This window comes from Macrosteles quadrilineatus, unplaced genomic scaffold (assembly GCF_028750875.1).
Source record: "Macrosteles quadrilineatus isolate MER2022 unplaced genomic scaffold, UCM_ALF_1.0 Scaffold_8__2_contigs__length_117827958, whole genome shotgun sequence".
In the NCBI taxonomy this organism is placed as follows: Eukaryota; Metazoa; Arthropoda; class Insecta; order Hemiptera; family Cicadellidae; genus Macrosteles; species Macrosteles quadrilineatus.
The window spans coordinates 16,038,254-16,326,611 of NW_026542601.1; the positions used below are offsets into that span (position 1 = coordinate 16,038,254).

The window sequence follows — 288,358 nt, forward strand, 5'->3', positions numbered from 1 at the left end:
AGTTCAAGAAAACAAACAATTTAGGATAGTTAAGCGTTGTTATGCACCCAATAGTTGTACCAGAAAAATTGTAAATTCAAAATAACCATGTTATTTTTATGGAGAATAAGTAAACTGTTGTAGTTTGCTTGTTTATGAAAATATTATGATCAAATTTGGAAAATGCATTTATTTCATACTAAAAAATTCTTTACATTAACATTTTACAAAAAGAAAACACTTTTACCCTCCCTGTTGCAGCAAACTTAAGTACTTGTTAAACTAATTATATTTAAATAGGGAATAAATGTTTAATTTTTAAGGAGATATTATAGTGTGAATCCAATCATGCTAATGGGAATTCGCTTAGTCTGCAGGTTTGCTTCGGCGGGGGTATTTTCATATTACGCCTGTTTGGAATTCGGTTTAACACACGAAATAAATGCATTTTTTTAATTGTATACAGGTATGATAATTCCTATTATAGGAGAAAAGAGTACAAATGCATTGTAATTTCCGTAGTAAATTTATCAACTAAACTTTGGGTAATGCACACTGACCCTTATAATCCTCCTTAATGGTCAGAGCTGTTGAATGCCTCATATAGTTCAAACTAAGCGAGCTAAGGTTAACGATAGTTTAAGATGTTTATTTATCTTCTAAATTATACTGAAACCGTAATTAATATTTCAGAATGTATTTAGTTACCGACTGGTAATTGTTAGAGGACTCTAGAATATTATAAACAACAGCATCTATAAACTTGGTGTCCCTCGAAGGGGTCCCTATTTTTGAATTAATATAGACGCACCGAACACTCTACAAACCTGAAACTCAACAGTCCTAATACACATATGTAAAAGAAATACCCCTAAGTATCAGTTAATTCAGACACATTAGGACAAAATGGCGGGATACCAAAGAAATATTCTAAATAAAAGTAGGTTTACATTTAAAATACGATTGCTGTTTTTTTTGTATTTTCCGCCATTTTGTTTGGATCAGCAAGAATTAATTGAGACTTGGGGGCAACCCCTTTACAAATGTGTTTGTCACTACTGTAGAGTTACAAGTCTGTAGCGTGCTCTATACGTACAATCAATTCAAAAATATGGACCTCTTCGTGGGTCACCCGGTACACGACTACCATTAAATAATAATCAACATATAAAATTACATAAAATATATGTATACATAAATAAGTACATTTGAAAACTGTTGTCTGATAAATTACATGAAATGTTAGGCATTTTCGTATATTGAAAACAGTCAAATCGTTGGGTAGCTGAGAGGTTTAGGTTAGGTAAACGCTTGGTTATCGTAAGGTCACCGGTTTGACCCTGAAAAAGCTAGTAACTTATTCGAATCTGGACCAAGTCTTCCTTTAACATGGGGTCCTGATTAATAAGAAAACTGATAAAAAAAGCTTTAATCAGTAGTAAAGTTACATCCTACATTCTACACTCATCCTTCACTCATATTTAGGTTAAAACACACACCTAGGCGTCCCCAACGCAATTGATTGTATAGTAATTGGTTATAACAAAAAAAGTATAATCTTATTTTATTTGCTTAAGTGAATTAGGTAATTTAAAAATAAGTATAATAAGTTAAGTGACTTTCGTGAGGTTAAGCACGCTTGAAAATATCTTTCAAGAAACATTTCCAAATAATAGACGAGTCTAAAATGTATCCTTAATTTGCATATTATTTAGTAGCCCACATTCCAACCAATTTCCAACTACCAATATAGTACGAATCATCCCTCATTCCACAACCGTCGACATGTGGGTCCATTTAACGGACGATGGAGCTATCAATTTACGCTACATCAAAGAAATGGAGGCTTGTCGGATCTGTCAGATGTCCTGATAAGGGACATATTGGTCTGATAGTGGAGCACCCCCCCGAGTCCCAGGGGGGTACAAAACACAGCAAATAGCCGTCGTCGTAATCTCCGTAACTGTATAGCTGTAACAGAACACCGGCAATACCCTAGTAATTACTAAACGTCCCAGGAGACAGCGCTGCGATCACTTTTTAATAAACCCCCTCACCCCCCCCAGAAACTCTTGCGCATGACCACCCGTGGGGGGATGCGGAAAATTCATTTCACTCAAGTTAGGCCACAATTTAATTTCGGGTGGACGATGATTGACCCGACCCCCCCCCCCCTAGCAGCTACACACAGGGTAATTAATTTTCCGAAGATAACTTTTCAGTGGTAAATTTATAGCGTGCATTTTCTTTACCGTGAAATGGATTTTGGATCTTCGTACTCGAGACTAGTGTTTTATGTCCGATCTTTAATCTGTTATACATTTTACCTAATTTATCCATTAAACCTACGACATGTTAACTATGACACACTGTTACAGCATAAAAAGTGTGTATACCTTCATTGTTATTACAAAGTAATTAATTTTTAAACTGTTAAGTTTAAAGGATCTAAATTTCTTTCGACAACCAGAGGCAAAACTGAGTTGATGCAAAATAGTTTAAATGTTTCACAATCAAGACAAGTTTCTTTTCTAGTATGGGATTTTACGTTTCACTATTACACTTACTCATTCATGGATAAAATCATAGCCTTCTCTAGTAGGCCTACACATATGGCTCCTCTAACTATGTGACATAATACATAACTCTAACTATTTACTCTTTCACGCGTGTGTTTTTCATCCGATTCTTACTAAAGTAAGCAACTAAAAATAGTAAATAAAATATTGTTTTTACCAAGTAGAATAATCATGACCCTACATACTCAAAGTACAAAGTCTTTCTGATGTTTTCGGTCTCTGGGGACATCAAAACGAAAAAGTAAATCGATTCTGGGCCTTTGTCTTACTACGAGACGTACGATAATAGTTTAGTCCATAAAAAGACCCATGTTATTGTTAAATAAATAATTAATCTCTAATCTCGAAAATATCAGTTTTTTTTAGTTTTTATCCGAGGTTTTTGCACTTGAAAAGTGCTTAAAAACAAACCCTTTTGTGGACATTTGTATAAAAAATTGAATAACCTACATACGTTGTATTAATATATTAAAATTTCGTTCTCCAATCAATTTTAGAATGCAATTGACACATAACTGAAAAGGAAACACATATCTAATATGTGAAGTTCATTATAATCATTTCCCTGTATGCTCCCAAAAGCAGCTAGAAACTAAATGTTCTGATATTATTGATGTTAACCTACGAATATGACGTTAAGATGTACAAACGATATTCCAACTACATGTTTGCCTACATTTATAGATATTAATCGAATTGAAGGCTAAACTTTATGAGCATAAAATTATTTTTCGACTATTTAAATTGTTTGAACTAAATAAACTAGATAACATATTAATTAGGCTAAACGAATGGACGATATGTCACTGTTGGCTACCACAACGTATATTAGATGCCATTAAAATATTAAACTATTTTTGTACTTTTTGTCTTCTGGCAAATCGTTTGTACAATCAGGGTTGTAAAATCAGTTACATAACTTATAAAAACCACTGAATCACTGCTTTCATATATGCAAAATTGTATCATTATATTATATAGGTATAGGTTGTCGTTAATGATACGAATTGATAAAAAATACGTCATAAATGAAATGAAATTAGTGATGAATTTGAACTCTATCTGATATACACTAACACCTTGAGTTCGGTAAAAAATGATTTTATGGAAGATTGACAAGGGCAACAATGTAATTATGAATTACGATGGATTTTTTTAAGATTAAGAAAAGATCATGTAAAAGAATTACTAAACAAATGTAAATGTACCATACAAGATGATATTAAATAGTTTTAAGGCTAAAAAGTCAGAGAATAAAAAATATTATCTAAGAGCCGGTTGTGAAATTTAACATAATTATTAATGGTTGTACCCTAAATTTTAGATCTTACGACATCCCTTAAATCTTATAATTGGAAACATTATCATCTTACAAGACATCTGTCAAATTAGTTTTGACAATCTTTAAATTGGTTTGGCAACTTCCCTTTATGCCCACGCATTTGAATACAAGCTTATAGGTTGGTCAATGTACTTCCTGGAGAAAAAAATGGTTTATTTTTTTATTTTTTTTAAGTTAACATTTAAACTAAATCTACTTAAACTACCTACCAAATAAACTGTTCGTACTCACTTGATAAAAGTGTATGAAATAAATTGGAAATAGACCACAACAATCTTTGTAGTTGCTTTTCTGCACCTAAAAGCTTATCGAAATGGAAATGCCAGTTTTGTATTGCAAATCGATATAAATAGTAACATTAACTATAGAACCATTGATTGCAAACCCTGCCTTTGTTATTCGTAGTAAATTTGTGTACTATTAGGTTTGGTAAAAATGGCAATTTCATTTCAATCTAGAATTGCATATTAAAATCATTAGTACCATTCACTAAATTCCTCAAGAGTAGGGTTATCCAGTTTGTTTATTGACCATAAAACCTTTGATTTTAAACCCTACCTTTGCGATTCCTTGATGATAGTCATAATAATATAGTATCATTTTAAAATATATTTTACTAAATAACACTACATTTGTGCACTTCTTTTTGAGATGGTTTTATGTTTTTTCATTAATTTAGTTGTTTTAGCAAATTATTTTCCAGCTTAGGGTAATTACCTTTAAAAACTTATAGTAGGCATGCTGTTACTTTATGTTTATAAGTAAGTAATAAAGAACAATGCTGTTTATCTGTTTACATAATTGATCTATAACACATATCAATGTGTTAAATTATTTTCGATATTTAAACACATTTTTGACAACTCAGTGTGTTTTTAAACTCATAAACTATAGTTTCAACACTGCTACTGTAAGATTTGTTCGAATGTTGTATTATATTTGGAAAGTGTTCATGGGGTTGAGTGAGTTTTGTGATTTTTCTTCTAGATCGTATAAATTTAAACATTATTTACGTGGAGTTTGTTTTGACCCTTTTCATGCTCTTAAGTTTTGAGATTTTAATTTTTGTTTTTGGATTTTATACCTTGTTTCGATTATATATTCTTGTAAGCTTAATTTCATCGTAGTACTTTAGAAATTAGAAAAATATCTTTAACCTAAAATTATTTATGTGAGTTGAGTATACTTTCAAAATTTTTTGATTTATCAGTTAATTAAATCAAATCAAATCACAAATCGAATGGAAAAAATATCAAATTGAATCAATTCTTCTGATGAAAAAAGTCCTGTTCAATTTTCAAGCTAGTATCTTGGTTATAATTTCTAGCCAAGTAAAGTTCTCAATCTAAGCATATCTCTACATGCAGTTTGGTCAAGACCGCTACACTCGTATCGACAAACTCTCTCAACCACCGTCCCTGCAACCCCCTCCTGCTACCCTTCGATCGATGTAAGACAAGCCGCTGCTTAGCCTCAACCCTCAAACCCTCAACCACCAACCACCAACGGGATAAACCAATACAAAGCCTTGGACAGATTCCTTAAACTGTAACAATAAAGTCGAGGAGAAAAATCGTAAATCTTGAGTTCAACTTTTACCGATTTACAAGCAGATTTAAGGTTCTTTGAATGAGACTATTCTGTTAGTTGTTACCGATGTTTATGAAGTTACGGACTTGTAATATTATATTTAACATAATACAGACATTTTTGACTATTTTACAATGAATGATGAATGATGGATTTAGGGGTATATACTCGTAAAGAGTTGAATGGAAACTGGCTAATCTTTGGTTCAACCTTTAACGATTTACAAGCAGATTTGAGTCGTTGGAGTTTGAATTGCATGTCGCTGAGTTATTTTTTAGTGAAAAATTACATTTTATTTTGCTACGGTCATGCAAAATTATGTTATGTTTGTATTATAGACTTGTTTGACTTTGTAGCAGGCCTGGTTGTGAATTAAGGAGTGCATAAGAGAGAGCTAAAACGATTTTTACCCTCTGGATAATGTTGAATATAACGTTCAGTTTAAAATGGTGTATGGCTTTTTCCATACACATTTGTTTCACCAAAATTAGTACTTCACGAAGTCCGCCTATTGCACTATAAAAATAAAGGAACAAAAATATAGGTTATATATTTAATGCATTACAGTATTAAAGTCACGTTTAAAAAAAATTACAAAAACCCAACTATGAAAGTTAACAGGAATTTAAAAAAATATAAGTAGATTCTTACTACTCTAAAATATTTTACATTTACCTTTGAATTATGTTTTTGTCTCACGGTTTTTAACGAATGCCACAAACTGAACTTTTTAAAATCAATGCTAGAAGCATTTTATGGTGTAAAAAGAAACTGTAAATTTACTCAGTTCAATCTGAATAACACCTTTTGAACAGCACGAATTGAACTAAAAAATTCAAAGACATTAATTTTCAGCTACTCTTTCTTAAACTCCACATTTTTCACGTCGTGACTAAAAATCATTAATGTGGCAACTCGAGATGTAAACTTGAAGCAGAACTACTCAATAATTCCTGACCAAAAACATTTACAAAAACCAATATCATAATAAACGAACAAAATAGATTTCCCCTGAAACTGGTCATTAAACCCAGTTGACCGATGACAGTCAAATACAAACAATTATTTAAAACTCCTCCAACAGATGTTTCTTCCATGAAAGACTTGTCACCATCCAACGATTCCTTGGAGGTTCAATACGTTTATGAAAATGTTATGAACTCGTAACTTTTCAAATTATTTTCAACTCAGAAGTTTCCTCGGAGATAGGGCTGCTGGCGCATGGATGGTAACCCCCCCTGCCCCCCCTACACCCCCCCGGGTACCATGGTTACCCCCTCATAATGCGCAAAGTTCTCTCTATTCCGCCTCGCGTTCAACCACCATCGCGACGTATTCGCCAAAAAGTTAGATTAAAACAAAATTGGTTTTGGTTTCATGATCTGTAAACTGTCGTGTGTCATTGCGTTGAAATGATTTGTGTAGTAAATGTATACTTTTGTGGTTGATTACAGAAATAAAACATATAGGTCACTGTACCGCTTTGTGATATGATACGATTTTAATCTGAATTTCAATCTTTAAACATTAGAACAATGTAATTTCTAAAATTCCTATTTTCTTTAACCTCACCAATGTACATACACAAATGTTTGGTAATACATAGTTTTATATTGTATAAAAATATGCAGGTACTAATCAACTATTTCAAACCGTATGGTTATTTATACGAAACAATGTTAACCTTCACATCCTGAACCTTTTTCTTATTCTCATTCTTATTATTATAAACGTACATACAATCAAATCAGAGCGATTAAGATAATGAACAAGTACAGAAATGTAGCTCAACAAAGGTTGAAGTAACTTAAATGAGCTTTTGTATTTAAAAAAAGTTTGATACTTTGATCTAAATTTCAACTATATTGCTTAATTCAGTTGAATACATTTGTATTACTTACTGACAAGAGTTTCTTCAATAGGGAAAAATCTATTTTCATAAACCTTTAGCAATTCATTTACTTTCGCGTTGGTCACAAACAAAGAGTTTATGGAAGACTGGTTGTTGAAATCAGTTAAATAATGTGGCTATGTTTGCAAACATGATAAAGACACAGTGTAACAAATTATTACATTGAAATACTATTGACGTACCAAAACCAGTGTTGATCTTACAATGTTTCTGAACTGTCTACGACAAAGATTATGTGTTCCCATTTGTATATATTATTTGTTGCCAAAACTTACACTACATATTTACGTAATGCTTTTTTATACTACATCAAAAGATTTGTATGTTTATTAATTAATATTCCATCTACCACCTCAAAGGTAATGTGGCGCAATGAATATTGTAAATGAATTCAAATAATTTGTATATTTTTATACATATAACACATTTTTATAGCAGAGATCATTGTACTTTATGACATTGTTCAGAAATGTCTGGCTATGTCCAGTTATTTGAACTTATAAAAATTTTGTTTTGTTTAATTATGACTTCATTAAAGTTTTAAAACAGGTGTTGCTAAAATCAGCTCATGAGTAAAGATTTTAATAATCCCGGAACAATGTGAAACCTGTGTTTTACTAATCAACGATGAAAATGTCTTTGAAGATCATTAACACATTTAAACTACCTGGAGTAGTTTTTTTGAAGAACACTTTGTAATAATATATGATATGAATTATGAAGTTGACATTAGTCTTTGGTCGATCGCCGCCCATTGAATTTCTAAGCTCGTTTGACAGTCAATGAACATAGCTCACTTTGATATCAAGTGACTTTGCGGAATAGGATATCGTCAGCGGTTATGTAAGTTACTCTCTACTCAACCAGCACAACGCATTTAATTAACAATCTAGTTAATCAGCAAATTTATTTTCTTAAAAGTTGTTGATTTGACATTGTCAATATTTGCTACTCCTTTTTGATGGGAATTAAAAACAGTATAGCACATTTTAAATTTTGGGTGGAGAAAATTGCTAGATGTTTAATATACTACTCAATGCTGTAAATTGTTTTCGACTAAATATGCACGTTTTTAACTTTTAGAATCCCTCAAATTGGAAAAACTCGTTTGTTCAAGCTAGAACATGATTATTATGTTGTTGTGTATTGTTCATAATTATTATGAACTAGCTGTACCCGCGGGCTTTGCCCCGTTTAACTTCATAAGTATTCGCATGGCTCATTCACGTCTTGGTTGAACTTCGTTCGCTACGCTCACTCACCTTTAGGTTGGAGCTCGTTCGCTGCGCTCACTTGCCTTCAGATTAGCTCGTTCGCTACGCTAACTCGCCTCCAGGTTGAAGTTCGTTCGCTACGCTCACTTACCTTTTGGTTAGAAATTAGCTGTTGTCATAAATTAAAAACAAATAATAGTGCTGCACCCTGTTGGTAATCCTTGTAACTTTTATGCTATTGAACATCATAGAACAAAACCAACTTGTTTAATTGAAACAGCTGTTAAGATTCATTAATTCCTTTTAAATATGAAAAATCATAAGATTAACATGGGGAACTACAGAGCCACTGGGGCAGAGCCCGAAAGGGGTTTTGAGATAAGAATATGCTTTAATGATAATCGGGAATGTGAACTATCATCATGCCAAATTTAAGCCCAATCCGTCCAGTAGTTTATGCGTGATTGAGCGTACAAACACACACACAAACTCACAAACTTTCAGATTTATAATATTAGTAAGATAAGATTGAACGCGTCTTTTGTGTATGCTGGACGTTAGAACAAATAAATATTATGACTTTTTGGGTTTGAAAGTTTATAGACAAACGTTGTGTTAGATAATATGTGTAGCAATAGTAAAGAAAATATCAAATACATCAAAGGATTTTGTCAAGAAACAGCTGATTGTTTTTATAGTGAGTGATTATTGCAAGATTTTTATTCAGAAGCTTATTATTGTTAAAGTAGTTCACGCTAAAAAGAGCGAATAAGTTATCTTACTAATATTATAATTATTGTGAAAGTTTGTGTGTTTGTTTGTTTATTTGTTTGTTTGTTTGAAGTTCAATCACGCATTAACTACTGGACGGATTAGGCTGAAATTTGGCATGATAGCTCACATTCCCGATTAACACATAGGCATATTCTTATCTCAAAAATCCTTTCAGGCTCCGCCCCAGTGGCTCTGTAGTTACCCATGTTAACCTTATGAGTATTCATATTTAAAGGGAATTAAAGAATTTAGTCAGCTGTTTCAACTCAAAAAGTTGGTTCTATAATATGCAAAAGTATTAAAAACTTATAAACTTTACCAACAGGGTGCAGTTTATAAGGTTTTAATACTTTTGCATATTATAGAACCAACTTTTTTAGTTGACTAGTTACTTGGACAGTTGTCAAAGTAGGATTGTTTACAGTTATGTTTATGTTTTTAGTTTCAGGAATAATTTGTGATATTTTGCGAATTTTTAAAATTTAGTTTTCTTTATTGTTTAGGTGAAGTGGTAGAACATTACGGCTATGGTAGATGTGTAATACTTAATACTATAGAATACTGAAACAAATTTTATCAACTGTCCTCCCTCATTGCAAACGCAAAGCTTGAGTATAACTGCAATAAGCATTTTATATGCCAAACCCGTACGAAGGACGGGTACTCTGCTAGTAACAAAATACATTAGATATCCAAGTTAGTAAAAAACCACTCTAGGATAGTTTTAACTCGTCGGCAAACACCATAGACAATTAACCGCCCTGCAGGAATTAGAAGATTAAGTTTTCGCAAGTCAGGACTAGACAGCGTTTTTTGAGGTCTGTTGTTTGCTGATAACGACTAGTGGAGCCTTCAAACCCCGCACGGCAATAAATACACGTCACGGGGCTGCGTATAGGGGATGCAACGGCGCACCCCTTGTGTTATGGCACAATACCGGGCTATTGATTCCGATGCTTTTACAAATAAATCTGTCTTTTTGGATTTTTACAGTTTTTAAGATTCTTTTTTCTGTTCATTACGCGATTAAAATAATAAATATGGTTATAAAACTATTTTGTTCTGTTAAAATTATTGTTTTTTTTTATAACATATTTTGTAGTTTTTAGGTTTTTAGCCGTTTTTTTTATTGTGAAGACAAGTGTATTGTTAACAAGGTTGAACTATTTTCATATTTGGTAGGGTACTTCTATGGTATTAGAAATCTTATGGCAAGGAATTTGTTTTAAATACAAAGACTCAACTGATACTGTACAACAATAAAACTATTTTTGTTATAGTCTTTAATGAGAGTGTATCTTAAATTACAATCCACAAACATGAAACATGAGTTCCAATTTCAGACAATATATTTGTATTATAGTACTGTACTAGCTGTGTACCCGTTCTACGCACGGGGATCTTATAATATTCAGTTGAAACCTTCTTATATAACGAACAGCAGTTGGTTTGCATATTTTAAGATATGCTGGCCAAACTATTATACATAGCTTCATTTTATGTTGTTTTTTGTTGTTCCGGATCGGTATGACAATCAATAAAAGGTTAAATTACCTCTGTGTCTGCCGGTCGATCCTATAACGGTAGGCTTACTTTTATTTTTACTATCTGATCTCGTTTGCATGGCTCAATCACGTCCTGGTTGAAGTTCGTTCGCTACGCTCACTCACCTGTATGTTGGAGCTCGTTCGCTGCGCTCACTTTCCTTCAGGTTAGCTCGTTCGCTACGCTCACTTGCCTTCAGGTTAGCTCGTTCGCTACGCTCACTCGCCTCCAGGTTGCAAATTAGCTGTTGTCATAAATGTAAAAGAAATAATAGTGCTAGTGCTGCACCCTGTTGGTAATCCTTGTAACTTTAATGCTATTGAACATCACAGAACAGAACCAACTTGTTTAATTGAAACAGCTGTTAAGATTCAATAATTTCATTTCTCATAAGGTTAACATGGGCTTCCAGAAATTCCACGTCAAAAATCGACAAAAACTTGATTTTCAAGGGTTTACTGTTAAATATCTAACTGTCTCATATTCGATGAAATACGTCTAAAACCATCTCATATATGTATAGTATTTGGAAAATAAGTTTCAGGCGGGACAGTGCTATAGTTATTGAGGAGTAGTTGTAATAAAGTGCGTATTTTAGCGTTACCAAGAGAATGACAGATAGACAGACAGACAGACAGACAGACAGACAGACAGAAATTGAGATAAGGTTTGATTCGGTTTCTCTGACCTATGAAATGTAAAAATAACCAAAAAGTTCATTATTCTAAGCAATGTACAGACAAAACTCTAATTTTATTTATATAGATTATCAGAGGAACGCTAACGAATGAAGGGATGTTTCATTCATTTATTCAACTACATGATACATTTATATTCAGTAATAATGTATTCTAAAGAAGTACAACAATATTTTTAGTTTTTAATAATTATCGTTCATAGTACCACCAAAGAAATAACTGAACTTTACTGAGGCCCTTAGGCAGCCACTAGCTTAAAAAGGCATACGTTGTCATGACATACGTTGACATGAGCAATCATGAGCAAAGTCAACAGTTAATACAGTTACTAGGGCAATGTATATAAAGACTACAGAATAAATTGATTTAATAATTTAACAAAACATCTAAAACAAAATACTATGTATACCTGATGCGACTAGTTATCTGAAAATTGAGTGTGTCCAATGGTGGTATGAATTTATTCTACATGGCTGAATAACATAAAAAACGTTATAATATAACTATACTTAATTTTTCAAGGCTTTATCATGATGAGATTGGACAGGCTATGTCTTATACACACTCTATTTCTTATAACCCAATAATGTTTTGGGTTGACTTGTGCAACAGAAATCAAAGTGTGGTTCACAATATACGAACGTAGATAAAGAGCTTTTTGCACAATGGCCTCTAATAATTGCTCAGGTCAGCAGGGGGTCTGTAATACACACACTGTGTATATATCTTTTTTCGAGAATTTGTGTCGGAATAAGATCACAAGAAACACTAGCTACAGTACAGCTTTTGAATCAAATGTAGATGACGATGAACTTTTTAAGCTTTACAATAACTTGGAGATTATACAGGGCAGTACTCAAACTAGGGTTTCTGTAAATTTTTACCGGGGCCCGGGCCCTACCAAACGTATGTACTTCAAGGGGGGGGGGGGTCTAATATCTTTACCGGGGCCTGCCAAACCTGGGCAAAGCCCTGAGATTATATCATAATTGGAAAATGTCCTTTAAAAAGGCATGTAGATCAACTATACACGTTACATACTCAATGCTCTAGCTAAACATACATAATTGAAATTCATTCTTTGCGGTCTAAAATGAGAAATGTCCACTTAATGTGGAAATGGTGGGGGGGGGGGGGGGGGTCGAGAGAGAGCATACCAAGTCAACACAAGCAGTAAGATATGGACGAGTTTTTCCCAGTCACGAATTGAGTTAACAATTCCGTAGTACTGTATGATTCTTAATCTGTTGGAGATACGACAGAGTGCTCTTGTAAAGCGTTTGTATTTTATTTCTTTATGAAGCAGTCCTTTAGGCGGAATTCCGTCTTGTCGCACCTGAGTCTCGCCCACACGCAGCGCCGCATACCCGACTATGGAAAAAAAGCCTTGACAGACGTTGTCGCGGTGGTGGGGGAGGGGGCGGGACCGCGGCACGTGATTGGTCCTCACCATAGTCACGTGACCCAGCTGACGCGCATGCGGGGTGGAGCCTTCCCCCACTCCAAGCCACTCTCGTCACTCCCATTCGGAAACATGTCAACTAAGTATATTTTTGTACGTGTTTTTGAAAAAGTTTAGGAGGGATTGCAGTGTGCTCGGTTCGGATCAATCGCGGGTTCTTATTTAATACGGTTTTCAGAGTCGTGGAAGCCTTTAAGCTCCTCCGGTAACAGGCTTAAGGCTTGTTTTATCCTTCGTGTGTGCGTGTGCGTGCGTGCGACGAACGTCTTGGGCAAAAATACTACTACGTACTAGAAGGAGGAGGAAAGTCGCTAAGTAGCGATTCTGTCGGGACCTCCAAGCCGGGTAAGTGTTCTTATTACGATAATAGATGACGAATTAATACCGAAACCGAACAAATGATTAAGCCCCGAGCGAAGAGATTTGCTGTAAGAAGATTAGGTGTAATATCCCTTTTTGTGAAGGTGCCCTATACCCGTAGCTTAGTGGCTGGCGAGAGCCCGTACCGGCAACTCGTGTTATACAATACAGTGTATAGTGTATAGTATAGTGTGTTCGGTAGTGTAGTCTAGTGTGTGTAGTGTATCATGTATTGTGTGGATAACTCTGGACACGGTAGGCATGTACCTTGGCCATACATGTTCGGGGACGTAAGGCAACGTCTTAGACTAGACTTAGTTATAATGTAATTTTAACGTATTTACACTACAGTATAGGATTTGTGGTTGTAGGAAGTAAACATTACAACTGGAGAAGCTATATAAGAGTTGTTGGGGGAAAATAGCGTTCTACAGTTACACAGTGTCGCTTATTGATGTTTTTTTGCTATTCTAGTGTTCATACACACTGACAAATGTAGAAAGATACCTATATTCAAAGCCGTCCTCTCATTTTCACAAAAAGAGATAATCGAGGTACCGTATGCAGGTACTTGATAAAACCAAATCTATTTGTGTACAGCATATGATAGTTGCACTACCACAGTTGGTTGGATAAGTGTTATTTAAGAGATTTATGCCCAAAAACCTCTAGAATATTCGCGCAGATTCGCTATCATGTTTCCAGAATCGATGATGTAGTACGTAGGATACCAAGCATGATTCATTGGGCAATTATGTAACTAATTTAAAAACTATAACATTTAGTCAATTAGGTGTGCATTTGTCATTAACACTAAAGCTGAATTAAAACAATTTGTTTTATAACCAAGCGATAGTGTGGGTTACCCAAGCGACAAAACGATACACGTTTCAACGCAGCTACAAACTATGAAATTACCCTCCCCTATTCTGATATCGCACCCCATCCAAAGCCCAAATGAAAAATGACTATCGGAAATCCAAATAAAAAGATTGAATATATTCGTGTACGGGGGAGGGAGGGTGTAACATAGGCCGATGTAGCGACTGGGGGATGATTTGATAGCAATTGGCGAACAGGGGCGAGCAGGGGAGTACCCTAATGTGCGACAGCTGCCGGGTCCCACACACAACACACAAACACACACAAGGTCTAACCGACATTCATCTGGCTGTGGGTAGCATCGCATCAACACATAGATGTAACAATCATACATACTTGGTATACGTCATTCAAACATTGACTGCAACATTCCACACACAACACACAAACACACACAAGGTCTAATCGACATTCATCTGGCTATGGGTAGCATCGCATCAACACATAGATGTAACAATCATACATACTTGGTAACATTCCACACACAGCACACAAACACACAAGGTCTAACCGACATTCATCTGGCTGTGGGTAGCATCGCATCAACACATAGATGTAACATACATACTTGGTATACGTCATTCAAACATTGACTGCAACATTCCACACACAACACACACAAGGTCTAACCGACATTCATCTGGCTGTGGGTAGCATCGCATCAACACATAGATGTAACATACATACTTGGTATACGTCATTCAAACATTGACTGCAACATTCCACACACAACACACACAAGGTCTAACCGACATTCATCTGGCTGTGGGTAGCATCGCATCAACACATAGATGTAACAATCATACATACTGTATACGTGATTCAAACTTTGACTGCAACATTCCACACACAACACACAAACACACACAAGGCCTAACCGACATTCATCTGTCTAAGGGGTAGCCAAAACATGGATGTAACAATCATACATACTTGAATCATGCACAAACGAAGTCAACCAACTATACGGTTGAGAATTTCAAACATTATCAATCCTTATTTAGTAACCGTCAATTAAATATTTGTTTTAGCCTTCCATAGCCTTCAAAACGAACCATCCCCAAGCATGCACCGAAGATTATAATCAGGCCCGTTTTTGACCTTGTCAGCGCCCTAGGCACAACTAATAGTAGTGCCCCTTTCAATTTATATAACAGGGTGTCCACCGACCGAGAAATTCGGGAATCATGCGGGAGTTTTTGAACCGGGAATTATGTGTGAATTTTGTATTTCTAAGTAGAGTTTTCAATTTACCGTGATCGCGCATGACATTGACAACAGTGACGTTTACGTGACCGCGGTAGACGATAATATGTCTACACACGGCCGCAATGGATGATCAGAATTTTCACGATCGCAGAACACGATGATGATATCTACGGATCCGCGAGGGATGATCAGAATATTGCCACGATTACGGAATACAATGATAATGCCCACACGACCGCAGGAAACAGCAAGAATTTTGCCGCGATTGCGGAAGACGAAGACGATCTCTACGCTACTGCGGGACATGATCAACATTTTGGAGCAAACGCGGGAGTCGATTACCATGTATTCATGACCGCGGGACACGATTGTGATGTCTACATAGGACCGCGGGAGATACAATAATGATTTCTACACGACCGCAAGGGATGATCACAATTATGCCGCGATCGCTCATAGATGGTAATGTCCACATGACCGCGGGAAATATCAGAATTTTGTCTGATTCGCGGAAGACGATTAACTCCATATGTCCGCGGGAGATGATTACCATTTTGCCGCTATTGCGGTAGGCGATTACTATGCCCAAACGACAGCGGGGGATATATTATGTATTCACGGCTGCGAGGGGTGATTATCACAATAGCGCAAGACGATCATAATGGCCACACGATCGCGGGAAAAGTAGATTTTTGCCTCATTCGCGGTAGAGGATGTTAATCTCCTCACGACCGCGGGATATGTTCATATATTATGGCCTCGATCGTGGAAGACGATAATTATGTCTAAACGACCCAACCGCGGAAAATAGTAAGAATCTTGCCACAAACGCGGGAGACGATTACGATGTCTACACGGCCGCGAGATGTTATCGGAAGTTTACCGCGATCGCATGCAAATATAACCTAATTTTTTTCATTTTCCAAATTTTTGGCACCCCCCAAAAAAACCAATTGCCTCGCGCCATAGGCACGTGCCTACCGTGCCTATTCGGTAAATCGGCCCTGATTATAATGTAATTCAATCTTAGAAAGCAGCATGCACCCATACACACGACATTTATATGCAGGTACGACTCACAGAATTGCAACAAGGCACAAGACAATTGTATAAAGTGCATTGGAAGCTAAATCAAGGATATAACAGGTAAATCGTGTGAATCTGATGGCAGTATTAAAATATAATACACTAGATAACGCACAGGATACATGCGAAACGGCTTTCCTGATTTATGTCAACAGAAAAAGTTCAATGATTGAATAAATTAAATTAATGAACATCCAAAATCTACTCTTTTGGGACAACAATGGCATGCTTTTGAACGTAAAATATTCTTTCAACACAAGACAACAGTGAAATATGCAGTATAAATGTGTCTATTGTACTATTACAAAACAAGCGGTGATTGTATTAAGCACCTGCTGCTGAACATAGAAACATGGTGTTTAATGCACAACTACGCGATAAGAAAGGGGTCTATACTGTATACTCTATACTGTAATACTATATGACATCATGGTTATAACATTTAATTTAAAAACGTGCACGTACATAGTTGCGACTTTGCACAAAAAGCACAACGTTCTCATACTATAACACGTCGTACGTCATTGAAATTTGGTGACAAATAAAATTAGAGGTAAGGCTAATGCAATCGATGTATTTAATCTCAACTCAAAATAAAGTTTTGATGTTCTTTTGAAATTCAAACAGTTTTTGTACTGGTAATTCCGGAAATCTTGCCACAGAATATCGAGTAGGACATTTGTCATTACGTGTTTTAGTACAGTAATTGTGATTTACTGAGATTATACCATAATATCAACATCATTAATACTCTTTAAACACTTGTTTCTATGTTATTGTGTTCTTTGTGGTGATAATCAGGGTGATAATGTAATTACAATACAGCTCTAAATAGTTTATTTTCAACTCTGTAATCGTAATCGTGGTGAAATATTATAGTTGGAATATCTTAGTGCTTTTCATAGCAACCAAAATTCAATAAACTATTTAAAACATCTGTCAGCTGATAAATCTGTCAGCCACTACAGGAGCCCCCTACGAAGACTGGAAGTCCATGGAGTTTTTGGAGGGTTCCGAAAAGTCACAAAGAAATAACAAATAACAAAAAAATATAACACAGGACAAAGGCAATTTCCATCAAACTGAAATTGGATTCTTGAATGTCACTTTTCTTCCAGACTTTTTCGTATACGACTTTTGAAAATCCACATCGTTTGAAGTTTTAGATACATTTGAGGGCTTAACCTCATCATTCTGAAGGACATAGGCCGGTTTAACTCTGTCAAGACTAACTTTAACATTAGAACCATTCACTTTTATTGTGATAGTTTTACTGTCTTTCTTGATCTATGGATGAAGTCCGGTGTATGGATGTTGTAAAGATTTTCTCATTGCATCCACTCTCAGAAAAACGTGCGAACATGTGTCCAAATCACGAAAAATGAAGCTTCGGTTAATGCCGTGTCTCTTGATATTTGTTGGTTTTATTGATGAAATCTTGAGTCGTAATCGAGACACGAATTAGTCGGATCCTCTAAGGGTGCTAGCTGGGTTGTTGGCATAAAATACTCGCCAGGGAGGCGTAAAACCTCTCCAAAAACCATTTCAGCAGACGAGGTGTTCAGATCCACACGGAAAGCATTTCTTATTCCAAGAAGCACTGTAGGGGGGTTCGCATTCCATAACAATGGGGGTTCTTCAAAAATCAGACACTCAATACAGCATTTTTGATGTGTCTGTATAATATTTTTAATAATTTGGATATTGGGGAGACGATCTTTTAAATGCAAATAATATTTAGGTAAGTAATTGGAAATTACAATGTTACAAACTACATAGATTTAAGTAGTCGTCATAATCACTATGTTACAGCAACCATCTGAAAATTTGATAATTTAATTAAACACAGCGAAACTTTTAGTTGGATTGATTCAATCAGATTAAAACTGTTCAATTATGCAAGCAATATGGCCGACAGTTAAAATATGAGATAACAATTTAAAATATTCCACTTTTTACCTACAAGAGAATTTACGCATAAAACATTCGTGAACCTTTTTGATTTATTTCGATCAGCCGCTGTAAATTATTTATCCAAATCACTGGAAATTCTCTTCGATTAAATGATTACCGTAGTAGTAATGGCATTACAATAAAACAATCAGATTATAAATATGATAAACAATTAATATTTAACCCTACCGGTAATTGATGATAATTAATATTAATTATTGATAGTGAATTACATTTAGATTTTGGCGATCATAAAGTTTACCTCCGTGTTAAATGCAGTACTTTAAATTATCCCTCCCGTAGTTTAGGTGACAGAATGTTTTAAAATGAAGTTAAATTTTGACTGGATTTTTTTATGTTTTACTGGAAGGATATCAGTTGTTTACGAGAATTCTACATAAAGCAATTGTGATAATCAATAATCAATCATTAAGATGGGGCGACACTTAGGTGCGTATTTTAACCCAAATATGAGCGAAGGATGAGTGTAGAATGGTGTGAGATGATCTGTGTAGCTTTGTTACTGACTAAGGGCCCTTTCACACGAGGCCACTGGTGGCGGACACCGGTGTCCGCCACCAGTTACCGGCCGGGAAACTGCAGTGGATGGTACAGGCAACTTACAAGCCACTCTACTACAGCCACTGTACTGTTAGTTGTGAAAATGCTGTCGAACAATGAACATCTCCTTCTTCTCGCGTTGATAATAAAGAAAATAAGGCAAAGACACAGGCGTACTATACCGAATAGCCGATTACTTTTCAATTTCGCAAATTAGATCATCAGTATCCACTTTGTTTTCTATTATTTTGTTTATTCTCTTCTTCTGTTATTTTCCTTTGTCTTTTTCTTTTTCAGCAACGTCCTCTTTATTTTTCTTCTGGTCACTCATTTTCACAAACAAACAATTCAACACGAAAACACTCAACAACTACAACCATAGTGCGTTTGTCTTTGCAGTCTGCACAGGAACTGATTCAAAATAGTAGCTGCGCGCTCATCCACGGTGGCGGCCACTGGTTGCTACGTGTGAAAGCTCCCGTATAATTTAATGCCCCGCGACGAGTTGACGCCACTGCAGTTGCCGGCGGTGGCCGACTAGCAGTTGCGCGAAAAGACACTGCTCGGCCACTGTGTGGTGGCGGGCAACTACAGTGGCTGTGTGTGAAAGGTCCCATTTAAAATAATGTTAAAGCTGTGGCGGGCAACCAGTGGCGGCCACCGGTGGCGGCCACCAGTGGCCTCGTGTGAAAGGGCCCTAAGATCAGCTGTTTCATTAGCCAGGATCATTTATTTTAAGCCCAATGATCAGGAACAGCTGGGTCCAGTTTCGAACCATCAAAAAGCTACTGACTTTTCTCAGGATCGAACCGGCGACCTTTTGATTAGTAGGCGAGCACTATAACCACTCAGCTACCCAGCCAGTTCATTACTAATCCTTATTAGCCTTTTTATTACTAATCAAATTAACATTGATAACATGATAACATTACGGATAGTAATTACTTTGGGTAACATTACGAGAAATTATAGTTAAACTGTAGTATAACTTAATAGTGTTGAGCTGTTTGAAAAAATAACCTCTTCTCAACCTAACCTATAATCGTGGCACAAAATTTATGACGATGATAGGCTATGAATCAATGGCAATGATTTCCCTGTGATGTGCCTTCTTGTTCCATAGATTGGTCACGAGTATAAAGCTAAAATTTAATAGCTTAGTACCTTGAATTTAACTTAAGGTAGAATTTTTTGTGTAAAAATTCAATTTATTCAATAGCATTTTAAATCAGAAAAGGGACCCGAAGCCAGGAGTACAAAGTTCAACTGATAACGCCACCACACCGGGCTCGATATAGGAATCCTCCAGTCGGCGTCTTGCTCGGAACGTGGAAATGTCAACCAGTACAGTTTGTGCGACAGTTTTGTTCGTTTTTGTAAATCGTATTCGTATTGTAAATATCCGTGTGTGTTATGTGCTTTAAATGACGGCTACTTCAGCCGAGATGTGTCTGACTATGACATTATGATGCCGAAACTGCTGTAACCAACCACCAACATACAAAATTTGAGCTGTTTTACGAAGGTAAAACAGTAGAATTCCCATCCTTATGGAACAGCTGAAGCTACTTTTATCGTTAGTTCTCTCCGGTGCACTGTAGATGTCGTGTTTTGTTTACAATTTGTTTATTTCTTTTCAGTCATTTAAAACGTTTAACCAAATGAAACTATATGATCATAAATAATAACTCATCCTCTAGTTATATAGCCAAACAGTAAAGCACAAACAATAATTAAATTAACTCGAAAATAATAAATAAAAATTTCGCCTGTGCTCAAGGGGTTTAACAACTAAAGTGTAATTTGGTCAGCCAATAATGTTTTATTGCCATATTTTGAAGAACAATCTACTTGTTTATTATGTGTTTATACTGATTAATACTGTTTATACCTGTACTATTTAAAATAAGTAACACTTAAAGACATTACGACCTACAATCAACTGGTGTATTTCGCATTCCGTTCATGGCTTGGACTTAACCTAACCTAAAAACGTGTTGTACAGTGTTTGAAAGACTAATTATTTATATGCTTTATAGTGACTGTAGGAAAATATAATGTGTAACACGAAAGCAAAAAGCCTTTGTTGCACTCGAGATCATGTAAACATTGCTCTCGTGTGCAGCAAAGTGCCACTTTGCTCACTAGTTACACAAATAACTATTCTAACAGTTTTGTAACTTTCTTACTTACGCGCCAAGAGGAAAACAGTTCGTATGCTCGTTCATACTTCTTTCTAGATTTTTCAGGTAACAGGTTTAATGAAACATGTTTTTAGTTTCTGCTATTTCTGGTCTACCATTATATTAACAAGCACTTTCACTGAGTTCGTTATTTTTTAACATGTTAGGCTCACTTATAATTCATCTTTCAAATACTACACTTCAGGTTGTGTTCAAACCAAGCGTTGAACGAAAATAGAACGTAAACTATAAACACGAAATGACAGGTTAAATCGTAGTTATAATAGTCAATCAGCCGATCATAGTATTCTTATCTTTAAGTGTTGCCAACATATTTTCAAGCGTACACGGATTACATACATAATAAAACACGCTGTTTTGTGTTGTTTGGTTGGAACCCTGATGTGCGCCAAAGTGACAGAGTATAAATATGCAGCGATTAGCAGCTTTCTGTACTATAAACAGTACAAGGAAGCCAATTTTGTCGGGTGTATGTAGGAAAACAGACTTTGTGCTCGTATTAGAGTATAGGATATCCATAGCAGAAACAGCTGTTATATAATTGTTTACATTGTTATCAGTTTTTACACCTGACGATACGACTGTTTCCATGGTTACTATCCTCATGACAACGTCGAAAGTTAAGTGTGTGGTTAACACGGTTTTATGATCGTGACCACTTTTATCTGCACAAATCATGCATTTCAGACTTTGTATCCTTACTAACTTTACATTAATCAAATAAAAATGGAATATGAAACAAAGAATATCTCTGCAGAAATCGTGTATTTTCCTCTTTACTAATTCAATATTTATCAAATTAATAATGAATATGAAACAAAAAACAAAAATATAGTTAAAAATCTTCAAAAACCTTATAAAATTCTGAGAATGTATACAACAAAGTAACTTGAAAATATTAAAAGATATTGAGTGGTTTAGAACTGGCGTTTACATTGTTTTGCCATGTTAACTTCATATGATAGTTTAATTGAAATGACCTTTATTAGGATGATATTATAATTAAAATATATTGTTTTAATCAACATTTGTTGCAAATTATTTAATTTTAAACCGTAGTAAGCAGAGGTGCCTAGTAATTTTGTAGCAATATTCTTTCTTGAAAATATGCCAAAGCTTTCAATTTGAGCGAATCCTTAACCCAAAGTTCTTACAGAATAATTACTAAGTTATATGTTATTCTTGAAACATTCATTAAGTTTGTCAAATTGATTATGTAATATCATATTTGAACACATCCAACTTCATTTGAGCAAATATTAAATTTGAGGGCCCATTAAGCCGAATGTAAGTAATGATTCTAAAAGAAAACTAAGAAAAATATGGTCCTCTTTTAATATTAATAGTGGCACTACAATTATTTCTTAACAGAATTTTTCATGGTCCATACTTCATCCTGAACAAAGATTGGCCCTTTCAAATTTTCTAAAGATTTTTTTATGTTGGAATTTGCAGTTTAAGACAATAAATAAAGCTGTCTTATACATCCATAATGTTGCAAACTGAATACAGTACTACATTATAAAAAAAAATAAAACATACCCCCGCCGCAGCAAACCTGCAGACTAAGCGAATTTCCATTTGACTGATTGGATTTACACTGAAATGTCTACTTAAAAATATAACATTTATTCCCGATTTAAATAGAATTAGTTTAACAAGTACTTAGGTTTGCTGCATCAGGGAGGGTAAAATTGTTTTTTTTTTGTAAAATGTTAATAGTTAGTAAGAAATAAAAACATTTTCCAAATTTGATCAAAATATGTTCATAAACAAGCAAACTACAACCGTTTACTTATTCTCCATAAGAATATTATGGGCATTTTAAATTTACAATTTTTTGAATTTTCTCCGTAACCGTTAGGCGCATAATAACGCTTCAATATACTAAATTATTTGTTTTTTTAAGCTCTACAAAATGGTTTGGAAATAAATTGCAAAATTTTAAGTTTTTTGGGTCAAAAATGGGAAAACCCTATTTTTACCCCATAAAACCCCCCGTAAACACCCGTTCCCATGGTCCGATCATGCTGGATCGCGAACTCGTTCGAATAAACGTAGGTTTACACGTTTGTACCAAATTTCATCAAAATCGGATCATTTTTGCTTGAGTTATCGTGCTGACGGACATATATATATATATATATATATAAATATATAAATATATATATACTAGCTGTACCCGTGGGCTTTGCCCCGTTTAACTTCACAAATGAGCTCGTTTGCATGGCTCAATCACGTCCTGGTTGGAGTTCGTTCGCTACGCTCACTCATTTTTTGGTTGCAAATTGGCTGTAGTCATAAGTTTAAAAAAATAATAGTGCTGCACCCTGTTGGTAATCCTTGTAACTTTAATGCTATTGAACATCATAGAACAGAACCAACTTGTTTAATTGAAACAGCTGTTAAGAAATTCCTTTTAACACTATTCGTGCTGTCGACATGTTTGAACATAAAAGTTGCATTTATTTCAATGTTAAGCAATTGCGGGAATTCCCGTCATCAGCACCCAACGTGTTAAATATGAAAAATCATAAGGTTAATATGGGAAACTTCAGAGCCACTGGGGCGGAGCCCGAAAGCCCGATCAGAATAAAAACTACTTAGTTTTTCTATTTAATGCCCAAAGAATCTGTGTACCGAATTTCAGCCTCCTAGGTAAATGGGAAGTGGGAGAATTAGTGATGAGTGAGTGAGTGAGTGAGTCAGTGAGGGCTTTGCCTTTTATATATTTAGATGAATTTGAACGGATGGTGTTTTTGGCCTCTAGGGACCTCAAAACGAAAAAAAAAATCGGTCCCGCGTCCAGGTCTTACCATGAGTACTACGGTAATAGCTTATTCCCTATATGGGAAATTCGCTAAAAAAACATGCATTAGGAACAACTACTATTACTCTATAGAATTTTAATTTTTTTAAATTGGAACTTGGCAGCAATACTAGATACATAGAACGCCAATGGCTCGATAGAGAAAATCTTCCAATATTCATTATTACTTATTATTATGCATTATTACGTATAATGCCTTTAAGTAGACATATATTTAAGAAAAATTGGATTACAAATTATTTTTATCGGCACGATAATAACAGTTTAGGCGTACGGTGGGTTTGTGGTACTGCAATGATGAAACAAACGACGACTAAACGATTTCGAAATTTATAATTGACTAAAGGTACGCGCGCACTGCGACGGCACGGCCGGCCGTTACGGCCGTCACAACATTTTGGACTGATGTATTTTGCAATTGAGTTATTTTGCTGTGAGCAGTGAGAGTGTGGGAGCTATGGATATCGACGAAGACGTGGTGGTAGTTGGATTAATTTTAGGAGAAGAGGAAGAGGAGAGGAAGAGGAAGAGGAAAGCGAGATTTTGGATACATAATATAAATAGAAAACGACTAGGTTTTGGTGGATTTCACACATTACTCCCCGATCTTGTAGAGGACGATGACAAATTTTTCCAGTACTTTAGGATGACCCATGAAAAGTTCGAATGTCTACTTCGAAACCTAGAGGAGAGTCTTTCTAGACATGATACAAATTTCCGTGCCGTGGGGTGCGCGCACTGGGACAGCACGGACGTCACGGACGCCGCGGAATTGTCCTGAGATTCGCTCCTCCGAACTTTCTGACAGACGTCGGTGGCGGCGGTGGCGTCCGTGACGGCCGTGCCGTCCTAGCGCGCGCACCTCCATTACATTACATGGGAACGACTTTTGGAAAAGGCCGGCCGTGACGGCCGTAACGGCGCAGTGCGCGCGGGGCTCAATAATATTAAACATGTAAAGAACATTTAGAAAATGTGTATTGGTTTTCTCATTTTTCATGTCCTCAGTAGCTTACAATGGCTAGACGAAACTGTCATAAAAACAACAAACGATAGAATGCAGCATGCTCAAAGCCGTTATTTTTTCAACCTAACCTTTTATAAAGCAATTTAATTATTTATTTTTATACTGTTTGCAAAACAAACAAAAATAAGAGTCGTACTAACGTTGTATTATACTTACCAAACTAAAAGAAAAAAATATTACTACAAAATTTGTTATTGTTTATCGTTTAGAATATAAGATTTATATGCATCTACTGTTTTGTAGGTGACAATGTTTACGAAATCTTGAGTTTAGACGCAACTACTATGATAAAAAGATAACCTTGCGCAATTGGAATACAATTCTGTTTAAGATATTTGAGTACTATCGAATAACTTCCTATAATCACAAACAAAGGAAAGTAAGAAGATCTATTTTAGGCCTTCCGCTACTTGAATAAACATGTAAGTTTTTACAACACAGAATTGTTTATTTCTCTTTGTCATGGTGTGGTTGTTTTGGTAAATCAGTAAATGTTTGTAATAATTAACACATTTTTTGTAATCTCACAACATTCGATCTTGGTTCGTCCTGTCAGGCACTTCGTCGTCTTTGACTCATCTCAAAGACGAACTAAACCTGCGATAATATCTTAGATAATGATATATATATCAAGATAATATATCAAGATGGTGTATCAGTGCTAAACTAAATTATGCTCCCTCAATATATGACAATTAGTCTCTGTTAGTTGTAGTCATATCAAAGTAACGTTTTATTTCCTGATTAGTTACTTAGTTTCACTTTTGTGGTTGCTTAATCAGACTTATCTTAAAAGTTTGCATTATGATTGTCGGAGACTGAGTTCTTAAGTTGACCTTAGGTTTAGGACATTTGATAGCTGAGCTCCTGTATGGGACAACCTCAGTCTTAATTCAGAGAACACAGATAAAAATGTACCAAAAATTACATTATCGCTTTAAGTTTGGTAATGGGGACATACAAGATTCTACATTGACTTGAGATATACCTTCAGTTTATTTGATTAAAAGCTTGTGTAAAACATTGTCGTAGTGTAATTTTTGTGGCTGATACAACAGACTGATTGATGATGATCATACCATTAAATGTTTGGCATATTTTTAAATGGAACGGATCCAACTCAAGTCTTGTTATTATTTGTCTAACACCAACCTCTTCTTAGTGGGCCGCCTTAACTCAATGAACCGTAAGAATAAATGGCAATAAGAAGACTTATTTGTGTAGACGTGAAAATTGTGAATTTGTGTAATCAAGGATTGAACTTATTGTCACAATATTTTATACAACACAAAGGATAACTGAAAATATACCCATTTTTGGAATATTAAACCTTTATCATGGTTCAGATATAAACACATCCTCAATAAGCCACACGGAAACGCGGCTGTCAAATCATTCATTAAACACTCGTCCTTCACCATTGACTATGAACTCATTTCACTCACCTTTGCCTTGCCAAACTATAAGCACTCTAGGTTTGCAGTAAATTTGTCTAAGCTTCATTTATGAATCGCAAAATACAATTCTCTAACTAAGCCGATCTTTTGCTATACACGTACAAAAATTATGAAGGAAGGACGCTTTTGGACTGTTACTTGTGGGTATTCGGCTACTCTTGCCTTATGACAATATATGCTTATTTCGTCAACAATCTTGGCAGATTATATCCAGAGAGGAGCGTAAAAAGGTTATTAATGATCGGACAAACCCGACACTGCAGCATTGAAGACTTTACATACGGAGGCGTGAGTTACGAGCTATGTATGATAATGTTATGGTAATGTCTGCCACTGCGCTACGCGGCCTGGACCTTGCACTATGGTGGAAATCTGCTCACTTGGTGTATGTCACGTGAGGTACGAGCTATGTATGATAATGTTATGGTAATGTCTGCCACTGCGCTACGCGGTCTGGACCTTGCACTATGGTGGAAATCTGCTCACTTTGTGTGTCACGTGAGGTACGAGCAATGTATGATAATGTTATGGTAATGTCTGCCACTGCGCTACGCGGCCTGGACCTTGCACTATAGTGGAAATCTGCTCACTTGGTGTATGTCACGTGAGGTACGAGCTATGTATGATAATGTTATGGTAATGTCTGCCACTGCGCTACGCGGCCTGGACCTTGCACTATGGTGGAAATCTGCTCACTTTGTGTGTCACGTGAGGTACGAGCTATGTATGATAATGTTATGGTAATGTCTGCCACTGCGCTACGCGGCCTGGACCTTGCACTATAGTGGAAATCTGCTCACTTGGTGTATGTCACGTGAGGTACGAGCTATGTATGATAATGTTATGGTAATGTCTGCCACTGCGCTACGCGGCCTGGACCTTGCACTATAGTGGAAATCTGCTCACTTGGTGTATGTCACGTGAGTTACGAGCTATGTATGATAATGTTATGGTAATGTCTGCCACTGCGTTACGCGGCCTGGACCTTGCACTATAGTGGAAATCTGCTCACTTGGTGTATGTCACGTGAGGTACGAGCTATGTATGATAATGTTATGGTAATGTCTGCCACTGCGCTACGCGGCCTGGACCTTGCACTATGGTGGAAATCTGCTCACTTGGTGTATGTCACGTGAGGTACGAGCTATGTATGATAATGTTATGGTAATGTCTGCCACTGCGCTACGCGGTCTGGACCTTGCACTATAGTGGAAATCTGCTCACTTGGTGTATGTCACGTGAGGTACGAGCTATGTATGATAATGTTATGGTAATGTCTGCCACTACGCTACGCGGCCTGGACCTTGCACTATGGTGGAAATCTGCTCACTTGGTGTATGTCACGTGAGGTACGAGCTATGTATGATAATGTTATGGTAATGTCTGCCACTGCGCTACGCGGCCTGGACCTTGCACTATGGTGGAAATCTGCTCACTTGGTGTATGTCACGTGAGGTACGAGCTATGTATGATAATGTTATGGTAATGTCTGCCACTGCGCTACGCGGTCTGGACCTTGCACTATGGTGGAAATCTGCTCACTTTGTGTGTCACGTGAGGTACGAGCAATGTATGATAATGTTATGGTAATGTCTGCCACTGCGCTACGCGGCCTGGACCTTGCACTATGGTGGAAATCTGCTCACTTGGTTTATGTCACGTGAGGTACGAGCTATGTATGATAATGTTATGGTAATGTCTGCCACTGCGCTACGCGGTCTGGACCTTGCACTATGGTGGAAATCTGCTCACTTGGTTTATGTCACGTGAGGTACGAGCTATGTATGATAATGTTATGGTAATGTCTGCCACTGCGCTACGCGGTCTGGACCTTGCACTATGGTGGAAATCTGCTCACTTCGTGTATGTCACGTGAGGTACGAGCTATGTATGATAATGTTATGGTAATGTCTGCCACTGCGCTACGCGGCCTGGACCTTGCACTATGGTGGAAATCTGCTCACTTCGTGTATGTCACGTGAGGTACGAGCTATGTATGATAATGTTATGGTAATGTCTGCCACTGCGCTACGCGGCCTGGACCTTGCACTATGGTGGAAATCTGCTCACTTGGTTTATGTCACGTGAGGTACGAGCTATGTATGATAATGTTATGGTAATGTCTGCCACTGCGCTACGCGGTCTGGACCTTGCACTATGGTGGAAATCTGCTCACTTTGTGTGTCACGTGAGGTACGAGCAATGTATGATAATGTTATGGTAATGTCTGCCACTGCGCTACGCGGCCTGGACCTTGCACTATGGTGGAAATCTGCTCACTTGGTGTATGTCACGTGAGGTACGAGCTATGTATGATAATGTTATGGTAATGTCTGCCACTGCGCTACGCGGCCTGGACCTTGCACTATAGTGGAAATCTGCTCACTTGGTGTATATCACGTGAGGTACTAGCTATGTATGATAATGTTATGATAATGTTTGCCAAGGGGCTACGCAGCCTGGACCTTTCACTATAGTGGAAATCTGCTCACTTGGCGTATGCCACAGTAAAAACCCAAAGTAAAAACTCAACATAAATCTGCGATTCTTAAATGCTCAACAAACCAGCAGTACCTCAGTACGTTGCCCTACGACAGAAGTATGCAGTTACATGTGTACAGTATGTCTATTGTGCATGCCAATGGCTGCTAATGGCGTTGCATTGTGTTATTACCTGACCACAGTCGCATGGACTGTGCGATTTCACCGCAACTACATCGCGACTCTGACCGCAGATCAACTTAGCACTGTCACGGTAATCCTCTCATGAAACCTGTTAATTGTTGACCACCGAGATCTCTCCCTCTCTCTTTCTATTTCCCCGTCTCTGTTTATCACCCTTTTCTTCTTATTTTCTCCACAGTTTCTTCCACATATGTATGAACCTGGATCTCGCTTGAGCCAGAAACCTTCAGAGTCTACTTTGAGTCTACTAGTACCTCGTTCCTCACTGATGAAGAAACACCCCGTTGAATGCTTTGGCCTGTTTGGATCCCTAAGGAGAATAAATATTTTCTTCAATCATTGGTTCCGATAAGTGCAACTAACTGGACATGCTAAGGTCACATCGAAGAATTATTGATAATCATCTAGCATAGTAAATTACTTTCAAGTTCAAAATAATCGTCCATTATATTTTTCACACAGTCCAGTATTTGGCACGACGTATATTAAGAAGGCGAATTGTTCTACATGTAGGCTAGACGTTTATTCTTTTATCCTGATTTTCAGTTTAGTTTTCCAAACACATTTTCTACCTCCACTGATCGGTTAAATTACGATGTTACTAACAAATATTTCACAACAGTATTTCGTCTTCGAAAATTAATGCACAATTCATTTCAGTCAACTGAAGGGTTGGATGGGGTAAACATCCCGGTGTTCTAGCTGTTACTGTTGCTTAGCCGTGACTCGGTCGACCTGTGACTTTCCATTGACTATAGATGACCCGCGGCGCAGAGTCTCGTCGCCTGTTTGTTTATCATCGCTAAACGAGACCGCGAACGTGAGTAGTAACACGTGAGTGTCTTGACATCAGAGCCGAAGGAACTTAGTCATTATCTAATATAGTTGCCGTGTTCGGTACAGATATTTAACTTGCAGTATGGACGTGTTTAACATTCTCAAGCTACACACATAAAAAAATAATAGTATTTTTCGACATAAAGTTTATCTTTTCACATACGTTGTGGGGTTTTTATTTTTTAGGTAGAAAAATTACCTGGAGTCACGACCTTGGAATACTAAAGGCTTTTTTCTGAGTCTGCAGGTTTGCTGCAGCTGGGGTATTTTTTAAATGTTTTGTCTGATTTGTGTAAGTTACCAGTGAAACAAATTCAGAGAAATATAATTTGAAATAGTAAACAATACAAATGTAAACTCTTAAGTTTAATTTTGAAACTTTGAAAGTCCGGGGTGTAAGAAATCCGTAGGGATTTCAAGATTGAGTACGTTGTATATTACAGTAACATTCTCGTCAATACCTATATAATTAACTCCCCTAAGTGTCATGACAAAACATTTCGCAAAAAAAAAAAAATACTTTGGCGTAGATTAAAGAAGCACTAAACCAAATATTTTACAAAAGTAACCACACAACCCTTTTCAAACGTGCTTCAAAACCTAAAACACAAAATACACCCATTAGTAAAATTTTTTATTTAAATTTATTTTGTAGGTTTTAAAAAACCCAACTTTACAGTTTAAAAGCTCACAAATGAAAATAAAAATATCAAAGTAATATACATTATGTAATCCGGAGACTTGTGCATGCGTTTTTACATTCTAACTGTGGTAGACCTATGTAACAATGAAAATAAAAATCTGTACAACTGTATAAAGGTTACTTACTCCATATTATCGGTAGTTCAAATCTAAAAAAACATCGTTTTAAATAACAATCTTTTTGTAAAAAAGCAAAAAACACGCTTTGGATTATTATATGAGTAATGTAATAGATAATGTAAACAAACAACCTAAATATTTTTCTAATCATTCACTCAATTTGTAGTGTAGACATACATGAGTGACCATTTGATCAACTGAATATATGTCATTATGGTATAACTCTAGATTACAGTAATAGCAAATTAACCTACATACTGTGCAAGCAGTATCCCATGAGAATTGTAATTGATATGACAGTAATTCTACCAATTTACCTTATCTACATCTGTTAAAAATATCAAATAAAAAATATCAAAGAATGTTTAGTGCTGTGAATTCTGATAATACTTTACATACACCATCCTACCTAAAAATTAAAGGTCAGTTAAAGGGACAATGAATATATTTATCCTCACTGGTAGAACAAAAATTACGTATGTGTGTTGGTGATTTGTAAATAAGTGTTTGATTGAGGCTAATACCTAGAATGACGTTTCCCCATTTGACGTTGGAAAAATACCAAAGTATACAAATTCAACAATTTACGTTCTTATTTTGACTACATAGTATTAAAGATACATTTTTGAGTTCGCAATAATATACTCTTAACATATAATACTGGTTGTTAGATTTTAATTTGTTTTTTTTTTTTAATCTGTATTTACGTTGACATTATAGATTGTTTACAGATTGTTTACAATAATTTGGACGTTTCCAGTAAATAATGACCCATGACAACTCCCACTAAAATAAATCCAAATCCAATCATTTACAGCTTAATTAAGAGCTAAACAGCTTTTGGAATTCATTATGCTTAAGATAATCACTCTGTTTATGATTTACATTTGTCGTAAAATAGTTTTAACTCTGTGTACAAGGTGGGAGCTGGTGATTAAAATAATGTAATGTAATGCAACAAAAATTACATACATTAATCTTATGAGTTGTTAAATGTATTTTTTTAATATATCGTTTGGTAATTTTTGGTTTTTAAACCTTGGTGTGCAGTGTAATCATTTGTGCACTGCAACATTTAACCATTAAAAAGTGAGCAATATAGATGGTTAGATTTACGATTTTTGTATTTTTGTGTTTCTCAATGCAATATATATTATGTGTTATTAGTTTTCTGTCTGAATGTGAACATCATCATCATTATGTTCACTTTACATATGTTTTACGTTAGGTGTTTAACAATCTATGATTTGGGCCTACTCTATTTTATAGCATTCAAATAAATAATCGAATAAAATGTTTGCTTCTTACAGCAAAACATATTTATTTTTAATAATACCAATACCTATAAGTTAGATTAAAACTTACGCATTACACGGTTCTACAGGTTAAGAAAGGACCTCACTAAGTAGATGGACCTAATAACTTACTTAATGGTGAATAAGGTTGAATAATTAAGGTGAAACAATCTACTTTTTTATTTATAAATACTGTATACATTATCAATTCTTGACTAAATTTTTCTCCTCACGAAACTGGCTCAATTTCTCCTCCGGCTAGAAATACCTATAAAATTATATCGAAATAAGCAAAGAATTAAAACAATAAAACAAGGGTTAAGACATAAATCCCTTTTTTATTCATACTGTAATTGTATCTTGTCATTAATTTACTTACAAACACTCTTTTCTCCATGAAAAATGTAAAAATTTGTATCAATATCCATAACTATTTATACAATATAGTTACATAACATTATATTTGTTTGGTACTCAAACTTACACGTATAATTTGCGTGGTTCATAAATTATTCGAGTGTTCGACTCTTTTAGCTCACAACCTGTATTCAAAGTGTTTATATTGCTCCCTTCACATGGGAAGTCTACAAGTATTTTCCTCTTGCACAGAAAATAAAAACACGAACAAAAAATATATACAGAGCTAGTTATAACATATAATTATGCAATAGTTTTACTGTATTTGAAAATAAAGTGCTCGCATCTCATAAAAGATTCCAAAGTTCACCTCTTTGCACAACCTCAGATCCAAAGTGTAATATCGCAAGATGTTTGCCAGATGCGTATATTGCGGTCAATATGATGCGGATTTCGCGGTGATATGACGATAGCTGTGGTAGAGCCGGGGGGGGGGGGCACCAACCCCCCGGGGTACAACCCCACTAGGGTGCGACGCAGATGTTCCACTTGTATGAAATTTAATGTAGCCCAGTATTACCCCTCCGTCGCCATTTTCTTGCCTCTTTACCTTCCCCGCGTTCCAAGGGAAGCCATTTCCTTTTAATTATTCATACCTGGAGCGGCCCCGCGTCTTCTGTCTCGACTCGCTTCATAATTCATACTCCTAATGGCTCGTCTTTCCTTTTGAAATTTGTATCATGTAAATCTTTCAAACTGCTGTGATATAGTTAGTGTACATTTTATGGTTTGAACATTACATTTGAACAATTTAAAAATTGAACTGCTATCATAAGTTTCAATAGATTGTGTATTTTTTATATTGGTGCATACCATAATTCTGTAAATTTTCGTAGGTTAAAAAAAATCATAATAAATAGTCTAAACACGTTTAAATAATAGTTATTGTCGCATTGAAGTACATTTAGTAGCTGCAGATGTTTTATAACTATTTTGTATAGCCTACTCTTTTATAATAAACACACTTTTCATCATTTTATATTTCGATTCTCTTAAAACTCTTTCATAAACTCTTTACACTAAATATTATATCAATTGATTGAACACCTAATGTGTAGTTTCATTCTATAATGCTTAAAGGTGATTTTTCTATAAAAAAGTACACTCCGAAGACAATCTGTCACCTTTACGTTGAGTCTCATTAAAATAGCTTGATTGTTAAAATGTACTTATACACACTGAGATTTAAGAGTATTTAGGTTATGATTAATGAAGCGTATCAATCAATATTTCATTCTCAATAACCCCTTAAGAGAGGGAACCCTAAGTGAGTTACCTCGTTTGCCTCCTAGAGGTCCATGCTTCTACGTGAATAAAGGTGGAAAAACACGGTCTACCCAATAACTGAATAATTTGTCTTTTATTACAACGTTTTCTAACCCTAAAGAAACTTCAGTTGTCGGTAAGAGAGCTTTTAAATCAGCCTGAGTACCAACGTTCAGTCTATAGAAATCACGAGTCACCATAGTGAAACATGGAATAACTTCAGAACCACACATTCAAGTTCTCATATGTGCGGATTACCAAAGATGTGCAGAATTTCCCCACAGATTGAGCACGCTGCAACAACAGACTTGTCATCAAGATGGTCTGGGAAGCCCCAAGACACCCCACAGGTGTGACATGTGGCTGCTATTTCCACCCGCGCAAACGAGTGAAAGTTCCCGCTAAAACCAACCCTTATGTAATCTCAGGTGTTTGTCAGTCTAGGCCAGAGCTACAGCTCATCCAGCTTCCCGGCTTATCGCTTAGCCTCTTGTAAACCGCGTGTAGCGCAAACAAACAATTCGATAAAGCGAGGATTTCCAGATGACTATTAATAACCGATAAACATGTATAAATAGGGGATTGACTTTGTTTGTTGCAGTCGGAGATTTGACGTTGATGCTTCTGGAATCGTTTAAGGAAATGTAAAACTATGAATATAATTTTGGTTATTTTTTTCAAGGTTCTCTGTGTTATTCAGGGGTAGTTTCACAAGAAACATCACACATTTAACATCCTAGTTAATATTGTAGCCGTCCATGTTTACTTTGTTATATAACTGAGACGAAAGCTTCATCTTCGCACTTCAATAATAGAAAATAGATTATATAAATCAAATAATGCCATGCTGGATCGGTGAATGAGTTAACAAATAGAGCCAATATATTGTCAGTGCGGATTTGAATACTGAAGCACTACTGTATTGAGCGAATTATCACACTTGGGTAAGTCCTTCTGCCCTTTTCTAGAGGACTCGATGGTGGAGTGATGTTTCATACAAGAGTTTGACATTTAAAGGCAAATTTTTAGTTTGTACTTACTCAGCGAAGGGAGTTTATTAAAATACCTTAGAGTCTGTAGGTCAATTGTTTGATTACCCATGTTCCATGCAGCAATATCTACTTACATTATGTGTTATTAGGTCTTTCACAAAACATTCAGGTATTTCTGGCATTCTACAGGCGAGCAGATGATTAATTTGATTGAAAATTAGGTTCACTACCATGTAAGAAATTGACACGCATCACAAAGAGGTAGAGTTTGTTCTTTCAGAATTCAGGAACTTCAACATTTCCTAGGCGGTCTGTTGCGGAGCGGCGCCCGCTGCAAAGGGCGAAGCCCGATGTAGTGTAAGGACATTTCGGGCCTTTTTGAGCCTTACACCCCTAATTGGGCCCAGCGCGACATCTCACAGCCAATTATATCACAGAAGCCGTCACTATATAATAGACTTCCTGTGCTTACTATAGCCTCCCGCCTATTGTCATATTAGACAGATTAGCACCTCTGAGGATTCCTTTTCTACATCCTAGGGGGTTTCATAATTCGGAACGGTGAAGACGAAACTGTTAAAAATAGAACGGTCGTTTGACATAAATTTGCAATAAACATGATAAAAATCTAGTATCAGCTTTTATGAGGTTTGTGACCAGTGAAATACTCTAAAACAAGGCCGCGGCGAGAGAAAAGTGGCAACGCCGCAGCCCAGGCCTACAGAACCCATTGAATATACTGTATAACCGAAACTGCCTCTGCACAAGTTCAAAATGGAGGTTCTGCTCAATGTTTATGTTTGTACGTTTGTTATTACCGTTACCATGGCAATAGGGAACCGGTGCGACGTTGCCACGCACCAACTGGTATTTTATGAGAGGAAACTATGATTATTACATATTTGTATAATATGTACCTACTCTACTGAAATGATTTATCTTTCCATAATATCTGTTAGCAATATCATGCACAACTAGCGTATTAAGGCCAGCTTATTAATGAGCCTATTTAAGGTATTAAAAGTTTGGACGAATATTCAAGACATCCAAGATTAATTGAAAAATACGTTTCCTTAGAACTAGTAGTACGCTTATTCTGCACGTAACAGGATGAGTGAACATGAGCGCAATAATGAAAGAGTTTACCAACACCTAGCACACTTACCGGTGTCACTGGTGTACACAATAATGTTATTTGTATGGGCAAATCGACCCATGAGTCGGGGCAAATAATGGTGAGTCGGTGACTCAAGTCGGTAGCGTCACGCGAACTTCGGGCCCAAGGCAGCGATGTCGTGAGTTCGGATCCTGGTCACTGCCACTAAATTTTATCAGTACAGTTCACCTTTGTACTGTACCGGCTCACCAATTGCTTTGCTGTAAACGATCCACGCACGGGCGAGGTTAAAAGAGGCTGGACCAACCTCTTAAAAAAACCAAATCTCTGTCAACAACAATCCTAACTTATCGTCCATTAATTAACCAAAGTCATTGGTAATATACGTAACGTATTTCCTGTTTCCCTCTCTTCTCATAGCATTTTAATATTGCAGATACGTTAATCTAACTGTCACAAAGAGTTCCCACACTCTGGACTGTTCACCTTGACTACTTCCTTTACCACTTCCTACGTCGTGGACCTGTTTCCCTCTCTTCTCATAGCATTTTATTATTGCAGATACATTAATCTAACTGTCACAAAGGGTTCCCACACTCCGGACTCCTCGCCTCGACTACTCCCTTCGCCACTTCCTACGTCGTGGACCTGTTTCCCTCCCTTCCCATAGCATTTTTAGAATTGCAGATACTGTACATTATTCTAATTATCACAAAGGGTTTCTACACTCCGGAATGCTCGCCTCAACTATTTCCATCACTACTTCCTACGTCGTAGACCAGTTTCCCTCCCCTCCTATAGCATTTTAGAATTTCAAATAGATTAATTTAACTTTCACAAAGGGTTCCCACACTCCGGACTCTTCACCTTGACTACATCCTTCACCATTTCCTACGTCGTGGACCTATGTCCCTCCCTTCCTACAGCATTTTAGAATTTCAAATAGATTAATTTAACTTTCACAAAGGGTTCCCACACTCCGGACTGCTCACCTTGACTACATCCTTCACCACTTCCTACGTCGTGGACCTGTTTCCCTCCCTGCCCATAGCATTTTAGAATTGCAGTTACATTGATCTAACTATCACAAAGGGTTTTTACACTCCAGAATGCTCGCCTCAACTACTTCCATTACCACTTCCTACGTCGTGGACCTGTTTCCCTCCCTTCCAATAGCATTTTAGTATTGCAGGTATATTAATCTAACTGTCACAAAGGGTTTCTACACTCCGGACTGCTCGCCTTGACTACTTCCATCACCGCTTCCTACGTCGTGGACCTGTTTCCTTCCCTTCCTATAGCATTTTAGTATTGCAGGTATATTAATCTAACTGTCACAAAGGGTTTCTACACTCCGGACTGCTCGCCTTGACTACTTCCTTTACCACTTCCTACGTCGTGGACCTGTTTCCCTCCCTTCCTATAGCATTTTAGTATTGCAGGTATATTAATCTAACTGCCACAAAGGGTTCCCACACTCCGGAATGCTCGCCTTGACTACTTCCTTCACTACTTCTTAAGTGTCGTGAACCTATTTCCCTCCCTTCCCATAGCATTTTTAGAATTGCAGATACATTATTCTACTTGTCACAAAGGCTTCCGACACTCCGGACTGCTCGCCTTGACTACTTCCTTCACCACTTCCTACGTCGTGGACCTGTTTCCCTCCCTTCCAATAGCATTTTAGTATTGCAGGTATATTAATCTAACTGTCACAAAGGGTTTCTACTCTCTGGACTGCTCGCCTTGACTACTTCCATCACCGCTTCCTTCGTCGTGGACCTGTTTCCCTCCCTTCCCATAGCATTTTCAAATTGCAGTTACACTAATCTAACTGTCACAAAGGGTTTCTACACTCCAGGATGCTCACGTCGACTACTTCCATTACCACTTCCAACGTCGTGGACCTGTTTCCCTCCCTTCCTATAGCATTTTAGTATTGCAGGTATATTAATCTAACTGTCACAAAGGGTTTCTACACTCCGGACTGCTCGCCTTGACTACTTCCATCACCGCTTCCTACGTCATGGACCTGTTTCCCTCCCTTCCCATAGCATTTTAGAATTGCAGTTACACTGATCTAACTGCCACAAAGGGTTTCTAAACTCCAGAATGCTCGCCTCGACTACTTCCATTACCACTTCCTACGTCGTGGACCTGTTTCCCTCCCTTCCTATAGCATTTTAGTATTGCAGGTATATTAATCTAACTGTCACAAAGGGTTTCTACACTCCGGACTGCTCGCCTTGACTACTTCCTTTACCGCTTCTTACGTCGTGGACCTGTTTCCATCCCTTCCTATAGCATTTTATTATGGTAGATACATTAATCTAACTGCCACAAAGGGTTCCTACACTCCGGAATGCTCGCCTTGACTACTTCCTTCACCACTTCCTAAGTGTCGTGAACCTGTTTCCCTCCCTTCCCATAGCATTTTTAGAATTGCAGATACATTATTCTAACTGTCATAAAGGCCCCCCACACTCCGCGGCGCTCGCCTTGACTACTTCCTTCTCTATTTCCTTCACTACTTCCTACATCGTGGACCTGTTTCCCTATCTTTCCATAGCATTTAAGTATTACAGATACGTTAATTTAACAGTCATAAAGGGTTTCCGTACTCCTTTCTTTTCACTGCTCACCTTTCCGCTTTCTTTACTACTCTCTACGTCGGGGACCTGTCCCCCCCCCTTCGCATAGCATTTTAGTATAAAAATATACCAACATTTTTGAATATTTAATATTCAATGCCAACATTAAATTGAATAATGTAAAAAGCTGCTTTGTTCTAAATACATACATACCTATATACTTTTAATTAAAAGGCGAAACTTTAATACTGAACATAAACGGTATATAACTGCCGACTAATATTGTTAAGTTCAATTTATTATTATGAAAGTTGTGAGATTTAATTAGCTTAAATAACATTATTCTGAAAGCTGTGAAATTATAATGATATATATTCATAGACGCCAAACTGTTTACTCCATGAATGAAAGAGCTTAGAGTAAAAGTCGTTCTCTCTGTCTTAAGTAGACAACAAAATTGTTGGTCGCAAAACGTAAACAAATAAAAAGAAGAAGAAGGTAGCTCCTAATGTTATTCTTATGGGACAAATTTAAAAATGTTTTTTAAGTATTTTATAATTACTACTGAGCGGAATCGTCTAGAATTTTAATGGTGTCTTTACACTGGTGTCATAACTATTTGTGCAAAATTTGAACGCTATAAGTGCAACGGTTCTTGAGTTTTAGGTGCGAACACACACACACACACACTCATACGGGGTTTTACCGAATACTCGCAAACACCTAATTGTGGCATCTTTCAACCTGCGGCCACCAGTGGATGAAGGAAGGTGGTAGAGACATGTCTGCATCGATATTTTTAATGAACACTCCATTTTAACATCTAACATTCCAGTTTTTAAATTGTGGCACCATGCCACAAATCGGTATATATCAACAGTGTGTGGACAGGATGCCACTAATGCGTTGTAGTGCTTGAGCGGTGTGTGCGCCCCCCCTACTTCTTGCGTGCGCTGTTGCCAGTTCTCCGTTCTAGTTCCTTCATTCCGTTCTGTATTCATTTGGCTATGCCCTAGCCGCTCTAGCTCATTTCTCGCGCTCATGACGTCGAATTTTATTAGTGCAAGGATTTTATATGAAGTTTTTTTCAAAGCTCCAATAATTTTTACAATTATTGGATTTAAAGTCAATGGACCAAATGAAATGTCGTGAGGATTACATAAAACTACATGCTATTTTGTTGATATTTTATCGTCACATTGTATGTATGGTTTACGAACTGAGATACTTGGAATAAAGGCCTTAATGTGCTGGGTACATTATCAGTTTCATGGGAATATACAAGAAATCTATTCTATCTATATATTAATTACGTAAGCCGATTCTTTGCGTCAAAATTGTGGGCGACTGGGAAGTCGTAGAACGACGTGAGAGGGCTCAAATTAAAGGTCTTTATCCCGTGACGGCGGGAAAAATAGTGAAATTCCCAAAATCTTAACACAAAATTAGATATAACGTACAATGTTCTCCATAAGAATAGCATTAGAAGGCATTTACTGCTGATTTTTGTTTACTTCAATCCAGCTGATCGTGATTTTATCATTAGCAAGTAAGCTTACATTTGGATTACTCATTTGCCAGTCAATTCTGCAATGTAATGTATACTATATATAAAAGGCAAAGCCCTCACTGACTGACTCACTCACTCACTCACTCACTCATCACTAATTCTCCCACTTCCCATTTACCTAGGAGGCTGAAATTTGGTACACTGATTCTTTAGGCATTAAATAGGCAAACTAAGTTGTTTTTATTCTGATCGGACTCTCGGGCTCCGCCCCAGTGGCTCTGGAGTTTCCCATGTTAACCATATGAGTACTCATATTTAAATGGAATTAATGAATCTTAACAACAGCTGTTTCAATTAAACAAGTTTGTTCTATTCTATAATGTTCAATAGCATTTTAAGTTACAACGATTACCAACAGGGTGCAGCACTATTATTTCTTTTACATTTATGACAACAGCTAATTTGCAACCAAAAGGTGAGTGAGCGCAGCGAACGAACTTCAACCTGGAGGCGAGTTAGCGTAGCGAACGAGCTAACCTGAAGGCAAGTGAGCGCAGCGAACGAGCTCCAACCTAAAAGTGAGTGAGCGTAGTGAACGAACTTCAACCAGGACGTGATTGAGCCATGCAAACGAGCTCACTTATGAAGTTAAACGGGGCAAAGCCCGCGGGTACAGCTTGTACTATATAAAACCAACTATATAAAGGGATAACGTTACCTTTAATAATCAAGACTTTTTAGTTATGTCAAAGTTGAAATAAATTGTTTTCAAGATTTAAGAAACGATTCAAGATTAAAAGAAGATCTTCTTTGTTTTTATTTCAAAACATATGTAAAAGATTTATTTCAATTTTTTTTTTATTTACTAAAATTTATATTTGAGATTTATTGTAGTGTTTAATCAATATTTTTTATGAAGTGGAATAACCTCAACGGTTACTCTTAGAAAACAATTTGGGAATAGAGATGAAGTAGGTTCGTACAGGTATTTAAACGAACCAAAAATATTTATGTCGTGATTAGTTTCGATAACTGGGTAATGGAACCCTAACTAGCCGCAAAATAGTTAGTAATTAGACGTTGACTAGGCCCTTTTTTGGTAGAATATGTAAATCAATCGCACCTTTAGGAGGATTAACACCACATATACTTACACTAGGCTAATAGTGGTTTTTAATGTTGATCACAAACAAATTTAGGTCCAAGTTCTGTCAATGGGATGCCTTTACTTAAGAATAATTTTGTTAAACCTTTACAAAATGAGCATAGACTTAGAGATAATAACTGGGTAGGGTATCTCAACACACCATTTTTTGCCTTTTCTTATTTGACGAAGACAATTTCCAATACTGTATTTCAATCGGGGAAGCCTTGTTATCAGCATTCACCAAAAAACCAAAGCTACCTTAATAAACCAATATTTATTCATAAACATGTTTGCTGCCTTTAGCAGTTAAACCTCTGGAATCATTCAAATTCTTTATTGAACATAACGTTATCAACAAAAGCAAACAAAGACAAACAACAAACTGTTTTTTTTTTTTTTTTTGCACATAAGATATGTTGCAGTGGGATATCTAGGCCTATCCTGACATATAGATAATTTGATTCTGAGTTTGTTTAAATATTCCAACAATAATTCCTTTTCCGTTTAAGCTTTTTAGGGACTATGTCCCTACAAGCCACTAGTTTACATTAAAATACGCAATAAGTATGACTCCGTTTTTTTCTGTATGCATATAATTAATTCATGGTAATGTAAAAGTATGCGTAACGAATTTTTCACCTCACTATGATGTTTTTAGCTGTTTTACATACATTTAGCTGGTTTATATTGGTGGCTGAAAGTTACGTTTTGCTGGCCATGCCAGCTGTCATCGTCATATAGGGACCGAGCAGGGGTTTACATCCCTAGGGCCGCAAAATCACTTGTTCACCTATTTACTTAAAACATTAATGTATATTAAATGCACAAGCTGTATCCATGGCATTGCAATAGACTTGTTTTTTGTCACAGCTGCCTAGACAACTATTTATTGTTATTTTTGATTTTGCTGATTCCTCAAAATATTTCACATAAATAAGAGGGACGTTATATTGCAAAACATACTTGGGTGAAAAATAGCGTTCGTACCACGAGCCAAAATGTGTTTGCAGCTCTCGATCGTTTCACGTTCTCGAATTCGTCTCGAACTAAAAACCCGATCTCGAGTTGGCAAAACCTCACTTTCGGCCCTAGATACGATATATACTATTTTTGTACGTTTGATTTAGAGACCCAAATTTGGTAGGGGTGTCCAAAGAAACGTCTTGGTCTGTAGATGAGTTAGGTATCAAAAGAAAGACTAATCAAAATCCCTTAGGACTCTGCCCCAGAAGCCTTTAAAGATCCCTCCACAGAGCTGTTTACATTTTGGCCATGTGAATAATACTTTTTAATGAAACAGCTGTTCATTTTTAAATTGTATTTCAAACAACACACATTTATTGGGAGTTACTGAATTCTACCAAATAAGTATTTGAAATGTTATTTTCAGATTTTAAAATTGATTTCCTTCTTTATCATGTCATGTTTTGCAATATAACGTCCCATTACGAAATCAGTGGAAAGTCCTTTTATCACAGCAATTCTTAAATTATTTCTTATTGAACTATCTTATATCACTTGCACGGGTTGGTGTCTGCCTTTTTCACCACTTTTGCCTATATTTTATCATATTATACTACACATATCAAATATTTATGTAGAAATATCTGCTCTTATCGTGTCTAATAAAATCCAAACATAGAAACTTTGTCTAAAATGGTACCCACCTTGACAAATTATTTGCACCTGCCTATATTACGGACTTTAGCGCACTGGTTTGGTAACATTATTGAAAATAACACGACATTTTGGCTGTAAAATACCCCCGCCGCAGCAAACCTGCCGTCTAAGCGAATTTCCATTTGGCCGAATTGATTTTCAATTGATCTATTTAAATAACATTATTAGGTTTAACGAGTACCTAGGTTTGCTGCTACAAGGAAACTAATAAAGTAGTGTGTTTATAGTAAAATATTGATAGCTTACTATAAAATAAATAAATTTGCCAAGTTTGATCAAAATATATCCATAAACAAGCAAACTACAACATTTTACAATATTCTCCATAAGAATAACATGGGAATTTTAAATTTCCCATTTTTTTAGTTTTCTCCGTAACCAATAACCGTACAAAAACACTTTGATATACTGAATTGTTTGTTTTTTTAAGCTCTTTAAGAAGGTTTAGAGAAAAATTGGGAAATTTTGTGTTTTGAGGGTAAAAAGTGAGAAAAACCAATTTTTACCCCATAAAACCCCCCATAAAACCCTGTTCCCATGGTCCGATCATGCTGGATCGCGAACTCATTCAAGTTTATCCCGCCTTACACCTTCAAACCAAATTTCATCAAAATCGGATAAAAATTACTCAAGTTATCGTGTTCACGGACACATATATATATATATAAATCTATATATATATATATATATATACCTATATATATATATATACATATATAAAAATTTGAACGAATGGTGTTTTTGGCCTCTGGGGACATTAAAATGAAAAAGTAAATCGGTCCCGGGCCTAAGTCTTACCATGAGACCTACGGTAATAGCTACTTCCCTATAGGGAAATTCGCTAAAATGGTACAAAGAGAAAATACTATTTAAGCAGCTACTCTCAATGCGGAGCGAGCGAAGCTCTTTGGGATCAACTTCAATGCAACAAATAGAGAAACATCACTCAATAACGGCTGAACGCATTTCAGCCAAACTTAACAAAATTACTTAGACTAATAGTGAGATGGTTTTTAAACAAACAAATTTCAATTAGATAATGCTAATGCAATTTAAATCGAACTTAAAATTTCCAATATTTAACAAGGAGCGGAGGGATACGGACCTGTGACTACTTTCCTCGGAACCTATTTGTGTTGCCGGCTGATTAGAAACAGCCAATGTTAGAAATCAGGATTTCGAACAGTATTGCTGTTAATCTGCTGGACAATAGTCAGTGCATTACCAGATTATAAAGTGTTTTGCATGTGCTGGACCTAAGCTACAGATTTCTGTAAATATTTAAATGATTGTTCCAATTTTTGGCAAGGCTTGTTGATGAACAGGTGCTTGTTTAATGTTTCCTGACATTGTTTTGATATATGTTTTACTTATTGTCCTCATATTTGAACCGATTGTAAAATAAATTCTGATAAAAAATAAGCGATATATCTAACCGCATCGAAATCGATATTTAATCCGATAATACCTCACAGGTTATATTATGTTGAATTACATCGACAGTGCAGTAAGTTATTACACTTAAAACGCAGATTGAACACTGATCTAATTTAGGCATGTGGTAGGTGGTAGGTGAAGGTAGGTCGGGGTTTATGAGTATTCGTGACTACATTAAGTGTTTTAAAGTAAGGTTGGATTAGGGAGGTAAAGTGTAGGTTATAGATAGGTGATCGGGTTGTTTATTTGTGTTGCACCATATAATTTTTATCTTTTGGAATATTTGGTTAAACGGGTAAACGATTTGAAAAATGCTTGCGTTATGGTCTTAACAAGCCATCTACAGTATTCTAGCATTGACTTGATATAAAGTCAATGATTCTAGCAAATTACTACATAAAAACCAAATGAAAAGAACATTTTTGGATTTGGACCTTTGACCATAGCAAAACTAACATATAATTTATTAAATGTGAAAAGTTGTATAGCATTAAATACTATTCTGTAATATTAATAATTGTTCGGCAAATCCTCATTTTAATGGCTCGGTTGAAAACGGAATCTGTATTTTGTGAAACAGTAATTTGGTAACACTCCAGTAATTTCAAAAGTTGATAACAGTAGCCTATCCTATTTAAATACTGTTATTTGATTGCCAAGCCACGGACTATACATACGTCCAGTTACAACCGTAATAAGTAAATAATTAATTACCTGGGCTAATAGAAGTACACTTTTATCCACGGTATGGATAATTGACTAGGCCTGTCCAGAAGTAGGCTACGAATTTCTAATCATATTATCTACATTGTATTTTTAAGACATGTCTTCCCTTCTTATTGTTATTCTGTTTTCACTTAAATCAGCTGAATGCGATGTTTACTTATTACTTATGTTTAGGCCTACATTTCAGCCATCTTATTTTGTTGTTCAATAAGTAAGTCTTTTTGAATTTTTTACATTTTTACACATTGAAATATATAATTGATAATTCAGTTCATTTTAGTCTTTTAAAGGTGTTTTACATTTGAGTCTCACATTAAAATAGCCCTAAGCTTTTCGTAGGCCTATGTTTTATCTTTGACTATCAATACAACTTACAGACATTCCATCCCCATGTTAAATTTGTAGCAAGCCTTTTTCATCAAAATCTTCTGTATCCAATGGCCATTATTAAGAACAATATTAAAATGCTGTCTCTAAATCGTCCTAATAATGGTAGAAGACGTACAATCTAGTTACATTACAATAATATCCTCCATCATACCAAGAATACTTGGTATTAACAATCAAAAATTATTTCCAGCAAAGAAAGCTGAGCTTAACCGATTGCAAGGGTTGAAATGAAGACCAATGTTTATGTTGCACAATGAATTTAAATGTCAAATTTCCCCTCCTGTTGTTATACTTTAATACTAGTTTTTTTTTAATAATTACGTTTTTTTATACTTCAATACTTTAACCGATTGTAAGGGTGAAAAATGAAGCTCAATGTTTTTGTTTTGGGCTACAGTTAAATTTGGATGTTAAATTTCCGTTCTCTTTTTTATACTTTAATGCCCTTTTTGGATGTTAATATCAGATTCCAACTACTGTAATATTTTCCTGGTCAAAACTACCATAATGCACTTCTGGAAGAGGTATCTGAATAACAAGATGTAGTAAAACAAATTTGAATTATTATAATTTTAACCAATAAAACCAGCATTAGTACATCTATTGAGTTTTTACATTTAGTTACTTATACAAATATCAAATCACGTTTTTTCCGCTCAACTGGCTTTCACCTCTTTGAAAGCAACCCTAGTAATAATATGTATTTTAATTTAAGTACCGTACTTTAATTGATTCGGTTATATGTTTACCTCATATAACATTTGAACATGGATTGAAACATTAGATGTCTTTGGAATACTCTGAGAGTGAGAAGCAAAACATAACTTTCAGCAATGTTGCATTGAAATTTACCTCTTTCTTGCCTATTAAATCAAAATTCTAAATTAACAACAGAAAATAAATTGCTTTTATATAAAACCATTCTAAAACCAGTGTGGACGTATGGTATCCAACTGTGGGGGACATCCAGTGAATCCAATTTGAACATCATCCAAAGATTCCAATCTAAAGTTCTTGTTCTTAGACACATTCTTCAGGCACCATGGTTCGTTAACAACGAAGTGTTCCATAGAGACAGTCGAACCCCAACGATCAAAGAAGAAATTTCAAGGTTAAGTGCCAAATACTTAAAGAAATTAGAGTACCATACCAACTACCTCGCTTTGAATTTGTTGAACAACAGCAACTGTATATATAGATTGAAAAGATGCCATGTTTTGACCTAAGTAGTCGTTTTTAGAGATTTATGGACTTTAAACTTTGTGCCAATATGCAAAGATTGTTTGTTAGCTTTATTGTTGGATAAGGACTAACTACTGTGTTTAAATTTTATCACATTTGCTTATTGTTCTACTTTTTTTGAACAGATTGTAAATTAAATAAAATGATAAAAAAATAATAATAAAGAAAAATAATAATCATTACCTCTACTGAGTGATTCAGAAATGTAATTGTAAAATTTTTGTCAACATGACTAAAATGTTAATAAAACAGATGTCAGCACGAAATAGTTTGTAAGATAAAAAATTGCAGCATAGGACAACTTATATAGTGTTCTAACCTAAAACATTGTTATTGTTTCAATGTAAAAATTCGGTATTTACTCAGGGGAGGTATAGAAGAGGCTACGATGACAGCTGTGGGCTTCTTATTAGCTGAGGGAACGCCATTACCTTAACAAAACGATCAGTAGTCATCGGCCTCGGTGGTCTAATGGTTAGCGTGCCGGGCTGATATGCTGAAGGTCCCGGCTTCAAATCCCGCTCGTGGCATTAACTTTTTGTCCAAGATGTTTTTAATTATCAGCAAGTTTGGTTGGTTTGGTTCGGTTATGACAGTTTAATTTTATTATTAAGTCATTATAAAATTTTAGTAGGGCAATTTCTAGTTTTATTTAATAAGCAGAATTATTTTTTCTATTAATAAACTTTTGTTATATTATTTCATTATCAGCAAGTTTGGTCAGTTCGGTTAGGTTATGATAGTTTAATTGTATAATTAAAAAATAATAAAATTGAATTTGAGGCATTTATAATTTTATTTTATGAACAGAACTATTTTTGCGATTAGTAAACCTTCTTTGCCAAAGTACTCTCTACTACAGCGCTGTTCACGGAGGAATTTTGAACTAATGCCTCATTCGTACCTCCCCTAAGTCAGACCCTAAAAATTCAATTGATACAAAGTAACTACGTTACCAATTTATGTTTGTAAACAAAAATACATTTTTTAATGGTGGCATAAAAACAATTTAAATAATTATTTACAACACAAATTATTTTTAATGTAAAACATTGTTCACCACTCGGAGCAAAAGTATATTATTTATGGTACTTAAATTGTTTTATAGTACGTGGCAGTACAGTATTATTAGTTTATTAGTTGCTTGTTGCACTGTTCTACACACTGATCAAGCGCTACAACTCATTAAGTGGCATCCTGTACACACACTGTTGATATATACTGAATTGTGGCATGGTGCCACTATTTAGAGTGTAAGCTGGCGCGAGAATTGGCAACGTAGCATTAGGAAAGTTATAGTTCCGGCGGACGGCGCGAGGCGCGCTAGCTACCTGTATGGTTTCGTGTTCCACAATTCGGCGTGTACCTGCGCTACTTAAACTCCCATCAACGAGTTCAAAAATACTCAATTGTGGCATGTGATGTTTAAACGACGTAATAATGCTGGAAAACCTCAAAAATTATCGAATTAGCTGTGGCACCCTGAAAAAGGTGCCACAATTTTTGAAGGTGCCACAGTACGGCCGTGTGCCTGTGAAGGATGCCACTATTCGGTGAATACAGACACACACATACTCCAGCGGACAACTTTTCTCCGACTCCGCTATACACGATACATAGATTCGTTCACTTCGTTCACTTATCTATTATGTTTTACTATTATTTTTTAAGAAATTTATTCTTTTTACTCTTGTCTTGGTCGGGGAGCGAGCTGGTGTGGTTAGAGCGCGGGACTTTGGACCCTGAGGTTTTGGGTTAAAATCCCACCAAATCACCAATGGATTTTATCTAAGTGATAATGCCGCAACCATAGTCTAGCCTGAAGTAATGTGAAAAAAATCCCGGGCTCGTGCCTAGCGTCCTAGGACAAAAAAAACTCTTGGGCAGAAGTTACTTTCAAACTATTTATGTCGTCAGCACAAGAAGGCCAATGACGTTGATTGTTGATGTTGACAGTTGCTGGAGGTGACGACTTGACACTTGACACACTGTCAAGTAGCAAACTATTTCTGAAACTGTGTGTCTCCTTCAAGGCCAATAATTGTTACTCACCACTTCCAGGAGATACGCTTATTTTGACTAAATTATGAGGAAGTGTTTATTATTTTGTTTTAAATCAACGTTTGTATTGGGTTCGGTTATTTGGTATAGCTGTAATTTTCCCTTCGGTCGTATAACTTTCATATAAGTATAGTTATTTATCGTCCCTTTTATCAAAGTATAAGTAGTTTAGAAAATAGTTATTAGAGTTACATTTTTGTTGTGGTAGCCTGCGTTCTTGCAGAGGTTGTTGGTCTAGTCTCTGCAATTTAATGTATGCATGTAGTATAGTTTAAACATGCCACACTCGGTGGAATTATCGGATTCTGGAATTATATTATACCTACATAACACTACATTTTCTAGAAGATCGTTGGAGGGTAAGAGTTAGTTCATTTTCATAACTTAAACCATTGACTATTAAACCGATACATGCATACCTTCTGATGCTTGTTGTACACCTTCTGATGCATTTTATCTGTTAAAATGTTGTATGCAAATTACAACTCCAATGACCATGTAAAAACTCGCAATTTGGAGTATACAATTGGAGTTTACGATTTACTCGTAGCTCCAAATTTTGTACATTTGAGCCCCTCTGAACTCTGCTGTACACTTAATGTACAGAAATTTACTATTCAGTTCTCTAAAATATTTGAGTTTCACGTAACCCCCTATTTGCGTGGATATTCTAATACAACCACCATGGGAAAAGTTACTCGTATCATCGTATCATTTTGCACTGTTTCGCTAAACACCTTGAATGATTTTTGTTTAACAAAATATGCCTTGCACTATCATCTTATACACTTCACACAGTAAATCTGGCTGTGGAAAAATCCACCAAACATGTATTTTGAACTATTTCACCAACACCCTAAACAGCTTACACACTTTTGTGTAGCATAAAACGCCTTTTGCACTACCTACTTGGTAAAGTAAACTTGACCGTGGGAAAAGTTACATCGTATCATTTGCACTGTTTTCCTAGACACCCTCACTTCGTCGCCTGAGTCACTCCAGCTGATTCGTCACGTGACCGGCTCCCACACTCGGTAAACATGCTTTTTAACGACCAATCACCATAGAGTAAACAACAGTAGTGCCAGTGTGGTGTGTACTCTATGTCGGCGTGAAATGTACCGCGCGGTGTCCAGTGTTACTGCAGTGACAAAGTGTTGTGATAAAGTGTTGTAGGAAAAGTGTTATGTTTAGTGCTTTAAGGGATACATTCACTATATGGAGGCAGAATCGCATACGAAACGAATTTTAATTGTAAGTACACGTTTAAAAGTTTTTAGACAGCCGGGAGAGTTTGTCATAGATAATTTTTTGATGAGTGTATAAAATGTTCGGGTGTATTTGAATTTTCATGAGCATTGATTAATATTGTTATCATACAAGTATTAAATTATATTTCACTACAAGTTCTGAAAGTAAACCATTTCAGGGCAGGATAGTATAAGCTGTAAGATATTGTTATCGAGCGAAGCGAAGTCAGAGCGGAACGCGGAAAACAGCTATCAAGCCCCCAAGCGAATCTTTCGTTGCAATACTTTTTTTAACGATACTTTTCATCACGATGTAAATAATCTCACAAAAGCTTCTGAAAAAAATGTTTTGAACATTATAGTTATTCCATTAAATTTAGCATAGGACGGTTTCACAATAAATTTGAAAGCCAGGTTTTCAACAATATTTTCGTAAGAAAGGAGCATACTAGTGCTTCTATCGAGCGAAACGGGAACTTCGTTTGTTGGGGCAAGAAAATTAATGGATGGACAAATAATTTTATGATAGACTGGACCCATTCAGTTAACATGTAACTTTAGGTTATGTAATCCCAGACATTGAAATCACCAATACCGAAAAGCGAGAGAGTTAAGTTAAGAGATGTACTGTATAGATAAAAACAGAGTATTCTGCAGTCGTCAGTCAGACATTGGTTTACAAAGTTTATGCTTTTACATAACCTACCATAACTAAGAATTCTACGTAGTAATATAGGTACTGAAATAATTTGTAAAATAGATTAATTCAGACACGTTGAAATCTATACAATCATCTATACGATACTTTTCATCACGATGTAAATAATCTCACAAAAGCTTCTAAGAAAAATGTTTTGAACATTATAGTTATTCCATTAAATTTAGCATAGGACGGTTTCACAATAAATTTGAAAGCCAGGTTTTCAACAATATTTTCGTAAGAAAGGAGCATACTAGTGCTCCTATCGAGCGAAACGGGAACTTCGTTTGTTGGGGCAAGAAAATTAATGGATGGACAAATAATAGAACATTCTATACAATCATTCACTATTTCTTTTCTTTCCACCCACGACATGTATTACGTTCATAGAGGGCCTAACTTTTTTCCCAAACAACTTCTTTTCCTTTTCCTTTATAAAACACCTGTCACACATTTATAACCTAATCATCAATAAGCCACATCTAGCAGCTAGTAGAATATACGAATTATGCTTCATTCATAACCTAAATACTCTTAAATCTCAGTTCAAATGAAGTTAAAAGGTCCAAAGTCTAATATATACTTGAAGTTAGTATAGACACGTGATACCCCTCTAGTGCAAACTGTGATCTTTAGGGGAAGGGAGGGGAGGGTGTCACTAATAAAATGTCAACACCCCCCAGACACAATCGTTTAATGGGCATTACGAAATCCCTAGCCTATACTCACATAGGGGGGTTCACTTACTAACTTCACTCATTGTACTTGTAGATTTCAGGGAAAAATATCGTTGAACAATGTGACACAAAAATGTGTAAAAGATGAAATTATGATTCAGGAGTTTTAGCTGTTTATTTTGTAGAGTAAGTTCCCGAGGGCTAGGAATAGGCTTTAAGTTCGCGATGGTTTTTTGTATAGACAAAATAGTATAAGAAATGTATTTAAATATACATATGCTTGTCTGAGTTTTTATAGCTTCACAGCCTATGAATTTGCAAGAAACCACAAGAAATGCAATCAAATCGTATTCCCAAGTAAATAATATTTGATGAACACGTTCTTTCTTATCTGTTTTCTCAAAACATCGAATTTGACCAAAAAACTAGTTGAATTGCTACGCATAGCAACAAAAATATCCCCTTAGCACATAACAATTTCCTCACAAGTATACTTACACATATACAAGTGAGTCAGTTGATCATCCCTAATTTTCATCATTGGTTTGTTAACCTAAAATACTCCTTGACTCCAAATAGATTATCAACTAAGCAACGCAGTATTTCCTTACAAATCACCTATACAGCGTGAGTCAACCGGAAACCCGTATTTTCGTGATCGATTTGTTTATTGAAAATATTCCCCGAACCGATTATCAATCTAAAGGACGCGGTAGTCAGCAAGGGTTAGGAGGGAGGGAGCCATCGGTCATGTTTGTTTTCAATTTTTGACGACGGGTGGCAACAGCAAGTCAGTTTGTTTTGTTTGTGCTAGCCTCGAGCTCTCGCCGAAATACCACGTCGTCAGATACAAATAAACCACCCCCGTCAGTCCAGTGTAAACAAAGCAATCGAAACTTTTACGTTTGAATGGTTTTTGTTGCTTTTCGCCATTAGATAATAATGTAATACGTTGAACCATTTAGTGTGTAGCATCTTTGAGGCATTTCCTAAGTTGATTACAATAGTCCAATCGGCTTGTGGGGGAATTTAACATTATTTTATGAGTGTCAAGGTATACAAAATATAAGGTCAAATAATTTACATATATTTATCCGTCGGGTTGCAATTCATTGTTATTAAATGTTCAACTATTTGAAAATTCTTCTTATCGACCAGATGAATTGCATACACTGTACCTGTCAGTATTAACACAATCGAAAATTTATCCAAAAAGGAAACAAATGCAACGTGTTTCAAGTAGATTTGAATTGCAGCCCTATTAAATAAAATAGCTAGTAATCTGCACGGGTTGAAATGTTTTATAAAATGTGATTAACGGCTAGAGAGGCATGTCGCGTGCTGTAGTGAGGGAGAATGTGGGGGGAGACCAGTCAATGATTGATTATTGCAAAACAATCCACCTCCCACACCGCCACCGGGGCTTGAAGCCCTCAAATACTTGACTGAGCCAGCCATGGTCATTACTACAAAGAGTCACCTGATATCAGTTGTAGATTAAAATCTTCAAATGAGACAAACTTCAGTCATCACGATCAAATCATCAAATGAGCCAGTCTTGGTCATAACGATCAACAAGAGCCATGTGTTGTCACTTATATGCTCAAATCATCAACTGAGCCAGTCTTGGTCATAACGATCAACAAGAGCCATGTGTTGTCATTTATATGCTCAAATCATCAACTGAGCCAGTCTTGGTCATAACGATCAACAAGAGCCATGTGTTGTCACTTATATGCTCAAATCATCAACTGAGCCAGTCTTCGTCATAACGATCAACAAGAGCCATGTGTTGTCACTTATATGCTCAAATCATCAACTGAGCCAGTCTTCGTCATCACGATCAACAAGAGCCATGTGTTGTCACTTATATGCTCAAATCATCAACTGAGCCAGTCTTCGTCATCACGATCAACAAGAGCCATGTGTTGTCACTTATATGCTCAAATCATCAACTGAGACAGTCTTCGTCATCACGATCAACAAGAGCCATGTGTTGTCACTTATATGCCAAAATCATCAACTGAGCCAGTCTTCGTCATCACGATCAACAAGAGCCATGTGTTGTCACTTATATGCTCAAATCATCAACTGAGCCAGTCGTGGTTATCACGATCAACATCAAAGAACCAATTGTTATCACTTATATGCTCAAATCATCAACTGAGCCAGTCGTGGTTATCACGATCAACATCAAAGAACCAATTGTTATCACTTATATGCTCAAATCATCAACTGAGCCAGTCGTGGTTATCACGATCATCATCAAAGAACCAATTGTTATCACTTAAATGCTCAAATCATCAACTGAGCCAGTCGTGGTTATCACGATCAACATCAAAGAACCAATTGTTATCACTTATATGCTCAAATCATCAACTGAGCCAGTCGTGGTTATCACGATCAACATCAAAGAACCAATTGTTATCACTTATATGCTCAAATCATCAACTGAGCCAGTCCTGGTGATCACAATCAACACCAAAGAGCCACGTGCTATCACTTAAATGCTTAAATCATCAACTAAGCCAGTCTTGGCCATCACGATCAACACCAAAGAGCCACGTGCTATCACTTAAATGCTTAAATCATCAAATGAGCCAGTCTTGGTCATCACGATCAACACCAAAGAACACCGTGTTATCCACTCTTATGCTCAAATGATCAAATGAGCCAGTCTTGGCCATCACGATCAACACCAAAGAGCCACGTGCTATCACTTAAATGCTTAAATCATCAAATGAGCCAGTCTTGGTCATCACGATCAACACCAAAGAACACCGTGTTATCCACTCTTATGCTCAAATGATCAAATGAGCCAGTCTTGGTCATTACGATCAACACCAAAGAGCCACGTGATATCACTTATGCTGAAATAATCAACTGAGCCAGACAGAGTCATGGTGATTGTCCCATTTCTATTCTTTTCTTTTCTATTCTATTATATCGGTATGACAGATATACACAGCTAAAAATAACAGCAAATATTTATCATAATCTATTTCACAAAATTTGTTTTTATATCGGAATGAAATGTATAATTATTGTGAAAGTGGAAGTTGCAGTTACAGTTGCAGTGGAAGTATGTAACTGTTGAAGCTACCTGTATTTATGTTATTGTTCCTAATCAAAACCAACGTTAATATTTTATTTTACGCAAACTTCATCCCTAGTATTAGTTTCTTGCGTCTTTCATAAACACTCCTCTTAAAAAACATTCTGTATTAGATTTTATTACAGTACGGTTGTTTTATTCAAATAAAACTGGTTTAAAAACTGGATAAGGAACAATCAGTATTAATATTCAGCTCTTGAAACTGTAATTAATATTTTAAATGGTAATGTAACAACATTTTGTATGCATATAAGTTCTTTGAGGGCTTCAAATACTTTACAGTGCCTCTAGAGGGTTTTAGTGAATGGCCGATTTTATCGTTAGTTTTTTTACTAACTTTTGCTTCATATGGAAGCATTGCATGATATTGCTGACAGTTTTTTTTTGTTTTTCAGGTGTGTTTGACACCCCATGTGGCCTAACAGTCTGTCAGGAGGGTAAGTAAATCAGCTGATTTGTATACGAAATTAATTTTGTCAATATTTGATAATAATATTTGTGAATTTTTACCCAAAAGCCATGTACATAATTATTTTTTAGTAAATAGATTAGTGTATAGCGGACTGCTAATTGGCACACATTTAAGTTTTAATTTTCGTTATTTGCTATTGTTTCACTTGTAAATGACTTATATGACATAACATGCATCAGTTGCATCGAGAACAATTTTGTGTTAGTATTTTGAATTTTAGAAAATACATCTTCCAAGAAATTACCAGGTAAAATTTATAATAGTATGATTCCCCTAAAAGTTGGTGGATCTCTTTAGAATGAATAATTTTCCCTCATTGAAACATGTATAAAGCAATAATGATAAGGTTTGAAAAAGGTAGATATTTTGTTTTACAACAAGAACAACATCGTAGCAATAGTGTTGTTTCGAACAACCATATTAAAACATTGAAATCTAACATGATTCAAACCGACCCTCTTTTATAATGTCTTAGTTCATTGATGCGTCTTGCTCATGATAGAAAATGTTTATGCTTGATGTATAGAATTTATAACAGTAGCCTTGGTACAATATTGAATAAATGAAACTTAATTTATTTTCAAGTGAAAAAAAAAATGTAAATGCAAGTCAAATTCAGCATTTACTGAATGGAGCATTATAGAGTTCCCTGCTTGTTGTTTTTGTCAAATTTGTTAAAGATACACTGATTTTTTTTCTACTACACAAAATTTGTTCTAAACAATTTCCCAATGTAAAACTGTAGAACTTATTTCAATTTGTAAATAAATTTTGTGGTTGAACATTTTGCCATCTTATATTTAGTGGTTTAAAATAACACTATTCCTCTCAAACAAATTTGTCTAGTAACTTAACATTCATGGATTTACCTAACATTATAAATTTGTTTGCAATGTGTACATTGCCACAAGTTTTCAGTCTATTTAAAAATACTTTCAACTATAATATAGTTTCGTGAGAATGACTAGATTAAATTACACAAGAAAGTTTAGCTTACCTTCATGGTGGAAGGCACTCGGATTGCAAACACCATTTTACCATTTAGAAAAATTATAAAAACATAATCAAATCAAAACAAATTGTACTTATATGGCAATACAATCAGCTGTTTTTTGTTTGCAATCTGGGTGACGTCAACATATGACGGGAATAGCATACCTATGTGTTTTCCATCCAACGTGGCTTAGCTTTATGTGTTCATACCAATAATAATCAGTCCAACTGTAGTGAAATGACTTACCGATGGCTCGCTACGGGTGTTTAATCACTCGTATTCACATTATATATGTTTATGCACTAAGTGACATTTAGGTGATTAGATCATTGATCACGTGATCCCTAGCTTTGGCGGGAAAACGCGACACTTTCAAACAGCTGATCTGATCACCATTAGCTTCCCCACCTCTCTACTCAGCCGTGTTGCGTTTTTATTCCATTTTATTCCAGTTCCTAAGCTTTTACATTCCATTTGAATCATTTGATTGACAGTTTCTGTCGACTTTTTGCTTTGTGATGCTCTTGTGTCTGCTTAGGAAGAAGAAAAACACAACTTACTAATAATTGAGAAAGTGTTGGAAGAAGTAGAAGTATTCATAGATATTCACTTAACGAATAGTAAAATACTTCTGTCACAGAAAACCTGTTTTATCAATTGTTATTTAAACAAACGAGTACTTAGGGTTGCTGCTTCGAGTAACACGAAGATCTTTTATAGAAAAAAAATATCTACATTAAAATAAAGTAATTCGCTTTTACCAACTACAATTTATAAAGATGCAAAATACACAAGCAATCGACAGCAATTTATTCAATATCCATGAAATAACATGAGTGACAGTGAAGAGCACTTAGCACTTTCAATATATTGGTAACTAATAGGGGTGAAATAAAAATTTAATATAAATCCCACTAATTACTATGGTTTAAGCAGTTTTTAATTTCAAAAAAATATTCAGTGCAATTTTTGATGGGCTTATAACTAAAATTGATTTATTTCAAAATAACAGTCTCATACTTTCCTTCAGGGAATTTTGGCGTGATTAGTGTTCAACGTGTAATACATTTGTGTCAAAATTTTTACTAGTTTAATACAATTTGGGCCATTTTCTAGAACATCGAAAGCTTTTAAACAGTTATTTATATCCCTTTTATCAACCATTACCACAATCATCACTACACTACATCCCTTAGAAGACTATGATTTCAACACTGAAGATGATGCTCAACATTATTTACATCAAAATTACCCTACTCATGTAAATGCTGCCGATGGTTTTTTACTAGTGTGCCCTTCATCACATTTTTCTTTCATTATTAACCATTTCCACGAACACCAATCTACCGTGTCCATCAGAAGAGGTTGGCGTGAATACTGAAGATTATTCCAAAATATTCCAAATTTTAGGAAAAGAGATTTTGCAACCCCAAACTGTGTAAACTTTGTAGAGGACTTGACCTCTATTGAACCTGTCAAGTACGGCCCCCACTGGCGAGCATATTACAGCACACCCCACATGTGGCTTGCATGCGATGCGGCGTACTTTAATATTTCCGGATTTGTGGATCCATTCTCATAGAATCAAACACTTCATCGGCTGGCACAATGCTGCCAAATGTTCGACTCTCTCGCTCTCTCTCCCTCTCCCCCTTGCTCTCCATTGTACCATTGTTGCCTCTCTGCCACCCCTCCCCACAACCCTTCAGTGCTTCCCGAATGTGATATTCGCAACCGATCCCAAAGAGGTTTCTAAATATGAAATCTCCCTCTGAATTTTCGTCATGGAAAGAAGTGATTTTGAGTATATGATTAAGAATGTGCTGTGCTGTAGGTGTTTTTAGTTTTTAGTTTCAAAGATTTTCTATCAAATAAGTAATGTTCGGCTTGTTGAATCGTCAGATGAGAAGGAATTGCTATTGAAACAGTTAAAGATGAAGTACAACTTACAGATTAATTCATTAAAGCTCCAAAACAATACCATGAACGAACCTTTATTATCGAAACGAGTTTATAAACAGTAAATATTTCAGATCTTGAAGCAGATTTTCACTACTTTGCATTGCCAAGAAGGTCTGAATTTACCTACACAATGTATGTCGTTTGGTTTTTATTTTAAAATGATGAAAGTCAACAATATCACACCAAAATAGACTATATATTCCTTGTAGTGTAAAAAATCTAACTCAAAATATGACTGGAAAACCGTTCAGATTAGGAACGTAGGTTGTCTAATGTTCTCATTAATTCAAGCTCAATAGGTATCTAAGATTCAAAACAAATTCGTATAGTAGAGAATCGTTGATAGTTTCTCAAAATATTCAATAAGTTTGATTTTGTTTGAATTAGGATACATAATCCAATTTTCATAAAATCTAAGTCCATGCCGGTACTCCTATACTTCCTATACTTCTCACAAACGTTCTTCCCAATATTCCGAAGGCTACCCCCAACTGTTCAAGCATTCAAAACACCCCTTCCACCACCTTTGCTCAGTATGAGGCAGTTATGACACAATACATCAATCTCATATTCTAACAGCCGCGGGGCAAGATTTGAACGGTGGGGCGGGCCAAATTCCTCTTTTCGCTGTTTACGCCTGGAGGCCCAAGTTTAGATGTTTGTTGTTGTTTGGGGCCACGCGCGTTACACCCCCCCCCCCCCCAACCAGCTGCGCTTCCCCTAATTGGGGTTTCGCCCGAACACACCTATCCACCTATCAATGTTCCATTTCTCGAGTTTCTAGTGTGCTTTTGGCGGTAAAAACTCGTGTCCACCCAAACACCGGACAGTTGGTGTGGTCAGGTTACACGCTGTTGACAATGTATCTTTTCTGTTGGGGAGTAATTGGTTTTTTTTCTGTTTGGTGGGGAGTTTTCTAACCGAGGATGAAAGTAAGTTACTCACGAATTCTGTCTATTTATTCGTTTTACCTTTGTTTATTGTGAATGGTCAATTTGAAATTCCATAATTGAAAAAAAATTATATAAAACGTTACCTCGTATATGTCCGGAAATATATATCTTTTGGTAGACTGTCTACTGAAACGTTATGATATATTCACCCGAACTGCATTAACAGTTTCATATAGCATTCCGAAATTTTCTCGACCAATTGACATTCAAACAATGGTTGGTTTTTAAGCAATTGACATTCTTACAAAGTGAATCGAGTAAATTACGAACAATTACAGATTATTATTTTTGAACTTCTATTTGGTACATAGGCGAACCTTTCAACCCCACAATTGGATAAAACTACAAAAATCGTTACTTTGTGCAACTGCCTTGTATAACTTAAACAGTAAACTGGTAAATTCTCCTATGCTGCACATTAATTCTCATCATTCTTATTGTTAACGTTAAAACACCCACGCAAAGAAAACTGTAAAATTCCATCATGATAAGATGGGAACCAATTTCGTGAATTTCCTCGAGATTGTCAGCGATATCATTAAAATATCTCCGTGTGGAGATGTTTAACAAAGTTCGCAGGCCACAGTATTACTTGTTTTTGTAAACAAATGTGTTTTGTTATATTTTAAGTTGGAGGCTAATCCAAATCTGGATAAACAAACAACAGTTTCTGGGTTACTTGCGCTGTGACTTTAGGCCTAAAGGCTGTATTGGAGGCGTCGTCGCAAACGTCGACGTTCTGTCTCGTCAAAGAATTTAGTTTTTTTTAATTAGTAAGAGACGAAAACATTTCTTTTGTACAACGGTTAAGTCCATGTAAGCTAAACTACTACCGGTACCTAAGTGCATTGTGCGTACTTTTACATGCAAATATTCTGTTTTGATTTGTTGTTCAACCGTTGATAAATATTTTAATTGGTTTTACTGTATTATTACCCATGTTTTTCAATTTGGCCGGTTAAATTGATTGAAAACTTTGATGTACACAATTATAAAATTTTCGTGATTCAAAACACGAAGTTGTGCTCAATCATCTGTGGTGTTAATAAATTGTGTTTACATATTTGTTAGTACAACGACGGAACTACGTTTATCATGCCTCTATCTTAGGTGAAAAAAATAATTTGAATTTTTAGTACTGATTGGAATTATTGGTGTTGAAATTTGTGGTTTACGTAAACTACTTTGTTAGCCTATATTTGTCCGTACATCGCTTGATCTTATACAATATTTGACTTCAGAATTAAAAATTCTGGCGGTCAACCTCTAAAACGGCGATGAAAATTCTCCAAGCATTGAGTGGTCTTTCAATACGCACAAATAAGTACTCGTATTGTATTAAGAGCGAACCCACGCGCAAGTTGCGTTGTTCAATATGGTCCAAAACTTGTTTCCGAGGCAAAATGAATCCAGTGCAATTTCCATTTACCTTTTCGAGATTATGTTTGTTTAGAACAGTTATTAGGTGAACAGAACTACTAATTTAAAATAAATTTGTTGATTTTTTTATCTACACTACAAAGAGTGATATACCTACCTCAATCACAGTTGTCAAAAAAGTGTCCTATTTAAAATACGTTGTCATAAATTGTTTCGTTCCTTTTTACAATCTGACTGTGGTTAAACATTCAACTTCTTAAAGATCAGTAGGCCTAATTGTACAACAATTTTTATTTCATCCGTTATAAAGAAAGTTGATCAGCATAACTGGATCTTTGAAAATACACTCTAGAAAGAAATTAAACGTGAGGGGGCGAAGCCCTAAAAGAAATTGATTTTTTAACTACCATTCGTAGCTTTAAAATAACACCTCAATCGTGAAAACCGGTTAAGTATGACTATGATTTTATTTGATTTTATAATCACTGTTTGTAGCCAATGTTTTTTGGAATAAACTATATATTCATTCATTCATTTATTAAGTTTATATGATTGTTGTAACTACCATCACTACCTCCTTGTATATTTCACAATAACTACGGACAGAACAAATTATCTAAAAAGTAATTGCGACCCCTTATGACAATTTCGTACCCCACAAAAGATTCAAAAATCCGGTCAAACATTTGAGTAGTAAAAAAATCTGCTGAAACCACGTTAATTCACCATACAATCGTTGACTCGTACCATCCCTCTGTAGTCCGTACTACCGTGACGGACCTGGAATGCAGGTAGGACACTACTCTCACCTTGTAAAGCAGTTTTTGCCAGTGGCGCATGCACACGCATAATGTGTTGGTGTGTTGTAGTTGCAACCCTGATGGGGAGCTGGCATTTCCTTCGTTCGGCTCAGCGTGCGGCTCCGGCCCGGGACCCGGCATGGCCTCATACCTCAAGAGTGCCGGACCCTACGGCGTCAACGGCATCGGACTGGCTATGGACTCCCTGCACTCCTCCATGGGATATCCTCCAGGTATTGTATAAAGTGAGGGATGTGTGGGGAAAGTGTGTTAAGGTTAAATGCTGAAGAGGTTCTGGAATAAAAATTCAAGAATTTGAACACTGAAATGTCAAATTTTAGACATTTTGTATTTTATTGTTTATCCCACGAGATAGGAGCATTCTTCAATACCATTTCGTTTCACAAAAATACATAGTGCTCAAAAGGTTCTAGATTGAAAATATGATAATGCTATTTATGTTTGTTTTTTAGATACATTTGGGTATGTATTGTACCTTCCAATCATTGGGATAGGGACAAAAGTGCATCCTTCAAAGATATACCCTTAAAAAAAAATATTTTTTTCATATTATATTTTTTTTGCATATGTATTGTCCATGCTAAGTATTTGCCTAGTATTTGCTGAGTAAAGTCAAAAAGCGTATCATTCAACAATATGCCTCTTAAAATATCTATGACCATAACTTGTGTCAGACAATGAAGCTACACAAATAATGTTTTAAGATATGTAAGACCTTTTAGAACGGGAAGCAATTATTGCCTCATTAAAATTATGTATAGAGATATATCTAGTTTGGAATCTACAGGCCAATATACTAATACACATAGTTCTGATGAGCACATCAGAAATATGTTTAAATTCAATTTTGCATCTGCAAAACACTCGTTTCTACAATGATGATGTAAACTTAACAGTCAATGTCCATACTCGTAGTACAAAATGGTATGTACAAGTTTCCTTGTCGACCAAAGATTGCGAATAAGTATCGTAAAAACTATACATATTGAAAATCTATGTATAAAGAATTATACTTCTGTGTACTCTTTGATCACAAGTCTACTCACAGCGACGTTTGGTGCACTGTACAGTCATGTACAGTTGTGTACAGTCGTGTACAGCACGTGTTGACAAGTGCACAGTCAATTAGACGTGATTGTGTGTCAACACGGGGTCCAGACCGGAGACCACGGAAGTACAGTTGGTGAGACACGGTCAACACTGGGAGGTCCCCTCAACCCTCTAATCAACAATCCAACCACCCGAGGCTAACTCGATAAACTGCGAGACTATTAACACCTTCGTGTCAAGTATATAGACCAAAGATTGCCAATAGCGTGAAAACTGTGATTGATAATCGATGTATCAAGAATTTCTGTGACTTTCAGAGTACAAGGTTATTTGATTGAACTTGAGACGTATTTTTTCCATTCGAAGGCACCAAATTACTGTTGGAATACAGGCGCTTCACAATATTACAGCGTACCTACGACCCAGAAAACTACCTTTAGCAAAATCGAAAGTTAGAATTTGCATTTGAAGGAACTACCATCGTATAGCATTAGGTCACTCACCAATAGGTCCCAATCTTGAGGAAACGTCTTTACTATTCCAAACTGTGGCACGGAATCTGTATTGGGCTACAGACGCCTCATAACAAAAGAGATAACCGATGACAATAGAAAAAGACATACAAAACCTAAAGGTCTTGGACAAAATTATACTTAGAAGGCTGAGGAGTATAGTCCTTGAACAGTCTCATCAGAGTCATCGTCCACTGAAACATTACGGTGACGGCAAACTTTTCGAATTTAAAGGCAATCTAACCTGCTTTTAGAGGGAATTTTTCAATTTTACTTGACACTATAAGAGTTTCTTATCGAATCCACCAGAGAGTTGTCACAAAAAGTGCAATGTTTGTAGGAAACCCCCGCAAGCAGCGGCGAGAGAGGACGACGTTCACGAGAGCACAGCTTGACATCCTGGAGGCACTGTTCTCCAAGACGAGGTACCCGGACATCTTCATGCGAGAGGAAGTGGCTCTCAAGATCAACCTTCCGGAGTCAAGAGTGCAGGTGAGCCGCTAGTACTTCAGCCAATAAGTTATATGATGCTAGACGATGATCAACGTGGATAAGGGAGAAAAGGTTGATTAAGTATTTAAGGTTCGGTTAGGTGACCAGTTTGAGTTTAGTTTGCTAATAAATAGATTTCGGCTAGACAGTGATTTTTTTACCATAAACAGAGGCTACTTGCATCTATAGAGTTTTACCATTAAGAAAGTTTTTGACTTTGGCTGTGATTTTGTTAGGGCTGCACTACGCAAAACGAGAAGTTCACACATAACTTAACTAGTGTTAATATTTCGTGTCGTTGACGTTCTTTGGGATAGTCAAAACAGGAGTTGCAGCAAAATTAGACAAGATCCATCGCATATCTAAGAAAGTTCCATCAATATGCTTAAGGAGAAATTGATTCGTAGGTATGGAAAATGGATGATATATGTTTGGTACTGTTTGGTGTAGGCGTAGTCCAGAGAGAACAGAATAGGCGTAGTCCCTACTATACTCACTTATAAATGTATCATTCTTATCGAAAGGCTGAAGACTATTTCAGGGTTAGTTTTGTTCAGTTTATTTATAGAGAGTTTTTGGTGCCTATTTATTTTCTTCTTACTTAACCAATTTTAAAATGGTTTCAAATAAATTCAACACGATATTCGTCAACTATTGTCTGTCCTCTATAATTACAGCTAAAATCGAAAAAATGTCCTAAAACAAAATAAAAACTATTTAGTCAACTTCTCCCTCAATATTATCATGGGACACAAATAAAAATGGTTTTAAAATTTAAAACAAAACGATAAGTCTTCTTACGTGCTTACACTATTCAAAATCAGTGGTCCTATTCAATAAAAAGCATAATGGCAGAAGGATGATATAATGTCGACGAAGTGGTTTATCTAATTTACTAGCTTAATTAAAAATCTCGATCAAATGGTTTGTTGGTCAAATGCTGCATCCTGAAGTTGAATAATTATAAAATAGCAACGAAAGATACAGTTAGTAAATTGTGACATAAATAATAATACAAAACTGAAGTGAATGGTTGACGAGAAGTCTGGTGGTCTCCTGACGGTTGTCACCTCGGAAAATCACTACAACAAATCACTCCTTCTACTATATGCTGTATCCAGCATCTTCATCTAAATGTCGGTCAACTGGCTTGTCGAGCAATTTACACGTCGGTCAAGTTGTACCCTCCCCCAAATAAACGTAAACTAGCAACGAGAGATGGGCGAATTGGGACATAACACCATGCTCACACTCGTCTAAATGTCGGTCAACTGGCTTGTCGAGCAATTTACCCGTCGGTCAAATTGTACTCTCCCTCAAATAAACCTAAACTAGCAACGAGAGATGAGCGAATTGGGACATAAAACCATCACCCTCGAAGCACAACGAGCAGTCGGACTGTTGTCACCTATGATAAGGTCACCCTACAAATCACCCCTTGTTATCTGCTATCAGCTGTCTCCAGCCCCTCCCCCGTCATGTTTTATATCTCTTCAATTATTGCTATAAGTCTGATCCGCTTACGGGCGGTCAACATACATATTCATGATTCTTATTGAAACGTCCCATTCGTATGCATTGGAAACAGTTGGTTTGATAATTGGGTGAGCACGGTGTCGAATAGGGTAGTATAAAATACCGCTGATTTGTTGATGCTTTTTGCAAACAGTTTTCAATTTGTATCCTCCGATAGTTTTATTGTGGTCACATAAGGCCGTCGACACACGGGAAGACTGTTTTTCAACTGAAATCGGCAACTAGTTGGACAAACTAGTCGCCTGCGTCCCGACCAATGTAGTTCACTTTTTTGACGATTGTTTTTTTTTCGAAACTGAATGTTGTTTACAACTAGTGTATATTTTTTATCTTGAGAATATACAATTTTATTCAGGGGCAAAGAAGTGAGCTTTGTATAAGGAAGTTTCTCATATATTTTACTTTCATATTTGCATGTGCATTTCGAATGGAGGAGCCACAAATCACTTTGGGAAAGGGGTCCAAACCAAACTTTATTTGTGTATGTCGGGGATCGACTCTGTCCCCTCTGACACCGAAGTTCAAGAAGCTAACCACTAGTCCACTAGGCTAGCAACACACCTAAAGATTTTACATTCTTCAAGCTTATCGGTGTCGATTTGGTTTTAATAGCAACTATCATAACAGATGTTCACGTTGTTGTTAAGTAATGTAGGGAATCAAACTTACTAGCCAGTCAGACAATTTTTTATTCATATTTTTAAGTATACATTACATCCCCCCAAATGTTGGCAATGTATAAATGAAAATGAAAAATATAGTAAAAAAACCAACTGTAAAGAAATATATTTGTGATATACTTATTAAGCAAAATAAATGCAATAATAGTTTTTAAAGTGTGTACGTAAACAAATAAAGACTGGATTTTCCTGTTTGACTAAATGTCATTTAGGCTATACAGTTTTCATACAATAATTGAGTGACGAAATAAATAAAATAAATATAATTAATAACGAACATTTTTACAGCATACTTAACGTATTCAACTTGGTTACAAAGCCTTAGATTTATCATATAACTCGGAATCTATCGATTATATAACCAGTTAACTACTGACTGGAAATCAAAATATCTAACTATTGAAAACTACAAACTTCTTGAATGAAAACCGAAACATCCAACTACTGAAAATTACAAACTTCTTGACTGAAAACCGAAACATCCAACTACTGAAAACTGCAAACTTCTTGACTGAAAACCGTAACATCCAACTACTGAAAACTGCAAACTTCTTGACTGATAACCGAAACATCCAACTACTGAAAACTACAAACTTCTTGACTGAAAACCGTAACATCCAACTACTGAAAACTACAAACTTCTTTACACACTATGATTATACAATTTGTTTCCGACCTTTATATACTGTGACTGGAAATTATCGATTTTATGCTACCAGTTAATTAAATTTCTGGCATTAAGGGCTGAGAACTAACACCATTCCGTATTATCAGATTGATTAGTACACTGCCAAGGGACATGTGTACTTGCATAAATAATTAATTACTCAATTATAATTAATCTATTGGCACGACAAGCTGTAATACTGGATCGGATAAACCGTGGATAATGCAATTGAGAGGAAATTAGTATAACAATTAATACACATTACATATAAAAGGATTATAGAAACAGGATCAAACCTTTGTTTAAACACTGATGCAATTATTAATTTGACTTTACATTTACCTTTGCAATAATAGCAGAGTTAAATGTAACTAGTTGAACTACAATACGCTAAATCGAGATTTTATGCAATTGTTGTAAGGAATGACAGCGACTTGCATTAAAGCCTATAAAGTTAATACTGTAGCATCAATTTGTGTTTCTGTATTATAGTGTTGTATTGGTACTAGGGGGCTCTTGGCACTGACCCGTGGTTACGTAAAGTCCATACAAATTTAATTTCGACTACATGTAATATCAATATAAATTATGATACAACGATTACTAAAATCCGTTTATGGTCCAACGTATTAAAATTATTCACAATAAAACTGTATTTTGTTTGTGCCTTTTTCTTAAAGTCAGATTTCAAAAATTAATTCACCTCTTGCACAAAACAACTGGATACTACCAATGGTAAATTTTCCAATCTCATACTAAATCTAGTCAGTTTTAAAATAAATATTTAAGTAGTGAACTAAGCAGCCGAAAACATTATAATCTTTTAAATATAAATATTAATCTTGTAGTGATAAAGATTATTACTAATAAGCAGCCGATGTACAAAGAAAATAATGCCAATTTACACATTTATGTCGAATACACACTTTCAACCAAGCCATATTAAAAAGCATCCTTTGTGCCTTTAATACCATGTTACATCACAGGAACAAAAACTAAGGAAGAAGTTTCCCACTCTTTGAAATGGCTAATTCAACTATGTTTTTTATAACCATTAAAGTAGTCAAAGAAATAACAAATTGGCTATAGTTGGTCAATATAGATATGGAATGTTCAAGTATCCAAAATTCAATTATTGTACACTAGTTGCTGTACTAGTTCTAGATGAAACAATGATTACACCAGTGCCCAAACTAAGCCAAAACCCAAAGGCCCGACCAGCCAGTCCTGCTGGCGGAACCCTTTATGACATTGTACGGCGGCTATCATTCACTCTGGGCTTTACACAAAGTCATTATGTTAGGGAGAGGATATGATCCAACAGCGTGAATGAAGCGTCACGTAGCTTCTGGAGGCTAACACCAGGTGTCACGTGACCCAGCCATTGCCACGGCTGACTAGATATCATGGCTGCCGCGCTTTGTGTATATATAAAAGTGATAATTTGGTTACGTTAGGTTTTTTGAAATTCTGAATTGATCTGTCATTGGGCCCAAAGAAAAGGGTGATTGTAACTATGGGGAGTTCAACATCTAAGTTTGATCATTTTCTCTTTGAAAGAGGGAGACGTCATAATTTGTTCTTTTATATATATCATGTTGCATTTATGTTATTCACCCACTGTTATTCACCATACTGTACTATTGTTGTTGTACTTGGACTATACTAAGTTTGAACTGTACTGTAACTGGTCGACCTAGATTAAGTGTCTCGGCCACTTTGAATAAGCCCTTGCCATCGTTAACATGTTCATCATTACGAACCTCGACCTGACCCATATAACATACAATACGATAAAATGTTTGTGAATTCCGGAAGGTTAAAACGTAAATGGTAGCTGAATGGCACGTTTACCTTTTGGGGGTAAAATGTGGTAACAATTTAGTAAACTCTGAAAAGGCGAGATGGGGATGGAAGAAAATTAATTTATAAGTTGTTATGATTAGTTGTTTGAATATGACAAAGATGTAGTAAGCTCCGAAGATTTAAAAATCTATTATCTATACTTATTTAATACGCAAGCAGATTTTTTGTGACAATTACTCCTCCGAAACTACTGAACCAATTGTCATGTTTTTGGTGTCATTGGAAAGAGCGTAACGTGAAGTTGTGCAGGAAACTTTCTTTTTAGGGAAATAATGAGAGAGTGAGGCCCTGGAGCCCTTTAAAGTTTTGTATTTCTCCATAAGATTAACATTGGAAACAAAAATTGTTATGAAACTTCAGCTGTTGTCAGAAATCAAAAGTGAGAAGAAGAGCATATGTTAATTGTAAACAGTCAATAAGTTTGCTAATTTAACAAGTTTGCTAAAGATATTTGCTGATTTGGTTGAAATTCGTTTTAAAATAACGAATTGCTCGCATTCGAGCAACAGGGACACTAGTTACTTATTTAATACGCAAGCAGGTTTTTTGTGACAATTACTCCTCCGAAACTACTGAACCGATTGACATGTTTTTGGTGTCATTGGAAAGAGCGTAACGTGAAGTTGTGCAGGAAACTTTCTTTTAAGGGAAATAATTAGAGAGTGAGGCCCTTGGGCCCTTTAAAGTTTCGTATTTATCCATAAGATTAACATGGGAAACAAAATTTGTTATGGAACTCCAGCTGTTGTCAGAAATTAAAAGTGACACATTTATTTATGGTATCCATGGTAACAAAGAACAAACCCACAAAATTTAAAAATGTAAACAAGCAGAACTAACTGTCAAAATTAATTTTGATTTCATAATTCCACACAGCTGGTACAAATATATTAAATACTGCATGATTATTAGAACAGGAACGGTATGGCTCATAAACATAAATAAAATATGTCACTCGCCCGAATGTAAACATTTAACATTGATTAAATGGAACTGTCAAACTATATGTTAATGTCATTAGTATGGGATTCTTTTAGTTACGTCATTTGTTGACCGAGTCTGTCCAATATTTTTGAGCTGCTGTAATAATATTTTACAGGAAATAATTGTTATATAAATTCATGGATATAAGTAATAATTTAGATTCTACAATCATTGCTGTTATTAAAATTGTGTATCCGCAGCAAACCTTCAGACTAAGCGAATTTTAATTTACCTGGCTTAATTTCTACAAAGGTATTCCCTGAAAATTGTCATTTTTACCTATTTAAATAACATTAGGTTAATTTTATTATGAGTACCTAGGTTTGCTGCTACAGGGAAGGTAGGTGTGTTTTTGTTGAAATGTCGATAGCTTATTATGATTGTTATTGGTTTGCAAATCATGTAATACTTACTTTACAATTGCTCGAATTCGAGCAACATGAACACTAGTTTAAATTATTACTAAACAATAAGTGTTTACTCTTACATTAACGTCCGTAATTAAAATTTTATTCCTACCGAATACGGCAAAGGGAAATTTATCCATTGTTCATACAGTTTTAGTCGGTTTTGATTTTTTACTTAATTGTACAATAAATTATTCACTGTACTCCACGGAATAAACAGCAAGGAAAAATCGTCGGTTTTAAACATTTATTTTAGAAAGTAGTTAAGTAAGTTTTATTCAAAAGTAACGATGATCATTTTAAAAATATCATGACAAATAATAATGATTTGTTTAGATTCATGGGTAGAATGAATAAATGGATCATCTTCAAATGGTCCAAAGTCGTTTGGTCCACAGTTTATATTGCCGTTCGTTTGGTCCAAAATCGTTTGGTCCAACAGTTAAAAACTCGTTCGTTTGGTCCAAAATTGTTTTATCCAATTTCATTTGGTCCAAAGTCGTTTGGTCCACAGTTTATATTGCCGTTCGTTTGGTCCAAAATCGTTTGGTCCAACAGTTAAAAACTCGTTCGTTTGGTCCAAAATCGTTTGGTCCAACAGTTAAAAACACGTTCGTTTGGTCCAAAATCGTTTGGTCCAAAAGTACAGGCCAAACTAGAAGTAAAATGTTGCATTGTAGAGTAAACTTATGAAATATACTGTACGTTTATATTGCCGTTCATTTGGTCCAAAATCGTTTGGTCCAACAGTTGTAAAACAGTTCGTTTGGTCCAAAATCGTTTGGTCCAACACATTAATACGAGTTCGTTTGGTCCAAAGTATAAACTATTGCGTCCCTCACATTGAAGGCGTTCAAATATCCGCCGTCGTATACAATAATAATATTAATACAATTTTTGCTTTAAACATGTTGACTTTCTATGTTTTTAACGTTAAAGACGCCATGTTTTGTTGTATTCAAACCACTAAAGCGTACATAAACAAACTTAAAGCTCAATAGTGTATCATACGGTTGGAAATCTTATAAATTAACAGTTTTTATCACATTTGGCGACCTTCTAATATACAGAGTGTTCAGTGGACCAACGTGTTTTAAATGTTTATCATACACCTTAATTTGTATTGTTGTACCGGTACCTATTTACAATGGAGTGTTTACTATTGATCATGGTTGTCTATAATTTCATAATCAAAAGGTTAAAATAAAACATGAAAATTACATTAATTAGCCTACTCATATTTTCTGGACGTCCACAATTTCCTGGTAAAAATTTTGTCTTACAGAATTATATATAAGGATCTTATTTTCTTATTTTAAAATTGATGTTCTTCTGTATAATGTCATGTTTAGCAATATAACGTTCCATTACGAACAGTTATATAATCTTAATATTACAGTAACTCTTTCAATCATTTTAGTCCAGTCAATGAATGATCCAAAAGTAGGTGTAGAGTGCGTGAGCAGGTAACTAAGCGATTCCTTCAGAAACTTGTTCAGGGGGCTTAGGGTGTTAACATACCAAAAGTCCTGACTCCTAGGTGGTGAGCCAGGGGGTGGAGGGGGGAAAAAGGGGGGGAAAAAGGTACGCATTTTGGGTTTTTTGATTATATCTCGAAAACTATCAACTTTTTGTATACTATAGTAAATTATAAAATTGAAGAAGATTAAATTTTCTACATGAAAAGTATATAATGTGTTTATTTTGGCTCAACAGATTACGAGTTATAACTTATTTAATTGATATCTTATTAAAATACTCCTTCCATAAGAAATACATGTAAATTAGTATGCGAAATGGGGCGAATCCTATCCGCCCAAAGGAAATGTAACTGATATTCTAGAAATATTGACAAAATTTCCAGTAATTTGACACTTTAATCATGAAATTTTGTCAAAGATTAAAGCGAGGGTGAGCGTTTAAAAATGGGATGATTTAAGGTTTTTTTTATATTTCCAATAAAAAAACACCAAAACTCGAAATTTTGTTACCTCGCCCTCGCCTTAATTTTGGATCAATTTTAATGATTAAAGTGTCAAATTACTGGAAATTTTGTCAAGATTTCCAGAATATCATTTATATTTCCTTTAGGCGGATAGGATTCGCCCCATTTCGCATACTAATTTACATGTATTTCTTATGGAAGGAGTATTTTAATAAGATATCAATTAAATAAGTTATAACTCGTAATCTGTTGAGCCAAAATAAACACATTATATACTTTTCTTGTAGAAAATTTAATCTTCTTCAATTTTATAATTTACTATAGTATACAAAAAGTTGATAGTTTTCGAGATATAATCAAAGAACCCAAAATGCGTACCTTTTTCCCCCCTTTTTCCCCCCTCCACCCCCTTGCTCACCACCTAGGAGTCAGGACTTTTGGTATGTTAACACCCTAAGCCCCCTGAACAAGTTTCTGAAGGAATCGCTTAGTTACCTGCTCACGCACTCTACACCTCATTCCTTGACTGGACTATTTCTTATTGCATTATGTTATATCTATTGTACTGGTTGGTGTCTGCCTTTTTGACTACTTTTGCCGATATTTTGTCTTATTATTCTAGACTGACAGATCATCACGAGATTATTGTTATACATGTGTATTTAATCATTGGACAATTTCCCATTATGTAATACGATACAGAATAATAAAAGTGCAGAAGGCTTTTACAGTCTATGAAAATGAATGTTAAATAGGCTACTTTTATTTATCATAGACATATCATTAAGGTACATCAATTATAGGTCTACTCTTTGTGATATGCATAATTGTCTGAGACAAACATTCAGGCACGTTGCCCATATATTTTTTTTTAAATCATAGTGGTTTTCAGTTACTGGATTAAGTTTTTAATAATTTTATGAATAAATGCATAATAAGTTATAGAAAGTTATTAATCCTAAATTACAGTTTATTACAGACTTTTAAAGAGTTTACTTTGATGTAATTCAGCTTAGTGAAAGAATACACAATAGAGCCAATGAATGTTATTCAACTAAAGAAGTGTTGTACATGTTTACTGGCTCTACTCAGCAACAAAAATCATTGATCTCTCTAAGTTACTTACCCAGATGGTGACATAAAACAGGCCCAAACTCCATACTATAAACAGTTTCTCAGGCCAGAGTCAATTTAAAGCGCTTGAATTGTGGCATTTATTAATTCGGCTTATATTTCTCGTAACCAACAGATTGTTCATCTGCAGAAGAAGTTCAGTGTGCTCTTATCGTGTCTAATGACATCCAAACACAGAAACCTTAAATTACAGTAGTACCTATATCTTGACAGATGTTTTGCAGTAGCATGTTACCTTTTGTACGATATTACGGACCGTGGCCCACTTGATTGGCCTTAAGTGGGAATTTTTTTAATAACACTACACCTTAACTGTAAAACAAATTTCACAAAGAGTGATCACCATTCTTTTACCATTTACTGTCATGACAGAAAGGTCATCCTCTTAAAGAAGAATTGAGCGTATCAATAATGATTAGCATTACACATAGTATAAATAAGTCAACCCTGAATATGTCTTTACATTTTTTTCAAATGCTGAATTTGTGACACAAAAGCTGAATGTTTACAGCTGTTATGTTAAGCAAATTATTTTATGCCAAAAGCTAGTTTAGAATCTTAGCGTCGGCTGCTAGACTTTTTAAAAATTAAAACTTAATTTCTAAAAAACTGGGACCCTAAACTAAAATTATGGCTTCGACATTCCCTAGTTCTCAAAATTATCTTTCTTGCAACACAAAAATCATGAAAATCCGTCGAGTGGTTGATTCAGAATCGTGAAATAAAAAAAAACACTGTTTCGTTTTAATATTATAGATTAAATAAACCATCTGTTTAACATTAAATGCAAACTCAAAGCAAAGTCAATGTTTATCCACAAATCTAGGGAATTAAAACGCGTTGTTTTAAGATTGACTGGGGATAAAAAGTAAACATTACACAAACACATTATATATAAATAAATATATGTATATGTACGTGTATATAAATGCAAACATATCAATTATTTAGAAACGTAACACAAAACAACAAATAGGCCTCGGAAGGCAGGCGGTTGGGTTGACGACGTGACGGCGATTATTTGAACGCCTTCTATGTGAGGGACGCAATAGTTCATACTTTTGGACCAAACGAACTCGTATTAGAGTTTTGGATAAAACGACCCGATCGAATGGTCCACAGTGAAACGTACAGTCTATTTCATAAGTTTACTCCACAATACACAATTGTAATTCTGGTTTTGCCTGTACTTTTGGACCAAACGATTTTGGACCAAACGAACTGTTTTACAACTTGTGGACCAAACGATTTTGGACCAAACGAACTGTTTAACAACTTGTGGACCAAACGATTTTGGACCAAACGAACTGTTTTACAACTTGTGGACCAAACGATTTTGGACCAAATGAAATACTCCCTAACTGGATGATAAAACGATTTTGGACCAAACGAACTGTTTTACAAGTGTTGGACCAAACGATTTTGGACCAAACGAACTGTTTTACAACTTGTGGACCAAACGATTTTGGACCAAATGAAATACTCCCGAATAAATATTGTGATAGCTTCACTTGCAATTAATGAAAATAATCGTACAAATCGCATCAAAGCAATGAATGGTTGATAAAACAGCTTAACTCCTTTAGAATCTCTTGCAATCATAACACCAATAACGCATATTACACTGATAGACATCGACTGTTCGCATTGTATTTGTAATGTGAGAAAAGAAAAGTAGTCGGTGTTCTTACAGAATACAATAAGTAAACTTAAACTAAATACAGTGGGGTGATTGCTATTGATTTATAGATAGAAAAGGTAAAATTTATGTTTAGATTGTCCGTGCCAAAATTACTGTCACCCATCTCTAAATGTGTTGGTAGAAACTAAATTAAAAAAAATTCTTAAATTCTTTGTTTGAAGTTCATTGTTGGTGATGGTGAGTTAATGTTGTTCAAAGGTTTATTGCGGACATTTTCCATCACGAATGTATATTTAAATGTAATCTAAAATTGCAAAAACTAAATATAAGTAAAGTAAGGTTAAGTGTTTACTGTATAGTCACAGAAGGCTTAATCGTTCAACGAAAATTACTATAAAAAATGTTCAATTTATGTTTACATGCCTAAAATAAGACCACATATTTCCTATAGTGGCAGTAAAAATCCTCTGAACAATAAATAGAAATTTTAAACGTTTCTTCCATGTTTACATTGTCAACTGTGCGGACAAAATCATCTACCTCTGATTGAAGAGGTGAAAATACTTTGGACATTTAGATGTATTTAAATGACGCATGCAATAGATGGACTGCGTGTTTTTACTGAATGAAAACGTTGCCTTTAAGTACATAGTGTGGCAAAGTATTGCTGTATCAGCAAAAGGGATAGTTGCACAACGAAAGCTACTACCGAAAATGTTGCACGTAAGTTAATATTGTTTTTCCTTCTGGAATTTCCGATTGTAGTGAAAATTGTCTGACGTTTACGATTACGCATGAGAGAGCGTCTAAAATGAAAATTATTGGCAAAAATTATACAGTTACATTGATGTACCAACTTTATCGTCCACCTCCGATCATGGTGAAAACTCTCTTTGCATTTAAATATTTAAATGACGTCTGTAAGAGATCTCTGGAACCAGAGACCAGTGCTGGAGTGTAGGAATGCGCGAAACCCTTGAGGAACATAGCATTGATCGGGCACTTGGGGCGCTTCCCCCCCCCCCCCGGGGGCACACCCACCCCCTCGCAGACAATCAGGTCCAAACGACATCCTTGTGTGGTGATCACAGGGATTACATCGACAGTCGTCGTTAAACAACTTGCTACGCGAACAAAGCTTTCAAATTGTCTCCATTTCAATTACTCAATACAGAAAGGGGTTTGAACTGCTTATTTTTAACAACTTACTATAGCGTCGTGAACAAACCTGTGAAGTTGTCTCAATTTCAATTACTTCGCAGAGAAAATGAGGTTTAACTGAGTAAAAACAAATTAAACAACTTGCTAGTCGCTAACAAAGCTTTCAAATTGTCTCCATTTCAATTACTCGATACAGAAAGAGGTTTGAACTGCTTCGATATGTTTAACAACTTGCTATAGCGTCGCGAAAAAAAACTGTGAAGTTGTCTCCATTTAAATAACTTCGTCGAGAAAATGAGGGTTGAACTGAGTAGAAATAAATTAAACAACTTTCTAGTCGCGAACAAAGCTTTCAAATTGACTCCATTTCAATTACTCAATACAGAAAGAGGTTTGAACTGCTTCGATATGTTTAACAACTTGCTACAGCGTCGAAACAAACCTGTGAAGTTGCCTCCATTTAAATAACTTCGTTGAGAAAATAAGGGCTGAACTGAGTAAAAACAAATTAAACAACTTGCTACATCGTCACGAACAAAGCTTTCAAATTGTCTCCATTTCAATTACTCAATAACTGAAAGAGGATTGAACTGCTTCAGCGTCGCGAAAAAAAAAACTGTGAAGTTGTCTCCATTTAAATTACTTCGCTGAGAAAATGAGGGTTGAACTGAGTAAAAACAAATTAAACAACTTGTCACATCGTCGCGAACAAAGGAACAACGCCTTTAAATTTTCTCCAATTGTACATTACTTGGTTAAGCCGCGTCTCCCCCAACCGAACATGTTCGTCGAACAGTGTTTGATAGAAATTTTCTATTTCAACTGAACATTGTTCGGCGTTGGTTTGGCGGAGACGCCTTTTCAAACATTCTGGCCGTCGTGGATGGAACCGGATGATGACTGTAAAAGTTCACTCCTAGACCGAACATTTTAGTCGAAATCACGTTTTTTCCTCGTGCAGCTAGTATAACTTTTCATTGCTTCTAGAGAAGTTTGGCATTTGCTCGTGTTTTTTACATAATGTTTTGTACACGTTTTTAAATTGATTGTCAAATCAGTTTCGGTTAATTGTAGCATTGTGATAATTAGTATCTTGTTACGAAATAGTTGGCCCAATCAGTGATATAAGTACTGTAATTCAAAATCCTCCCCTTCTAAAGCTTGGGAATAAGCAACTCGCTGTCACTTCTGCAAGAAAATGGTCACTTCCATTTCTTCCTCTTAGTTGTCTCTGTCACCAACGAGGAGGTCGACGAGTGGACACGACCAAATAAGTAGATGCTATGCTATGATTGCTATGCTGTGTAGATGTACTAATCACTACACAAGATCACCAACTACTGTAATCAAAATATCCGTATCTCTTATAAGCGAACAGTCCGTGGGACTAATATTGTGGAATGTTCGTCAGTTTTTTATGTTCTTGAACAGTGTTCAGTGGACATGTTCGGTTGGTGCAGACGGGACTGCAAAGTCAAGTATTTTAAGCAACTCAATACAGAGTCACAAATAAAAGCTTTGGAATCGTCACCATCTAAATTACTGCATATACAAAGACGATTTAAACTGCGTAAATATGTTTTAAACAACTTTCTACAGCGTTTCGAACAAAGCTGACAAATTGTCTTCATTTAAATTACTTCGCAAATAAAAGAGGTTTGAACTGCGTAAAGACATTTTACTGAAGACAAATTTACTACATTTAAACTAATAGATAAAGAGTAAAATTGCGTAAAGACAAGCATTTTTGTATAGGTAGATTTTAATAAAATGTTTAGTAGTAGTTTTTAATTCATATTGAATATTGTATGAAGGTTTTGACATAAATATTTCAATTTTATAAAAGTACGCTTTTTCCTTGTATTTCTGTTTGGAAGACAACAGTTAATTAATTTTACGTACGGTGCAGTATTCAGTTCGTTATTCGTGGTAAAGTTAAACGACTTAATACGGTAAGTATGATAACTTGAAAAAATATTGCAACACTGACTCGATATTTTTTTCGTAATAGTTTTTATATTAAAATATGTTTGGCCAGTTGTACAAAGCTGCTTAATGTTATTTTCGTTTTAATTATATCACAGCAAATAGTGTGCGTCGCGTTTAAGTTTAACTGAGCAGAAATATTCCATTTACATAACAAATCTGCATTATCTCTTGTATAAATAATTCTATCAAACTATTAGATAATTAGCCGTTTCAAGCAGAACTATCGAAGAAACTTATTAGATATTCGATTAATTGTAGAGCAAAATGTCAAACCATAAAATTCAATTCTCATCTAATTGTACTGAATTTTACAAGCAGGTAGCAAACACCAGCCATAGGCAAATATAATTAAATATAAAACAACAGTGGTGCTGCGGTTAGCATGTTCTGGCGTCCACCGCTAGGAGCGCCGTGTAGTTACGGCGCACGCGCTACGTATCTACACGGCGCTCCCAGCGGTGGACGCCAGAACTTATGCTAACCGCAGCACTGCTTTAGGTCTACATTTAGTTCTATTTGTCTGTGCACAAGCTTACCAAGAATTTAACGATAGGTGCTCCGCCACACCCAAAGCCAAAAGAACATGATGCAAATGGTAAAGTCTGCCTCAAGCAGAAGTATCACTTTCGACTGAATGTAGCGACAACACCAAAACTATTAGATTATCAGCTGATTGTAGTGACAACTGGTGTGAGTCAGCTGATTGTAGTCAGCTGATGACCTTGAACACCGCCCCAGGTAAAGATAAGGAACTGCGATGCGAACTCACGTCCATCCCTCATTAGTTACTATTGAAGCCGACTTTCACAGTTGCTTTCCCGCATTCATTGTTAGCAGCAGGGCCAGGACACCCTTGCTTTCAAACTACTTCTTGGTATTGTTTTGCTATTGAAATCGAATAGTTGATTTGTGCACTTTCAGGCAAAGCAAAGTCGGGCTCTTTTTACGGCTATGATATGATGCACAACAATAGATTTTTAAACCTCACTAATCAATTCGGGGAACGAAAACTACGCTAATGTAGATTAATGTAAGTATAGGCTAAACATATCAAGGAGAGACAAAGCGGGTTGTTAAAACATAACGCATTTTCTAAATTTCTTTTAAAACAGGAAGTAAACCTGTACTAGGCCTGAGGGAGTAGTAGAGAGTGTAGTTAATTTAATTTGCAGTGCATTCTATTTTACAAACGCGTTTTCATAAAAACGTTCTTCTAACCTAACTAGCAAAGTCTCTAATTAATTATGGTGAATTCTTACCTTGTTTTCGTAAACGGTTTTCTCCAAGACTTTTCGTGTATTGTTAAGCTTTATAAAATGTCATGTGAAAGTTTAAAGAAATAATTAACTTTTGCAATTACAACTTTTGTCTATACTATATAAGATTACAGTATTAGATGATTTCAAACCAAACTATGTGTAGTCTAAGATTTATAGTGAAATATGAGTGCTGAATAAAATATGAAATAGAATACGAATATATATAACTTTTGAAGGTACAATATAACTTTCAATATACAATAATTTCATATGAAGGTACAAAATTCATATTTGATTCTATTTCATAAATTATTGGTTTGCTACTGACTACGATCAGATCGTTTTTCAACCGGAATCATTTATCAAAATCCCAATAATAAAGTTGGGTACAGTTTCGAGCCAAAATATTTGACTTTTCACATGATCGAACCGTCAACCTTGCAACAACTGAAATAACAACAAAAAGTATCAACGTACTTCCTAAAATCAGAAATACGCGATCGTTCCATTAAAACCCTTCCCATCTTCACCTCTATTGACGTAGAATTGCAGACTCGATGACAAATTGGGAAGGTAGGAATGTGAGTTACATAAGGAGAAGCCCGTTCCCGCCCCAGGTAATACATAGGGTCTGGGCTTTGTGCGATCGTCACCCTCGTCCAGGGTTGATATTAAACAGCTATCGTGGGACTTTTGTATCCTCGTCACCCCCCCCCCCTCCCCCACCCAACATTCACCTTTCTCATAGTCATCAACAGGAGGTGAAAAGGCTGACAGAAGTTTGATGGGTAAATTTGAAAAGTTTGAGATTTCATTCTACGTTGGTTTGAAATGTAATTATGATTGTATTGGTACGGTGAAGTAATGCTAAACATTTTGAAGGTTGTTAGACTTGAAATTATGTTTATTTTTATCAAATCACGAAAGATATCATTATGACTCAGTAACCTTAACTTGAGTAAAAGACAAGTAATAAGTAATTAATGATAGTAAATTTCATTTGTGTATGTTTACCTTTTTTGAATTTATACATTTTTCTGGAGAATTTCGATTTAAGATATCACAGTTTTTGTGGAATCCTACATATTGCAAACAGTTTCAAACTACATGCTAAATCAATATGTTAACTAGGAAAACCAATGCCAATGTACCGAGTTTAATTATTTTATCTATTTGGTGAAAAATAAATAAAACATACAAACCCTTTCAACGAACTAACAACAATAACAAATTGAATTGTGCTTGTGCAACATTTCATCCCCACATTTTTAGAATATATTGTAACACATCTCAAATTGCAATTTAAAAGTTCGTTTAACCGGAGAGTAAAATCTGTAATTGGACTCAGCTTAAACGCAATGGCAGTGATCACCAAGTGAGAATGGCTGTGACAATGACCACAAGTTTCATACGGCGGTAATCCCGCGCGGTTGAATAATACACAGAGTATCACGCGGCAATTCCACAGAGTAACACCCGCTACTGAGTATTATATAAGTAATCATGCAACCGTTGAATATCAAACACACTGATAATAAGCGCTTGTCACTAATAGCATCCAAGCCGGTGGCACTGATAAACAGATTGTGTGATTTGACACGATTCTCTGTAATAATGCTTTTAGATATTGTACTCTGGGATGGTTATTATATGAACAGTGCGTATTATTAGCGCTGATCACTGGTACATTTGGATTTGTTTCTTTGATCGGTTTCATACACATTACACGTGCTTTTTGGTGTACCGTGAAGATAATTCTGGTGATATAAATGGACATGTATCTAATGTATTAACTGATTACCTACGAACAAAACTATTATGACTCTTGTTAAAGAGGTTACGTGGTTACTGTATCAGTCTTTGAATATTATTTTTTCAATATTATTTGAGATGGAGACGCCACCTAAGAGTGGAGGATTATCTTGTAGAATGGAGTGATCTACATTCTACAGCCTTGTTACTGACTAAGATCAGCTGTTTCATTAGTCAGGACCATTTATCAAAAACGCAATGATGAAGGACAGATGGGTCAAGTTTCGAACCATCAAAAAGCTGCAGACTTTTCTCAGGATCGAACCGGCGACCTTTGGATAACTAGGCTCCTAATAGACCTCCAGTAGTTAAGTTCTTAAAATTTTGTTGCTTTTTTGCTGTTGGTAATACACCAGAGTACTATCATTGACTATTGGATACTAGCTGATACTGAAGTAGACATCACATAATAAGCAAATAAATGTCAATTATCATTTGTAGTATAATGACGAAAATAACTTAAATATTTAAGGTGTTACTAATGATAACATATCTAAAAAATTGCTACAACAGAATAATAATATGTTGTATAACCGTTATAACCTCTACCAACAAACAGGGATGTGTAGGTTTCATTTTGGGGGACAGTACAATAAAAAAAAAAAAAACTTGAAGAGGAATAATTCACTGTGCTTATAAGTTTGGGATGAATAGATGCACAATATTTAAATAACGTTGGTTATTTGATTCTTTCATACACAGTTATTTTCTTTAACATAAAGTGAGGAAAATACAATTCATTGTTAAAATGAATTTATTATAAAACGTATAAAGTCTACCTATAGAAGAATTAATGTGGCAATTATAATTCATTACTGTGAAAACAAACAAAAGAAAGATTTACAAACAAATAATGAGTAAAACACTTTATTTAATTCATGTTGAGGCAAAAAGAAAAACAACATAACACAATGTTATTTACTAATCTCTTATGTGTAAAAGGTGAAACAGAACATGTTAATTTAGTAGATTGTAGTTTAAGCTGACAGAACAGTAAAGGACTGAGCAGTAATATTCATCATGCAGCTCTACAGTTGAAATCCCCCTTACACAGAGTAATACATCAAGAGTTCAAAGGCAAATCACATAGAGTAATATCACCAGCACACCATTATGCCGTATGATATGATGTAAGCTCATGTCTGATCTAAGATGTTCTTGTACTTGTAGGAACTGATCTCGTTAGTGTAGTAGTCTCGGTTTAGGAATACTGTCAATGCAATAGCATTTTCTAGATTTATTTTTAGAAATAACATTATTCTACAGTAAGCGATGATTCATTTTTGTACATATGACATATACAATATGGGATTTTTTTTGGAAATAATATTACACAAGTAAGCATTGATTCATTGGTGTGTGACATCTAAAATAAGTGGTTATTTTTACTTCAATTAGATAATAGGGTAGCTTTTTTGGAATATCAGGAACGTTTTATCAATATATCAAACAAGAGAGTGTGTTTGATCTATGGAACTAATGTTTGAGTTAAAACAAATTCCAGGAAAAAGTGAAAGAATTATTTTAATAATTCTTTGAGTAGAAACTAAGACTTAACCATTGAGAAAATAATATAGTTGGAAACAAAAAAGCTGGTACTGTATTGTAATGATTTTAAAATGTAAAATGATTACAGGGTATCTTAAATTTGTAATAAGATAAAACTATACAAGAAAACAGTTTTATACAAAAAAACCCCTCCTTCCTAGAGTCCATTGAGAGCAAGAACTGATTTAACTTTTGAAAGAGTATAAAATTGGCTGAAACTTAAGTATTAAAATAGAATGTCAAGTTATATTCATAGTCAACAATATCATAATCATTTTACACTTTTCATACCTAAAACCCCTCACTTTTTTGACTATATACACCTATAGCACCTAATACTATATCACCTATAGTGGTTTGTTCTGCTGTTTTAATTTTTGAAAGTTAACCCTTTGAAATATTTTTAACTGATTTATGAATCTTCAGTTACACTCTACATGATTCTTTACACAGTATATTGTACACCCACAAAACCAATCTAAAGGAGTTGCATACTTCAACCTCCTTCCTGATCACTTCAACATGGGATTATTAATGTAACCTGCTTCAAAAACAAAACGTGCCACCTAGGTTCAGTTTCTGTAAAACCAAAATGTAACCACAGAGAGAGAAGTAAGGTACAGAGGAAACACGTTTATGGGGGAACCGTGCGCTTTTAGCTCTGGTATGGTATGTTGAAAATACAATTGTGATAAACAAGGAAGAGCCCATACGGTGGGTGAGCACTGTTCGGAAATTCCTATCGCACAGGACACAGGGTCTTCCACTGTGACTCCGTGCGCGCTGTTGGATATGAGGGCAAAGGGGGCGCTGCGAGACTTTGCCCTAGACACCAACACCAGTGATAGACACCACTTAAACCATGGAGTGTATCCTCTGTTCCTTACTTCTCTATTGTAACAAATAAATCACTTGTAAATATCTTTTGAAGTTTGTACTATTTGAAATGTATTCAAAGAACATGCCGTTAAAGAATATATTGTTCTGTTTAGGTTTGGTTCAAGAACCGCAGAGCCAAGTGTAGACAGCAGGTGAAACAGCATCAGCAGTCTCAGCAGCACAATGGAGACAAGAGTCGGGCCGTGGCCAAGCCTAAGGCCAGCAATCCACCGGCCACCACGGCCAAGACTACCACCACCTCCTCGGCCTCCAGTCCAGGCCCTGGCCTACACAGAGACAGCCCCTCCTACATCAAGCCTCTACTGACAGGCACACCTCCTGTACCCTCCGTCTACTCCTCTGGTAGGTCTGCCATGTGATTCACATAATAAAATAACTTCACTTGGATGGAACATGAATACAGTAGTTGATGACATGGGCGTCCATCAATATGGGCTGAGCTCCCCCTGAGATGTTGCAGTAAAAACATAAAATTGAAAAAGCAAATTAAGATACAAAATCAACCATTTTGTACTATATTTTAAACATTTTCTGGGGAGGACCCCTTAACCTCCTCTATATGGGGGTTTTTCCGTACCCTCTTATGTAAAATCTAGATGTACGTCCATGGTAAATGAGTAAAATTCTTTTTTAGCCATTGTTGCTGTCTTAGATTATTTCTTCATTAATGACCATTGATCAAGAACAGCTAGGTCCAGTGATGTGGTTGTAAATTTTCCCGTGTGGGAACGCTCAATTCTTTTGCGGAAAATCCACTTACCGATACGAATACATAGGTTTATCGGAAAAAGCAGAAGGAAAACGCTGTTCCCATACATTCCTGCCTTACCACACCACTCGCTAAGTCCAATTTGGAACCTTCAAAAAGTTTAAGACATAATGATGCTTATTTTAACCTGAATATTGGTGAATTGAGTGTAGAATGAGTGTAGAATGAGTGTAGAATTGAGCGAGATTGCTGGTGTAGCTTTTGTTCAGACTAAAAGGAGTGCTGTTTCTTTAATCCATCTCAAACCATCAAAAACTAATGACTTTTCTTACGATTTAACCAGATTGCACTATATTTACTCAGCTACTAAGCTATTTGTGTTATAAAGTAGTAAATCAAATCAACCTTTTAGCATAACAAAACAAGACTAGATACATTTCTATATAAAATCTCCAACAATTTTCGACCATAAACTATTTATCCTCATTTTATATCTAGTATTTTGGTAAGATTCTCTACCTACTTTCATTTTGACTAGAAACATTATTGTTGAAATATATACTGCATTGACTTTCTTAGGAACAAAACAGTTATGAGCAGCAAAAAAAATACTGGTTCTTTAATTAAAATCTACTCCACTTGTTTAAATTGGCTCGTCAATTTCCAAGTTATCATGGCATCAGGGTACAATGGCATTAGTGTAACAGAAACATAATGCTCAGATTTTTTCCCTGCAGAAACATTACTCTCAGCTCTAAAACCTCGTAAAATAATCATATTTTTCCTACTTCAGCAGGTTCGAACACGTCGATATGGAGTCCAGCTGTGATAGACTCGTGTGTGGAGGCGCAGAGAGGGGTAACGTCTAGTGCAGGAGGTGGGGGTTACACGCCTTCCCCCTCCACACCTACGACCAACTGCTACCCTCCGCCTCACCAGAACTACAACCCTTACTACTCAGGCATGGACTACCTGGGCCCCACTGCGATATCACACTCACAATTAAATCCAGTAAGTGTAGTTGATTCGAAACAGTTACTTATTCCCTGTAAGGGAAATTCAGTATAGTAATGAATAATAATAGTAATGAACCTTTATGAAGTATGTCACATGGACCTAAAGTATAACGATAGTCTGGTCACAAGGGGGGGGGGGGAGAAACATGGGTAGAAGTATGGGGTGACGGCAGTAACCAAATGTACATGTAGATGATTAAGCTTAAGCAAATGACATGAGAAATGGTTAAAAAATCATTTTAGCCAACCATCAAAGGAAATTTGAAGAGTAGAATTTGCATCAAAGGCTAGATGTAGGTTAAATCAGAATCACAGAGCAAATAAATGTGCCACTAAACACAGTTCAATCACAGAGAAGTAAGGCACAAAGGAAACAGTCAAAAGTACACTTGAGTTGTGTCTAGCACTAGCCGCTGCATGGTGTCTAGGGCAAAGTCCATCACTGCCCCCCTTGTCCTCATGTACTACTAGTCACAAGACTCACGGTGGAGGAAGACCCTGAGTGATAGGAATTTCCGCACAGTGCTCGGGCTCTTCTTTGGGCGTCGCAAGTATATTTCTGACACAACATACTACAGCTGAAAACTGCATGTTCCGAGCATAAGCGAGCTTCTTCTGTACCTTACTCCTCTGTGGTTGAATCAAACTTTGTTTACATTTTTTAGCTATGATTCTTATTTTTTAAAAGCATTATTGATCATCTAAGCTAGGTTCCTATTATTATTCTATTTGGGGATTTGGAAATGCGTTGTGTCAAAAATAGCATTGAAAAAATTGGGATTATGATGGTTGTAATGGCCTCTTATCAACCAGTACATTGTCAAGAAGGGTGAGGAAGATCTGTTTTGTTTACGGTAGATATTTACATATTCCTTTGGAAAAACTCCTTGCAAGTCTAAAATATTACTGATTTTCCTCAACAGGAAACGAGTATTGAAAGCTCATGGGTTAAACGTGAAGACTCATCGTCCTGGTTCTACAACTCTACAGGTTGGGACAGGAAATGAGACCAGCTTCAACAGCTGCGCTACAGTATGTTCCAGAAACGGCCTGAACTTGGTAAGTTGCTTCAAACAAGTAAGAAAGAATTTGACAACTTTTGTACTTTACCAGCATGAATTCTTCCCAGGGATTGTCAAAGTGCCACTACCTTACAAAATGTAATGCAGGATTAAACAGATTACAAAAAAGATACAATGACTAGTCAAAGCAGATTTTGAAAGAGCCTGATTCCATACTGCTTGAGTGCTTGTACTTTGTAGTAATGCCATTTTTAACTAAAGTGAAAAAAACACGATTGTCCTTAAGAGTTAACTGAATATTATGATTATTACAATTAATGAGAAATGCTAAATATATACATTATCCTTTTCCATTTAGGTTATTCTCAGACCTGGGCCTCTCTATCTTTTTCTATCCATATATATTATTTACCATCTCACACCTTCCTTCCTCAAACCCACGTTTATCCACATTATAATTATTTTTCATAGTCTTCTTCCCTTATTATCATCAAATGCCTTTCCAGGATTATCTTCTCCCATGCCCAAACAACCTAATTATTACTGTCACCACACTTCCTTCTATAGTGATTCCAAATAGCATTATCAATTAATTAAATTTGTGGGCATAAAACCTTAACATTGACATTTCTGATGCAGGACTGAGTCAAGTGCAATGCTGGTCATCTGTCGCCAACTCCCAAACTCCTGAGTGACGTACTTACGTTCTGTCACTGACCTGCGTACGTACAGAGACTGTGCGTACGATCGACGGCTGTGATCTTGTATCAAGACACTTTCTGCGTCCCGTCTCTTCATCATATCAAACCAATATTTGTACAGTAAAGTTAACTTTGACACAAAGTACAACTGTAATATTTGTAAGAAAGCGAGTATAGCTAGTGTATCTGTTACGAGCGTAGCATCATTGCCCTGGGTGTGAGTGATTTTAATTCAACGAATACTTTTGCGCTAGGCCTATTATACATTTATTTTACGAGGACAATCAAACATTAATAAAACTTTTTTTGAAAGATAGAAAAGAAACGTGTCAGTTCCTCTTGCGTATAGTTTTCCTTTGTGTAGGTACTGTTACTTCTTTAACAAAATTTAAAATCGATTTTTGTAATTTTGGATACCAGCTTGGCTTTTATTGAACTTTTAAAAGTTACTAATAGAACGTGAAAAAGTTGCGAGAGATGAGCAAAGACTGAAGTACATCTTACACAATTAACTTTCTTTGTATATTAAAATTCCAAACTAAATTCATTATCTGTTCAATATGCTTGATTGTCCATCAATCCCTTTTGGAAATAACCTTTTATAGAATCAACGAATGCCACTTAATTTTATAAATTTGCAATTATGAAACTATAATAATACCTCTTATGAAACTTTATTAAAGTGATTTTACTTTGTAACCCAAGTTGTTAACTCTAATCAAGATTCACAATTAAAAAATTTGATCTTGTCAGTGAAATGTCTGAGAATATTTCTTGTTATAGAGGAATTAATTGTGTTTCTAACATATAAGTAGATTGAACATTAAAATTTTAAAGAAGGGTTATTACAACAAATGAATATCCAAGTTTCTTACATTAAAAAACCCCTAACCCAATCTTGAATATTGTTTAACACTATCAGAAGACTCTGTGGCAGGATTTTGTGTTGGGTTAGAACGCCTTCATCTGACCATGTGCCAAACAACCTGTAAATTGACTAACCAATTAAATGTATAATCGTGAAATGTATTGTAGCATGGAATGGTGTCTAGTATATGTACATAATTACTGTAAATGTTTATGTAGAAAATACAAGTTTTTGTCTCACTTCTATGGTTTTATTTCATCCAAAAAGTAAGGCATTTTCTGGATGTACAGTCATTGATAAAACATCCAACTTTATTATTTAACAATAATACATTTTTAGGGCAAAATATTTAATAAAAAAAGAGATAAATATATTAGACAATTAGAAGTTGTACTATTTAAACCTTTGAGACACGAGACAACACCAAATGGCTGGTAGCTATAATGCCACATGGTCTCATTAAATTAAAATTATCATCAAGTTAAATTAATCATTAAAATAATAGGAAAATAAATAGGCGAATGTTTCATGGTAAATTTTTACTATGGTTTCCTAAACGAATATCAATAAATAGAAATCAAAATACATGTCACAGATTGAAAAATTTCATTAAGATGTAAACTGTACATATATTGTCAACCGTTCCGATCAAATGATGGCAGAAATCAAGGTAACACCACACAACGAAAAAACATCTTTAAAAAACACACATTGATCTTAAGAAAAAATTATCACACAAAAACATTATAATTTATATCAAATAAATAAATACTAAAAATAAATAATGATAATGTATGAAATTAAAAAGACAAATATGATCGGGATTAAAATTCAACAATCTCTATTATGTACATTTACCGGTATTACTAAGTTATTGCCTCAATACAATGAATTGACTGTCTGATACAATAACCTTATAATCTTAGATACATCTTTGGAAATGCAAACAAATGAAATCACTGAGACCGAGGTGATTTGAGTCAGATAATACTTAGAAATAATACATCACTTCTGATAAATACATATTGCAAATAATAGTTTCAGTGCTATACATACATGATGAAGCGTCAGGTTAAACATAATAGGTGCAGTCTGTATAAATAAGTGGGTGATACCTAGAGATATCAGTCGGATCGACTATTAACAATGTAATCTGAACAATTAGATATAAAATTACCTTAAACATTAGATATACAAGACTATGACAAAGTAAGCCATTGGAGTAACGTTGATATGTTAATTATTTGTGTTTGAAAAGTCCTGTATACAAACGCACGGATAAATTTAAATTGTTGCAAACAAACGAAAAAGCGATTATTGCTGAGCGTAGAACCTTTAGGCCAGGTATGGTTAAGGCAGTTTGGCTAGGTTGCCAATCAACAATATTTAATTTTGACAACTAATAGACGATTTTAGTTCAGATACATAAACGTTTTTAGAGTCGACGCGAAGAATAACAGTTTAACTACAATCTCCGAGCATTAAAATACTCACATTACGATACTTCAACAAGTATACCTATTTATACTTTATATCCATCTAAAAAACGAAAACCGTAGTAAAAAAAACTTGCGATCTACAGTAAAACTCTATAAATTCCCAACACACGTATTATACATGGCGAATTTCGACTAAACAAAATTATCACTTGAGCACTCGATAACAAATGCGAGCTGATTCACATGGCAACGACCGAACGTAAGGATTACGATACAGATATACACCAAGCATGATAATAACCAAGCAAAATAACAGTCTTATGGCAGAATCCTCAACTATTGTCAAGCACTTGGAAGTATACAATACGTAGACTATACAAGATATACACATATGCTGTGGAGAGTCTATAATACAATACTGATAGTCTCAAAACCTCAAGATGAAGCGAATTGTAAAGCGATGGTAAAGCGTGTGGCAGCGCTTCACAGCTGTTCTCTCATTACTAAGTCAAGTTATAACCATCAAACAGACACCGAGATCACCCACCACTACAATTAAGTGATGAGATGAATTTACAAAAAAACTTATGTTCCAATATCGTTGGTTTAGTTTGAATAATATTTTGGCCACATGTAATAGTAGTTTACTCAATGATTGCGTAAAGATAGTGTTAACGACACGAGTAGAAAATTTAAGGTACAAACCTTGGCGAGTGTCTTAAAAACTTCTACGAGGGTCGTTAACACTATTTACGCGAGTTGCGTACACTACTTTACCTACGACATTGTTTTAATTACAAAACATCACTACTCAAAACTTCTAAAAGAGGTTATGTTTTCGTTTATAACCTCTCATTGCCAGTGACAGTGATGCAACGAAACATTGTATCAAACACTAATTGCACCAATCAACAATTAAATTGGCCTGAACAGCTGATTAGTTGAATTTCGAATATTACAATTTTACTTCTCCTCTCTCAATCCTTGAACCTCATTGGTCCGTTACCCGTGTGTTATGAGTAAAACTATGCTGTTATGAAAGTAAACAGTGCTGTTATGAGATACTTTTCAATTCTAATAACTGTACTGAAACGGCTACTTTAATAAACGGTCGTAGGTAATAATATTTTAAAATATTAAATCTATATCAAAAAGTTTCCAGGTTACTAAAGAATACTAAAGAAATACTAAAGAAAAACCAACTGATTTTAATACACGCTTAGCAGGCCTAAAGTTGCTTGTATTTCCCCAACAGCTGGAGTTGAGAACATTATTATTTTTGCTAAAATCAATCCACTGTTTTTTGTCTGAAGAAAATCTTGACTGAGATATATATTAGGCCTATATATTATTGTATCGTCATTAAAATTTGTTTGAGTTTATCATTGTGTTACATAGTAATTTCACTACAAATATTTAATATATATAGTTCACTAAAAAGAAAAAAAAATGTCTTTTTGACCATCGCTCATTTTCTAACTTTGGCTTCGCCTTAGTCAATAAACAAAAAACTTAAAGAGGATGATAAAACAGGAGGAACATTAGGCCATAGCGAAAAAAATATACCGCGGCTCTTATAAATTGTGGCTAGTTTTAAGTAGTTTAAACACAAGAGTATTTAAATAACAATGTTAGTAATAGGACAATCATTATTACTCATTAATATTATTTTGAAATGTTCATGGTTGGTTGTATGTTGGTTTGGTAAGTAGAAACTGGATTACTTAAGGTCAAGAGAATGCAGCCAATATACAAAAAATTATGTAAATATGCATAGTACAAATTATTCATGAAAAAAGTGGTACATGCAAAAACCATTACGCATAGCTATCCGGTTGTGAAACAAACAGCTGTAAAAGCACCACCACAAAATTATAGTGAGGCGTGATGTCCTAAATATGTGTAATCTACATAACATAATAAGTAGCACCAAAATAAGACTTACACAACTAAAGTTAGTGGTAACAAAAGAAAACACACCAGAAATGCATACTAGGCCAGATTTGGACCTTTTGTACAAGGGACAGAAGATAAAGAAATGTTCGATCTGATTTATACAAAAATCTAATTTCTAAGTTGTACTTCCTTAATAATTTAAATTAGATCACTTTTTTATAAAATAATAAATACTAGAAACACAAATATATAAAAATGTACAATCTAAAAACATTCATAATATCGAGTCTTGTCCGATAATAAAACTCCGCTAGCTGTGTACAACTCTTACGGACTAGGTATATTTATAATTTATCTACCTAGAAACAACTATATACAGATTTTTATAATAACATCAGTTAAAATATTCAGTTAGTATTTTCATATAAATACAATATGGAGATTTAAAAAAGATTACTTACTAATATTAATAAGTACTCGAAAGATTCGTCACAGATCTGATATATTACGTCTAACTGTCGTAACTAGAAGAGTTGTGGTCGTGGCCAGGGGAGGGGGGCGTGGAGGGGTTGCTGCTGTTGTTGGAAGCTATTGAGTGTCTGGGACTGGACGCTACCACCTGGTCCTGCAAATCAACACAACACTTAATGTATCTAGATCCAGAACAATTGTCATTGGCTTACAAAACAAAGAAAATATTAACATTTGAATTCCTCTTATCCAGACACCTTTTAACCAGACATCGGTTTAACCGGACTAGATTGTCAGGAAGTGGGCGGTACTGAAACGACTGTTCTCGTGGGAAAGATTTGAGACCAGTGATTACGTGTCTAAAAACAATGCTCTCTTAATATTAAGTCAAATACTGTATAGAGTATGCATTTAAACTGTCCGTTTTAGCGAGATTTTGGGGACGTCGGTTTAACCGGAAAACCCGTTATCCGGACTGGCCTCGTTCTTGAGGAGTCCGGATAAGAGGGAGTCTACTGTATAGGTTTCAATCTCTTAAACACCTTTACAGGGTTTCATTAAGGTTTAATTAAAAAAAAAGATAAATTATCTAATTTATGTCCAAATGTGTTATGTAACGATAAAGGCATTTATTTACTTAACTATTACAGGAGCCCTTTAGTCTATCTTAGGTGCATTTCCATGAATATTTCATCTCACCTTGGAGATGTCATGTAAACTGTGGTGGCCTGCCTCCATGTCCGAGTGGTGACTGAGAGTGTCGGGAGTGCGGGGCAGAGCGGGGGGAGTGACTGATGGGCGGGGAGGTGCGGGGGCCCGCCTCGTCGTTGAACCTAAAACACAAAACACAAGTAAAACTTTTGGTCCTCAACCTTGTACATACGTTTGGCCATGTAAGGATAAAATAATGAATAAAATAGTAGGAGGACTAAACAAATCCAAGATACCATAGAATAGGACTTGATGCAAAGCTGAAAACATCTACAGCTAGTGGAAGAGGGGAGCTTTTTTTAGACAAACTAGGATGGAGGAATATTATCAGCATATTTAGGAGGTTGGAGCTGCTTAATGAATGGTAATGGTGGTGATGATGATGAAACTCATGCATGTAATAATATTTTCAGTCAAGCCTCACATCCTCCTAATTTATAAAAAATACCAACAAAATTAGAAGTGAATAGTTATTGTCTCTTGCAAAAAACGTCTAAGGAATCAATCATCAATCAATGGGTTTTGAAATACTGGCACATAGTAATTTTGTTGGATGACTAGCAGAGTTTATAATGCAGTATACTTACCATTGTGTCCAGAATATGACTGACGGGGTAAATGACGTGGTTCCAGCATGGGAGGATGGCGGGGGGGTTGATGTGCCATCTTGCTGCTCACCATGGGACCATGTACTATCTGTGAATAAACAGTTTGGATTAGTAATTTACACTGATTTACACATGAGATAGTGTAGCTGGGAATCAATGTTTCTACAGCAAGTAAATGATAATCATTTCTCCATTTGGCTTAGCAAATATTATTCCTCTCAACCTCAACGATAATTGATCAATTTAAAGCTTAAGATATTTTGGGCTTGAAATTTAATACAGTAAAACCTCATTAGTCGACAATTTGTGGACCCAGAGGTTGTTGAGTTTGGGGGTTGTCAAGTTTTCCAGAAAATTAAAATTTGTTATGGGGTTTTGTTTTATACTTTTTAAACATTTTTAACTAGGCCTAATTTTTTTAAGGGGGTTTTACAAAGGGGAAACATTGATCTTTGGTTTTGGGCGCATTTAAAGATTTGAGTTTCTTCTCAATTTGATAGGGCCAGAAACAAGTCTATGAGATACTATTTACAGACAAACTGTAACTACTAAGAACTTGCAGACATGAACTCTTTGCTCATTAGTAACTGGAGCGTCATGATGCATCTTAATGTACCAACTTGTGTCTCCTAGTGTTCTTGGCTCCATTTAAAAGCCATTGTTTAACAGTAAGCTTTGCAAAGGCCAAGCAAGAACTTCTCTGCTTGGATAAATGATAATAAACTAATTTTATACTACACTGCTATACTGGATGGTGAACATCCGGGGAACAATTCTTTTATATGTCGTCCAAATACCGACATCGACCGGATCTTGTTCAGGGATGCTTGCAAACACAACACACAAGTTTGCATGGTTTGTCGTATAGTTCAAGCGTGTTGTTTGACTAGCATATGTTTTGCGCAGCGCTTTACATCCGGTGTGGAGAAGTTATTGTGTTGTGGCATACAATAAGCTATAATGGCTGTCTACTAACCCTCTGCTGTGAGAGAGGTTGCTGATCAGCTGTCTCCAGTGTTGTAGGCAGGTCCAGCAGTCGCTGTATCTGTATGCCGTCCCCAGGCCCCATGTGGCTGATATGATTGAAGTTCGTAGGGGCTGAGATCATCTTGGACCTCCTGTCTGGCGCCCGTGTAGTCCGATGACCTTCTCTGATAGAGAACCTGCGTCTGGGTCGTGGCACTGCCTTGCCTGTCGGGTCACACACTGTCACATTGATCAGCTCACCTACAAACAAACAAATAATAATAGTAATCACGGCTAGACTGAGGAGGCGTGAAACACTCATAATTGAATTCAAAATAACTTTATTCTTATGATGCACATAAATAAATATACATTGGTTAGCGTCCTTACACTTAACAGAAATAAGCAAAAATTCATAAAATCATACATTTAAAAAATGGTTAAAGCTTAGCTTCAATTTTATTTAGGTCACCAATGTTTCTTACAGTGGCAGGCAAATAGTCTACAAATAGTTTTCCTGCACTAGCTGTTTTTGTTGAAGAACTCCAGTTGTCACGTATTGATAGCAAGCAATGTCATTTGTGTGCCAAGTCAAATATTTGTGACTATCACTCAAGTCTTGGAACTAACCAAATTAGCATACATTTTTTTAAATGTCAAACGTGTTCATCTGCAGTATCAATGAAGGTAAAAGAGTACTAGAAATTTGACAGGCCAACAATATTAATATGGGAAAAAAGTATAGAAGGAACAGGAAACTGAATAGTTCAGAATAAAAGCTGAATAAATTTTATTGTTAAGAGTCCTTGGAGGCTAGCGGCTTGGATAATATCAAATAGCTGCTGAAGAGTTATTATTATGTATTGTCCAAAAATATTTTTTCAAAAACCGAAGAAATTATAATTTAAATATCTAGGATACTGTGAGATTAGAAATGTTCTTTGTAGTTTTGAATTGCTTTCCAAGGGGAAGCGATGGAAGCTAACGGCCATCTTGGATTTGCCCGCCATAAGAGCAATGTTAATTTTATTGATTTCAAACAGCCACTAAAGAGTTATTTAGCGTCACAAAATATTTTTTCAAACAACTAACTGATTGCAATTTAAATATCTAGTATACAGTGAGATTATACATTTTTTGTATTTTTAAATTGTTTTACGAGTTAGCACGTCTAGGCTCCAAAGACTCTTATGGACTAATCAAAGTAAAACATAGAGGAATGGACATAGGAATGACGAAGGCTAGTTGAAGAGAGAGTAACTTGGTGGCGGACTGGCGGGTACTTACGCTGGTGTATGTTGTTGAGGTAGACGATGTGAGGCATGTCGTTGATGACACAGATACTCAGAGAGCCTGTGGTGTTGAGAGGTCGCGCTCTCTTCAGGTTAATCGTCTGTAGCCACTCACCACTGGCTGCGTTGAACACATCTATGTGTGTCTCGGTGTAGACTAGCAGCTGTCCGTCACAGTAACCTAGTACAGTAACACGCCATTGGCCATCAACAGTTCGTCATTACACCTACAATATATGCGGCCCCAGTTTTTGAGGCGTCATGGAAAGAAACATCAAATAACTTTGTTAAAACTTATTTTAACTTAGAAAGGGTGTCAAAGTCAAAGGACTGTGTAGTTGGATTGTGGATTACTGCGTATGTGTAGGTCAATTAACAAAATCAGGCACAAACACTTTATTAAATCCCTAGGTATTTTTAGAAGAATGTCTATTGGTCAGTCAACAAAATAATATGAAAGATTTACTCACTGCACTATCAATAACTGACCAACAAATAAGAAAGATTATTCAAATTGATTAAATTTGACCTGTATACAATCAATGAGTATGACATAGACCAAAGAGAGTAAAAGACAACTCATGTCTATGATAAAACTGTAGCCAGTCTTAGAATAAAAATGCCGCATTTGAATTGAACCAACAACATAGTGTGTTGCTGCCTAGACTAACTTAACCAATCTTAATATATTTTATGTCACACATAAGATCAGTGTATTGATAGCTAAAAAAGAAAACATTATTTTGAAACAAACTTCTTAAGTGGCTCGTTCAACTATGTTCTCCTGGGGGCAAAGTGTCTTTATGTAAAAAGTGATACTCACTGACGGCAGTAGGCACAGCGGGATACATGAGCTCAGTGTCGCGAGACTTGCGTCCCTGGCTGTCCACGTAGACACCCAGAGACTGGAAGACTAGAAGGAACTCTCCACGTGGTAACTCTACAGCTCGCATGGCGTCCACAGCACTGTACGACAGGAACCCCATCAGCTGGTTGTCCGGGTGGATCAGGGCTGCAAACATAACAACCACATACAATATTGCACCACTGTTGACTGCTAGAACCAGGCTAAGCTATGAGTTTGGTTTAACAACACTGTACAACTGTATAATCAAAAGTTAAATAATAAATCAGTCATTGTTTTTAAGTTTTTTCGGAGGTTTTGTCTTCAACAGCTTTAAAAATTCATACTAGAGTAGTAGTCATGTTGCACTAGCTAATCAGTTTATCCATACAGTAGAGCGTAAAAAATCTGAACCACTCCTGATGATTTCAAAATATTTAATTAGCACTGAAACAACAGACGTTTTACAATTTCGCGGGCAACACAGTCGGCTTGTCGGTAATGTACCAAAAATACCTTAAGTACAAAAACCATTGTTTTTATTTTATTTACTGTATTGTAGAACTGAATATTAATACTGTAGGCCTAATTATGTGTCTATTAGGCATTTCTAGGTTATGTTTGAAATCTTAACCACCTACAGTCTCAATTGGTTCGGGCTTTTGACGCTCTACTGTATTTTAGAACTAAACTTACACTTACACAGAGGGTGGTGATCTCCCATGATGCTGTACACACTGAAGCCTGACTGGTATCCCACACACAGTCTGCCCTCACTGAAGATGTGTAATGACTGGGCCTGAGTGGGCAACATCACCTCTCTTACTCTCTTGTGGCGAAGCTTGGTCCTTGTTATCTCATAGATGATCACCTGCGATGTATTCTGTAACACGTGCACAGAGAGTGAAGACATGCATTATGCTTCCAATACAGAAAGAATACAAAGGCAATTGGAAGAATATTTCTGAAGACATTATAAGATGGCTTGATACACAAATAGCTTGTTTGGAGACAATACTAAGTTTATTAGGCATTTTATCTACTCTTAACTGTAGACACTATTGGGACTTTAACAGTGCCGAATTACTGAAAATTCCAGATAACTGGGGGCAATCTTAAAGTGTTTGGGAGACTAGTAGTGATAATGCTAAAAATTAGGGATGGTCAAGTCTCGAAATTTCGGGAAATTTTCGGGAAATTTTAAAATGACGAGATTTCTTTTTGGCCGAGATTTTTATCGAGACGAGAATAAGAAAAAAAAAAAAAAAAAAAAAAATTAAAAACGCCTGCAGAAAGTCAATGCAATACCCGCAATACAGGAGCGTGTTGTAGTTGCGTTTCCATTGCGAAGGCGTTCTTATTTAATTAATTCTTTAAATGTAAATATTACTTTAATTATTTTAATAATATTACTTTAATAACATTTGAGAAGTTTTGTTAAGTGTAAGCAGTGTGAGGAATGTTTTATTACTATAAAAAGTCAAAACAAGTAACTATTTTATAAAAATTAATATTGCTTTTATTTTATGATTTATTTTATTTTAGGATAAGTTGAACTCTAACCTAACTGATATCACTATGTTTCCTAATCGTAGGCATTTTTAATAAGTTATGATTAATAAAAAAATGTTATGCTGATGTTTTTTAATAAAAGATTGTAAATATTCTTGCCTATTATCATTATTTTTGTATTTAAACAGTCATCTAACAATGTTACAAAATTAGGTAAAAATTTTGAACGTGCATTTCCCGTTGTGTATGAGAAGGGAAATCCCGTCTCGATCTCGTCTCGAAATTTTATGAGAAATAAAAAATCTCGTCTCGTCTCGTCTCGAACTAAAAATCCAATCTCGTCCATCCCTACTAAAAATACAGTCAAAACGACTGTTAATTAAGTTACCATGCAATTTTTAGATCCAAATTTTATTTTTGTTCAACTTCAGCCAATTGCAAACAAACTTCACAAAATGAGCTTTAAGGCTTGTTCAGTCTATAGGATGCAGGATTTGAGGGGTTTTATTGTACGTCCAACCTTGTAGAAAGAAATTAATCTAGTGTCTACGCTTTAGATACAGATAGCAAAACTCAGTCTATCTGTTATCTTTCCTCAACAATAAGCCTTCAAAGACCAAAATATTTAGGATTTTGATGGAAACAGTCTAGTCAGCCTTGCTAGGGGTTCCAAATTTCCATTTTAATTATTATATCATAAAGAACTTTTGCTATCCTTCCATGAATATGGGTTACAAACTATTGTAGCTATTGACCTGTCGCTTGATGGCCACACACAGACAGTAGGCCAGCTGAGGCGTCCTAGTCATGACCCCTGTAGTGAATGTGATACATCCCTTAGTCTCAGCCACCTTGATCCACTCCACCTCATCACCATCCAGCGCTCTCACTGGTATCAGCCTCAGGTGACGTTGTTTGCCTACAACATAACATGGCTCAGTAACCAAAACTATCAAACCAAAGAGATAATTTACAGTATCGTACTGGTTTTCAACTTCAAATTAAAAATTGTTCAAATAAGTCTTTAAAGTTTAGCACTACCCAAGTTAGTGATATAGTTGAGTTCCCTATACTCGGCACATGATAACCCAACAGGATTGGCGAACCTGTAAAGAAGTTTTATGCCAAGCCCATATAATATTAAACGGTGTGGCAAATTACAGAACTAGGTTTTGTTAATAGTTACCTAGAAAATTACCATCATCTTAGCGCTACTTACAGATCCTGAGACCAGGATTAGTCAAGCATATCTTACGAACAGCCAGTAACCACCACCGCCATAACCTTATATTTTAAGAATTTTTTTTATGTACAGTAATATAATGTCATGGTGGCAGTTCATGTAAATGAGAAATAAAAGAAGGTCTCGGTTTTATTTACCGTCCTTTTTTTTAACCAGGCATGTTTCAAACTAAGCCCGTTTTTGGTCCACACCACCTCGAGTTTGTGAGCCTCTACAGTATAATGAATCTGGTATCGAGTAGCCTATCTCACCTGATAATAAAACCAAGACTTGCTCTTCCACAACGTATTCAAGCTGGAAGATCTTCTTTCCCTCTCCAACACGAGCGATCTCTGTAACATCAGAAAACAAAATGAGTAATGAAAACAAAAAATTGAAATAGCTTCTTCCCTTTTGATAAATTCCACTAAATTACAAGTTTGACAATAGTACAGTGGTTATGAACCTTTTTAAAAGTGCTTAACTCTTGCCAAGTACAAACTGTACTCCACCCACAGTCCATGTATGGCAAGGAGGTGAGTAAAAGGGGGTGTAGGGGTATGGATTAACCCCTAGATCAGGGGGGGGGGTTATGGGATCCATTAACTTTTAAACACATTTCTAGGCTATCTGAAGGAATCTAAGATTTTTTTCTTATCCGTTCATCTATTTAGTTTGCTAACAGGTAAGAAAAAATCGTAGATTCCGTCAGATTATTACTGAACAAGAAAGGAACTCACCAGAGCGATCCAAATCCAAGCAGAACAATCCTTCCTCAGTGCCCAATACAAGGCGGTCTGGGTCTATGATGGCCCCTGACATGGCGTTCTTGATAAAGGCCAACGTGTTGTCCAACAACTCCTTAGCTCTAAACACCTGCAGCACATAAAGTAAGGTTGAAAATAAACAAGTCTATTGAGTAAATCAACTGAACCGTCACAACTGTAAGCATTAAACTGTTGTTGTACAAGAAATTCCCTATTTTTGTAGCTACTTACCTATTGGTAGGAAGTTAGGTCAAGAATCTTGTCGTAACCCGTACCGCTACAGTATTATCTTTGTTTTTACCATTGTAAATGTCCAAATTTAAATGTGTGAATGTACTGTCATATTTATTATAATTTAACGACCTTCATATAAAGCAACTAGACATCTTGACTGGCCTGAGGATGACTCCCATGAGAGTTGAAACTGGTTGCCATACCAAAATGCTTTGATAAAGTATTTTACACCAATTTATAGTGTTTAAATGCGATCAGAAGGCTAAAATCTATATACTTATTTAATACGCAAGCAGGTTTTTTGTGACAATTACTCCTCCGAAACTACTGTACCGATTGACATGTTTTTGGTGTCATTGGAAAGAGCGTAACGTGAAGTTGTGCAGGAAACTTTTTTTTTAGGGAAATAGTTAGTGAGTGAGGCCCTGGAGCCCTTTAAAGTTTCATATTTCTCCATAAGATTAACATGGGAAACAAAAATTGTTATGAAACTCCAGCTGTTGTCAGAAATTAAAAGTGAGAAGAAGAGCATAATTATGTTGATTTTAAACAGTCAATAAGTTTGCTAATTTAACGGTTTGCCACAAACATTTACTGACTTGGTTGAAATGAAATATTTACAATTTGAATTTTGGTTGCCGTAAATATTACAATGGGAAAAAGCGGGAGACCCTGGATAATTTGATATACTAAAAAGAAAACTGAATTAACACTGTGTTAATCATTGAAAGAGCCGATTTGCATACTATGGAAACATATGAAAGTCATAGAACACCACCAAGGAGAAGAAATAGAAATAATGTTTTTTTTTATTATAATCGTTATTATGGACAACCTAATGTGGCTATGAGTAAAGCTATTTGTAGAAAACACTAAAAAACAAGATCAGCTTTTGAAAAATGATAAGATATTTACAAGAAATGTTGATTATATCGATCTGTTATGTACATCTTGAGTATTTCCATAATATTTGAGTCGAATCTTTTAAAGTCATCAGAAATTATGACTGTTATTCGTTTTAAAATAACGCCTGTAATACGTAGCAATTGCTCGAATTCGAGCAACCGGTACACTAGTTCAAAATAATTTGCTAAAAGTACTGAAACAAAACAAAAGACGGCCTATGATCTTCAAGATTTGACTGAGAAGCAATTTTCCTCTCGTCCAGTGGCATTTCGCTCCGCTTCCAGGAAAACAGTACCATTAAATCACCTCAAACAAGAGAAAAGCTCTGCTGTCCGCGCCCCGGCCTAGGAAACCCAGTTTTACACAGGAGTGAAACAACTGGTAGGTAACATGTTTAGAGCAAGACTTATCAGCTAGAGTATTTGGGAAACACTAAGTTAAGGGATTCATAGATATTTAATGACTGTTATGTGACTTTAAGCTATTAGACTCCAAACGTTACGAGCTAAGCTAAGGAGTACAGTAGCGTAACACTGACCGTAGTGTTGGGAAGGTTGTTCCTCTTTAGTATCCTGTGCAGCTCACTCAGTGCCACCACCCACTTGCTCTTTTCACTCTCAGTGTCAGCCAACATGAGTGTGTGGTTTTTGAGACCTGGAGGGTCCATTAGTGACGTTGTTATCTGTAAAACAGCAGAGCAAAATCATAAATTTAAAGCAGGTTGTGGCCTATTTGAAAATGAAATTGCTATTGAAAAAGTCAATGTAGCCCAGCTATAACATACATTTGAAATATTAAAAACCATACGTTTAGCTAGACTATCAACTCTAAACATCAGACTAAAGATGGTAAAGTCTTCGTAAACTATAGGCAACTAAAAAGAAAGTTACAAGATGGATCAACTACAATTGTTCTTTTCTCTTCTTGTAAATAACTAATATGTGACTATGTCTATTGCAAGATTGTTTTGCTTAAGGACAATAAAGGATTTCTGATTTCCGATTCTACAATATTTTTATATGGTTACAGGCTTTTGAAGGCAGAAATTTAGTAACTACATCTTAACCCCTTACTTATGCCTTATTTACCATTTGAAACCACTGAACACTTCAACCTTCAACACAGTAACATTATTTAAACCCCTACTCACCCTGAATATACAGGGGATGTCCTTCTTGGTGGCATGTATGACATCGCTGTCACGCACACTAGACACAGCAAACTCTTCGTCTCTCATGTCCAACACCTGACTGACGTACACTGAAGGCAATGCGTTGCGGTCAGGCGAGATGTCGTACAAGAACAGCTTGAAGTCACAGACCACCACAAACTGCCTCACCCAGCCTTTCTTCACTCCGCCAGTCTTGGGTACCTTGACATAGCCCTCGTACGCTGTGCCGATGCCTCGCGTAGGGTCAATGCCAAGCGGCCTCTTAGCTGTGAAAGTATTAGGTGTGAAACATTAAAATGAATTTAATTCAAGTTTCGATGATTTTAAAACCATTAATTAAAAATAGTATTGATACATATTAGATTCATGCCATTTTATTACTTCCTTCTACAAAAGCTCCTTGTAGAGGTAAAATATAAAATTGTCTACTTGTCTATCCATTCCTTCTTCCTATATGTATCCCAAGTTCAATTCCTTAACAAACAAATGTATTTTATTGTATTCATCACTGAAAAAGTTCAGAACTTCTAGTAATGTGTATGAATCAACTTAAATTGATATGTTTATTGTTGTCAAGCAGTGGACATAACAAGGCACTATTTAACCTTTGCTTGCCACATAATTCTGTTTCAACACCAAAAAAGATTAATCTAAACTGTATTACACAGTGCACTATGAAAAGCCTTTTTTATTCGGTCATATTAAATAACCAAAAGCTTATCTCTCTCTCTCTCAGATTCGTTTTATTCCAACTTCAAATGTCCACCTGCATAAAAATTACTCACAGACTCCATGAAAAGGACTAATCATTTATTGGTGGCTATTTACTTCATAAATTCTCATTTAAAGTTAATTTGGGTGTGGTTTATGTTATTTGGGGTACTAATGAGGACATTCCTATCATGGATAGTGAAAAACTAAATTTCACAACGTTCTGATCTGGAATCTTTTAGCTGAGAAAGAACAATTGTTACTCACCAAAGTATACTATGTTACATAAATTCACCAATGTTTTAGGTACTAAGTGCAGAAAAAATTCCAGAGACTATCGTTAGAACTTATTTCCCACCTCATTTATGTTACGCCTCAAATAATATTACTAAAATAAAAATATGAATTTACAATGATCATACTTTGGTCGGGAGGCACGGGGCAGACCGGTGGTACTTTATCACAGCAGGCCATGTGACAGGCGAAGCCGCACACTTCACACACCACTCCCTGTCTAGTCAGTCCCACCATGAGAGAGGTGCAGTGGTTACACTTGGTGGGAGAGGAGAACGTCCTTACCAGGAACTGATGATGTTTGGGCTTGGGAGGCAGATGACTATGACTATGGTGATGGTGGTGATGATGGCCGTGATGGTCCTGCAACATATTGTCATCATTGGTAAATCCATCATGATGATGTAAGATCATCCATGTTATAGCAGCAATCAGGTCAGGTGATAAGGTTGTAGCCTGAAGGGGGCAACTGGGGCGGCACAAGGTAGTTGAAGCTACAGTCAGGAGTATATATTTTAAATAAATAAATAGCAAAGTCCCATTCCAAGCACAGCTATTTCGAAAATCTGCCTGTTTCGAACTGGTCAGTGTCGGCAAAATTTGCAAATGTTGCCGATAACAATGGAGAATGTAGCGATGATAACACAAACATTGGCAATAGTAGTAATTTGACTGTGGACGTTGGCGAAGTTAGTGATGTCTCTGTGGACAAAAGAGAAGCTTTCAATATACTGAAATGTTTGTCATAGTTTCCTGTGAGGACGGCATGTTCTCTTCTCTCACATACGCAGCAACATCATCATCATCTCTCGTAATGACAGCCATATCATCAACATCTTTCAAAATTGTAGTTACACAAATGATCGGAATAGCGGGACTGTATATCATTAATCAGTTAATACAACCAATGGTACGACAATATATTTTAAAAACAAAACATAATTTTTCCCTAATAATATAAACTGATGATAAACCACAGCATGGGTAAGCAAACACCTTAAAATAATTAGTTATTTGAGAGTTCGACAGTGTGATCCTGAGCGTTGATTGTGTTTATGGTTAAAAACTGGACCCAGCTATCCTTGATCTATAGGGTTTTTATATATGGTTCTGACTGATCTCTGAACCATAATCGTATTAACCTCGTGGCTGGTTAACCGGGAAATGTTCCAGGAAAAAAGTAGTTTAATTAAATGAAGAAAGAGATAGTCCTAGATTCCAACACATGTCAATGTTTTTGTATCAAACTGTAGGTCAATGTTTTTGAGAGTGTAGGGTCTTTTCTTGAAAGGAAGCGTGGTAGGGCATAAACAATCTGTGTTTCACTCAAGGTCATAGACCCCTTCCCTCTTACACATCCTAATATTTTACTCTATTTGATCTTACATACTGTACATATTCCTTGAATTTACCCCTGTTATACATTGTGATTTCTCTAATACAGGGTTCAGGTATTTTTTTAATAATGCAATATAATTATGTTAATTTGCACAGTTTAGTATTTTTTTACAGTCTGTATTTTAAAAATTCTTTCCTATTAAATGAATAACATGTTACGGAATAACGTAGATTTTACGTATTAGGGAAGCCTCCACCCTACTTATCCGGGAGTTAAGTATAGTGAATATAGATAAGCAAAATAATTTTGGTAACCCAACATTTATAGTCTATACACATATTAGGAGGTGACTTCATACTGTAGTATGTTTAGCCTAACTTTCACTTAGCTAACATCTATGTCAACCAAAATATTCAATTTATACCTATGACCTGTTTTACCTTATAACCTGTAGTAGTGGTACGTTCAAAACATAAAAAAACAATAATTTAAGGTAACAATGATGCATTTTTATGTCATGTGTGAATAAAAGTTCTTAATGTCTCTTAATTATTGCAACATACCATGAATGGTGAGAATATATCCAACAGCTTAGATCTTCTCTGTAGTAAATATTTATCACTTGACAAAAGCAGTGTACTAGTGTTATCAGAGGGAGATAAACAGGTTAACAAACAAAAGCTCCTCCATGAGTCAGTGTGGTTGCTGAGAACATAGCTTTAACTCTGATCATTGGTGAGTCTCTACTCTCTACACTATATACGTAAGCAAGTTATATAGTTATATACACATTTGCATATAACGTTCATCACAACTAAAGTAATTTATAACGATGCCTTGATGCATATGAACATTGCATTATAAAACTAGGAGCAATAATTCATCTTTAATAGAACAACTAGATAAGTTTTGAAAAAAAAAATTGTAACAACATAAATAATTTAGGCTATGTAAATTTAACGGTTTAAATAAACACTGAAAATAGCTTGTGCATACTACCAGACATCAAATATTGAAACTTACCCCAAATACATAGGCTACATATTAAATTCTTAACGTCAAATTTAGAGAACTATTTTAGGTAAAAAAAAAAAAACAACAACAAAACTAATATTCCAAATAAAAATTTTTTGGTTGGGAAAGATTTTATTTTAGTGAGAATTTTGTTGTGAAGACCCCGTGTAATGCTTTTTAGGAACCATGAAATGATTGAGCAAATTCAAGTTGTGTGCGTTATAAGGATGGGTGGACCTAGAGTTTATAAAATATTTTATTATTTAAATTTAAATGAACAAATATTAAATTTTCTCATTTATGACTAGTTAGTTAGTCAACAAAAAATCTCCTGCCTTTTTCCCACTTATTTTATAACCATTGTAAAACATTTATTAGGGATGGACGGGTCCCGAAATTTCGGGAATTTTTCGGGAAAAAAATATTCCCGATTATCGGGACGGGATTACAATTGACTCGGGAATTTTTCGGGACGGGATTTGGTCCGATCGTCGGCGATTTTTCCGCTTCGCGAGTGCCGATAACGCCGTTATTGCGAGCGATAGGTCCGCGAACGCAGGAGACGAAGTCATACCGACGATCGCGCCGTGACCGCGAGTCATACCGACGATAACCCCGTGATCGCAAGTCATACCGACGATCTCGCCGTGACCGCAAGTCATACCGACGATCATGCCGTGACCGCGAGTCATGACGACGATAACCCCGTGACCGCGGAGTCCTACCGACGATCTCGCCGTGACCGCAAGTCATACCGACGATCGAGCCGTGACCGCGAGTCATACCGACGATAACCCCGTGACCGCGGAGTCCTACCGACGATCGCGCCGTGACCGCGAGTCATACCGACGATAACCCCGTGATCGCGAGTCATACCGACGATCGCGCCGTGACCGCAAGTCATACCGACGATCATGCCGTGACCGCGAGTCATGACGACGATCGCGCCGTGACCGCGGTGTCATACCGACGATCGCGCCGTGACCGCGAGTCATACCGACGATAACCCCGTGACCGCGGAGTCATACCGACGATCGCGCCGTGACCGCGAGTCATACAGACGATCGCGCTGTGACCGCGAGTCATACCGACGATCGCGCCGTGACCGCGGAGTCATGCTGACGATCGAGCCGTGTTCGCGAGTCATACCGACGATAACCCCGTGACCGCGGAGTCATACCGACGATCGCGCCGTGACCGCGAGTCATACCTACGATCGCGCTGTGACCGCGAGTCATACCAACGATCGCGCCGTGACCGCGGAGTCATGCTGACGATCGAGCCGTGTTCGCGAGTCATACCGACGATCATGCCGTGACCGCGAGTCATACCGACGATAACCTCGTGACCGCGGAGTCATACCGACGATCGCGCCGTGACCGCGGAGTCCTACCGACGATCGCGCCGTGACCGCGAGTCATGACGACGATCACGTCGTGACCGCGAGTCATACAGACGATCACCCCGTGACCCGCGAGTCACAAGTTACTATAGGTACCTGTAAATTGTTACCCATTTTTTGGTTTTTATAGATCAGTGCCACAAATGGTAAAAATTGATTTCGTATGTCTTTTTTTGGTAACTGCAATACAGTACTTTCTTTTTATGCACAGAAAAAAATCCCGTCCCGTCCCGTCCCGAAAATCGGGAAGGAAATAAAAATCCCGTCCCGTCCCGTCCCGAACTAAAAATTCAATCCCGTCAATCCCTAACATTTATATTTCATTTGAATAGCTCTATGTGTAAAGACATTGATTTATTTAAAACGCTGTGGGATTTTTAGCTTGTTTGGAGAAATATTAATAATTTTAAATAATTTCATTTTAAATAGGCCTAATGTTTTTTTAATATTGTAAATCAAACATCATATTTGTGACATATGCAAGATTACTCAAATAGATGATGGAACAATTCTAATGAAGTGATCACGATTAGATGAGGGGGGGGGATAAATTAGTATAAAATATGTAACCTTCCATAACAAGTCATCCAAAACTTGCTCTCTTGGAATAGTATAATTAAAAACAGTGAATAACCATACAATTAACACAACACAATCACCCGTGATGAACAAAAACACAAGTAACAAAACTATGACATAACTGTGTACAACCACAATTTACATTGAACCAATGAAGTAAATGTTGATAGATCCCAAAATCAAATCAACAAAAATTACCTCGCGACTTGTTTCAGAAAATTGAAAATGAATTTTAGTCCTAAATCAGTGGTTGAAACGTGTTCAAAAAAGCATTGCACATAAGTATGGCCTTGGAAGGTTCCAACGGTAGAATACTAAGCGTGGCAGAAAAGGTAAACTTGCTAGTCTGGTAGCAGACATAATTTCAGTTGCATATAGTTTCAATTCCACGAAGTTTAGTTGCATTATATAAAGAGCTCTAGAATACATGCTCTGTAACTTGTAGAAGCAGATGCATTAAAACTGAAGTTGCATTGAGTAGGTTTGACATAACATGGATGAAACCAAACAGAAATAATGTGGCAATGTACAGGGGCCTTACCAGAGTGTTCAGCAGGATATACAAGTAAAATTTAAGGTTTTTTAGGTTCAAAATTTCCAGGTAAAAGCTTGTCCATGAAAAAAGAAACCCTAGTACCTATTTGTTAGACATTTCCAATCACAAATATGATTCTATAACTCCAAAACCAAATCTCAAATTTAAGTGATATTACCATAAAATTTATTAATAATCTACTCATAATTTAATTCTCTGTTATTTACATACATAAATCAATTGTAAGTCTTAAATTTTCAAAGTGGTTGACACCAGGATCACAGTAACATTGTACTCATCCCCCGAAAACATAAAAAAACCCTTTATGAACTCTTGTGACACCGTGATTGTCTCCTGCAACGGCTGCAACCGCAGCAATATATCTTTTGCAGTCTCGCCAACACCAAAGTCGTCTCAGGCGATTGTCATTTCCTCGCTACAGGTGACCAAGTTAAAGGAAAACCAATACGCACGGAAATAGGATATTGGAGGTCGTTACGAATTCTCCAGTCCCATACAAATTACGTACAATTAACAAAAAGGTAAGTTTTCCTGGCTGGACACCTCGTTTGCATCAATCAAAACCCACATATTATTTTAACGTCTCACGCTATCCAACTCACCATGCTCATCTCTGACAGGTTACTCTTGCTACTTGCTATCGAGGGAGCTCGGTTATCCTCGATGTCTCCCTCCTCACTCTCCACCGAGCCACCGTGTCGCGCCGACGTCTCTTTGAGGAAGTGGTCGAGGTACGACATCTGGGACGAGGGTCGCTCCAGAACTGCAAGCGACACAACACAGTAAGCACCCAAGCTACACGAGACATGCACTCTTCACCAACACAAACAGATAACATAGATACACAAATGTTATGTAAACATACCTTTCCCATGTTAATATTTAATCTAGGCCTAGTTAAAAAAAGAATTTGAATTGAGCCAACAAAGTATGCTTATGCTACCATTTGCTTTATTATACACCAAATATTAAACAATACCAAACAGAATGAGCAGCTTGTTGTAAACTTCAGTAAACAAACAATAAGTTGATGAGAGACAGCAATAAAAACCAACATGAAATATTATATTCGTTAGCATGGCGGTAAATGGGATAATTAAGGACTTGACTTAAAGATTGAGGAGAAAGTGGATATTTTCCCCAATTATAATTATAGTTAATATGAATGGATAGAATAAAAAAGAACAATCCCAACCCTATAAATTAAAGTAAAAATAATATCAAATTAACACATATCATAAAAACATATGCACGTTATTTGTAAAAGAAAGTTTGATAGATCAATCAAAAATGCCAAAAAACCTGTAAAAATTATCTTAATTTCCAATAATTTTCAAAAAATGCAACTCATACCACCTGTTAAGACAAAATACTCATGCTTATGGAGAAATGTTGTACCGAGTGTCCTCAAAAGATAAGTACAATTTCATAGATTAGCCAAACTGTAATTTTTCAACGTACAATGTTTTAATGAATGTTTAGTTTTACTTGTAATTTTTGTCAAGTTTTTTTATGCGTAGAGATATTGTGACCTAAAATATGAAATGTTTACTGGTAGATTTAATGGCCGGGGTTGGTATACTGGCTTCCTAGTTTTCCCGACATCACTTCATGTGACTTTTCCTTATCCGGTGAATAAAGGTCATTGTCTTCTTGTCAAAAACATCCGTTAATGAACTAAGAGAGGAAATCGTGAATGCCTTTCTTCAGGAATAAAAAAAAACAACATTTCCATTTAAATGCATGTGTAAAAATCTGTTACCTAGTAGCTATTACCGTTGGTGGCACGGTAAGACCTAGGCCCGGAACTGACTTACTTTTTCATTTTGATGTCCCTAGAGGCCAAAAACACCAACAGTTCAAAATGTTTTTATATATCATATAGATTTATATATGTGTCCGTGAATGCGATAACTTGAGTAATTATTGTCCGATTTTGATAAAATTTGGTTTGAAGGTGTAGGTGGAATACACTTGAATGAGTTGAGTTTACAAACCAACATGATCGGACAATGGGAACGGGTTTTAACAGGGTAAAAATTGGGTTTTCTCATTATTGACCCTCAAAACACAAAATTTCCCAATTTCTTTCTAGACCATTATAAAGAGCTTTTGCTTGTTTATGGATATATTTTGATCAAACTTGGCAAATTTATTTATTCTATATCTATTCTATATAAATTTTACTAAAAACACACTTTATTAGCTTCCCTGTATCAGCAAACCTAAGTACTCGTTAAACCTAATGTTATTTAAATAGATTTAATTAAAAATCAATTCACGCAAATGGAAATTCGCTTAGTCTGCAGATTTGCTGTGACAGGGGTATTTTATTTAAACTCTGCTCAAGGAAAGCCATAGTAACAGTTTTAAGGAAAAGTTGTTTTACAGGTAAAAATTGAACTATAATTTAAATTAAACTACCATGGAAACCATTTAAACCAGTTGAAATTTAAAACTTAAGACAAGAAGATGCACCGCACGTGAGTCTAGATTAACATTTTTTATGGTGATAATAGCTATAAGATTAGTTCAGTTGTAGCATTAGAGTACTTCATATTGTAAATTATTATATCCCAAGTTATAAAAGAATATTTAAATACTGACAAGTTCCACAAAAGAAGAATAAGACACTACTTCCCTGTGCTTAGACTTAAATGCTTAGGATTGCTCAAGCACTCAAGTTCCATATTGGTTCGGTAACCTTAACGTGGCAAGTGGGTGAGAGTCCGTTGGACTTAGTCACTCAAAAAACTGTTGTTGTACAGGTAGATGTTGCTGAACCATCAAAGAAGATATGAAGAGATTAACAGAGAAATACTCTTCACTTCAAGACTGAATCAACTGAAAAGGATTATGACCATTATTTAGGCCCTCCTTTTTAAAATTTCAATGGAAAAATCTTAAAATAATTATATTATTGAACATGATAGATCTACATAAAAAAAAAAAAAAAAACTAAACCTTACTAGTTCATGATATTCTTTACATTTTATTGCTACACAATTACAAATTTTTAAATACCAAGCAATGCAGTATCATGTACAGTTTCAAGTAGTTTGTTGTAGCCTGATTTATTTTTTATTATAGTTTTAAAACCAAATTCTTACATTTAAATTTATTATTTATTATCAACATTTTCTGATATGCGGTTTTGCGATTACGAGTGATGGATAATTATTTCAAATGGCAGAGTACTCCTCAGTCACCCCATAATTTGGCCCGAATTCCAAATTTGTCAGGGTACCTTAGGAGGCTTTTAGACGATAAACAACTAATGATCGGGTAGGCAATGTATCAAGGACTGTGTCCTTTCTTTGGATTCCGCTTCAAAATCTGTGGTAGCCAGGTGCTGATCAGTGGGGTGTTTGTTGTTGCATTGACTAGTGCCGGAATATCCTCGCTGGAGTGGCGCCCGGCTTGAGGAAGGCCCAATGTCGGCAAACATTCTCTGATAACACTGAATTCCGGAGTCTGAATGACTCAGTCCCCTCAGATGGTAGAGGTTTCTGTATACAGAGGGCCGCTGAGCGCTGCAGTGGTGGGTGTGTAGGCTGTCTTGGGTTCTGCCCAGATTGTCTGCATATCGCTTCTACTGTTTGATCCCTTTAGGGTGCGGATGTAAAAACCTATGAAATACTCCCTCAAATCTCCCTGATACAGTAGGCATGTTAGGCTCCCAATGTTTAGAGTAGGAACTGAAGATCTGCGGAAATCTCTACTAGTGCCCCTTGACTCCGACCTTAGGGTCGTGATAAGACTACAGTTATTCCCCCTTGGGAGACTGGATTGGAAGAAAGAAATATTGAACATCTGAACAGCTCCCTTAACTCCGACTCTATGGTTGGTTTGTGAAGGCATTTATGGATTCCCTAAAAAATTCAAGCAAAAGAGAAACAAAGAAGAACAACAGATAAAAACGAAACGTCAAAAGTGAAAACAAGGTCCACCACGAAGGCAAGTTTGAACACTCAAGGCAATACACTTGAAAATCACTGGATTGGAAATCAAGAGAGTCTACAAAGAACAACAGCTGTCTGAAGAAGACCCTGAAACCTTTGGATCTTAGATTTAGATTTTAGATTTAGATTTAGATTTGTTGTCATGAGAGCCGAAGCCCCCTGACTGCTTACCCGGTACCTATCCTACAGGACATACCCGGGCCCCATGATGTAGGCCGAAGCTTACGCATCAACCTTTAGCACATCATGGGCGGATGACTTAAGGTCATCAGGCTCGCCGGCTGCCGAAGCAGACCCTTCGGAAAGAGGGTTGCCCCTCAATCCTAACCAGGGATTCCGGCTGCTTGTTTAAGCGTCACTCCACCTGGGTTCCACTAGGTCGGAACCTAGAGGTCCATAGTAGAGCGCCCCGACGCATTTAGTGCAAGCAACACTCGGGACCTATCTCATCCCTGACAGGCAGAACCCGCCATCGATAGCCAGGAGGAAGGGGACCATCAGAACGCTGACGGGGGGAACCCCAACCTCCCATTTACACCGCTGCCCGATCGAGGCCTGACCCATTGCTGGGAACCAGAGATATCCAGAGCGATAGATCCCCAGATACCCCTGGCGGGCTCGGACCCAGCACCCGATCTACTTCGTTTGCCCGTCAGACCCAACATCACTGCCAGGCCATCAGGGTTTCCCAAAAGGAGGCAGGTATAGAAGTGGGACCCACCCGGATGAACCTATCCACCAGAGGTGGCGACACCCTTGACTCAATTGAGGTTCCGGGAAGAACCCCCCACACTCAAGATAACCATACCGTCCGTGCTCAGAGACAGGGATAGGTTTGCATAAGTACCTACAAACCGTTGCCCTCACACTGCGGAAAGTTACGTTGCCCTTGAGTGTCCCCGTGAGCTGCGGGTACTTGCCCGTTTTCACCTCCAGGAAAGGTTACTTCCAAAGTCGAGGATTTGCCCACTGAATGCTGGTCGCACACCACAAGCAGGCCGAAGCCCAAAGTACCACAGACACAGGTAGGTTAGAGATTATGATGTACTTCCATCTCTCCTAGAGCTAAACACCCCTCCATCCTGGATAAAGGAATGTCACTGGGACCCGATGCCCAGTCGACCATGTCTGTGGCCAACTTGAAATGCCGATACCAACACGGAGCATTTACCTCCCCTCTGGGGGCTAGGTATTTCACCTCCCAGGACGAGGCTACTTCCAAAGTCGAGGATATGCCTCACAAAATGTCAGTCGAACACAACAGGTAGGACTCAGTCACAACCACAGTTACAGGTAGTTGAGGAGAGGCGGAATTAACGGCGTCACTGAGAGCTAAACACCCCCCCCACCCTGAATGGAGGGAATGTCACTGGAGGCTCCCCCTAAGGGGCTGGCGCTTACCAGTCGTCCATAACTGTGGTCTACCTGAAGTGCCGGGTCTGACACCGGGCAGTTACCTCCCCTCTGGGAGAGCTAGGGTCCGCGTGGTCGCCCAGGCCACGAACCCACGCAAGCGTGAGCCCCCTGCGGTAAACCTTTGGATCTAGACAAAAAGGTAATTTTCACCACACTATGATGTTTTTGGCTGTATTACATACGTTAATTGGTGGCTGAAAGTTACGTTTTGCTGGCCATGCCAGCTGTCATCGAAATTTGGGGACCGAGCAGGTTTTTACAGGCCGGGGCCGCAAAATCAGCTGTCCGCTTACTTACTTAAAACATGAATGCATTTTAAATACACAATCAAAATCCATAGCATTGCAATAGAATTGTGTTATTGTCGCCGTTGCCTAGCAACTATTTATTTTTATTTTTGCTGATTCCTCAAATTATTTCTTTACATAACCTTAAAGTTGTAGTTGTGTTGACTATCAGTGTGCATTATTATAGTGGTGAATAGTGGTAATAGGGTATAGTGTGGTGAAAAATAGCGTTCGTACCACGGGCCGAAATGGTTTTGCAGCTCTCGATCGATTTAAGTTCTCGACTTCGTCTCGAACTTAAAAACTATCTCGAGCCGGCAAAACCTCATTTTCGGCCCTAGGTACGAAATATACTATTTCTCAATAAAGAAATATTGTATATAGTACGTTGTATAAAAGATAAGTTAGTCATAAACTTTAATTTCATATCTGGATAGTCCCAAAAATATCTATCTCTCACCCACTGCCAAAATACCTTTACATCAGTAAAGGTTAAGTTTACCAGAACCAATCTACAATAAAATATATTTTGTTACAAATTATGTACTAAATATTGTTAAGGTGTGTCGTAAGGTGATTTAATTACATAACCTAAAACTGTATTACATTTAATGACAAAGTAGCCTGCTGTAGTTTAAACATAGATGACAAACTAGATATGTACAGAAATAATAGGTATGAAATGCATGTCAATGAGACATACATGTTTAAAGACGTGGTTGGCAAGTTTTTCAAGTAAAAATTATTAAATGCTTTAACTGGGAGAAAATTAAATTAAATCCCTTCATCTAACTGTTTCAGTGAAAATTGAGTGCTTAATTTACCAATTCTACCAGTTTTGGTCAAAGCGGGAGTTCTTCAATGATAATTCTAACAAGGTGGTATTTTAGTGAATTTCCCATAGGGAATAAGCTATTAGCGTAGGTCTCACGGTAAGACCTGGACCAATTTAATTTTTAATTTTGATGTCCCTAGAGGCCAAAAATACCACCTGTTCAAATTCATATACATATATGACGTCCATTAGCCCGATAACTCAAACAAAAGTTATCCGATTTTGATCGAAGTTATGTCAGGAAAAAAGGAAGTTAGGTTTGTTCACCAACCTCACCTATTGTATCTCATAATCAACAATTTCAATTTAAGGTCACAATATCTATTCAGATGAGCAAGCTTGCCAACAATTGTCTGTAAAACTAAACTGTCATTTGTGGCCGAATCAACACAGGTAGAGCTTTGTATGTAAAAAAAAAAAAAAATATGGCTTGGGTATGAAATTGTACTTATCTTTTGTGGACACCCTGTACTTAACGTTATGCCGCATTACAAAATGTGCATGCAAAAATACTCCCAAGGCTTACAATAGTGACAAATACATTTATAAAACAAAAACATTGTTATAAGTTCGATACAATTTAACTGATGGCATCAAGACGATAAAAGTAGTGTCAATATGATAACTTACATAGTACCAAAGTGTGGAGTACATTAAATTAAATAAAGAATCATGTTATTGTTTAGTTTGCCTTATTCAGTTTTTGTTTTACAACTATTTGTGGACATGGACATATTTAATAAGTTAAAAAAACCCAAAATAAAAAATAATCTACCCCTACTGTGTTGGAAGAAAATAAAATGTTTACTTATACATTTAGAGGTTACGTATAGTTATAATTGTTCTCGTAATTATTTTTTGGAGATTGTAATTCTTAACCATTGATTGAAATTATTCGAGTTTCATTGGTAAATTTCACACCTTTTAAAATACAGCCAACTATAAACCCCTGGACCAGATCTTCTCTTTACACAACTAAAAATTACGCCTCATCACTTCTGCACTGTAAAAATTGTGCTTTGTAATGAATTAAATATATGGTCTAATACAATTTGTTTGTAAAAATTCCTGTCCAAAATAATACAAGTTAGTAAGAAAATATTTTTAGAAGTAAAAAAATATGCGAACTGTTATAAATAAAAACAAGTTATAGTAAAAAGAGTTAACATTCATTATATGATCAGTAACACACTAAGTCTAAAAATCAAAGAATCATGCTGCATGGCATCATTATCAGAAAAAGCAATTCTTGACTTTGTAGCATGCCATAGTAAATATGATAGAAACATACTCCGTAAATGTTGAGAAGCTAAACGAATTTCAACACCTGTAATTTAGGCCAACTATTACTTTCATAGATTAAAGTATTGCAGCATATGAATAAAAAAAAAATATTCTGGACATTTTTTTAATTTGGATTTGACAAAGATAGAATGTGTTCTTTTCATCTATCTATATACAAATTGTTGATCTATTCCCTGTTATCCTGAACTAGATCTAATCCTTGACCTTTTCAATAAGTGATAATATTGTATTTTACTAAGAAACAAAAAACCAATTACTTTAAAATCTCAAATTAAATTAGAGTAAATCGCATAAAACAGAAATATTACATATATATTTAATTTATATATTTATTTTTAAAACAATACAATAATAACATTAACTATGTATTTATAATGATGGTATTACAAATTAACTTAACGTTTCTATATAAAATCAAACTGCAAGTAAATAACAACTCATTAGTGTTTATGGGAATTAGCAAATAAAAATACAGTGTTATTTTAAACTTTGACTAACACTTTTTTTTTAAATAATCAATCCCTAAATGTGTTAGTTTAAAAACTTTTGTTAAAACAACACAACAATAAAACACATTTAAAACAGAAAATTGCTTACCGTTGACTACATCCCCAAAGGCTGCAGAGACAAAAAAGGATAAGTAAATCATGGACTTAGAAACAGTCTATAGATCTTAAATCGAAGAGATGTTTTGGACAATCATATACTCAAAGAGTAAAATAATCTTTAAATCTGTAGTTGAGTAAATATTAACTCTTCTATTAGTATAAAAGATTTGTTGTTCAACTCTTCATATTTAACCTTTAGTAATATTCTTGGCAAGGATATCTTGAACAAACGGCGCAAACTAATAACTGAATTCGAAGACGTTCAATTCAACATCCTGGCCTAGAGCCTTTCCTTGAACAAAACTGAATCCGAAGACAGCTTATTTGATTAAAGGACATGGGCATGGGATATATGACGTTGAAAAGTGCATAATCTATATTCAAAATTATGAAAGAAAGTTTAAGAATTAGCAAAAACACATTTTGTTTAAAAATCGGGTCTGACTTAGGGGAGGTACGATTGAGGCATTAGTTCAAAATTCCTCCGTGAACAGCGCTGTAGTAGAGAGCACTTTGGCAATGAAGGTTTAAGTTACTAATCACAAAAATAGTTCTGTTCATAAAATAAAATTATAAATGCCTCAAATTTAATTTTATTATTTTTTAATTATAAAATTAAACTATCATAACCTAACCGAACTAACCAAACTTGCTGATAATAAAATAATACAGTATAACAAAAGTTTAGTAATAGAAAAAATAAATTCTGTTTATTAAATAAAACTAGAAATTGCTCAATTAAAATTTTATAATAACTTAATAATAAAAACTCTCATAATCGAACCAAACCAACCAAACTTGCTGATAATGAAAAACTCTTGGACAAAAAGTTAATGTTACTAGCGGGATTCGAACCCGGGAGCTACAGCATATCAGCCCGGCACGCTAACCACTAGACCACCGAGGCCGATGGTTTTAGCTCGTATTGTTACGGTAATGGCGTTCCCTCAGCTAATAAGAAGCCCACAGCTGTCATCGTTGCCTCTTCTGTACCTCCCCTGAGTAAATACCTTAAAAATCCTACACCAAACATTTTTTTTATCACATTTTGTGGTTTACACCATTAAGTTTTCAATGTATCTTAATCTTTTCCTTTGTCGTTTGAATACTTTACCAACTTGGCTGGACATAAAATATAAATAAATAATTAACTGTAAAAAAAATTAAAACATATTATAACAAATTGTAACACTTTAAATAAAAGTTAGTGTTTAACAACACAACAAAAAATGTTAACACAAGATTTTATGTTGTAGTCCACTCAAGATTACTGAAGCGTTTCAAATATTTTTTTTGCTGGATGAAATAGTACTAGATTCATTTGCTTGAAATATTCAGAAATTATAAAAAATAAAGTTAAAAATTATCATGGTTTAAGCTTTTACAATTTGTTTCATTGGTCCAAGTATGTTTAATAAGTTTACATTGCATCCAACGAACGATCTGGTAATTTAAGAAAGTTAGGATTTATGAAAAGCAAATTTTAAATGACTTTTTGAAAACCCTAACGGCCCTAACTAGTTAATATGTTTTTAGATGATTCATCTAACTGTAAATAGCACACTCGTTGATTGGACATCTATAACGCTAACTATACATTTAAACATTAAACAGTTCTATCAAGAGAACCTAACTATACCTGGCCACCTGAAATGGACGTTTTCCATGCATTAAAAGCAAAAGCGTGGGCTTTAAGTTTCAACAGGCCGACAAGGGAATAAGTGATATAACAACTGTCCCTTCGATAGATTTAATCGAGGCCACATGAAACGGACAAACTACTGGATTTTTTTTCAGACTCTTATAGACGATGAAACAATAAGCCTTGAACATGCATATTTGAATTTTGTTTGCAGATAAATTAAACCCAATCAATGTAAGATTACTTCAATTTTGCTACATTATTTGTAGGGATGGTCAAGTCTCGAAATTTCGGGAAATTTTAAATCTCGTTACACGAGACGAGATTTCTTTTTGCCCAAGATTTTTATCGAGACGAGAATTAAAAAAAAAAAAAAAAAAATTAAAAACGCCTGCAGAAAGTCAATGCAATACCCGCAATACAGGAGCGTGTTGTAGTTGCGTTTCCTTTGCGAAGGTGTTCTTATTTAATTAATTCTTCAAATGTAAATATTACTTTAATTATTTTAATAACATTTGAGAAGTTTTGTTAAGTGTTAGCAGTGTGAGGAATGTTTTATTACTATAAAAAAAGTCAAAACAAGTAATATTTTATAAAAATTAATATTTTATTTTATGATTTATTTTATTATGCTGATGTTTTTTAATAAAAGATTGTAAATATTCTTGCCTATTATCATTATTTTTGTATTTAAACAGTCATCTAACAATGTTACAAAATTAGGTAACAATTCCGAACGTGCATTTCTCGTTGTGTATGAGAAGGGAAATCCCGTCTCGATCTCGTCTCGAAATTTTATGAGAAATAAAAAATCTCGTCTCGTCTCGTCTCGAAACTAAAAATCCAATCTCGTCCATCCCTAATTATTTGACTAGTGGGGTTTTAATGAATATGAAGCTACTCATAACTTCTCTTTAGACAACCACAGTACAAACCTTGAAAAAAATTACCATTAACAGTTCGTTTAGTAATGTACAAATAAAAACCATTTTAAATGTAAAAAGTTTAAACACTTTTATTTTGTTTTATGAAAAAGAGAACCGCCGTCTATCTGGTACTAAGGTTAGTTAAGCTCCACAAAAATGAGGAAAAAAGTAAAACCAAGTAAGAAAACTCAGTTAATATAAAACAAACTCATCTAAATGACACTAAATCACTTTTTTCACTGCAACAAAAACAAAACAGCAGTTGTTTGGTGTAAGCAACAACCACAGAGGTAAAATCAGTTATGGATTACACCCGATTGAAACAAAAGCAAAAAGAGGTTAATTTAGGTAACTGATAATCACTGCATTTTTTAGTTTTGGGGAAAAATTAATTGATTGTATTCTCCGGAAAAAATGTTTAAGAAATCAATGGAATTGGTAATTAAAAACTCAATAGAGTAGCCTATGCTGAAAAACTATAAAATATTTTACATAATAAAAAGATTTAAGTTTTCAAATTTTACACATTTGAACTAAGACATGAATAAAAATAAAAAATAAAAACGATAGATTGATAAAAAAAATAATATTTTACAATGATTTTCTGACAAAATATATTGAATCAACAAAAATGGATTTCTTTAAAATTTGTGGAAAATAAATAGATTTAGTTAGAGACAAGCTAACGCGAACCTAAGGGCCTGTGCTCGAGTCGGCTATTGTTTACTGTATTTGGAGCTTCTTTCAAATAAAATTTGATACAACATTTTACACAAATCTGTCAACATTTACATATTTTAATTTGCTTCTAGTAATGGAATAAAATATTTAATGTAGACCAATTTGTGTTAAATTTGGCACCAAATAAAAAAAAATTTTTTGAGCACCAAGCGGTAGAACCTGTGAACAAATAGCCAGCTAGGATACAAGTCCAACCATTAAGCCATGTTAGCTTGTTCATGACTATACGTTGGTTAAATATCATAAAAAGGAAATCTGACTTTGGCAACGTTGAGTGAGGGACGAGATGTTATCGCGTTAGTATCACTGTCTGGGCGGGGGCGCAACTTGCAACGCACACTCTACTTTACCATTAGCGGTGGCCAGGTGGTTTCCCTTATCTCAGAAATACATTCGAATAAGCAGCAGAAGAAGTCCCCAAAGACAGCTGGTGACTCCAATAAACAGGGGCATTTTGTCTACAAATAAACATTTGCATCAACTTCCGCTACAGCAGCTTCTAAAAGGCACGTCCTTTGCGTAGTACTTGAGTTACTTCCAATATTTTTGTCCTCAAATAACATTGATAGCCTTTTGAGTTACGTCAACTCACTTAAAAAAACCTGAGAAAGGTCTGAAGTGTAAAATGTTAAATATTGTATTGAATAAAAAGGGATTTTTAGTCCTTGAATTATCGTCTTTGAATTTTGAAGAGAGTTTGTATACATGTTAAATATTACACTAATTCTTCTAAATTAAAAATCAAATTCTTCATTTTGTTTTGTTCGAGATAATATGCAAAAATATTCTTTGTACTTGTTTGAGGTAGTGGAAATATGCATATTTTATTTTTTAGGACTCAAATTGTAAAGCCACAATTCTGCTTTAAAATTTATTCCCTAAAGCTCAGAAGTGTTTGCTAAAAAGCCTGAAATAAATCATGGAATAAATAGAGGAATGAAAACCACATCATTTAGGAAGTCCAACTTACAAGGCAAATATATTTTTAAACATCGATTTATTTATACAAAATATAATTCAGAGATCACGATCTTGCTTGTAATGTGTTAAAATGATGATAAGGGATAAATATTGAGATTTGCCCGGAATCCAAATAAAGCTAATACTTAGCTAAATGTTTTTCGAATCTCTTTATTTTTAGATGTAAATATGACAACATTATTGAAAAAAAAAATTAAAATTTTTAATTGTCTAACCTTTCAGCTAAACTTGGGGATTTTATTTGCTCTTACACGTCTCCATGTGTTGCTTTGCTTTAGCGAATTTCCCCAATAGGGAAGAAGTTATTAGGCTACCTTAGATGAATTCTGTAAGAGCCCTAAACAAATTTATTTATTCATTTGATGTCTCCAGAGGCCAAAAACACTTTTTGTCCAAATTTGTTTATAATATGTGTCTGTGAACACAATAACTCAAGAAAAAAAAAAAAAAAATGTTGCATGGATGTGTAGGACAACATTAAGCAGAATGAGTTCCTGAGCCAACAAGATCAGGTAATGGTTATTAGGGTGTTGGGTGGTATGATATTTTAAAAGTTTTCAATTGTTGGTTTAATTGTTACATGTGACATGAAAATGCCCATTTTCATTACATCCATCATATAGAGCTTAAAAAAGAACCAATTTTGTATATTGAAGCGTTGTTGTAGAATAAATGGCTCCATAGAAAATTCCAAGAAAATTGAATATTTAAAATTGCCATTTTGTTCTTATAGAGAAAAAGTAAACCTATGTTGCTTGATTATCAATAAATTTTGATCAATTTAGGCAAATTTATTTCTTTTAAGCTAAACTATACAATCAACATTTTACAAAAACAAAAGCACTATTTTCCCTTCACGGTAAACAGCAAACCTAGGTCATGGTTAAACCTAATTCTATAAATAGGGAATAAATTCAAAATATTTAAGGAAAAATGTTAGTAAAAATCCAATCAGGCGATTTTAAAATTCCTTGGTCTGCAGGAATGCTGCAGCGGGGGTATTTGTAGTAATAACCAACCCAAATATTGAACTAATAATAAAACAGCTCTTGTAAATGTTATTTATCAGTGAAAAATTCAATTTTTTATACATAAATGTTTGCTTCACATAAACCCAAGGCTAAAAAATCACAACATAAAGTACTGATGAATTACAAACAATTATTGAACCAAAGTTTTTGGGTATCAAAGGAGAAATTAACAACAAATAAACCCCATTTTAAATACCGACTATTGTTTATAAAGATTTTTCTTCCCAAGATTTGACATACAAGAATAAATGACATAATTCCGTCTTTCTTTTTCTAGATAATATCCTGACAAAAAACATTTTTAATCACCCATAAACTATACACAAGATTAATATAAATACACTTGATGAATGGAAAATAAAAACAAAGGAGAGAGAAAAAATACAAATGTAAACAAAGTTTATTTTTAAAACACTGTAGAGGATATATATATTAGTAATATCTAGTACTAGTAGTAGTCTATTGTACATGCACTATTTTATAGAGTTTTGAGGAAAAAATGGAAGGACAAAAATTACCCAAAGTAAATAAATAATTGTAACACCTTCAAAGGATCACCACAAGGTTAGTTCATATGATAATAATAGTAGTACCTTTATTATAAAATATTTTAATGTTTGGTGAAAAAAAAACATGCAGCATCACAAAAAGTCTATACAGTAGGACCTCGATTAACCAGAAGCGGATCAACCGTGGTTAATATACATACGCCTCTAAAATTGTGTTACATAGCTAACCTCATTGTAAAAAAAAAATTATAAAATATGTTTCTCTTTAGTTGTTTATTTATTTGTAGTAGGCTTCCACATTATTGCTTTTGAAACATCACAGTTCATTTGACAAAAATAAAATTGAAGCAAGACAATAGACAATCTGCTCTTACACAGCTGTGTGTCACAACAGTTTGTGATTGAAAGTAACCATGACAACTTTAGTAGCACGTGATTGGGTGATTAGTTTGAAGAAGCTGTGATTTGAAATGTTACAGTTCTATTACTAAACCAAGGTTAATGACTTAACGATTGCGCAATATTGTATTTTGGTGACTTAATATGCAAATTTGAAGTTTTATGCTTTTTTATGGGTTTGTAATATATTTTTATGTCATGTTGGATTGACGTATCAGTTTTCCATGGTCTCCCTCCCCCCACCACCCCGGATAATCGAGGTTTTACATAGGTACCACTAAATTTAGGAGATAACTTCAGAAGATCAACCACTTAGCTACAGGACCAGTCAGTGGATATTGTGAGAATATGTCAGAATTGCTGAGAATTCCAAGTATAAAAGCGTAACAGTTTTAAATTGATTTTTACAGTAACAAAAGCACAGTACTCAGCTAAGCAACGTGTAATACACAACGTTATAAGATGGAAACAAGTAAAATATTAAGAGAAGTTTAGAATTGTTTTGAACAAAATAACTTTATCTTGCTTTACAAGGGGTTTTATATTTAGGGGTTATTATATTCATTAAGGTGTTATTTAAAAAACAAGTTGGATGATATCAATGTTTTATTGATTGATACAAAATTACAATATTATAGCAATACATAATTAACTAAAAACTGGAACTCCTGAAAAATAATTTTCTGTCTTCGAGAAATAAGAAAAACTAAATAAAAAAAATTATTGGGAAGAGAATGTAAGTGATAAATAAATTTTGAGAGTGAAGAGAAAAGATTAAAATAAATATGTGGGAGTGCCCACATATATAAATAAACATAATAGAAGACAATGGCATAAGTTTTAGGATGGTTGTTGAAATAGCAAACTTATCTGAATGGAAAAGAGACCACATTGGAAACTTTTCACTGTACACGATTAAAATATTTCACCATACACAGAATTCTCTACAAAGGAAGTTTTAGTTCAACATTACAATATATGTCATCTGGTCCAAGATGACTTCGGAGTTGTGAAATATGTAACTCATTGTGTACAAAGTTTTGAAGTTTCTTAGGCAAAAATTCATTCTATTCCATTAAGGCAAGCCTGCTAACCCAACAACATTCCTTACAAAATAAACTTGGTTATGTTTTTTGAATAGTAAAACCAACCTTATGTTTTCCCAAAAGACAGCAATTGGTTTCTCTTTATTTACAAGTATGGAGGTATTCCACACACTTACTCTACTCATTAAATCCAACTGAGTATATATCAATCACACCACAAGTTATAACTGAGTACCACTTACTATCACAGCTCATTACTCTTTGACTAGCTTTAAGTAAGAATCCATTAGGTAAAAAATGACTAGAAGTTGTTACTAAGTGTCCGTTGACTATAGACCTACAGCAAGCAGCTACAACTACATCAGAGGCGAGAGCATGCAAGCGTCTTTACTCACATCCTTCGCCTGAGTCCAGACGACCTTGTAACTCCTTAATCTGCATCTCCTTGCGCTTCAACTCGTGAGAGATGCTGTCGTAACGCTGCCTGAAGTCTCGCAACTCTCTGTAAACACAACTTGATTAATATACGATTACACATGTCTTGGAATGTGTAACAAAATTCATCGTGTTCCTGCTAATAAGTCTCGACAATCCTTGTCTCGCCAGGTAAATAATTTGTTCTTACACTTGCTTTATGTTTAACTTCAGCATTTTAAACAATCAAAACAGTTAAACCTGAAAAAGCTGTAACAAACTGTTTTTTAAAGGAACTGGGTTTACTGAAGGAAAATCTGAATAGGCCAAATATACACAAGTAGGAACTTTACATAAAATAATTCACTTAATATCTGTTGTCCGGATTAGTTAATCAGGGTAGCCACACTACCCCTAGAAAAAATTCAACTTTTCCCAGTTGCCAGGTGTGACACCTTTTTACTATGTGTCAGTGGCTCCCCTAGCTCGGGTTAAGTCGAGCTGAGCCAAGCGTATATTTCCGTGATTGAGAAAAGCGTTTGAGAAGACACGTGATACGTGATGAACAATTTCGTAGCGATCACAGGTGATGTTCACGATTTCACCATGACCTCAGATGTTGTCAATTTTGGCTGTGACCGGGTAAAACGTTCACGATTTCAGATTGCCAACCAGATATATTTCTGTTTCAAGACCAGCCACTTAAGTTCACTCATTGGGACAGGCACATTTGGCTTTTTCTTATGACTTCTAAGCTACTGTAACAGCTAGTGTGACTCATTGCCACTACATCACTATACAGGTTAGGTTAACAGTAACATTCGGTTGTGATCTAACCCTAGCATAAAATTAACATTGGGTTATTTCGAATGATAAAACCGCGTAGATGAATGTTTTCATTTTCCGTTTCACAGCAACCTCAACCAGTGAAGGACTTACTTCTGAGAGGCCACTAGATCAGATCTGGTCTTGCTAAGCTCCTCACTGATGGCTGTCTTGGCTTGTATCTCTGACTGAAGGCTGCTCTGTAGATTCAACAACTCCATCTTCTCAAGCTTCTGCGACCGACGATTCCTCCAATTTTTGTCCTGCGAATCACAACAAGTTAATCAACAGGATTAATCCACGGTCTTGTCCTAAGTGATAATATAACTGTCAACGAGGAAAACAACCTACAAGTTTTTACTGATTGCCAATGAAAAAATATAGTACAAAAAAATAATATTTGTACCCTCCGTTTAAAACCTTAGGACTCAAGGACTCAGAAAACATAGAAATATAAATTGACAGATAATATTTTATTACAAATGCCAATCGATGTTAGTAAACATTAGTTAATGGAATGATTTTCCAAAGACTAAATCCTGAGCGTAGCTTTTACTCCAAGTTTTGAGATACGGATAACTTGTGCTTAACAACCTACACAGTAAAACTTCAATGCTGAAATGAAATCCTAAGCAACAAGAGTGGCTTTTGGCAAATTCAACCTCAAAATCTTCATAACTTGGTAGTAAGAACCTACATCAGAATTGAGCCTTAACAACGTCCCATGTTTAAAACATTGAATCCCCCTGAGTGTTTCTAACAAGTTTACGCTGATTGTCAGTAGGGACTTACCGAGGTGGGGACGTTGGCTATGCCAGCATGTTTTAGGAACTCTAACTCTTCAGTCATCTTGGTGGCAAGTGCTTGTAGATAGCCTCTCGCATCCTTCTCATCACTCACCCTGAAATGTACAATAGGTGGGTTTGTGCAAGACTTCACTTCAACTACTACAGCTACCGGTACAGCATCTTATAAAGAAATTTTACTAGACAATAATTTACTATAAGTTGTGCAATTAAAATATCTAAAAGATTTAACTTACATTTGTTTAAAAAAAAAAAAAATGGTAATAATTTGGCCAATATTAATGCACATATTTGAACAATCTAAAAAATATATTTATAATTAATTGATCTAAATCTTAGGTACTAAATAAAGGAAAAATTTGTTAAATATTTGTTTTACAAAAGTAAATAATTTTTAAACGTCAATTTTTATTCAAGGAAAATCCATGTGGCTGATAAATTATTTTTTCAATTCAATCAATTATCAATTATTTAAGATGGGGACGCCACTATGTGCATATTTTAACCCAAATATGAGTGAAGGATGAGTGTAGAATGAGTGGCGCACGATCTTGTAGTCTTGTTAGTGACTAAGGCCGACATATTCCTTAGACACAGCTGTTAATTAATAGCAAATACAGCTAATGGCAACTAAGGGACCTACAGTTTATAGTAGAATCCGAAACCACATTTTTCCTTGTAATTAATGAATTGGTCTAATTATCAGGATAGTACTGCGTATCGTCGTAGTACTCACTAGTGCGGACGTTAATCCACACCAGGGAGCATTGCATCCACAGTGCATGCTTATAAATATCCACAATTCGTGACCTCCTAGTAGCTGGATTACAGGACGACGCCACCCGTCCCAGTTAAATAAATGTTTTTTATTTAACATTGTTACAAAGAGAAAAGCCCTCATTCTAATATATGGTAGGGGTGAGCAATGCATTGAATATGCATCAAAATTCCGATTCAATTTGAACTGATGCATCGAATTGCGATACGATTCAGTAAAGATCAAAATAACGGTTTGAATCATGAGGGAATGTTTTTTTATGTTAATATATTCCATTTTCCCTTTAGAATTAATTTTATCTACACTAGACCTAGAGTAGAAGTATATCAGCAACTTACTTAACAGATTGGTCCATGGACTACAAGTAATAAAAAATACCTAAAAGATATTATATAAATATTAACAAAAGTTGTTACCATTGTATGATCTCCGTAATCTGTGCCTCCCACTGAGCAATGGCCTCTTGTTTGGTTCTCAATTCCTCGTACTCATCTTCTCTCAACCTCCTCTCCGACTGTAGCCTGCTCAGTTCATCGCTCATCTACAAACAAGCGTTAGTTAATCTTCTAATATGCAAGAGTGTTGGATCCAGTTTATTGTTACTTACAGTATATCATAGATTATATGGTACGTCTACTTCGACCACAGCTTTTAAGTAAAATATAAATGGGTTGATTATGATTTCTCAAAGTTTTCAACAACAATTCTCTTGAATCTCTCACAGTCATGTCAACATCATGTTCATTCCCCTTCAGCAACATGGTGAATCTTTGATTCTGCAATCTTCTGTGATCGCAAAAATTTAATTGCTTGCCATCCTGGTGCTAATATAATTTAAATCCAATCAAAAATCACCAATAAGCTCGAGGGAAGAGGCTTTTATTGTGGTGGATAGATTCTGCCTTCCCAAAAAATCACTACATCTTCACAAAACCCTGTAACCACAGCTCTTGCACATAACAGAGCCATAGGAACTAAAACAACTCGTACCTTTTCCACCTCCAGAATGAGATTCTTGTTCTCCTCTAGCAGCATGAGTTTGTCTCTATCATGTCGTCGAGACAGCTCTGCAATCGTCTCTTCACTGTCCGTTAGATTCTCCAGACGCGAAGAGTCCAACTTATCTTTGGCCATTTGTACCTGAGTAAACATTTATACATTTTTAAATCGTTCAGGAAAAATATAGGCCTACCTACCTATCAATAAATCTTTAAACATCCCAATTACAGCCAAGCCATATTACCAACTGTTATCAGTCTAATAAGTATGTAAGGGTTTAAAATTACTTTACTAATATTCATAACAAATCTATAAAAAATATATTAACAAGAAAACCCCCTGTAATTTTGAACATCAAAAACATTTCAAATTTTAAATACTGACACAATGTTCGCAAATTTTTCTAGTGATTTAATACTAACATGGCTTTGGGAAATATTCATTTAATAAGTATTTATATGGTTTACTAGTACACTAAATTACTGTATAGTAAATTCAAAAGTTTGACATAAGCTTTATTTCAACTGGGATTACAGAGAGTTACTGGAAAAACAAGTTAATTTTTTTGCCAGATTTATTTAGTTTCTAAAGCTCCAAAATATTGTGTTCTAGACTAACTAATACTGTAAGCGAAGTATTACTTACTTTGAACTAGATTTCCCAAGGAAAACGAGAGCAACACATAGATAAATATATTAGCCTTATAGTTGCATGGAATAACAATAATCACACTACACTTTGGGGTAAAATACTAACTTAGTTAGATCCAGTACACCAAAAATATTTAATGTTTTCAGATGTTATTTAATATTTTAAACTCTTGGGAATATATTTAATACAAGTATTCTTTGGTTTATGGATGGGTGTAATAACATAATGTTCTTTAAAATACATTTAAATATAAAAAAATGTTCACCCTCAATTTTTCTGAAAAGATATGAAATTAAAGTTAGTTGGATTAAGGGCCCTTTCACACGAGGCCACTGGTTGCCCGCCACAGCTTTAACATTATTTTAAATGTGACCTTTCACACGCAGCCACTGCAGCTGCCCGCCACTACACAGTGGCCGAGCAGTGTCTCCTCGTGCAACTGCTAGTCGGCAACCGCAGTGGCGGCAACTCGTCGCGGGGCATTGAATTAAATGGGAGCTTTCACACGTAGCAACCAGTGGCCGCCACCGTGGATGAGTGGGCAGCCACTATTTTGAATCAGTTCACGTGCAGACTGCAAAGACAGACGCACTATGGTAGTTGTTGAGCGTTTTCGTGTTGACTTGTTTGTTTGTGAAAATGAGTGATCAGAAGAAAAATAAAGAGGACGTTGCTGAAAAAGAAAAAGACAAAGGAAAACAACAGAATAAGATAATAAACCAAATAATAGAAGACAAAGTGGATACTGAAGATCTAATTTGCGAAATTGAAAAGTAACCGGTAATTTGGTCTGTGTCTTTGCCTTATTTTCTTTATTTTCAACGCGAGAAGAAGGAGATGTTCATTGTTCAACAGCATTTTCACAACTACCATTGTACAGTGGCTGTAGTAGAGTGGCTTGTAAGTTGCCTGTATCATCCACTGCAGTTTCCCGGCCGGTAACTGGTGGCGGACACCGGTGGCCGCCACCAGTGGCCTCGTGTGAATGGGCCCTAAGAGAAGTAATCAAATCATTTTGATTTTTAGCTGTTCAAAAAGTTCCAGCGAGCACCTTTTAAAAGTCCTTGGAGTCTAGACGCTCTTAACTCATAAACAATTAAACAACTACAAAGAAAATGTCTAATCTCACAGTTCACTAGGCCTATTTAAATTACAATCACTTTGGAATTTGAACAAACAATATTTTGAGATGGTAAGTAACTCCTTAGAGACTCTTTAAAATTATCCAAGATGGTCGCTAGCCTCCAACGACTCTTACACTTTTAATTTAAGTTACTGAAACTCTTCTTTTTTCAATTAGCTGTTGAAGTTTATACGGATGGAACTTACATCTCAGAACTTTCCCCATGTACAATAAACCCCTAAATAACCAAAACAAAAGGGAGCAAAGCCGTTTAGGATAACTTATTTTTTCGGTTGTTTGCTGTTGTCTTACTTAACTCAAAACTGAATACAGAAACTTATTTCTTGCCAGTTGTTTTCTGAACTTTATCTGTAACACTACAAAATCCATATCCTAATCTGATCCTTTACATTTACTGATGTGGCGGCAGTCAATTCCCGTTGCCTACTCAGTTTATAATTCCTTAAATGTTTATGATGGTTTAGGTTTAACAGGGTAAGGTTCAAAAAAGTTTCCCGTATTTACACTATATACTACTTCAGTCAAAAAGTTCTCGTAATAAATTTCTGTATACATTTAGCGCGATTGCCAGCTGGAAATTCACCTTGTCGTACGGTTGGTACGACTCCTGGGGAGGGCTTGTAAAGAAAAATAAAAAGAATATTTCCTATATTCTTTTTGTAAAGAAAAATAAATGTTCTTTACTATATTAAAAATATACCTTCTTTTTAACTGATCATTCCATCAACCAAAATCACCTCACACCTTTATGTAATACAATTTGGCTATTCCATACAGGTGTGAGTATTATAAAAAGTTGCCCCCTGGTGGGGTTTGAAAATGAAATTTAACTTATTTAGTCAGACTACTGAGGACGTTACAATCACAGAGCTGCGCAGTGGAAATAAAGATGTTAAGTGTGGGCCCTGTAATTAAATATCCCAGAAGTCCGATTTATGGACCGTGAGAGGTCTGATATGTCCTCCTGAAAGTACCTTCAATGATCTTAAATATAACACTTTTTAAGATGTAATAAAAAATACCAATCACTCTGAATGCAAAATACACTTTTTGTTGAAATTCTGTTAAACCATGGCTATGACTCTGTATTACTGAAACGATAATGTCAAACACTGATTGAACTAATATGTAATAAATTATGTATTGATTGACTATTTACTGATATTATACTTTATTGTAATTGTTCGGTTAAGCCGATTACCTTGACAAGATTAACACAGGAGAATTAACAAAATTGTTGAAAGAATAAGCTATGTGTATTGTCACTTCAAATATTACAAATATTACAAATAATCAATATTATATTCAAGTTTCTGCTATAGGCTAATTAATAATATTCAAGTTTCAGCTATAATTAATAATATTCAAGTTCCTGCTAATTACACTTCAATTTAATATGAGAGAGTATTGATTGTGGCCTTTTTGACTTTCTTTCCTGAGATTTGACAGCAGAGCCTCGGGAACCTAGATTTAATTTATTTAATCTGATTTAGGCTATCAGGCTTCCCAAATTAATGTATTGTCTACAACTGGCCAGTTGATCTTATATGCAAAGGGGCTATTCGTAGTTCAGTGTACAGCACACTTTGTTGCTCAGTGGCAAACTGGACCAAAACGACTACTGAGTCGTTTGTTTAATTTAATTTAATAATGTGACTTTTTATGGCGTTAATGGAAGCCTACCTTTATAGCCTTTATTGAAACCTAACCTTCAACCGGGACAATGCTCTGATTGAAACCTGAATTTGTACCCAATCAATTACTCTCAGAGATCTCTTTATGTATTTTTGAAATGATTTCAAACCCAAATATTTAAGCAAGAACAAATTGTAACTGTTTTACGTGACAGACAGCTGATATCCTAACGATATAAATTGAAGTTAAGTACAAAATTACAATATGAAATTTAACTGGTATAAAGATTTACCCAAACTATTAATATAATAATACCTACAAATGTATCACAGTATGTATTTTAAAATAAGTAAACGACAATAACTTTAAAGCAATGTGACTGAAATTACACACTAGTACATGAAACCTGCAAGGAACATGATTAAACAAAATAAATATGAATGTGGACAGATTGGCTACTCCTAATGATATAAATACAATTTACACAAAACATTTACTTACATACACAGAAGACAATTTTGACGACACATAAACATATAATTACGACACTGTACTTGGGGTATGCTCTATGAAAATGGTCAAATCTGACGAATTTTGCCGGTCGACGTCGAACTTAAAGACTCGTTTACTTAATCAATTCGTATTTTAGCAAATGTTATTTCACGGTGTAAATATCAATGCACTCCGGAAATCGAACAATTGATTCTTTGACAAAATACACGTTACGACTACCAAAAGCGAGTTTTGCGAATTGAAAAGGAGAATTTAAAGATTTCCGTACATCGCGGCTCAGAGCATAATCCCAAGTGACCGTTAGAAAAAGACGTCCACACAAGTCAGCAAATTGGTGTTCCTCCGCGCTCACGTGATTGGCCGTTGTTGGTCCTTGCCTTCGCGCGTTTTCTGTTTGATTTGAATTTTTCAATCGATCATTCATTTTGAATCGGTACAGCATTTCCGTAGTGGGGGTATAGCTGACGAGCCGTAGTCTAGCATTGGAAATTGTTTTCCGCGTGTGTGAAAATCGGAAATTAAAAATTGAAGAAATTGTACCAGCTTCAACAACACACACAACAAACAACATCAATATACATCAATGTTTAAGTCATTGACTCCTGTCGAAGGACGTCCACTACGACGGTCATCGTCAATACTTTCATGGCCTTCACGAAACCGTTCGTGCCACTCCTAAACTTGACTTTTCTTCATCTCCTTTTCTCCATAAGCTTGAATTAACAACTCAAGAGTCCCACTAGGTGGTTTGTTTAAGTAAAACACAGAACTTAATGTTTGCACGCTGTTTGTGAAATGCCATTTATCAATGCAGGTACATGACCGACAGTAACCGACAATGTAGACTTTAGTGATGGTCAAAACCAGAAATTTCGATTCTCAAAACCGAAACCGTAACTTTTAAAAATCGAATCCCGAATCTCAAAACCTATACACAAAACTTTTTTACTTAGCTGGTTATAAAGGTCAAGGTTACAAAAAATACAGGTAATAATAAAATGTTAAGTATGCAATAAAAACTAAAAGAGATCAACTCCTGGCCCTGGCATAATATAAATATGTGACTGATAATCTTAAAACCCAATACAACATATTTTTTTAATAAATAACCAACATTAAAATAAATTAAACTCCTAACGCCAATATAAATATGAATATTATATTAATTATATTCTAGAACATTTTTTTTTTACATATAGTGGTCAATATTTCATTGGGTTTAATAAATATTGATATGAAACTGAATTGCACATTTTCCCAGTTATAGTATTATTTAAGATGCCTTTGAAGTTCAGATTAACCTACAATTTACTTGTTTCATTACTGTTGATGGTGATGTTTGTCTATTGCTACGAGCTTGTGAGGAACAGTTTTAAAAACAATAATGACACAAAATAATTTCAGCAGTTTCAAAAAATACTGCAAAAATCTTAAATTTCAAAACTTTTGAATCTCGAAGGTACACAAAAAGCGTTTTCCAATTCTAAAATTTTGCCAAAAGCTAGACTACGGCTTGTCAGCTTTGACCCCCACTACCGAAATACCCTCCACAGGAGTCGTACTAACTACTGCAAGGTGAATTTCCCGCTGGTGATCGCACTAAATGTCCTTAGAAATTCATTCCGGGAACTTTTTGACTGTTACCGTCTCGAAATTTCGGGAAATTTTAAATCTCGTTACATGAGACGAGATATTTTTTTGGCCGAGATTTTGATCGACGAGAATAAAAAAAAAAAAAAAATTAAAAACGCCTGCAGAAAGTCAATGCAATACCCGCAATACAGGAGCGTGTTGTAGTTGCGTTTCCTTTGCGAAGGCGTTCTTATTTAATTAATTCTTTAAATGTAAATATTACTTTAATTATTTTAATAATATTACTTTAATAACATTTGAGAAGTTTTGTTAAGTGTAAGCAGTGTGAGGAATGTTTTATTACTGTACTATAAAAAGTCAAAACAAGTAACTATTTTATAAAAATTAATATTGCTTTTATTTTATGATTTATTTTATTTTAGGATAAGTTGAACTCTATCCTAACTGATATCACTATGTTTTCTAATCGTAGGCATTTTTAATAAGTTAAGCGTGATTAATAAAAAAATGTTATGCTGATGTTTTTTAATAAAAGATTGTAAATATTCTTGCCTATTATCATTATTTTTGTATTTAAACAGTCATCTAACAATGTTACAAAATCAGGTAAAAATTTTGAACGTGCATTTCCATTGTGTATGAGAAGGGAAATCCCGTCTCGAAATTTTATGAGAAATAAAAAATCTCGTCTCGTCTTGTCTTGAACTAAAAATCCAATCTCGTCCATCCCTAGTATTAATATATTATTCTATAGAAATGTCAGCTGACTGGTAGGTGTATAGCCTACCTCTCTCTCCAGCATCTCCCGGTGTCCCTCTGCCTCCGCAAGCTGCTCCCTGAGGCTGGCTATCTCTATGCTGTACCTCGCCTGCTGTTGTTGTAGAGACTCCTTGTATTGCACCTCTAACCTCTCCACTTCAGCATTCAACCTGGCTATCTCCTGTGAGTGAGTGTTGGGAGACATGGTCAGACTGTCTGTACTGCCGAGAGGCAAGTCTCTCCTCTGTTGTCTCCACCTCTCTGTCTCTTGCTCCATTTGTCTGCCAAACAAATGTGTGATATAGTAGGGGGAATGTAAATGCTGTTGTTTTCTGCAACTCAAGTGCTTTCTGATATTTAACACTTCCTTCACTCTATATCTTCAAATGTTTAATATTTGTTCATACAAATAAATATTTAATTTTAAACCATAATTACAATAGGCTACTTGATTTTATAGGTAAACTACAATACATAGTTTATCGATTAAAAATATTTGAAAATACCCATCATTATATAGGTAAAATAAAATACAATGACATACCAACTCATGTCAAAACACTCAATGTTAATACGTTTGAAGAAAATGTTAAAAGTTGGCTAATTCAAGGATTGTTATTGTTATGAAGTAAAAGATTTTTGAATGATAAACCTAGCGCATATTTAGGATTATAGACAAACAGAAAAGAAGTTGGTTTCATTTGGTAACAGAATTTTGAGAAAAATATGTGGACCTGTAAGAGGGGGAGAAGGATGGAGAATAAGACATAACCAAGATATAAGAGACAAGTACTATTCCCCAGACATAATAGGAGGAGCAAAGAGTAGAAGACTAAGGTGGACAGGCCTTGTATTTAGGAGGGAAGATGGCAGACTAATGAAGTATAGTTTTTAGTTTTTGAACAGACAATTTCAGTTGCTCACTTACAAATAACAATTGTATGGTTCGTAAAATTATGTGGGTGTTGTGTTAAAATAGTACATTCCTATCTTAATTAAGATAAGATACTAGTTCCTTTTGTCACAATTTCATGGGTTTCCTTCTGAGTACATTCAAGTACTAACCAAGGCCAGGGTACACACGTTCATAGTTACCTGCAGTATTCCTCACTCCGTTCTCTCAGCTTGCGCTCCTTGCCTGCCTCCGCTATCGCCTCCTCCACCCTCGCCTCCAGCTCCCTCCGTAGCTTCTCCGCCCTCCGCATGTCTTGTCTGAGGGCGTCTACCTTGGCCATGGCCACCTCCAGCTCCTCCTCTTTGTCCCTCACCAGCCGAGACACCTTCTGCTTCTGTTGTCTCAGCTCTGACAATCTGGTGGACAACATCGGGTGAATACTTGACAGTTTGAGTACTGACTGTAGCATTTATTAAATAAAAGGTTGCGGTATTTTTATGTAAGGACGGCATTAGGCCAGGTTTTGGGATTGTTTATGGATAGGTTAAACAACAGGCATACCAAACTGACAAATAGATTATCTACTTTTGTCAGCAAGGTACCGGTAAGCAAGTAGGTCGCTATCCTGACGACATTTCCCGCAATCGCAAAGACGTCATCATGAATCTCCCGGCAGCGCGATATTGCTGCCCATTGGAACAAATACCGCCTTAGAAAATTCCAAATGAAATGTAATCTCGTCCTGATGATCGTGAATATATTTTCCCCTGAAAATTTCCTACAACTTCAGGACCTCTACTTTTTCAAAAAACCTTTTTAAAGCTTCAAAAAGTTAAAAGGTTTTAGATTTCATCACTAACTAGGATATATAAAATTATCCCTTTCCAGAAACATGAATACATTACAGGTATCGTCATTTAGCTTGGGATATGGCTACCATCCTACAAGTTCTAGAGCTGTAAATGTAATTTGTATACTTACTTGTCGGTGACTTCAGTGTATTCCGACATTGCTAATTTACGTTGACTTAAAGCATCCTTCAATTCTTTATCCTGAAGTTTCAGTTTCTCCAGTGCATCTTGCTTTTCCTGCCAAACACACATTGTTTGAAGTTAAGATGTCATGTATGAACAGAATTCACAGAAAGAAGCTATTAATTAAATTGCTCTGCGATTTCAGCTTTGTTAAAGGTATGCTTAATGTTTTAACAATGACACCAGTCTTGGTGTTTCTGGGTTTTCAAACTTTTATAGCAAACTTTCCTATAGGGAAGAAGCTATTATATTTATTTTATTATTTTTTTTTCTTGTCCTAAGACGCTAGGCACGAGCCCGGAATTGTTTTTCACATTACTTCAGGCTAGACGTAGGGGTTGCAGCATTATCACTGAGATCAAATCCATTGGTGACTTGGCGGGATTAGAACCCGGGACCTCAGGGACTGAAATCTCTCGCTCTAGCCACTAGACCAGCTCGCTCCCCAGGAAAAAGCTATAACCGTAGGTGGCTCAGCGAGACCTAGACCCAGGATATATTTATTTTTTAGTTTAGATTTCCCCAGAGGTTAAAAACAATATTCTTTAAATGTTTTTATATGTCTGTCCACTGGTCTAATTTATGTGTAAATAAATGTGACAACCCGATAATTTTGGTCTGATTTTGATGAAATTTGACATGGACATGTAGGGCTGGATACACTTAAAAAAAATGAGTTGGCAAGATTGGGTAATGGGGACAGTGTTAAATAGGGTTTTAAAATTTGTTTAGAAACCCAATTTTCATTGAAACTATCACAAAGAGCTGAAAAATATACATTTTAAGCAATAAACTAACTGTTTAAACTCGATGCCATATTTGTCATTGCGCTATCTATCAAGTAACAATGTTATCTAACAAAAGGTCAAGGTTAGATAGTAACATGAACAGAGTTTGGACAGTTCCCTAACTCTAAACATAAAGTGCCAGAGTGTCCCATAAAAAAAAAATTATAGGACAATTCCAAGTTTTCCACGATCAAAATTCTAAAATTTCTAGATAAAAAGTTGCTGCTCAATAAAGGCCAACTTTCTTATTTGCACCTACTACTATATTTAAATCTGTTTAAAGAACCTAAATTAACTTCAATTCTAGATGGAGCTTAAGATGGGTGGCTGAAAAGTAACTTACCCCCCCCCCCCCAAAGGTACAGTTACATATTATTTCTTGGATATCAAAATTGACGTTCAAATCCCCATCTACCCGGTTTCCAGGTCTACTTCCTAAATGCTAACAGTAACACACAAATAAACTCACCTTCTGAGCCTCTTCCTTCTCCTGTTTGAGTAGCCTGAGGCACTTCTCAAGTTCTCGAGTTCTTTGTAAGGTGTCCATGTGCGGTAGAGGAGAGACCTTGATGTCAGCCATCTGTTCTAACCCTCTCAGCTGGTTTTCAAGTTCTGAAAAGCAGCAACAATTACTGTACCGATAAATGATATGATACCCCGATTGATATTATTTTTTAGGATAGTAGGCCTTCTTGAAAGGGTAAGAGTTTACTACCGCACAAGAATAACTTTACACAGCTCATTGCAACATTTAAAATATCTCTCTAAGACTAAACTACTATTTTAAATTTTTAATATTGAAAATTAGAAAATAGTTTTAACATGTTGACCATTGTGGTCACAGTTTAAAGTTTAAAATGTCAAAGGTCACAACAAAAAGTTAAGTAAAAGTACTAAAAGTACGTATTTATTTAAAACATTGAACATAAACAATTTTACTTTACAAAAAAAAAAAAAACAATAGAAAAGCACACACTTTATCAGACAAATATTTCAATTTAGAGTTAAACTGAAGTTAGAAATGAACTTGAAACAGTACCTGACCTTATCCAAAAGTCACTAGCCACTGATTTGAAATATGTTACAGTTTTAAAAATGTCTTTACACAGTATGCACACAAGAGGTGCAAATGTTAATCAGTCTCAATAGAAAAACCACTTTTAAAACATAATTTGCTTTAAACTTTAAATAAATATCTATAGAGAAAACTTGATCACAGGTTATTAAACAACAAATGGATGTTCTCTTGAAGATTTGATAAAACAGAACTTGTTTGCCCTTTGTATTTATCTAATCATGTTTATTTTACAATGCATCATCCAGCTCAATTCTTTATTTTCCATTCTATTGGCTAATGAGTTCATAGTTTAAAGAATCTTATAACTTGTTTTAGCTAATAACCATTCTCTTATGGGGAAGTGGTTATTGTTAGTCTAAACATGTAGACTATTTATTTATTTCAATGAGTTAGATTGTTTCATGATTTATGAAATACATTCAAATCATTGTTTTCTGGGTAACGTGATCTTTCTTCAAAATCACATTATTAGTTAGAGAGGATAGTTTTTAAGTACAGTACGATGCCTTGAATTATCCTCATGAGATTGCTTGGTTATGTATTCTTGTAATTTAGCATCATTAATTATTTCATACCTTATGCAATTCGATGAAAAGGACCTTTTAACAACTATTGGTAAAAATCAGTTACTAAAATTAAAACTATTTCATTGAGAATGCAACATAGTAAATGTACTAAATAATTTAACATGCAGGTAATAAAAAACATTTCCACACCATTATTGGAAAACAATTAAGATATTTGCTGTTTAAAACAATGCAAATGAGCTAAGTTAGGAACAAAACACAACACTACCCTTTCTTGTTAAACAGGGTTCCCACGGAAAGTGGTTGAGGGGGGGGGGGGTACGTGCCATTTCTGTATATTCAGGTGAAAGTCTCAAATGAATAACATTGCAGATTATTAAATACAGTTTCCTTAGCAAAACTTACCACAATTTCTCTTGGTCAGCCTATTGATTTCATCTTGCAACCTACGTAGTCCGTTGCCTGATTCACTGGTGGGGGATATTCTTCTCTCCTCATCGTTGGTTTTATTGCTTTTTGGATCTAAAACCAAGAGGTCAGAAACTCTTTTACAATGAATTAGGTTTAAAATTTCAGTATTAACCTTATGAATATTAAATATATTTGTCACAATAAGCCTAAAAAACAGCAGACTGATAAAAGTTGTTCTGTGTTTTTTTTTTTTTTTTGTGTAACTGAACCTAGCCCATCACTCTCTAAATAAAAATAACATTTTAATTTTCACTAAGAATGGCTGGATCTCGAATTTTTCGAGATTGGAAAAATGAATACCATATAAAAGAGGTTTTAGTGCTGTGCTAAAATTCTTTCGTCTCTTAAGGACTGTTTTTGTTGCGAGACAGTTAGTTGTGGTGTGCATGTTGCAGTTTTAAATTAAAGATGTCTTATTTTAATTTTATAATTGTATTTTCTTATTTAAGAATTTCATAACTATTTAAGTTCCTGTAAGCTTTTGATATTTTGCACACTATTGCACTTTAGTAATTGTTTTGATAGTACATTATTGTTATTTATTCATAATAAAACTACACAAACAAATAATTCCCGATAGTAATGAGGAAATAGAATCTCATCTCAATCTTTTCTCGAATTTAAAATCTAGTCTCGTCCATCCCTAATTTTGATAATTTGTATGAAAATTGTTACATGCTTCAAAAATAGTAGGCTAACTACTTAGTTTTCTTAAATGGATTTTGATTTGAACAATAGCTAACCTGTATTTTTGATAAGATGCTCTTCTTCAAGTAGACGCATGCGCTTGTTGGTAGTATGTACACCAGTGGGGGAACTGGGACTAATGGGGAAATGACTCAGATCACTGACTCGACTGGAAAACAAATAATAAAACATATTATGCTATCTTGTATTCAGTTATTGAGACCAAATCCTGTGTAAGTAGTTGAACCAAAATGCTCCTTACTGTTTGAAATAAACAAAATATATTAGAATGTTTATGGACTTATTCTCGACTTTTGAAGACAAAAATAAATAAATTTGTATTTCACTTTTACAAAAAGTGTTTCAATATGATTTAGTTAAAATGTTAATTGCATATGACCATAGACAAAAAGAATTAAATATAGACCGTCATCTGTGCTGCGGTTACCATAGGTTCTGACGCACACCGCTAGAAGCGCCATGTAGTTACGGCCTACACGCTGTGTAACTACACGGCGCTCCCAGCGGTGTGCGCCAGAACCTATGGTAACCATGGTAACAACTGCACGGCTGACAGTCTATATTTGATTTTTTTTGTCTATGATATGACTTTGTCTCCCATAGTCACAGCATCACTATCATTCCTGATCAGGACAAAATGTTAAATATGTTCCACGGTCGAGTGGACATCATCATTGTTTCCTGCAGTCATGGAAATCTCGTCATCGTTTACTGTAATTGCGGCCAAACCTTGAAAATCTACGATGGTCATATGGACTGGATCAGTCTCCCGAAGTAAGAGATACAACATAATCTATTTCCCAACTGCTCCTCAGTCTGCAGACATAATCTTCGTCTCTCACGGTCACAGAAAATCACAATTTTGTACTCTGCAATCGTAGCAAAAGAGTGATTTTTTCAAAAAATCTTTGTGACAGCAAAAGTAAAATACCAGCTTGAATCAGCCTGTTTCCTGTAAAATACCATGAATTCCGGTAAAAACCTGACTATAAATGTGGTACAGTCCCAATTAATTTGGATAATTGTAGTTCTACTATAAGAGGATATGTCTGCATCTCCCACCTGCCCTGTGTAAAGGTGAAGCCCACAAACGGCAGATGCAGAGCAGAGAAGGCAGCGTTGGCTGTGGGAGGAAGCGTATCTGAGGTACGGATCACAGTGTCGTCCACATCAAAGTTGCTGGTATCCGTGGGTGACGAGACTTCAGGAATGTAAGGAGCCACTGAGTCCCTCAATGTCACCCAGTCTAGACCAGCAAACCACGGGTGGTTCTGGCAAACACAACCACATTACCATTATACCATGCGAATATAATACACTTTTTCATATGGATTAATTTTTAAAAAGTTGGAAAATAATTACAACCATCCTTGTGTCTACTATCAGTTGGAATATAAATTACTCATTAATGATAATTGCTGTAAATCTTGACCTAGAGTTTATCTATTACCAAACATACTAAGATCGAAATAACATTGATCAATAAAACATACCTTAAAATCATCTACACCTTTTTGGCCAAGTCGTAATTCAGCCGTACATATAAGTCTCTTCATTAAATCTTTGGCTTCTTCTGTTACTTCATAACCTAGTTCAGACGGGAAATCGAAACAGTTCTGGAACAAAAAGAAATGTTTGTTGCAATAAATATAATACAAACATGCAACAACAACAAAATTTAAATGATTGTAATATTTAAACTGTCAGTTATGTAAAGTTTAACAATTAAACAGCTACCAATACAAAACCGTTTGAATAAAGTTCACCACAGAATTCCTTACTAAAGTATATTTCTACAAGTTTCATGATCCTTAAGCTGGTAGGTATTTGTCATTGGGCTATTATTAAATCATTCTTTCCAACAACTATTAAACAAAAATCTCTCTGAAATACATTACCTTGTGATTCATGATTTTGCCGTAAGTCTCTACGAGGGACTCTGCGTAGAAGGGAGTCTCCCCGTAAAGCATCTCGTACATGCAGACACCCAGGGACCACCAGTCACACTCGGGCCCGTACCTGCCTTGACCATCCTCCATTGCCTGTAAAAAACATCATCATGTATATGTATATGTATGTATTGTAAGGTTAAGTTTAAAAAACAGATAGACTATTTTATAAGTACCTCAATTTTTTAATTTTATTAGATCAATAAGTACCCAACAATTCCCTGTGGATAAAAACATGGATATTTCCATTTCTCACTCAAAAGTACTCAAATGGTGATTTAATTACATAATTAAAACCTTTTTGAAATTTTTGTGTATTCCTTTACAATGTAACATTCCATACCACATTTCTGATTCAAGATCATTTTTGGAGCTGATGCACCATTGTAAAACAACTAATTTTTGAGTCTATATTTGAAGAGTGTATTATCATAACGTTTTCTGAGTATAATAGGTTCCAAATCATGTTTAAGATCACGACAGAGTATGTGAGTTTACACTTGGCAAGATACTTAGGCAATGTAAAATAAACATTTGTTTAAAGATTTAATATGAACCATTAGTACTAACCCGAAGAATCTCTGGAGAAATGTAGTCTGGCGTACCCACAGCTACATTGCTCTGGACAGTTCCGTCTTCAAACAGCTTCAGACAGGAGCCAAAGTCAGCGAGTCGAATGTGACCGTTGGCATCCAGCAGAACGTTATCTGGCTTGATGTCCCTAGATAATCAAATTTCACGATTACTACCTATTATCTGTAATATTTGTCATTTTGACAGAATTTTCAACTAACAGACCTGAAGAAAACTGTCTCTTCCTCAGTTGAAAATTCTGTCAGCGACAGTGGAGTATTCTTGTGTAGGCTATAGTGTAGGCCTTAGGGTATAGGCTGGGATGAAATTTATTTTAGAAAAATGCTACAACTCTCAGACAACTGAAGCAAAAATATTATTCTTTAAGCATTAACAAATAATTGCCCGTAATATTACATGAACATTACATCTTCAATTTTTATTTGTAGCAAATTTGCTATAGCCTGTAAAAACAATGTAGTATTTTAAAGTTGTGTATAGCAAAATGCTAAAAAAAGCTACCGTAGCTTAAACCCTGGTAGACCTAAAGTTTTGTGATTCTTGTGCTGAATAGTACTATTTCCCATTCAGGTAAGCCTGCTAGCCTCACTAAAAATTATCCTAAATAGTTTACCTATGTACGTATCTAAGGTTGTGTATAGAGCTGACGGCCAAAATCATCTCGGCAATATAGAAGCGAGCCATGTCTTCGGGTAAGCGATCGTCAAACTTGCTAAGCAGAGTAAGAAGGTCACCACCACAGTAGTAGTCCATGACAAGATACTGGACAGAATCACACAATTAATGCACAAATCAAGCTGTACATACATACACAGCCACATACAACAACATACAACACATACAGCTGTACATACATACAAGCTGTATACATGTATGTAAGTTATATATAGATGCATTAGTGAAAGTACATTATAGGCTGGAGTAATTTGATATTTTTCTCATGAGATAATAATTCATTTGTAATTAAAATTATTCATTTACAATCATATCATCCATACTGATGCACAGAAATTTTAACTATTGACATTTCTTAACAGGCTTACCAAGTTGTTATCATCTTGAAATGCGTAGTGTAAATTTGTTATCCATCTTCTATCACCATATACCAATACATCACGTTCCTCCTGCAAAATAGATTTCAATATCAATACTTTTAAAATCCTAAATTATCCTGAAACACCCACCAGTCAGAGAGTGTAAGCATAGACTAACCAACACAAGTAGACTTGTCATCCCATTGTAAATTTTGACGCACATTTTTTGTGTCTAGTTCATGTACGGTGACACTGGGCGCTAGTGTCGACAAAATTTTGTTTCTATTATTTTAGGGTTGATTTCTTTATTTGTGCTTTACTGTTTGGTTATATAACTAGGAGACAAGTTATTGTTTATGATTAGATCGTATTATTTGGTTAAACGAGGTTTTAAATGACTGTAATACAGAACGTACAGAACTAACAATAAAATTGTCTTTACAGCTATTCCATAAGGATGAGAAATCTACTTGGGGGAGTATGTTTTATCTATGGTGAAAGCTTCTGCAGAAGTAATAACATTTATTAACAAAACTAAGCATGTAAAACAAAGTGTTAGCCACAGAATATGTTGTTAAGAGGCTCTTCAAAATCATGGGAAAATTATATGCTATCTAAAAAACATCAATGTAATATCAGCCCTAGAAACAAATAACAGTAAAACTTGAAAAATGTTGCATTTCATTCTCTCTGTTGTGGCCTAGCCATAGTAGGCTACTCTGAAGATCACTCCAGTGTATGCCTAATTAGCATAGTAACAAGTCATATGTATGTTAAAATGGTTTTACGGCTTGACAAATAAACGTACGATAAATGTTAAAATAAACCCGTTCCTGGTCCCTACCGCCCTGTCAGTGATCTCCTACCTGGTCAACAGAGCGTTGTGTTTACACGACCCGTTCTCTGCCCCCAATCTGAGCTGTGCGTTGCTTTCCATCAGAACGTAATTTTTAGATAAAAAAATTTTTTCCTGAGTTTTTTACGTGTAAATATAAAGCTTGAGAAGTGTCCCACAACCGTTTGTAAGATTTGTACACTTCTATCATTTCTGTCAAAACATCTTGTTCCTTCATTTCAAAAACAAGAAAAAAAACTTTAAAGTCAACTCAGACACTCGTATCAAGGTTGGACTGAGAGATTTGCCTGGTCTAGAGCTTTGGGATTCACATCAGTCCCTAGAGGAAGTGCGCAATCCCCATCCTTCCTCCCTAAATCCAACGGAAATCCCTCCTGGTCTCCCTTCATGGTTGCTGGCCAAATCGTGACCAGGAGTACTAGTTTACACTGTGATTGGAATTCAGGGCCGATGTCGATCAGGCCTAATTTAGAAAAGCTGATCTACATCGGGTCGTGTAAACGGGACTTAAGATTTGTACATAATTTAACAACATTGAACCTACCTGAAAACATGCGGTCTCTGCTCTTTTCAACATCTCCCATTTGTTTAGGATCTTCATGGCGAAGACTTTATCTGTACCTTTCATCTTCACGACACACACTTCACCAAAAGCTCCTCGACCGATTACTTTGATTATCTCAAAATCATCCCTGGATAACCGTAGGTTCTTGACACACGTCGCAACCGGTTTTACTAGAAAATTAAAATTAAATCAATATACAAACTGAAAAATAAAAATGTTTTGTGATTTAGACACATTTTACAACTGAAAATAAACCTTTACATAATTCTTTAGATATTAATTTCTATTGACTGGCACTCTATAATTATTCATAAATTGTGGTTACTGCCAGTCTAGACCCAATCTCCCACTGGGTTGTATTTTGATTTTATTCAGACAAAATTTAATATTCTTGTGTTTGTATTTTAAGTGTGTGTTACAATATGACCTTTATATGATGCAAAATTTTGTCTTTTCATCAAAAAAAGGGTCCATAAATCTACACCAAAACTAGTTGCCACTGCAACCAAATTGGTTTACCAATAATACCGTTGTGACCATAAATCACACCCTAAACATAAGAGCCTGGTGTGTTGTGAGGACCTGTTTGAGGAGAGTGGCCTTTCTACCTTATCAAGTTAATGATTCTCCACTTGGTTGACAGAAACTCACCGAACTCAATGAAGTCAGAGACGGTTTTCTCACGCCGTAAGGAGGAGTTGCAACATTCGTCGTACAGGATGATCAAGATGTCTAGGAGAGTTTCTATGCTGAAACATCTCCCCTGCCCTTGTATCGGTCCTCCGAGAAAAATGGCCTCCAACTGTCTCAGACGCTGGTCCCCTGCAACATATACAACAATTAGGCGTTGTTCATCAAATTTTGACAGTAATTGGAAATAATTTGTTTAATACCGGTACTCAAGCATGAGATAGTTAATCAATACATTAAGTTTATTTTATCGTTTCTTGAACTGAAATCAATCATATTTAACTATATCTTGGGTATTCAAAAGAAAAATCACAGTCTATTAATGAATACTGTTCACTCTTGGTTTTAAGCTGTATTATGAAATGCATACAAAAATGGCTACTTTTATATGGTGCTCAGTAATCCATCGCCAAGTCCCAAACATGCCAGATTTCAAGTTTATTTCCTCTGTCCCTAAAAGTACTAGGCCTACATTAATTTATTTGTTAAGCAAGCCTTGGCTAATTTTTGTGAGAGAATGATTATAATGAATATATTCAACCTAATACTCCATTAAAAATTCACTGTGCGGTCCATAACGGAAATTCAATAAGTCATGTATTACTCAAGGCAATATTATTGAGTAATACTAGACTTATAATACAATATTATTATATCATATTATTGAAGGCAAGTAGTACGTTCAGCAATACTAGCCCCCCTCAAACCATCAGGTTTCAGAAAAGCTCAATTTTTTCCTCTCTCTTTTTACTACCATAGATTACTTATTTTGACTATAGGCCTCCCCTACCTAAGTCCAATCTATAGAAACAGAAACAAGCAAACCGCATTTACAAGTTTCCGAGGACTGTTGAAGCACCCCACATTAAACATGATGTTTCTATGTTGATAGCATCTCCCATAAGACTATCTCTTACAAGACTGCACAGTGAACGCAGGATTTTCAATGATCCTGACAATGTAATGATCATGGGAAAATCTGGAATTCGTGTTAACCGCAAGATCCTTGATTCTTTAATATCACTTGCATCTAAAGTTTTGGAAAACTGAATCAGCTTTAAACCTACTTAAGGTTTCCCAATTTTTTCGTAAAGTTCACACCTCAATCCACTTTTTTGAAGGACCAAATTCAAAGCTCATTCAGTAGCTTGAATTTTACTTAGTTGAGTGAGTGAGCTACATACAATATACAAGATATTCTACCAAGACTACTGACCTGTTGAAGGAGAGGTGCTCCCAGGATCGGGCAGAGCCGCCAACTTGGTCGTAGAGTCAGACATCGGAGCACATTAAAGGCCAATGAGTTTAAATCATATCTCTCTCATGTTCGCCTCTACCACACATCACCATTGTTTATCTATTGTGTTCTCTCATAGAAACGTCTATTTTATCAATAATTGTCAACCTGTAACAAAAATGAACAAATTGAAATTTTAGTGAGGGTTTCACTTACTTCTAAAATCTCTACGAAACATTACAATATAAGCTTATTCGGATCAATGGATTTTTTCCAAAAATAGTTTTTTTAAAGAAAACAAGGCGAGTCAGGCCGAGATTTTACTAATTGTGATCGCAGAACGTGTCTGCAATCGGGAAATTTACGCTTTTGCCACAATTAAAGAGTACGATTATGATTTTCCGTGACCGCGGGAGACGATCATGGTGTCACATAATGATCGCGAGACAGGTTTTGGATTTTGCTGCGATCACGGCTTCTGCCTTTTTAATAACGATTCTCATTACTGTACTGTGGTTTTAAATGATTTATGTAAGCAATTTGGATAGTTGGCAATTCGGATTGGCTTTAATACTATATTCTGAAATTATGACCATACGAAGGTAGGTATTTTAAGCCAAATATGAATGGAGACGAGAGTAGGATGAGTGGTTTGATCTTGTAGCCTTGTTAGTTTCTAAGGCCGACATGTTCCTTATATAGACACAGCTGTTAGTTAATAGCCAATACGGCGAATGGCAACTAAGGAACCTACAGTATAGTCGAATCTGAACCATGATAGTTGGAGTTCGGATAATTGTAGTTCTACTGTAGGCTATTGCAGTTTTAGATACTACCTAACTATACCTTATAAGACAGGGGCCATAGAATATAGGCCGATACTAAACCCAGAGTAAATACTTCAGCACAAATAAAACAATAAAGCTACCTACTTTTAAAATTGTTTGAATGCAAATGTTTAATTTATAGCTAAAATAAAAGCAATGATTTGCACATTTTTCTAATTTTCATACTCTAGCTTATTGGATCCTAATTAATGCAAGAACTTTGCCATGGGACAAAACTGAACCAAGTATTATGGTAGGAACAGACAAAAAGTGTATGCGTATTACACAGTTGGTCAAATAGTTGTGAGAGGATGTTCTAAGCTCCAAGTAGTAATCCCTTGTATGTGTGTTGCTTATGGTCAAATAGCTTACTCGGACTATTTCTAAAACCAGTTCTACCAAAATTTACCTATTATCAGAGAAATAACAAGAGTATGAAAAAGATGTACAATTTAAACAAGTCCTGATGATACATGATCCTTAGTCACTTATAGCTTAACACTTAAGAAAATATTAACAAGATAAAATAATAACTCAACACTTTAACAGTTTCTAATGCCGTGTCCTCAGAAGTACACTGGCTGTTATAATTTTTTTTGAACAATTATTAGATATCTAAATATGAATGATCTTTATGACTACAGTATTTTTGTATTTTTAGTAGGTAACAAAAATATTAACTATCGAAAAAAGTAATTATCAAATTACCTGGCCAACAGAGTTGTTTGTATGCTTGCCAGTAGCCTACAATCCTGAGAGAATAAACTGCACTTTGTTTAAAACTAAACCTAAACCAAACCTTTGTTTAAAAAAAAGTGTAACTCAAGTTATGCATTTTGAAATTTAAATTTCAAAAGATGTTTGTGTAAGAGTAAGAGCTTAAAATTGAGTTCTTTATTCCATCACAAATTCAGAATTATTGAGCTTAAAACAAAAACATGATCAATTTACATATCCATAAAACTATTGACATGGCAGTTGATTTCAAAAACATTTAATCCGTAGTTTGTGTTTAAACATTATATTTAAATATAATTTTATGATTGGTTCATATTATGTCAAATTTTCATGTTGTAAAACAGTCAATCAAAATATGGTTAGAAATGGTTTATCAGCAAGATATTAGTTGAAGGCAAAGATTACTTCGTATAGAGGTACAGATTGAACTCATGAGTAGTTTTATGTTCATATTTGAGGTCTACTGTTGGCATCTTATATTATTACACTCATGCAACATAACCTTTGTAGTTCACAACCACTTTTGTATGAAAGTTGAGTTTTCTCCATGTTCAATCGGACATAGACCTATACACAGTCATCATGTATGACTCAAGGACAAGTCATCATATACATAACTCGAGGACAAGAGTGTTCACTATATTACTCCAGGGCAGCATTTTAAATTAGAAAAAGCTATTATCAGCTCTTGGTCCGACATGGTAAGGGGGGATTTTGTACCTCAAATGGCATTTTTGTGTTTTCTTACCAAATGTTTTGTGCACTCTTATACCGGAAAGTGTTGAATACTGTAACTTTTTTTAATTTTCAACATTAGCCCTACACTTTAAGCTTTCATTTGATTTTTCAAACATTTATATTTGATTGAAAATCATAGTCATATGTTGAATTGTTTGAAATGTATAAATAAAGTTTGTTTACATAAAAAAAAAAAAAAAAAAGTACCTTACATAAAAAATTAGCCCTACACCAAAAAGAAGACAAAAATTACCAAAATAAATTACCTAAGTACTATTACAGCATGGGAACTTAATATTGTAATAGGCTTACAGTAATGTGCAAGATATGCAGATTGGCTACCATATTTATAGTTAATACTCAAGTAGTGAAAGAAGCAACACTTAAAAACAGCTCTATCAGAGATTGTTTATAAAAATTAGAGATCAAGTGCCCGTGGTATGATGGGCATTGGAGATGCATACAAAATACAAGAAATTATTTATAGTGTTCAATCTCCTCTACCTACAACTGACTGACTGATTAACTGAAACAACTTGTACGAGGTTTTATAAATCACTTCCTGTATTGAAAATAAAAGTCTAGATTCTAGCATCCTGTTAAATATTTTGGCTCTCTCATAACAGACTTGCATAGTACGTCAAAACACAGTTTTAGTTTTGTCAAACAGAACTAGATTAGGCCTATACATCAACGTCGGGCACAAATTTCAGCCAATTCACTTCAGTCACCCTGTTACTTGTTTAATACACAATTTTCATCTTAGTTTGTTTGATTACAAAACTTAAAATAATTTGAATTAAATACTGATGAAACTAAAAGTGCTTCGCCTATTCGTAGGACTTTATTCTAACCAATTTATGCTATTTTGTTTGGAAGGAAATTGTCATTCCTAAACATTTAACTTAACCCCGTAGAAATAGCAAGTTGCCAAAAATGTATTGCCATGAAATCACAATTTTTTATGAAGCGGTTTAGACACAATAATGGAAAAATTAGTCCACATATGCAGTGCTCGATTTGTGGTGGAAACTGCGTTCTGGTATATCCATATTTCGGAAAGATAAAAATATTGGCATAAATAGGTACTAATCACATTAAATAGGTTACAGTTCCAGCACCTAATGTTTTTACAAATCGAGCACTGGTCATATAATTCATCATGCAGGTTGTTGAAAACCAAACTGGAACTTACCTTTAATTACAAATCAATTAACTTGATGGAACTCCCCACTTTTTTTTACTAACAAATTTTCAAAACTAGTTTTGGGTCAAGAGAATTTGTGTTGTTAGTTTCATTAGTAGTACACTAATTGGAGTGTGAGAAGGGTTCACACAAAGGTTAGGAGATTGGACGCTTTTTGCCTAGTATTATGTAAAAACAGGGCAATAACAAAATTTTTAAGTTAAAATAACGACAACTTTACCCTACACCCCTTTTAACTTGTTTTTTAATAGCCAGTGATCTAAAATCTACATTCAATTTATTCACTGATTATTTATTCAATAAGTTGGTGATCGTTTTTATACCTAGCCTGTGTTTTTTTAAGAATACCGTACTGTAACGTAAATATTTTTATAAAGTACCGGTAAATAGAACTAACGTGGATAATATACTTTTAAAGGCTCAAATCACCTCGGTCATATTTTAATGGATAATTTGTAAATTCAAATTAGCCTAATATGTAGTTAATAAATACAATACAAAGTTTAGGTTGCGATGTCTATTTATTTTCTAATCCTGACTAGTTTTAACAATATAATTCACAAAGCTCACTTAGTTCGGTTTATAACCTGGTCACACATGACTATTAAAGCTTGTTGATAGGGTGACTCGTGTATAAGCTCAGCCTTTTCAGTGGCTTTTAGGCAATACCTCTCTGCAAGATATCTGGTCTCATCAAGACCATCCGAGTTGTAAACTAGCTCTAGTGCTTTTTCAACATCTCCAGGCTCTTGAAATCTTCGCATAATCATGCAGTTAAGTTCAGGAAACTTCTCACACGCAAACAACACAGGTGCTGTACACAAGCCCAGTTTGAGGTCTGTCGTTGTTGGTTTACCCAGAGCAACAGACGATGAAGTAAAATCCAGCAAGTCGTCGACTAGTTGAAATGCAATGCCGATGTTGCGGCCGTACTCGTAAGCGATCTCAGTAGTTTTGGCATCGGCTCCACCGAGGATTGCAACAGCCTTCAATGAGTTGGCAATTAAACTCGCTGTTTTACAGTAGGATTTTGTTAAATAATGTGTAAACCTCGCACCTTCTACTTCTCTTGAACCCAGTTGCATGAACTCTCCTTTAACAAGATCCGTCACAAACTGACTCAAGGTGATAGTGACGTCATCATTCCGCAGCCTTGCGATCATCATGGAGGCGACAGCTAGGATGTAATCTCCCGCCATCGCTACTTGTTTCTGATTCCAAACCCAATTTACACTTGGCTTTCCCCGACGAAGATTCGATTGGTCAATGACATCATCATGCATCAATGATGCCGCATGAATCATCTCGGAAATTGCAGCAACCTGCTTCTGAGTTTGTAGTAAATCACAGTTTAAATGTAAATGTTTGTTGATGGCCCTAGCCATTAAAATGATCAAAACTGGTCTTATTGCTTTTCCTTTGCCGTCAAAATAATAGGAAGACACGTTGTATAGACTATCTTGACTAGTGTTGAACCTCAGCTCTTCTTTGATCTTGGTGTAGAAATGGGTTAAATCAGATTTGACTAGTAGATAAGGAGTAGTGGAGTCAGAGGGTAGCTCCACTTGTGTTGAAAAAAGTCTCTTCATCTCAACTAAGGGCCTCATTTCGTTAAGCAAACTAAAGTCATAAAATATTGCTCGAGCAGTCAAAGTTGTTTTCCCCACTTGGAAAAATGGTAAGTTAAACACCAGCGTCTTTCCCGTGAACTTATGTCTATGTTGCACTAGGAAGAAAACTTCTTTTGCACTTTTCAAGATGGACTGAGACTTCCACATAGCACTGGCTAATATTTTAAAATATTCAATTTACTGTCACTGATCTTGGAGTGTTACTTAGGGCAATTACTTAGATTTAGCACGTAGCCCTTTCTTAAATCAGATCCTTAGAGGTATTGAATAGTTAACGACTGTAGATAGATCACTTTTGAATTGGAACCAGTTAACGAGTTGATCACCAAACATAGCAACCCTATAACACAAATTACATAAACTTTCAGCTAGCGCCCTGGAGATAAAGAGCACATCTACAAAGTGATAAAAGCTTACAGGAAATACAAAGTAACCCTTGGATTTAATTTAGTTAGGCCACATAACTCACTTCATTATAAAATGTTGATAAATGTAGCCTACTGGCAGTTCAATGACTGACATAGGCCTAATACTTGGATTGGTAGCCTATATGAAATTAATTTAGACTATAGTTCGGCCGCTTAGAAAACGACCTGCGCGCTAATGCTAAACCAATGCTGGAGGAGGTCGCTTTCTAAGCGGCCGAACTATAGTTATTTAATACCACTAATAGCCTACAATATTATTGCAAGCAAAATTGCAACTCTCTATCATACCCAAATATAGCAAAATCAGACATTGAAATACAAAGGAGTCTGTAACTTTAGCTGGCCTTGAAGAAATTGACAGTCTTTTAATGTACTAAGCTAGTAGTAGTGTAGGCCTACTGAATGTCTGGCCAGTTATTATGTCTATCAAATAACAGAGAGCAATAAAATATGGTATACAGGTTTAACTTATTGTAAAAATTCTTGTAACAACAAGTTTGTGATATTCACATCTGAAGATTCTTTTTGATAGCTGCTATGGTTAATCTTTATCATTAACGCTAGTTATTGTGAGAATTGCTGTAGCTTAACTACACACTTTGGATTGGGATAGGTTAAATAAATACTTAGCCAAATAACTTAGGTACTCAGTAAATATCTGGTTCGATCCTGAGACGAGTAAAAAGGGCCCTACAGTATGCAATAGGAATGTTCAACTACCAAGCGCAGATATTTCTATTACAAAAGAGTAGGCCTACATTCTTCTCAGTTTTTGATCGACCAATAAGTATAAATGGATTGAGCTTAGCTTGCGATCAAAAAGTTGAAAATGCAACAAAATTTGACAAAAAAAAAACAACAAAAAACATGAAGCTATTGTAAAAATTTGAGTGTAACTTAAGTTGTTATGCTTTTAGGGCGGGTTTCGGAGCTCGAGAATATGTAATCCTGGAGTTACTTAATCAGTGTGAATAAAGTTAGTCATTGAATAAGAAATTGGGTTTCAGAGCTCGCGAACTAACTCCCTAGACTGCGGACTAGCGAATTTGGCATTTTTGATATTGTTATTTCATTGTGTTTCACCCACTATTTTAATTGTGCAAAAACAGTCTGGAAGTTGCATAAATTAATGAGTCGGTTCATTATAACCTAACCTTTAATAATCTAACCTCACTTCAAAGGACTTAATATAGGCTAGTCACGAATCCGCATAAAGTCCAGGCCCGGTCTGGCTCCATTGGAGGCCCTCGGCTAGATTTTGATTTGAGGCCCCCAGCCAGAAATAAAACAAGGACCATGGGGTGCTCTCACGGCAACAATTAGTTAGCATATATGTTTGCTACATGCTGCAGGTGCATAAAAGGGGCCTAATGTGGTTTTAAATAATTAAAAGTTTTTGATAATTTCGATTAAATTAATAATTGCTAATTTTCCATAAATTAAAATCTTTGTAATAATAAATTTAATTCCAAGGTATGAATCAATTTTTTAAATCTATATATATAAAAGGCAAAGCCCTCACTGACTGACTGACTCACTCACTCAACACTAATTCTCCCACTTCCCACTTACCTAGGAGGCTGAAATTTGGTACACTGATTCTTTAGGCATTAAATAGGAAAACTAAGTGGTTTTTATTCTGATCGGACTCTCGGGCTCCGCCCCAGTGGCTCTGGAGTTTCCCATGTTAACCTAATGAGTACTCATATTTAATGGAATTAATGAATCATGACAGCTGTTTCAATTAAATAAGTTGGTTCTGTTCTATGATGTTCAATAGCATTAAAGTTACAAGGATTACCAACAGAGTGCAGCACTATTATTTTTTTTAAATATTTGACAACGCTAATTTGAAACCAAAAGGTGAGTGAGCGTAGCGAACGAACTTCAACCCGGAGGCGAGGTAGCGTAGCGAACGAGCTAACCTGAAGGCAAGTGAGCGCAGCGAACGAGCTCCAACCGTAAAGGTGAGTGAGCGTAGCGAACGAACTTCAACCAGGACGTGTGAGCGCAGCGAACGAGCTCCAACCTAAAGGTGAGTGAGCTTAGCGAACGAACTTCAACCAGGACGTGATTGAGCCATGCGAACGAGCTCACATATGAAGTTAAACGGGGCAAAGCCCGCGGGTACAGCTAGTCTATATATATAAAAGGCATAGCCCTCACTGACTCACTCACTCATCACTAATTCTCCCACTTCCCATTTACCTAGGAGGCTGAAATTCGGTACACCGATTCTTTGGGCATTAAATAGGACAACTAAGTAGTTTTTATTCTGATCGGGCTTTCGGGCTCCGCTTCAGTGGCCCTGGAGTTTCCAATGTTAACCTTATGATGTTTCATATTTAAAAGGAATAAATTAATCTTAACAGCTGTTTCAATTAAACAAGTTGGTTCTGTTCTATGATGTTCAATAGCATTAAAGTTACAAGGATTACCAACAGGGTGCAGCACTATTTATTTATTTTAAATTTATGACAACAGCTAATTTGCAACCAAAAGGTGAGCGTAGCGAACGAACTTCAACCTGGAGGCGAGTTAGCGTAGCGAACGAGCTAGCCTGAAGGCAAGTGAGCGCAGCAAATGAGCTCCAACCTAAAGGTGAGTGAGCGTAGCGAACAAACTTCAACCAGGACGTGATTGAACCATGCGAACGAGCTCATCTTGAAAATAAGTTAAAGGGTACAGCTAGTTTGATATAAAATTTGCTCGTATTTCTATTCACCTCTACAGCTGCCATAAAATTTAAAGGCCTATTCTTAAAATTGTTTTAAGTCTTCAATTTAAAAATAAGACCAAAACCTAGTTCTTGGAGTTTTTGCCATACATGGTAAAAAAGCATATCTCGTACCACTTTTGAATTTTGAATACATCTATGAATGGACCACATTTACTGTTTATCACACACTTTACTCCATAGTTGTACTTCAGCAACAAAGACAAACAGATATAATCAAAAGTATTTTAATTTAAACGTTGTAAGGCTTAGAAAAAACTTCTGGTGATTTCTGCCTGCCTGTTTGCGACTTCTCATTGTTAGCAGAATCGGAACTGAAACCAGCTAACCTGCTAACCGTAAGTTCAAACAGTTTGACTTTAATTTGTTTTTATATTGAAATATTTCCTATCCATTTTTATTTTACTTGCGCCACTTGGGTGCACACGTTTCATTTTATAAACTGAACGATTCACGTGTTAGTAATCTTTTAAACAATACGTCATAACCCACTACGTAGGAATGACTGGAAACAGTCGTCGGTGATTAAACTAGTCGTAACACCAAACTCGACCTTTTGGTGTTGAGATGAGGCTGACTGGTCGAATAAAATCAGTTGTAGATAAACTGACGGATAGGAATTGGGAACAGTTTTTAGGGATGATACACAAAATTGCATTTATTTTTGTTGTTTAAAAAAATATAAAATTGCCAAGACACTGTGTTTTATATACTGATGATTTAGATATTTAGATTTTAATGCTTGTAGTAAAATCTGTTTTAAAAACCAGGTAACAAATAAAAAGGAATATTTGTTATACTGAGTTAGAGACATTAGGCCTACTGAATAATTTAAATCTTGCAGTCATGTAATAAACTAAAAATTTTTAATTTATTGTAAATGTTTTCATTCTATTACGGTTTATACCAAAGTAACAAAATATTAATGCCAATGACAACAAACAATAGGAATCCAGCGGGAAAACTCCAATGTTTAAAGTAAAATTATATTCGATAATTTTCTTTGCAATGACTGAAACCACTGCACCGATTGAACGCCACTAGGTGTTGTTGTAGTGGAATTCTCTCGGTTTTTCATTCGAATGAAAAAAAACCACTGGTTTTAAAAACAACCGATTGACAAATTGACTAGTCGATAGTTTTTTCCAGTCGGTTGTCCCATCACTATAGGCTACTAGTACAAGCGCTAAGCTGTCTGCTTGAGTCCAGACACCAGACATATCGCAGACGTGCCGGCACGGCAATGTCTCGTCACTACCGCGGAGCACTGGGCACTGAGCTGATTCGAACGGTGCGTTGCAGTGAAATCGGTGACTATCCTCTAGTACCGAGTGACTATCACTGTACTTAGGGGCTACCCCTAACTGTAATTCAATTAAAAAAAGAGTTGTTTATTAAAAATTGTTTTTGCAAGACTACGTCGCTGTGAAACAGTTAAACAAAATATTTTTTTGGAAACTAAATTTTTTTGAATTGATTTTTTGGCTTTTGGAGGCCCCCTTGAGCCGGAGGCCCTCGGGGATCGCCGACCAGCCGCCCTGGCCAGACCGGGCCTGATAAAGTCCGACCTATCTTCTTCACATGCCTTTTCTGATATAAACTGCGATTTAAACATTAATATTAAGGTTGGGTTGGGTTAGGTTAGATTAGATTATGTAACATCATTTTATTAGTTGCTGATACATTAAATTATGCACTGTGGCACGTTTCCACTTTTAGACACAATGGGATTAGGCTATGTACTATGGGATTATGCACTATGGCACATTCAACTGACGTTGAGGCATTAGCCAATGGTTGGGGATTGGAATGAGGACGATGATCATGTCGGCAGTGGCCTAGCTTGTATGACTGATATTTTACGTTCGAACAAATTCTATTTTGTTTTATATTTTATGTTCATGTGATTAATAGTTTATGTATCGTTGTTGATTTAATGTATTTTCTAAACAGTACCAAAGTTTATTCTTTTTAAAAATCTAGTTATTGCATGTTGTAACTCTGATTTTGCTCTGATGGCGTCGTGTGTGGTTTTGTCTGTTTAGTATTGAATGTAAACAACTGACAGCTGTTTCCACTCCACAAACCTTCCACCCCTTTTAGTGTTAGTCGACTAGAACTTGGACTCGTCCATACCACAAATATGTTAATAAATCTACAAAACTGAAGCTTAATAACTTATTAAGTAATTATTTAACTGTACGGCCACTTAGGAATCTCTCCGACCAAAACTGATTGCATTTTTGGATTCAGCGATAAAAATACTGTTATAAGTAGACATACAGTATCAAAATTACATTATATCCCAGTGTAAATACGGTAAATAATTACCAAAATTGTATATAATAAGCCTGATATGTTTTCTTGGTTATTTATAGGCCTATATTTTTTTAAGTGTTTTAAAAAATGGTTGCGCGGCACCTAAAAAACCCTTGCCACTACAGAGTAAAATGACTGCCAGCTCTAGGGTTAAGTTAAGTTATGGAACGGAATCATTATCGATAACTTGACTTAAGTTATTGATATTCAAGTAACTTAATCCAATAATATATCGCAGGTTCTCTGCAGAATTGTTCCCGAACTTAAGTTAAGTTAAATGTCCCTCAATCCCGAGGAATGCGGAGGAGATGAGCAGCAGTAACTTAACATAAGTTAAGAAAGCAGTAAGGTCTCCATCTCGAGAAGGAATAACTTAAGTTAAGTTAGAACTAACGCCTAACTTTAGGGGAGGTTTGGGTACAATATCTTAACTGGGCTATGCTAATATCGATTGAAACTATCGATTTGATTAGTAAACCTAGTTATTTGCCAAGTAAGACTGCAAAGAGCATTCAAGAGTAAAAATTTGCATTCATCTAAGCAACATAGCCAAATTTAACTTACTTGGCTAAGTTACCGTACTGTTTCCTATTACTAGGTACTTTGACAGGCAAGCAGATATTGTGACTCCAAATATCGCCCGTGACCCGAGAGGGCCTCGTAGTTGAAGACGAGTCTGTATCTAGTAAAGTGTAATAAGGGGACACGGCCTTAACATCATCAGTTGACTTGCAAATCCATGAAAATTGTGTAAGGCATTTAAAATTTTCTAAACTCTTGACTTTTTTTAGCCTATTCAATTCAATTCAATTCATTTATTTCCACGGTAACACCATTTTTACAAGAGGTACAGTAAGTAGTGTATAACTTAAGTTAAGTTAGAACTAACGCCTAACTTTAGGGGAGGTTTGGGTACAATATCTTAACTGGGCTATGCTAATATCGATTGAAACTATCGATTCGATTAGTAAACCTAGTTATTTGCCAAGTAAGACTGCAAAGAGCATTCAAGAGTAAAAATTACTTACTCTTAAATAACTAACTAAGTAGGCTAGGATAAATATTTTTAAGAAAATATATTACCTCTAATTGTTCATGCGGTTTTGACAACTAACTTAGGCCTACCAACCTCAAATTTAGGTTAAGCCCTAGATTATTGATAAGTTAAAAGTATAGCCTACTATACGTAAAATGAAAATATCGACTTTTGCCAATACCCTGTTTAGAAGAGGTAAATGGGTTGACATACATACATGAGTCCAAGACATGCAAGAGACCGAGGAAATCCGTTATCGTTCAAAACACAACATTACACAAAAACTAAAACAAATTGCAGACTCTACACACTTTTGTACAATAAGCTGATCACTGGTCAACCCCCTTGACCCCCACTGGCCTTAAACAAAATATGGCTGCCACACCTTTAGCAGACATAGGAATTCTGGGAGTGTGAAATATGGCACAAGTTGCCAAATTTCATCATGCTCCTAGAAAGGTCATCTAGAAATAAAAGAAGAATAGAAAACATTTTTTGGACTATTTACTGTGCAAGGTATGCCAAAGTATGTTATACCGCCTTGCAAATTCAATAACTAAAATGCCTTCGTTCTTTTAGAGCTAATAACTGGAAGAAAGTTACATCCTATTTTAGGATCTACAGTAGATGTGGCAACGTTGTAAAGACCCGGATGCCACTTATACAACAATATCAGTACAACAACTGATTTTTACTGAGTTTGTTGAGACATAATTACTTTAATTTCAAATATTTTGGCAGCCTTAAAGTTTTTTTACCATTTATTAATTTACTTAGGTACTTTAATACTCATTTATAATATAACTGAGCCTGGAAACAACTAAAAACAAACATAAAGATGGACATTTGAGTTCGGCGTCATATAGTTCAACATGGCGTTAATTTAGAGAGTAGATTATTATTACTTGTGGTGAGTTATTTTACTTAAAACAATTATTATATTGTGCGCATATGTGTGAAAAATAATTTGAAACTTCATCCAGCATTCAAACGTAACGTTCTTATTCACATAGAGTGTAAAGCCTCATCGTTCAGAACGTTTATTGTTTATCGAATCATTGGATCAGACTTCCCTTCGTGAATGAATGAAACCTGAATTTTAATTAAACAAGTGTTTGGGTACAGTTAAGTGCGCGAGCAATATTGGTTGTTGGATACATTTTTGCGCGGTAAGTAATACTCATTTATTTAACCATTTATGTAGGATTAACTTAACTTATTAGTTGTAGGACACAACAATTTTATCTTTGTCAAAGGTGGAAGGCAAGAAAGTTTGTCCTGAAACAGAAGCTGTTAGGCGAAAGGAGTAAGACTTCATGACTTGGTTCCCCCTTTATAAAACAGATCTTAGTCCTCTTAAATGACCTAAACCTTGAGTTAATGTCATATTTTTAATAAATTAATGAATGATTCAGTTTAAGTTAAAATGTAGGCCTAAAAAATAGGCCTAGAAAGTTAAACTTGCAGAATGTAAGTTAGGCCTAACTTGGATACTTAAATACTTCATCTCTTCATCGTTGACCAACAAATGTTGGATAGATTGCGTCATTAGATTACTACAATAAGTTATTTACATAGGCCTATATACAATTAAACTGAACTGACGGATGTGACTTTTTTGGGGAAAGCGAGTGGCTCGTCAAACAGTTCTTTTAAGTTAAAGAGTACAAGGGCCTGCTGAGTAGGCTCTGGCGAAGTACAGGTTTGAATCGCTTTGGGTCTAGAGCTTGGATATTAGTCGGCAGTGTGTCAACTAATTTAGTTTTATAGCTATTAAAAGGGATATGACTGAAGTGTTTGGCGAAGCCAACAACAAGTGTAGGTCAAGGTCACCAGCCCTGCGGGTCCCATAATTGTGCTGCATGCTTCTAGTTGAGAAGTTAGTTAAGTTGCTTCTCAGAAGGACTTAGTAAGGTGTTCAGTTGGCCAACTCATCCCACTGACTGTAGACTAATAAGTTAAATTACCAAGTTCTTGAATCATAGGCTAGGCCTAGATCCATTTAAAAAGTAACTTAGGCCTGACTTACCATAAAGCTTAAGTATTTAGCCTATTTATTTCCCAACGGCATAGGCTAACCACTTTAAACAATGAAGAAAACATTCACAACTTGAAATGACAGGAAAACAGTCACACCGTGTGGGCTGGGCCTAAGATACATGAATATTTAAACTCAATTATCTAAGGTACCTAACTTATCATAAAAAAAATACATTAGGCAATTTTTATATTTTATATCCAAGCAATGCCATATCGTCATATCGAGTAATTTTTAGATGTCTACTTAGGCTACTTACAGTATTTTTCACACTGAATCCAAAAATGCAATCAGTTTTTGTCGGAGAGATTCATAAGTGGCCGTAAAACGAAGGTTAAAATCCCGAATCCATGGTTCATTGAGCAATACTGATGGTAATATGGCCTGGTCTGGATGGGTCGGTATGTGGATTGTGGACTGAGTGAGCAGGAGAGCAAACAGCTGTTTATGCTAGACTTAATGCGGAATGAAATTAATTCGTTTTTAAACCAAATAGGGAGTTCTTATTTATGCATGTGAGGAAGGTAGGTCGGGTTTTATGCGGATTCGTGACTGTATTAAGTGTTTTGAAGTGAGGTTAGATTAGGAAGGTAAAGGTTAGGTTATAATGAACCGACTCATTAATTTATGCAACTTCCAGACTGTTTTTGCACTAATTAAATAGTGGGTGAAACACAATGAAATAACGGATATTGTTATTTCATTGTGTTTCACCCACTATTTCTATTGTAACATGTAGCACTTTTGACTACAAAATTGGTGGTGATATTCTGAGACGTGAGGATCGTGTGAGGGATCTTGGTGTCATACTTACTTCTACCTTGAGTCCTGCTGAGCACATCATTCATATATTTGGTCACCATATCAGCTTGGCCATATTGAAATGATAAATAAAGTACAGTTACGCTTCCTCCGAGTCCTAGGTGTCCGACTGGGCTATGAGTATCGTGCCCCACCAATCTTGGAGCTTTAGGAGCGCTTCAACGTCCAACCTCTCCATCTCAGAAGAAAGCTGCACGACATCCTTTTTTTGTTTAAACTGGTCCGTAGTGAGATCGATTCTACCGATCTACTGGAGGGAATTAATTTCCTTATACCGAGAGGAACACGATCTTCGGATAAGTACATTTGCTCACTTGTACTTACCAACTAACTACTCTCTCAATGGTGGATTGGCCAGATTGCAGCGTCTTGGAAACAAAGTCGGATCACAAGTTTACTTCTTCAACGAACAGTTGTCTTCCTTCAGAAGAAAATGCTCCAACATTATCTTTGTTATGCCTGTTTTGTAGCTGATGTTTGTTTGTTTTTCCTAAATCTCTTTCATTCTTGTTATTCATTCATAGATTTATTGTTGTTTGTTGTTATTTTTTCACGTAGAACTTAATGTCATCATAGTTTATATTTTGTTAAATCTTGAGGAGATATTTGTTGTTGTTACTTTCAAAATCTATAGGTATGCTTTTTGTGAAGTCCAAATTAATATTACATTTTTTTTTGTTATTATCTGTACAATACTTTGTTAATGTTATTATCTGTAATTTTTGTCACGTTGTTGTTTTCTTGTTATTATTTTTGTTGCAATGCTGCTTTGTTTCATGGTCATTATTTAACTTAGGCCTATCTTGTTACTTTTTTGTTATCTTTTCATTCTGCTCATGTGCTTAAAACACATTACGGTATTTTGTAAATGGTGTATCCGTTGATATGAATAAATGAAATGAAATTGTGCAAAAACAGTCTGGAAGTTGCATTAATTAATGAGTCGGTTCATTATAACCTAACCTTTAACTTACCGGTACCTAATCTAACCTCACTTCAAAGGACACAGTCACGAATCCGCATAAAGTCCGACATGCCTTTTCTGACATAAAATGCGATTTAAACATTAATATTAAGGTTGTGTTGGGTTAGATTAGATTAGGCCTATGTAACATCATTTATTAGTTGCTGATACATGAAATTATGCACTGTGGCACGTTTTCACTTTTAGGCACAATGGGATTAGGGGCCTATATTTACTATGGGATTATGCACTATGGCACGTTCATTAATAGACGTTGAGGATTGGAATGAGGACGATCATGTTGGCAGTGGCCTAGCTTCTATTACTGATATTTTACGTGAATAAATTCTATTGTTTTATAATTTATGTTGATGTGATTAATAGTTTATGTATCGTAGTTGATGTGTTGTATTTTATGCTGTCCATTTTCTTTTAAAAATCTAGTTAATTGCATATTGTAACTCTGATTTTACTCTCATGGCATCGTGTGTGGTTTTGTCTGTTTATAATCGAATGTAAACAACTGACATTACATTTACATTTACATTTTACATTTGTTGTCATGAGAGCCGAAGCCCCCTGACTGCTTACCCGGTACCTATCCTTCAGGACATACCCGGGCCCCATGATGTAGGCCGAAGCTTACGCATCAACCTTTAGCACATCATGGGCGGATGACTTAAGGTCATCAGGCTCGCCGGCTGCCGAAGCAGACCCTTCGGAAAGAGGGTTGCCCCTCAATCCTAACCAGGGATTCCGGCTGCTTGTTTAAGCGTCACTCCACCTGGGTTCCACTAGGTCGGAACCTAGCTAGAGGTCCATAGTAGAGCGCCCCGACGCATTTAGTGCAAGCAACACTCGGGACCTATCTAATCCCTGACAGGCAGAACCCGCCATCAATAGCCAGGAGGAAGGGGACCATCAGCACGCTGACGGGGGGAACCCCAACCTCCCATTTACACCGCTGCCCGATCGAGGCCTGACCCATTGCTGGGAACCAGAGATATCCAGAGCGATAGATCCCCAGATACCCCTGGCGGGCTCGGACCCAGCACCCGATCTACTTCGTTTGCCCGTCAGACCCAACATCACTGCCAGGCCATCAGGGTTTCCCAAAAGGAGGCAGGTATAGAAGTGGGACCCACCCGGATGAACCTATCCACCAGAGGTGGCGACACCCTTGACTCAATTGAGGTTCCGGGAAGAACCCCCCACACTCAAGATAACCATACCGTCCGTGCTCAGAGACAGGGATAGGTTTGCATAAGTACCTACAAACCGTTGCCCTCACACTGCGGAAAGTTACGTTGCCCTTGAGTGTCCCCGTGAGCTGCGGGTACTTGCCCGTTTTCACCTCCAGGAAAGGTTACTTCCAAAGTCGAGGATTTGCCCACTGAATGCTGGTCGCACACAACAAGCAGGCCGAAGCCCAAAGAACCACAGACACAGGTAGGTTAGAGATTATGATGTACTTCCATCTCTCCTAGAGCTAAACACCCCTCCATCCTGGATAAAGGAATGTCACTGGGACCCGATGCCCAGTCGACCATGTCTGTGGCCAACTTGAAAATGCCGATACCAACACGGAGCATTTACCTCCCCTCTGGGGGCTAGGTATTTCACCTCCCAGGACGAGGCTACTTCCAAAGTCGAGGATATGCCTCACAAAATGCCAGTCGTACACGACAGGTAGGACTCAGTCACAACCACAAGCTACAGGCAGGTGAAAGATCTATGAACTTAATCAACACTAGCAGAGCTGAACACCCCCACCACCCTGAATGGAGGGAATGTCACTGGGTACTCTCACTTTGGGTAAACCCAAAGAGGCTGGCTTGTCCAGTCGTCCATAGCTTGTGGTCTACCTGAAGTGCCGGTTCCAACACCGGGCAATTACCTCCCCTCTGGTAAACAACTGACAGCTGTTTCCACTCCACAAACCTTCCACCCCTTTTAGTGTTAGGGTGCGTTCACAAAGAAAGCTGGTTACAAGTAACTTACTTTCAGCGCTTGTTCCAAGCGCTTGAGAATGCTGTTGCGTGTTCACAACAAACGCTTGCATTTCAAGCGCAGTGTAGTCTCAGCTCTGGTTGAGACAACCTTCCTCAAGTGATGAAGAGTTATTTTTGATTGAAAATGTAGAATTAAAAAATCGTAGAAGGAAAGTAGATGTTCATGCAATTAACCGCGGAAGAGGTAGGTTCGGGGAATACCACCATCTATTTCCTCAATTGAAATTGGACAAAAAGAGGGTTTTTCCTATACGAGAATGGAGTTAACCACGTTTAATTACATCCTCAAGAAAATTGAGTGTTTTATTGCAGTTTTGGGGGAATTGGAATAAGCAACCTATCCATGCACCAGAACAAATTTGGACCAATAATAAAACTTAAAAAATACTCGAGGGGAGTTTTAAGCACCCTATGTAGCTGATTAATTATGATGCAAATAATATTGTGAGATATATTCATATGTTTTAATCTTCTAGGTAAATAAAGTAAAAGCATACAAGTTTCATCTATAAAAATCCAACAATTAATTAATATTGAATTAAATGTGTTCGTCTATCATCTTAATACATTAATGTTACATTTGTCCTATTGGTTACGTTATTGAACATTCCAGGGAAAAAACCACAATACGTGTGATATAATTATTATTTTTTTAATTGGAAGCTCTAAATAATTGAGCTATCAACTCACCGACATCCATACTGCACTGTTAGTAGTTTGTAACTGACTGGTTCGGCCAACAAGCGCCGGAAAACAAGTACGAAACGTTCTTGCGTGCTTGTCAGTACTTGTAACAAGCGCTTGCTAGCCGGCACAAGCTTTGTCTGTGAACGCACACGCTTGATACTATGTTGACTTTTTTCACGCTGGTTCGAGCTTGCAAGCGCTTGCCAACAAGTGCTTGTAACCAGCTTTCTTTGTGAACGCACCCATAGTCGCCACTAGAACTTGGACTCGTCCATACCACTAATGTTAATAAATCAACAAAACTGACAAAACTGAAGCTTAGTATTAATTATTTAACTCTACGGCCACTTAGGAATCTCTCCGACAAAAACTGATTGCATTTTTGGATTCAGCATGCAAAAATATCAAATTACCAAAAAATAGCATTCCTAGAAGGCCCAATCTTTTGTTACTTTTTTATATAGGCCTACGCGTAAGATTTATTTTATTATATGGGTGGGTTATTTTTTTTTTGGTAACTCGCGATCTCAGTTAATATTTTTTTTCAATTTTTTAAAACAATATTGCACTAAACTTTATGATAACTTAAAGTACCGGTATTCTTAAAGTTTTTAAACCAAGGACTTAGAAAATGTGTATTTTGGATGACGTAGGCCTATTTAATGTGTGTTACACAAAGAGTCAAAACATTTTTTTTTTACTTTTCGTTTATAGGAGCGCCACAGTTCAAAGTAGCCCCACATGACGGTGACGGTATAACTTAGGACTAATTTTGTTATATAGGCCCTAAGCCTAGCTTCATTGTAAAAAGTCACTTGACCTATGTTAACCAAAACATCAAACACCAAACACAAAAATCGGTGAGCATCATTTCAGCTGCTGTCTAGGTGAAATAACATTGCTAAATATGAAATGTGGTAGGTTGTATTAGGCTTGAAAGCCTAATATCTCAAACTGAAAAAAATAGGCGAAAAGAGAATGTTTAGTGAAGGCTTGTAAAATGGGTCAGAAAACGGTGACACGTGATGCCAATGTTTATTAGCTCCATAATGGGAACCCAAGATGGTTGCGAGTGGATAGCATTTAATCATTCACGAGTCATTCTCAAATTAAGCGGAAATTTACTTTCACTTGTGTTTTGAACGTTACTTTTGGCTACACTACAAACCATAATGATTATTTTCTTCATGACAAAACTGGTAGAATTTTTTAGGTTAGCCTACCGTAGGCCTATGCTTTTAATTTAAAGTTAATATTTACTTTAGTTGTTAATAATTGAAACAGTTGATAAAACAATAAAAAATATTTGTAGTTGTTCACAGTGGAACATTTTGGGTTGTCTTAAATAATGTTACTTTCGGTAGTAAAACAATAGACAGTTGAGGAAAATATGATGTTTCGCAGGCTGTAAACACATAACAAAAACATCTCAAATCTAGTGTAGTGAAAAATGAATTCTACAGTAGAATTCCAGGAACTTGGTTTATTATTAACATAACAGATGACTTAGGTTAATATTTTTATGTGCTTTTTAACATCTTACTAAATATTTCATCATATTTTTTTAGGCCTATATTTTAAAATCCGTAGCCAATTTGATACTGGGTGTGGAATTTTGTTGATCCTGCACATTATGAGGGCTGTATTCAGAATTTGAATGTCAGGTGGTGAGGGACAGAAGTACCTACTTTTGTCCTGATCTACCCATAAATGAGACTGTGATTTTTTTTGCTTTGTTCTCTATGATTCCTAAAAATAAACCAACACCACTTGTTAGGCTATGAACATAGTCAACGAACAATAGTTTAACCTCGTCCTTCGGTTCCTTTTTTTATACCACATTGAATTGTGCAAGTAGGCCTACGGTAGGCCCTACACTGAATCCAAGTTGTTTAATACCCAACTAGTGTCCCTGTTGCTCGTATTCGAGCAATTTCTAAGTATTACAGGCGTTATTTTAAAACGAATAACAGTCATAATTTCTGATCACTTTAAAAGATTCGACTCAAAGATTATAGAAATACTCAAGATATACATAACAGATCGATATAATCAACATTTCTTGTAAATATCTTATCCTTTTTCAAAAGCTGATCTTGCTTTTAGTGTTTTCTACAAATAGTGTTACTCATAGCCGCATTAGGTTGTCCATAATAACGATTATAAATAAAAGAAAAACTTATCTATTTCTTCTCCTTGGTGGTGATCTATGACTTTCCTATGTTTACTTAGTTTGCAAATCGATTCTTTCAATGATTACTAAGAAATGCAGCACAGTGTTATTAAGAAATTCAGTTTTCTTTTTAGTATATCAATTTATCCAGGCTCTCTCGTTTTTTCCCATTGTAATAATTACGCCAACCCAAATTCAAATAGTAACTATTTCATTTCAACCGAGTAAGTAAATGTTTGTGGCAAACTAATATTAGCAAAGTTATTGGACTGTTTACAATTAACATATGTTCTTCTTCTCACTTTTAATTTCTGACAACATTAGGAGTTTCATAACAATTTTTGTTTCCCATGTTAATCTTACGGAGAAATACGAAGCTTTAAAGGGCCCCAGGGCCTCACTCTCTAATATTTCCCTAAAAAGGAAAGTTTCCTGCACATCTTCACGTTACGCTCTTTCCAACGACACCAAAAACATGTCAATCGGTTCAGTAGTTTCGGAGGAGTAATTGTCACAAAAAACCTGCTTGCGTATTAAATAAGTATAGATTGTTTAAAAGTTATGTGTTTCATGTTGGTTTAACACTTTAAGTGCGCTGTTTTTTAATTAATTGTCCATTTTGTTAACACATTGAGTGCGACCGTTCCCGATCGGGTACGGTGCTCGGCCCCCGTACGGTGCGTCTGTACGCGACCGGGAACGCTCGGCAATGCCTTTTGTATATCTTCGTTTTTGCTCTAGCGTCGGTCGAAAGCGGACCTAAACCACGTTAGCGTGTAGTGTGTGACTTGCATTTTGTTGTGGGTAGGTTGCTACTAAACTTTCCCGTAAAATCCCCGTCTGGCAAGGTTAAAAATCAACTAACAAATTTTTCCCGTCTTTTTCCTCCATTTGGCAATACAATTCCAATGGAACCGGCTACGTTCCAAGCAGTACTGTACTGCTATCTGTGGGTGTTCAGCGAACTACGTCGACTCTCGTCGTAAAGGAGGACATCCCCGCACGTTATTTACTATTCGTCCCCAGACCAAAATTGGTAAGCCAATCACACCCGGCAATTGAGGTTTTTTAAAGCTGCGGGCTGCGCCGCACTGGGGATATACGCCTGCCATTTGACTTGCCGCTGCTAACGTGTTAAAATCTAAGAGTACCGTAAGCTAAACTTTATATTTAACAAGCTGCTATTGTTTTATTTAATTTAAAGTTGTCTAGATATCAGCTGTAAAAGTATAATACCCCCGCCGCAGCATACCTGCAGACTAAGCGAATTTCAACTTGGGGTCAGTCCATATCAAATCAACACACTTAACATATTTTTTACCTTGCCATCTTAGATTTTGATGAAATTTGGTACAGAGGTTACCTTTATGGAGACTTAAAAAAATACCAAATTTCAGATCAATATCTCAAAGAGTTTCCAAAATACGGCCATTTAAAGTTTTCAAAAAACGGTCAAAATCGAGCTGCGGTAAAACTTCTAAACAGTCATAACTCGTCTCCTGTTTAAGTTAGAAACATGGGAAAGGTGTCATTTTTTAGCTCTTTTTATGCCCTTTCTAATGATATACAACACATAATAGGTTATGACAACAACATTTTTTTTTAATTCAAAAATAAATTTTTAAAATAAAATATTTTGAAAAACGCATTTTTGATTATTTTCTAAAAAATATATAAAGTTGTTCATGTTATCAGTAATGTGTACACCAAGTTTGGTTATGGGATTGCAATGGGTTGATGGTTAAAATAATTCAAAACCAACGGTGGTTTGTCTAGTTTTAAGTATTTTGGTTGGTAGTCACCTACAAGCATGTTATATGTAATCTACCTATATCTATAAAAGAGGAACTAAGTATGTATGTACCTTATGCACTCAGAAACCGCTCGACAGGTTGTAATGAAACCTTCAGGCATATTATTAAGCATTATTCAAGGATGGTTTGTGTGAAGTTTGGTGCAGATCCATCAAAACGGCTCCGCCCCAGAGGGTTTTAAGTGGGCCAATGTCAGACTTTTTGAACTACTATGTTTACAAATAAATATAAACAGCTGTTACCCGGCAACTGTTTTGTAGGTTCACCCTCGTCAGCTGTTGTTTCTCGGGAAAGCAGGAGTGATGCGTTCACTCGGGTTGTGTCGGCTCTTCCCTGCTTTGTCGCAGGAAAGGAGGCCTAATTTAAAACTGGCAGCTTTCTCCATGTTGATGTGTCCGGTTCAGCTAAAAAAAATTGTCTTTGAATCTTCGCTTGAATAGATAAACTGATATCCACTTTTTGTGTTGTCCAATGCCGGAGAACTAACTTATTGTATAGGAACACACTGAATGAAAATGAATTGAACTAGTTGTGTTATTTCATCCTGTTGTAGGCTATTATTATTTTGTTGCACTATTACGGTATATTGTAGGCCTATTTGAGCAAAAACACTTCTCCCCTTCCCTGTAGTAGCAAACCTAACTAGGTACTCGTTGAATATTACGTGTTTTAAATGGGAAATAAAGGTGACTTTTTTTTGGCATATTTGATTAAAAATTCAATCAGTTAAATTGAAATTTGCTTAGTCTGTAAGTTTGCTGCAACCGGGGTATTTTATATTAGTAGGTCTATATAAATAGATGTAGCCTACAACCACAGTAAAGGTGTATGATGGAAAAATCTACCTCGGTCAGGGATATTTCATTATACAAGGTGTCGCAGATGGATCGGGTGGTTTTGAAGTGGGCTGTTCATCTGGATGGGTCCGAGCCAGGTGTTCTGCGTTCTTCGTCACTGTGGTGGGGGGGACGGAAAGTTTCAGTTGCAGACTGGCAGACGTGATGTCATTACGAGACGTTGTGTTCAAGCTCTTGGAATGTCACATCGAGGCCTTCAAAGGATTCTTAACAAAGAGCTGAAATTCCACCCCTAAAATCATGGTGGTCCAGAACATTCTCCCAACAGACCATCTTCAAAGGCTTCAGTTTAGCCAATGGATGTTGGAATTATTGGAAGATGAAAACCTGATTGTCATGAGGTCTGACGAGGCTCACTTTCACATTAACGGCTAGGTCAACATATAAAATTAAAAATTTCCGTTACTGGGCCATCAAAAACCCAAGAGACCTACACCAACAGCCTACTTGATACATACTTGATACTTGTGTGCTGCGTCGTTGACCGACAATGTCGGATAGACTGCGTTATTATATATACATTTAAAAATAAACACTACTATTTACATACATATAAACTTAATCAGGCTGTGGCGGTAAATAAAACGCGTTCCCCATTTTTAAGGAAGGGCTTTTATATAACTTTTAGTGGCTCTTCACTCAGCTCCTCCAGCAAGTACAGTGGCCTATCTACCAAGCTATTTCTGATGGCTGCTTTGAAAGAGTTGATGTTCATATCCCGCACCTTATCCGGCAAGGTATTAAAAAGCCTTATGACATAGCGGGGATAGCTCTTGAGGGTGCGGGTGAGACGACATCGCGGCATGTCAAGATGTAGTGCTTGCCTGGTGTCATAGCGGTGATGAACTTCTCTTCGGTCAAACAGATGGACATTCTCTTTCAGCAGTATTAGGATGTTCAATACATATTGACTGAAAACTGTAAGAATGCCCAGATCTTTAAAAAGGGGCCTACAATGTTCGTTGTAGTCTGCTGACATTATGATTCTTACAGCTTTTTTCTGGAGCAATAATATGTCCTGTGCTGCTGGTGAATGGCCCCAAAGTACCAAGCCGTACATAAGATGGCTATGAAACAGAGCATGGTACACAGTTATCAAGAATTGCTTCGGGATGATGATCCGAAGTTTCCTTTAGGAGGCAAATAACCCTAGATATGACGCCTCTTCATAGTGACAAAGTGACGGTTTAGTGTGGGGTTTCTTAAGTAGGGATAATTGGGCCTTAGCCTACTTTTTTGAAAATGAAAGGGAGCAGGCGGTTACTGTTAATTTGCAGCGTTATGTGAACATGATTGAAGAATTTCATCTCCCACAACTTGAAGAGAACAATTACAACATGGAGAATATGTGGTTCCATCAAGACGGGGCAGCTGCACATATCGCTAGGATATCATTGCAAGCTGTACACGCTCTGTTCCCTGGCCGTTAGGTTTCCCGTAATGGGGATTTCCATTGGCCCCCTCGTTCACCGTACTTCACCAAATGTGACTTTTTCTTATGGGGCTATTTAAAAGCAAGGATCTACATGAACAAACCCTGGACATTCAGGAGTTGAAGACAGCAATACACAACAAAATCACATCAATTCCTGGTGATGTGCTTGAGGGGGCAATGCGGAACATCGAGGACCGACTCCAAGAATGCGTCGTTCGAGAAAGAGGGCATTTGATGGATGTAATTTTATAAACTAACTTTACTAATGTTTTATTAATAAACTTCCATTTGTAGCTAAAAAACGTTTCAAACTTTATTTAAATCCAATACCTTTAAAATTGGCAGTTTGGCAAGTATTTGGAAACCACCCGATCCATCTGCGCCACCTTGTAGGCTATGTTCTCATCTTCTAAGATGAGCCAGACCCAAATTTCTTTTATCTTGTGTTGCCCAGGCTGTGTCCCATATTAGCGTTTAAAAGCCATTTGAATACGTTTCTACTATTAATTTTATTACTACCTAACCTAAACTTATTTTCTTCTCTTAACCCTTTGAGTGCCAACGTCCGGGGAACCGGACGTTTTTAAAACAAGCCAAAAGTGCCAACGTCCGGCTGACCGGACGTTTCGTAATGATTGAACAGTTGTCATAACAACCGAATGGATACTCGGATTCTTTTAACCCATATATTAACATTGAGTCGAAAGTTACTAGATGCGATACATCGATTTTCGTTGGTCGAAATATCAAAAATTCGATTTTTACGAAATTTTAACCTAAAAATCGCCAGATCGCGCTCGGCATTTTTAGCGCGACCTTCGGGAAAAATCATCGGCATTTTTTGAGCGTTACTTTTATTTCTCGCCTGGCACTCTAAGGGTTAAAAATGTCTACTCACCTAAATTTACCAAGGTACTTTGATTATGTAGCCTTTACACATAATTTTATTACTGTTTATTATTGTGAAATCAATTTAGTATAGGCCTAAATGTAGGGCCCTAAACAAATGTTGAATTCTATGTGGTAGCAAAGACGTTTAGTGATTGTAATGTCACTACGTTGGCCTATAACACATATAGGAGAGAAAGGAGTAAGTGAAACCGTCAACTATGTGAAGAAAGTTTGTTTTGTTATTTAAAAACATTATTTTTAATAGGCTATTTTACAGTGGAGCCATGTTAACAAGACCCTTGATAACAAGTCACCCTCAAAAAACCGAGTGTCATTTTCAAACTCTCTAGAATTTATTTTACCCTTTAGTTACATGTTATTGCAAACCTCAATAACCTTGATAACAAGTCTTATTTGATAATCCCCATGAGAGTCTTGTTATCAAGGTTCTACTGTATTTTTTTTGTGAAGTTAGTAATACATTTTTGTTTGTTTCAGGGACTTGTGATGTGAGGATTGGATCTTGCTGATCACAACTTATGATGACCACTCTATTGGTGGCTTCAAGACTAAGTTTGGAAACGTTTGCACAATGTCCTATTCTCAGGAATGACACTTAATAGTGAACAAGTTCTATAAATCAGAGTTCATGGTACTTAAGAAAGGAAACACTGTACCGCTGTCGGTACCAGGCATGGGTGAACCAGTGAAAAAGAAGCAAAAACTGAGGGAAGACAGCCGTAATGAAAGTTGTAATGAAGATTTGGAACAACTTCAAAGAAATTTGTTAAATCAGTGCCTCTGCTCTATGTCAGAAAGTTGCTTGCGCAAACCATTTCAAGGTATGAAGGTTGTTACAGAAGAAGACATTCAAGGTTTCAGGCACACTGTTGTTGCAGAGTGGAACAGAAACAGAACTTTGCAATTTGTCAGTTGTGTCCAATTGCTTTGTGAAGTGGCTATTAAACAGAATGCAAAAGGTCTGTTGTGTTCTAGGATCGGGGATGTTTGTGATGCTCTTGTTAGAAATGAATATGGGCTCGTGGATCATTTGATAGAATTAGCTGATCACCCTGATAGATTTGTTTGTTTTTCGGCTGGGAGGGCACTTTCATCGTTCTTTCTGGTCTCCAGAGCTCATGTAGACCCTAGATGGTTGGATAGACTGACAGATAACGCTCTCTCTATTTCAAACCCTCAAAAAGTATCTTTTTCTTTGGAAGTATTCAAACGGGTCATAGAATGGAAGGATTGTGATGAACATCCATTGGAGCAGAGAGGAGAAGACGACCACATAGCTTCCTGTCACGCTTTGAGTGTCAATGATCCAGAAAGTCACGACAGCAGTCAGATCAAATGCCTGTGCATTAAAGCTCTCGAGTCTAAATGGCCGACAATCATAAACAGGTTTGACGCTCTTATTTCATCGTACTCACCCTCCTACGAGTCGACAATAGTCACCTTCCTGGATTTATGGGAGATGATAATTTCAGTGAAGGCGAACTTATCAGTAGTAGACACCAAGCCATTTTATGACCACGTCGACAGTTTTGTCGCTCTTTTGAATTCGGGAGTGCCTCCTGTAATCTGGAAACATTTGTTGGGACTGTTCAATGAGGTGTTATGCTACGGCAGCACTCTCGCTCTGCAGGATATCTTGGATGATGAGCCGTGTGCTTTAGCTCATCTCATCGTGCGAAGTGTCAAGGACTGGCGGTTACTGGACTCCTTACCCTACCGGGGAGGTGGAGGGGGCTTTGTCGGAGGAGCTGGAGATGGTGATAGGCCACTTCTTCAAAAAGCTACTCTTCTGGTTTTAAAAGCAGTAGCTGTGACAGTAAAGGAGACAAGATCAGATTCTTCTAGCGACAGCTCCCTGGGATCGGAGACGGAGGATGCAGACGCTGACATGGCCGTTATCGAAAGAAGTATAAGGGAAGTGCTGAGACAGCTGGATCTGTGTGTGAAGGCTCTTCTCCCTTACCATCCTGAGACTCCAGTTGCTCAGTGGGTCGTTCAGCTATTTACTGATCAAGACGACGCTCTCATCGAAGCTATGGTGTGCTGCTTGGACGTCACTGTAGGATTGTGTTACAGAGAAACAACACTGCCTGATCTGAGAAGAGTTTTGAATCCAATTTCAACATTTGTTCAATTCCTGCAGACGGTTTCACATGATCCGGATGTTTTGCTGGATCTTCTTGTCAGCAATGAGACCTGTTTTCTACTCTATTTGCTTCGCCTGTTGAAATACATCCGTCGTAATTGGACTGAGTTTGTGACAGTGTGTGCCCAGGACTTGGATGATACAATGAGTGTCATCATTCGCCTGCGACTCGCAATAGACAGACTTGTGTCCAAGGATTTGTTTCCCTACAATATCAACCCTGTATTGAGGCTACTCGAGAAGTGTGAAAACTTGTACGAAGGAAGCTCTGCATCATAGCCTCGGGTTGAGATTCATTCGATGTAGGTCATATTATTTTTAAGTGCAATTTTAATTAAAATTATATTTATTCATATTAATATAATTTTGAATAGCTAGCCTATTAGTAATTTATTATTTTTTTAATAACTCTTCAGGTTGTACAAATTAAAGTAAGTAGTATTGAGGGTTAATTGATCATCCTTATGGTGTCAACTTGTTTATACAACTTAAAAATAAATTAATATTTTCATTGTCGTATAAAATAATTGTAACATTCCAATTTAAAAATAGCTTTATAATTTAGTGTACACTTAATAGTTCCATACTGAAATTTAAATATATTCACATATATTTTGGTTTCCATCCAATAGAAAACTGTATCAGAATTGTACAATGCAGCTTATTCATAGCAACTTTATTGTGTCAGATAATTGATCAGTTAGTATTAACAAATATTTTGTGGTTGAAGATTTATTCATTTTAACACTATTTTTAAACATGTCTAAGGTGGAGTGTATGATAAGTAAGAGTGAGACCCATACTTGCCTTCAGATTTAAGTACCATGTACTTAATCCAGGTTGTCTATTTAGACATCCTGTTATTCCCCATAGTTACCCGAGAGTAGGTGCTCTAACCTACCAAGTGCTGAATTATTTATTTCCTAGCTTTAATCGCAATAGAACTACTTTAAGGCAGTTATAAATGCACAAAGGTTTTATATTTAAGAGCTATACTGTATGTAAAGTGCCATCTAAATGTTATAATTTGTTTATTGTCAGAAGTTACTGGTGTATCAACGTACTGGTATGTTGAACTTTTAACTTATCTATTTTGTTGGTGGAGATAATTTAAAAGCAGTTTATTATTGTATTAATACTTTATAATGATGACTCAAATGTTGAACTAAATAATATTTCATCCGAGGAACCTTATGATTGAAATTACAATATTTTTATACAAATAACAATATAAGTGTGTTTTCTATTAACATGATTTACAGATTGTAATTACTCCAGAGAAAAAAATGTTATTGAAGATTTATTTATTGAAATTTTAAATTGTTTATATAGTTTCAAAACAGCAACAAAATATTTGTTTCAATTGCTAAAGAAAGAGATATTTTAATACATTTGTTCTATCATTATTTGTATACCTTGTTTTAAAGAAGAAGCAGAATATTATCAACTTATACTCAGCATATAGAAACAAATATTTCTAAGGCTTCGTCAGTTAGTAGCCTATATGATTCAGGAAATAAATTACAGATTCAACATAAACTTTATAGTTAGTTGTATGTTAGTTAGTTAATTCTTCAAAAATCATTGAAACTATTCACAAAAAGCGTAATTGTAAATTACCATTTTAATGCCATTTAAAGGATACAACATTTTTATTTGTCCATCCTGAGAAACAATTTTAGCCTGAAAACTTTAAAAGTTTCAGTTTTTATTCTGTATATAGGGCCCATGACATAGAGTGTATTTATTTTGTAATATATTGTATTTTTATATTTGAAATGTAAATAAATATAATGTCAATAAAATAGCAGAATCATTGTATATAATGTGGTATATATATTTTTTAATAAATTTTAATTTGTATTATTTTGGCTAGTTTTTCCCCCAAAATATGTTAGGCCTAAATTTTTAATAATACAGTACCAGTTTTTGCCTAGTAGAAAAAAGACTAACTTTGTCTTATTTTACATTGTAATGTATAGTATGAGGGATGGACTCAGAGTTCTGGCTAAAAATGTAACTACTTTTTACAGATGTAACTACACTGTACACTCAGTTTTTTGTGCATAAGCTTTATTTTTTTATCATATAAATATTTCATTTTTAACCTCTAAGAGTAAAGAAGTTAGACTTGGAGGAAGACAAAAAGTAAAAGATGTTTATGGGCCATTAGTCATTTATTTGCATATCACATTTTATTAGAAATGCAAAATAAACAAGTGCACCATCAGTTTCACTAAACTGGTGATTTGACAAGGAGATTGTTGTTTTGAAGATGGTATTTGTTAATATAAAGTGTTTTTTTCAAAAAAATCTTTGATAAAAAAATCTTGACCAAGCAAATGTTCATAAAATTTTTTAATTTTAAGTAATTTTTTAAAATTAGATTTCTTTTTTTGCATGTTAGGCCTAACACTTTATAAAGAAATGTAGGTACTTGTTTTTACAAAAACATTAAAAATTGAGTTAAAATGACTAATTACATGTAGCCTACAGATAGTTGAAAGTTGGACGAGTGATTTCCTTCCATCCAAAGGGTTGTATTTCTTAAATAATATTCAATTTTGGTAATGCTATTTGTCAAATTTTATGCACTATGATTAGTTAGTAATGGAATTCATCCTCTTGGCATAAGTGCAAAACGGTAGATTGGCACATACCAACCACTATCACCAGTAATACAGTTTTTTCATTTAAAATATTAAAATGTGTCAGATACTATAAAATAAATCTTATAAGTAGTAAAAAAGATTGTACAGGTACCACACTACTGAAACAGTGAAAAGTATGTACCGAACTAACTAAAACATTATTAAACATACACCCTTATAACACTTAATGTAATTGAGTGTTGCTGACTCTCTTGGTTGATTAAGTTTGAGGAGCCAAATTGTGGAGTTGCTGATACAGTTGATTGCTAGGATGAGCTGTCTTCAAGTGGCAAGAACTGCTTGATTACCTCCTTACAGGATTAACTATCAACTTGGTGAAGTGAAGTAATACCTGAAACTAGTTTCTGCACAGTCCCAAGATGTTTGGTCATTTACCTATAAATGTCTCGTATCTCTGATCCTCTTGGTGCTGGGTAGCATATTTACCCTGTCCCTTGAGAAGTAATAATCAATTAACTGCCCTCAATAGGAATTACGCAGTTATCCTGTATTCAAAGGAATTTCTTTATGCATTACTATTGAGTATAAATAATATTTTTGGGATATGTGATGTGTGAAACTTTTGGAAACCTCTAAATTCCTACTAGGTATCTGTTGTATATTCCCAATAGTTAATCTTACAGGGACCTCTATTCTGTATTCGCTGGGTCAGCTCCCCAAATTTCAAAACATTTACCCGTTAAGCTTATGGAAATCATATATTGATTGGTTTCAGTTAATGGACACTTCAGTTAAAAACTAAGTTTAAGTTTACTTTCCCTTAAAAAAAAAAAAAATTATTGTCACACCACAACTAGGTGATTGACACTGAACGGATAGAAAATGTAGAATAAGTATGATGGCAGCTATCCTCCTTATTCTACAATTCAAAATCCTGGCGTAGAGCTTTTACTTTACCAAAACTAACCGGATGGTATGATATTTAGTAAAAGCAAAAGTATGAGGTAGGTTTATTTACATTTTAAGATTTATTGTAGAATTTTATAGTCATTGGTTCAGATTGAATTTTTATTATGGTACTTGGGCTTACATGGAGGGGTGAGGGGTGGGTGGAGTTGCTGTCAAGTCTTATCAAAGAAATTGGCCCTTGGTCTTCCCTGACTTACAGGGTTTGCCAATAGATAAACACTACAGCAAGCACAGTGTTTAACACTCCCCTATAACATAGTCACTCACTAATTTTTCAAAGAAGGAAAATGCTTCTTTATTGCTAGAATTTCTTTGTGATATAAATTTAAATGTTCAAGCACCTATAAGGAACAGAAATTTCATTCTTCAGATATGTATTAACAAAAGTTTTGATAAATATTTGTTCCAAAATATTTTATTATTATACAGGTTTATTTAAAATAAGAATGGTGCTAAAGTAAGTTTAAAGGCAGACATTTTCAATATTTCATTTGCATATTCTGAGTTGCAGAATCATGAAATATGAATAAACCTCTTTCTTCAATTAACAAGTTTTTATTTACATTTATATAAAACTAATTTATAGGCATTTCAAATTATCTATATGTGAGCTTCATTAGAAACTCAGGAAATATCCAGGCGAAATCCCAACTTAGTCCAGACATTCTGTAGTAATTTCCTCGGTTATGGCCTGGCATGGTTTCTTATTTTCAATGTAAATTATTGCAGGGTTTTGGGCATAGGAGGGTAGTACAAAAAAATCACACTGCGTTAAGTCAGGTGTTGGCGGCCAGCTTATCAAAGGACTGTCTACATTTCCACAGCATCCAAACCAACATCCGGTAACCTATCATTGAAAAACTCACGAACTTCAGACTTGAAATGTGGAGGAGCACCATCTAGCCAGAAAACTACGTCTGAAACCTCTAATATATGGAATGAGCCATTATGTTAAGGTAAATAAGTAAACGATTCCAGTTTCAGGTCATTGAAAAAGAAAGGTCCATACTCTTTACGGTTACTAATTGTACAAAGAACATTCAGCTTAGCTAAATCTCTCTAGTACTCAATAAACTCTCTTGGCTTTTCTAACCCCCATATTCTATTCTTACATTATGGTGATTCACTTTGTCACTGAGATGAAATTTAGCCCCATCCATTACTTAATAAAGTCTCTCCTCATAGCCATAATTTTCAAACTGTCAAATCAGTTCATAGCAAAAATCTGTGCGTTTGGCTTGCGAGTAAGCATCAATGCTTGTGTTAACTGCAGTTTTTGTCTCAACTGTTGCGTAAAACACACCATACCATGGACTAGGGTATGTGAAACTTCCCTACCAGCTATGACTGTCGAGGCTTTTGGCCTTTGCGCAAACTTGCCTTCGATTCTCATCTCCACAGTGTCTGGTGGATACTGAGGACAGAACAATTAAATCTTCCTGGCACACTTAAACACCCATTTGTCTCGAATTGTTCTAGGATATATCGAAATAATAGGTAATCAAAATAAACTAGGAATGGACGAGACTGAATTTTTAATTCGAGACGAGACAAGACGGGATTTTTTTATTTCTCATAACATTTTGAGACGAGATGGGATTTCCCTTCTCATACATAACGGGAAATGCACGTTCAACATTTTAACCAGATTTAAAAAAAAAACATTTTTAAATACCTACTGATTTATGACGAACTGGTTAAATACAAAAATAATAATAATAGACAAAAACATTTAAAATCTTTTATTAAAAAACATCAATAAAAACATCAGTTAACAAAAAATATTTTTTTTTTTTTTTTTTTTTAGGGTGAGGAGGGAAAATGCTTTTACGCACACAGGTAGCCAGCCTGTAGTGTGAGACTCCTGAGTTTATTACAGACTACTCACTAAAAAACCCCCTCTACTCTGTTGGACACAGATCTGGAATTGTTTGTCACATTACTTCAAGTCAGGCCAACATGTGACCTAAGCCCACAGGGCTCGCACCGTTTCTGGCATTATTTATATTTGACCTACACCGCATTCCGGTCAAGGTCAAGCTTCTTGGCGCGGAGAACACTCTGGATGTAAAGTGACACACAGGTCCAATTGTCCTCACCCTCCATCATCATCGGTATGACCGTGTCCACCGACAGCAGTCCTACGAACTGTTGAGCCTCTAGGCGGGGCCTTTCCCAATGCCGGCAGTGGAAAAAAGTGTGTTCCACGTCATCGTGAATGCCTGGGCAGTATATGCAATCGGGTGACACGGCTTTGCCCATCCTGAACAAGTACGACCGGAAAAAGCCGTGACCCGTCAGAAATTGGGTGAGGTAGAAGTTCACCTCTCCACACCGCCGATTAACCCAAGGTTGGACCTGTTGTATCAGTCACCTGGTCCAGAGCCCCCTTGTCTCCTGTTCCCAGCTCTCCTGCCACAGCTGGAAGGTCCGGGTGCGTTCCTCAATTCTTGCCTGGTCCTCCCCACGGCGCTGATAAATTGCCTTCCTCTCCGCCGCCAATAGTTTGACGGGGATGACTCCAGCAACCACCAGGACGGCGGGTTCGGACACTGTCCGATAGGCAGATGCTACCCTTAGTGCTGCCTGACGCTGCACTCGGGCGAGCCGCATCCTATATATCTCCTTATTGAGAGCGTCTGCCCAGACTTCTGCACCGTACAGGAGCACGGACTGGACCGCGGACCTGACATTGGCCATTAACCGACTAAGGGAAGAAACCATTTTAGCGGCCTTGTCCGCCGTACGGGTGATCTGGTCTCGCCAGCTGAGCTTGCTGTCTACCATGACCCCAAGGTACTTTGCGGCACGAGTGGTTTGGACTTCAACGTTCCCCACCATCAAAGGCACGATGGTGTCAATCCTCTTTTTAGTCAGAATCACAATCTCAGTTTTGCTCGGAGCGAGCGAGAGACCATGTTCTGCCATCCATGCGTTAATGTTGCGCATGACTCAATTTAGTTTCACCTGGGCAAGCTCAATGCTACGTGCAGCTATTAAAGCCGCAACGTCATCTGCATACCCAACTAGGACAGTTTCCTCAGGCATCTCGGATCTCAAGAGGCTGTCGTAGGCGACGTTCCAGAGTTCCGGGATAAGTATGGATCCTTGAGCAGCACCAGAAGTTACATCCATCGTCCTGGAGCCTTCTGTAGTGTCGTAAATAATGAGGCAAAACAAACAACAAAACAAAACAAACAGAACAAAAAATATTAATAAGGCCTAACTTATTAAAAATAACTCTTTGCCATAGGAAACATGGAGATATCAGTAAGTATATAGTTCAACTTTGAAAAATATCTAATTTATAAGTCTATTACTAGTTAAATATCAAGTAACAATTTTTAAGTCTTGTGTTATTTTTAGAATGATTTTGCAGTGACATATTTTGTCTATGTTTACAGTAGTAAAACATGTCTCTCACTGCCTACACTAACAAAACTTCTCATCATTTGCTATTAAAAAAATAAAATTATGAAACAATTAAAGCAATATTTCCATGTAAAGAATTAATAATTAAATAAAAACGCCTTCACAAAGGAAACACTATTTATCAACACGTTCCTGTATTGCGGGTATTGCATTGGCTTTCTGCAGGCGTTTTATTTTTAAATTACAAAATTTTTAAATTTCTAAATTTTTTTTAAATCTCGTCTGAAAAAAATCTTGCCCAAAGTCTGGGGGGTCCGTGGCCTTCCCTGGTAAAATGTTTTAAAACATATTGTTACGCCAATTTGTAACACATTGTTCACTAACAAAAACTAAATAATATATTGTGCATCAAGGAGGGTAAAAGTTATCGTTTTAATGCAAGCATTAAAAACTAATAAGCTACAGTACAGTATTGGAAGTTATTTATTTATATGGTTAAATCCACAAGCCAAACAATAATTATAAGGAAAAGTAAATTTACAGTTAAATAAAGCCTAGATAACAGCCAAGAAAGTTGATATCTTGTTTTCTGAATAAATAGTTTTGTTAAAGTATAAAATAATAGTACCTAAGTCTGTGAGTAAACTACTCATTTGAGTTAAAAATAAATTTAAACAATTTTGTAGAAATTACCATTATGAACATACTTATATAATTGTTTAAAAATTAAGTGATTAAAGAACGTTATGTGTATTCAATTATATTTCTTATTTTTTTAGCCAGTGCAAGTGCACAACCTTGCACCCCCCTGTGGGCGCCCATGATAATAATGGTTACTGGAAGTTCATGTTGCTCTTGTATCAACCTTTGGAGTTGAAAAGATTAAACGTAAACCTAATACAGTATGTACTTCTTTCTATAAGATTGAAAACTATCACCTTAGCTGTTACACTATCTGACCTTGTTTTTCATCAATAAGTCTCGGAGGACTGTAATTTTCCTCCAATAAAAAACACCATAACAAACTATTATCTTTGAATATTGATACAACTAGACAATCCAATCCCATGCAAAAGTTGTCGCCAGTTGTTTAAACAAAATCGCCATAGTTGATGTAAAGTCACCGACATATTGTAGTGATGTTAATTCATGATTTCTGTCGAATAGATGAACTTTTTAACCAAAGTCAAACTGATGGAACAACCTACCATGAGCTAAAGCAACTGTTATACCCCTCAACTTAGATCAGCAAAAATAATAAGGTAGAAAATAGATTGTTAGACTTTAGTGCATTTTGTGACTGACTCGTTTGCAACAAAATGTTCTTTTTTAACAAAAAATTGGCGACAGCTGGTCATGTGTAGAGGGGATGTCTACTTCAGTATCCAATAGTCAATGGACACAGTCAAATAAACTCCTTTACATGAGTCTTCAAAGTTATAAAGTCTATCTATAGCTGATAGACCAATCTTGTTGAAGCCAATCAGTTAAAAACAAAACACTCTGTAACAATAACACAGTAGGTACTTTGAATAATGTGAGTGTACGAGTTTAATTTGAGCAAAAAGCAATCAAACACTTGCACAATCTCATGCTTCAACTTTGACACAATTTAATCAACACGAGATTGATCAGATTGTAAATCACAATCTGCTCAATACGTGACCAGCTTTGGCATTTGTCACACATTGAACACAAAGATCATAAATTTTGTGTTGCTTTGATGAATATATGTGAAGTAGCTTGTGATGTCACTGAAAAATATAAAATTGAGATTGAGGTTTTGAGTACAGTACTAATAACAGTTTTTGTAGTTGAAACAAACTTATGACATAGTGACAGTTTGTATTTTATAACTTGTTGAGCAGAGTTATTAAAGCGATCGCATGGAAATCGAAAGCTCCCAATTTTTATATAATTGATACCACAAATTGAGAAGTTTTTCTTTAAAATGAAATGAAATGAAATGATTTATTGTCGTTAAAACTATGTACAAAGTTCATGACAATCGTCAAAATAAAAACAAAACAATCAAGATGGCTCTGGCAACTAAAATATCTAAAACTCTAAACCAAAGTACTCTTCATGTTTATACAGGCAAGCCTGGGTTAGAGTAGTTTTTAAAACATGTTTGAATTTTAAAACACACAGGTTTTTGATGGATGCAGGCAAGAAATTGTACATTTTAACACCTTGGTACTCAAAACTATTTTGAGTGGCTGTATACTTATGCCTTAGTGTAGACAGATTATCTTTTGATCTAGTACAGTAGTTGTGCACATCAGATATCTTTTCAAAGTGAGAAATGTTTTCTTTTACATATAACAAACTTGCCAAAACATACAAAGATGGAAATGTGAGAATGTTAAGACCCACAAAAAGGGGCTTACAATGTGTTCTTCTATTCACACTACAAATTAACCTCACCGCCTTCTTTTGTAAAGTAAAGAGCAACCTGTTAGCATAAAAACTGTTGGCCCACAGTGAGGTACCATAGGACAAATAGCTATGAATGTGGCCATAATATATACAAATAAGGAAATATACAAACATAATATACAAATTTAGTTCGAGCCTATTTTATTGCTATCCTAGAAGAAGTAGTAATCAGTAAAAATTCACTTATTCGTTAAAATTAAAATTTAAACTCATTACTGGTGGGTACTACTAATTGGGATCTGTAGCAAACAGTGACAGAACTGTCTTTACTAAAAAAATCTGTTTATTATAATATTTTATAGTTACGGTTTGAAGTTTATAGTAAATAGTTAGTCCTGCAAAAGGGACAGCAACAATCAAGTGCTTGCGAAGCCTTTAGTCAACAGTGAGTTGTTTGTCTTTCATCATAACTTGGCAAACATTTACTTAGCATTTACCCTCTGACCTGAATCTGATGGCATTTCACCAAGGGAAAAAACAGAAACCCTGATATAGTGGTAATACCCCCGCCGCAGCAAACCTGCCGTCTAAGCGAATTTCCATTTGGCTGAATTGATTTTCAATCGAGCTATTTAAATAACATTAGGTTTAACAAGTACCTAGGTTTGCTGCTACAAGGAAACTGATAAAGTTTGTGTTTTAAGTAAAATAATTATTGCTTAGTAGAAAATGAATATATTTGCCAAGTTTGAACAAAAGATATCCATAAACAAGCAAACTACAACATTATTTACAATATTCTCCATAAGAATAACATGGGAATTTTAAATTTACAATTTTTTAGTTTTCTCCGTTACCAATAACCGTACAAAAACACTTTGATATACTGAATTGTTTGTTTTTTTAAGCTCTTTAAGAAGGTTTAGAGAAAAATTGGGAAATTTTCTGTTTTGAGGGTCAAAAGTGAGAAAAACCAATTTTTACCTCATAAAACCCCCCATAAAACCCTGTTTCCATGGTCCGATCATGCTGGATCGCGAACTCATTCAAGTTTATCCCGCCTTACACCTTCAAACCAAATTTCATCAAAATCGGATAAAAATTACTCAAGTTATCGTGTTCACGGACACATATATATATAAATCTATATATATATATATATATCTATATATATATATATATACATATATAAAAATTTGAACGAATGGTGTTTTTGGCCTCTGGGGACATCAAAATGAAAAAGTAAATCGGTCCCGGGCCTAAGTCTTACCATGAGACCTACGGTAATAGCTACTTCCCTATAGGGAAATTCGCTAAAATGTACCACGAATTAATAAAATATTACTTTACCATTTAAAATGTGAAATAAACAGTTGTATGCTTATTATTTGTTATGGTATTTGTATTTTGTGTAACTGTAGTTAATCTTGTCATAATATTTTTTATTAAGATAAAAGTAACTCTTTTCGACCCGAGGATAAGTGTTAACAACACTGAGCCAAAGCCAAAGGTCGGAAAATGAGCAAGATTTGAAAAGAAAGTTTTTGCCTGGGTGGTGAACTATATTTCTGTCATATTGCACCATTATTTAAGCAAACCATTATGAAACAAAAATACTATAGCATACTAGTACTCTGCCAAACTGTCGATGAATCAATTAAACTTTGTTCATTTTTATTCAAAAACTTTGTCATGGGATGGGATATCCTAGTTCCATTAATAGTCAACGATTTTACCTAGTGACTGTGTATTGTACTTGACTTGTTGACATTACCACACCACCATAAATAAGCTCCCATACTTAATGCCAGCCTTATGGTTTTTTAGTAGGACAGAAACTTTTTGAATGCAGAAACCTAACAGCACTTTATAACAATTACCTTAAAACTAATGACAACTATAACGTTAATAAATTGACATATGCAAGTTAAAGAATTAATACAGTGTGTAATGAGCAGGCCATCAACTGAGATGTTTCATAATTGTGTCTCATTAGATATGCACATTGTCAACCCCTCCAAGGCACAATTAGAGATCCTCCTGTTGGCTGAGTACCTTGGCAATGTTGAGACAACTGACTTGGCTCTCAGCTATAATTTACACTAGGTGAACACAAGAAGATACGTAACTCAATATTAATCAACAATTCAAAGTATTCAAAATAGCACTTTATCCATTCAATAGTTTTAAAAATCGTTTGTGTATTAAATGTGATGTTCAAGTGCAAATTATAATTTGAATTGGCCGCTGAACTATATAAAATTACTACTTGGGCATTGCTTGAGATCTCTGATTTCAAGACTAGAATGATCAATTGTATTTTATAGTTCAGTCAATGAATTATCCAAAAGTGGGTGTAGAGTGTGTGAGCAGGTACCGGTAACTTAGGGATTCCTTTATAAACTTGTTCAGGGGGGCTTAGGGTGTTAAAATACCGAAAGTCCTGACTCCTAGGTGGTGTGCTAGGGGGTTGGTGGGGGGAAAGGTGAGGGGTAAAGGTACGCAGTTTGGGTTTTTTTATTACATCTCGAAAACTATCAACTTTTTGTATACCTACTATACTAAATTATAAAATTGAAGAAGATACAATGTGTTTATTTTGGTAAAACAGATTATGATTTTTTACTTATTTAATTAATATCTTGTTAAAATACTCTTTCTATAAGTAATACATGTAAATTAGTATGCAAAATGGGGCGAATCCTATCCGCCCAAAGAAAATATAACCATATAGTTTTCTATAACCGATATTCTGGAAATCTTGACAAAATTTCCAGTATTTTGACACTTTAATCATAAAAATTTATCCAAAATTAAGGCGAGGACGAGGTAACAAAAATGTCTTGTTTTAGTGTTTTTATTAAGAATTACAAAAAACCCTCAAAACATCCAGTTTTAAACGCTAACCCTCGCTTTGATTTTTGACAAAATTTTATGATTAAAGTGTCAAATTTCTGAAAATTTTACCAAGATTTCCAGAATATCGGTTGTATTTCATATGGGCGGCAAAGTAAAGTATTAAAGTAAAATATTAAAGTATTATTTTTACCATACTATAGCGTTAATAATTCATTTAAATCAACGTTCAAGAAAATAAACCAAAATATAATATTACTGTAGTAGTAGTAGAAATGCAAAGGGGATCAGCAACATTCTGTATATATAGAGTTAAATTTTGTCACCTACACCGCTGAAACAGTTAAAACCAACATGGCCGCAAAGCACTTCAAATGTTGTGTTGTGGTTATTTCAAAGAGCCTGGGGTTCCTTGCGGTTGGACACAGTTCAGCTGTTTTGTTTGTGAGTGGCAAACTTTTGAGTTCAGTTTCGGTAAATCGAGTTACAGCTTGACAGCCAGTTTGAGCTATACAAACTGAAGAGCTATACAGGGTGTACCATGAAGAGGTTTAATCGTTTGATTCTCTATTACTTGCCCATTTATGCACTGAACATTTTAAAACTCTACAAAACTTATAAAGTAGGTTTTAAAAAATGCTGAGAAAATTTCAGCGCTCCCTAACCCTTGTAGAAAAAAATAGTGGCATATTGAAAAAAAATGATACTTTAAAACATAAAATGGGGTTTATGTTTTTAAAATATTTTTATACTGTCACACTTTAGGGAAATAAGGCTGTTTATCAGGAAAATATAAGATAACCTAATAAACGCTCGATATTTAATCGTAAACTCTAACAAAGAAATTCTGCGGTACGGAGAAAGTCCTGTTCAATTGTTAGTTTTAGTTCCTCATCATTATTGAAGCTATCGGTATAAACTTTTCCTTTAAGTAACCCCATGATAAGAAGTCACACACACATCTGGGGATCAGGCCAGGGTGGTTAATCCAAAAACTCATTTCCACGACTGATCCAATGGCCATGAAGGTTGTCATTTAGTAATTGCATGGCATGATTAGTGAAATGAGGTGGAGCACCATCTTGTTGGAAGATTATTGCTTGAGCCAATTTCTGGAACATTAAAATTGAGGCAAGACATGTTCATTTTAAACTTGTGCATACCTATTCTCAGTCATTGTAATGTCTGTATCATATGCAACGTAGAAAGAAAATCAGACGAAAACTCAAGAAAGTGATTTTTAAAGGAAACAAATTGGCAAATTTTCAATATGCCACCATTTTGTTTCTACAAGTGTTAGGAGGGAGAAATTTGGTCAGATTATTTTTAAAACTTACTTTTATATATTGTGTTAAGTTTCAAAATGTTCTGTCAATAAATGGGCAAGTAATATATAATCACACGTTTAAACCTCTTCGTGGAACACTCTGTATATAAAGGAAATTGGTAAACCTTTATTTGTTTCTTTGAATTACATAAAAGCTCTACTTTGTTCACTAGATTTAAGTGGTTTAGGGGAAGAAACATATCTTCTCCATTTTGCCCTACCATAGACAAATCAGCACAAGTAGATTTCTCCCATTGTAAATCTTTGAAGCTCATTTTTCGTGTCTAGTTCATGTTGGTGCCACTGATTGCTAGTATGTAGACATTTTATACATTTTTATTAAGCAGGGGCTTAAGAGGTTTTAGAGATCACTGGTGTGATCGTAGTCGTGAAATAACCAGTTTTGGAGCGCTCACCGTCGTCTAATTACGGGCTTTTAATAACTCAACGAACAAACTTACACTTACATGTACTTAATGTTACATGTAACTTAACTTATATGTTACTTAGGGGTGAACATGTACTTAATGAAAACAGTGTTAGTCTTAGTCAGTAACAAGGCTAATGAGGTATGCGAAGCTTGAATATTTAACTGCATTAAACTAAGGCCTGAGAACATATGCATTTACATGCTACAAAAAGAAACTTGTGAATCTGTAAATCTACTCGCCCACTATCAACCAAACTAGCTCAGTTTGTATGCACTGACAGCAACTGTTGGCATACATTAACATGGTAATTGAGTTGGAAGTTGTTTTAGCTACATTCAGCCATAAAGTTGCAAGCTAAAAAAAATGTTTCAAAACACTCAATTACTCAACATTACTTCTTCCAATCTTTGCATATGATTCTACTGATTGCTAACTTTGATGATAAATAACACATCACTCACATCCCTAGTTTTAGTTAATCTATGATTTGATTATTTACTATCCAAAATTCAAATTATATGAGAAATACTTTGATTAGTAAACCATCATAATATATATATATATATATATATATATGTATAACTGTACTGTAAGTAAAAAAGAAGAAAAAAGTTGAAACGTATAAAATGACTGATATTTACACTCCGATATTATAAAATAAAAGTTTTAAATTCTACGAATGTTGAATAATTCCATAACTGCTAGTTCAATATGTTTCATGTATGTAATAAAATAACATCCAATTGCCGTACAACAATTATTATTGCAGTTATATAGACTATTTTCAAACTACTTTACATCAGTGTATTATAAATGATAAACTTTTGAAATATAACACATAATTTCCATTTTACTGACACAGTTCTGGTAAAAATCAAAATAAATTTTAACATTATTGTTTCCTTTATTAAAAAATTAATTTCATTGTACTGGGATTAAAATACTACTTGTACTCAGGCTTGCCAATTAGATCTCCAGGAACGCCACAATTATTCATCACTGACTCTGCACTGTTGACACATTCCATTCCTCAGAGACGGACCTTGATATATAGCTCCTATTGTGGCTGGTTATGTATGGCATGCTATCCATCATCAAACATACCTCTAAGTCAATTATAGAAATTTTCTTCCAATTGGAATTCCCTATGGGAATCTACAACCAAGTGCCTTTATTAGATTAGGCTAGATCGTAACCACTTAAGCCGATCTATTATTGCTACGATCTAATATAATCTAGATTTGATATCTAATATTGCTTTTATAAAGGGAAGTGCAGTATTAATTCACTATAACTGAGTATATTATAATGCGAACCAAGTCTGAAACCTCTTTACTTATTTTTTTAATCTCTAGAAGCCGAAAAAATATCCAAACCCAGGATGTTTTTTTAATTAAAAGTAAAAATAAAATACAAATCCAAGAATTACATGTTTCCGAAAATTCCCCTTAAGCGAGCTATCCACCATTTTGATTTTTAAGGGCATAAAATTTTAATCTTTAAAAATGCCTACTAATGATGTCTTGAATACTCGTACATGTGGTATCCGATTTAAGGTAGCAACTAACCATTTACTAATTAAATTGCCATCAAAAACCTTTTAGTTTCCAAGTGATGGCCAATTTGAATTCTTAATTATACCTGATTTAAACAGAAAATTCCAAAAACACGTATATAAAAAATTAACATTTTCGTATCTAATGACATCAAGATCAAGAAAATCGAATAATAAAAAGATTTTTAGGTACAAAATTAAACCCTGACATCGTTATAATTGATAATGGTCACAGGATATAAACAAATAACAAATCTTCTAACCACGTACATAGCATGCCATATTACCTAAGTGACTATGGACCAATTACACTGACATACCAAGATGATGGATGGTTGTCGTTGTCATAGGTAATATACAAATTACAATCCTTCTAACCACCTACATAGCGTGCCATATTACCTGAGTGACTATGTACCAATTACACTGCCATATCAAGTTGATGGATGGTTGTCACAGGTAATGTACAAATTACAAGCATTCTAACCACCTACATAGCGTGCCATATTACTAGAGAGACTATGTACCAATTACACTGACATGCCAAGATGATGGATGGTTGTCACAGGTAATATACAAATTACAAACCTTCTAACCACCTACATAGTGTGCCATATTACCTGAGTAACTATGTAGCAATTACACTGACATGCCAAGATGATGGATGGTTGTCACAGGTAATATACAAATTACAAACCATCTAACCATCTACACCACTCACCACTGTGCCATATTACCTGAGTGACTATGCACCAATTACCCTGACATGTCAAGATGATGGATGGTTGTCACAGGTAATATACAAATTACAAACCTTCTAACCAACTACCTTCACCACTGTGCCATATTACATGAGAGACTATGGACCAATTACACTGACATGCCAAGATGATGGATGGTTGTCACAAGTAATATACAAATTACAAACCATCTAACCATCTACACCACTCACCACTGTGCCATATTACCTGAGAGACTATGGACCAATTACACTGACATGCCAAGATGAAGGATGGTTGTCACAGGTAATAAACAAAATACAAACCTTCAAACCACCTACATAGCGTGCCATATTACCTGAGTGACTATACACCAACTACATTGACATCCCAAGATGATGGATGGTTGTCAAAGGTAATATACAAATTACAAACCTTCTAACCACCTACATAGCGTGCCATATTACCTAAGTGACTATGTAGCAATTACACTGACATCCCAAGATGATGGATGCTGTCAAAGGTAATATACAAATTACAAGCATTCTAACCACCTACATAGCGTGCCATATTACCTGAGAGGCTATGTACCAATTACACTGACATTTCAAGATGATGGATGGTTGTCACAGGTAATATACAAGTAAAAATAAAACAAAAATCCAAGAATAATATGTTTCCGAAAATTCCCCTCAAGCAAGCTATCCATTATTTTGACTTTTAAGGGTTTAAAATGTTATCTTTAAAACTACCTACTATGCGTGCCATATTACCTGAGAGACTATGCACCAATTATACTGAGATGTCAAGATGATGGATGGTTGTCACAGGTAATAAACAAAATACAAACCTTCAAACCACCTACATAGCGTGCCATATTACCTGAGTGACTATGCACCAACTACATTGACATCCCAAGATGATGGATGGTTGTCAAAGGTAATATACAAATTACAAACCTTCTAACCACCTACATAGCGTGCCATATTACCTGAGTGACTATGTAGCAATTACACTGACATCCCAAGATGATGGATGGTTGTCAAAGGTAATATACAAATTACAAGCATTCTAACCACCTACATAGCGTGCCATATTACCTGAGAGGCTATGTACCAATTACACTGACATTTCAAGATGATGGATGGTTGTCACAGGTAATATACAAATTACAAGCATTCTAACCACCTACATCACTGTGCCATATTACCTGAGATTCTATGTAATAATTACACTGACATTTCAAGATGATGGATGGTTGTCACAGGTAATATACAAATTACAAACCTTCTAACCACCTACATAGCGTGCCATATTACCTGAGAGGCTATGTACCAATTACACTGACATTTTAACATGATGGATGGTTGTCACAGGTAATATACAAATTACAAACCTTCTAACCACCTACATAGCGTGCCATATTACCTGAGTGACTATGTACCAATTACACTGACATGCCAAGATGATGAATGGTTGTTACAGGTAATATACAAATTACAAGCACTCTAACCACCTACATAGCGTGCCATATTACCTGAGAGGCTATGTACCAATTACACTGACATTTCAACATGATGGATGGTTGTCACAGGTAATATACAAATTACAAACCTTCTAACCAACTACACCACTGTGCCATATTACCTGAGAGGCTATGTACCAATTACACTGACATGCCAAGATGATGGATGGTGGTCACAAGCTGCAAATCTTATTACAACTTACATAGCAAATGAACCACATTGTTCGATTGACATACATTCTAGTATAATTAGGTTAATGCTTGGACTGTTATATTGAATTGGCCTGAAGGTATCAAATATTATTAATAACTTCTTCCAATAATAAGCTTTCATTAATTAAACTTTTTAATTTTTGTCAAATTACATTCTGAAATTTGTGGTACCACTACGGTAGGGATATTTAAAAAATGGTCAATAGTTCATGTCAAATATCAGTTTAATAAATCATGAGTATACTGTAATAGTTATTTTGAAGAATGCTAAAATTTAACTTACTATTTTAAGGGCAAGTGACTGACAGTGAGTTTTTGTTTGATGTAGGCCTACTAAGAGCATACTTCTACTAGTTGAAAAGTATCATAGCATTCTTTCCTTGTTTTGTGAAAATTTTAATATTTACCAACACGTCTGGACCAATAATTGAATGCGACACCACTATAGTATTTGAACGGGGAGAGTTCAGTAATACAGATCTGTAATAGGTACTGTTATATAAGAGAACTATAATTGAATGACTTACAATTTTAATGTAAGAATAAAATAAACAGAACACTATTGTATGTAAACTAAATGCTCTAAAAACATCAATGTAACGTTTTTTATCATTTCCCCTGCACTTATAGGCTAGGCATATTAGGAATATAAGTGGCAGTTAGCGGAAAGTTTAGGTACAGTCCTAATCATCACTTTTCTATATGTTTTTTTGGTCGCTGAACACGAATATGAGGTTTGCTGACAGATATTTTGCCCGGAACATTGGTTATTTTGTGAAAAACCTTAAAATTTGGGCACTTTTTTGGTTTTTCGGGCAAATATCGGTAAGTATGGGTTTTTGAGAAAATCCTGTTTTGTAAAATTAAAGATGACAAAATTTACTACAAATTTCCTATATAATGTTTGTTTCTACGACGAACCGTTTCGCCACTAGAGCACAATAAAAAAGGCCAGAAGTACAAAAAATTAAAACCATTGCTAAATGCTGCCGTTTTACATTAGGTATCCATGGAAACAACCCATGTTACGATAATTTTAACTATTTATTCATGATAACAAACTGAAACATACTTAAAAAAAAACCCCGCCACAGCAAACCTGCAGACTACGCGAATTTCCATTTCCCTGATTGGATTTACACTAAAATGTATTCTTAGAAATATCACATTTATTCCCTATTTAAATAAAAGTTTAACGAGTACTTAGGTTTGCTGCAACAGGGAGGGTAAAAAGGTGTTTTTTGTAAAATGTAATAATATAGTATGAAATGAATACATTTTCCAAATTTGATCAAAATATGTTCATAAACAAGCAAACTACAACAGTTTACTTAGTCTCCATAAGAATAACATGAGCATTTTAAATTTACAGATTTTTGGAATTTTCTCCGTAACCATTAGGTGCATAACAACGCTTTAATATACTAAATTATTTTTTTTTTTAAGCTCTACAAAATGGTATGGAAAGATATCGCTAAATTTTAAGTTTATAGGGTCAAAAATAGGAAAACCCAATTTTTACCCCATAAAACCCCCCATAAATCCCTGTTCCCATAGTCCGATCATGCTGGGCAAAACCAAAAATGAAAATAACCCCTAACTGTTTTACAAAGGTTTTACATTGGGTTTCCATGGAAACAACCCATGTTACGATGATTAGAACTATTTATTCATGATAATGAACTGAAACACACTTGATAAATCTATGCCAAGATGTATGACTGACTGCTGGAACATTTCCCGTTCCCACAAAACCCCCATTTATTTTCTCAGCACAGGGATGTTGCTGGCCACAGGGTTGACTGCTATAGTGATTGAGAAAAAAGGATGAAATACATTAAAAGAGTTGTAGATAACTTTTAACTTTGGTAACGCCAAATTCAGACGAGTAGATTGTGTCCAGCCCCTTGCCATAGTGAATAACGCGATGAAAGTAGATAATTCTTACCCGTAAACCCCAACACATTGTTTCAACGTATCAGCATCGCTAAGAATTCTGATGAAGAACTAAAATACTTCTTCTCCTACGAACTGGGTCCATACTCATTCTCGTTGTTTGATAATAACGGTTTGCACAAATAACCAAATCAAATCTTTAAAGGCCTAAAACCCCTGTCCCCATTGAAAACAAGCACTTCCATGGTCAAGTGCAGTATGTTATTGATGGTGGGTTCCTACTACACAAAAGTTATGGCCAGAGCATCAACCTTTTAACCATAAAAAACCAAGCATCAACCAAGAAAAACTTAATCGACAACATATTCACCACTCCTTGCTATAAAGAAGAAAACTGTAGGCAGCTAAGAATATTCACAAAGATAAACTTGGTCCTCAGTTTCTTACCCTTGAGGAAGCCTTAGAAGCAAATGAGGATGTGGAAGATGTTTTTTCTCTCATCTTGGGCCCATAAAAAAAATGGATGGAATGCCAACCTTCGACCCGAAGAGAGTGAATTACATTACCCTACCAACCAACCTATTCATGAGGTTATTAACATTATAAAAAGAAAGATTGTCTCCATTTTTCACAATTTAATCCTAAAAGACGGGTATTTCTTTCAGGTTGAGTTTTGTGGTCAGAAGACACACTAGTTAGTTTATTAGTGAATTTCCCCTATAGGGAATAAGCTTTTACCGTATTACTCATGGTAAGACCTGGACCCGGGACCGACTTACTTTTTCGTTTTGAGGTCCCTAGAGACCAAAAACACCATCCGTTCAAATTCATATATGTGTCCGTTAGGGCGAACAAAAATCATCCGATTTTGATGAAAATTGGGACAAACGTGAAAACCTACGTCTATTCGAACGAGTTCGCGAACCAGCATGACCGGATTATGGGAACAGGGATTTATGGGGGGTTTTATGGGGTAAAATTTGGTTTTTCCTATTTTTTATAAACTTAAAATTTAGCGATTTCTTTCCATACCATTTTGTAGAGCTTAAAAAAACAAATAAATTAGTATATTAAAGCGTTGTTATGCGCCTAATGGTTACGGAGAAAATTCCAAAAATCTGTAAATTTGAAATGCCCATGTTATTCTTATCAAATTTGGAAAATGCATTCATTTCATACCAAATTATTACATTTTACAAAAAACACCTTTTTACCCTCCCTGTTGCAGCAAACCTAAGTACTCGTTAAACTTTTATTTAAATAGGGAATAAATGTGATATTTCTAAGAACACATTTTAGTGTAAATCCAATCAGGGAAATGGAAATTCGCTTAGTCTGCAGGTTTGCTGTGGCGGGGGTATTTTTAAGTGTGTTTCAGTTTGTTTTCATGAATAAATAGTTAAAATTATCGTAACATGGGTTGTTTCCATGGAAACCTAATGTAAAACGGCAGCATTTAGCAATGGTTTAAATTTTTTTGTACTTCTGGCCTTTTTTATTGTGCTCTAGTGGCGAAACGGTTCGTCGTAGAAACAAACATTATATAGGAAATTTGTAGTAAATTTTGTCATCTTTAATTTTACAAAGCAGGATTTTCTCAAAAACCCATACTTACCGAGATTTGCCCGAAAAACCAAAAAAAGTGCCAAAATTTTAAGGTTTTTCACAAAATAACCAATGTTCCGGGCAAAATATCTGTCAGCAAACCTCATATTCGTGTTCAGCGACCCAAAAAACATAAAGAAAAGTGATGATTAGGACTGTACCTAAACTTTCTGCTAACTTTCCTAATATGCCTAGACTATTATAAAATAACTTTTGTTTCCTTCTAACTGCCCTAGACATGTTATGCAAATACAAATGATAATTTAAAAACATTTGGAAAAACATTTATCATCGTAGTAGAAAGATGAATAATGTTATGCAGTAACTTAATTTGCAGCGGTATAATAACAAACAGCAACAGCAGCATTTTATAAATGGTGCCATATTAAACGTATGCGATATGAAAATGAAAATGTATTGTTTCAATGGCTTAGCGCAAGCAATCCGGACAATTAATGGAGCTATAAAGTCATAATCTTGTTATTTCACAATTAAAACAGTCATGACCATGTAAATTATTCTCTAGATAGTAACAAAGCGACATCCACTAAGATTTATGTATTATGTTAACAACTAATGCGAATAAATATTTGGGAAATATGAATCGAATGCAATAATAATGGATATAATGTGAAATACAAATAGTTGGGCTTTCATAACTTACGATCTAATTTGAGTAAACTTTGATAAATGGATATCGGATATGGATATAAGAGGAGGTCCAGAGTTTGCCAACCTCTTAGCGGCAAAGGGAATATTTGTGTCGGCAGTTGGCAGCTCTGTTTTGTTTGCTGGAGTTTCTGTCAAATAGATTGATGAATAAAAAATAGTAAAACCAAATTCCAATCTTGTTTATTTGTAAATAATAGTTTTGATAAGTAGACCAAAGGAAATTTCTTAGATATTGAGTTTTAAATACAAGTAACTGGTGTACTTATACGAAGTAATAAAAATCGGTACTCTGCATGAGTTAGTAACTGCACGAGTTAATTTTAAATGTTATTCTGTAAAGTGGATTCTTGGCACAACCTGTTACAAGATTTAAAATAATAAGAAGTGATGATATATAATTAGATTTTTGTTGTCAATTGTTAAAGTATTTACTGGTTTTGTTCTATCACTTGATAAAAAAAAAATAATTCAAACCCAATTTAACTTCCAACAGTAAGATATTTCCACAAGACATTTTACTTAACATGTTGACTACCAAATAGGATAAGATTTTGATTTGCTCTTTCTAAACTGACACATCTTTATAAAAATCCTTTTCAGTACGTTTAGGGATAAAAATAGACTATTCAATGATATTTTAGAAGAATTTGTTGGTAACCACTTTAAAAACAGACAAATGGTCGAAAGGTTGGGTTACTTCAAAGACAAAGACAAATTGGACCTGTGTAAAGATAAATGACAAGCAGTAGGTGTGCTTCACTGACGGCTAAACTGTATATAAGGATAAATACAACCCTTCTCTTATAATTTAAACAGCAAACGTGGCTCGGGACAGTAGGCATATACAGTGAGATCATATAAATCGAGTTTTGCTCTGGGAAAATAACCATACGCTTTAGTCAATGTCATTTGTCCAAGGCCCCGTGGCGACATGACAAAAAAATCCGATTTTCCAATTTTATATATTTATTATGGAGGAAAACGTTCTTTTCAAAACTATCCCACTAATAATGTTTTCTTAAAACCCTTCCCGGACTATAGGCGGATATATCCGCTATCATTTTGTGCATAGCGGACGGAGGCGGATATATCCGCCTATATATTTTGGCTCCATGGACGGTATGCGGATATATCCGCCAATTATTACTACATATATTGGTTATAGTTGATTATATATATAACAACATTCATCTTCGTAAAAACAAAAAATGTAAAAAAATAATTAAAAAAATATTTTGAACAAATATGCTGCATAGGTCAACTATGTACAACATTCTCTAAATTACAAATGTAAAACAGATATTTTTAGTTTTTTAAATTTTTATTAATTTTGCTGTCAGTATACATATTATAGGAGGTCCGGAAAGGGTTAAAATATGGTACTTATGTAGCCTGTAGTAGGATTCATGGATTAAAAATTTTGTAAATTTATAACGTCTTACAATAATTATTAATCAATTTCCAAAGGTGTATTTTTCAAACAATTTCACTATCCAAGTCTCGCTAAAATCCCCCAGTGCAATATCTCGACATTGTGAACTCAAAGTATTAATTGCACAACTCGGGTGACAAACTCCACAAGTCTAAATTGCTCTCGCTGAAATACAAGCCAAGTTGCCAAACAAACTATTGTACCTGTGATTTATTGACTAATACGGACTTGTTGGGTGTAACTTTAAGTACTAAACATTCATATGATGTTCGCTGATTAAAACAACTTTATAACTGGTATCATTTAGTATTTTAGGTAATCAACGGCAATTCCAATTTTGAAATACAGTTAATTTATCATTTCACAGAAGAATGATTGAAAAGGTATTAGGTTATATATTTTCTTTGAGAAGTATACTCATACGTAAGAAAAGGGTTTTCTTCTTCTATGGAAATAATGTTCTATACTATAGTTATGTTGAATGTGGCTATTGTATTGCTCAGAAGGTTTAGGCTTATCACTAAATACTGTAATAATGAATATCTGCAGGTAGGTAGTAATTCTGGCCGGGATCACCGGGCCACTGGCAGCCATTTTGTAGTGTACGGGATAGATTATGCCGAAGTAGAAAAATATTCTAAGAAAAAAAAATTAACCAACCATTTTTAAACATTTGTCAAATCATATTCGTGTATGCATTTGTTAACTTAATGAGCAAACAGTTAATTTTACTTTATGTTAAATATACAAGGTCTTCAATTAAATTTATTCATATAGCCAAACCGAATTAAGTATAACGGCAATCTTTGTATTATACACTACCCTCTACCAGTTTACAAACCAACCTACCTCTAGATATAATATCTAGCTTAGTCAGGTTTACTGATATTTGAGGTCAATCGTTTGTCCAAAACTGCTTTGAATATGATCAGGTAAGTGTACATAAGACCTTTGTTCATGCACAAATATCGTACTCTAGGGCAATCCGATTAAACAATAATTACAAAGATAAATAATATAACAATCACATATTAAATGTTCACTAAATACAAAGTGAAATAATGAAATATAGAGGTTATTATTTTTATACTAGCTAGGATAAATGTGCTTTAAGTTTTACCTGTGAAATTATTGAGACGTTTATACTGGCATATTGCAAATTTACACATCTTCCCACCACCTCTTTTTTGAGCGAATAGTTAACCGATCTTCATAATAATCAAACTAAATATAAAGTAAAGACATTGTACACACTCGATGTATAGGCGTGCTGTTTTAAGGTATACTTTCCTTGTGTACAGTTTAGACGTCCGTGAAGCACACCTACTGCTTGTCATTTATCTTTACACAGGCCCAATTTGTCTTTGTCTTTCAAGTAACCCAACCTTTCAACCATTTGTCTGTTTTTAAAGTGTTTGCCTACGAATTCTTGTAAAATATCTTTGATTAGTATATTTATATCCTTAAATGTACTACAAAGGATATTGAATATGTCAGTAATTTAGAAAGAAAAATACTTAAATGAAATAATTTGTCACCCGGCAAAATTAAAATGTCTTGCGAAATTGTATATTACATTACTACTAAGGAATGAGCCGACAAATTCATTGGTGGAATCCACTTATAACCACAGAAATTGTCTGATTTTGCAGAAATGAATCACTAACAGCGTGGTACCAGGGCGTAAATATATTGACCAGTGAAGCTTTTCACCACCCGCCGAGTCAATTCAAGATCGAAATCATCCGTGACAGATTTCGTTTGATGTCAACTCACTTGAAAAGAAAATGAAATTCCAGTACCAAAGATTGGAATGGGGTGGAGTTATTCCACAGGATGGAGAAACGCTCATAATAGCTGTGAAATCCATCTAAACAACAGCAATAAATTTAGAGAATGCAAACATTCTTTGTTGAACTAAGTATCTTAAAGTTTAAATTTAATATACTTATACTGCTCTGACAACATTCTCTGGCTATACTGCTTTAATCAGGATTGTGTAAATATATTGATCAGAATAAGCTATTGGCTTTACTTACTAGTTTGTTGAACGTCATAATTAGCTATAATATGGTATGAATTTACGCTGGAATTTAACACATTGTTCTCTATAAAACAAATTTAAATACGTTTGTTCAGTGATATATTAACAAATTGTCAACAGGTTTGCTGTGGTGGGGGTATTGGATGAATTTGGTACCACCATGTAAACCAACGTTCATTCTAACGATTCGCAAATCAGGGTAATTGGAGGTTTTGAAACTATTAGAACGGGGGTTTTGAAAGGGATGAGGGTCATGGAAATATGGAGAAACCATAAAATTTCACAATTTATTTCTAAGCCATTTTATAATATAAAAAATCATGCAGTACATATATGGAAGCGTTGCTTTAATGTTATTAAACTGGTAATTTAAAATTCCTATCTCATTCTTATGGAGTATATTGTTTCAGTGTTTTTGACTGTGGATACATTATTTTGATCACATTTTAAGCTTTCATTCACACTAAACTATAAACAATTCACTAAACACAAATTACACTCACAAATTCACTTAATAAATCACACTACTAGCAAACGTGTAGCAGCAAACCTAAGCACTCGTTAAACATAATGTTGTATAAAGTGGGAATAAATCTGACATAAGGAAATATTTTTTAGAAATTCCAATCAAGCAAATGGAAAGTCACTTAGTCTGCATGTTTGCTGTGGTGGGGGTATTTTTTTTTTACAACGCAAAGGTTGTTGGAATGTTTTTATATGGAACATACCAACAACAGCAAAACAATAGCAAATAGAGTATATGTAGTCAACGCTATTGTAGTGTTTTAGCTAGACAAAGGATTTTCCAACGGGAATTCCAGCGTCGATTCTTAAATGTCGATGTGAAAAATAAGTTTGTCAATTTTCACCTTAATAGATTTATTTTCAGGATTGCAAACCCTTGTTTTCAGCATACAAGTTGACTGTATTAATCAAATTTAGATTCAGGTATATCATTAATAATGAACAACAGATTTATGTGAATAGTTGTAATTTGAAAATAATAAATTGGAAATAAATGATTTATCTTGGAAGTCTAAGATAAAGTAGGTGTTTTGACTACATTAAGTTTCGAGAGTCAAGAGAACTAATTAGAATTCAAATTAATTAGAAATTCTAGTTATGGGGACTCACTCAAACATTCCCCTAAACGTTTTTACGCCCGAATCGTTGTGTACTAAAAAAACATAGCGGATGAATATCTCTAAAGCTTTTTAAAGAGCTTAAAAAAACAAATAATTTGTTTTGTATGTTTATTGATACCGGAGAAAATTAAAAAAAGGATTTAAATTAAAATTCCCATGTTATTCTTATGGAGAATATTGTAAAATGTTGTTGTTTGCTTTTTTATGGGTATATTTTGATAAAAAATGGTAAATTTATTTATCTTACAAGCTATTAATATTTTACTAGAAAACACACTCTATTATTTTCCTTGTGGCAGCAAACCTAGGTACACGTTAAACCAATGTTAAATAGATTAAATTGAAAATCAATTCAGACATTTGGCTGACCATTTAATTTGTGTCATTTTGCAAAACGACCAATCCTTAACAGGTGAAAAATACTACGGTAGCTTATTTTGTGCCTACAAATATTTAAATGCTATTAGTAACAATAAATCCAAAACAAATAAACACTAATTTGTGTTTTATTATTCCAGTAACTCACGTAAATTCGTTTTACTTCTTACAATATTTAAAAAGCTACTTATAGTATCAAATAATAAACAAAACATGCATTTTTGGATGACAAATAAGACCCGTTCTAATAATGAAAGATAACAATGCTATCGTGTATATTTAACGAGCTCAATTCCAAAGGTACGAAGATCGTAAAGAAAAAAGTCCAATTTGTGAAAGGAGTCGTAAAATATGAAACATTTTACTCTCGAGGAGCTTTATGACAGGCGAAAATTGTGATTTTATCTGTAAAGGGCTGTTTTAAGAAACGGATTTTAAGGGAATCACAAAACGACAACGAAATGGTCCAGGAACTATTAAAACTTGTGTGCATAATATATTTTTTTTTAATTTTTCATACGGCAATGCCGAAGTTTTGTTTTTAATAAAGTTTCAATTACATACAATTAGGTAACTCCCTCTCGTTCCGATTAGTTTTTCGTTTATTAGTTAAGTAGATATGTCCACAAACCAATGATCCTTGCACTAACACACAAGCCAATGTCAAATATTTGAGTGCCTAAATTAAAAATATATTAGCCTATTTATGATAGAAGGGAATGTATGCTGAAAATATATTACCAATCCCTCAGGTCCTGGCTCAGGTACTAAACGATATAGTTGATTGCATTATACATTCACTAGCGTATGAAAATTGGCTGCACTATCATAACATTTCGTTTTCGAAAATGCTTAGTTTTAATTTAGTGACATAAAATTCTAGAAACTGTTGTCTACATAATTTCGTTTTGTCTCTCTTTGTAAGAATAGGTTACAGTTTTGATTAAAGTCCATTCTTCAAGTAACAGACATGTAAAAATGAGTACAATCTGGTTGAAAACTACTTTGATTGATTGGAAAAGTGGGTGTATGCTTGAATAATGATTTACAATCAACGGTTCAATGTACATTTTAAGATTTTTAAATCAAACGTGTGCGTCTATTTTTTATAACTAAAGAACCATTAGGGAACTGTTTATTGTCCCCCATATTTCCTAGTTCTCTATTCGTATTTCAAATCTAAACTTCCATATAAAGCATGTTAAATAAACTAAAAGACAAAAATGGACTTGTGGATCTATGAGGTGCCCTATTATTACACAATTTTTGAAAAACTTTAAAGAAGAAACATTGCACAGACTATTTTAATACACAGCTATATTTCTTATTAAAATGAAACACAATCCCAACAAAAAACTCGCCAGAGCATGCATATTTCGGTTTTACATTTTCAAAGACTAATAAAACTGTGAGACAAAACAGCGTCGTAAATTCGTTTTAATATCAGAAAATACCAGGATACTTGTCCCGGGGGCTGCCAGTGTAGAATCAACTGGACCAGAGCTGAATAATGAATACAACACTTTACTCGTCCACCCTCGAGATTTAAACACTGGAAATGTAACGGATTTTTATGTTTTAAGGATGTGACAGTATATGACTAGGAAAGGATTTTGTCTGCAATAATTTGTTATTCATTGTGACCCTTGTGTCATGTAATTATTACTTTATTATTTATTTTATTTAACATGACAAAAGATATTTTCAAAATTACTAATTTATAATTAGTAAGCAAGAAAGAATAGTTAATTTAATTTCTTATAATACCAAGTTGGTATGAGCAGGATAATTTCATTTTTTAAGTTGTCAGTCCTGTAAATGCAAGCAGTCCAAAAATCATACAGTACAGTTCAATCACTCTCTCACTTTAACTTTAACTGTGCTAGTGTGTGCTACTATAACCATGTTGATGCCAGTAAGCATCAGATCAGTTCACAGTGCAAAATTAATATCATTTAATATCAAGTGCAGTGCAAGATACATATAAAATAGCATAGCAAGATATATTTAACTAAATTGCCAGTATGCAATATGAAGAGGACCAAAAAAAGGGGCCCCTGGACAATAAATTTATAAATGGAAAATACATGAAGAGGAGTAGGCCTAGTGAAAACCAATGCAACATCAAGGTAACAAACATCAGTTAATATTTATACAGTCCACTTATAAACTCTTTCTTTTTGTATATGGTTATTACAGCCAAAACATAACACCTTGGTTAGAATATATTATTGATAAAATAAAAGGATAACCTTATCCAACCACAGTTGCTGGTATGACAACTAGTTTGGTACCTTAAAACTTCTTTAGGTTATTGTATGCAACCACATCATCAAATTATTAATACATTGTGGCATTACAAAAGATTCTTTAAAACACTTAAAAAATTACAATAGCAAAAACTAGTCATGTTGATCAAAATATTAAAATGGAATAAAAGTGATAAAACTGGTTAAAACTGTAAAGGCTGGCCAGCACTGTCTTATCACTGTCACTAAGTAAATAAAACAAATAAAACTGTTTTATTTAGTCAGTGACAGTGATAAGACAGTGCTGGCCAGCCTTTACAGTTTTAACCAGTTTTATCACTTTTATTCCATTTTAATTTAATTTTAATTTACACCAACATGTGAAATTTTGACGAGATACTCATCTTGGACGAAGCTAATTCATATTGTTGCACTTATACTAAGATTTTTTCATCGCTGTAAGGATAAAATGAGTTCGAAGATGTGCTCAAATCAACAGTCAAAGTCACAAAACTTAGGTGATACATCAACCAATATACCTACTACTCTAAAGGAACTTCAAGCAGCTACTACTCGTGTAATTCTGCTAACACAGCAAGAATCATTTGCTTCTGATATTATTAACCTGCAAAACAAGAAACCTCCTTCTAATCATTTGCAGAAACTTGCCCCATTTTTGGATGAAGCTGGACATATACGCCTTGGTGGTCGACTGAAAAATGCTGCAATAAACTTCAACGCAAAACATCCTATCTTGTTGCCTAAAAGCCATTTTGTGACTAGACTTATAATAGATTACTATCATATATTATATTTACATTGTGGTGCACAACAATTACAGTCACTTATAAGTCAAACATATTGGATTCTGTCAGCTCGAAGTGCTATTAAGGCCAGAGTATTTCGTTGTATAAGTTGTTACAGGACCAAACCTAAGCTAACCCCGCCATTCATGGGTGACTTACCAAGTAGTCGAGTTGCTCCCACAAGACCCTTCTCTTCTTCAGCTGTCGATTACGCTGGACCTATTGCCGTAAAGCTACATAACCTCAGAAGACTTCAGAATATTAAAGTGTACATCTGTCTTTTTATCTGTATGTCTACAAAGGCTGTCCACTTGGAAATGGTCACAGATTTGACCTCCGATGCCTTTATTGCTGCTTTGAAAAGGTTCATCTCTCGCCGTGGTATGGTCTCCAACATATATTCTGACAATGGCAAGAACTTTGTTGGTGCTTCTCGTCAACTACAAGAAAGTTTTCAGCAGATAGCCTTGCAATCACCTACACAACGATTTTTGGAAGATCAGCACATCACTTTTCACTTCATACCTCCTCATGCTCCCCATTTTGGCGGCATCTGGGAACGAGCAGTTCAAAGTGTGAAGAATCATCTGCGACGTGTCATTGGCGACACTTTATTGACCTATGAAGAGTTTAACACACTGCTTTGTCAAGTGGAAGCTATTCTCAACAGCAGACCTCTCACTCCACTGTCTTCGGAACCTGGAGAGTTAGAAGCCCTCACCCCTGGTCACTTTCTTAGTGGTGGACCTCTCGTCTGTTTACCTGAAGCTGATATCTCCGAAATACCTTCCAACCGTTTGAAGAGATGGCAGCAGGTCAAGTCATTTACACAACGCATATGGAAACGCTGGCATAAGGAATACCTGTTTACATTACAGCAGCGCTCAAAGTGGGTCAAGTTTCAGAAGAATTTGGAAGTCAATGATCTTGTTCTAATTCACGAAGACAACTTACCCCCTCTACAATGGAGACTCGGACGCATCATCAAGGTCTTCCCTGGAAATGACAACATTGTTCGAGTTGCCGAAGTGGTTACAAAATCAGGACGCTTCACTCGCCCTGTTACAAAGCTCTCTCCACTTCCCATGGATTAAGCAATCATTAGTATCATTAGGCTAGTTTAAGTTTTCCCACTCAGTGTCATTGCACTTTGTTTTTATTTTTTGAAGTCATTGATTTGAATTTAACAGATGAGTGTGATTTATTTTGTTACCAAGTTTGTTGAACCTAGGGGTTCAAGGGGGCCGAGATGTCATGTAATTATTACTTTATTATTTATTTTATTTAACATGACAAAAGATATTGTCAAAATTACTAATTTATAATTAGTAAGCAAGAAAGAATAGTTAATTTAATTTCTTATAATACCAAGTTGGTATGAGCAGGATAATTTCATTTTTTAAGTTGTCAGTCCTGTAAATGCAAGCAGTCCAAAAATCATACAGTACAGTTCAATCACTCTCTCACTTTAACTTTAACTGTGCTAGTGTGTGCTACTATAACCATGTTGATGCCAGTAAGCATCAGATCAGTTCACAGTGCAAAATTAATATCATTTAATATCAAGTGCAGTGCAAGATACATATAAAATAGCATAGCAAGATATATTTAACTAAATTGCCAGTATGCAATATGAAGAGGACCAAAAAAAGGGGCCCCTGGACAATAAATTTATAAATGGAAAATACATGAAGAGGAGTAGGCCTAGTGAAAACCAATGCAACATCAAGGTAACAAACATCAGTTAATATTTATACAGTCCACTTATAAACTCTTTCTTTTTGTATATGGTTATTACAGCCAAAACATAACACCTTGGTTAGAATATATTATTGATAAAATAAAAGGATAACCTTATCCAACCACAGTTGCTGGTATGACAACTAGTTTGGTACCTTAAAACTTCTTTAGGTTATTGTATGCAACCACATCATCAAATTATTAATACATTGTGGCATTACAAAAGATTCTTTAAAACACTTAAAAAATTACAATAGCAAAAACTAGTCATGTTGATCAAAATATTAAAATGGAATAAAAGTGATAAAACTGGTTAAAACTGTAAAGGCTGGCCAGCACTGTCTTATCACTGTCACTAAGTAAATAAAACAAATAAAACTGTTTTATTTAGTCAGTGACAGTGATAAGACAGTGCTGGCCAGCCTTTACAGTTTTAACCAGTTTTATCACTTTTATTCCATTTTAATAATTTGATCAACATGACTAGTTATTACTATTGTGATTTTGACAGTGTTTTAAAGAATCTTTTGACATACCACAATGTACTAATAATTTGATGATGTGGTTGCATACAATGACCTGACGATGTTCTAAGGAACGAAACTAGTTGTCATACCAGCAACAGGTTGGATAAGGTAATCCCTTTATTTCTTCAATATAATAATTTACTTAACACAATCAGTTTTACCAAAACGACTTAAAGCAGATGAATGACAACCTCCACCCCAAAAAAGTAGAATATGGGAGAAAATATTTTATTCGGTTTCCCATACTATTATGTAAACAATTAGTATATGTGTAGTGACAGCTAAAAAAATGTAAAACCTTTTAAATAAAAAAATGTACAATCTTTTATTTCTGTAACTAGGTAACAACTGAAATATACCAAACAACAAACAATAATCATAACATGTGTTGTTAGCAAATTAAATGAATAATAAACCAGCTGTCAGCTGTCACTACAATAGGTCTTTAAAGTAACTCTCTGTAATGTACTGTTTCCCATGAACAGGAGTAGGACTAAATAATTATCTAATTTTTTTCAGTAAAATTTCTATAAATGAATTTCAAAAACTTTCTTTACAGGAACCATTACTTATGAAACTGAAATATATTACATCTATTACTGTTCTGAGTCAAAATTGTAGGCTATTTAACTCAAAAAGAAATTAAGCTATTTAAGAACTTTTGAACCCTTTTTATCAAGCAAAAAAACAAAAACAAAAACAAAAATTAAACTGGACAGTTTTGTGGGAACCTACAGAGTCTAAATGAAACCTCTGTGAAATACAGTCCAAGTTATCCACCCGACTATAACGGTATTTTATTGGCAAAACCGAAACTTTGTTGATTAAAACACAGCCTCACTGGATTATACTAAGCCCATACAGGTCACACAGCTGGTTTTATCACATTTCCTATTGGCTAGGGAATTTAATACGACCCTTTTTATAATGACGATGAAAAAGAATACTTTAAAGCTAAAATTATATGAGGATGTTTATTAAAACTCCCTTTCCACTTAATATATTGCTTCTTAAAAAAATGTTATAAACAATTTCAGAAACTAAACGTCATTCTAGCTAGTAAGCAATCATTGCTATTTTGTATTTTATTTGTATCATTGTATTTGATCGGTAGCTGCTCGCTGTGCATGGCAACAAAAATATGTTGTCATAGATTGTCATTGCGAAAAATAACATCTACTACATCTACATCTACATCTAACATCTACATGCGTAACAATTTGGTTGAGCAGTATCAATATTTCAAATACAAAAACAATCGCACAATTCACGATTTTCAAAAATATTTTTTACTTCCCATTTAAATTAATCTTTTTCGCAACTCGAGTCTACGCACAGGCCCTGCCTATGTAGACTTTTTCCTTTCTTTTAGAATGTTTTTTTTTTACACTTTTATTCACTTATTTCTACAGTATATATTTTTGTTTTGTTATCTAGTTAGTAATGTTTTGCTGTATCATATTTAAGTAAAGAAAAAAATACAATGTACTTATCTGTAAATAATTAATGGGAAATAAAATATTATTTAATTTAATTTAATTTAATTTAATTTAATTTCATTTCATTTCATTTCATTTCATTTCATTTCATTTCAATCACCTTCGAAACAAGCTTTAAATTTTTTTTCTAGCGTTTGCCGTTTTTGAGAAAAAATTGATTTACAAAAGTTACAACAAAAACCTTTTGGGTAGAGTAAAAATTCTGAAACTACACAAATTAATTCATTATATATGTGTCCATATTGTATTAAAGTTTGATAAAGTTCTGCCGTTTAGTTTACATTGTGCGAATTTTCAAAGTCATAAGATGGATTTTGGTACTCTAAAAACAGGGAGTTTTTACCTTCCGACTGTCATAAAAATTTCCTAAACGAGCTAAAAATTTTTTGTTTTCACAGGAATACGTAGAATAAAACAACGTAAATTTATATATACTACGCGTTTTTCTAAGTTAGTTGGTAACTTTTCTGTAGAGCTCCAAACTCGAGTGTCTAAACTTTTTTCCCCGACAGTAATTCGCTTCTGTATTTCCACATAATAAAGAGTAGGTAGGAGGTTTAGATGGTCATGGTCTCCAGTAAGATACAATTACGAGAAAGACTCAATAAGACTCAAAAAGAATTAATTAATGCCATTAGACTTATTTTACTTGAAGTGCCTCTAAATGTCAAGTGTTGTAGCTAATGCTGCTAATGCTATGATGATATCCTTATGAATAGAAATACTAACTATAACTTTAATGTGTGCAATTTTTGTTTTAGATACAAGTAAGGATATCAAGAAATAACACTGAAAGAAATAACTTCCAGTTTCGTTTATATATATTTACATTGATATTGAAGTTATCCTTGTAAGGTATTGACAATTGTAGCTTAGGTCATATACAATGGTTGAATCATCGAAAAAGGAAAGAAAATTACAACATCTCATTAAATGTGTAGGAATACAGTTTTGTGTCTTATATTTATACCTGGAATAGATTACATTGATCTCAATGCATAGTTATACGTTACAATTCAAACTAGTGACTTACAATATTCGTAAGTGTTGTACCTCCTCGAGGTAGTTTAGGGAACTAACAGACATATTATTGGTATTTGAGTGATCAATTTATGTTAAGGATCAACTAATGTGGTGGTTGTGAACTATATTAAATACTAGCTGTAACCCGCGGGCTTTGCCCCGTTTAACTTCTTAATTTTCAAGATTATCTCGTTCGCATGGCTCAATCACGTCCTGGTTGAAGTTTGTTCGCTACGCTCACTCACCTTTAGGTTAGAGCTCGTTCGCTACGCTCACTCACCTTTAGGTTGGAGCTCGTTCGCTGCGCTCACTTGCCTTCAGGTTAGCTCGTTCGCTACGCTCACTCACCTTTAGGTTGGAGCTCGTTCGCTGCGCTCACTTGCCTTCAGGTTAGCTCGTTCGCTACGCTAACTCGCCTCCAGGTTGAAGTTCGTTCGCTACGCTCACTCACCTTTTGGTTGCAAATTATTGGTATTTGAGTGATCAATTTATGTTAAGGATCAACTAATGTGGTGGTTGTGAACTATATTAAATATGATTGGCAAAAATATTTCACACAGATAATTTATAAAGTAAAACCAATTACAATAAAAAGTACGAAATTGTCTAATAGAATGTGTAGAGAAATTAAATCAACGACAAAATAGTAAAGCAAAAGTGAGTGATAACCTGTGCGTTGACAAATACAAATAGGCAGACAAAAACAAACAAGGAGTTGTATTTCTCTTGAGGCCTCTATGTAGTATGTCTAAGCCACGGAAGCCTTATGTTGGCTAATACAAAGTACATTCTAAATAAATCAGTAAAACATTTATTTGGTATTATTTGTAAATAACAATCTTTAAAGTAATCAAATTTATGTTTTGTTCAATTATAAAAATGTTACACTAAACAAAATAACAAGTAATAATTTCCCTTAAGTTACTTAATAAATACCCAAAAGTATATATTTTGTCATTACTGTAGAACATATTTAATGCAATCTTATGTAAAGAATCTGCTTTCCTTCCAGACTCCCTACATTTTGTGCAATAGCCAGCAGAAATAATAACTCTTTTATTATAAATAGGAAAATGTATTCATTTTATTTTAATTTGACTTGTGACAAAATTATGTTTTTTGAGCTTTACCTACTTATAAATTTTTATTACTAAACAAATGCCCATGTTTTAATCATGTCATGGTAACGCTTATAATTGCTCCCAAAAGTTGAATTCGAAAGCAGGAGGAGGAACTTTTGTGCTTTGTACTAAAATATCGTCCTGTAATCCAGCTACTTGGAGGTCACGAATTGTGGATATTTACAGGCATTATCGGTGGATGAGTTACTCCCTAGTGTGGATTAATTGTCCACACTTGTACGTAGGCCTACTATTAATATCCGCAGTACTTTCCTGATGATTAGACCAATTCTTAAATTACAAAGCAAAAATGTTGTTTCAGATTCTACAATTAAACTATATAAACTGTAGGTACCTTATTGGCTGTATGGGCTATTAACAGTCCTGTCTAAAGAACACGTCGGCCTTAAAGTCACTAACAAGACTACAAGTTCGCGCCACTCATCCTACACTCATCTCCAATAATACTTGGCTTAAAATACCTACTTTCGCATGGTCACCAATTCAATTGAAAATAAGTGTTAACAAGTATTAATTTTGCCTTGGAGTAGGTAACTATAGCAAAACGATTAGGTGTAATTGGATCTACACATAATGACAATGCCGCTAATGGACATAATAATCACATAATTGAACAAGATTGTGTTGCAAATGATGTATTGCACGCTTCGTAAGTTAATTTATTCACATAAGGTTTCTGAAGGCATCCCTAGTGAAATGTGTGTTTATAATTATCGGAATCTGCCAAAACACAAGCCATATGTTCCACTCAACGTATTATTCTGCTGCTGAGAACAGTTTCCAAATAAATTTCAAACTCTATAGTTAATAGAATGTATACTCGTCGCTCTATTTTGGCTGTAATAAATAGCCAAGTGATATAGCACGATTAATAACTTTATTCTAGTTTTTGACTGGTTAAAATTTAAGGTTATTAAGCAATACAATATGAGAAGGGAAGATTTACAATTACAATTGATAATCACGTGTACAATGGATGTGTTTCATTGAATTACCCATACAGGGAATAAGTTCATAGCGTTGCTGTTCTTTTAATGGTTGCGGAGGAAATTAAAAAAAAAACTCTTAATTTAAAATATCTGTATTATTCATGTGAGGAAAAATAAACTGTTGTAGTATTCTTGTTTGCGTATGTATTTCAACCAAATTTGGCAAATTATTTAATGTATTTTCAACTACTAAATAATGACACAACCAATTTGCTATCTTACCCATAGTAGAATAACTAAGTTATCATCATATCTAATATTATTTAAAAAGGAATTAATATGACAACTTTAAGGAAATATTTCTAGAAAATCCAACTTGGCAAATGGGAATTCAGTGTTTCCAAAGCTGAAATTCAGAGAAAATTCAAAACACTTTATGCTTGTTTTTTGTTTTAAGAAAGAATATACGATTTTTAATTGGTTAAAATCAGGTTAAATATTAATTGAATCATGAAACATGCATTGATTCTATCAAGCTTTGCTACACTTAAAAATACATTATTACATTATAAAGGTGCTTTATACATATTCTTGTAATTACAAAATGTACCTAATCAAGTGATAATCTGGCGATTCTAAATGACACCACAATGAAAAAGTTGTCCAGCCAAGTATAATACCTGTGATGTATCTACCTATATGAGACTTAGTTAATTAAAACAGAGGCTCGTGGGCTTTCAAATTCAGTAAAACGAAAACTTTGAAGTTTTTAGATTAAAAACGAAAGCCTATTCCTCCAAAGAACACTTGGACAACTTTTATAATATCATAAATAAATAACTAGTACTACAACCTCGATAGAAAAAAAACCATCCGTCGTGGAAAACCTTCAAATTAATTTCGGTATTTCAAAATTTATAAAAAAATGGTTAAAAATAACGTTGAATGACAAAAGGTAGGTTTTCGCTTTAATATTTAAATAACATTGTATTGGATTGTTTTATTGGCTATTTATTAGTGGCCTATATTCAACATTACTATTTAATTTCATTGAGTTTTTATAGTACACAATATTATTTAAGAAGTAAGTCAAACATAACCATCCGGTAATAAGTCTGTGATACTGATAGGGCGAGGATATTAAAGCAACTTTTTTAACGCTCTAAGTGAATGCATTGCAAAATCAAAACAAAATGAAAGACAAATAGTAAAAATAAAAACGTATATATCCATCGTCACGTGAAATATAAGATTTGAGTAAAATTAGCCATTCTGAATCGTAGTATTAATTTCCTTTTTGGTACATAATGATGACAGATACAACAAAGGCAGATGTGGTATTCGGGACTGATGTTGGTCAGGATATTAGCTTTGATACTGAGGCGACGCATAACAAACAATACTATTGTGGTTAGTATTGTGTAGAACAGCCTGTATACCTGCATTGGCTTTTAAAGTATTAAATGAAATATTATAAAAATAAACATTATTAAAATATTATATATTTTAAAATATTAAAATGGAACCATTATTAAAATAACACTACCACGGCTTTTCAACAACACGAGATTAGTCAATAAACAATTGATGATAAACGAGATCTTCAAAACGTGAAGTTCATGATCCTTATTAGCTTAATATATGGATTTCAAAGTAAGTTATTCAAGTTAAATAAAAAAATACATAAAAAATGAGTTGATTGTGGAATTATTAGCGTTACCGAAGACAAATGGCAGATGTTCGTTATAAATGGATTGGTTAAGTAGATAAAAGTGACAAATCAACCTTTTGGGAGTGGAAAATAGTTACCGGTAAAAGGTGTCAAGCTCAGAATAAATTGGAAAGCAATACCCCTTATGTTTTGAGAAACTATCCTACGATTTAGACATTTCAAGTTCCCATCCAATACATTTATTTGAAAACCTGAAAATCCAGATAACTAGAAACAAGAATGACCAGGACTTAAATATCTGTGAAAGTTGCATGAAAAACAAATTGTTTAAATATCCTCCTTCATAAAATTCGCTTAGAGCAATCTTCTTGTAACTAAGTTATTGACACTTGACAGAATTCGCAGATTTACTCACAGCGGGTGGTTACGTGTACTGTGAAAGATGTAGAGGGATGTATAATCAATTTAAATTGTGATTTGATGTATAACCGTTATGTAAAATATTTCCTATTCCTCATCATAGTTAATGTGCAGGGCAGACAGAACAACAATTAGCAAGGTTTTCTATATCCTACCTGAGGCGTTTGTAGATACATTTATCTTGTACATTCATCTATTATGGCATTTAGTTTATGAAATTCAATATCAAAATTAGATCCCTTTTCCCTTAAGGAACAATTTCAAATCTTACTTATATGGACCTTATGGTTCACTTAAGCTTTGGACGTAGATGTCTATGTTCATGTGGGAGAAAAATAATAATAAGTTAAATATGTTGTTTAAAATGTAAAATCATTAACTAATTACATAACTTTAAAGAAACATGCAAGTGAAGCTTTTGTCAAACTAACTTTAAAATAACTTCTCCATCAACATATACATGTTACAGTATTTACTTTTTGTTACTACATTTTATTAGGAAGAAAAATACACACCTTCCTGTAAATCATAAATGAAGAAACCCTGAACAAATTACAAGTTTTTTGTAAAAATTTTACTGACTCGTCTAGTAATTTAGACGAAACATTACTACCTTATCTCCTTCTTCAACCGTAGATTAATTATTACGTTAAACTATAATTACTTAATCCACGGCAATGAAAATGCCAGAACGTATTAGAAAAAACCCTAAATATACAAGATGTATAGAAATTAAAACGATGTTATAGGTGTTTCATTTCGATAAACGTCGCTTTTGTTTAAATGTACAAATGTTTGTGAATACTACTGCAGTTAGTATCATCCATCTTGTTTATGGGCAGACCAGCCATTAAATAGCGTACATTGGCATCGTTCCATGCAAGGTCTATATGCAAGTTCATTTTATTTTTATTTTATCGTTTTAACGATATTCATTACTTTGACTCGGGCTAAGGCTCTTAAAAAGATTACTTTACAATTAAACCAGTAATAGAAATTTCACTTCTTATAACTCTAGTCAAGACACATCTTAAGTTCATTTAGGTACACTGAAAAAATAAAAATAAAATTGTTACAAATATTTAAAATTAAATGTGCCGTATTGAAGTGATGATAAATTAATACTCGCCAAAATCAACTAATTTATCAGGAATCAGTTAGATCAGTTACATACCTGTTTGTTGCAAATAATGCATTATCAGTAAATGCATTAACTTAGTCACAATACATTATCAATACATTACAATCTAAACATTATAATATAGTCATGGTAAATATATTTTACAGTCCCAACAGCCAATACATTTGATCACAATCCACCATAAGCCCCTACTGACAACTTATTTTTTTAGATTCTGAAATGCTGCTATTTTAGGTCAAGATTTATGCTTCAAATTTTTATTCATATAGATGCAGCCTGGAGAGGTTTTTTTGAATTCGTGCTAAATCCATACTTAGTGATATTTGAGTTTCAAGTGAAAAAGGAGTAAAATAATCAACTTTAATATTTGCGTTCCAAGCAAACTTTGTTTTGATATAAAAAACCTATAATTTCCTGAAAAAAGTCAGCGAATACTACAAAAGCTGTTTTGTTTAAATATAAGGCGTCACGTCATTTCAATCGTGACGTAGAATAATGCAAAGCTTGACATGGTCAGTTATTTATTGCAATCCCATCACTCCTCATATTTCAAAACATATTTTATCTGTTTGTTGTGATTTTTCAGACTATTGGTTCATCAGTTTTGAATTTTACTCTTGTAAATTATAATGTATCTGAATAATATACAACTACGATGAGCTTAATACGTTTGTTAACATTGGTATATTGGCTAACATAGATAAGTCATCGTATTTTATGTGGAATAAGTGATTAACATTTTTATAATAAATAACTGATATACATGCGTTTTCATGATTAGTAAACTTTTTTTTAGATAACTAGCATAAAGTACATTGGAGAGAAAGAGTCAAAGTCTCTCCTCTCAGGGGACCTTCAACATGTAAAAAATTAATTTATTTTTGTTTTGACATTATTGAATTTAGTCGCCAGTTAATTTGAAAGCATATTGTATACATAAGGCATGGTGTTTTTTTTTATCAAGGTGCTTACAAATATTTTTTTGTAAGCAAATAATTGTTATAATAATATACTGTATATATTTTTAGAGTAAATAAAGGATTCTAAAAATCTTGTTTTTCAACAACCTACGGTTACAATGCTATACAATTATTCATGCATTACCATATTTTTACGAAGATTTATAAGAATTTACTGATATTAATTGCGATATTTGCATCCATCCATTACCAGGGGAATTGCTACAAATTATAACGATGGTATGGGTGTAAATTTCTAAAACATTCCAGTTGTATTTGTTATATAAAATTTATTTGATATCTTGAGAACAGCAGTTTTTTGTTGAAGTATAAAAAGAACACAATAGATATAAGAAACGGGTTTGGTTAAGGTTTCAAAGAACAATAAATTCATATCGTAGTAGAAGTCAGACACTGTTGTTTTATGGAAATCACTCAAGCTGCGTTATAATTTTTGTATATGTTTTATAGGCAATCAAAGGTAAATGTTTATCCATATAACATTTTAATTTTGTCCTATTATTATTATTAAGATTATTTTAAGCTGTCATCAAATAAATTTGTTCGAAAACTAGAGTAGAAAATAAAACTTTAATAATAATAATAATTGTAAATTAATTCCCATAATGTTTAAATGAATCTATACACCATCGTACTGTTTGGCACATTGGTTTGAAAACTAAACCATAAGAAAACCCGTTGGTGGTAAATATTTAATATAAAAACACACTTAAACATTATCTTTAAACATATCCGCTTACATCTCTTTGGATAAATCTTCTTGTAACCAATTTGTTGACTTTCAATGAAATTTGTAGAGTTCCTCACAGCAGGCAATTACTTGAACCCTCAAAAACTCCATAAAACGTATAATTTTAAAGACGATCGTAAAAACGGTTTTGTAACATATTAGACACATTCCCGTTGACATTTTATTTACCAAAGAACATTACAGCATTTAGTTTAATAGATTTAATCGCAAAGTGTCTCGTTCGGATTTATTCTAAGAATGATGATACAAATGTTTCATTCAGATGGGCGAAGTAATGTAATAAAAATATCCCCATGTTTGTGAATAATATTGCCGTTAGTATCTATTTATCTTGTTTATTGGCAAACCAGCCTTTAAATGAGTCCATTGGCGTTGTTCCATTCAAGGCTATATGCAAGATCATCATGTTATGTTTTGATAGTCTCATAGTGTTTTTACGATCTTTATTAAAGACTAGGCTTAGGCTGAAAATGATTACTTTGCTGGCCGCTAGGCAAGAAGCTAGAGCTATTTAGACTTAGAGAATATATATATAGACAAATATAACAAATTGTCTTATGGTTACTTATGTTTAGATCCATAATGTTTGAAATCATATTGTAAAAGATATTTTAAAATTGGTTTTATTTTTCTCTTTTTGCTGCAAGTTGAATTTTCTAAAAGAGTTTTTATGTTCATCAAAAAAAGTAATAAAGTTCAATTGATACAATTATTTAAAATTTTGAAATTTTTCATACCTTTTGGAAGACCTATGAAAATAAATGAAAAGTCAATGTATATGTTTAACTGCGTTGTGATGTACATGTTAAATATATTTCGAACGCCAATGGTTGATCAATCTGATTACATATTTACCACTCAAACTAGAACCGATGACTTTACCCCATGAGACCTAAATGTTGTCAAAATCAAAGTCTATAATTTTCAACACGAAATTTATGCCTTGAATCCAGTTTTAATCAAACTGAGGCTGACACTTCGGGGAGTTTTCGGATTTGTGGTTCTGCTTTGTTACAAAATCCTTTGGGTACGCATCGTTTTGAGTTGATTAAGCAATACAAGGTTCTTGTTTTAGAAAAACCTACAATTTAAAATACCAAAAATATTTCTGATAAATATTCGTAGAACAGAGAGTATGAAATTAATGAGTAATCTGACGATTTCTTATTTTTTACAATTGCAATAAATTTATTTACTTTTGCAACAGTCCATAGTATGTTAAATAATTTAAAAAGATATACTGGATTGTACTTCTATAATCTGTTAGTAAACGGTTTAAATACGAAATAACGCTGTTAATGAGTGTCATTGGTAATATATTATAGTTATCTAATATTTTGAATATTCAGTACCAACTGGTATGGATGAATACAAAGACTACAGGGCCAAGAGACGGATTTGGTAACATTTGGTAAGTCAGACACTGTTGTTTCATAGAAATTACTGAAGCTGCACACTGTAAGATTTCTTATAGCTGTTATTTAGAATTATTTAAAATAAAATTTTAAAACCGTTTGAATAAAATATGTACATGTATGGGAACTTTGTCTACTTAATTTGTTTTTAACTTAACTTGCAAATTGTATATCAGGTGGTTTGTGGTACAGTTACCACTCCAAACCTCTAGTTTTCTTTTACTAAGCCTTGTTAATCATCAAGTTTTACCAGATATCACATACGGATGTATATTATTTAATTGACAATTGGGGTGGGTGAAACTACTCTTAGTTCAACTTAATACATTTACCTTATCCGTTTTGTCGATCAGGATTTTGATAATAAAATGTTCAAATTGAGCATGCAACTAAAGGGAAAGTAATAAACTGCAGATTGTAAGCTGGGACTTAAATAATAAGTTTCCAAGTACATTTTCCGAATGGTTTTTATAAAGTTAAACAAGTAGATAAACAATGGATTGGGGTATTTATATCCTTACCGATAATAAATGGCGGAACATCACCGTTATAAATGGCTCGGTTAAGTGGATAACCGTGACAAATAAGCGTTTCAAGAGTGGATAATGGCTACGGGTAAAAGGTGTTAAGGTTAGTTATAGATTGGAAATCAATTCCCCCAATTTTTAGAGAAAACCTTAAACTGTACAACGGTTTAGCATTTTAGAAGCTTTCATACAATGGATTTGTTGGAAAACTAAGAATGAAAAATACAACTTTCATAGTAGTAAATTTAAATTCCAAACATAAATTGTTTAATGATATCTTTTATGAAATACATTAACGCCTACTTCAAGCAATCTTATTGTAACACAGTTTTTAACGTTAAAAGTAACTTGTAAATCATTTAATGGGGATTTACTTATGTTGCACAAGATTCAATAGAACGTACGAATTTCGAAATAATTTTATTTAACACTGTTTTTCAGCACATTTAGAAACATTCGTGGTGACAATTGTTTGCACAAAGGAAAATACAAAGGTTTAGTTACAGATCTCTAGCAGGATAAACTAAATTCCTTATTCTCTGTTGTATGTATGGAATACGATCAAATCCTATCTACCAGGACAAAAGCTATGCGAGGCTTGGTTAAAACCTGTACATAAGGTGGGTCACGTATAATCAATAAGTGAAATAAACTGTTTATAAAATATACTTCAAAAAAGCTCTAAAGAAGCTTTCAAGAAAAGTTTTGTTTAGTCCTCGACTGTCATCACGCATTGTTTCCGCCAGTCTTTCAAAAAAACGTTTATTAAGAAGTTATAAGAACACGCCAACTTGTCGTAGTCTATCGTTTATAGAGGTATGTTCTGATAGTTAAACATAGCTTTTAAGTTAATTCTTGAGAATATTTATGCATCAACCATGTATAATGTATTAAGCAAATGTTCATGTACATGTTTTTTATACGGAATGTGGGCTTTTTGGAATACCCATATTTTCAAAAATGTACCTATTAAAAATAAATGTAGCCATATTATAAGGATTCTTGTAACAATACAGGTAGTTTCAATGATTTGGTATACAGTGATGTAGTGTAAAACAGTAGGTACCCAAACTACAAGTCCTAACTTAAAAGATTTTTTTCAAGTGTTTTTTTTTAAATTTAGATTATTGCGATAGGCCTATTTAAAACACCTTGTTTGATAGAACGTTATTCTGGTTTTGCTTGGTGATATTTCATTTTTATTTATTTTTTATTATTGTAAAAAAATTACTTTTAATCCACTGACTTTGTTTGGATGAATTTAATTTTTGGTATATGTTTCTATAAAATAAAACGCGTTAAGTCATTTCAATCGTGACGTTGAATGATGCAGAGCTAGACATAATCAGTAATTTATTGCGGTCACATCAGTACTAATATTTAAAAATCCCATTGATCTGTTTGCTATGTTTGATTTCCAAGAGTATTAGCTCATCAATTTTGAAACTCACACTTGTAAACCCTAAAGTATTTGAGTAATACATTGTACAATTTCTATAAATTTTTCTGTTAAATGACATTGATACAGACCACTGAGTAACAACAAATAAACCAATTTTTTTTGGAAATATTTTAACGATCAGTTACTAGCACCGTAGAAAAATAGAATTAAATACAGACCAACAGCAGTGCTGCGGTTAGCATAAGGTCTTGCGTCGACCGCTAGGAGCGCTGTGTAGTTACGGCACACACGCTACTTAGCTACATGGCACTCCAAGCGGTGGACACCAGAACTTATGCTAACTGCAGCATTGCTGTCTGTATTTAAGTCTATTTGTCTATGCTGGTACGATTTAGCCTAATTTTTCATGATCAGTCATAATAACGAACATGAGGTACATCGTGGGGATACTCAATGGCTTTCCCCCCGCGGTCCTTCAAAATCTTACAAGTTTAATTAAAATTGTTTAGCCCCCAACAAAAAAAGTGAAGGTTAAAAGAGGCCGCCAACCTAAAAAAAAAAAAAAAAAAAAAAACAATTATAGTATATACACAACTGGTTGATGCCAACATTATGTAAACCTTAACAAGTTGTTATGTTATAATAAGGTTTATATTCTGTTATAAGTAATATTATAACAAGTTTGTTTATCATATTTAGGCCTAATATGATTTTATCCATCTGTGAAGACATGTGGTTGTGAAATAACGTCAACGTTGACACGTTTTAATCTAGTTATGAGTCTCCATTTATTAATACTAGAGAAATTACAGAACTGTTTGGTATGAGATATAATCGTTAGCTGTCCTAAATAATTATATTATTCTTTGTCAATAGTTAATTTTATGCATACTGTTTACGTGAGCTATAATTGCTAATCTCTAAAGACATGCAAGGTACATGTTCATATTATTTCGGTACTCTGAAATTCACCTCCATTAAAATAATAGAAAAAAAAACTATGACATAATACAAATGTGGAATTTTAATACAAAATTTCACTATGAAGTTCACCATGGTTATAGGACTTTGTCATAAATCACTACTAACTATATTTTTATAGATACAAAAACATTTACTGATATTAATCACGAAATTTCCATATCTCCGTTACGGGGTGAAATGCTTCAAATTATTCAAATCACAGCTATAAATTTTAGGTTGTCGAATGCAGACCTACTTACTGTCTCTATCTTTATGTGTTATCAATATCTGTTCGGAGTTTTTGTTCTTATTAGCATGTTGGCACACAAGTAGGAATATTAAGCTAATTATTTTACACAATACATCTTGTCTGAAACAAAGTAAATATGGTTATATTAAAATAATTATTTTAGTGAATATATTAAACCTTAACCGTTAATTCACTACCAGTAATGGAATGTGGTTTGATTGGGATAGGTTAGGTTAGGTTTTTCTAACTCTATACTAACCTAACTTGCCTAACCTAACCTTGCCTAACCTAACCTTACAGAACCTAACCTTACCTAACCTAATCTTACCTAAGCTATCCTTACCTAACCTAATCTTACCTAAGCTAACCTTACCTGACCTAACCAAAGTTTAATTCTCCACCGTTTCTATTGCTAATAATATATTACTCTAAAAACTAGTGGTAGTGAATTAACGGAAAAGGTCCAAAATGTTAAATACGTTTGATAAAACCGCTACCCAATTTAGTTTTAAACTGTTCATAATAATAAGTACTTGATAGCGTTTGTCTGGAAACGATTGTAGCTTTCCCATCCAACAAATGTAATATTGAACCGCGTTGTCAATCAATCAATCAATCAATCATTAAGATGGGGACGCCACTTAGGTTGTTTAACATATTTAGAATACTTTAATTTTTCCAATCACCCACATTGATTCTCAACATTATGTATGTAAGATATTCATTTATGGTTTTAGATACTTTTTCAGATACTGCAAAAAAGTTTATTTTACAGTTTCATCACTTTTAAATTAAGTCGGCCTCTCCTACATCAAACATTATTGCAAAGTCTAGATGGATGAAGAATGATTAAGTGAAGTACCTAAAAATTAAGATTTTAAAGAGAAGTATCACTTTATTCTCAATAGACCAGATGCCTCTGGGTAATTAATTATAGGTAAACTATTATTAGATCAAACATTATTAGTTACAGTTGTAAGGCTGTCAGTTCCTGCGTACCCTGAAGGACGTCTGCTGATCAAAGGATGTTTGTAGTTCAATTGTAACAATATTGAGCGACAGATGTGCTGAAGGCGAACAATATGTGTGTGTTCTCTACGTGTAATATATATACAAGTTATGCATTTTTACAAGTTTTCAAAACTGAAAAACATAAGTTGTATTACATAGGACTATTACATAGGACCCTCATAGGACTATTTAATCTAATATTTATTTAATTTTTACCATCACAACTCATCACAAATAAATGGAAATATTATCTTACTAATACAATATTGTACATGGGGAACTTATGAGTATGTCATATTGAGTAATGTAAACATTGAAATTACTGGACCAAATGAGCTGAAGATTTTCAGATATAAAGCAAATTTACCACAAATGAACATGTGTTTTTATTTTGAAATTCACCTAGGGCTTCATTCCACTGCAAAATTTCCATGTTACTGTAGTTTTACGAATAAGCTTACTATTAAAATTACTACACAAATAAGCTGTTTTTTTAATGCTTTTTATGTTTGATTTAAACTTAAGGAAGTGTGTGAGCTATTTAGTAATTCGGTTACAGTTGTTTCAAGGTTGTAAAAGTTCTAGTATTTTTAGAGGAAATATTGTTTATGAAGTCACAAAATAAATTTATTTGCCATGCATGTCTTTTGGACTTTCAAAACTGTTTCTTACGTACTTATACTTTTGATTATGTTATTTCTCAGGAAAACCCCAGTGTGTAGCATTACTTTATACACGTCTGATCGAGGAGTATTTTTTATTGTACGATTTTAAAATATCTAACCTACTCAATAAATCAATAATTATAAATTAATTATAAATTACGAGAGAAGTGATCGGTTAAGATTGAAATTTAAGATCAGTTCTTGGCCCAGAGTTGATACTTTAAGGTTGTTTTGGACCGTTTCCAAGAAAAACCACTTCCGCCCCCAGTAAACCCCTGGAATGATGACAAAAATTGCAAAACATAAACCTTTTAGTTTCCTTCGAAATGAATTAGAATAATGCATTCTTTAACATTCCTAAGCAACAAAAGCCCCGAGTTTCTTAAAATTACGTAAAAAGGACAATAGGGGGAAACTATTGTGGGAAAATTAATTAGAGAAATTTAGATATATATTATTTTTACTAGTATTATTTTGGGATATTAAACAAAAAATTACATACTTATTAACCGTAAATTTGCCGTGCATAAGAGCAATGTTAATTTTAATAATTTCAAACAGCTGATGAATAGTTATTTATTGCCTCAAAATATCTTTTCAAATACCAAAGTGATTGTAGTTTAAATATCTAGTATACTATGAGATTGGAAATTTGCTTTGTAGTTTTTTAATTGTTTTTGAGTTAAAAAGTCTAGGCTTAAGGACTCTTAAAGTACAATGATACAGGTAAAACATGATTTTATTCGGTATATGTTAGTAATTTTTGTTACTTTATTAAAACAAATAAACTTTTGTAAACCAAAACCTAGGTATACATTTTCTCATCTGGAGGATTTTCAAGACAAGTCACGGAGAAGGTCTTACTGTTATCCGGCTTGACGCTGATCCCGTGACGTCACACCTATCAGTCGCCGGATTACTGAGGGAGAGTTTATTTGTTTATTAACTTAAATGTTTAATATCTCTTAAGTTTCTAAAAGCAGTTCTAAGAACAAATATTTATCAGGTACAGGGTGTAGTTTACAAATGCATTCACAAATATCAAACTCAACCTGTTAGTTTAAAATATATTTTTTACTTTTTGCACAAGCCTGGGATTGTTTTTCACATTACTTCAGGCTAGACCTAGGGGTGGGGGCATTATCATTTGGATAAAATTCATTGGTGATTAGGTTAGATTTGAACGCGGGACCTCAGAGACTAAGGTCCCCCACTCTAACCACTAGGCCGGCTCGCTCCCCTACTAAGCTAGAATGAAAAGTATTAATAGTTTTAGTAACTTGTACAAAAACCTGCTTCCACCATCCAGTTTGGAAGAACTTTTTTTTGGGGTGTCTCATCAAATGTAAACCTATTGTAAATCCATTAAACTGATATAGTGTGTATTAATTTCAGTGAAAAATCCAATTGTGACGACTGATACCATTTTATTAAAAAAGGAAATATTGAATGATTTTTAAGTTCCGTATTTTTACCTAAGCATATTAACTGCGGGTAATTTTTCAGGTTATCAGTAGATGTTTTCTCAGTATTTTCAATAATGTATGCTTAAACATTTTAAAACATGGACATATTTTAAAGTTGACAATTGAACAAAAAATAAATAGTCACTTGTTTTGTTATCGTTATATTTTATCTAGGTTTTAGTACCCTTTAATTTCTGACGAAAACAACTAAATTAGAATGAACTTTCAACGAATTCCTACCTTGTGTAAACCTCCTTAACCAAACATAACCTAACAATATTGTGCTCAAACGTTTTTAAATCTGGCATAACAATTTCAATGTTACACTGATTTTTATCTAGGTAACACAGTTTTCCCCAGTCTATTTGTAGGCATTTGGTACTTAAAAATCTTATATTTTTATATTGATGTGATATAGTTTTTACCCAACAGTTTACCTAATTAAAACTTTATGCAATGACATAAATAGCTATAAATGACTGTTCTTCAAGAGACAGCAACAACTATCAACAGTAATGGAGTTTAAATTATATGTTTTGTTGTAGAACTCGTTTTAATTTCCTTTCTACAAAACCAATCTCCGTTGCAAACATTCAAACAATAACTTTTAACTGATATTTGATATTAGGAAATGTTAGTTTTATGCAAGTTTGGATAGCTTATTCAGCACACCATATTGTTAGAAAATGGTTTATAAATACCCAGAATTCATTGTCCTACTTGTGGATATTGATTTTAGAACTATTTGGTTACTTTACAATATCCTTCGTCCGGTACTTGTTACACTTAAAGTTATTTAAATAGGTATATTTAATTGAAAATCATTTCTGGCAAATGGAAATTTGCTTAGACGGCAGGTTTGCTGTGGCGTGGGTATGTCCTCATATATTTAACCATGTATTGTTATATCAATATTTTAAAAGATGGAAATAGTTAAACAATGTTAAAAACTTTGGCCGGCCCGAAAAAATGCGTGCACGCACCACAACGGTTATTCTAATTAATGATAAGTTTTTTTACCCATGAATGAAACGTGCTTCCAAACTTTTTCTCCCCATGTATAAGTGAACTAATATTCTTAGTCTCCAAACTGCCAGCTATGTCTATAAAATATAACTAATACAATCAATTTAGTCTATTAATCTTATTATCTGTTGTTATATTCTTCTCACTATAAATCCTTTTAGACAGTTGTACACGAATGCAGATTTGGCTTTACTCCATTTAAACCCACTTTGCCTAATTTGGATAAGTAACATTTTTCGTTCTTGTAAATTAATCTCATTCGTATCTTTGAAGTTCTAAAGGGTTTAATTTACAGGCTGTAACATGTAACATTTGTAATTTTAAGCACTAAACAAACCATAGATAGTTAACAGTTAGCACAGTATAGAATTAAAATATACTAAAAAGACGCATAATAATTGAATAATTTCTTTTAAACAAACATTTTACTTAGGAAAGGTTTGTTTGAAAAGTTTAAGACGGTGGAAGTCCTATACAGGGTGATTGGTACTCAGTGTCACAAAAATCTTTTGGTGTAAGTACAAAGTAAACGATGCATATCAAATGTTCTAAGTCTAAAAATTAGCTTCCCAAAAAAATATTTTATGTTTAAAAAAAATAACCATACTTTTAAACTTAATACAGCGATTTCTCAATTACCTTTATATGGATTTGAGTTTCGTGTCCTATAACTATGAACCAAACTATTGATTTAAATGGGCGCATTAAAACAGCTTATAGCCTAAAGCCATATAAAACAGATCTTAAAGGTGCAAAGGCCGTAAAGAAGAAGGTAAGTTTGTGAGTGAATGGCGTAAAATATTTTACAGCTCGTCCATAACATTGTACGCATAATAAACATACAGCTTTATGGATTAAATCTTAATTTATGTTTGTTTCCTAGAGATATGCTTACAGTTTGTGTTAAGTGAAAAACACACCATTAATTCTGTATTTAAATATAGCAGTTCAAATTACGAGCATGTCATATTATAATTTTCCTTTCAAACATTAAGTGTGATATCTTAAATTTATCGAGTATAATAATGCATTCGATTTTAAACTTGTTGTCTAAGACTATAGAAGAAAATAAATAATATCAAAAAACCATATAGGGTATTTTTTTAAGCTTTCAATTTTAATTAAGTGACAATGAAAAACAGAAGAAGGACCAAACAACTTTATTTGTTGTTATTTATTTAATTCTCGAGTACTGCAAAACCTAGCTACGAAATCGTTACATAACTAACGCCATTAAAAGAGCGAAACATAGGCTTTCACAATTTGATCAGTCATAAAGGAAGATAAAAACAGTTTAATATTAAATGCAAACCTACCTATTATTCTTTTTATTTTTTACACAGTAAACAAAAAGAATTAAACTATGCACAGTATATTTATTCAATTATTGAAATAAACATTGAAATAGATATATGGATAGGAGTTTTAACTACAAAATAGGAGAACAATAACGTTAATTTTACTTTATCAAGACGTGTATTTCCCGACAAAATAAAATGAATCATGAACGCTGAAAAAATCGAATAGGTGAACATATAACAATACAAATAATAAACATTTGAATATGGTTTCTTCAAAATATTAAAATTATATAACACATTTTATATATTTTAAACGTAGATTATTGGCAAAGAACACTCATGTTTCTAGTTAAGGTTGTCTCTTAACAACACATTACAAAGAGTTTCTAGTAAAAACTAGTTATGACAAATTGCAGTGGCAAAGGTCAGGCGTTTTCAATAAATACAACACCATGTTTTGATTTCCATAGGGAAATGTTTATCAAATGATCCCTTCACCGATGAAGTTAATCCAAACTAATGGTATGCTGTTCGTTCCCTAGTTAATTTTCATATAAATATATTACGGTACGCTATTAGTCTGTTTTAATACAAAGCAGTATAAATCGTTGATTAGTTTATAAGTAAATTAAGGTTTTAGATTATGACATAATTAAAGTATAATTTACAACGTAAAATACATTTACTTCTCATTAATAGCTATGTAGATCACAATTTTAACCTCGATTGGATTTAAACTCGTTGTGTGCTGCATGGCGAAGAAAAAAGAAAAACCTTTCCTGAAATTGTGGAAAGTTTAGAAGGGAATTAGAGAACATTATATTTTTTAAATCTTTTAACAATTTTCGACACTAACCTAAGACTACATTCAAGTTGGGTATCAAGTTTGTCCGCAGCAACATAATCCAAGTTGTCAGTCAAGGTATCCGGCTGTCCGACCATGTTGCCGCTGTTGTACAGTTTCAATTACCTTCCTCAGGATCACGTGACCAGGGCTGATGTAGTTGAGGCAGGTTTTAATGAACTGTAAAACTGGTGAGTGCAATGAACACGGACAATGTAAAGCTGTAAATCATTAATACAGTAGATTATATCATAGGAAACAAAACTATTGCTAAATATCTTCTGAAAACCCTTACCCTTAAGAATATTGAAACTTTTTTACTATTCACTTACCTATTTTTTTTCCCATCCGCATAGACTAACTGCCCGTGCATGGAACGTATCCAGCAAAGCAAGGGGTGATCCGTTATAGTACAAAGGTGAACTGTACTGATAAAATGTTTGCGGCAGTGACCAGGATCCGAACCCACGACATCGCCGCCTTGGGCACGAAGTTCATGACGCTACCGACTGAGCCACCGACTCACCTCCTAAAATACCTCATAAAGGAGTTAAATTATTTGACCTGTTTTTGTTACAAATTAATTTTTCTAATTTATAGATGGTTATGAAACTAGTAATTTTTCTGATAAAAAAAAACAGTTAATAAAAGAACTAAAACAACATGAAATGGTATATAACTAATGCTGATAGAATAATTATGTTTCTAAATAATAAAAAACTCATTTTTTAAATTTTATATTCAAATTTGACAAATTGTAAAAACAAATACAAGTTGTTTCTTTGCTATTTAATTTTAAACTTAGTCCAATTATTTCACAAAGTAAACACGAACAAAAATATACTTTTTTACAAGTAGTTTAGGATTTGCTCTGTACAAAAAAGTACTTTAATCTCGTGTGTTTTGGTAATTGAACGTTATCGCGTACATTTAAGACAATCAAGTTGAGAAATTGTGACAGTTTTGTGTATAATAAATACTTGTTCTGAATGATCAATGGCCATGATCATTATGAGATCAAATGGGAATTTAGGAGCTCCTTCCCATGAGAACACAACATTATTTACTTTGCTGTCATGACTTTGTGTCAGGGTTTTGAAGGCATTAAATAAATCCCATCAGCTGAAATATTAACTTGGTGAGCAACAGCCTGTGCCTAGCTGGACTTTGTCCACTCCTATTCCCCACCCCCTGCCAGACAGGAAATTTGCATCCTGACATGTCACAGTTACAACTATGAGCAAATCTGACCTCTTCTACAAGGCAACTCCATGCAGTGAGGATGTTTTAAAGTAATTCAGTATAGTTTAGCCATTTTGAAGAGTTTGCAGTTAGAAGACCAGTGTCCAGCCTTGTGAACATCAACCTTTTCCCTTGTGTCCATTCCTTTTGGATTTATTTGGCAGAGGTAAGATTAGTCAATGATCAATTTTGTAAATAATTTGAACACAATTTTAATCCATTTATGATTTAAATACATTTTAATTTAATATTTTCTGGTTCTTGATTTGGAACTAATGGCCAGACATGCAAACTGAGAATTTGGAATATTTCAGAGTAAATCATTATTATTTAATAAGTAAGATATTTTGTCAATTTGTTAGTCATATAGTTTTAGTCAGTCTTAAAGAATCATAAATATGACATTTTCATGGTTAGTTAGTATGATTGGAATTTTACAATTTTGTAATATAGTGCAAAGTAAAACTTGTCTAGAGGAAAAAACATGAAAATTGCTGACCATGTGCTTTCTAATTTTAACTTGCTAATTTACCTGAGAATTTAATTAATTGTAATAGTAATGCTGTTCTGTATCCCAATGTAAGTTTTAAATATTTGTTTCCTTTGTATAAATTAATTGTTTTGTGTAAATATGAGTCTAATAGGGTAAAGAATTAATGATTTTGATGATTAACTAATGACACTAAATGTAGGCTAGTAATTATTATGTTTAAAGATGATTTACATGCTTATTGAAGATTCCAAAATATTAAAATATTATGTAATGTTTGATTTACTGTAAAATTCAGGTGTCAAAAGGTTGTGTAGGTTAAAGTCGATGAATTGATCTAAGTGTTAGTAATTCTTTGAATTATTATTAATTAATTTCAACAAAATATTCCAAATTCTCATGAGAATTGTGTTATTATTTATGTTACTAGTTAATTTAAATGTTGTTTAGCTATGAAATATTTGTCCCTGTAAACTTTAGTTGTAAATATTGAGTTGGAAGTGATTTTATGTCTCAGTAATGATTGCAAATTGGGAACACAGTTCAAGAAAGTGTAGTACACTTGGAGCAATTAAAACAATGTTTCATTTGGTTTATAGGTTTTAATATCATTCTATAATTACTTCTGATGCTGGGTAAAATATGTATATACTCTCAGAGATTATTTGTCCAAATGTTTAATTAACTTTATAGTGCTTTAGTAGCTACTGAACTCAAAGTAGTAAATTAGCCCATTGAATTGAAAGTCTCAAAGGTAAATAATGCTATACACCGAATAATATGAAGTTATATGCGTTATTATGAACTTTAACCAATTCATGTATAAACCTCTGAATTCTTCTGGACTTACGGTACCCTTTGTGTTAACGGACTTCTGAAAGATTTAACATAATTTACTATTTTAAAGTGTGTTAATCTTCAATACTAGAGTGTGTGGGTTTTGCACAGGGAAAGTCTGCGGACTTGATTTTGGTTACCTATCGCCCTTTGGATGTGGACTGTGGTATCTTGGACCTGCTCTGGCATTATTCCATTTGTGGCTAGAGGACCTCGACTTCAACACGACCTGTGACTTTGACAGACTCACCTGTGTCCGTGCAGTCAACCTGTGTACAACCTAACTTCAACTATACCAACGCTCTCAAACAACAGATAGGACAATTATTTTAATATTACATTAGTTTACTATTTTGGGATTTATTATGAGATATTTGGACATTTTCAGGATCTATTTTGTTTAGATATAAGTATTTGTTCCAGGGTCATATATATTTATTACTGTGTATTATATGTCTTTATTTGTGCTCAATAATTCATCTTAGTGTCGGCCGACAATTTCTAATTAATTTTGGTAGTTATAAAAATGGAAGTTAAAGGTACAAATGTTTTGCAACTGATCAGTAAATATTTTCTTGGGTAATCAAATCTTTGGTATTTATTCACATTGCCTAGTAGCCTTATCTTAGAAGTGATAGTGTTTCAAATCAAAAATATCAGTTTTGTTTGATTGAATATTTAGCTGGTAGATAAAAAGAAAAGATAATAATATCTGCTTTCATGGATAATAGTTGAATTTTTATAGAAAGATTATTTGAGACTTGTATGTTTGGTCAATTTAATTTGTTTTAATAGTAAGCCTCTGCCATTCCCTTTTAGTAACTTATTTTCAAAATTAATCACATCATCCTTTACCTTGGAATATTTCCTAGTTTGGTTCCTAGGAAGGTTAAAACTAGGTGGCGCCCTTCTCATGAAGAATTTCGATTTATTAAGGATAAACACTCTGTTCATTTACATCGACCCACCCCAGACTGAGCGACCTGAGGCCAGAGTGTAACAAATGGCGCCCAACGTGGGGCTCGAAGAATTTTGGAAATTAATAAGCTGCTTTTATTATTATTGGGATTATTAAGAAAATTTGCTACAACAATTTGGACTTAGAATTTCAGCATTGATTAGCCTACATCTCTGGCTGATATTATACAGTGATTACATTATCGTTTTGGATTGGAGGACTTTACTGATTGGGGTCTACTGTTATTTTGTGTGTATATTTGTTGTATTTTGCAATTTAATGGTTTTATTGAAGAAATCTGTTGTCATTGGCCATTGATGATTATATCTGTACATATTTATGACCTGGTAGTTGATGAGCATAAGTGTCTCTGTGTATAATCTAGTAGCAACAATCAATATGAATGCCTACCATTTACGGAAAACCGAAGTGGAGTATGAGTTGAAGATTAGGAATATTCCTGTGGAAGGTACTGCTGGGGAGAACCGGAAAAAACTTTCTCACTGTTTCAGATCAAACACAGAGGTGGTACCAGGTTGTGTAAGTGATCTTGATCCTCAATCGGAACTTGATATTTGCAATGAAATATTTCGGGACTTGTCTTCGTTGATAGGGGCATACGAAGGAACTTTTAAAGATAACGAATATCAACGAATTGTTGCTCGGCTTTGGCATTTGTACTTAAGGGTTGATAGGATTCCTGTACCTGCTTCATCGGACAGCGACGAAGAGGAAACAAAAGCTGATTTGAAGATCCAGACAAAGAAGCTTCTAGATGATTTCAAGGAACCTAAGACATTAACTCAACATGAGGAAGAAATCGAAACTGAGTCTAAGGAGTCTGAGGGGCAAATTATACCGCCTGACTTAACACAGAATAATGAATCGACAGTTAAAGAAAATAAACCTGTTTTTCGGACTTCAATGAATTTGAGCTGTAATCCAGGGGTCTCTGAACCACTTGGTGGATCATTAAAGTCAGGTCCCCTTATTTCGCATAAGGTGAATAGTAACTCTAGTCTCGAGCTGAATGAACATTATCAGAAGCCTGGATTTGTTCCCGTACACAAATGGGGTCTACAGTTTTCCAATAGTTCTGGTCAGAGTGTTGGCAGCTTTTTACAGAGAGTGGAGGAGTTGCGGCGAGCCAGAGGATTAACGGAATCGCAGTTGTTTAAATCTGCAGTTGACTTGTTTTCTGGGAGTTCTTTGATCTGGTATAGGTCTACTGTAGGAAGAATCTCAAATTGGCCTGATCTTTGCAAGGAGATGAAGGAGGTTTTCCAAACACCGGACTACGATGATATGTTGATACAGGAGATTATGAATCGTAGACAGGGAGAGCTTGAATCAATAGATCTTTACATAGCGTCTATGGAAGGGCTGTATAGTCGTTTATCTGTTCCTGTAAGCGAAGATAGTCGATTGAAGCAGATGTTAAAGAATTTGAATCAATATCTACAAGAAAAATTATGTATGTTTCCAATAGTTTCTGTAGGCCAACTAAGGGTTGTAGGAAGAAAAGCCGAGTTAGGTCGATTGAGGGCGGCTAACTGGAAGGCCATGTCTACCCATGCTCCAATATTAGAACCTGACCTAGCCTACCAAAGGGTCACTGGGATTAAGCAGCGTGTTGCTGAGGTCTCTCATGCAAGTTATTCTCGCAGGTCAACCAAGATGAAATGCTGGAATTGTGATGAAGAGGGACATGCACAGAGAGCGTGCACTAAACCCAGAACAACTTTCTGCTATGGTTGCGGGGCCAAGAATGTTAAAAAATTTGAATGCCCTTCATGTTGTCCAAAAAACGCATAGAGTGGGGAGCCAGATTGGGTAACCTCGCTGCCTCCCCAAATAAAAATGCAAAGTTCAGAAACAGTGATGTCAGTCAAAGGAAAAACAAGGTTGCTTTTGTTATTGAATCAGTTGAGGGAGATTCCCGTCCGTATTTGGATGTAAGAGTTTTTGGTCGTGAGATGCGTGCACTCTTGGATTCTGGTGCATCTCGTACCATTCTGGGCAAGGAAGGAAATTGGGTTTTCAATGGATTTCCAGCTAGGCTTCGATCACCTTCTGTTCAATTTGTTGAGACGGCGGACTCAAAAAAGCATTCTATTCAGGGAACCATTGTTCTACCCATCACTCTTGAAGGACAGACTAAATACCTTGAGGTTTTGTATGTTCCAACACTTAGGCATAATCTACTATTGGGAATTGATTTTTGGGAAAAATTCCACATTGTTGCTGACCTTCATCACCGTAGATGGGAGTTTTCCAAAGCCATTAACACCTCTTACTGTAGCTCACTCAGTGGTGGAATTCAGGGAGAAGAGCATCTTACAGCTGATCAAAAAAATCAATTGAATGAATTAGTTAACAAACATTTCAGTGGACCACAACCTGCATTAGGAAGGACAGATAAAGTATTTCACACTATTGATACCGATAATGCCCCAGCTGTGAAGCAGCGTTACTATCCAATGTCTCCAGCCCGCCAAAAGATGGTTAGCGATGAATTAGATAAGATGTTGCAGCTTGGTGTAGTTGAACCTTCAAAAAGCGATTGGTCTTCCCCAATTCTTTTGGTTGACAAGCCTGATGGCTCTAAAAGGGTCTGTGTGAACTTTAAGAAACTAAATTCAGTATCAAAAAAGGATGCTTATCCCTTACCACAGGTTACAACTATTCTAGACAGACTTCGAGACGCCCGTTATCTTTCAAGCTTAGACATAAAAAGTGCCTTTTGGCAAATTCCATTGGATCCATCCTGCCGTGAGAAAACAGCTTTTACTGTGCCTGGTCGAGGACTTTTTCATTTTGTCACAATGCCCATGGGACTTAGCAATGCTCCAGCGACATGGCAAAGGTTTGTGGATAATGTTCTAGGAGCTGACTTGGAACCCTATTGTTTTGTTTACCTTGATGATGTTATTGCTGTCACCCCTACGTTTGAAAAACATATTGAAGTATTGTCTGAGATTTTGAGAAGAATTAAAGAAGCAAAGGTTACCCTAAACAGAGACAAATGTCAGTTTTGCCGTCCTGAATTAAAATACCTCGGGTATGTGGTCAGTGAAAAGGGCCTTAGAGTTGACCCAGAGAAGGTCAAAGCGATTATTGATCTGCCAGTTCCCCAAAATCAAAAAGAGGTCCGTCAGTTTTGTGGGACAGCCTCATGGTATCGGCGGTTCATTCCAAATTTTGCTGCTCGTCTTTTCCCACTTACCACATTACTCAAGAAGCGTGCAAAATTTGTTTGGTCAAAGGAGGCTCAAGATGCATTCTTGGATATTAGGTCTTGCCTTGTAACCTCACCGATTTTGTCTTGCCCAGACTTTTCCAAACCTTTTGTTATTTCGTGTGACGCATCAGGTGTTGGTGTGGGCGCTGTGTTGTCCCAGGAAAGTAATCAGGGAGAAGTTGTTGTGGCATATGCGAGTCGCACTCTGAGCCAACAAGAACAAAAGTACTCAGCTACTGAGCGAGAGTGCTTAGCAGTGATTTGGGCGGTGGAACGTTTCCGGCCTTATGTTGAAGGGACAAAGTTCAAGGTTATAACTGATCACTACAGCCTTTTATGGTTATATAATTTGAGAGATCCTCAGGGTAGATTAGCAAGGTGGGCGTTGAGACTGCAACCCTATGATTTCGAATTGGTTCATCGTAAAGGGGAGGAGAATGTCGTTCCTGATTTGTTGTCTAGGTCTGCCGCTATTGAGCCTGATGAAAATTTTCACTGTGATGTAGTCATTCCGGTAGATGTCAAGGATAAGTGGTATGCAAGGATGCTCAAAAATGTCAGATCTGAGGGTCAAAAGTATCCACAGTGGAGAGTGAAGGACCATCAGCTATTGAAGAGACTTAATGATCAAATAGGATTGTCAGAAGAAGAAGATGACAAAGTTTGGAAATTGGTACTTCCCAAGGAGAGTAGGGCTTCAGCTTTGGAAGAATGTCACGACCAGCCTACCGCAGGGCATCTAGGCACTTTCAAAACATACAAAAGACTTCAATTAAAATATTATTGGCCCAAAATGAGGAAGGACGCTGCTAGCTATATTTCTCGTTGTAAAATCTGCCAGAGAACTAAGTACAATCAAAATGTACCTGCTGGGTTGATGGGTGAAAGGCGGGGTGTTGATGAACCCTGGAAGATGGTCGCAGCTGACTTAATGGGTCCCTTCCCAAGATCGACCAAAGGTTTCAAATACATCCTAGTAATAACTGATACTTTCACTAAATTTTCTATACTCAAACCACTTAGAGCAGCGACAGCTAGAGCAGTGGCTCAACATCTGGAAGAAGACATTTTCTTAGTTTATGGTGTCCCAAAATACTTAGTTTTCGACAATGGTTCAGAATTTACGGGTGCACCAGTTAAGAACTTAGCGGCAGGTTACAAATGCAAGATCCTCTATAATCCTAGTAGACATCCTCAATCTAACCCTACTGAAAGAGTGAACAGAAATGTAATCACTATGATACGTGCCTATGTTGGGGCAAGTCATCGAGAGTGGGACAAGCATCTTGCTCAAATAGGATTTGCGCTTAGGACGGCTGTACATGAAGTTACAGGATTTTCGCCTGCGTTCCTCAATTTTGGCCGTGAACCATCTGCTTCTGGAGTTGGTGTAGATCTTCAATCTGATGATGTTGGGACAGTGGAAGACTGTGGACCTTATGGAAGAAAACTTCAAGAACTTCAAGATATCTTCAAGGAGGTTAAGGATAGATTGGTACAGGCTCATGAGAAGAGTAGTCACCGCTATAACCTTCGTAGAAGACCTCAAGAGTTCAAGGATAATGACCTGGTGCTCAAAAGGAATTTCTCACAGTCGGATGCCGCTGCTGGTTTCTCTGCTAAATTGACTGATCGTTTCGTTGGACCCTTCAGGATTACCAAGAAGATTTCCAATGTGGTCTATTCTTTAGAAGATCTTCAAGGGAAAGATGCTGGAAAATGGCATGTCAATGACTTAAAAAGATACATAAACTAAAGTCTATTGGATTTTAGAGAAATTTTAGGAAAATTTCTTCTGGTAGGGGAGTGTTGTGACAGTTTTGTGTATAATAAATACTTGTTCTGAATGATCAATGGCCATGATCATTATGAGATCAAATGGGAATTTAGGAGCTCCTTCCCATGAGAACACAACATTATTTACTTTGCTGTCATGACTTTGTGTCAGGGTTTTGAAGGCATTAAATAAATCCCATCAGCTGAAATATTAACTTGGTGAGCAACAGCCTGTGCCTAGCTGGACTTTGTCCACTCCTATTCCCCACCCCCTGCCAGACAGGAAATTTGCATCCTGACATGTCACAGTTACAACTATGAGCAAATCTGACCTCTTCTACAAGGCAACTCCATGCAGTGAGGATGTTTTAAAGTAATTCAGTATAGTTTAGCCATTTTGAAGAGTTTGCAGTTAGAAGACCAGTGTCCAGCCTTGTGAACATCAACCTTTTCCCTTGTGTCCATTCCTTTTGGATTTATTTGGCAGAGGTAAGATTAGTCAATGATCAATTTTGTAAATAATTTGAACACAATTTTAATCCATTTATGATTTAAATACATTTTAATTTAATATTTTCTGGTTCTTGATTTGGAACTAATGGCCAGACATGCAAACTGAGAATTTGGAATATTTCAGAGTAAATCATTATTATTTAATAAGTAAGATATTTTGTCAATTTGTTAGTCATATAGTTTTAGTCAGTCTTAAAGAATCATAAATATGACATTTTCATGGTTAGTTAGTATGATTGGAATTTTACAATTTTGTAATATAGTGCAAAGTAAAACTTGTCTAGAGGAAAAAACATGAAAATTGCTGACCATGTGCTTTCTAATTTTAACTTGCTAATTTACCTGAGAATTTAATTAATTGTAATAGTAATGCTGTTCTGTATCCCAATGTAAGTTTTAAATATTTGTTTCCTTTGTATAAATTAATTGTTTTGTGTAAATATGAGTCTAATAGGGTAAAGAATTAATGATTTTGATGATTAACTAATGACACTAAATGTAGGCTAGTAATTATTATGTTTAAAGATGATTTACATGCTTATTGAAGATTCCAAAATATTAAAATATTATGTAATGTTTGATTTACTGTAAAATTCAGGTGTCAAAAGGTTGTGTAGGTTAAAGTCGATGAATTGATCTAAGTGTTAGTAATTCTTTGAATTATTATTAATTAATTTCAACAAAATATTCCAAATTCTCATGAGAATTGTGTTATTATTTATGTTACTAGTTAATTTAAATGTTGTTTAGCTATGAAATATTTGTCCCTGTAAACTTTAGTTGTAAATATTGAGTTGGAAGTGATTTTATGTCTCAGTAATGATTGCAAATTGGGAACACAGTTCAAGAAAGTGTAGTACACTTGGAGCAATTAAAACAATGTTTCATTTGGTTTATAGGTTTTAATATCATTCTATAATTACTTCTGATGCTGGGTAAAATATGTATATACTCTCAGAGATTATTTGTCCAAATGTTTAATTAACTTTATAGTGCTTTAGTAGCTACTGAACTCAAAGTAGTAAATTAGCCCATTGAATTGAAAGTCTCAAAGGTAAATAATGCTATACACCGAATAATATGAAGTTATATGCGTTATTATGAACTTTAACCAATTCATGTATAAACCTCTGAATTCTTCTGGACTTACGGTACCCTTTGTGTTAACGGACTTCTGAAAGATTTAACATAATTTACTATTTTAAAGTGTGTTAATCTTCAATACTAGAGTGTGTGGGTTTTGCACAGGGAAAGTCTGCGGACTTGATTTTGGTTACCTATCGCCCTTTGGATGTGGACTGTGGTATCTTGGACCTGCTCTGGCATTATTCCATTTGTGGCTAGAGGACCTCGACTTCAACACGACCTGTGACTTTGACAGACTCACCTGTGTCCGTGCAGTCAACCTGTGTACAACCTAACTTCAACTATACCAACGCTCTCAAACAACAGATAGGACAATTATTTTAATATTACATTAGTTTACTATTTTGGGATTTATTATGAGATATTTGGACATTTTCAGGATCTATTTTGTTTAGATATAAGTATTTGTTCCAGGGTCATATATATTTATTACTGTGTATTATATGTCTTTATTTGTGCTCAATAATTCATCTTAGTGTCGGCCGACAATTTCTAATTAATTTTGGTAGTTATAAAAATGGAAGTTAAAGGTACAAATGTTTTGCAACTGATCAGTAAATATTTTCTTGGGTAATCAAATCTTTGGTATTTATTCACATTGCCTAGTAGCCTTATCTTAGAAGTGATAGTGTTTCAAATCAAAAATATCAGTTTTGTTTGATTGAATATTTAGCTGGTAGATAAAAAGAAAAGATAATAATATCTGCTTTCATGGATAATAGTTGAATTTTTATAGAAAGATTATTTGAGACTTGTATGTTTGGTCAATTTAATTTGTTTTAATAGTAAGCCTCTGCCATTCCCTTTTAGTAACTTATTTTCAAAATTAATCACATCATCCTTTACCTTGGAATATTTCCTAGTTTGGTTCCTAGGAAGGTTAAAACTAGGTGGCGCCCTTCTCATGAAGAATTTCGATTTATTAAGGATAAACACTCTGTTCATTTACATCGACCCACCCCAGACTGAGCGACCTGAGGCCAGAGTGTAACAAAATTCAATGAGTGTAATAATCGATAACTAGTAATAGGAGGAATATGGTGTTATAATAATATCTGTACAATACATAATGTATTATACATAATTGACTGGTTTGTGGTACATTGGAGCTGACACACTTGCCTGCTCATTTGTTATATTAATTAAGTTTGGATATAGGAGAGCAGCATGCTTGATAGACATAATTAAATTATAGTTGTAGAATATCTGTGAATATAACTAGGAATAATTATTAAATTAAATTATTTTCAAAACTAAATTGGGTATAAATAAATTGACGAATTTGTTGAATGTTTATGAGTAAAATTATGTAGCAATCAATTATACAATCGCCATTGGATTATATTTTTCGTACTCACCCGAATGTTGAGAAAATAATCGCTTGGAAACAATCTTAGTTATAAATAGTATGTTAGATAATATAAATCTTCAAAAACGAGGCCGATAAACTATAAATTCTAACCATGATTAATTATAATTAGAAACATGTAAATGTTTGCAAACACAATACCTCCGTTGTACTAATATGCAGTCTATGTTTATAGTATTCCACGCTTAATGTAATAAAGAATAACTAAACATATTTCACATATTTATTGACTCTTCAACTACTTTCCTGCCTTTTGATATAGACTGTCAGATATTTAATCTGTATCGAAATATAACAATGAAATAAAAAATACTTTACATACTGTAAAATCCAAACTATTTATGTTATGTTTCTTATTCCTAAAAATTGTTTAGTAAACAATTTGTGACAAAATGACATTCACGGTGTATATAAATCCGCAGACCACTTTTGATTTCATATATGTATAAGAAATATATAATAAAGAATTGAATATATCCAATTTGCGATAGTTTTTTCTTCTATACACATTAAATTATTTACTTTCATTACTTCTTCTTCAGTACTATACAATGTAGAAAAAGGTTGAACTGATTTTTTCTTCAGGAAATTGACTTAAACTTCTCTCAAAGTAAGCACAGATCATATATAACCATAAACAGTGTAAGTAAAGCTAGATAATCAATACACCATATTGCATATTGTAATACGATGAAACATTCGAATATAATGTTTGATCATTTAAATGAAGAAGAGCTGGGGAAGACACAACTTAAGACTGATGAGTTAAACCACACCCCTCTCAGTTTGTGATAAATAATTGTCACAAAACAGAAGACTTTAGATGAAAATTGAATGATTTGAAACAGTTTAACCGATAACAATATTTAAAACTACTATTTGTGTGAACAAAAAGATATTTTGTGTTAAAAAATGTAATGACAATTTAAATTGAAAGTAAATTATTTACTACATTATCTTCAATATTTTGCATACAAAATATGAGTTATGTTAAATATTATATTTTACTTAACAATATAAAGATAAATCACCCTCTAAAATGTGTCAAACGTATTTTCATTGTTGAAAATATACACAAGAACATATCGAGTTTCACAGGAAGGGAGTGACAGAAAGAGTTCTGTCAAGTAAGACCGAGGATGTGTTAGAGAAGACAGATTGATGGTTCCACATCCTGGCTCACATTGCACTATTTTCTATATTGTATTCCAACCCCTCCCCCCAAATAATTGTATAAATATATATACATTTAAGGCACTAGGTTTCAACCGGAAACCATTATATAGGCTATTTAAGGGTCGTAGCATTATCGTATTGTTAAATTATTTGTGATCGGAGGGATTTGAATCCATCGCCCTCGTGGACCCTGCTATGTCATTTGATCTGCTCGCACCCATAAATACATTTACATGTGTAAGATAACAAACTTGTTTCATAATTTAACTATGTTAATATCTGTTTAGTTAATTCAATTGTTAGAACATTTCCACGCTATAATCCATCGTGCCAGGCAATAACTTATTGGAGAGTAATATGTGAGATGGTTTAGAAACTTGGATTATATTTCACTCGGTATTAGTACAGGCTGCGGAGGTTGTCACAGAGTGTAAATAATCTCCAGTTTCAGAAAATGTGATGTGTTTTAATCCACAGCTGCCGGCAGTTCGCTTGACGTACGAAAACAATCTTTGTTGAAAATGTTACATTGTTCCAGGGATTGTCGAAATACACCTGCTTACTGAGATTTATTTAATGAGTTAAAATACTTGAAATATTATTATTAGATGGATTAATTGGCGAGGCACTAAATTTTGTGCGTGTTTCTAAACCAATGGCATTTTAAAGCTTTAAACAGAAACGGTCCAAACTATCTAACTTTGACCTTTGTTAGATAGCATCATTATTTCATAGTCCAAATGGTATCTGGGTCTGAAAGCAATCTCATTTGGAATCGAACCAGTGACCTTCAGATTTGAAGGCAAGCACTAAACACTAAAATTTGTCGCAATGCCTTGTTGACTTTCGTTTATTAACTCTTTTGTTTATTAATTAGGTTGGAAAATCTTATTTAAAATCATCAGCATATGTGTATTGACTTAGTACTGTATGATTATATTTTTTGACCTTTCTCTAACATTTTTTGTCATTATTTAAATTAGTTCTATTTAGTGTATTCTACTGTTACTAGTTTTATCACCCGTGATAAGTTATTACAGAGAGAAATATAATATGTTACACTCTTGAAACCCACATTTCTTTAGCGTGAGGGCCAGTTTACATTCAAGTAGTGTATGAAGTTTGTCCGCAGCAACATAATCCAAGTTGTCAGGCAAGGTATCCGGCTGTCCGACCATGTTGCCGCTGTTGTACAGTTTCAATTACCTTCCTCAGGATCACGTGACCACGGCTGATGTAGTTGAGGCAGGTTTTAATGAACTGTAAAACTGCAGAGTGCAACGAACACAGATAGTGTAAAGCTATGTATTTTATAATTTTTAATACAGTAGATTATATCATAGGAAACAAAACTATTGCGTAATGCCTTCGAAAACCCTTACCCTTAAGCCTACGATTCACTTGCGTATTTGACATCTTTTTGTTACAAATTAATTCTTCTAATTTATAGATGTTTATAAAACCAGTAGGTTTTCCTTATGGAAAATAAGCTTAATAAAAGAACTAAAACAATATAAATAATATGCTGATAGAATAATTCGGGTTGGAAAAAAATTAAACTTTTTAGTCATATTTCACAAATCGTGTCAAAAACAATTAAATAATGCGTGTGAAAAATTGTTTAATGTCTGAGTTCCATGTTATTTCTTCGCCAAAACCAAGTTTTGCTATTTAGTAGTGCTTATTTGGGGATCACTGTATTTAACAAGTGAAATGACTGTGGGTAGATATTAAGCGTATCGTAATTTTTTTAATAAAAGAACTCATCTTAGAATAGCCAAAGTGTCTCTGTAAAAATAACGTTTTATAAATGATTTTTTCGTTATTTATATACTATTAATTGTAAAATTTGAGTCATTCCAATGATACAAAAAATATAAAAAAACGTTATAATAAATGAAATAAAATTAATGCTAGTTCATTTTAAACCGAATCCAATCATTTAACAAAGTAAACACGAACAAAAATATAGCCTACTATTATTACAAGTAGTTTGGGATATCCTAGATACAAAAAAGTATTTCATCTCATGTGTTTTGGTAATTGAACGTTATTGCGTACATTTAAGACAATCAAGTTGAGAAAATCAATTAGGTTATAATCGATAACTAGTAGTAGGAGGAATTTTGTGTTGTATAATATAATATCTGCACCATAAATAATGTATATACATAATTGACTGGTTGATGGTACATTGGAGCTAACACACTTGACTGCTCATTTGTTATATTAATTAAGTTTGGATACAGGAGAGCAGCATGCTTGTTTGACATAATTAAATTATGGTTGTAGTATATCTGTGTGGATATAACTAGGAATAGTTATTAAATGAAATTATTTTCAAAACTAAATTAGGTACCAAATAAATTAATGAATTTGTTGAATGTTTATGAGTAAAATTAATTATACAATTGCCATTGGATTATATTTTTCGTACTCACCCGAATGTTGAGAGAATTATCGCTTAAAACCAATCTTAGTTATAAATAGTGGTATTCAATATAAATCTTAAAAAACGAGGCCGATAAACTATAAATGGTAACCATGATTAATTAGAAATAGAAATACGTAAATGTTTGTCAACACAAAACCTTCCGTTATACTAATATTCAGTATATGTTTACAGTATTCTATGCTTAATGTAATGAAGGATAACTAAACATACTTCACATATTTATTGACTGTTGAACTACTTTCTTGCCTTTTGCTACAGACTGTCGGATATATAATCTGTATTGAAATATAACAATAAAACAAAAGTTCTTTTGATACTGTAAAATTTAAACTATTTATACTATGTTTATTATTCCTAAAATGTTTTAACTAACAAAAAATGTGATAAAAAGACATCGCCTACATGGTGTATAGAAATCTCTTGACCACTTTTGATTTGATATATGTATTACAAATATATAATAAAGAATTTAATATATCCAATTTCCGATAGTCTTTCTCCTATACACATTAAATCATTTACTTTCATTACTTCTTCTTCAGTCCTATACAATGTAGATAAAGGTTGAACTGTTTTTGTTCATGAAATATATTTACACTTCTCTGAAGGTAAGCACAGATTATATATAACCATAAACAGTGCAAGCCAAGCTTGGTAATCAAAAAACATATTGCATAATGTAATGCGATGAAAAATTCGAATCTAATGTTTGAACATTTTAATGAAGAAGAGCTGGGGAAGACACAACAGCATTAAGACTGATGAGTTAAACCCCACCCCTCTCAGTTTGTGATAAATAATTGTCACAAAACAGAAGACTTTAGATGAAAAATCGACTGATTTGAAACAGTTTAACCAATAACAATATTTAAAACTCCTATTTTAGTCCAGTCAATGAATGATCCAAAAGTAGGTGTAGAGTGCGTGAGCAGGTAACTAAGCGATTCCTTCAGAAACTTGTTCAGGGGGCTTAGGGTGTTAACATACCAAAAGTCCTGACTCCTAGGTGGTGAGCCAGAGGGTGGAGGGGGGAAAAAGGGGGGAAAAAGGTACGCATTTTGGGTTTTTTGATTATATCTCGAAAACTATCAACTTTTTGTATACTATAGTAAAATATAAAATTGAAGAAGATTAAATTTTCTACAAGAAAAGTATATAATGTGTTTATTTTGGTTCAACAGATTACGAGTTATAACTTATTTAATTGATATCTTATTAAAATACTCCTTCCATAAGAAATACATGTAAATTAGTATGCGAAATGGGGCGAATCCTATCCGCCCAAAGAAAATATAACTGATATTCTGGAAATATTGACAAAATTTCCAATAATTTGACACTTTAATCATGAAATTTTGTCAAAAATTAAAGCGAGGGTGAGCGTTTAAAAATGGGATGATTTAAGGTTTTTTTTATATTTCCAATAAAAAAACACCAAAACTCGAAATTTTGTTACCTCGCCCTCGCCTTAATTTTGGATCAATTTTAATGATTAAAGTGTCAAATTATTGGAAATTTTGTCAAGATTTCCAGAATATCATTTATATTTCCTTTGGGCGGATAGGATTCGCCCCATTTCGCATACTAATTTACATGTATTTCTTATGGAAGAAGATTTTAATAAGATATCAATTAAATAAGTTATAACTCGTAATCTGTTGGACCAAAATAAACACATTATATACTTTTCTTGTAGAAAATTTAATCTTCTTCAATTTTATAATTTACTATAGTATACAAAAAGTTGATAGTTTTCGAGATATAATCAAAAAACCCAAAATGCGTACCTTACTCCCCCCCCTTTTACCCCTCACCACCCCCTGGCTCACCACCTAGGAGTCAGGACTTTTGGTATGTTAACACCCTAAGCCCCCTGAACAAGTTTCTGAAGGAATCGCTTAGTTACCTGCTCACGCACTCTACACCTCATTCCTTGACTGGACTATTTGTGTGAACGAGAAGATATTTTGTGTTAACTATTTGATAAAACGTAATGAATGTTCGAAGGAAAAGTAAATTATTTACATTATCTTCAATATTTTACATACCGAATATGAACATAGAGTTATGTTAAATATTATATTTTACTTAACAATATAAAGCTAAATCACCCTCTAATATGAGTCAAACGTATTTTCATTGTAGATATACACAAGAACATATCGAGTTTTCCAGGAAGGGAGTGACAGAAAGAGTTCTGTCAAGTAAGACCAAGGATGTGTTAGAGAAGACAGATTGATGGATTCACATCCTGGCTCACATTCCACTATTTTCTATATTGTATCTAACCCCCACCCCAAAAATAATTGTATAAATATATATATTTTTTATGACCTACCTGCAAATTCGAGGACACTAGGTAACAGCCCGGAACCATTATATAGGCTATTTAAGGGTCGTAGCATTATCGTATTGTTAAATTATTTGTGATCGGAGGGATTTGAACCCATCGCCCTCGTGAACCCTGCTCTGTCATTTGATCCGCTCGTACCCATAAAAATTTACTTGTGTAAGATAGTAAACTTGTTTCATAATTTAAAGTATGTTACTAGCTGCTTAATTAATTTAGGTAAATTGTCAAAACATTTTCACGCTGGAATCCATCGCGCCAGATAAAGGCTATAACTTATTGGAGAGTAATATGTAGATATAAAGGCAATGGTAATATGTGAGGTAGTTTAGAAACATGGATTATATTTCACTCGGTATTAGTACAGGCTGCGGGGGTTGTCACAGAGTGTAAATAATCTCCAGTTTCAGAAAATGTGATGTGTTTTAATCCACAGCTGCCGGCAGTTCGCTTGACGTACGAAAACAATCTTTGTTGAAACTGTTACATTGTTCCAGAGATTGTTGAAATACACCTGCTTACTGAGATTTATTCCATGAGTTAAAATACTGGAAATATTATATTATATTAGATGGATTAATTTTTGGTGAAGCAATAAATTTGTATGTGTGTTTCTAAACCAAAGATATTTTTTAGCTTTAAAGGGGAACGGCCCAAACTATCTACGGTCTTACGTAGACCTTTGTTAGATAGCATAATTATTTCATAGCCCAAATGGCGTCTGGGTCTGAAGACAATCTTGTTTGGAATTGAACCAGTGACCATCAGATTGGAAGGTGAGCACTATAAACATTTACATTTGTTGCAATAACTTGTTGACTTTGTTGAAAGCAAGTCAAATCATACCTGTAAATGTTTAAATATTGAGGTAGAGATAGTGCTGCTACCCTTAATATTGTTCTATTTCAAAACCTTGAATGGAATGTAAATTCTTTTGTTTAATAAATGAGATGGTGGATCTTATTTAAAAAATCATCAGCATATGTGTATTGACTTGATACTGTATGATTATGTTTTGTTGTGTTTACTCAAATATATCTTGTCATTATTTAAATTAGTTCTATTTACTGTATTCTATCTTCTGTTGATAGTTTTATAACTCGTGATAACAAGTTTTTACAGAGAAAAATATAATATGTTACACTCTTGAAACCGACATTTCTTTAGCGTGAGGGCCAGTTTACATTCAAGTAACGTGCAAAGTTTGTCCGCATCAACATAATCCAAGTTGCCAGTCAAGGTATCCGGCTGTCCGACCATGTTGCCGTTGTTGTACAGTTTCAATTACCTTCCTCAGGATCACGTGACCAGCTGATGTAGTTGAGGCAGGTTTTAATGAACTGCAAAACTGCAGTGTGTATTATGGAACTAAGTGATCGTATATCAAACGTAAATAAACTTTATTCCGTAAAATTATCATATCATGAAGCGTCATATTAGGACTACACTAAAACTAATTAGTAGTATAAGGCATTACTTCATGTTTAGTATTTTTTTTATTGGCGTTTTATTGAGTTAACATACATTTATTATCGTTTCAGTCCATTTATATAGTTAACAATTCCTTAACCACGCTGCATTATGGCCAATTTATACATGGAAGTACAACAATACTTGGCTAGAACGTTACAATATAGTTAACAAGCACTAATGGGTTTCGTAATGGGTTGATTCATTATCTAGTCTTGTATTCAGAGTAATTACATTTCCTTCACAAAGCATCCATTAGAGCATTGTACAATTAAATATAATTGGTTATAACGATTATTACCTTTTCATGATTTAATTAATACATCATAGGTTTAAGACAGGGATATAATTGTCAATGATTTATTCAAGTTATCCTTTTGTTAACAGTTATTTGTAATAATTTAAATAATGCATATTTTTAATACGAAAATCATAGTAGTATTCTTATTACGGTATTGATCTGATTAATTAATATCGGCATTTTTAACTTTAAGTAGTGTACAAAGCCTTAAAGTTTTACGGAGAAACTTTCACTTTAAATTTGTTTAATGTTCGGAAGCTGGAATTCTGCAATCTCAATTCCGGATTCATGTAAAGATACAAGAGCTTAATGAAAATACTGAACAAACTGAGCAAGGCCTAGAAACACATTATATTAAAACAGACATTTAAGAAGTAGAATGAAAAAATTCCGAAATTTGAAGGAAAGAACACATAAAGGTCAACGAACACGCCAGTTCAGGCAACAGACTATACAAATTGTGCTGTCTGCCATCTTACATTTACTTTGATAGGTAGCATATTTTATTAGTAATAATCCATAACTTGAAATCGTCCAGTGGTCGAAAAAATCTACCAAAAATATGTAATGTATGGACTTTTCTATTTTCACCGCACGCTGTAAATAAAGCATGTGAAACTATTATTTGACCGAAGTTATGTTGCAAAAACCAGAAATATATCTGTCATTCTATATTTAGGTGCTTAAAAAATAAAACTATGGTAATCGATGGTCCAAGTGAATTCCAAATAATGTTTACTCAATAAGCTAAAAAACTAGAAAATTTTAAACTAGAAAACTTTAAAAAGGAAATCAGGATTTACATACTTTTAAATTAAATTCAAATACACATAAGTGAATAGTTTAACTCCCAACAAAACACAGATGTTAATCGTTGGTAGAATCATTAAAGGAACAATGAGTGAGACCTTAGCTATTGTGTGAAGGTATACCCGAGTAATGATGTACATCAATACGTAATTGGGTCTTTATTGTTCAGCCTTCATTGAGACATGTTTCTACTAAAGGGACTAAATATACTGTAATTAATTGAACACTGAAGTTATTAGTAAAAGTGATGTTAAGTATTGACATTTAAGATGCTTTACATATCAAAAAAACATAATTCAATCCGGGATTGAAAGTATACACATACAAATATGAGTTTATCAATGAATTAAATTAAAATAAGAAAAATCATATTGAGGTTAATTGATAATATTTTCAAACTGTTTCAGATCTAATAACTGTTAACCTACAGCACTACAGCATTATATAGTGTTATCGAATGAATTAAATTATACAATATTTTATCTGGAATAAAATATACGTACACTTGAAAGAGTAGTAATGATCTCCAATGACAATATTGGCAGTAGCCGTATTTTGAAAAGATAGTCATGAAATTCTCCCGGTTACAGTTGCCTCTAATTCTATTGGTAAATCGTGTGTTTTACTCAGATCAGGACGACATTTATACATACACTTATGTACACGATTGGTTTTCACAATATAATTGACCTAATTTTAACATGTCCAATAACTCAATCATTTCAAATGAACTAATGCATATTTTTTTAGAGATTAATTTAATAAAATTATTGCTACAGATTTTATATGGTTATTTTGTGAAATTTTACTTGTAGGTACAATTTAAATTGTAATTTTGCTACCAAAGTAAATTAAAAGGCGAATTACATAAAAGATTACACATTACAAATTTCAATACAGTACTCATCAACGGTGTGCGTAGGGATTGTTTTCGCATCAGACGAGAACTACTTTCACAAGCTTCGGACTAAAACACATAACATTTGCTGGAACTGAGAATTAATTTAGCAACTCTCTGACAATCCCTGCAGCCGGAAATAATACTGTACGAAATACAATTCAAGCTGTAAATTCAATAATTTATTTATTTCTTTTAAAGGTTGGCGGCCTCTTTTAGCCTTGCATTTGCCCGTGCACATAGACTAACTGCTCGTGCATGGAACGTATCCAGCAAAGCAATTGCTTTTTTGACTAATCGTATTTTTATTTTGAGCAATTGCTATTTTTTAGAATTGTGTTGCTATTTCATAGAACCATGGTTAGATATGAATTTTCTGGATACGTTTAGCTTGTGAAATGACTGATTAATAAACCCTAATTGAGTTTTTAATTCAATTAAAATAACTTATAATGTTACCAAGCAGTTTATAAGTTATGAGAACAAAATTTGGAGGTAAAGGTTTATAGTTTGGTGAAAATATGACTAAGGTAAAACTGTATAATGAACGAATTATGCTCTAACTACAGTTAAAAAAAGGTTTACATAGAAAATTATAATCATGGAGATGTGAAAATGTACATCTTTATCTACATACATAAAATATGTAACACAATAATTGAGCGGAGCAAAGCGAAGCTCTTATTATGTTACCCTACGACAAATCATGAATGTATTTAGAAAAATATTAAGTAATATTTACTTGTATTTACAAACATTTTAGGTTAACGTGTTTTGTAACTCAAAGTTGTAGATACATGGGAGTTAATAAAACAATTCTGCTATTTAAGTATAGATAAGGTATATACAAAAAATACATATCGACATTCTAATAGTTTTTTTAAGATAATAATTGAGAATGTACTTTCATGTTTCATGTATAATATTTACAGCAATAAGGTTGAAAGTGAGGTTGGAGTGACTTGTAAACTATTGCAGTTTTAGGAGGGTTTCACATACTTTAGAATACTGTTATATTGTAAGCGCCGTATTCACACAACTTAGACATTTTTTAGGTTAAGAAGTTTACACAAAAACCATTATAATAACCTTAATTATTACCAATAAATCATAGTTTGATATAAGTTATTACAAACTAAATGTGTAAAAAGCTTTAATAGTATTAAATTAATTACAGTAATAATAATATAAAGTACTGGAAGTGTATTTTTTAAAATTATTTATCCACTTTTATTACTTTTAGATTAATCAAAATCAATTGCAACAAAACGGAGTAGAGTTATATAGGAACTGATCGGGGACCTTTGGTAAGCCGTCTGTCTTAATCAACTTCATTAATACATGATAGGTTTTATCTTAGAGAAATACCAACCATACACATTATTTGTATAGTAAACTATTAACTTTTGTTAGTGCAATACCTATTAATTCGTACCCCCATTAATGATAAACTATTACACTCAATCACATAAAATGATGAATGTGAATGGGCAAAAATGAATATCATTTCATTCCACTTAGTTTGTTGTAATTGAACATTACAAAAATGAAAACCATGAGTACGTTTAAAGTTTTACATGACAATTTTAATACACATATTTTTTGTCGTTACATAAACTTAAACATTCGAAATACGATTACAAAAAAATTGATAGTAAACGCTTTTTGTATGGTACTTTTTCACCTAAAATGTTATAGATAGGGAGTTTTTTACACACTGAAACTTGTTTCTGGGCTGATAAAATAAATATGCAAGACTTTAGTTTCAGAGCTTATAAATAAACAAGAAAAAACATACGTAAGTAGATATACGATTGGATTAAATAACTGATTGGCTGATCTATAAACATTGACAACCCTATTAATAGTTATTGGTCAGTAATATAAACTACACCCTATTCAAAGTCACAATATCTGTCTGTTTATAGTCCAATCTAAAGTCCTATATTACGCTTCATCAGCTAAGCGGTGTTCAGATGGGTTTAGTCTATATTTGACACGAATCTCAATTAACACAAAACAGCAATACCAATAGTCCACAACTAGATCTGATATAATATCAAAGCAAAATATAAATAAGCTCACATTTAAAACAATCGTTTGGTAAATGAACTATTGCTTTAGTTTGTGATTGTATATTTTCGTCTAGGAACAACAGCAAGAAGCGAAGATGTGTGTAAAGAAAATTTTTAGTTTGAAACCATACGTTAAAAGCAAGTCACGACCCGAAAGAATGGTAAAAGCCTTGTTTCCACTTACGATCTGAGACATGAGAATGATAGTCTGAACAGCACTTCTGTATGAAAAATACCTATTAACATTTGATTATACGAGGTGTATATTAATTGTACATGATTTATTTGAGTAATATTGGAGTGAATTGTTTGTGTTTTGTTTCACGAAATTAACTAACAGAAATACAGACAATGGACTGAAAAAACATGTATCTCCGATCATACGATTATCTCAGATTAAATTATTTACTTTCTCCTACTATCATATTTATTAGTTGGAAATAAGCAATGTTAGGAGTTAAAATTAAGATTGATTGTAATGATTTAGTATAACAGTGTATTCTACTTCAACTTATTGAAAGTTCAAAAACCTAATCCACTTCGAGCATAAATAAAAACACTAAACATGAAAATTCTATTATCTCTGAAGTTACCTCTGAGCCCTTCAAATTGCTTATAAAATTCCAGGAATGATTTAATGAAATAGATAAACACTTTGTAGGGTTGACTCTTCAAACAAGAGCAAAATATAGCCTAAACGTGTCCCTGCAAAATACAGTACAGACTTTCTATTGGCTTAACAATTGCTGCAGTCTTTATACAATTGTAGTCTCCTCTATTCAAAGTGGTATTTAGAAACAGTAAAAAAATATAATGGAACCAATAAAACATTACAAGGAAAAAATTACTATCAATTTGGCTTGGTTTCATTCATTTTTTTTTATATAAACTATACTATATTCTATTTTTAGTTGGGGTGACAGTTAATTTTTAACTCTAAGCGATAACAAGTTTGTCTTGAATATAATAAATGTATTTCTAAAGTAAAAACAGCAAAACCATTTTTGAAATAAAGTTTCATGTGAAAGCAATTATATTGTGAAATTCATTAGTCTCATTTACTCCATTGGCGACTTTTTATAATTTTTTATCTAAGTCCATGTCAATAGTCTAATACAAAAATATTTTGTGTAATGTTGTATTTAGCTTATAAACTTAAAATCTAACCAAAATACTTTTTCAGCTCTTTCTCAAGTTTGTTAATCCACCAACTACGAGAATCCGTAGATATTGTAACTGAAACTATTGCTTAGACTGTATAACATACTGTAATAATATTAATTATCTACTGCAAGTTCGTGCATAATACACACTGCAGCGTTGCAGTTCATTAAAACCTGCCTCAACTACATCAGCCCTGGTCACGTGATCCTGAGGAAGGTAATTGAAACTGTACAACAGCGGCAACATGGTCGGACAGCCGGATACCTTGACTGACAACTTGGATTATGTTGTTGCGGACAAACTTGGTACTCTACTAATACGTGTTCTTATACAAAAATTAACTTTCTTATACAATAAATAACTTTTTAAGTAACACTAAACTTCTGATTGGTTTTAATATGTGTATTTTTAGGTCTAGCTGGAGTTGATTTAGAAATAAGGTTATTATACATGTGATAAAATTAAATTTATATAGTTACAATTTTATTAACAGGATGTAAACAAATTTGAATAAATATCAATTTGATAAAACATTATATTTTGATAACTGACGATTTGACAAAGAAAACTTTATCTTAACTACGAATACATTACTGTAATTGGTGAGATTATGAAGTAACTAAACTGTGACATGTTCCTATAGACGTTTCTGAGAAAAAAGAATGTCCTAGAATTCCTTGAAACAATGAATATACTCTTTGTGTTAACTTTATAAAATCTGTTTAATAAATACGAGTAGTTATTCAACATACTTTATTGTTTTTTAGGCCAATCAGTAAAACTAGCAACATCTATATAAATCATCAGTATTTCGTTTGTAATTTCCTTTTGCTATGCACACTATTGTTTGACTCATTTCCTCTAATCTAAATAATATGCTAAGTGTTGCCTACATAATTTAGGCAACATCTAATTCAATGATATAACGGAAAACTTTTATTATCTTAATTATCTTTCTTTTGCTCATTTCTTTTGTTATTGAACTCCGACAAAATCTGTGTAATATAAAGAGTGTAATTTATACAGTAGTTGCCGATTCAGGCAGATTAAATGCAGCCCATTTGACTTCTGTTTTAATCAACAAAGCTTCATATTGGTCGATAAATCACAGGTGTAATATTTGGTTGGCAACTTGGCTTGTAACTCACTGAGGTTTTATTTACACCTGATAGGTATCCACAATGATCATTTTATTTATTCAACAAATACGTGTTAAACAAGTTTGAAAATGGAATAAGTTCCGATACATGTCACTTCAACTAGTGTAACTTCAACAAACTGTTTCAAAATCAAAGGTAACTTAAAACCCAATTAAAATTGAATAACTCTGTGTCTGTGAAGTGTATACGAATGATTAAAAAACACACAAAGAGGTTTCAACTTAACAAAGAATTACATTCAATCGTATTTTAAAATCATCGCTTTCTCAATGACTCAAAATGTTTAAAAACTAAATGCAAATTAATTAGCTATAGATTAATTTACCCAATGGGTAATATTAGTAATATCAATTTGAAGGAGTAATGTTTCTGGGGCTTAAGCAAATCAAAATTAAAATGGAAGTCGGCCCTGGGAGGTAGGTCTTACCTAAGGTAAGAACTTTTTTGCTTTATGTGTCAGACCTTATTATTCAAAATATCACGTAAAATTCGGGTTTCACGTAAATGTCAACACACCAAATTCGCTAAATTCATTATTCAAGTTGTGTATTTGTTTAAGATAAACTTTTTAAATATAGCTTTATGTGAAAAAATCAATATCTCATTCTTGTAATCGGTAACAGTTCTCCATCTCCAATTGTGGAGGGTGTGGCAAAATTCATCAGTCTTAATGCTATTGTATCCACAACTCATCTTGATTGAAAAAAAAATAAAATTCACCAAGGCATTTTGTCGTATTAAGATATTACCAATTTATTTTAAAGCAATGTTCTTACTATTTCATCTTTAATTAGGTTAAAACAAGGGTAAAACAATACTATTACAGTATCTTGAAAACACGTTTATTTTATAACATTTTCTATGGTTTGAAAAGAAGGAAAATTAGGATTACTAACAAACTAGGATATTAATTTTTAAATAATTGTAAAAGGCTATATTATTTTATTTTACATGGTTTGGTCTTTATTTTTTTTCAAGCAAATTATTTTATTAAACAAATATGTCAAGGTTTTTGTATACTCGTACAAAATTTTGTAAAATTTTCCTAAAACAGATTTTCTTCAAATTAAATAACTTCTTGACCAGCAAATTAAATAATTCTCATTTAGTGGTTATACATCAATGAACTAACATTCTACCTACAATATCTATGTGGTTGAAGAGGAAAAAAAACTGTTATTGATCTATTAAATGATGTGTTAGGATAGTTGTTGAAATGGCTAAATTAGTTAATTTATAATAATTTCATTTACTATTTCTTACTTTTATTTTTATCTAGTACCAACTTTAGTGACTGATAAGTTTAGACTGCAGAGGCTTTAATCCGTTACTAAATTAGAATGTTATTTATTTTTACGTATATTTAATAATTATTCACAAAAATGTTTAAAATATATTATAATTGATTTCAAATACGAACCTAACACCAACATTGTTACTTGCCATGCATTACGTCTGTAAATACAAAAGCCAATTTCCTGTTTGACATCTGTGGCAAATATCTCATCTGTCTCTGTCACATCTGTCATCATTATTTACCAATCTGATGTTTTTAAATAAGTGAGTTCAATACTTTTGATAAGTTTTGATAAATTGCGTCTAAAAAAAAACCTAAATAACCCTGAAACCAGGGAGAACACTTTATGCTTGTTGATATTCCAAAGTTTTAGTGTTATTATTTAAAGGTGAAATGTTAGAATGGATTGTATAGTTTATGTACGTTTTTAAAACATATTGTTGATGTTTGTTGTCTTATTTTCCGTGGATTTTGTATAATAATATAATCAAGAAACTGTCCAACAAGCAGTAATTACATTATTAAACGAAAAATAAACATTCAAATTAAAAGATAAATAAAAAAAATCCACATAAAATTATTCCATGTTAATGTTTTAGTTATAAGAATTTCTAAAATTAGAATACGAATTCAGTTATATTATATAAACTTTCTTTGATTATCAAAAGTATACAAAAGGCTTTTACTCTTTTCCACAATTTGATTTTACATTTACTCATTTGAATTCAGAAACACCAAGAGACTATTTAATCCTTCACACATCACTCTGAAAATTCCATTTATCCTTAGAATTTTTTTAAGCTTGATAAACTGAGGAACAACATTGGAGGAACACATTTTGGAGGAGGTTTTTGATTGGTAATGTAACATTGATACACGGTAGAAATCAATAAAGAATTTAAACACACAGCGAAGTTAAAATTAAAACCAATGCTTCAAGGAATGATAAATAAGAGAACAAAACCACACGATGGACAGTGGCACTTGTGGTTTTATAATTTCAAAGACTAATAAGATTGTGAGACAAAACAGTGTCGTAAATTCGTTTTAATATCAGACAATACCAGGATACTCGTCCCAAGGGCTGCCAGTGTAGAATCAACTAGACCAAAACTGAATAATGAATACAACACTTTACTCGTCCACCCTCGAGATTTAAATATAAAAAAATAAAAAATTAAAGTTGGCTAGTATCGTGTTTGACCCTAACACATTAGTCTTCAGTATGGAATAAAATTTAACACACTGCTTAATCCAAAACGTTGTGAGTAACCCACACTGGTTAAAAGTTTATAGAATCGAAGAAGTGTATTTATTTATATAATTTTTAATTTTCATGTTTAATTTGCACGAAAGCAACCAAAGTACCCATAAGATACAACCAATATGAGTAGATGCAAATTATACATGATCATTTAGAAATTAGATAAAGAAGTACAATCTTTATCTAATTTCTAAATGTTCATGTTTAATTTGCATCCACTCACATTGGTTGTATCTTGGGGCACTTATGGGGTACTTTGGTTGTGTAATGTGTATAATAGACCAATTGAATTAGCATTTCATTGACTGGTGATTATAAAGATAGACACGTTTATTGAATGAAATAATTTTCAATATTAACCCTGAAAAAAACTGGTCAGACATTGAAACTCAATTAAACTTCAAGGGGTCTTATAAAATTCTTTCTGAGGTTATATTCAGTTGTTGTCATAAACGTGTATTGGACACAAAACTATAGCTATCTTCCCTATACTTTGAACACAAAACCCGTGTATGCTGAAACTGAAGAAATAAACTAAACTTTGTGGATACCTATCAGGTCTAAATGAAACCTCAGTGAATTACAAGCCATGTTGCCAACCAAATATTACACCTGTGATTTAGTGACCAATATGAAGCTTTGTTGATTAAAACAGAGGTCAAATGGATTGCAGATAACGTCACTGAATCAGCAACCATAAATTACAGTCTTAATATTACACAGTTTTTGTTGAGTTTAAATCCTTGAACAATAAATGAAAGCAGCATTCATAGTTTAAATATCTTATGACTAGTAATAGATTATAAAAATTTGAATAAAATATGAGACAAATTAAATTGAAAATATATTTATTCTTCGAATAAATGTCAAAATTAACTATTATAAAATGAAAGTACGCATGTAAACCACATGCATTAGTTAATTAATATCTTATTATAGTAACAAAATAAGCTGTTATTCAAACGGATAGAAAATAATATAGAAAATAATGGATGAAATGTTTAATATATTTTGTGACACTACAGACTAATTCGATGATGAGTACAAATATTGCTAGTTCATTCTTATACTTGTATTGTCAACATACTCATATTTAATGCTGTACGCTGTAGATTGTTAACTATAAATAAGTCATAAAATAGTGTTTTATTATCTCTTCGGATTAGATATAGGTGACCAGTAGATAACTGGCTGTTTGTTAATTCCATTATTAAATTCATTTCAGTAAAACACACAATTTATTGTATTTTGCAATTGGTCAAGAAACACGAAATGAATGTTTTAATAACTTGAGTTTTGTAAACAAATACATAAAACATATGACAGTTTCTACAAGAAATAATATTGTTTAGGAAAATGCATCCATTTCATTACATCATTTTGATTTATTTATACCGTAACCTCATTACAATTACAGGAAAGTAGCCAATTTAGATACATGTCCAACAATACTCGGCTATAATCAAGCACAATAGATAACTATTGCAAATGGATCTCGTAATGGATTGATCAATTGTTCACTCGCATATTAAGAGTAATTAATTTTACATTACAAAGTGTCAATTACCGTATAGTACATTTGGACTTTATTGGTTGGGACTATTATGTACAAGCCATTATTATGTAATTATCAAATCCGGTTAGTGAGCCTAGTAAAATGAGTATTTACCACTTTAAGTTTAATTCTTTTCAGTAATATTTCCATTATTGAACTATTACTCATCTAAATTAATTACTATCATTTCATTACAATGTGATGGAAATAAATAGTATTCGGTCCATTCCACGCTCTTCTAACAGTGTTTTCCGACAATAAGAATCAAGAACGTGACAAAATCATTTCACAAGCAAGGCTAGGAAACAAAATAGTTAAACACAAGAGAGAAGTAAAAGACTTTAATACTTTTTATTAAAATGGCAACCATACAAAGTAGGTATTTTTTAAGCCAAGTATGAAAGGATATGAGTGTAGGATGAGTGGCGCGATCTAGTAGTCTTGTTAGATTATAATCACGTACTGTAAATAATACGGACATAATGTAACGTTAGTAAATGTGGAACTGATAATTCCAATAACATTTGTAAGTTCAAAGTGTAAAATATTGAATAGAGTTTTCAGAAAAGCCCTTTTAAAGTAACAGATTAAACGTTTTCATCATGTGAAGTAGTAAGCTAAATGTTATGTGCAGTGTGACAAAAATCACTAAGCCCTAAATCGGATTTTAAATACTCGCTTGATTTCCTGCTTCAGTTCGCTTTGCGTCGTATCGTAAGCGTTACTTTAGTTCCTTGTAATGAAATATTTTAGATTTCATACACTAATTCTAGCAGTAAGTTTATTTATATGATTTGTAACAATATACGTTATAACAGTTATAATAATGAAATGTAACAAAAGTATGATTATGTTTACTATAATAGCATACTACGTAGCATGGTAGCGCGTATAATGCGATTCCTGTTATATAAAGCTTGATTCAGTTAGAGATGACAATTTTAGGTTTGGAGGCATTGGTTTTAGTTTAATATAATGGAACCAACTCCTTAATTTATTGTTATGATATGTATTGACTTTTTCAGAGGTCAGAACCATAGACTAACCAACACAAGGGAGTAGTTTTATATAATGACGGAACATAACATTCATAAGTTAATTCTCTTAATATACAAGGATAAGTTAGAACAGAAAGTCTATTATTATAAATATAACAACACGATACGATAGACTATATATGAGCAATAAAAATAAATAAGTAAAATACTGAAAAAAAATAAAGTTAATGTGGGAGTGATTAAAAAGTTAAAGTGTAATGTTGCAGACTAAAAAAGATCGGATAACAGAATAAAGATTAGTTCATAAGGAATGCAATATTTGAATCAGTGTAAAGAAATATGTAATTTCAAGAAGAAAAAAACAGGTTATTCCGTAAAAATTATTTTTTTCTAAAACGTGGCCGCTTGTGAAACGGCTAAAGATAATTTAGTTATGTTTCTACCAACATGTTCCTTTTTAGTAGGGCTTTAAAATGGCGTATAATATGATGTTTGTATTTGATATTTCCAAGATTTGAACTAGTGACCCTCTGGTTTTTAAACACAATGTATCCAAAAAACCATTAAACATTTTTTCCTTGGGTCGATTTAGTGGGAAATAGTTTCACATTGCCATTGTAGGACCAACGGTTCGTCTGAAATTAATTTCAGACACCTTACGTGAACCAGCCTGTATTTATACTTAAATAATTACCGTGCTTGAAAATCTCTTTGCAATCAACGCATATAAAAGTCAAGTTTTATATGAAACAACGCATATAATTTTACCGCATCGGCCATTAAAATAGCAGCAGTGTTTAAAGTAATTGTTTGCGCACTAGGAGAGAACTTTCACAAGCTTCGGACTAAAACACATCACATTTGCTGGAACTGGGAATTAATTACGCAACTCAGCTACAAACCCTGCAGCCAGAAATAATCCTGTATGAATCATAACCCAAGCTGTACACTTAATATTTTCTTACAATTTTTTAGAATATTAGAAGTTCTTCAAGTATGTTATGGCACATTTGTATTGTCAACGAGAGGAATAAAAAAAATAAATACAGTAGACAAATAAAAAAACCGAAAACAATATTGTACACGATTTACTTAATGGAAAAATCTAGAGTGCTTAGAACAAGATAATTGATATGACTTAGTGAAAATATAACGAAACCAGACAGACAACGGATTTAATATGTTATCAATTAAAAAAAACATAAATGTATATATTACACTTTTTGACTGTCGAACAAACCCGTTGTCAATACAAGAAAATTGATTATAAATACATATTGTAAAAAAAACAAAAAAACCGAAAGATTTACTTAAATCTACTATTAAAAATGATTAGTTTTAGGCTATTGTGCTTTGTAAGTTTTAAAATGTTTGATGAACTCAATAAAATAATCAAATATATCAGTTATTCATAAAGAAACAGTTTAAAACGTCAACATTTGTATTTTGTTTTTTAACACGGTCATCGAGAGTGTAGTTTTATATATTCTGTATTTAACACACAATGTTTGCCAGCAATAAGTCCAAGTACAAAGGCGAACAAGATGAGGTTAGGGTGACTTGTAAACTATTCCAATTTGAGGAGTTTCACAAAGCTTAGAACATTATATTGTAAGCATCGTATACAGATAATTGTTCTAGAAGTTTTCCCTTACTTTCTTGAAACTAAGGCATGATATAGTAATTAATATTAATTAATCAACAGGCCTTATAATTTTACATTTGTTTAACATCATAGGAAGATAAAAATATTTTTAAAAAAGTAAGTGAAAATACATAAAACAGTATGGGTATATTACGCAGAATGCTCCAAACCTATCATTCTAACCTTTTAAATAAAGAAATAAAATATTATTGATTAATAGTTGTTAAACTTTATTATAAACTGTGTTTAGAGAAATTGTTTAAAGATAAAACAATTATTCACATGGTTTGCCTTTGAAATTATACAGAAATAAGCAATTTGGGTAAGCTATTTGTCTTGTTGTAGACGTAATTTGCCTTTTTTGCCTGAGTTCGTGATGTATCAGTTTGTGAGCATTTCACCAGTATTTTTGGACAATTAAGGGGCCATTTTACACTACCTTCTTATAAATGTCGATCATGTACAAAATATGAACACTAGAATAAGTTACCGGTGACGCAGTCTAACCAAACACAAAACGCATCTGTGTACAATAATCAGAGTATTTCTTTCTTAGCTTTCAAGAGACCAAGACATTTTGTATACAGTTTACGTTTCGTTAAACCGTGGATTTCTATTTTATAACAACTATTTTTGAAAACCTACATTTATATTTGCAATCCTGGTATCCTTTACACATACACAATTAGTAACCTGATAGACGATGAGGTCAGATGATTGATTGATCAATTAATCTGTAACTTTAGTCAACTTACTGTTTTTTTACAAAGTGAGGCCCATTTAAAAGGTCCTGTGTATATTTCCTATCATCATGTGGTCAGTATCCTGTCATAGTTGATTTTGTTAATATCCACCATCCTTGCGGTGTTAGGATAGATTTAGTTGATAATTGACACGTTCCACAATCAGTTTAAGGCCAAGTCACACCGAGCTCGCTCCCGCGGCGGGAGCGAATTTTGAAAAATCGCTCACCATGTTATCAAATGTGCCAAGTCACACCGCACTACCGCGCGCCCGCGGGCGTGCGGTAGTGTCCGCCACGTCCGCCTGCTGAGCGATTTTTTGAGACTACCGCGGCGGGAGTTTTGTCTAGCGCATGCGCAAAGGGGCATTTCGAATGCTCAAGCTATTTAAAGTTTAAAAGTAATACAGTTTAATACAGATTTAAATTAAATTTAACTTGTTTCTTTTGTTTGATTATGTAGTCTATGTTGTTTTTATTATCTTCGTAATTATGTTTATCACCAGAAAAAAATCATTTTTGTTTACCATGCAAAAATAATGTTTACGGTGGAAAATTAATGTTCCACATAAACATTTTTATATTGCCACGTAAACAATTTTTTTATCGTTTCATCAATTTTTTCAATTTGCAACAACCAAAACTTTACAATCAATGTAAACTTGAACTTTCAATAGAAGGCTTAGCAAAAAAATACATTAGTGTTAAAATGGTCATATGTTTTTATTTAAAAAGTAAATAGTCTTTGTAGTGTAGCGAAAAATAACGTTCAAAAGCTGAAAGTGGAAAATTTATACACAACCATATTTAAAATGCTTCGAACACAAGGTCTAAATTAAATAAAAAAAAATAGTTATTCACTTTTTAAAGTAGCCCTACACTAACAAATTAATAAACATTCAATTGCTTCTTAAACACTTTACTTAAAACCTGCAAATTTACATGGCATACTAAACAGGTAAGATGAGTTTCTTATGTAAAACGAATTGTAATGAACTCATCTCAAAACTCCCGCCGCGGGCGCGAACTTTTGGTGTGACATGGCTCGAGGAAAAACATCCGCGCGCGGTACTCCCGCGGCGGGAGCGGCAGATGTCGGTGTGACATGGCCTTAGGGTTGCGGTTGAATAAATAGTCAACACTGGAGTGAATACCTGGTAGGAAACTAATAATGATTTATTTGAATTACAGGCCTAACTGTCAAGGTACGCTGTTCAATTTTACTGATCGTAGAACGTATTTTTATGAGTAACGTCACTTAAAACCCGTCATCGATAAAACACTCTTAAATGGAAATTTATCTTAGTTAAGACATCTTAGCGTTTTTTACAGCAGAACAATCTTTAGAGTTGTCCAATATAAATTCCAACTAAGTTTAAAATATAGACATATTTATCACATGAGGCAAAAATATTGTGAAAATACTTATAACTTACTGCATATTTTAAGTAACAAAGTCAACAAGTTTTCATAACGCTCTTATTCTCGTTGGTAGTATTTCTTGTTGTATTTTAGAAGTTGGTTAGAATAAAACACAATCAATATACAGAGGACCCATGCGTTGAAAAATGAAAAGCACATATCAAGGAAAAGGGAGACATCCCTAGGGACCACAAAACTACAAAATCTCTGTTACGAAATTGTACTAAACATTTTATTCAATCCACTATATACACAATTATATTTAAGTATCATGGATATAAATAAACGAATGATTTATTTTTGTAACCTGGCAACAGAATCATTCCCTCTCAAAAACTTAAAGTTAAAACATAGTTTTTTTTTTTATTGAAAATGTTTAAGAAGTTTTTGGCCTGTAGTGTCGCAGGTGCGGCGGGTTGGTGGTGGATATCTCAAAGACAGAATCCTCCCCCACCACCAAGCTCCGTCAAGAGGGAATTGAGGCAGTGGGTCCCTAGGCCGGGGCAGTAGACGAGGAACAAGAAGTGACGGGGCCCTGAAACAATGAGGTGGACACAGTATCCAGAGAGCCAAAACGACATGGAGGTGGACAAAGACATCCATCCTGGAAATGGACAAAGTTATAATAATTCCCGGGGCCAGACAAAGGACGCATATGACACGGAATTGGACAAAAGACACACTAACCTGAAGTGAAGAAAGAACACTACCCGGAGAAAAAGGACACACAAACTGGAATGAACAAAGGACACACTAAACTGAAGTGAAGAAAGAACCCTGGCGAAGGTTAACAAAGGAAACATCAACCTGAAGTAGACAAAGGACACACTAACCTGAAGTGAAGAAAGAAAACTGCCCGGAGGTTAACAAAGGACACATCAACTTGAAGTGAACAAAGGACACACTACCCGGGGGTTAACAAAGGACCCATTAACCCGATTTGGACTATGACTTTATACAATATATATCTCAGGCCATTGTCTGCCACTGTTTATCTCGATAACCAAATAAAATGCAGTGATATATGGACAGTATAAGTGTCATGTGTTTTAGTTCAAGATTTAATGATGAGTTATCTTTTTTTCAACTGTAATTTTACTTTTGATTCAGTAACTGAAAACTCCTTAATCTCTGTAGCCTCTCAGTTAAACTCTTTAACAGTCACCATCCTGCTCTTGACTCAAGTGAATAGAAAAATTGTGTCTTTCAGAAAAAAATATACCTAATGTCTCAAATTGAGATTTTATTTTATAAGGATAAATCTGTAAAGTCTTTAATTCTTTAGCTTAGTGAGTAATGAGTAATTCATAAATGTACAAACTTGACTAAAGGCAACAACGGACAAATGGTTGAGTGACTATTATTTAGTACTTTATCATCTCTTGGTATCATCTCTTGCTAGAAAGCAACTGTATCTGCCATAGCACTTTTTGTGACTCCAGTTATTAGCGATTTACTAAAAAACGAACCCTCTGACACTGTAAAATCTACAGGTACTTATAAAATAAGATCGAAGTAAGTAAATGTAAAGTATTTGTAATTTTCAGTACTTTAGAAATTAGTTGACAGTATATTATCTAAAGGCAGCTTTAAATTTTCCTACATTCAACGTAATAAACAGAAAACTTTCCGACCCGAGTGAGGCATTTGTACTATGACTTCGTAAAACACAACTTAATTGAAGTACACAACATACAATACTGCGTAGTTAGTGCGTCGTTGATTTAGGCATTGGTCCTTACTTCAGGAGTAGATGTGACTGATAACTTTACGCACTGAGCTATAATTCTAACTGGAGGTAGCACTGAATGTCCAAGATGCGTGTCGCCAGCCGCCATGTTTGCGTGAGGTGTGAGTTATAAGAAGCCATGTTTAAAGTTATTTTTTCTAATTCACTGTTTCTAACAGCTGGTCTTATTTTATATCATGTTTACTTTTTGTTCAGTTTAAAGAAATACAGTCCACTAAAAACATCATCTAGTTTTTCTCTCTTAATTATCTATCTACATCTATCGTTCAATCTAAGTTTATCCATCAGTATCTAAATTCTTTAATCATTTGGTCCTTCTGACCCGGAATAAATAAGTAATTAACAGTTATTTTTTCAATTCAGTTATAAAAGTAATCAAGAAAATTTCCTGTTCTCAGTTGAAGTTATGTCCCTAGAATCCAAACTAGGTCTTCAAGCAACACGCTTAAAAATCTTAGAAAAAGCCACAGACTATTTCAAGGAAAAGGATATATCAACTATATTGAAGCCTCAAGTACAAACCCGGATTGATGTTATCGAAGCAGAATGGAGGAAATTCGAGAGGGATCACGAGAAAATATGTGAGTCAAAAGCTGACATACTAAAAGACCTAGCCTACATAAATGAAGATCACTACAGTCAAGCACTTGAAGCATATATGGTAAGCAAATCTGCAATGCTTGTTCTCTTAGATGAGCTATCGGTAAATTCTCAACAAAATCAAAGCACATCTGATATCAATACATCTAGTTCTATGAGTAAATCAAATCAACCTATACTACCTAAAATATCTCTACCTCAATTCTCAGGAAGTTACCAGTCTTGGAAACCTTTCCATGATCTTTTTTCTTCACTGGTGATCCAAAATCCTAACTTAACTGATGTAGCTAAGTTACACTATCTAAAAACCAGTTTGTCTGGTGTAGATCAGGCCCATAATTATAAAATCCCTCTCTATAACGTGCAAGAAGCATTTCATGTAACAATTAGGGAAACAACGTTTTTAGGGTATTTCGACCCTGCTGAGTACGAATATGCCTGTTGCCAACGCGAAATTTGAACCGGAAGTGCGGTATCCAAGATGGCGGCCAAAACTCTTTTTGCCCCATATCTCCCTTGTTAGTTGGCCTAAAATAATGGTTTAAACGTGTATATAGGGGTTTTTCAGATGCCAAACACATAACAACACTCAAAATTGACTTAAATTAAGTTTTGAGGGCATATCTTCCAAAATGGCGCCCAAGATGGCCACCAAAAACTATAATTTCCGCATATCTCCCTTGTTTTTTGGCTGAAAATAATTATTTAGACGTCTGCATAGGGGTTTTCTCGGATGCCAAACACATTGCAACACCCAAAATTTACTTACATTAAGTTTTAGGGGCATATATTCCAAGATGGCACCCAAAATGGCCGCCTAAAACTCTTATTTCCGTATATATATATCCCTTTTTTATTTGTTTAAATTAATTATTTAAACGTCTAAAAAGGTATTTTCTCGGATGTTAATCACATTGCAAAACTCATTATTTACTTCCTTTGAGTTTAGACGACATACGTTTCTAAGATGGCAATAAAAACTTTATTGTGCTTACGTGAGCTCCGTGCGTATTATTGTATTTAGTGTTTAAAACCAGTCAGATATCTATTAGTGGCTGAATATGTGCTACTATTTTTGAAATACCAATTGAAATTTAGCAATGTTAAAGTAGAAGGCAAATTGTTTAATGTACTCTGGTGGCACCGTAGATAACGCGTAGTACAACAGAACCTGTAATTAAGGATTTTTTAGAATTAAGTGTGTGATGTTGACGAATTTATCACTCATTTAAGGTGTCCAGTTATGTAAATAGATATTTATTGTAAAATATGACGATACCATACTTATTTTTTATGTTTTACATTAATAAATAATTTGATTTGATCTGAACGTGTAGTCCAACAGAACCTGTAAAAATTATTTTTTAGACCATCCCTAAAATCCGCAAGAGGTGGTGCATGTAAATTAAATTAAACAAAGGTACTTTATAACACATTAATAAATAATAATAAACAATTTGGTTATAATATTAACAATGATACTGTACTGTTATATTGCATTGATCTTGTGGTATCACCCATCAATGGAGGTTTGTTTACCATGGGTCTCAATGGATAAAATATATTTTTAAATGGTTTTTTATGGCAGCATGTTGGCCAAGCGTATATAAAAGTTAGTTTATGAAGAGTAAGTAAACAATTGTATACATGTGTACAAAATAATTGTTAATAAGGTAAAATCCTTTGTTTTCCAACCGTCTATAAAAGTTTGTTTGTGAAGAGAAAGTAAACATTTATATGCATTTATACAAAATAATTATTTAAGGTAAGTACAAATTGTATGTAATCCTTAATTTATTTAAACTTAGCAATAGAGAGTTTTTGAACAATTCGTTAAATAATCACGGTAAACACTATTTTTTATGTTTTCTCGTTTGTTAAATGTGAAAATAACGTATTGCGTCCCTATTGCTAAGTTTGAATAAACTAAGGATTTAATACAAATTGTACTTACCTTAAATAATTATTTCGTAGAAATGCATATAAATGTTTACTTTCTCTTCACAAACAAACTTTTATAGACGGTTGGAAAACAAAAGATTTTACCTTATTAACAATTATTTTGTACACATGTATACAATTGTTTACTTTCTCTTCATAAACTAACTTTTATAGACGCTTGGCCAACATGCTGCCATAAAAAAAACCCTTTAAAAATCTATTTTATCCATTGAGACCCATGGTAAACAAACCTCCATTGATGGGTGGTACCACAAGATCAATGCAATATAACAGTACAGTATCATTGTTAATATTATAACCAAATTGTTTATTATTATTTATTAATGTGTCATAAAGTACCTTTGTTTAATTTAATTTACATGCACCACCTCTTGCGGATTTTAGGGATGGTCTAAAAAATAATTTTTACAGGTTCTGTTGGACTACACGTTCAGATCAAATCAAATTATTTATTAATGTAAAACATAAAAAACAAGTATGGTATCGTCATATTTTACAATAAATATCTATTTACATAACTGGACACCTTAAATAAGTGATAAATTCGTCAACATCACACACTTAATTCTAAAAAATCCTTAATTACAGGTTCTGTTGTACTACGCGTTATCTACGGTGCCACCAGAGTACATTAAACAATTTGCCTTCTACTTTAACATTGCTAAATTTCAATTGGTATTTCAAAAATAGTAGCACATATTCAGCCACTAATAGATATCTGACTGGTTTTAAACACTAAATACAATAATACGCACGGAGCTCACGTAAGCACAATAAAGTTTTTATTGCCATCTTAGAGACATATGTCATCTAAACTCAAAGGAAGTAAATAATGAGTTTTGCAATGTGATTAACATCCGAGAAAATATCTTTTTAGACGTTTAAATAATTAATTTAAACAAATAAAAAAGGGAGATATATATACGGAAATAAGAGTTTTAGGCGGCCATTTTGGGTGCCATCTTGGAATATATGCCCCTAAAACTTAATGTAAGTAAATTTTGGGTGTTGCAATGTGTTTGGCATCCGAGAAAACCCCTATGCAGACGTCTAAATAATTATTTTCAGCCAAAAAACAAGGGAGATATGCGGAAATTATAGTTTTTGGTGGCCATCTTGGGCGCCATTTTGGAAGATATGCCCTCAAAACTTAATTTAAGTCAATTTTGAGTGTTGTTATGTGTTTGGCATCTGAAAAACCCCTATATACACGTTTAAACCATTATTTTAGGCCAACTAACAAGGGAGATATGGGGCAAAAAGAGTTTTGGCCGCCATCTTGGATACCGCACTTCCGGTTCAAATTTCGCGTTGGCAACAGGCAGATTCGTACTCAGCAGGGTCGAAATACCCTAAAAACGTTGTTTCCCTAATTGTTACATGAAATGCTTCTTGCATTGTCTTTTTTTGAAAACGGGCCTAGTCTAGTGATGCTGCTCAATTGCTAACAAATTTCCAAATAACAGGAGAAAATTTCATGCCAGCTTGGGAAAAACTTGTGACTAGATATGAAAACAAACGTGTTTTAATCAAAAGGCATTTGGATGATATATTTAATTTAAAACCTCTAGAAAATAAATCTGCTAGTGGTCTCAATCACCTCATGTCTACTATCAATGAGTCTTTAGGTTCCCTCAAAGCGATAGGATCTCCTACAGATAAATGGGATCACATCTTGGTGTACATGATTGTACAACGACTAGACCCAGAGACACACGAAGCATGGGAGATTCGTTACGGAGTCTCAACAGAACCCTCCACCCTAGAAGATCTATTCGAGCCCTGGAAAGTATTGAGTCACGAGCAACACCACTAAGCGATGTAACGGTAACTACACTACAATGTAAAGGTAAACCTCATCAAAATCTTAAAGTACATTCAGCACAAATTGTAGCAAAATCTCAGTCCAATATAGGAAATGATTGTCAACTGTGTAGTAAAGATCACTATTTAGCATTTTGCAAGGAGTTTCGTGAAAAAGTACCTAGTCAACGAAAAGAGGTTCTTGTGAACAAAAGATTATGTTTCAACTGTCTTGGTTCACATTTGTTAAAGGACTGTCGCTCAAATAAATCTTGTTTACAATGTAAGAAAAGACATCACACTCTAATTCATGACGCTGTTAGCCAGACTACAAATATACCTCATATAAAAAAGTCAAGTTCTCTCATCCCTAACAAATTCATCTCATCTACAGATAACACATCATCAAGCTCACACGTCTCCTCTAATCACATGCTTCCATTTAAGGAAATTAATCGACAATCTGTGCTCCTAGCAACCGCTCAAGTTAAGGTAATTGGTCCTGAGGGAAATAGTGTTATTGCCAGAGCTTTAATCGACCAAGGATCTGAAATCTCTTTCATCAGTGAATACTTAGTACAAACTCTCAATCTGAAGCGTTCATACTCCTCAGTATCTCTTGTTGGTATCGGTGGACATCAAGCCCCAACCACTCGTGGTATAGTTTCAATCAATCTTAGTTCTCTGTATGATACCAAAGTTAGCTGCTCTTTATCTTGTCACATCCTTTCAAATCTCACATCAAATTTGCCATCGATAACACCAAATCATTCATCGTGGAATCATATAAAGGGACTTCAACTAGCTGATCCTGCCTTCACGAAGTCTGAATCTGTAGATTTAGTCCTAGGAGCAGACATCTACACGTCTATTATCCTTCCTGGTCTAATTAAAGGTCCACCCCTCTCCCCAGTAGCACAAGCAACAATTTTCGGTTGGATCTTGTCTGGACCTACTGGAATGACGGAAAATAAATCTACCTCATCAATGTTTCATTGCTTGATTGAAAACAAACTTGATGATTTTCTTCAAAAATTTTGGGTACAGGAAGAAATTCCTCAAATTAAAGAATCAGTCAAGTCTCCTGATGATCAAGTATGTGAGGAACATTATCAATCAACCTTTTCTAGAGAACCTTCCGGTCGCTATCAAGTCCGACTTCCCCTGAAGGAAACAGTCAATCAGCTTGGAGAATCTCAATCGTCAGCCTTTCAAATTTTAACAAAGCTAAATACTCGTCTCTCAAACGATCTTGAGTACAAAAACTTGTATACTAATTTCATAGAAGAATACAAGGACCTTGGTCACATGTCTGAAACTATTGAAGAAATAGATTCTACCATTCCCATATATTACCTACCTCATCATGGTGTTTTGCGTCCTTCTAGCACGACGACTAAATTAAGAGTAGTTTTCAATGCCTCATTCCCAACTAGTTCAGGATTATCTTTGAATGACGTACTCTACAGTGGTCCAAAACTCCAAACAGAACTACCTGATATTCTCACTTGGTTTAGGCGCTATAAATTCGTATTTGCCACTGATATCGAGAAAATGTATCGCCAGATTCTAGTACATCCTAGTGATCGAGATCTTCAAAGAATTCTCTGGATGGAAAATGGTCATCTTAGAAAATTTCAACTACAGACTGTTACATATGGGTTATCATGCGCTCCTTTTTCTCGCCCTAAGAACAATGAATCAGCTTATCGTCGATCACGGTGATGCATATCCCCAAGCTAGTGAAATGTTGACAAGAGGGAGATATATGGATGACATTTTTGGTGGTGCAGACTCGATTGAAGAGTGCAGAGAAGTAGTAAAACAGACTGACGAGCTTTGCAAATTAGGTTGTTTTCCTTTACAGAAGTGGATCAGCAATGATCAAAATGTACTATCATACATATCGGAAAGTAATTGCGAAAAAGGCAATTCCTTATTGATAAACAAATCCTCCAGTATACGTACTCTTGGACTTACATGGAATCGATTCAGCGACGATTTTCAGTTTCTTCCTACTCTAAGTCCAAAAGACAAATGCACGAAAAGAAACGTTCTTTCTCAAATAGGTCAGTTATTCGATCCCTTGGGTTTTGTCTCTCCTATTATCATAAGGTTCAAACACTTCATGCAACAACTTTGGCTAGTAAAAATTCATTGGGACCAACTTTTACCTAATCACTTGCAAGACCAATGGAAACTCCTTGAAGCTGACCTACAATATTTGCCATTAGTTAAAGTACCTCGTTATCTTGTTCTTACCCAACTATCTTCGGTAGAAATTCATGGATTTTCAGATGCTTCTAAGCTTGCAATGAGTGCTGTAGTCTACCTAAGAATCGTTAATCGTGAAAATATCACTGTTAGTTTAGTTATTTCTAAAACTAAAGTAGCTCCTCTCAAGACAATGTCGATTCCTCGACTGGAACTCACTGCTGCTACACTACTAGTAAAACTTGTAAAGTATGTTCGGAAAATGCTCAACTTAGAATCTACCCAAGCATGGTTATGGACTGACTCTATGGTTTCCCTAACCTGGATCACAAATCAACCTTCAAAATGGAAAGACTTTGTGCGTAACAGAGTAAGTGTTATACAAGAGACAGAACCGCTCGCTAAGTGGAGGTATGTAGCAGGAAATGAAAATCCAGCCGACTGTGCTTCACGAGGTGTTACTGCTAAAATCCTTAGCAACCATAAGCTTTGGTGGACGGGTCCTCCGTGGCTGAATAAAGATGTTTATGAATGGCCATCCACGACGTTTGATCCAGCTCAAGCAGCGAAATCTGAACTGCGAATCCCTCAATCAACTTGCCACATTTTAAACTTTGAACCAGAACCAGAAATGCTAGAGCGCTTCTCAACACTGTCAAAACTATTACGTGTTACTGCCTGGTGTCAAAAGTTCATTGCCAAAGCAAAAAAATCCATCCCTACTAATTGTCAATCTTTTTTAACTCCTCAAGATCTCAACTCATCCCTTTTGTTGTGGGTAAAACTCATTCAAAAACATGCCTTCAAAAATGAGCTTGCGCGGTTACAAAACAACAGACCTTTAGAAAAATCTAATCTTATAAGTCTTAACCCCTTTGTCGATAACACTGGTTTAATGAGAGTTGGAGGCAGACTTGAACAATCTTCATTAGAATATGATTCAAAGCATCCTTATATCCTTCCGAAGAATTCTAAGTTCTCAAAACTAGTGATAGATGATGCTCATCTCAGGACTCTGCATAGTGGCACCCGTTGTACACTTGCAACCGTTCGTCAGAAGTTCTGGGTTGTTGGAGGTAGACCTATCGTCAAACGAGAACTGTTAAAGTGTGTTACTTGTGCTCGTTATCGCTCTCAAAGAGCTCAACAATTAATGGGGCAGCTTCCTCCTACAAGAACATCACCATCACGTCCCTTTTTGCACTCTGGTGTAGATTACGCAGGCCCTTTTGTAATCAAAACATGGCATGGAAAGAGAGCAAAAACCTACAAAGGTTATATTGCGGTGTTCATCTGCTCGGCGACCTCAGCTATTCATCTAGAGTTGGTTTCCAACTACTCAGCAGAAGCCTTCATAGCGGCTTACAAACGATTCACCAGCCGTCGAGGCATCTGTGCTACTTTAACGAGTGACTGCGGGACAACATTTGTAGGAGCTGACAAAGAACTGAAAAGATTGTTTTCCTCGTCTTCAGCAGAATCAGGTCAACTCAAATCCCTGCTTGCTAATGATGGAACTGAATGGAAATTCAACCCTCCTGCTGCTCCACATTTTGGAGGTCATTGGGAAGCTGGTGTTAAATCAGTTAAATACCATCTCAAAAGAGTTATGAAGACCCACCTACTAACTTACGAAGAATTTTCGACAGTGCTGGTACAAATAGCTGGTGTTAAATCAGTTAAATACCATCTCAAAAGAGTTATGAAGACCCACCTACTAACTTACGAAGAATTTTCGACAGTGCTGGTACAAATAGAAGCTGTACTCAATTCTCGCCCTCTCTGCCAGCTTACAGAAGATCCAGACGATCTAGCAATCCTAACCCCTGCGCACTTTTTAGTTGGCGAATCTTTAACTACTATCCCAGAACCTAATCAAGAAAACCAACCCACATCAAGACTTACTCGGTGGAAATTAACTCGCCAAATGTTGGAATCATTTTGGAAGAAGTGGTCTCGGGAGTACCTTCAACAACTTCAAGCAATATACAAATGGAGATTTCCTTCCTGTTCAATAAAACTCGGATCAGTTGTTCTTGTTGTTGATGAGCAATTACCACCATCAAAGTGGCCGCTAGCAAGAGTGACTGAACTTCATCCAGGTCGTGATGGACTTACCCGAGTAGCCACTCTGAGAACATCAAGTACCTCATTGAAAATACCAATAGTCAAGCTTTGTCCTCTTCCAATTGAAGTCAGTGATTAATATTTATTGCTCCTTCGGTGCAATGGGGGGGAGAATGTTTAAAGTTATTTTTTCTAATTCACTGTTTCTAACAGCTGGTCTTATTTTATATCATGTTTACTTTTTGTTCAGTTTAAAGAAATACAGTCCACTAAAAACATCATCTAGTTTTTCTCTCTTAATTATCTATCTACATCTATCGTTCAATCTAAGTTTATCCATCAGTATCTAAATTCTTTAATCAAGCCAGTTATTGATAAGAGAGCAGAAGTTATTGGATAAGAAGATTCACTGCTATACCAACCTAGTTATAAGAAGCCATGTTATTGCTATGATAAGAAAACTCACTGCTATACCAACCTAACAAAATCAGTGACACGCTTTTGGCAGACTTCTGCCATATCAGTGCTACCTCCAGTTATAATTTTAGCTCAGTGCTTTATCGTGACGATACAACAGAGCGTTTTCTGTACATCGGTAAACAACTGAATCAGAACCGAGAAAAAAAACATCAATAAAGGTAAACAAATTTGATACGACATTACCACAGTCACAAACGTGTTTGCACAATTGGATCTTGAATCAAATTGGTTGATATTAAGTTAATTGATTCCTATGTCAGTGTAATATTTACACTGTAAACGAGGATTTTGTAGTCACAGTATAAATGTTTTGTAATTGCGATAGATAAGTTGAAGTACTCTGAAAATATTTTGAAACTACAATTTGCAGTAAGGAACCATTCGACTGGGACGGGTGGCGTCGTCCTGTAATCCAGCTACTAGGAGGTCACGAATTGTGGATATTTATAGGCATGCACTGTGGATGCGATACTCCCTGGTGTGGATTAACGTCCACACGGGTGAGTACTACGACTATCCGCAGTACTATCCTGATAATTAGACCAATTCGTATATACCAAGGAAAAAAAGTGGTTCGGATTCCACTATAAACTGTAGGTCCCTTAGTCGCCATTAGCTGTATGGGCTATTAATAGCTGTGTATAGTGTTTAGCTGTGTCTAAGGAATATGTCGGCCTTAGTCACTAACAAGACTACAAGATCGCGCCACTCATCATACACTCATCTCCATTCATACTTGGCTTAAAATACCTACTTTGTATGGTCACCATTTCAAAGAAAATTATAAAGTATAAAGTATTCAGCGAAAACCGGATGGTCATTTGAAGGGGTTTCAGGACCTCTAATGAAGTATGAAGCTTAAATTGTATTTCGAACTGAATGGAGTACCTCATCTGTAATGGCTATCTGTTCCTCAACCATATATCCATTAGCTGTTCTTCCGTAGGCCTTTTCCTCTTGGATGTTGTAGAGGTGTGTTGTGATTTGTTCTTCTAACTGACTAAGGCTGATAAGCTTTGCAGTTTTTATCGTCCTTGCAAAAGCTACGACTGGTTGCTGCAGCGTGAGGTTGTATGCCTGTTCGAGCGTGTTTTGTCTAAGAACCCATTTTTCTACTTCACCAATTCCGCATTTTAATGTGTCACGTAGTTACGGTATTTTAGCAGAAGAGTAGAATATGGAGACGATTTCAAAATGCCATGTAAATTGTGTTGTCATCTGCTGCCTGGCACACACCTCATTACCTTCCCAGTAGCAGCAAACCGATTTACTGATTAGAATCATTGTTGTTTAAAAAAAGGAAATAAATCTGACAATTTTAAGGGAATATTTTTGTGGAAATCTAGCCAGACAAATGGAAATTCGCTTAGTATGCAGGTTTTCTGCAGCGTGGGTATTTTGTGTCCTTTGTAAACTGGTTGTTATCTCCCTTTTTCTACAGTATTACTTTTACTATAGACACTTAATTCAAAGTCCTGACCTAGAGTCTTTCCATGAACAAACTAACCTTATACACCTATCCTCCCCTTACTGTGCGTTACTAGCCATCTTTCCACAATAAAATTATTGACGACGATCGTTTGCTTGGCTTCAAAAGCCCCACCTTCCAATCTTTATCAATTTTCAGTTAGGCTTTGCAATATGTTTATTAGATACTAGTGGCTTGTATGGACATCGGTCTCTAAAAAGCTCAAATGTAAAACAAATTATTGTAATATATAAACTCGGAAGCAAATAATATTAGGATAGATATCCCAGAACAACATATCTTTTGTGTGAAAAACAGTTTGTTGATTGTCTTTGTTTGCTTTTTTTATGTTATTTTCAATAAATAATTTGAACGAATCCAGAGGCTTAACCATAGATAAAACATAGTGGTTTAACCCTGCTCAAGGCAGCAAACATGTTTGTGAATAAATATTGGTTTATTAAGTTAGATTCGTCTTTTAGTTAATGATGAAAATGCAATATTGGAAATTGTCTTTGTCAAAATATGAAAAGGCAACTATTTACCACTGCATAGAGCTAATAAAATCCATTATTTGTTTAATTTTATCAAATCCATAGCAACGAATTTACTTCACTTCTTAAAGTTTGAAGTAAACTTGTGAGTTAATTTTGTTAGCTCCACTGCTAATTTAAAAATAAAACCACATAATCGTGAAACAAGTTAGTGCACAACAAAGCTGCATATAACAAGCCTGCTTTCGAGCCTTATAAGGGAAGAAAAGAAAAGAAGGACTGCAGACGACTTATATCTTGCAGAAGACTTTTCACACTCTAGGACCTAAATGGAGAGAATCATAAACTTCATTTTGTGAGTATAACAGCCAGCAATTGTATGATTGTATGGTATTATTTAGATGTGGTACAATTCATATGTGGTTTTCATATAATTTAACAATGTTTAGGAAAGGGATAAAGGCAAACTAGGTTCACTTCATCACTTCACTAAAGAATGTTAGAAAAACAATCTGATAACTTGAATTATGTGTCTATATGTTGAAATTATCTTCTCTAATGATAAACGTAGCATTAACAGCAAGCAAACATTGAACGTTTTGTTTTATTTCATGAGTTAATCTAAAAGAAATGTTTCTAATTAAGAATGGTAACTCAGTTATATCCACCACTTTGATATCGAGAAAATGTACTGCTTCAAACTACATTTTCTCAATGGAAATCATAATGGGTGTTACTTTTTAAAGTTGATCCTTGAGCATTTTTTCTTTACTATTTACAGTATTTGAAAACATTGACTAACTTTAAAATATGATTATTATAAAAAATATGAATAGATCCTAATGAATTGTTTATTGCAGCACACCTGGTTGTGCATAAATGAGCCTGACAATGACCATGGACTAATAGCTCGTTCAAGGGCCATTAATTATATTTAGCTGAAATGATTATAATTTTACATTATTCTATATGTTATTTTGGTTATCATGAAAAAGTAGAGATTATATGATTGACGGGGTCTTGGAGGTTGGAATGTTATGTTGTATCTTGCCAATTATCTCATGGGTAGAATAATATACTATAATTGTTTGGTAAAACTCAATTTTTATTAATGAGAGACTTTCTATTCGGTCGTAATATTAACAATAACACAATAATCTTTTTCCAGCGACCATCCATTTGTCACGGGGGCTGCTGTGGTAGGCGCTGTCACTGGCCTGTGGTATGTCATCTGGGGGAGACGCCCCCCTCCCCCACCAGTTGAACCACCTGTCCAAGAGGACAATATTGACCGACGTAAGTACAATGGTGTAAAAAGTATGTTTGGTAAACCTTATGTACAAGGTTTACTTATTTACTTTATTTAGATATCTAAACATCCATGAACCGTTGATAACTTATATAAAATGAGAGTTTAAAATTTTGCTCAAGTAGTAGTCAAGGGTACCTTAGTTACTTAACTTATATTTTAAATTGTTTTGATTAAATATTAAGATAGAAAAGTTTAGCAAATTAACAAAGATGATGCCGGATTGTTGTTGGTTTGCGGTCAACTAAACATTCTAGATCCCAATGATTGATTATCCTAAGTAAAGCAAGGAGCATCCCTTAACGTAATTTTTTTCAATCCGAAACGTATCTTGGTCAAAATGCTAGACCCTCCATACTTCATGCATGTTGTGTAGTTATTCAGGTGACTTTAAAAGATTTTAATCTGATTTTTTAATAAAAGTATTAGACGGAATTGTTGTTTATGGTACAGATCCAACAAAGAACAAATTTACCTTATTGGTATGAAAGTGACTAATGTTACAAATTGAAGGATAGTTAAGAACAATGAATACTCAAATACATTGTTAATCCGAAACAATTACACAAATTTATACACATGATTACTCAAGTTACAAACACAAAGAAATTAAAATTTTAAAATTATCATAAACAAAGAATTGCATTTATTTAACTATTTTTTTTTTTTAACGATATATTTCTGTTTTTCAGAGGCAGATCTTCGATTTAGAATTCCCCCCCTCAGAAGAGTTAGAATAGTTAAATAAATGGAAATCGTGTTTGAGCAAACATCGTATTTGTGTGAAAATATTTGGATTAGGCCTATTTATGTTCTACAAAAATTTATGTTTAATAAAGGTTTCTTTAAAAACATTATCTTTAATTACAAATTACTATGAAAGAGTTTCACCAGTTATTGAGATTTTCTCTCTTTGCTTTGTCAAATCAAAGGTTTTGTTGTCTGATGTTTTGACAGCAAGGGTTCATCAGTTTTTACCGCATTGGGGGGCTTACACAGTATAACCCCACAACAGCAAACTTGCAGACTAAGCAATTTTCTTTCAAATTCATAGTCTACGCCTGTGGCATTTAAAAAAATCTGTCAATTTGGCGTATAGTAGTACACAGCTAGCATTTTATCCATTTAAACTTACTTTAACTTTTACTTAAACCTACGACAGCAGCTAATTGGAACCAAACAGTAACAAAAGCTATGAGAACGCAACCCTTTTCTATTGTTTAAGTGCAGTGGTAGAACATTATGGTTATGTTAGATGTGCTATAGAATAGCATACCGTAAATTATAGTAAACCACATTATCTTAAAACGTATCCTCTGCCATTTGCAAACACAAAGCACGAGTATAACTGAAATTAGCATTTTATACTTATACGACAACCCCGTATGAAGGACGGGTACTCTTCTAGTTATACAATAAACATGAATGAGTTCGTAAACGAGCAAGATCGGGTAATATTAACAGAGTGTTATGAGGCTATAATCCAATATATAATAGTCCATAATATATTCCATACAATAAAAAAATCGCTTAGGTCCAAAGTTTGCTGTGGTAGGCAGGGGTATTTTAACTATTCTGATTTATGCCGTGTTAACTAAACTTTTAATCTTGAATTAGGTGATTACTATATGTGTTTGTACCAGGCCCTAAAATAATCATTGTATAGGAAATTTTTATTTAATAAAAAAAACTCGAATGAAAATTTTCAATGAAATATGTAATAATTATAGGACTAAAAGAGAAACTAAAGAGGACGCTACAATCAAAAAAATATATTTTCATGTCCAACACTTATAACAGTTTAAGTGAATTCACAATTCATTTTGTATGATAATATTTGTTTATTTCTAAGAGAAAAATTTACTTTTCTTACATTTATATGAACTAAGATGTAACAATTTTTTAAAGGGACAGTAGTGTAAAATTCATTATCCAATTATGAATCTACAAACTTGAAATTGAAAAAAAAACCGGATAATTTATCACTCATATTTACAGATTAAAATAAACAAAACCGTATTATATAATAAACGTCTTGAATACATATTTTTTACCTTCAGGTTTAAAGTAAACAATTCTGGGGGGCGTGATTTATAAAAAAAAAACATTTTGCTGTACTTCCTACCAGGAAGGTTAAAAAAAAAAAAAAATACTTTAGATACCGTACGCCGTACGCACATTTGATATGTAGGAAGATATCTATTCTGAGTCAAAGTAGTGGTGTTATGGATGCAACTATAAATGTATATTTTCATTATTGTTGATTTTTTTAACGGTCAAAAGCAAAATTCCATGATAAATGAACACGACTTTCAACTCAAACTATAAGCAGCTTGGGGCAACCACAACTGTCCACCGCACATATAAAGCTGGGTTTGGAATGTTTAAAGTAAAGCTTCCAGTTACAAACGATATTAGCTGTAATGAGACATTTTGACCTAAATAAAACGTAGGGCCAATACAATATGCCCAAATATTACTGCTGAGCACTATATAAATATAATGTTAGTCCAGACAAAATCTTTATTAGGTGTGTGTGTCGAAGTCATTTTAGGGTGGGCATTAATTGCGCCAACTGACATGAGTCAGGTAGTCAGGTATTCCTGAATTGCGCCAACTACTCCACAGAGCCACCCGTTAAGTTCATTAACGGAGTCGCAAGTGGTGGCCCTCTTTGATCGTATAATTGGTTAGGTTAAGTTAGGTTAGGTTAGGATAGGTTAGGATGACACGTAAACAAGGTTATTCTTTCTGCCGGCAACTAACCCCTACATGGCTTGGGCTTGGCGCAACTAAGGAACATGTTTTGGGACCCAGAGGGCTTGACGCAATTAAGGAACTCTTTGGCGCAATAAATGTACGACCCATTTTAACACATAACTTCTCAACCGCCTTCTAAATACTCAATACTGCTAGGCACAGAATGGTAAGGACATAAACGAATACGTATTAATAATGCTTTAAGGGTTTAATGCTTAATTCAAATAATAAAATCAACTGCAAAGCAAGTTTCGAAAGGGTTCGAAGCTCGAAGCTTTATAGTTTAAGGTAACGTGTATGGTTTGAAACTTTAGTTTTGAAGCGTTTCAATGTAGCGAGAAATAGCTGGAGGGAACAATGCAGAATGGTAGATCAAAGGTTGTTTGTACTCAAACTGTAACAATATTGAACAACTGTAACAACCTTCCTCGCAAGCGTTCATGCTGCCTGGAACAGATTTCCTCACGTCTAGCGTTTATAGGGGTGTAGACTGGCTTTGACTAGGTCGAATAAGGTTATATTACCTTACCTTCTTGAATATTGAATCCCAGACTTCCAGCTTAATATACATTGACACAAAACCTTTCATAAATTGGCCTACATACACACACGGACAAACATATATTGGTACTATTTTAGTGAATTTCCCATAGGAAATAAGGTATTACCGTAGGTCTCTTGGTAAGACCTGAACCCGGGACCGATTTCCTTTTTCGTTTTGTTATCTCCAGAGGCCAGGATGGTTGACACCGTCCGTTCTAGTTCATATATATATATATGTGTGTGTGTGTGTGTGTGTGTGTCCGTTACCACGATACCTCCAGTAAAAATCATCGGATTTTAATGAAATTTTGTACAAATACGTCTATTCGAACGAGTTCGTGAACCATCATTATAGGATAATGGGAACGGGGTATCATGGGGAAAATTGGGGTTTTTTTCATTTTTGACCCTGAAACATAAAATTTCCTAATTTCTCTCTGAACCATTTTAATGAATTAAAAAATGAGTGTAGCAAGTATACATATTTTTCCGAAACGTTATATTAAATTTACGTTGATAATTGTAGACCTTTTTTCTCATTTAACCTATTAAATTATTTTATACACCATTTTTCAACGAGTTCTATAGAAACACTTCTTTCATCCAAAATACCTTGCATATAAAGATAAAATATTTCTTTAAATTACTAAAAAGAGACCTTCAGCTTCTAAACTATACAATTATGTTCGCGATCTTTCACAAGCCAACGATCCACACCACTATCATGAAACTAGCAGCTTAATGCAATGACAATCTGTGGGTTTAAAAAATGAATACAAATAAAAATAACCCCATATTAAACACCTCTCCAGCCCAATCGTCCCTGTACAAAAGAAAGAAATTAAAACCTTTGATTTTGTATGTATTTGAATCTGGATACACCTCAGTATGCAGAAGTCAATGTTAAATAAATAAATAGTGTTTGTGGAAGACGATTTTTGTAAACAAAGATGTGAAATGCAAGTCACGAAGCGAATAAATAGTAGTGTAAGACCAAGGGTTAAGAAGAAAAGTTCAACTGTTTTCCGTGCATAGAAAAAATATGTTTTCTTCAGTTGACTACGTGGTCTTGCACACATGTATGTTGACTACTTTATGATTTTTTTAAGTTATTGAAGCCAAACCACAGAAAACATACTACTATAACCTTTATATTTAAATATATTAAATTAAATATATTAAACCTTATTATTTAAACCTTTAAGGTATGTTTTCTGTGGCCAAACGCACTCTGTAAGCTAATGTGTTAACGATTTGGTATGTAGTATGTTTTGCTACAAATATACAAAGTCATTTTTGTCCATCCAGGAACGAAAATAATACTATCAAATCAAGACTATTTGAATCGAATGAAATGAGCTAATAAACACAAGTGAGATGCATATCATATGCTATGTAATGTAATTTATGAGTTATAAAATAAAAACTTGAATAAAGTAGTGAATCAACACAGTCATACACAGAACTATAAGCGGCTTAATAAAACCACAGCTGTCAACCACACTTCCAAATCTGTTTTAGAGTGTTTAAATTGAAGCTCCAGTTGACTATAGCTGCAAATCAGCTTAAGGTAATATTTAAAGTTGTATTTATCTTTCCACCATATAATAAGTAAATGCCTTAGATGCAAAGACATTTTTTTTAAATAAAGGCGATTTGTCAATAATATAATTAATTTTTAAATGAACAGTTGAAACATTTTGTTTGGTTTCAGAAAAATGTACATTATATTTGTTATATGTTTTGAAATATTGTATTCATGGCGTTTAACGCAAAAATGACAAACGTATATAGACGCTAAGAAGTATTCAACTTATTTTATTCAAGCGAAAAAGAACCATCTAAATGATGACTACAAATGAAGAAAATAAAATTTTATTGATAATTTTCGTACTAATTTTCTATATTAAAATAATTTGTTATAGGACTCAAATTGTAAAAATTAACATTTTATAACGGATATATTGTGAGTCAATGTATGGGATTTTTAAGGTACATCAGTTTCTTCAGTTTGTAAAGAAATTACAAAAATGTAGGCATAATCTATTTTTAACCGTGATTCAATTAGTGTTAGGTATATAATCAGGCAATAGTATAGTAGTAGTAGACTATGTATTTAAATGTTTTTTAAAAGTAATTAAAATACATTATTTAAGTAAGTTCTGAAATAAACAACCGCACGATTAAAAGCTTTGGTATTCTATATTCATTTACTATACAATTTAACATATCAAAAAATATAATTCAGATACACCATAAATTAGAAATAATGTTGGCCACTGCCCAAATGTACAAAGGGCAATTTACACATTATTAGAAAATCCTTTACTTAACACTATGTGAAAAATTCATAAAGTTTTTTGATCAAAAACTCATGTAAGCCTAAACTAAATTTTTTCTCATTTTTTGATAAAAACTGATATGTTATTAAGACACCAAGATTTTATGTCAAAACGTGTCTTAAACAATTTTACAAGTTACCGCCATTTATTGTAAAATCCATCGTTATTAACTGCCGTTGAGTTTTACACAGTTGGCGGTGTTTGGTTGTAGTTACTGTTATAGCTGGCGGGAACAATGCAGAATGGTAGATCAAAGGATGTTTGTACTCAAACTGTAACAATATTGAACAACTGTAACAACTTTCCCTCACAAACGTTCATGCTGCCTGGAACAGATTTTCTCATATCTAGCGTTTGTAGAAGAATATTTTGTGTTAATTAATTTTCCAATTTTTTGTCATAGCGACATGTCGCTTACTTATTTAACTTCCTTAATTTGTTATGCTTTGTATGGTAGACAACATTCTGGATGACACTTTTGTGTAAAATTAATCTACAAAGTACTCTCAATATAACTACTGATCTACCGTTGTGTTTATTTATTTATTGGCTCAATGTTTACACAATTTTTACAAAGACATGCAAAATACAAAGATATGTAACTAACTTTCTTTCATGGAAGCAAGACTATTAATTATATTATCAGCAACTAAAATGTTGCAATATTTATAATTCAAAGAACACTAATAGCTAGGTAATGCAAAAGCCATATATCAAGAATTTCAAAGCCTGATCAACAATAAACCTTTTACAGAAATTAACAAAAGATATCAATAGTAAGATTAATAACAATTTTCTGAAATATATATTTGACATAACGATCTAAAACGCAGTTGACAGTGTTTAATACATAGAAACTAAATACAATTAATGAAAAAGAATCACAAATTTTAAGACAGACCAGCAATAACAGAGCATAATTGATAACAAAATTATTTTCTAAAATATCAGGACATTGGTTTTGCAGGAAGAGATAAACGAACCAAGGAATTCAGCAGAGTAATCTCACTTTTGGTTCTAAAATATAATAGTATAATTAATATATTTAATATCATTGGTCATTAAGTTGAAAGACCAGCCTTAAATTGCAATTATAAAAAAAATTCTTGGGATTAGAAAGAAAGAGTTTAATCCTGATTAGTGCTCTAATATTCCCATAGCGAAATGTGTATATGAGCATCACCGATTAACACAAAAAGACAGAAATTTAGGTATATTTGACATGTGTGTCAACTGTCTTCGCCTAGTTTTAGTCTTATGTGAGAAAAGACCGTGTTGCCCTAACTTTGCCTGTTAAAATAAACATTTTTTCATTTCGTAAAATGTAAATTTGTCAAAACGCTGCATGATTCTAAGCACAGCGTACTAAAGACTTATTTAACTATGCATAGTTGCATAAATGAAAAACCATCATTATTAATAAAGAGATAATATAAATAATAATATAAATAATAAAGAGATATATAGTCTTGCATAAACAGAAAGTCATTTAAATGTTTTAATAAAATTTTATCTAACTGTTATAAAAACGGCATTAGCTTATAACACGTATAAAATAACCGCTCGAATTTCCATTGTAGGCTGCAAGAAACCCTAAAATAAACAGCCGCTTGGGTCAACATTACCGTGTTTACATTTAATCATTACTAAAAACTCTTTTCGCAGAATCTCTTATTCATTAATAACAACATTTCCATTTACATAATAATGCAAAAAAATAAATATACGTTAATGTACAAACTATATATTTATAAATGCTCATTTGTATGCAATATGCTTGAATTCCCAGAATGCAATATGCAATATTGAAAATTTCCTAAGGAAAAGATCGTATAATTTGAAAATCATTTTTGACATTTTTAAACATATTTCCTTAAACATATGAAATACGGGATTATGCAATGTAGATGTGGTTTTAAAATCTTTGTTTGTGATACATGCAGAATTTCGTAACATAATAAATTTCAAGAGTATAACCAATGTAATAACCATATAACTTATTTTAAGATAAATAGGAGATATCCACCGATACTCAAGACTGCGCAGTAGCCACAATATCTTAATCATAATGACGTCAGCAAATATCAAAGCTAATATCCTGACCACCATATGTGGCCTACCACCATCTGTCTCTGTCATATCTGTTACCATTGTGCATTTTCACAATAGGATATAATAATTAATACTATATATTCATAATTTTATTATGTTTTCTTATCTGAACTGTGCTAAAGATTTTCCTGTCGTTAGGTAAATCTGATGTTGAATTCCCCCGTAATAATTTTAACGTCGACGTATTTTAGTAAGATGAAAAAAATATTTATAAAAGGGCTTAAACAAAGTTGTCCATACTGTAAACTCCACTACAGTGACAAATCCTGATAAAATGCATTTTAGCTGTGCCAAATTGGTTGACCATATTGTTTCGAAATACTACAATCTTTCGTGTTTAAACTTAAGGTCACGTAATGTTAATAAACACATTCAATCACTAGGGTCTAAAGAAATTCTTTTGACGAAAGCTTTAGTTAAAATTATTGAGTATTCGAAGAATTTGTCTTGTGAGATAATAATTTTCTCCATACCGATATAATCTTAAGCCTAATTAACGGACACAAGTAAACATTCTCTTATTTTTTTTTAATTAATTAGCTCTTAAAATGTTCATGATTTAGCTTGGAATATAAACACGAATAGATTTTACTGGTTGGGTATTAAATGCATTAGCTTTTCCGCCAAAACAAAACAACTAACATTTAAATAGGTTAAAATTGCATTGAGATTATTCGTCAACGAATGTGCTATTTATTGCAACAAAATATAAGATGTTACAACATTAAATCATCATTATCATGAACACGACTAATACATAACATATTGACCATCGGTACCATTTTCTTTGTTCGGAAAACCATTAAAATTGACTATTAAAGACGGAAAAATTCACATCTGTGTTCTTGAGTCGATAGGAAAAATATACTGCCTTAACCCCAAAAAAATAGCAGTTGATAATAGCAGTAGAATAATAGCAGTTGATAATAGCAGTAGAATAATAGCAGTTAATAATAGCAGTAGAATAATAGCAGTTAATTATAGCAGTAGAATAATAGCAGTTAATACTAGCAGTAGAATAATAGCAGTTGATAATAGCAGTAGAATAATAGCAGTTAATAATAGCAGTAGAATAATAGCAGTTAATTATAGCAGTAGAATAATAGCAGTTAATACTAGCAGTAGAATAATAGCAGTTAATACTAGCAGTAGAATAATAGCAGTTGATAATAGCAGTTAATAATAGCAGTAGAATAATAGCAGTTAATAATAGCAGTAGAATAATAGCAGTTAATTATAGCAGTAGAATAATAGCAGTTAATACTAGCAGTAGAATAATAGCAGTTGATAATAGCAGTAGAATAATAGCAGTTAATAATAGCAGTAGAATAATAGCAGTTGATAATAGCAGTAGAATAATAGCAGTTAATTATAGCAGTAGAATAATAGCAGTTAATACTAGCAGTAGAATAATAGCAGTTAATACTAGCAGTAGAATAATAGCAGTTAACACTAGCAGTAGAATAATAGCAGTTTATTACTGCAGTTTATCATACAACTACGTTGTTGTTATCGTTGGATATTAAATTAATTTAGCTAATACATAACACTAGTTTCTCTAAAACTCCGCCTTTTGCAACTGGATGTCCACTCATGACTTCAATCTTTATACTGAAATCCAATGAAACTGCAAGATTTAGGTATTCTAGTCCATACATTAATATAGATCTAGTAAAATGTAAAGAAAACGGAGTTTTGAGGAATTAAATACATTAATCCGTACCAACATGTAACAATTTTTTATTGATGTATTTAAAATGAAACAATACACTTTAAAAAATTGTTAGTATGGATTTATAATGAATTTGATTGCTACCACAACGTTGTAAGGGGGTTTGGCAACTTTTCTTGAGAAAACAACACAATATTATCAAAATGTTATTAAACAAGTGTGTGGGGAAGTACCAATATAGTCAAAAACAACTACCCCACTAGTAATTATGTAAAGGTCTATATTTAATAATCTCACTTCAATGATAATCGTTTAATTTTCCTTTAAAAGAGTTCCCCATTGGATTTTACATCAAAGATTGGTACTGGAAACACATACGACGAGAGGAAAAGTGTCAACATTGTCTCTTTTGACAGAAAAATACTAGTCCTGTCAACTGGGATTAAGAAGATACTCGAGAAGATATATTAAAGATGTCATTTCTCACTGCCAGATGTACAATCTTCCATCAAATACTTATATTTGAAAGGCTTTACTATAGTGCAATTGTTATCAGAGTTTTAAGTTATAAGGAAATGTTTAGGGAGTGGTCCCTATTGTTATTCTGTGGCACAGTAGATTTCTACATCTGACAATATGTTCTTCCTTCCTTGAGTTATTAAATAGGATGAAACACACCTTAACGATATTTTTCTTATGTTAAAACATAAAGGGATTTACCTTAAAATTGTCCTCATAAATCAAAAGGGAACCAATATTTGACTATCCACAGCAACTGACTACTTAGTTATGGTACTATTGATCATTGGAAAGTAAATAAAAGAAACGTCTTATAACACTTAAAACATATATTTTCGCTTATACTGTTACTCACAAGACGGTAAATATACAAAAAAAGATGGTAAGTGGTGATTAATTTCGATTGGACTCTCCAATCATCATCAGACCCAATAGGCGAATGAACTAGAGGATGAACTATCATGTCATTCGCCTATTGGGTCTGATGATGATTTGAGTGTCCAATCGAAATCGATCACCACTTACCATCCTTTTTGTATGTTTACCGTCTTGTGAGTAACAGTATAAGCGTAAATATATGTTTTAAGTGTTATAAGACGTTTCTTTTATTTACTTTCCGTAAATTTAATAACACGTACAATGTTGACAAGGAAGTTATTTATATCTATTGATCATGTCATCTTATTGCAGTTACACGATCTATGATCACATGACCATATAGACTAACCATCCCCTTGTAAATTTATTATTTCTTAAAAATAAAACTATATGCACTACCAAATATTTACCATATTTGTAGAGGAGCAAGGCTTACACCATTGCTATGGTAATTTAACGTTTAATTGAGATTCAATTAAACTTAAATTGTAATTCAATAGGATACAGACACACAGGTAGAAACATGACACAAGTAGAGCACGTGACCACAATTACTGGGTTGATGATAATGTGTATAGCTGTCAGAAACAGGACTCATTGGCCTAATCTAATTAATGAATAATTAGATATATTATATATATATTATATCTATACACAAGTCTTGAAGTTTGCCGTTTGGCGTAAAAATGGGCACACTAATGATATCAGTATATGAAGTCATTAGGCTGTATAAGTATAAGTTAAGTCATTGGCGGTTCTAGAACCTGGTTAAAAGCAGGGGCTAATAAAGGTGTTCCGAACCAAAAGGGGTTCCGGGAGGTCCTCTTTCTTTGTTTCACCGGCAAATTTTCAATTTTAAAGTCATTTCTTGACTTTTTGACATTTTAAACATTTTAAATGATTTTTTTGACATTTTAAACGTCTAGAATTAAGTCGAAAAACCTCCAGCAGGTACGTTTGGTACGGGTGGGCCTTAGCTCCTATAGCCCCTCCCCTTAGAACAGTTCCTAAATTAGGTATAGGATGTTTTGAAACAATAGGATGGGTGTACTTACCATCCAAGGAATACCGTTGGTTAAGAAATATTTTTACATTGTGTAAAAATAAATTATTTGTGTCTTATATTTAAAATTTTAAAATGATTGTTCGTTTCAATGCATGATTAAGTATTTTAAGGAATTAATTTTAAGCAATATTATCATATTGTAAACTAACAAGCTTTTAAAGTAATCAATTTTCCTGTCGAATATTCTATTTGTCCTTACACAACCTGTATTTATTATATAAGTTATTAACATAACACACATTTTTCCTGTTACATAATGGAAATTATGTTAGTGAACGAACTTTAACTGCTTTCCCCAATGAATAAGTTGTAAAACTATCACACAGTAAAAAAAATCATACCAACCTTTTAGTTGGTTCAAATTATAATGTGTCATGACAATAATTTTTATTAATTTTTATTCATTTACGCTGCCATTACAATTTAATATTCCACTCGTTTTTTCAAGGTTTGATAATAATATGCGAAATGTAATTTTTTTATATTACAGTAACTTTGGTTTCTTGTAAGGGATCTTTCGGTTTTGACTGGATTGGAATAATTAAATTCATCATAATTGGAATCATCATATTTAGAATCATTATCATTGGAATCATCATTATTAGATAGCATCTTCATCGTTATCAAAAACACATTGGAATCATTACATACTTACCTGCTGATAACACTACAATCGCAAATAATTACAAGTGCTGAATAACTTTGTAAAGGGGTTTGGTTTGTTACAAGATAGCCTTTCTTAGAAAGGCTTAGCATTTATAACGATGACAGAATTGTAAGAGATATTTTGGTAACGGGGAAAAGGGGCACTAATTTGAAACTCGTGCAGCTTATTAAAGTTGTTAATGATGTACTCTGGTGGAGAGAATGCAAAATTCGTGCTTAAATACCAAAGCTCCAGAGACGAAGACGTTTTTGTCCTATTTTCGTCATTACGTCGTTATTCTAAATATACTTTTTACTTGTGTGGGGGTGTTGTTATTGTTGATAACGATTTCCCAATAAACAAATTTAATAGTAATATTCAGTAATAGTTTAAGTTGGCTGCAGTTAGCTAGGAACCATTATTAAACTATGGATATTTAATCTTATAAATTGAGGTTTTAATACTTACAAATTCATACACTGTTATAGAATATAATCACGTGGTCACTTAAAAACATATACTTAAAAATAACCGCATTTCAAATTATGACAGGGAGTTCCACGCAATATTTGATTAAATACGATAGTTAAGTAAACCGAAGATAGTACCAGGGTGTCTCAAAAGTCAGTAGCATTTAAAATGGTCAAAATCAGAACCTGCCGTCCTTGTTCAGTTAGCTTTGTCTGTATATTCAGCTGATCCTGGGTCAGTACAGTGGGGTATGTAACTAGTTAGTACTAATACATGATATTCTTTGAGTATTTCCCAAAACGCACAACGTATTTTCGGTCATATTTTTGGTAGTTTAAGGTTTTGGGATGCGTGTATTATGCGATTTTGGATCATATTTACCATACCAAAGTAATATTATGGTATTTAGATGGTTTGAAATTTTCACAATGTCTCTGACTGCAACTCAATTTTGACATGTTAATATACTCAGCATCTTGAGGTCTAATGGGACAAAATTAGGTTAGCTACAACATTTGTTAGTCCCATATTACCTTATACAAAAAACGGTCATATTGATATAGGTAGTATAACTGGTTGGTACTTAAGATAACATCACACGAAGGTAACTAGTAGGTTGGTAATTTATACATTACTTGTAGCCACCATCCATCATTTTTGCATGTTAGTGTAATTGGTTGATAGTCTCTTAGGTAATATGACACGCCATGTAGGAGGTTCATATTTGTTTCTTGTTTTGTTTTTTAATTATGTTTCTTCAACTTACACCTGAATTAAATATTCAAATACACGGAGATAAACGGTTAGTTGCTATAATATCTAGTTTTGTTTGTTATCCATATACGAATTCTACGAAGAATATTTATTGTCTTTATCTAAATTTACTACTGGATATAGTTGTTGTGGAATCAGTGAAATTAAGTTTATGAAGTTTTAAACTTATAGTTTTCTTTTAATGTTTCACGTAACGATTTTGGCGTACAACAATACTTCATTATACAGGGTGGCTGAAAAGTAACTTGCACCCCCCCCTTAACTTTTCAACCATTTGAGATATTTGAAATCGGTTTGCGGCAACCTTCTTAGATATGAGGGAGTACAATAATTATGGTCAATTTTGAAAAAATTCCCTTAGGGGTAGCGGGGGTAGGGGGTAGCTCAAAATTTTCAAATGATAAGTATAGTCGAGTTTGGTATCATTTTACAGGTCTTGACGAAACATAAACATTGACATAAAGAAACCCAAAATCGGCTCACTAATAGCAAAATGGCGCCCTAAAACGTGTCAAATTCAAATAACCGCGAGGGTGGCAGAAAAATTTACTTGCACCCTCTTTAACTTTTTAACTATTCGAGATATTTGAAATCGGTTTGCGGCAACTTGTTTGGATATGAAGGGCGACAATAATTATGGTTAGTTTTGAAATTCTTGCCCTTAGGGGTAGCGGGGGTAGGGGGTAGCTAAAAATTTTTAAACAGCAAGTATAGTCAAGTTTGGTATCATTTTGTAGGTCTTGAAAAAACATAACAATTAACATAAAGAAAATAAAATCGGACCATTAATAACAAAATGGCAGCTAAAAATGATTGAGACAATTGTTATTTAAAGTAATTTTGAACTGCTATTTTGTTATTAATGGTCCGATTTCTATTTTATTTATGTTAATTGTTATGTTTTGT

General features: G+C 34.5%; 6 protein-coding genes and 1 long non-coding RNA gene across 13 annotated transcripts; 5 read left to right on the forward strand and 2 right to left on the reverse strand.

Moving 5' to 3' along the window:
* The first annotated feature begins 13,229 nt into the window (after nt 1–13,229).
* Nucleotides 13,230–86,849, forward strand: LOC129001668 (homeobox protein OTX2-A-like). 2 transcript variants are annotated; one of them, XM_054429044.1, is made up of 8 exons: nt 13,230–13,440; nt 55,017–55,058; nt 61,252–61,415; nt 63,106–63,257; nt 82,880–83,129; nt 84,290–84,507; nt 85,436–85,571; nt 86,174–86,849. In XM_054429044.1, the coding sequence occupies exons 2-7, from the start codon at nt 55,033–55,035 to the stop codon at nt 85,517–85,519; spliced, it is 894 nt and encodes a 297-aa protein (XP_054285019.1). In that variant the 5' UTR covers nt 13,230–13,440; nt 55,017–55,032; the 3' UTR covers nt 85,520–85,571; nt 86,174–86,849. The 2 variants fall into 2 exon arrangements, with proteins under 2 accessions (XP_054285019.1, XP_054285020.1); XM_054429045.1 differs by having other exon boundaries at nt 84,293–84,507.
* Nucleotides 86,850–87,634: 785 nt separating this feature from the next.
* Nucleotides 87,635–157,290, reverse strand: LOC129001888 (serine/threonine-protein kinase MRCK alpha-like). 5 transcript variants are annotated; one of them, XM_054429347.1, is made up of 37 exons: nt 157,147–157,290; nt 145,248–145,436; nt 143,993–144,163; nt 143,321–143,511; nt 141,930–142,010; nt 141,500–141,648; nt 140,863–141,013; nt 140,242–140,385; nt 139,837–139,959; nt 139,406–139,614; nt 138,379–138,491; nt 137,570–137,686; nt 136,029–136,171; nt 134,719–134,825; nt 133,938–134,153; nt 132,871–133,123; nt 126,539–126,688; nt 125,965–126,089; nt 124,757–124,865; nt 124,079–124,227; nt 123,121–123,227; nt 115,440–115,460; nt 114,829–114,864; nt 107,640–107,800; nt 102,276–102,510; nt 101,122–101,408; nt 100,510–100,653; nt 98,805–98,940; nt 98,337–98,417; nt 97,598–97,761; nt 96,033–96,213; nt 95,310–95,498; nt 94,482–94,667; nt 93,205–93,455; nt 92,208–92,316; nt 91,609–91,742; nt 87,635–91,063 (listed from the first exon to the last, which is right to left on the reverse strand). In XM_054429347.1, the coding sequence occupies exons 2-37, from the start codon at nt 145,309–145,311 to the stop codon at nt 90,950–90,952; spliced, it is 5,301 nt and encodes a 1,766-aa protein (XP_054285322.1). In that variant the 5' UTR covers nt 145,312–145,436; nt 157,147–157,290; the 3' UTR covers nt 87,635–90,949. The 5 variants fall into 5 exon arrangements, with proteins under 5 accessions (XP_054285322.1, XP_054285323.1, XP_054285324.1 ...); XM_054429348.1 differs by lacking the exon at nt 157,147–157,290 and adding an exon at nt 148,767–149,074; XM_054429349.1 differs by lacking the exon at nt 115,440–115,460.
* On the reverse strand, nt 149,281–157,313 carry LOC129001889 (all trans-polyprenyl-diphosphate synthase PDSS1-like). Of its 2 annotated transcripts, none has more exons than XM_054429354.1 (2): nt 157,241–157,313; nt 149,281–150,749 (listed from the first exon to the last, which is right to left on the reverse strand). In XM_054429354.1, exon 2 carries the CDS (start codon nt 150,554–150,556, stop codon nt 149,345–149,347), a length of 1,212 nt encoding a protein of 403 aa, XP_054285329.1. In that variant the 5' UTR covers nt 150,557–150,749; nt 157,241–157,313; the 3' UTR covers nt 149,281–149,344. The 2 variants fall into 2 exon arrangements, with proteins under 2 accessions (XP_054285329.1, XP_054285328.1); XM_054429353.1 differs by having other exon boundaries at nt 157,143–157,255.
* A 489-nt stretch (nt 157,314–157,802) lies between these two features.
* On the forward strand, nt 157,803–174,610 carry LOC129001205 (protein lines-like). Its single transcript, XM_054428417.1, has 2 exons — nt 157,803–158,098; nt 171,121–174,610. The coding sequence occupies exon 2, from the start codon at nt 171,272–171,274 to the stop codon at nt 173,066–173,068; it is 1,797 nt and encodes a 598-aa protein (XP_054284392.1). The 5' UTR covers nt 157,803–158,098; nt 171,121–171,271; the 3' UTR covers nt 173,069–174,610.
* A 28,510-nt stretch (nt 174,611–203,120) lies between these two features.
* LOC129000220 (uncharacterized) lies at nt 203,121–204,068 on the forward strand. Its single transcript, XM_054427175.1, has one exon. The coding sequence runs from the start codon at nt 203,121–203,123 to the stop codon at nt 204,066–204,068; it is 948 nt and encodes a 315-aa protein (XP_054283150.1).
* Nucleotides 204,069–269,246: 65,178 nt separating this feature from the next.
* LOC129000221 (uncharacterized) lies at nt 269,247–270,557 on the forward strand. The gene has a single exon (XM_054427176.1). It carries the CDS (start codon nt 269,247–269,249, stop codon nt 270,555–270,557), a length of 1,311 nt encoding a protein of 436 aa, XP_054283151.1.
* Nucleotides 270,558–273,125: 2,568 nt separating this feature from the next.
* LOC128999670 (uncharacterized) lies at nt 273,126–274,972 on the forward strand. Its single transcript, XR_008491316.1, has 3 exons — nt 273,126–273,215; nt 274,029–274,156; nt 274,862–274,972. It is a non-coding gene; the product is annotated as an uncharacterized LOC128999670 (long non-coding RNA).
* Nucleotides 274,973–288,358: the final 13,386 nt, after the last annotated feature.

Bases quoted from the DNA above. Each gene is read 5' to 3' on its own strand.
- LOC129001668 (XM_054429044.1), top strand. From the start codon at position 55,033: ATGTGGCCTAACAGTCTGTCAGGAGG. The intron at 55,059-61,251 runs GTAAGTAAATCA...GGTGTGTTGTAG, and splicing joins CCTAACAGTCTGTCAGGAGG to TTGCAACCCTGATGGGGAGC. The intron at 83,130-84,289 runs GTAGGTCTGCCA...TTCCTACTTCAG, and splicing joins ACCCTCCGTCTACTCCTCTG to CAGGTTCGAACACGTCGATA.
- LOC129001888 (XM_054429347.1), bottom strand. From the start codon at position 145,311: ATGTCTGACTCTACGACCAAGTTGGCGGCTCTGCCCGATCCTGGGAGC. The intron at 136,172-137,569 runs GTAAGTTTTGCT...GCTGCTTTTCAG, and splicing joins GCTGACCAAGAGAAATTGTG to AACTTGAAAACCAGCTGAGA. The intron at 101,409-102,275 runs GTATGATCATTG...ATACTTTCACAG, and splicing joins CCCCGTGCCTCCCGACCAAA to CTAAGAGGCCGCTTGGCATT.
- LOC129001889 (XM_054429354.1), bottom strand. From the start codon at position 150,556: ATGTGGAAGTCTCAGTCCATCTTGAAAAGTGCAAAAGAAGTTTTCTTC.
- LOC129001205 (XM_054428417.1), top strand. From the start codon at position 171,272: ATGGTACTTAAGAAAGGAAACACTGTACCGCTGTCGGTACCAGGCATG.
- LOC129000220 (XM_054427175.1), top strand. From the start codon at position 203,121: ATGGGTGACTTACCAAGTAGTCGAGTTGCTCCCACAAGACCCTTCTCT.
- LOC129000221 (XM_054427176.1), top strand. From the start codon at position 269,247: ATGAGAGTTGGAGGCAGACTTGAACAATCTTCATTAGAATATGATTCA.